The 288,358-nt window shown below is 36.1% G+C and overlaps 4 protein-coding genes, 1 non-coding gene and 2 pseudogenes across 6 annotated transcripts; 4 read left to right on the top strand and 3 right to left on the bottom strand.

The window, feature by feature from the left end:
* Positions 1 to 47,509: 47,509 nt before the first annotated feature.
* Positions 47,510 to 60,533, bottom strand: MZT1 (mitotic spindle organizing protein 1). Its single transcript, XM_016216472.2, has 3 exons — positions 60,433 to 60,533; positions 57,204 to 57,349; positions 47,510 to 51,499 (listed from the first exon to the last, which is right to left on the bottom strand). The coding sequence occupies exons 1-3, from the start codon at positions 60,503 to 60,505 to the stop codon at positions 51,476 to 51,478; spliced, it is 243 nt and encodes an 80-aa protein (XP_016071958.1). The 5' UTR covers positions 60,506 to 60,533; the 3' UTR covers positions 47,510 to 51,475.
* Positions 60,534 to 60,814: 281 nt separating this feature from the next.
* BORA (BORA aurora kinase A activator) lies at positions 60,815 to 84,667 on the top strand. Its single transcript, XM_016216470.2, has 12 exons — positions 60,815 to 60,917; positions 61,793 to 61,961; positions 63,596 to 63,702; positions 66,572 to 66,617; positions 69,879 to 69,960; positions 73,936 to 74,001; positions 74,539 to 74,595; positions 75,006 to 75,232; positions 75,820 to 75,952; positions 78,682 to 79,292; positions 83,311 to 83,442; positions 84,350 to 84,667. Exons 2-12 carry the CDS (start codon positions 61,809 to 61,811, stop codon positions 84,443 to 84,445), a joined length of 1,710 nt encoding a protein of 569 aa, XP_016071956.2. The 5' UTR covers positions 60,815 to 60,917; positions 61,793 to 61,808; the 3' UTR covers positions 84,446 to 84,667.
* A 3,348-nt stretch (positions 84,668 to 88,015) lies between these two features.
* On the bottom strand, positions 88,016 to 113,003 carry DIS3 (DIS3 exosome endoribonuclease and 3'-5' exoribonuclease). Its single transcript, XM_016216464.2, has 21 exons — positions 112,702 to 113,003; positions 111,630 to 111,787; positions 109,228 to 109,421; positions 108,770 to 108,843; positions 103,385 to 103,552; positions 102,469 to 102,633; positions 101,275 to 101,388; positions 101,010 to 101,147; positions 100,310 to 100,456; positions 99,420 to 99,536; positions 99,057 to 99,158; positions 98,114 to 98,178; positions 97,944 to 98,028; positions 96,024 to 96,151; positions 94,584 to 94,670; positions 92,582 to 92,738; positions 91,000 to 91,214; positions 90,719 to 90,887; positions 90,432 to 90,590; positions 89,605 to 89,727; positions 88,016 to 88,956 (listed from the first exon to the last, which is right to left on the bottom strand). Exons 1-21 carry the CDS (start codon positions 112,927 to 112,929, stop codon positions 88,873 to 88,875), a joined length of 2,877 nt encoding a protein of 958 aa, XP_016071950.1. The 5' UTR covers positions 112,930 to 113,003; the 3' UTR covers positions 88,016 to 88,872.
* A 1,463-nt stretch (positions 113,004 to 114,466) lies between these two features.
* PIBF1 (progesterone immunomodulatory binding factor 1) lies at positions 114,467 to 274,265 on the top strand. 2 transcript variants are annotated; one of them, XM_016216463.2, is made up of 17 exons: positions 114,467 to 114,789; positions 118,629 to 118,729; positions 125,470 to 125,668; positions 127,992 to 128,111; positions 142,625 to 142,758; positions 149,018 to 149,126; positions 149,370 to 149,551; positions 151,101 to 151,226; positions 164,928 to 165,026; positions 200,430 to 200,595; positions 204,676 to 204,826; positions 209,754 to 209,844; positions 217,608 to 217,710; positions 235,924 to 236,054; positions 243,053 to 243,137; positions 261,811 to 261,984; positions 273,972 to 274,265. In XM_016216463.2, exons 1-17 carry the CDS (start codon positions 114,538 to 114,540, stop codon positions 274,020 to 274,022), a joined length of 2,274 nt encoding a protein of 757 aa, XP_016071949.1. In that variant the 5' UTR covers positions 114,467 to 114,537; the 3' UTR covers positions 274,023 to 274,265. The 2 variants fall into 2 exon arrangements, with proteins under 2 accessions (XP_016071949.1, XP_087670428.1); XM_087814302.1 differs by lacking the exon at positions 273,972 to 274,265 and adding an exon at positions 270,404 to 271,283.
* LOC107539835 (putative inactive 1-aminocyclopropane-1-carboxylate synthase-like protein 2 pseudogene) lies at positions 169,710 to 171,199 on the bottom strand (annotated as a pseudogene).
* On the top strand, positions 195,353 to 197,088 carry LOC107539865 (lysine--tRNA ligase pseudogene; annotated as a pseudogene).
* Positions 274,266 to 278,905: 4,640 nt separating the features above from the next.
* On the top strand, positions 278,906 to 279,068 carry LOC148093683 (U1 spliceosomal RNA). The gene has a single exon (XR_015714189.1). It is a non-coding gene; the product is annotated as a U1 spliceosomal RNA (small nuclear RNA).
* Positions 279,069 to 288,358: the final 9,290 nt, after the last annotated feature.

Here is a 288,358-nt window from a genome sequence, read left to right as displayed (position 1 = left end):
AGGTTTGTTTACACCCGCATCACCACAAACACATGAGTAATGCATAGCACTACCAAATTATGACGGCTACAAGTCACTTGGTGATAGAACTTTTTCAGGTCCATTATAATCTTATGGGACCAGCTTCAGACATGCATTGTTGACCAAAATGTCATTATGAAGGGTATGACTATATATAATTTTGTTCTTTTCTATTGTTTGGAAATACACCATAAAATTATGAATTGTTATCAAATTCAGCATGGTCCTCAGCCATAGTTAAATAGCTTATAACGAGGGCTATAAAATTACCCAACATTTGTTGCTTGCACATACTGCATTTCGAGCACCTATGTTAAGTACTTTGCAACTATTAATTCCCAATCTTCATAACAATTCTATGAGATAAGAATTATTTTTATCTCTTTTCACAGATGAGGAAACTGCAAAACAAAGGATTTAAATAATTCACCCCAGGTCACACATTTGTACATTGGAGCCAGGATCAAATCCAAGCAGTGTGGAGCCAAGCCTTATATCCCAAACCCTAGACTGCGTTGCCTCCTTGTGACTGTTTAATTCTTGTACTGCCTTCATAGAAGGAAAATGTACTTTGTCCATTGTAAAAATTAGTTCTCTCAAGTTAATACTCAAAGCCTGAAAACTTTTGCAGGGGCCAAAAGAGGAAAGGGGTGGGGGGGGTGGGGGGCGGACAGAGGGGGGAAGTTGAATTTTTATTGTCCAGACTATATTAAAAAGGCAAGTTATGGAAAGGGGTCTGGTATATTAGTCAGGGTTCTCCAGAGAAACAAAACCAATAGAGTGTGTTTGTGTGTGTATGGAGTGGAGGGGATTTATTTTAAGGAATTGGTTCACACAACTGTGGGGAATGGCAAGTCTGAATTCTACAGAGCAGGCAAGCAGGTTAGAGACAGACCCAAGGAAGAACTGATGTTGTAGCTTGAGTGTGAAGGCAGTCTGGAGGCAAAATTCCTTTCTTGGGAAACCTAATTTTTTTCTCTTAAGGTCTTTAACTTATTGGATGAAGCCCACTTGCATTACAGAAAGTAATTTCCTTTACTCAAAGTCTACTGATTTAAATGTTAATCTCATCTTTAAAACACCTTCACAGTAACATCTAGACTGGTGTTGGACCAAATATCTGGGTACCATGGCTTAGCCAAGTTGACACATAAAATTAACCACCCCACCTGAGTATCTTAATAAGAAGTGAAAAAAAGGAAAGAAGAGAGGACTAAGGTGCATGGCCACAGTAGGAGGTGGGGATTCTGGACAGGAGCACATACTCTTCTTCCTTCAAGTTGTTTACAGTCTATCAGGAGAAACCGACAAGCCAACAGAAAAGTCAGTACTAGACAGGCTCATGCCTTGGCTCCAAACAGGGATTTGGACATGCCTGAGCACCGATTGTCAACAGGTGGACAAGCAGCCTGGGGAACTGGCTTTAGGGTTTAGCTTGGTGGGGAGGGGAAGATTGGTCAAGGGGACTGTGGGTGGTGGAGGAGTTGTGAAGGCTCCTAATCTCTTATCCCTGATCCAGTGCAGCAGGCAAAGCGGGAAGACTTACCTTCATAAGGCATTCTGTGACCTTCAGGAGCACTCGTCATGATGCTTTAATAAGCAGGAGCCAGTGTGACAATGAATGGGGTGGGGTAGCCTGGCTTCAAGCAAGGCCTCCAAGGACCCCTGTACTACTTTTAAACCTTCAGGGTTCATAGCTCAAGTAGGTCTAGGAAACAGTACTTTGCATCTCCAAGTGGTGGTGAGAGGGCCTCAAATGTGTGTCTGAAGAGAGTTGGAGCAATGGACATGGGTGAGGCTGGATGGGAGGCTGCTGCACATAAGGTGTGAGGCATAGCTAGAGAATCTTCAGAATAACTGGTGCATCTGTGCCTGGTTTACTAGGGATTGGGGTGGATTAATGCTACTCTTACCCTAATAGTATGCATTGGCTGAGGAAGCATTGGTGTTAATACTCTGTGACACCTGTTTTGATGGGCATAAGCACAGTGTGATGCAGAGGAAGAGAGGTTCAAGAGATCTTTGGAATTTGGGGAACTGCATGTAATTCCATGCAACTTGAGCATGAAGTACTTGTGGGGATGAAAGAAAAGTGGGAATCACAGATTTTCCAGGTTCGTCGATCTTTTCAGATTGAGACTTTTTCGGACTGAATCACTGAACCACAATGATTCTTCCATCTCCCTCCACCCATTACTCCCCAGGTCCCTTCATTACAAATCTCTCTTCCTTATTATGCATGCTTCTTTCCAGAGAAAATCTCCACATTCATCTGCAGACCAGTAATTAGCAAATTTGTTCAATGGAAACAAGCAGAATATAAGCTCCATCAAGGCAGGAATGTTTTTCCTGTTGTTCACTATTTCATCCCCTGTGCTTGACAGAGATTAGGCAGACAAAATATGTTGCTAAGGGAAAAAAAGTCATTTCAGTTTCCTATTATTTTGGAGATCAATAACAACTTGTATGGTAATAGCGAAGCACAGGAAGATGTAAAATTGCTTACAGAGTGCCTGGCACGTAGTTAGTGGTCAGTGAATGTCAGCTGTCATTTATATAAAGAAAAATAAAAGAAACTAATTTTCCAGAAAAAAATTAAGTAGCTAGGCATTTAGGGACTACATTACGAAGGGCCTCCATGCCATATTGAGATGTTTAAATTTTATCTAAAGGCAGGGTGAAACTTCAGAAAATTTTAAGCAAAGGAATAAATGGTATGAGTTACATTTTAAAGAGATTTCTCTCGCAGCAGTGTGAAGAACAAAATAGAGTGAAATTTTGAAAAGTCAGAACAATCGAAAGGAGGCAGCCAATTGGAAAGGTATTTGGAAGGTAAAATTGGCAAGAGTTGTTAAGGAATTTAAGAAAAAGAAAAAACTTAAGAGAAAATGCAGCATGAGAGAGAATTCTGGCTTAAGAGAGAATTTCTTACAGATAGGTTTATAAGTAGTTTACCAAGAAAGACCATAGTGCCCTTTTTCTGGCGGTCATTAAAAATGGGATGAAGCCACCATTGTTTGGTAGCTGAAAGCTTTGGCTTGGTCAAAAGTTGATCTGCTCTTTTGACGCTCTGATTTCAATGGAAAACCAAAAGCAGACTACAGTGTACAGAAATAATATATGATATTTGTAAGGCTTTAATCATATACATCTTCATATATTGTTTTTATTTACTTACAGAATTTTCCCATTCACCTTTAAATATGCTATCATTCTCTACCCCTGATTTTTTTCCCAATCATGTTCTCATTATGTCCCACCACTTTATGACAAAGACATTGCTGCATAGTGACTTCATTACTGTAAAGAAACAGTGTGAGTTTACAGCTGAAGAAAAGTATAATTAAAAGCATAAATTATGGCTGCTGTCAAGACAACAGACATTAACACTGAAACTTAGAACATAATGCAGAAATAGGTTAGGTTTATGTTACCTGAAATCATTGTGAACCTTGAGTGTTCTCTCTACAAATAATGTACCCAAAAGTTATTATGTTTTTTTAAACAAGGAAACTGGGTGAATCACCCTATATTGCTCTTTTCTGGGTCTTTTCTCCTCTCGATACATGCTACACTGATATTAAAAAGTGTTATGAGAATGTATTAAAGGCCACTGAATGAGCTATTAGTGTAAAGTAGATGTCATCTTTTAAAAAAAAACAAAGAAGTTATGCATATAGGCACTAACAGAAATCTTTAGTCTTGTACAAAACCCAAGGACATTTATCCAACATCTAAAAAAATATGATGATTCAATTACCATCTGCTAAGTAAAATCTCAGCTGTATCGATTCTTTAAAATTCTGAGATGGAGGGGCACCCTGCTTTCATTACACATTGTCTCTCAAGCTAGACTAATATTGAGGTTCAGAAAGCGATTCCTCCATTGCCAGGGTGCTTCAAGACTTCAGATCAGAGACCAAAATTTCAATACAGGCATTCAAGAACACTGTACTTACAGAAGAGAAGCTGGAGTACAATTTTAGTCCTGGGAATCTTTACCGGACATGTTTTTACCTGGAATAGTAGGCCTCATAAACAGAGACCCACAACAGAGGACAGTGTGCAAATAGAGGGCACTTAACCACTTTATTGGGGGTGTTACAGTAAAAATCTATAATTATTTTGAGGGGTTCGAATAGATGAGCTCTAAAATTACCTGCCACTCAGAGGTTTTCAAATCTGCAGAAATGCATATACACACACACTGAAAACTTTGACACTGCAAAATAACAACCCTTTTTCCAAAAAGTTTCAATGTTTTCCTTTGTGTATGTATCTATATATACATTTCTATATGCCTGTATAGATATATGTATATACCTATATGGTTCCTAGATCCTTTTTTTAAATTTTATTGTTGAGAGTATTACAGATGTCCTCCATTTTTTCCCTTTTGCTCCCCTCCACCCGGCTCCCACCCACCCCAGGCCTTCGCCACACTATTGTCTGTGTCCATGGGCTATGAATATGTGCATATAAGTTCTTTGATTCATCTCTTCCTGATCCCCCCAGGCCACCCCAAACCCCTGCCTTCCCTCTGGGATCTGCTTCCCCCTCTATGGTCCTATTTCTAGATCCTTTGATAGATGATGATAGATGATAGATAGATGATAGATGATGGATAGATGATACAGAGATGACAGATAGATGATGATAGATGATAGATAGATGATAGATGATAGATAGATAGATAGATAGATAGATAGATAGATAGATAGATGATAGATAGATAGATAGATAGATAGATAGATAGATAGATAGATAGATAGATAGATAGATAGATGATGATAGATAGATGATAGATAGATAGATAGATGATAGATAGATAGATGATAGATGATAGATAGATAGATAGATAGATAGATAGATAGATAGATAGATAGATAGATGATAGATGATAGATAGATGATAGATGATAGATAGATAGATAGATAGATAGATAGATAGATAGATAGATAGATAGATAGATAGATAGATAGATAGATGATAGATAGATAGATGATAGATAGATGATAGATGATAGATATAGATAGATGATAGATGATGATGATAGATAGATAGATGATAGATAGATAGATAGATAGATGATAGATAGATAGATAGATGATAGATGATGATGATAGATAGATAGATGATAGATAGATGATAGATAGATAGATAGATAGATAGATAGATAGATAGATGATAGATGATAGATAGATAGATAGATGATAGATGATGATGATAGATAGATAGATGATAGATAGATGATAGATAGATAGATAGATAGATAGATAGATAGATAGATAATAGATAGATAGATAGATAGATGATAGATAGATAGATAGATAGATGATAGATAGAGATAGATGATAGATGATAGATAGATAGATGATAGATAGATAGATGATAGATAGATAGATAGATGATAGATAGATGATGATAGATAGATAGATGATAGATAGATGATAGATAGATAGATAGATAGATAGATGATAGATAGATAGATAGATAGATGATAGATAGAGATAGATGATAGATGATAGATAGATAGATGATAGATAGATAGATGATAGATAGATAGATGATAGATAGATGATAGATAGATAGATAGATAGATAGATAGATAGATAGATGATAGATAGATAGATAGATAGATAGATAGATAGATAGATAGATAGATGATAGATAGATGATAGATAGATAGATGATAGATAGATAGATGATAGATGATAGAGTATATGCCTATATGATTTCTAGATACTTATGGATAGGTATATAAAATAAAGTAACGCAGGTGTTCCTGGGGGCACTAGCAACACGGTGAGTGCCCCTGACGGTGATGCTCCCGGACAAACAGAGCCGCAAAACGTACCAGACCGGCCTGAAGAGGGAGAAACAAAACGCTGGCAGGAAGTCGCTCCACTGAGAGACTCAGGACTCTCGCAGGAGGAGGGGAAGAGCAGGGAGCTTTATTGAACAAGAAGAGAGGCTGTTGGAGACAGAGAGCAAAAGTTTCATGAGGAGCGGTTGCTGCGAGAGCAGAAGGCGCGGGAAGAATTCAGAATAAAGACGGCAAAGGAAGAGGCAGCTAGAAAACGGCGGAAGGACCGCGGCGAAGGCTAAGGGAGCCCGGGCGCAGCGGCAGGGGAAGGAGCACGACGCGGGGGCAGAAGGGGCGCGACAGGGCGGAGGGGCCCTCGGGGCGCCCCGCGGCTGCGAAGGAGGCTGCAGAGCGCCGCCAGCGGGCTCGAGGCTGCGCGGCAGGTGGAGCTAAGCGTCCGTTCCGCGGTGACCGGGGCCCGCGGGCGCCGGCGCGCAGCCCCCCGCACCGAGCCGCACCCAGCGCGCCCGGGGGAGGGGCGGGGCCTCCCGCAGCGCCCCGGGTCCCCGAGGACGCGCCCGTCGGGGCAGCGCGTGCGCAAGGCGGCCCAGCGCCGGGCCGGGTGCCCGGGACCTCGTCCCAGGGCCGGTGCGTGCGCTCAGGGCCCACGGGAGGAGTGCCAGGGACCCGATGGAGTGCCCAAGAGGAGGACACTGCCACCGTCCTCAGGTGTTCCGGAATCCCAGGGATGGCCCGGCCGGGTGGCTCGGGGTGGGGCATGACCCAGGCTCCAGGCAGTGCAGGTTCGTTCCCGTGGGGGCACCTGCCGGGGTTCAGGCTCCGTCTCCAGCAGGGGGCGCGCAGGAGGCGGCCCATCAGTGGCTCATCAGTGATGGGTTTTTCTCTCTCTCCCCCCTTCCTCTCTCTGAAATGAAAAAAAAAAAAATTTTTTAAACATATATATATATTTTAAATCCCAACAATGAATTTTGGGAAGCTAATGGGGATATCTGCCTGTCTCCAGATGGGCCTGGCTCTTCCTTTGGTAAGAACTCAGAGAGCAGAGAGAGGGTGGGCCACCGCGCGGAGGACTGTGGCGGGGCCGGAGGAGAAGCCCCGTCTGGCCCGGTTCCATGAAAAGACTAGAAAAGCCGACAGGAAAAGGAGAAGTAGCTACAGGGGTAAGAAATCTCACAGGCGGGCAGCCTATAGTCGTGAAAGGCACACAGTTCACCAAGTAGAGAAACAAAACGCGACTGCAGCTGGGCCCGGGCAGATGGAGCAGGAGCCGGAGCCCCTCTGCCGGCAGGAGTTGGGGTGGGCCGAGGTCAGGTGGTAGAGACAGAACTGTTCAAGGTCCCAAATCCAAATAAACCGAATTTGTTTTAAAATGATTGCATATGTTATTTCCTATGGCTGCTCCATACCTGGACAGCGGGCTCTGAGCTTACATGGGCTAGCAAGCCTGGCAGAACCCTATGTCATCTGGAACTCTATTTAAAAATACTCTTATATTCTGGTAATTTATGTGCTTCTTTTAGAAAACTTAAATGTATAAATAACATGAATGTTACTTGTAATCCTAACCCTTAACCAGTTAACACTGGAGCACTACTTTAGTCTTTTTTTCTCTTCTTATGGGTGTGTGCACATATTTTATACAAAGATGGCCGCATTTGAATATGCTTTTTCTCACACAAAATATTGTCATATTTTCTCAAGCTCTGTTTGTTAGACAACACATGAGCAGAGCAAGGACGATGGGCCAGGTACCGAAACTCACCAGAGCAGGCAGCCCCAGATGCCTAACAAGAGGCAAAACTGGGAAAACAAGAACCTTGCCCCCAGGGTAACCTATCCTCCCCCAGCGTGTCACTGATCATGCGGTTTAGACCCCACTGAGCAGTTTCCTCCCTAAAGATAACATCTAGGCCTCAGTTGTATTTCAGCTCCAGGCCAAGAAAAGCAGCAAAACCAAACAAATGGTGTGCGGCTGCCTCAGGACCAGATACTAATGGCCCTGGCACCAACCAAACAGTGGAGACCACACCTGGAGACCCTGAAAGAGCACAGCTGGAAAGCTGATGAATATTCTATTGGACACTCTGCTGACACCTCCCCTAAGAGTTCCACCTGCAAGAAACAGAGAGATGAATATGCTCAGGACAAAGGACCCAGTGCACTTGCGCACACCAGCACCGTCTCCGTCCCCCTTTCTCCCTCAAGGGGCTGCCACAAGACTTGAAACCAAGGGAGCAGCTCCTCCCAGGCTTACTCCCCGAACCCGCCTCCAAGGCCCCCTTTTCTGTCTGACTTCTCAGGGAGCCAAAGCAGCCCAGCCTGGCTCTCCTGTTGCTGCATTTATGCTCTTCCTTGTTTCACTGCCCCATGTATATATTTGCTGCCATCATGGACGCAGTTTCCTTTGACTCAGTGCTTTGTAGCCCTTCCCTTTGGATAGCTTCATCCCCCAACCCCTTTTCCTTAAATAAATTCAATTTTTCTTTATTCACCATCTGAGATGGCTATTTAGCCTGCCTGAGTACCACCGACCTTAACCTTTCACTATTCTTAATGTTATTTTTACTCACTGCATAGCATAGATCTCCTAATTTATTCACTCATATCCTTCTTGTTGGACTTTAAGTTATTTTAACTTTTACGCTATTAAAGAATCCTGTGCTATAAGCCAAAAAAAAAAAAAACACACAAAAATAACATATAGATATGTAAAATAAAATTATGCACACTAATACACCAATGTCTCAGAGCCTTTATATACACATAATCATATGGAAATAATAAAATGTTATATCTTATCACAACAAAGAGTAATAATAATAAATAAGAGGATGGGAGGAAATTTTTGGAGGTGATGGGTAAGTTTGACATAGATTGTTATGATGTTTTCATGGTGATTCTTATCTCCAAACTTATTGTATATACATTAAACATGTACAACTTTTTGTTTTTCTTAAATATGTCTTTATTGATTTCAGAGTGAGGAAGGGAGAGAGAGGGAGAGAAAAAGAGAGAGATAGAGAGAAACATCAATGATGAGAGAGTCACTGATCGGCTGCTTCCTGCACACCCCCACTGGGAATCGAGCCCACAACCCAGGCATGTGCCCTGACCTGTAATCAAACCTTGATCTCCTGGATCCTAGGTCGATGCTCAACCGCTGAGCCATGCCCGGACGGGCTGTAGAGCTTTTTATATGTAAAAAAGCAGTATTGTTGTTCACATGCTAAATTAACACATATTTAATGAAAAATTCCTGATCTTGGACAAAATACTTTTAAACTAGTATCTGATACACTGAGGGAAGCAAGTTAAATCTGTTTAATCCTCCTGCAAGTCAATAGGCAATATAAGAAAAACTCATAGGCATAAATGTTTTCATTGCAGTGTTATTTACAAGATAAAAATGGAAACAACTATAGAGCTGTATGAAATATAATGCAGCCATTATAAAATTAATATTAAAAATAATACAAATAAAATGTATCTAAGAGCATGAATTCCTAAATGTATTTGAAAGCCCTAGTCTTATCTGTTCTCTGGGCCCTGAGAAGTGCATTAAAACAAAGCCACTGATGTGGTATAACATAAGGAAACAACAGGTGTGTATATATTATATATTTTCAGAAATATTTTCCATTGTCTTTATTTTTATTTCTATATATACATTACATATATCATAATTATTAAAGCTACTTGAAGACAAGAAACTAAGAGGATTATTCTCACCACATATAAAGAAATATTTTCTTAATAGTGCATAACGGAGTATTTATTCATAAAATTCATTATTTCACCACCAAAGAATATGCATATGTGTGATAAACAAGCAGACTCCTTGAGGAGTGATTTGTCATGTTTACCAAAAAGTGAGGGCTAATTTCTGTTAAAATATTTTTCAATATTTTTAATGAATTTTAATAAAGGTTTATCAGGCACTTGTTATGGTGCAGAACTTTTATTAAATTCTGTGATCCATAAAACGTGGTTTTTTTTTTTTTGAATGACACATAGTTTAGTTTTTCATTTAGAGGCTATAAAAGTGTTCACAAAAGTTATGTTGAAAAAAAAAAAGTGATTGAAAGTGCTAAAACACTGTACAGAATATAAAATCCTTTCATAGACTTTTTATGACACATGAAACATGAGTCTTAAAGGTTTAATGTTACTGACTTTTATACAAGGCTTTTTAATTCTTGATTCCAGTTATGGTTCTGCAAATGAACTGTGACATTAAAAGGAATCAGGCTGGAACTGCCTGGGCTCACTTTCTAGATGAGTTCCCACTGGCCATGAAAGGTTTGCTCTAGGACCCACCCCGCCCACAACTGCTTAACATTCACTTGCTTTCTCTGAACAGAGGAGTGAGCCTGCTTGATAGATTCCCTCCTACCTAAATTCAGTATTAATGTTGGGGAGGGCACCTAGAGTACTATTAGTAAATATGAAGTGTGAAGGATGGCTATGCCCTAATCCTTGTTTCTTTAATATTGTACACCATTTACTGCTATAATTGCAGTGTTGTCTTGGTGAACTACAGAACCAATATTGCTGTCTGTCCCATTAAAATAATGGAAAGCAATTCACTTTGGCTCTACCTTTGGGGACTTTTGAGTCAAGGTGCTGACCTGAACCCAGTACAGAAGGGAAATTCACTATTTTTTGTTAATTTTTAGTATTTGAATTTAACCATATAGAGTTGCCATTTTTGTAAGTTAAAACTATTGAAACTTTCAATTTCACATGGTTTACATTAATTTTAATATGTTTCAAAAGCCATAGTGGTGGTTTGTATGAAGAGGAGAATAGAGCAATATGATGAATTGGGTCAATTATAAGAAGTCAATCTGGGTAATTTACATTAGACTTCAGAGTAATATGCTCAACTTAAATTACCTTAAGTACTTCCTCAACATTACACATTATTTTGTATGTGCACACACTTCTTATTGGTTCATTTCCTGGAGGAATCAGAGTTTCAGTTTCTATCTGTTGATATTGTACTGTGAAATCACTTACAAAATTACTTGAGTTTATAGAAAAGAATGAAAAAAGTATGGTGTTGAATAAACTATTCCACACATACTTTAGCTGCATTAGAAATCAATGGCACACTCTAAAAGGCTGAAATAAAATCCCTGTGCCATATATGATACTCATGATTCATCTGTTTGTTTTAATAAAAAGTCTCTTTCTTATTTCAAAATTATTTTAATATGAAAGGGATTAGAAATGGATTTCTCAAGATGAGTCATAACTTAATATGCTGGATGTAACCAAAATATAGTAAAAATGTTTGCTCCCTTGTAATCTGTGATGTTTCTAATATGAAACATATGGTTCTAATTTAATAAAAATTCCAAATAATTTCTTCCTCTGTACATCTCAGCACTACATATTTTAAACCAAAGGCCTCACAAATTTTACAATAATTTTAGTGTACTTCAGAAATTATTGAAAGACGTATTTTTGATGCATTACTATATAATGCATTAAAGACATATTGCAAGTTATAATTTTTTCTTTAACTCCCATGATTTATATATTATCCATTTGGAGCTAACTTTATTATATATATGGTGGCTGTAAGATATTAAAACTGCATGTCAACTAGAATAGTCTGTGTTAAGACCACTCATTTAGAAAGATTTTCTTTTCTCTTATGTATTCTAAATTAATAAACTTTTACTAAATTGCCAAATAATTTCTGTACTATCTAATCTTTGAATATTACTTGCCTATTACCCTAGAGATGAATACAAAATATAAAATACTTAGTCCTCTAAAGCCAAGAACTAACAAGCACAAATTCTGCTTAACTATCCAAAAACCCATAAGATATCTGTCCAAAGGGAGAGAGGCTTTGGAGGCATATGGATGGAAATCTGAGCAAGCCAGAAGAAGGGGGGGGGGGGGGGGGGAGCCATTACAAGTTTTGTCAATATTTAAAACATTTTTAGAACCATCAAACATTGCTAATTTAGGAAGGAGAAAAAGTAAGCTAAGAAATTGAAAACAAGTCTAACTTTTTGAGAAACAAACTGTTTCCAAACAAACAATATTTTCTAAGAATCATATTTCAATATTTCAGTATTACATATATTTCTTTTTTAGGACATTTTTATATGTCTCCTGCTTTCAGTGCCACTAGACTTTGAAGTTATGAGTATGATGGATATGAAATATGTTACTTCCACTTGGAGGTAACAGAAGCAGGTGTGAGATCTCCAACCTGTCATTCTCCAATGAACAGTGACTTTAGAAACCACAGTTGAGATGGCAGAGCCGCCAAATGGAAGAACCCTAGATCCTTGGGTCACCGCATGGATATGAGTTGCTCTGGAGCATCACCTGACTTGCCTTAGAATTTGCAAGGGGAAGAAATAAACTTTGTTTTCCAGCCACTGATACTTCAGGATTCATTTGTTACTGCAGCCTAGCCTAAGCTAGATAACTCAGAGCCATCCTTAATTCCCTGCCCCCTTCTCCTCTCACTACATCAAATCAGTCCACACATTGATTTAGCTTTCTAGCCTCCTTTCTCAGTTCCACTGTTCCCCTATGATCTACTATTATTATAAGCACCAAGGATACACAGATAAATAAGATAGGTGTTTACTCTTTTGTGGATGAGACAGATATAAAGACAAATTATTTGAACACAGTGAGAGTGGGTGCAGTAACAGAAGTTGATACAGCACTGGTACAAAAGGAGACATCACACTGTCCATGAATCTGGTGAGGCATCCCACAGCAGAAAATGTCTAAGCAGTGCCCAGAAAGATGAATAAAAATTCATCATTCCCGCAGTCCTTGCTTAGCCAGGCAGTTTATCAGCCTTACACTCTAATAGTCTCTGAATTGGTCTCCCTGCCTTCAGACTTCTGCCCCTCACTGCCCTACATGTCAATCCTCTCAAATGCCAACTAGATTACTTTCTAAAGGTTACGTTCAAAACACAGTTTCCCTTTCCATTCCATCTCCTACAACATCTCCCCTTGTGGTCACCACAGAAAATTCATCTCTTCTTAAACATCCGAAACTTTTCACACCTCATTGCTTAACGCTTGTTGTTCCCTCTGACTTTTTGGCCCACCTCTCCTTCCCTTCTCTGCCATGGCAAACTATGGTGAAGCACTTCCTGGTGCAAATCTGGCAGAACAAGCCACACCTTCTGCCAGCATTCTGCAAATCTACCTGCAATAATAAGAACAAATGATATTTATTGAGAATGTCCTTTTTGTTGGGCACTTAAGCACTTTCTACATCACTTGCTCCATTCAGTTCTCACAAAAGCCTAGGAAGCAGCTACCATTATCCATGTCCCTTCTGCAAAGGAGGAAGCTAAGGCTTGGGTGAAGTAGCCAGCCCAAGTCCTTACACAGCTAGTAACTGACAGAACCAGCAAAGAATTTATCACAGTTGAACAGCTGGGTTCCAGACTTGGACACTTAACCACTATCTTTATCTCCATTCACGTTAAAAATTCCTTGGTCCTGCGCACTGCCTTAACCTCTAGCTTCTTTTTTGTTTCCCCTATATACCCAATAACTTAGCTATATTAGGCAAACCCATGTTTAGCATGCTATTCCCTCGTCTTGAAAAAGCTTTCCTCATTTCATTTGTCCATTTCATGCCTGCTTGCTTTTCACCTGTCAGCCCTAACGTCCTCTCATTCGCCCCTGTGCTGAATAACTTCCTTAGCACTCTCAGCTCACCACACACATTTCTACTATAGCATGGACCGCCCTGTGCTTTAAGAGAGTTATAGCCGTTGATTGGTTTATCTGACCCCCCCCCCCCCCCACACACACACGCACTCCTGAAGAGCTGCTTGAGGGCCAACATTGCTCCTTTTTTATATTTATCTTTATTATTGAAAGTATTACAGATATCCCCTTTTTTCCCTCATTGACCCCCTCCCCCCCCCAGGCCTTCATCACACTATTGTCTATGTCCATGGGCTATACATATATGCATAGCCCATAATCTCTTCCCAAACCCACCGCCCCTCACACACACACATACACCCTTCCCTCTGAAATTCCTCAGTCTGTTCCATGCTTCTGTGTCTCTGGATATGTTTTGTTCATCAGTTTATTTTGTTCATTAGAATCCACATACAAGTGAGATCATGTGACACTTGTCTTTCTCTGACTGGTTTATTTCCCAACATTACTCTTAATCTCTATCTCCAGCACCTAGCTAAGTGTCGTTCACATAGTAAGTGCTCAACAAATGTTTTTGAAAGAATGACTGAATGATACAGATTTTGGCATTCACATTTTATCATTATTAAAAGTTGGTCCCAAAAATTATTAACTGTTTATTTTTGAATGAAGGACATTTTGTCCCTTATTAATAACTTTCTAATGAAAGATTCAATTTGTGAGTTATGCAATCCCATTCATATTATATTTCTTAATTCATTATTTAGTTATCTCATGTATGTATGAACAGGTATATATATAACAGAAAGTCAAAGCTCTAAAGTGAGAGTTGAAGTGATATTTTTTCCTAAACTTTTTGTTTCAAAGCTTAAATTTCGAAACTTAATCTTAAAAGATGACATTTCCAATCTTTCCTTTTTCTCTTGCAATTTCCTAAGGGTACAATAGTCAACTGAGAAAACAATAATAATAATACCTAAAAAGTATTATACTCATTACAAGTTATAATCTCTGTTTTCATATTTTACATGAAGTAGCTCATGTATTCTTCGCACTAACCCTGTGAGGTTGATATTATTATTATTCCTATTTGACAAATGAGGAAACTGAGGTACTTTGAGATTAAGTAATTTATTTAAGGTCACATAACTAGTGAAAACAGGACATGAAGACTGTTTTCAGACTCAAAGTCATCTTATAGTGGAGTATTTTAAAGAAGGCATGTTGGTGCCTACACCTCCAAACAAACTAATAAGAATGAGAAGATAAAAACAATCTATATTTAGGCTATGAGAGCATTTGAGGGAGATAAGAGGTTTTCACATAGTGCACTTGGTCCTAATTGCATATCCCTGTGACGCCTTAGCAAAGTGCAATATACTCAGTGAACTACATAACCTAATTTAAAAGTGGGTGAAATACCTGAATAAACATTTCTCCAAAGAAGACATAAAAATGGTCAATAGGTACATAAAAGGGTGCTCAACATCACTAATCATCAAGAAAATGCAAATCAAAACCAAAATGATATATCACCTCACACCTGTTAGAATGCTTATTATTTAAAAACCAAAACAAAAGATAACAAATGTTGGTGAGAATGTGGAGAAAATGGAATCCTTATACACTGCTGGTGAAAATATAAACTGGTACAACCACTCTGGAAAACATAATGGAGGTTTCTAAAAAAATTAAAAATAGAACCACCACATTATTTAGCAACCCATTTCAGGATATACATCCAGAGGACTTGAAATGAGGATATTGAAGACATATAAGCATTTCCATATTCATTGAAACATTATTCACAATAGCCAAGACATGGAAGCAGCCTAAATGTCCATCGACAAATCTAAGGATAAAGAAACTATAGTATTGCCATGGCTGGTGTGGCTCAGGGGTTAGATCATCCACCTGCACACCAAAGGGTCATGGGTTCAATTCCCAGTCAAGGGCACATGCCTGGGCTGCAGATTCCATCCTTGTCCCGGTCGGAGCATGAGGGAGGCAACCAGTCAATGTGACTCTCTCACATCAATGCTTCTCTCTCTCTTTCTCTCTCTCTCTCTCTCCTCTCCTTCCCACTTTCTCTGAAAATCAATGGAAAAAATATCCTGGCGTGAGGATTAACAGAAAAAGAAAGAAAAAAGCAAGAAACGATGGAATTTACATGTAATGAAATAGTATTTTGCCTCTAAAAAGGAGATCTGTTATTTGCCACAACTTAGATGAATCTGGAAGCCCTCATGCTAAGTGAAATAGCCAAAGGACAAATACTACGTGATCACGCTTATCTGAGGCATCTGAACACATCAAACTCATAGGAGATTAGAATGGTGTTACCGAAGTTTGAGGGGGTAGGCTGGCCTAGGTTGGAGTTGAAGAACTGGGAGGTACTGGTCAAAGGGTACAAGTTTTAGTTATGGAAGGGGAATAAGACCTAGAGATCTACTATATACCACACACCTATAGTTAACAATACTGTATTGGATACTTAAAGCATTTGCTTAAAGGGTCAGTATTATATCAAGTGTTTTTATCATAAAAATAGAGGTCAGGAAGAGACTTTTGGAGGTGATAGGTATGTTTATGGCATAGATTGCCTTGATGGTTTTACTTATGTTGTGGTGTATAGTTATCTCCAAACTCAAGTTGTGTACATTAAATATGTACAGCTTTTTGTATGTCAGTCATACCTCACTAAAGTGGGGAGTTTTAAATAAAAATAAAAGGTGGTCTGTGCACTTGGGGAATTCACTGTTTAATTAGGGAAAGAATGTGTTTATAATTAGAAAAATGAGAGGTCTTTAAGTAAGAATCAGAAACTTTAAACTGATAGAGAAATTGAATCAAAAAGAAAATAGATTTTTTTAAAAATTATCATCCAAGCAGAAAGAATACATTTGAAATAAAGATGAGAGGAGATAGGCCCCTTTTAAAAAGGATTACTTTTTTAAATCTTCACTCAAGGGGAATACATTCATTGACTTTAAAGAAAGAGGAAGGGAGAGAGATGAGAGTGAGAAACATCAATGTGAGAGAGGAACACTGATTGGCCGCCTCCTTCACGGGCCCCGACCAGGGATCGAACCCTCAAACCCAGGTACAGGCCCTGATCGGGAATTGAACCCAAAACCTTCTGGTGCACAAGATGACACTCCAACCAACTGAGCCACCCAGCCACCCAGGGCATAAAAAGCGTAACTTGAGCCAGATGAGACACACAAAAGAATTCTGAAGTATGTATATGCTACATTAGCTTGACTTAATATGTTCTCATATTTTCATATTAACAGCATAAATGATATCATGAGCACCTACTATCTTGAGAGCACTTGATATCTAAGACATAGGAACTAATGAATTAATTGAACATTGAGTTGCTTAGAGTCATTAAATCTAGAATATGATTTGGGAATTTAACATCTCTATATTTAAAGTACAATCCTCTGCAAATTATTTAAAGAAACTAAGAGCTAGCAATGAGTGCTCATGTTATACAAATGACCAAATTTTAGAATATATTGATGAACCTCACATATCCACTGAAAGTAAAAAATAACAACTGCTAAACTACTAGGGATCCTTAATGAAAAAATATATTTATATTAAAATAAATTGAGTCAGCAAAAAAATGTTTCAGACTCTCCAGACTTATTTTGGGAAAGGTAGAGAAAATAAATTAAGTGGTCAGTAAATACATCTGGGATGCGAAGTCGCAAAGCAAATAACAATCCATTTTTTATAATTAAAGCTTAGCTAAACTATCATTTGGCCACAATAATAATTTTTTATAGAACTATAAATATCAACAGGGGATTTGTAGAGAAAAATTGCCTTGTAGCATTTTTGAAAAAATTAATGCATATCCAATATTGATCTTGATTTGTGCATGTTAAACTGTGCCTCCTCAAGTAAAATGTTCGTGAAGAAGTCAATAATATGCCATAATTTCATATGACACTAATAAAATAACACAAATGGCAATTCGTTTTTGTTTACTTGTCTATGACTTACTGAATGGATAAATTTTGTTAAAAGAGGAAGCAAGAACTTGGTGCATAGTAGGCATATTTATAAAACAATTGTGATTGATTTTTTTTTTTTTTTTTTTTTGGTTACTTTCCTAAGAGAGAAAGTAAAACAATCAATCTCCTGGAATTCCTTCCTGAAGAGTGTTTTTATAACTGTTGATATATGTTATGAATTTTGCAAGACTGAAGCCACATATATTAGGTAGCTTGTTTTGTTCACTAAGATAAAATAGAGCAACATCGTTGTCAATAAAGCCTAAGGAAGCTAAAACTATGCAAAACAGTGCCATTATAAAGACTTTATGTGTAACACTACTAATTCTATTTACTCAAAATTGCTCAAATTGGTAACACTAAGGCTACTTTCTTGTACTCAAGGGACACAACAGTGAGGCAGCAAAGTGAAGTGTTAGATTCAAGGAAAATACAGAGTCAGTAAGAACTATTTTCCATCTAATCCAATTTTGCCATTCATCCATTATGAAAATGCACTGAATTAAAGATTTAGGCTTATTCAGTACACCAATGAAATTTGCAATAATGAATGTTGCAGGAGAAAATGCAAATAATGCATCTTAAGAAAATAAATCTGAGTCTGATTCTTGGAAAGTCACTTGAGCGCTTTCAAGCACTAGCAATCCATTTAGATCGTGGTAGAAACATTACAGTAACAGTTAAGGTACCACTTAAACCCAAAAGCTTATAGCCCAAGAGTGCCTTGGGCCATGAAAATTTCTCTGAGGTGGGCTTTGTCTGGAGAAAATGCTGTTTGACCCCTGGGTGAGTTTGGTCATGATGTGTACAGAACTGAAATGTTAAACAGAATGGTAACTTAGGTGAAAGGTTGGGTGTTGAAAAAAATTCTTAAAATGGGCTCACCTATGTAGCAATAGGACCTAAAAATGAAAGAAAGGTCCTGCCCTTTCTTGCTTTACTGGGTCTTATAGACAAAGGGGAAAATTCAAATTAGTAAATTAGTTATCCCAATTAGTGAACGTTTCATCATCATAAAAAAAGTTACTCAAAATGGATCATGGATATATGGGCAAACTAAAATTAATAAAACTTCCAAAAGAAAATTTAGAAAAAAACTTTATTCTTTTTTGTTCAGCAAAAATTTCTTAGCTATGACACCCAACGCATGATTTATAAAAGAAAAAATTGATAAATTGAACTTCATCAAAATTTAAATCTGCTCTTTGAAAGACACTATTAAGAGAATGGAAAGACAAATCATAGATCTGGAGAAAATATAAGCAAAGTATATTTGATAAAGGACTTGTATCTAGAATATACAAAGAACTCTTAAAACTATAGTTAAAAATACATTTTTAATGGCCAAAAGTTTTGAATAGACACTTCACCAGAGAAGATATACTGATTGCAAATAAGCACACGAAAAGATGCTAAACATTATTATGCATTAGGGGAATGCAAACTAAAACGACAAGAGATACCACTACGTACCTATTAGAATGGCTAAAATTTTAAAAACTGACCATCCCAAGCATGGACAGGAATGTGGAGTAACTGGAACTTGCACCCACTGCTGGTGGGAATGTGAAATGGCACAGCCAAACTGGAAAGCACCTTGACAGTTTCTTAAAATGTTAAATAGACATCTGGTGTATGATCCAGACATTCCACTCCGAAGAGAAATGGAAAGCATGTGTCCACACGAAAACTCATACATGAGCATTCATAGTAGCTTTATTTGTAACAGTCCAAACCCAAAACAACCCAAATGCCTCTCAACAAACAGCAGTATATCCATACAATGCAATACTAACCAGCAGCAAAAGGGTATGCAACTGATACACGGAACAACATGGATGAACCCCAAATAATTATGGTGAGTAAAAGATGCCAGACAAAAATGAGTACATGCTGTACACCTCCCTTTATATAAAACTCCAGAAAAAGCACACTGCATTTTAGTAACAGAAGGCAGATCAGTGATTGCCTGGGACAGGGGTAGGGACAGTGGGGAGCTGGGAGGGAAGGTGTGAGGGGGATTACAAAGGGAGACAAGGAAATGTTTGGTCACGATTGACACGTTCATCTTGGTTGTGGTGGTCATTTCATGGGTTAAACCTTTTTAAATAGTATCCTTTAAATATATGTAGTTTTCATATGTTAATCATACCTTAATATAGTTATTTTTTAAAAATGAAAGTGTAACCACTTTTTGTTTTACTGGAATCTCCTAGGCAAAGAAAAATACAAATAAGTAAAAAAAAGATTTTCATCATAAACTATTGAGTCCAGTCTCTTAATGGAATCTGCGTCCCCAACATCTTACTTTCAAATATGTTTGTGTCTGGGGCACTTCCATTATTGATTCCACATCCCCAAGTGAATTTTACAGTTTCTGTTTGTGCATTTAGGAACCTTAGCAGGCTAATCTTTAATGTATGTGAACTATATACCGAGCACACTCCAAACACTTGATATGCACTATTCCACTAAATTCTCACAACAATGCCTTAAGGCATTATTAAGTAGATGTTATTATTATTCCCGTTTTATAACAGAGGAAATTCAGGCTCAGATGGGTTAAGTAAATTGCTCAATTAAGCAACTCCTAGAGTCAGGATTTAAACTTGAAATAGTCAGAGACTAAGGTACCTGTGCCTAAACATACACTATATTGCTTCACTGTAGGAAAAAAATATATATATGGAAGTTTTATCTGCCACTGGTATGAAGTGAAGGTACATTAGTTTCCAGGGTTGCCACAGCAGAGTATCAGAAACTAGGTCGCTTAAAACAACAGAAATTGTCTCATCGTTCTGGAAGCTGGAAGTCCAAAATGAAGGTGTTGGCAGGGCCAAGCGCTCTCTGACGACTCCAGGGGAGTGTGTCCTTACCTCTTCTATCTTTCGGTGTTCACCAGAGATCCTTGGGGTTCCTGGGCTTGCAGATGAGTTACTTACGTCATGTGGTTATCTTGTGTCTCTTCACACCATCTTCTCTCTGTGCAATGCCTCTTTCTGTGTCCCAATTTCTTCAGTGTATAAGGCCACCAGTCATATTGGATAATTCACGCCCTAAGGATATCAATTGAACTTGATTACCTCGGTAAAGATCCTATTTCCAAATAAGGCCACTTTCTGGCACTGAGAGGTTAGGACTTCAACATTTCTATTCGGGGGAACATAAAGCAAAACAGAAGGTAGAGCTAAAGGATGTGGGAAAACTGTAAGAGCTACTATATAACAATAAGAAAATCCCTTATCTTAAACATTGTTAGAATGTCCTGCAGATCCACAGACCTGTAAGAAAGGCCTTGGAATCAATCAGCTATGTGGGAAATGAGCCATGTGTTCAGCTTTCCTCACTTAAATCAGAGCCCTAGTTTTCTTTACTGTCTCTGATTTTTACAAATTATAAGATCACTATTCAGACATACAGTGACTTCATTTTTTCATTTATTCTATAAAACCTAACTGAACCCTGTATTATATGCCAGGAATAGTGCTGGTACTGGGGATACAGGGTCAAAATATCAGTCTAGACAAAAGGTAAAGTCCATCAAGTCTAATAGGGTAAAAGGAGCTTTAAGAGAGGTTTACATAGAGTGTCACTGAGTCCAGAAGAAAACACTCCACTCAGGAAAGAGAGTGGTGATCAAGGAAAGCCTGAGACGATTCTTAAAAGACGGACGGAAGCTTGAAAGACAACTAAAACTGGAAAGAGCATTTCAGAATGTGCAAAGTCAACACGCCCAAGCCAAATTCCAGTTCTTCCCCCAGATCTGCTGCACCAGCAGCTCCTACTTTATCCAGCCCACCAGAGAAGGCTGTCGTCTCTACGTTCAAAGTACATTCCCAACCTGCCACCTTTTCTCCCACCTCTGCTGTGCCAAGCTACCGTCCTCTCCCACCTGCAATCGATTCCTACCTAGTCTTGCTGCTTCTAAATTTGCCACCCTCTACAGTTCATTCTTAACAAAGCGTTCAGCATTATCGCTTTAAAATGTAACTCAGATCATGGTAGTCTGCTGCAATGGCCTCCGATTTCACTCGGAGTAAAAGCTAAAGTCTTAATATGGTCTGAAAACTGAGCCCCTCGATCTCCCTCTCTCCCTTCCCCAGCACCATCCTCTCCCTGACACCTTCGCCCTGCCCACTGCCTGCCAACCACGCTGGCCTCCTTGCCCTTTCTAGAACAGGACAGGCAATTGCCCATACTAGGGTTTCTGCACCAGCTGTTTCTTCTACTGAAACTCTTTTCTTCCAGATCTCTGCATTACTAATTCCTTCACCTTCAGGTCTCACGCACAGGTCACCTACCCCAAACCTCTATACGAAATGGCACATCACCTTTCCCTGCAAGCTGCCGCCTCACATTCTCAGCTCCCCTTACCTTGCTCTAACCTTTCCCCCTTAGCACTTATCACCTTCTAACACGCTGTAATTTATTTCTCTACGATGCTTATTGCTAGCTGGTATTCCTGCACTAGAATACCAGCCCTCTAGGGTAGGAGGTCTTGGTCTCTTCTCTTCATTGATGTACCCTTAGATACAGTGTCTAGTACATAATAAATGTTCACTCTTTTCTCTAAGGAATAAAAGACTCATTGAAATGAGAAGAAAAAGGCATTCCACCGACTGCAAATAATCAGTGGAGCATTAGGAGCACGTGGGAAAAGGAAGGAGGTAAAGTTCAAGTTGTAGAACACCCTTCCATGCCCTGCTAAAGAGCGGGGACAAACGGGGAGCCACTGATTATATTTACCAGTGGGATTAACATGATTATATTTTCATATTAGTTCACTCTTTCAATAGTTTGGATCAGTCATCTCCAACTTTCAATGTTCACCAAAATAAAATTTTAAAGTTTTTTAAAAATTTTGTCATAAACATGGCCCTTCCAGAGTATAATAGGAGCGTCACTGTTCAGAGCACAGACTCTGAAAGAGACTGCCTAGGTTTAAATTCAGTCTCCACCAATCACTCTAGGATCTTGAGGAAATTGCTCAGCCTCTCTTTGCCTTATCTGTAAAAAAAAAAAGAAAAAAAGAAAAGAAAAAAAAGGGGTTGGGGTGGGGTTTAAAGAGTTGGAATAAGTAAAAAACTTAGAACAGTGCCTAGACATAGAAGCACTATATATGTGTTCTAACACTGTAAATTACTGTGCAGTGACCATGTGCAAAGTTTTTGTTTTCTCAATAGTTTCTTGAATAACTAGCATTTAAGTTAATCAGGTCAGTAATCCTTTCGCACATAATATTTTTAATACTAAAAGAATGAAAGCATTTCATAGATACTTCATTAAATTGCAAAGCTTTAATTTCATCTTTCCTCCAATAGTTTCCCATTTTCAAATTGAGTAAATCTTTCATATAAATTTGTAGCATTTTCATATATTTTGAATTAGTAAAACTTAAAGACATGATAACACTTCAAAGGATAAGTGTTCTGTTGTGTTTTGACTTTAAACTAGTCCTGTCTCAGATTTCCACAAATTCCAATCTACATGAGCCATATTCATTAAAATACCCATGGCTTGTTTTATTATTTATAGTTTCGATGTCTTTCCGTTCAAACAAAGAGACAGATTGTCTTTTAGCTGAGACACCTGGAAGGTGCTTGAAGTACAAAGGCCATGATTCAAAAGTCTGCAATGCAGTCAACAAGCAATTACTTTTGCCTGTGATAGGAGACTGTCAGCTTCAAACACGGGACATTCTTTGGGAAGATTAGTCCAAATTACATTTTATTACATTGGCCCACTTGAATGGCCTAAACTTCATATACTTCTTATTCTAATGGAATTCCAACTGGGGCATTAATATATTGTTTATGACATGTTTGGAGTTCTTGTGTTATCAGCATGCATTCATGAGAGAAGCTTCAAACAGTATCAGATAACAGTGAGCGGGATGTTGGCTGTTCTACAGTGTAGGGGATTTTATCATCTTGTTGAACCAGTGGCAGTGATTAAATTAAACTGTCTGAACAAAGCTTTTGCATGTCAGACTGTTGAATGGCAAAATGAAAGAGTGACACACTTCAAAGATCAGAGGAAAGGGGAGAGGGCTCGAAAAACAGAGTTGCGTAACTCCTTATTTACAACACTCAGAAACAAAATCAACAGTTAGCACAGTTTCCATGTTACTTCATCTTTAAACTTTTCCGTATCATTTTACTCATTTTCTAGGCACATTTCCCACATTCTTTTTCATATAACATATTTAATTTAACTTGGAACACTGACTGATGAGGTAGTTTGGGTTCTTTGGTTCCCTTTCTCTGTGCAAAGAGGGTTTTAAAATTTGTTTTAATTTCTAATGTTTCTCTTATTATTTCCAAATGAGATATTTTAGGAAGAAAACCCCAGGAGATTAAGTTGTTTCCATAATTTACAAATACAATTTTTATTTGGGGAGACAAACACAAGGGCTTTTATTTTCCCACTTCAATAAACAAGTCAAAATTTTTAAATAAAAGTTTAATACAATAGAACTAAGCTGAAATTATTTTTATAAGCTAAAACATTGTGATATATTTCAACTTATAAAAAATATATGAACTCTCTGAAAAGGTTCATTAGCAAAAAAGTTTTAAGGATCTAAATGTATCTGAGATACAAAGTAAGCTTTGTAGGAATCCACATGTTTCCTGTCCAATGAGATTTTTAAATCAACACACTGTTCTAACATTTATTTATAATTATCTTTGCTATTAAAAAATGGTTTTGTTAGGATTAAGAAAAATGTTATTTCCTCTCAAACAAAATAAAACTGGGAAGAAATCCAGAAAAAGCAAATTGAGTTTTAGTGCTGTTTCCATTACAAGGTCTACATAGACTCAGTTTAAAATTATTGTCTAGATTGGTGGTTTCCTTTTTATTTAAGACTCTAAGTAAGCTATTATATATCCCCTTTCAACTTTATTGTATTTAATTGGTACAGATTGCGTTTGTGTTTTAGAATACAGATGGTCTAATTCAGATTTTAAATTTAAAAAAAAGAAGAAACATTTAAGAAACTTTAGTGTGTCATAGTAGTTCCCAAAGATAAGTATTCAGATGATATTAACCTTTGCAAATTCATCAGTTTTTATTTTTACTTTAATTTTGATTTATACAATTTCTAAAACTACAAAATAATGCCCATTTTTAAATAAGTCCAGTTCTTAATAATGCATCTTCACAACTTAGTTTTTCATTTTCATTTATCATGAAAGGTGATAGCCTTTCATAGAGATTCACTGCTCAGGAACATCCACTGACATTTTAAAATACAAAACACTTTAAATCCAATTCCACTTGAGATATTTAGTGATGAGAGGGAAAAAAGCATAGAAAAATATGAAAACAAAGTGAATTGTTCTCTTAGAATATTCCACTGCAAATAACCACATTAGTAGGTATGCTTTACAAATCCTTTTTTTTTTTTTTAGCCCACTAAGTAGCCAGAATATGCTAAGTGCAGTGAAATGTAAGAAAGCCAAAAGAGAACAATCAGGATTGTGTACAGATATAACAAAAGATGTATTTTGACTTAAGTTAAGTGGGATACTTATTAATTAGGTTAGAAACATTCTCATTTATAGATCTTTGGAGACAGCATAAAAATTCTTAAATTCATAGATTTCAGAGTTTTGAGATCTATATAATTAAAAATGTTTTGAGTTTCATTTATAAGCTGTATTTTCAAAGTATGTATTTTTGATTAAAATATAATTAGGGAGAAGTTATGTTTGGCATTTTCTATTACATAGAATGTTAATGTTTATGTTTATCAAAGGTATTCTTTCATATCCTATGCATTCAAAGCCTTCCACAATCTAAAAAACAAACATAAATTATATAGAATTTAAATGATATGAGTTACTATGTAAACATCAATATTTATACTGTAAAAATAAAAAATAAACATTTTCATTTCTCCCTGCACTTCACAAAAATTATTCATGAATTAGACAATGAAGTAAATCTCTGTGAAGTCACAAAATTAGACAAAATTTTATACATATTACCTGGTAAAAATATAATAATGTTAGAAATGAATAACAAAATTTACATAAACACTCAATAAATAGGAAATTCTAAAACATTCGTTAAGTAAATCCTGTCCCAAATAAGAATATAATGAGAGCTTATGGGTCAAAACTTCTGAGATAGCTTCAAAGCAGATTTTTCAAAAGAAAGTCATACTTTTGAGGGTGGGATTAATGATTTCCCATACTGTCTCAATTTTGCTTTTGCTTAATTTCTTCTTTTTTCCATAATGGTTTCATAAAGGGGTGAAATTTGTGATTATTTAATAAAACTAATTATTTTAGATGTTGAAAATAGCAACATTTGACAAGACGAAGAAAGAACAAGCAGAAGTATACACAAGAAAACAAATGTAGAAAAATTGGAATTAACCTAAATGTTTATCAAAGTGAATATAATATTATTTAGCAGTTTAGAAATAATGAGTTAAATATACACACACACATGCATATATATATACACACACACACAGATATATACTGACATGGTGAGATGACCATGGTTTATTACATAACTAAAAGTAACTTAACAATATGTATCATATGGTCTTATTTTTGTGAGGAAAAAATGTGTGTGTATGTACATACATACACATATTTAATTATGACATATGAATAGAAAAGAGGGTAGAATTATAAGCACCTGGTTGTTCATACTGATTGCCTCCGGGGATTGAAATTGGAGAGTACATTAGTTAACTATTACTGTTAAAAAGTTATGCCAAAACACTACAGCTAAAAACTAGCAAGTATTTATTATCTCACAGTTTCTGTGGATGAGAAATCAGGGAGCAACTTATATAAGGTGATTCTCACAGGGTGCAACCAAGCTACTGGCTGAGTCACCTGAAGGTTCACCTTGGGGAGAGCCCGCTGCTGGTTGGATTCAGGAGGGCTGCTTACAAGCTCACTCATGCCCAGGGCTCCCTCTGCTCTCCTTCCCACGGCCCCTCATTTTACAGGACCTCTCTGCCCAAGTGGGCTCTCCAGAAGGATAACCAGAACTTCTTTACATTGGGCCTAAGCCCTGCTCTCGGGGCTACCAAGCATGAGAGTATACCCAAGGGAGGTGTAGAGAGCACCCAAACACGATGGAAGCCACAGATTTTATAACCTGATCCCATGGCGACATCCCAGCACTTCTGCCATACACTATTCAGTAGAATAGAGTCCACGCCCAGAGGGAAGGAACTACACACAGACATAATTACCAGATGGTGTCATTGGGGGTCATCGAGTTTTCACATTTACGCTTTTGGAGTGCTTGAAATTTTTTGCAACGACTAACTCCAACTTTTATAATGTAAAAAAAGTGTAGTAAAATTTTAAAACCCAAATTAATGTAAAAATTACAGTTCATTTCTGCCTTTTAATACTTATTTAATAATGTTTCAGGTCAGTTAACTCTTTTCCATTTGTCTGTTGTTCTTCTTCTTACTTTAGTTTTTCTTTGCAAAGTTTTGAACCAGTTCCCTAGAGGCAGTAAGAGGTTTCATATTTGTGATTTTTTTTAAAAACCTACTTCCTGACAAATGGACTACACCACCCTTTACTTTACACCAGAAGTGCAACTGCTTCATCCAAGTTCATCAGAATCAGACGTACCAACTTATGATGACTCACTTAGCCATCTCCAGGATTGGTGGCTCAGCCTGTAGTTGCACCTCACAATCTGCCACTTGGGTTGCAAAAGCAGACAACAGAGCTAGGTCAGCACTGGAGAGGAACATTGCTATTAATTTTCACACTAGTGCAAGTATCTTTTTCAGAGAGATCAGAGACAAACATTTCACCAGTTGTACAAGAAATCGCGTGTGAAATGCTGAATTAACTGATACCACATTTCTGATTTATTCAAGAGATGTAGTAGTAACCCTTAAAGATTTGTGCTCCTGTCAGCTGCCCAACCAGCTCACCACTTAGCTTGTTCTTGGTGTTTGAGAATAGGGAAGCGCAGAGAAACACAGAGAAAAGACAGTATCCACTATGTGTAAGAAACCACAAGAAGGGGGAAAGAGCCAGTCGGATAATTAATTAGTTGCTGCAAACGAGAGACAGAGTCTCTGCCTCGCCGAAATGCTGAATCCCAGAGGAAGAAACAAGAAGAACCCATTGCCCAGGAAACAACCACCAGGTAGATGAGTCGTGGAGTCACCAGGTGGGAGCTGAATGACATGGATCCTTTCTGGGTTCTGCACGACATTTCAATATCCGTGGGAGTGTGTGTTTTTTTCCTCCCTCTCCACATATCTTTGCCACAAAAGTCTAAAATCCAAAGTAACTTAACCCTGTCTCTGCTGCTACATGTGGAATTAAGTCAACTAATGAAAAAGTTTTAAACATTGTCAGATATTTAAAATTGTGAATGTGTTTTCATTTTAATTGAGTCTAAGAGGGGATTATTTCCAAATATCAAAAACAAAGACTATTTTTCAAGCCTTTGGGTAAGGGTACCCAGCATCTTATAACGCCTTATGGCATTTATAAGCCACTTCTATGCTCACATAACCCTCACAACCTGGTCATCATTATTAGTTCCATTTTACAGATGGAGAAACAAGCACAGTTATAGATGCCATAGTTCATATTTGAAAAACAAAAAGCAAGTGATGGGCAATGTCTTGTATACTTACATGGGGCTTTTTAAAATTCTACACCAATTGGAATATATCTTATGCAAACATTTTGTGTAATTCCCAAATAGTTAGATTGATAATATTTTTAGTAAGCAGTTCCCATTACTCCAGGGCAAATTGAGATGAATGAACCTCTAGTAAGTAATGAGTGATATATAAGCATAAATCAAATCAGGAGAGACTTTTTAATCATTTTAACTACAGCAGAAATTTACAATATTATTAGTGGTTATTATTAGGGCTATAATAACACACAAATAGAAGTTTTCATCTTTCTCTGAATTTAGAAATGTCTAATTCTCCCTTTTTGTACTGCAGGTTTCTTTTTGTTTGGTGTGCTTTTTCAATATAATATTTTATCAAGATACTACTCTTTAAAGTCATCTGTGGTGGATTTTCTGGAGAGGTAGTTAAGTGTGGTGCTTGAGAGTATAGATTCTGACCCAGATTGCCTGGGTTCAAATCCCAGCCCAGACATTTTACCTTAGGCAAGTTATAATACCTCTCTATGTCGGTTTCCTCATTCACAACATGGGAGTGATTATAATAATAGTATATAACCTCATAAAGTTTATGTAAGGATTAAATGATTTAACATCCACAAAACTCAGAATAATACCTTGCATGTAGTAGTCCATCAATAGTTGTCAGACATTATGAGTATAGTTATTCTTTGTATTTAACCTATGAGGAAGGTTAAGCAGATTGAGCTTGAGAGCAGAGCAGGTTTCCAAAAATTTGTTTATAAATTGCAATGCATTGCCTCGAGGAAACAGTACTGCCAGTGGAGGATAGGGATTCAGGGAAGTCCACAAGGGCCCCTTTTGCCCATGAGGTGGCTGAGATAGTACTGGTAGGCCTTCCAACCCCTGCATTCTCTGAGCCCTTTCAGCTCTGGGGGACAAGTTACAAAGTGTTGTAGGAGTTGTGGGTGTTTCCAGCTGCAATAGGGAACACCAAGGGGTTCTGGAGGAGATGTGAAGGTGGAGGCTGTGAGGATCAATACGATTCCAGCACGGGAGTGGGAGGACTCTTCTCTTTGATGCTGGCAGAAGGCAGGTTCAATGCCCAAGACTCCAAGGGTGTCAGTTGCAAGGAATGATTCCAGGTTGCAAGTATAGTAGCATATATAATGATTTTTTTTTTTTTTTGGTATTTTTCTAAATTTTATTTTTGTTTAAAATATTACACATGTAATGATTTTTAGATGTAACTTCCTAAGCTGTGTGTCAGCATTATAGTTTCAAAATGAGAAAAATTAAGTACCAGAAGGCCCACTCAGAACTGTCTTGCATTCTGGTTAAAAGGTGGATCTGAATAATAGAAGGAGTATTTTTTCTCTGAAGGCAGCAAGTCTTGAAACAGTGATATGAGTGGAAGAAAAAGGAGGAAGAGTCCAGCAAGCTCCTGGGTTAGGCACTCTGCCTTCTGAGAGCACAGATCGTGTCCTGAGCACAGTGCCTGCTGGTCAGACTTCTGCCTTCTCCATTTCTCTTCAACCTCCTTCCGGAAGGAGCCTCGACAGACCAGCAAACATACAATGCACCATGGAAATAAAAAGGCGTCTGGGCTTTTGCACATGCTGTTTCCTCTGCCTGGACTCTTTTTACCAAACCAAACCTCTATGTATCTGGCCAAGTTGGGCTTCGGGACTTATTTAGAAATATCTGGTTCTAGAAAACAGCTTTCCTGATCCCCCCAAACTAGGCATGTGTTTACCTCCCTTACAGCAAGTGCACACTGAATTGAAATGATTGTTTGTTAGTCTGCATTAATCTGCGAGCTCCTCGAAGAGAGAGAAAGGGTCCTGCTCATCTTTATATCTGCAATGCCATATGTCATGGCTTTCACATAGGAGGCACTCAATAAATACTAGTTAAATGAAAAAATAAACAAAAGCAAGGATTTCAAGGAAGTGGGAAGACGATTCTTCAGTCCTTTGTTGTTCTCTTTGTTTGGTTTTGACTTGTAACTGAGTGCACACAGATCCTTTGTCTCTACAGTATAAGGTGCAGCTAATATGAGGTCCAGAGAGAAAGCATGCAAGAAACTGGCTGCTGCTCTGGCCGGTGTTGCTCAGTGGTTAAACCTGCGAACTGAAGGGTCGTGGGATCGATTCCCGGTCAAGGACATGCACCTCGGTTTCAGACTCAATCCTTGGCCCTTATCAGGATGCATGCCAGAGGCAACCAATCTCTCTCTCTCTCTCCCTTTCTCTCTCCCCATCCCTCTTTCCACTCTCTCTAAAAATCAATGGGGACAAATTTCCTTGGGTGAGATTAATTTAAAAAAAAGAAAAGAAGAAAAGAAAAAAGGAAAAAGCAAAAAAGAAAAAAGGAGAGGGCGGGGTGGGGTGGGGCTAAGAAAAGGAAAAGAAAAGAAAAGAAAAGAAAAGAAAAGAAAAGAAAAGAAAAGAAAAGAAAAGAAAAGAAAAGAAAAGAAAAGAGGAAGAGGAAGAGGAAGAGGAAGAGGAAGAGGAAGAGGAAGAGGAAGAGAAGAGAAGAGAAGAGAAGAGAAGAGAAGAGAAGAGAAGAGAAGAGAAGAGAAGAGAAGAGAAGAGAAGAGAAGAGAAGAGAAGAAAAAAGAAAAGAAAGAAAAGAAAAGAAAAAAGAAAAGAGAAAAGAAGAGAAGAGAAGAGAAGAGAAGAGAAGAGAAGAGAAGAGAAGAGAAGAGAAGAGAAGAGAAGAGAAGAGAAGAAAAGAAAAGAAAAGAAAAGAAAAGAAAAGAAAAGAAAAGAAAAGAAAAGAAAAGAAAAGAAAAGAAAAGAAAAGAAAAGAAAAGAAAAGAAAAGAAAAGAAAAGAAAAGAAAAGAAAAGAAAAAACTGGCTGTGAAGAGCCAGTTCTGGTCCAGGCTGTAAGGAGGAGGAATGATGAGAACATTGTGGTGTCCATGCTATCCAGGCACGGTGACCAAAACAAGAAATCCGAAGTGTCCCAGCAAAATCCCTCACTGGGAAAGAACTGACATTCAGTTACGGTAAGCTCTGCTTCCTGCGTCTTTAAGGACTGCAGGCATCAAACTAGGCAGATGAACAGGAACCCATCAAGCTCACTTCTACGGAGGGCAGGTCTGCCGTGCCCTGCACACTAGGTAAGTGCGAACTGGGAATGAGGAGCGAGCCCAGTTACAGAACGAACGCTGGGCGCACTGGTAAATCGTCTTCTCAGCTGAGAGGAGGGCCATCTGTGAAGGTGCCTGCAGAAACATGCAAGTTACTGTTGTTATTGCTGTTAAAATAGTTTTAGGTCATTCAGCATATTAATGGGAGGAGTTGGTCTCAGGATTAGAGCTAAGCAAATACACCATATCCCAATTATGGAAATCAGAGCTGAGAGCTTAAATGCCACTCAAAGAGATAATTTTCTACCTCAATAGAACTAAGAAATTCTTAGCTTTTAAACTCAGTTTTATCAGATGAAAGGAAGCACTATTGGAGAATTGGGAGATTAAATGTCAAGACTAAGGCCATATCTGCATACAGCAATCACATCAGCAAAAGTGGAGTGAACCCAATGTGCTTTGTTGCCTCCATCATGAAGCTCTGCGGTGATCAACCGTGTGAACTGCGGAGCAATCTAACTTAGTGTGTTAGAAATAACCCAATCAGTTCTGCAGCAACCCAGTAACTTTGGTTATAACCTTAAAGTGACAGTCTCTGGTTTTCCTTTAAAATTTTATAAGGCAATATAATTTGATTAAAATAACCAAATCATCTTTCAAAGATTAAAAAATTATTTAAAATGTAGGATTTCTGCAAACCACAGGTGCTTTCTAAAAATTACTGCTTACTTAAACATATTCATTATAGCTCATATTTTTGTTTTAATTACTGACATTTTCCCTTGTTATGTATTTTTTTCAAGTATATAGTTTTATCATGTTTGCCAAATTGCCTAATAAGCAAGATGTTGGGTTTGGGCTCCATTTTATCCATCCTTTTATATAGCCATGAATACCTACGTTTCTCAAACATAGCATGATAGTAAGAGCAAATGTCCAATGACTAATAATAACATGGGTGACCATAATTGTAAATTTACCATTTAGATACATAAAAACTATCCCTCCTCCTGTACCTTATATGACTAAAGGAGTTTTGCAGCTGTAAACAAGTTAAGGACTTTGAGGTGGGGAGATGACCCTGGATTATCCAGGTGGGCCTGATATGATCACAGTTCCCCATAAGAGAGACACAGGAGAAGCCGGAATCAAAGAAAAAGTGATGTGATGACAGAAACAGAGACTGGAGATGCCCTTTGAAGATGGAGGAATAGGCCACAACCCTGAAATACGAGAGGCCTCTATAAGCTTCACCTCCTGAGGCATAGGGCCTCAACTTTAATGTTTATATATGAAAATATTGATAACTTGTTAAAAATATAGAGTCCTTAATGTTATCCTAAAATTCTGATTAAGTATGTGTGAATGGGTCTAAGAATCTGTATTTTCAGCAAGCCCTTTCCTGCATGACCCTCAGGCCTCAACTCCTACTCTGGGGAAATACTCTGCGATCTTAACTATGTCTCTGGCCTCAGCTTCTGTTAGGATGAATCCAAACAACCCAACATGCTGCTTCCAGGTCAGCCATCCTTAGGAACAATTCTGTTTCTAGAAAACTTTGATGACTCTTTTTTTTTTAAATCAAATTTGATTCACTTTAGTTTGCAATCATCATGCTCCATTGAAGCTCTGAAGTTCCCCTCCAACCTTTTCACATATAGACAGCCTCCTCTCAATTGTCCTCAATACAAGATAATCATATTTTAACCAAAGCAGTGCCAGGTATTTTTCATTCTGTATTTTTTTTTTTTGCCTATGCATTTTATGGCATTTTTGTGTGTGCCCAAAAGTTTGAAACTGTTACATTGTCAAACTTGCCAGCCAGCCTTCACTTTTTCTTTTTTTGCTTTCAAGCTTTTTGTCCGTTTGCTCAAGGTTTTTATGAGTCACTCCAGAGCGCCCTCTATCTTGACTTATGTTATTCCTGTAGTATCTTCTCCTCAACCTTAGGCTATAAATTCCTTCATGGTAATAATGTTATCGTCTTTACAGATGTAATCACCATATTAATGAACACTTACTATGAGCTATTATTATTCTTAGCACCTTACAAATATTAACTCGTTTCATTCTCATTTCAACCTCATGACATACGTATTTCTATCAAAACCCTTATACAGATGTGGAAATCAAGATAACTTATCCAAGGTAACAGAATCATCAAAGAATAAGGTCACAGAACTAGTAACCCAGGTGGAGTCAGGATCAGAACCTAGGCGGTTTGGCTCTAGAAACTGCTCAGAACCCCTGCCCTGCACTGCCTTCTCATGTGCGGAAAAGCAATGGACACTCAACAAGTACTCGTTGAGTGACTGAAATGTAATATGTAGGCAAAGTGAGTTGGTATTTCTGGGCTGTACACAGTTTCTTAGAAGTCCTTGTAAGAGTTTAAGAGGTCACAACAAATGGTTGAGTGACCATAATGTGAAACGCCAAGGAACCCAAAGATGAGACCAAGTCATGAAGCTTTTACAGCTCACCCGCCTTCACCCACCTGGTTGGCTAAAAGGGAAATTGTGGATGATGAATGGGAGGGAGCCCAAAAAAACGTGAAATTCAAAGCAATGGGCAGTTTTCCACATCATTATAGTGGTATTTTGTAACAATTTCTTTGGCAACTGACAGCAGGCATTTAAATCAGCTATTTCCTCCTCAGAATTCCTCTCCAAAGAATAATAATGGCCTCTGCAACTTTGAAGGAAATGTAGCCCCTACTCGGATACAATCTTATCTGGGAAATTGCCATGGTATTCGTCACAGCTGTCACTGCGCTGAGCCCATTAGAGATGTGCTGAGTGTAGATCTACAGGGTTGTGCTCTCTGAGAGCTCCCACTACACATTCTTTCTGAGTTTAAGCCGGAAAACAAAAACCACTCCACATTTTGGGGGCAGAATCGCCTCAGAGCTGGGTTAGCAAAAGAGCCATTCATGCAGCCCTAAAGTAGTTACTCTGTGGCTCAGGCTGTAGATTTATAAAGACATTTTCAGGGAAATCATAGGGAAGGGCAAAAGACAAGAAAGAGCATATACAGAGAGTCCAGATTTCTATTTCTTTAATTGGAGAACATGAGGGGAGCTGACAACCTAAAAAGTTGGGGTAGGAGGTTAGCATTGGGACCTTGGACCAGAGTTCTTTTCAGTTTGTTTCCATTAAACAGTAAGCTGTTACACTATCTAATCCTCTCATTCAGAGAAAGTTAGAACTGGAAATCTAACTCCCAGATGATATATAATTTAAGAAATTGCAGCCCAGAGATGTAAAATAACTAGCGAGGGCCCAGTATTTAGCAGGCAGCTGGACCCAGGGTGCCTGGGATCAAATAGAACCGGAGGCAGAGATACATGGAACAGACTGACAGCTGTCAGAGGGGAAGAGGGGGGACTCATTGAAAGAGGGTGAAGGGATTAGCCAAAGAACATATAAGCATATCCCATAGATACAGACAACAGTGTGGTGATGGTCAGAAGGAAGCGGGGGGAGCTGGGTGGAGGTGAGCAAATGTGGGGAAAATGGGGACATCTGTAATAGTGTCAACATTAAAAATAAAGTTAAGCCCAGCTGGTGTGGCTCAGTGGTTGAGTGTCAACCCATGAGCCAGGAGGCCACAGTTCGATTGCCGGTCAGGGTACATGCCTGGGTTGCAGGATCCATCTCCAGTAGGGGGTGTGCAGGAGGCAGCCAATTGATGATTCTCATTATTGATGTTTCTATCTCTCTCTTCCTCTCTTTGAAATCAATAACATAAAAACATATTTAAAAATAATAATAGCCTGGCCAGCATGGCTCAGAGGTTGAGCATCAACCTAGGATCCAGGAGATCAGGGTTCAGTTCCCGGTCAGGGCACATGCCCGGGTTTCGGGCTCCATCTCCAGCAGGAGGCATGCAGGAGGCATGCAAGAGGCAGTGGATCACTGACTCTCTCATCATTGATGTTTCTACCTCCCTCTCTCCCTCTCCCTGCCTCTCTCTCTGAAATCAATAAAGATATATTAAATAATAATAATAATAAAGTTTTTTAGAAATTTGGTTCTGCAAGGGAATTCTCCTACAAACCTAATGTAAAGTTTCTTGATATTTAAAGGAGTGCCCCAAGTCATATCCTCTTTTATTTTAAGCTTTATTTCATTTGTTTTTAACCCATAGATGCCTTCACAAAGAAACAGACATAAAAATAGTCTTCCTCTCAAGATAGCAGGGAAGATTATTTACTCTGACAAGCATTGCCTGTCCTAGAAACAAATTTATTGCACCATGTGAGTTGCTATTCTCCAAAAAGTCATTTACCCCCTTTGACCCAAAACAAGATCAGGCATCTTTGCCATTCATAGCACAGCTCAGGGTTTTCTAAGCTAGAGACTCTGGCCCTGGGTATAACTTAACTTGATACAGATGATAGCAAGTTGCCTGGGCGTCACTGCAGATGTGATTCTCACCTCTGCCCCTCCCAAGCCACTAGAAGGCCCTCCCCAGGTTCCTGAGCATGCTCCAGAGTTTGCCTTTTTTGTTGTTTTGCTGGGGTAGAGGCAGGTGCAAAGGCTGGGAGAGGGGGAGCTGAGGTAACTCTGCAACGCCACGGCCACTGTTATGTAATCCCATCCATTCTCCTCCTTCCCATTTGCTCACCCACATGTCCCTACTCTCTCTTACACTGTCACTTTGAAAGAAGAATCCATGTCTCCGTTTCTGCGCCGGCGCCTGACCCAGCACAAGCACTCGACAGATGTTCGTGGGCTGCAACTTTTCATCTCTCCTTTTCTGCACCTCCGATTTTTCATTCCTTTTTTCTCCTCTGCTGATGGTCCGCTCTTCAACTTTTGCAAATCAATTGTAAGGTAAACAGTAGCAAAAGCAACGACTGAAATAGGAACGGAGTAGTTCATTTCTTTGAACTAGCTTTTATTTGAAGTTTGATATTATCCAATTATATCTGTTTCCCTAAAACATTCTCTTTTGTATAACTCACTTTATTAACCATTTTGCCCTCTGTAGGCTCATAAAAATAATTTTCTCTTTGATGGTAAATGAACCAGAGCAAGGGTACAACTGTCTGTGAAACTCTTCTCAATTGCTTAGTAAATTGTCCTAATTACAGATGCCCCTGAAGAATTATTGTTGATAAATGGCAACATGACACATAAATGGATGGTAAAAAAATTCACATGAAAATTATTAGCATATAAAAAAGGTATATGCCATGTTTAACTTTTATATTGTTTACCTAGCTCACACAGTTTTTATTCTTTCTTTATAAAACAAACATATTTTGAGTTTATAACCACGATCATTATCTACAATATATCATAATTAAGTACATCTCAATTGTATACCTGATTATGTTTAACATATTAATAATTTCAAAACTACATTTTATTTAAAAAATCATATTAAAAGAGAGCATGGAAGTATTCTAAGGCCAAGGAAATTTCATCATGTATATCTTAATTGAGATGTATGGACATATATGTACATATATAAATATAAACTAATTTAAAGTTTTCTCTTTAATTTTAAACTTAATATGATTAAATTAGTTATAAAATAATCATATGTCTTATAATCATATTCTACTGTTCAAACTGAAATGAAATATGCCTCTTTTATTTAAAAAGCCTGCAGAATTGATTGAATAGATGACAATGTAATTTCCATTACAAGTGCTTTTTCTGCCATCTAGTGGAAAACTGAAATCTATGAGGATTTACAATTTATATTTTTAATTCTTTTGTCTTCAAATATTTAGCAAAGTCTTATATGAAATCTCAAGAAAAAAATAATGTGTTCTCTTTCTGTTTTTGATGCGATGTGTAGCTGGACCAGATGTGGGTAATCCTGAATATTCCCCATGTAGTCAAAGGGACTACAAACAAAAATGAGAGAGTGCTTTGGGCTCTCTAGGAAAATCACAGAAGTCAGACAAGATACTAGCACCCATTGTTTTTCATAATTGGATTGCCATTCATTGTCAAAGTGAGGAAAGATGCCCCACGCCCCTACACCCATTTCTGGTCTTGTCAATGCTCTAATCCTATAAACTGGACGAGAGAGGGTTTAGACATAGAGACGTCTTGTTGGGCACTATCTAGATCAGTGGCTTTCAAACTTTCTAAACTGCAACTTACACCAAGAAATGTAACCGACATTGCACCCCAGTATGTGTACGTAAAACAGAAGCCAAAGTTCCACAAAGTAATAACCTTTTTATGAGTGATCACTATGATATTTTATATTTTGTTCTGCTTTATTCTATTTTATTTTTTGTTATGATTTTATAACATTTTAAATTGATTTCATGATCCACTAACGGTCCCAGAGTTTGAGAAACACTAGTAAGAGTGTTTCCTGAGAAGTCATAAGTGTTTACTTCTCTTGCTTTAAAAACATGATGCTAAGTATGAAATTATGACAAAATGAAAAGTTAAACAAAAAAGACATGATACAGATTGGGCAATTAATAAAAAGACCTTTGAGACCTTCCCAGTTCAGGATATTTTATCTAATGAATGTTTACCATGAATACTAGCATCAGGCTCTCTGTCTCCCAGAATAGAAGGCTTGGGTTCATCTTCATCACCATCCCTCATTGAATCAGTCATCAGGTTCTGTGGATTCTAACCTCACAGCAAGTCCTGTATTCTTGTTCTCTTTTCATCTTCATCTACTGTAGACCCTACCCATTTCCCCCCCGGGTGACCACAGAAGCTTCCACGCAGGCCCTCTCTGACTCCGTCTCTCACCTCCCAGACCCCCCCACACACAGCTTCCAAGGCTGAACCGCCTCCTCACAAGTCAGGTGGCGTCATTCACAGCAGCCTCTGCCTAATGAATGAAGCCCGAGCACCTTAGGGTGACATTCAAGACCCTCCCTGCTTAGTTTCCCAAGCAGGTGCTTAATAGATATTTGTGGACAGCACCAAACAAAACTTTCTTTCTGACCTTCAGGACTCTACTTGCCCTACATTCCAAATGCTGCTCTAGTAACCATTCCCTGAACTGTCCTTTTATGGGTTAATTAGTTGATTTGTTCATTCATTTAAAAAGAACATGCATTTGCTTGAGCTTTTTCCTGGGCTGCCTTCCTCTCTTCTCTCTGTCTGTGGAAATCCTTTCCACCCTTTAAACCTCAGCTCAAATACAAGAAGCTCCCTTGGTTCCCCACACGGTGAGCTCCCACAGCTTGTTAATAGCGACTCCAGTTTCTATTCAATGCTTACACACTCCTGTCCAGTTTCAGATTATGTCTGAAGTACCCAAGTATTTTAACCATAATGTCCTATACTTAATAGATATTCAATACATTTAATAAATTATAATTAATAAAATGAGAGTCAATTTCTATGTGTAGGAAAAATGTTAAATACTTATCAAGGAGTATAAGTGGCTGTCTCTGTCCTCTAGAAGAGTATAGTCAAAACTGAGTGTCTCACTTGATTGTAAACATCTTGAGGTCAGGGAACATGCCTTGTGCACCTTTCTAGTCCTTAGTGTTATTCTAGGTTTTGAATATATGTCTGCTTACTTCAACATACTTGTTGTACACATTTTTCAAATAGGTGGAACTGGCAGCTGCTGGCAATCATTTTTAGTACAGGCCAGCCAAGTCCTAGTTGGGCTATTTTGGAGTGTATACGTAAGTTTCAGAGAAGGGATTTGACCAAATTCCTAGTTAGAATTGTAAGTTCACCCATTAGCATTTTTTTCAGTGCCTACTGAGCACTATATGCTGCTGAAAATCTCAAGAAGTGGAAAAGCCAGCTGCACCCTCATGCAGTGAAGGCCCTATTGGGTGGTCCCTCTCCATGTTCCGATAATGATCTGGACTTTCTTCAGTCTATGGGCTTCCTCCTGTACTGCATGTACCTGTTTCCATGAGCTCTTTGAAGGTAGGAAGTCTCTCTTATTCATTTGTATGCAAAGCAAATAACATAACACTTGCACATAGCAGATGCTCAATAAATATTTCTTGAATGAAAGAATGAGAGACACAAAGAATTACAATGGATAAAAAAGAAGTATTAGATATTATGTTCATCTTCAAGGAGCTTATGCACTAGTTAGGGAAATAATTACCTAAATATTTTAACCATAATGTCCTATGCTTAATAGATATTCAATACATTTTAATGAATTATAATTCATAAAATGAGAGTCAATTTCTATATGTAGAAAAAATGTTAAATACTTATCAAGAAGTGTAAGTGGCCGTCTCTGTCCTCTAGGAGAGCATAATCAAGTGTGAGGTAATAAAAACGTTCACAAATACATTACTTAGCAGGTTGGGTTTCCTGCCAAATGTGCCTCAGAGATATCACTGTAAGCTGGAGTAGTTGGATAAGGCTTCCCAAAGGAAAAGAGTCTCTGTCAAGAACTACAAAAAGTCTGAGATTTTACCCTGTTTGCAAGCTGAAAAGCTAGCCTGCCACATTTTCACAGCCACTAGCAGAGGACACAAGGCTCCTGGGCCAGAGACAATGGACTTTAGCAATCACAGCACAGCATGCAGGAGAGTTTTGTGCTCACAGTGGTTCTCCTAGGCCTCCAAGTCACAGAGGTGCTAAAGAGCAGCCAGGGGAGCCCAGCAGGGAGTGGCTCAGTGGTTGAGCATCCACGTAGGATCCAGATCGCGGTGGTTCAGTTCCTAGTCAGGGCACATGACTGGTTGTGGGCTCCATCCCCAGTCAGGGATGTGCAGGAGGCAGCCAATCAGACTCTGGTCATTGATGTTTCTATCTCTCTCTCTCCCTCTCCCTTCCTCTCTCTGAAATCAATAAACACATATTTAAAAAAAAAAAAAGAGCAGCCAGGGGGATGCTGCACATGCTGTGGCTTTACATCAAACCTGAGGAACCTGGAAATAAGGAAACCCCAACCCTATAAAGGGGCTACTAGCAAACCTGCCAATCTTTGTCCTGGAGGGAAGCATTATCTTATTATGCTGGTCAGAAACAAATCTGTGTTCTCCCAGCAGGAGGTGGTATGTTACAAGCAGCCTTGAAAAGACAACCCAGCACAAAAGCTGTCAGTGCCCTTCCTCAGAAGATGAACAGAAGTACAAGAGACCCATGGAGGATATCCTTCCAACAGTCTTAATTTGGTTCTTGAAGGCTGGCTTTGATTTGGTCAGGCAATTGGAATAGAGTGGCTATTCCAGGAAAAAGAATTACATGTAAACATGTTTATTTCATGACAGACTTCTCTGGGCCTCAGTTTCTTTAGCTGTAAAATTGGGATAATATCTACTTCACAACGTTACTATAAAAATTATATGACTAATGTATGTCTGGTGTTCAGCCTGATGACTGACATATAGCAGGTGCTAAACTATCAGTTCTTTTCAATTCTCCCCTGAATGATTATGATATGACTCTGTAGACTGCCCTGACATTAAGAAAGGGGGAAATAGAAGTATTTAAACAGCCCGTTTGCAAATGTTTTTCTTGAGCATCTACTATGTTCCAGGTGCCAGGCTAGGTGCCATGCCTGCCCTCTTAAGCTTATAGTCTGCTTCATGGGGAAAATAGACAAAGGGGAATAAAATTATCTTACTTACACCAAATAAGTTTATAGAAGGGATACCTCCAAAGTTTGATGGCAATGCCATCTGACCAGGGAGCTAGGAAATTATTGAGGCACAGGAGGAACATAAACCTAAAATAAGAGCAGAGAAATGTCAAAGTTTACATACATCGGTCAACAACATACATTCTTAAGATCATGTTGAAAAAGGATACTAATAGTCACAGAAGGAAGACTTTAGATATTTATTGAGCATTCACTTCATGGTATGTATGGTGACAGGTGTGGGAATTCAAGGATCAAGGGCAGGAATTTCCTTAAGGGAGAGATGGCCCCCAAGAGACAAGGGAGTGATTTTTCACAAGTTGGTGTCAACATTCATCTATATATGGATGGAAGAAGTGTGAGAAACTGGGAGAGACTATGAATAAGCTATTCGATTTGAAGATGATTAGGTTATTGATTCATTAAATAATTTTTCATTAGAACGTGAATAGGAGAGAAGGAAGTTGTTAAAATGTCTATATCTGTGGAGAACATACACAAATATTTGTTATATTGTAGACTATATGCCTGAAATATTTAATAACAATAAAACAATTTTTTGTGAGAGAAAAGAGTTATACCTTGATAATTTAACCACGATGTTAAGCCTGTTTGGTGCTTTATTAGAATAGTATATTAAAAGGCATCGCCAGCTGTTTTTTCTGGAAGAATTATGGTAATAGAAGCCTGTTCCTGCCTCCTTCCCAGTACAGTGCTGAGTGGAATCCAGTTATTTGTCTAAATCTACCTACTGGGCTAGATGGTGGAAAATGCACCTGCTATTCAACATCTGAGAGGTGGGGCTCACCAGGAGGAGACATGAATCACAGTTGAAATGAGAAGCAGAGGACATGGGTATGTAAGTTAAGCCAAAGGGAGCAGCGCTCCATCTTCAGCTTTTATTACTCAAGGACCATGAGATGGGCTTCAGCCAATGCTGGGAGTTGGTCTTATATTGGATGGCTTAGGAGAAATGTTGGGTTCAGCAGTCCAATGATTGGAAGGCACGGGACCTTCAAAACTCCAGCCTCCAATCTCAATCTCATCCCTGCCCCCACTGTCCTATGCTGGCTGCATTTCTCCAAATTAACTGCGCTTCCAGGCCTCAGCTTTCCCCCGGGAGGGGAGACACATTATTAGTAACATCTTAGTATGAATTGCTCTGTTCTGACCTGAGTTAGTGAGAGAAACAAGAAAGCTTGGCACAAAATGCTGCAAGTGAGAAAAGAAAAGACTGGAGAACTCCCAGGTGAGAAAGCATCTTCTCTCTTCCACACGTTATTTTCCCTAGGGGCCCCCTTGTTAACCAGATTTACTGCTAAATCCCAACATAGATTCTAAAACCTTTCTGAAGTGATGAACGTGACAGTGCGGGAGTCATAATAATCCATCACAACAACTCTCTTCCTATCTAAGTCATGCTAGTGGCTGCTGCCTTGAAAGGTCAGATCGACACCAGTATTTCCTAAGACTGTGGGGCCCAAAGTCCTTGCGCAGTAGCATTTCAATGTAAGGACAGCTCAGTATATAGAGTGCTGTTTTTGTGAAATCAAAGCACTTTGTCTTTGTTCCACACAAAATGCTTTTCTCTCTGAACTTGGCCCTGACTGATAAAGCCCTTTCCGTTTCTATTAGGTACAGACAGGTGGAAGCTGGTATGGTGTTTATCCAGAGCAGAAATTAAACCTGTCTCTCTCTTGTTGGCTGTCCCTCCTCCCCACAATTTTCTGTCAGCAGACTTCCAGAGTAGTTTTCCATTAGCCACCCGTTTGCTCCTATTTTACACGATGGCTCTCAGTGCCTCCTGCACACCCTGTCCTGGGGACGGAGCCCACAACCTGCACATGCGTCCTGACCTGGAATCGAACCAGCAACCTTTCAGTGCGCTGGACAAAGCCCACCCGAGCCACACTTGCAGGGCTCTTTTGGTTTTATTGGTCTTGATGTTTCTCCCTATACAAACACAGTATATGCTTATATTTAAATACACTTAGTCTATGTTTCCAAAAGGAGAATATATAAAGTTTATGAAGATATGAGGTCTGATCCCACTGGTGAGAAAAAAAGTACATTTTGAATTTGTCTCTTCAGAATCGTCGGGCCACTCCTGAAGGGAAGTTGCTAGATGAGTCCAATTAATACAAAATATAAACTGAAGGTTAACATTTATGAAGCTCCCACTATGTGCCAGGCGGTATGCTATGAATTTTACATGTCTCCACTTGATCTTGGTAACGCTGTGAGCTGTGTATATTGTCCTCAGACAAGAAAACTGAGACTGGGAGAGAGCGCATGGATCAAGACTGTGTGATCTGGAGGCCTGCACTTTCTACTAAACTAGTAGATGGATATTAGAGCCAAGAGGAATCTTGAGTGTTTTCCAAAATGTAAGATGGATACCCAAGGGGATGGTACATAGGACATTACATTTAAAAGGCAATAAATGCCATCCTGAAGTTCATTTCTTCTCAATGCTCCTTTAATCCTTCTGATAACTTAATTCTGTATATCTCTATATATCTCGATATATCGCTCATCTTCTTTTCCATCAAAGAAAGAGCAGATCTTAGAATCACAGATTCTGAGTACACGATCTAGATGTTTATGTTGATTTGTCATTGTAATTATTTTTATATCTACTTTCTAGCTATGACAAATAATGCTGGGTTTTCGTTTTAGTAATGCCATTTTAGTGGCATGTAAATATTTATTTTGAAAATAAATCTATTTGGGTTTCTTATATTTATTTTCTTCTTTTACTTTATTTTTCCCCCATCACCATTTATCCTCTCTACACCCTCTTCCACCTCCACTCCGCCTCCACCCCACCCCAGAAACCATCACACTGCCGTCCGTGTCCCTGAGTTATTTTTTCCTTTTTTGCTCAATCACTCCACCCCCAGCACCCCCTCCCCACCAGCTGTCCACCTGCTCTCTACCTATGAGTCTAGGTTTTGCTTGTTAGCTCAGTTTGTTCATTAAATTCCACATATGAGTGAAATCATATGGTACTTGTCTTATTCTGACTGGCTTATTTCACTCAGCATAATGTTCTCCAGGTCCATTCATGCTGTCGCAAAGGGTAAAATTTTCTTCCTTTTTATGGCTGCATTTGAATTTTAAAATATGAGCCTATTTAAAGAAAAAGGTTTATAAATAATAGTTCAGTGTTGTATACATGTAGTAAAAATCATGGAGATGCCATAGGCAATCTAGACTTTGGGGGCATGGATCTGGAGATTCTAGGTTAAAACTCACATGATACAGTTGAAGAAATTTACATGATGCTTTTGAAGAACCAGAGATGTGGTTAAGCGTCCATGACACACAAGCTTTCTGAACTGCTGAAACATGATCATTTACGTTTAAAACATTACAATGATCTCCCCACAAGCAGTTCTATTTCCATTGTTGTTCTTGTTTTTCCTAGCAGAGCATCAGATATCTTTTGACTAGCAAATAGAGTAGAATTAAGGAAACTAGAAATTTTGTTTCCTTCCAAAGTAGTCGGATAGTTCTAGTTTTCTTCTGTGCTGAGTGTTGTGATATAGAAATAGGTGGTATTTTAGGTTAGTTTGACAAACCGGTATTCAGATTAAATCAGAAGTAGATATTTGATAGTTTTTATAAAATTTACATTATTTAAATATTTCAATGTATAGCAGTCAGCAAATTCAAGTATGAAATAGTTGCTACAATAAAAAGTCCATTTTGCTGGTAGGGGAGCAGGTAGAATCTCTGAAAAATTTAACAAGTGCAACAGTTTTCCAACATTACCTCTTGAAAGCATAATTGTCAGAATAGCCACTTTAAAGGTTTTTGATGTAACTCTCCTAGTGTACATCTGGCAATTTATTGCTTTCAATAGCCACAGGTGATAATGTGGATTGCTTCCAATATAACATGCCTACATTTCCATCCAGCAGCTGGGAACCCAGTATTCTGCTCTATTGTAATGGACAGGGTATCATGTTAACAAATAGATTTCCTGGGGCTATCAGATGTGCCATCTTTTTATAACACTTAAAATACTTCAACCTGGTATACATGAGTCCAACACTGAGTTTCATAAAAGAAGAAATAATGTAGATCTGCAGAGACCCCACAAAAATTCGACAGCATTAGCAATAGCATGCTGGTTAAGGGGGGAAATGGGGCAACCCTGGGAAAGATAAGCATCTATCATTACATCTTCTATTATATTTCCAGACTCTACTTCCAGAGTTTTAACTACTATTTTTGGGCATGATTCCTGGCCTCTTTCAGTTCCTTCTTCGATTTTTGTCTCTTCACCCCATGAGATGGCGATGTGCATAGTGAGAGGCACTATGGTGCATGGGCTCGAGTCAGTTTACCTGGGTTCAAATGCTGACTGTACCACCTTCATGATTAAGCTATTTCTTTGCCACTCTATGCCTGTTTCCTTACCTGCAATGGGTTGGTGCTATCTCCTATGGCAGCTGTAAGCAAGTTGATGTTATGTAAAGCTCCCAAAAGAGTGCCTTGCACGTAGTAAGTTCTCAGTATGTTATTATTTTTCAACTGGTAGGCAGTGTTTCTTGGATACTGAGTCTACCCATGCATTCAGCTAACATATTTTTATTGAACACTTATTATGTGCTAGGCACTGGTTAAGATGCTTAAGACACATCAGTGAACAAATAAAAATCATTGCCCTTGGGAAGCTTTTTTTTTTAGGTAGATGGAGACAGATGACAGTCAATGAATATAATAACTAAGTGTATTAGAGAGTGATAAATGCTATGGGGGAAAACAGAATTAGGTAAGGAGATTGGCTGATATTTAATATATACATTCAATGTAATATTCCTAAAATAAAACTCACATTTCCAGGAAAATTAGATTCCCTTCTTGATTCCCGTTTTCTGATAAATCATTCTGTTTCCCAGGTTAAACACTCAGCCACCTTAGTTTCCCGTTTTCTCCATAACCTGCCATTAAATCCCATGTTTTTCTTTCACAATGTCTCGTGAACCTATCCTGATTTGAGCATTTAGGCCTGGGTTACTGCCATAGCCTTCCTAACTAGCCTCTGCTTCTGACCTCTCCCTGCTCCGATCCATTCTGCACTTACTTCACTTGCAGAGCAATTTTCCTAATGGTGCTTGATGTGGTCTTCCTCTCTCTGATGCCCATGAAATAAAGGTCAAACTTGTTCCAAATGTTCAGAATCTGACTTCAACCGGTCTTTCCAGCCCTTTCCCACTCTCCCCTAAACATAACTTTGTTTCAGCCAGAATAATCTACTTTAGTGGATTCCCTCTCTGTGCCTGTTCAATGCATTATGTTCTTTCCAAACATTCTATTGATAGTTTTTCTCTTTGTAGAAGCTTTTGAAGTTGCAACCTTAAAATTCCATGTGGAATTATATATACTAACTTGACTTATGAAAGAATCCTATGTGAGACAGTCTCACAAGGGAAATGGTGTGAAGCTGATTTCAGCAAGGTGAAGGTGCTGATGGGAGGGCTCACTTGATTTCCTGGAGAATCTATAACAACTAAAATTGTTTTGATACCTTTACTGTCCTTTACTCAAGGACAGAATACCAGCTAATTAGTTTACCGCCAGAAATGTGCAAGCAAGATTTACTTTTTCTAGACTGCCTGTCTTATAAATCCTCTTTGTTCTCTCAGTCCAGGATCCTGTCACAAGAGCAAACAATTTGTGTAAAAATAAATACGTTTTTTTGAAATAAGCACAGAAACTATTTTCTATTTACACTTAAAAAGATAGTTTTAATGACTCGAGATTAAAAGTCTTTAGAAAAGCAAATCCATTTTCTATTTCTGTTATGTAAAATAATCCAACAGTTCACTTAATGGAGTTTGTGTAAAAATTCCCTTGCCATTGTTGAATATCAAAGCATTTTTATAGTATTCCATTTCCTTCTGTGAGGTCCTAATCCACAGTGGGTTACCATCTTGATTTCTTAGTGATACTGTCCATTTGAGACTTCAAGCTGCCTGCATGCAAATGATTCGACCAATTTCTATTATTTTATATGGGTTTCAATAGCAGTGAGACACACATTTCTGCCAAACAAAATGCAGTTTCCCAAAGATTTCTATTACTTTAAATGGTAACCTTCAATTGTGTCAGTCTTCACACTACAGGACCTTCAATTGTGTCAGTCTTCAAACCACAGGACGATGTACCTCAAATTAAGAAATTACTTCACAACTATCACCAACCAAAATTATACATTTTCTTTCAGCTTTCAAGTTTCCCAGTGGCTGGCTGGTCTGTGGTTTATTTTCAGCTGAGTTCCTGAGTAGAACTAAACACAGGGTGCCTCTTAACCAACATGGGTTAAGGCAGCCCACCTAAAAAACACACAGCCAGCTCTGGTCAGTGTGGCTCAGTTGGTTGTGCACGGAAATTGAGCTGTGGCTTGATCCCCAGGAGGCGTATGGGAGGCAGCCGATTGATCTATATACCCTCACAGAGATGTTTCTTTATCCCTCTCTTCTCTCTCTAAAAATCAGTTTTTAAAATCTTAAAAACAAAACATACAAACAAAAAACCAGCCTATTTTGTCTTCCCAATTTGTTTAGCTTTCGCTCACTATTCCCTGTGGACTGGCTACAAAAGTGTGTCTATAATATGCACTTTTTTGTTCCTGTATTAGTTTGCTAGAGTTGCCGTAACAAAATACTACAGACCGAGTGGCTAAACCAACAGTTTATTTTCTCAGTTCTGCAGGCTAGAAGTCCAAGATCATGGTGTTGGAAGGCTTTTCCTCTGAAGCCTTTCCTTGGCTTGTATATTCTGGTCACCTTCTTAATCTGTCCTCTCAGTCTTTCTGCTGTGTGCGTGGATCCCTGGTGTCTGTGTCCAGATCTCCTTTTCTTATAAGGATAGTATTCAGTTTGGACTAGGGCTCACCCCAATGGCCTCATCTTAATTCAGTAGGCCTTTTCTCCAGATATAGTCACATTCTGAAGTACTGGGGAGTTAGGACTTCAACACATGGGTTTTGGGGAAACACCATCCAACCCAAGTTTCTTAACAAAGAGATCCAAATTGTCATTTATATGTCTTAAAAGATTTTGGTTCTGTCTTTGGGGGAAAGCGTTATAGTGTCAAATTTATACAGGTCACATAGGGAGGAAGAGTGACAGTACAGAGTTTGCCTGGAGTCCAGACATTTGATCACAGGCACCTAGTTTGCTCTACTCTCCCGGTTTTATGCATCATGCTCAAACAGCCCTTCGCTCCTCACCCAACAGAATGCTTGTGTTTGAGAGGGCAGGACGTTTGTGTGTGTAAAAATAAACATTTAATGTATTTCAGGTATCTGGCAAAGTATTTTACACACCAAGTCTGACTTCATCCTCACAAGTCTGAGGTAGGGATTAATTCTCCCATTTTTCAAATGAGGAAACTGGATCTCAGAAGTAACTTGCCCAAAGTCACTGAGCCACAAATTACGTCTGACTCCAAAGACCAACTACTTTGTAGTGTGGTTTCCTGGCTCCTATCCTTTTCTCAGTTGAGACTGTGGGTGCTGCAGAGCTTTTGCCACATCTGGTACTTTATCAAGCTATGGCCGTCAACATAGCATCTCCACTATGACACCAAAAGCACAGAAAACAACAGAAAAAAATAGGTGAGACTTCCTCAAAATTTTAAAAATTTGTGCACTGAAAAACACTATCAAGAAAGTGAAAAAAGCAACTCACAGAACGAAAGAGAACATTTGCAAATCAAATATCCAGTAAGTGATTAGTATCCCAGAATATATAAAGAACAACTAGAACTAAATGACAGCAAAAATAATTAAAACTTGGGCAAAGAACTTGAACAAGTATTTCTCCAATAAGTACATGAAAAGATACTCACCACCACTAATCACTAGGGAAATACAAATTAAAACAAAATTAGATACCACTTCACACCTATTAGGATGGTTATTATTTAAACCAACTAAAACATAAAACAGTTCCTTAAAAAATTAAATATAGAATTACAATATGATCCAGCAATTCCACTTCTGAGTATATACTGAAAAGAACTGAAAGCAGGGGCTTAAACAAATAATTACACACCAATTTGATAATATTACTCATCACAGCCAAAAGATAGAAACAATTCAAATACCCATCATCAGATGAACAAAATGAAGTAAATACATAAAATGGATTATTCAGACTTAAAAACTAGTGATGTCCTGATACATTAATACAACATGAATGACTTGAAGACACCCATGCTATGCGAAATAAAAGACACAAAAGGACAAATATTCTATGATTCCATTTATATTAGGTACCTAGAATAGTCAAATTCAGAGAGAAAGCAAGCAGAAAAATGCTGGGGCTGGGAAAGGGGAGAATAGGGAGTTACTGCTTAATGGGTAGAGCTTCTGTTTGGGTGATGAACAAGTTCTGGGTAGTAGCAATGGTTGAATAATAATGTAAATGTGCTTAATATGACTAAACTATACAACTTAAAATGGTTAAAATGGTAAATTTTATGTTGTGTGTATTTTACAATAATGAAAAATGTGGCTAATGTGAGGAATTTTTAATTTCAATTAATTTAAGTAAGTTTAAAAACTGATACTTGATTCAGTTATTGGAAAATTTTACGTAAATTTGAAACATATGTAAATTTTATAGTATCCATTTAGAAGTCTAGAAAAATATAATCTCACACATACTTGATATGCCAACTTTGTTTTCAAGCCTAGGGCAATGTTAATATAGCTATATCCTTTCACTACCATGGGAAAAGTCTTCCATTTTACACCTCAAGCCTAATTTTACATTGTAAATTACACAGCCTACCTTTAAATAGTCTCCAATCACACGTAACTAATAAGCATCTAAATATTTATAGAATACCTACAGAAACACAAGCTGAATTCATGGAAGCATATATGAAATCAAAAGTACATGCTAATACCACCAAAATGGTTTTATTTTTGTCACTGACAACATGCACAACACTGTGATTGTATCATTACTTTGGTTTCTTTAAGTATTACTTAAGTATGCATTAAAAATATATGTTTACATTTAAGAAACGTAACATACTAAAGAAGTCTTTAGTAAACATAACTCCTCAATATATTTTCCTGCTTTTTTCATACATAAATAACTTAATCTACAAAGTCATAAACAATTAAACTATTAACTTTAATGGTCTAAAAGTATATACAAATTTTGGAACTTGACAAGTGTTCTCTAATGATATAAATAACTACTTGCAGTATTTACAGTATTGATTAGCAAATAAATGACTTATCATCACAAGTTCTTATTGTCTCCCAAGCAATTCTCCCAACAGACCTTCCAGTGCACTTGGTAAAGATGCCATGCATTTAAAAAGTCAAATGTTCAAAAGACTAGATTTTTAAAACAGTACAGAAGGTTGCCATTTAAATATTACTAAGCCTTACTAAAATCATTTCAGTTTGTCTGAGGAACAAAAAAAAATGCTACTAAAGAGTAAATGCTTATACTATCATTTAAATAGAAGCTAACGAAGTCCAAAACAAAATCAGATTAAATTTGTATTAGTCCTGGGAAAAATATTCCATGGAAATTCTGTTACAGGAACAGAATCAAAACTTATTATGAAGCAAATTTTGATTAGTTAAAACTTTATAGTAAAAATAATGATACACAAAAATAATCTTAGAAGGAGATTACAGAACATTTGATCATTTAGTTTGTTTAATGACTGGAAATCTTTCTTCCTTCAGAAAATAGTAACATATTTGTTGAATGATAGTTCCTGTTTAGTGATTAGATAACCACTAGCTATGTACTGAGTTATTAAATAACCACCCAAGATATATCAGGTAAGCACTCAAATTATTTTTATGTAATAAAAAGAATTTTGCATGTCGAAAATGTTTCATTATTTTCAGAGTAAAAAAACTAAGGGGAAAAACCATTCTCAATATTCTCATTAAATGATTCAATCAACAAATAATACTAAGCTAAGTACTATCATTAGTTTTAAAATCTAAGTTTCTAAAAGTTTTCTTTTTCAACCAATACAAAACTGATCTGGTTCACACAATTAACTGCCAGACAAACTTTATGTTTAAAAACTAAGTATTCTTTGTTAAAGAGATTAGAACAAATGTTTTCTGTGCTCTTAAAAAAAACAAGATCCTGATATACTTAATGAATCTAAATAAAAATTCACAAATGGTGGTTGAAATTGTCAACTTTCAGCCCAATGCAACATAAATCCATAGTAATTTTGCATAAACAATTTAAAATTAAAGTTTATAATGGAAATGTCAGCAGTCATAACTACTACATTACTACTAATGGGTTCCACTATACTACAAACAGGCACAGCAGCTGTGCACATCTGATAGACAGACTGCTTAGAAAATTAAAGCTATCAGATCTATAAATAAGGAATAAATACGAACACTGTAATGCCAAAGCATTAGCGCTGTTTAAAAAAGATGTGACGTAAACACATCTGATAGTCCTCTCTGTAAGCCACTTTTCAATGATTTATAAAGCTATGGTTTTATAATTCTTTTAAAAAGGAAAATGTTGCTACAATGCTGAATGCAGTAATTTCATTGTACATTCTTGACTACAATGCAATCTTCAAATCCTCTTGCAGAGCTTGACATCTCATTAGGATTTCTCCAGAAAGTCAGCTTGCCATATTTTCAGCAGCCTATAACAAGAAAGTAAGATTCATTATAATAAAACCATGGAAATAAATTTGTCAATACCACCCTATCATTAACAAAACGAATCCTCCCCAACATGTACCAAACCAGTTTTATCAGGATAATGCAGGGGTTTTCATTTTTGCAGTACATTAGAACTACCTTTTAAACTGATGGCTAGGCTAATAGTAGGAAATTATTTAAACAATACAATAATTGTAAAAACATATTACTATTTGAAAAATTAACCTACAGAAGATCTTATCCACATAGTCTATTAGTCTGTCTGTTTCTGCATGTTTATTATAGTGTGAAAAGGAATTAAGATGAAAAAAGACTTTTCTGTTACGCTAAGCTGGAGAAAAAAAGGGCAAAATAATCATAATGAACTCATGGCTCATCCTGCTTCACCTATACCACCAACCATTACACTTTCCATGATTATTCTGTAGAAATTCCCAGACACTATATCATTCCATCAATAAAAATAAGGACTTAAGCCCTGGCTGGGTAGCTCAGTTGGTTAGAGCATCATCCCAATACGCCAAGGTTGCAGGTTAGATCTACTAGGTGGAAAAACAAATTGATGTTTTTCTCTCTCTCTAAAATCAATAAATAAAAATTAAAAATTAAGTTAAAATAAGGATTTAAACAAATTCTTAGTGCCAAATATAAAAATGTTGATTTTAAATAAGTTTAACTTCAGATATACACGGTAAACTTTTAATTCATTTACATTTCTACTTCCTAATTAAAATTTGCTTTTAAGTTTAGTCTAATTTCAGAAGTCTTTCATAAAAATTCCTTATGTATTAGGAAAACTACAGTTAACTCAATCTGAAACATTCTCAGTCAACAGAACCTATCTTGTTTTTCTACATAGTTGGCTATTCTAAAATAGCTGTTCCCTTCTTTGGGTTTACTAAATTCACAAGAAATAAAACCTAGCTTGAAAATAATATGCCTTATTCTAAGAACCCTTATAGGTTCTTCTATCAGCTTTGGCCATGTACCCTTTAGGTACTCACTCTTTCATCTTCCTAATCCCATTCTCGGTATCATCTACTTCAAAGAAGACTTGAAATAATATATATAATTTTAGGATTTTTTAAATTAAAACACCTTAACTTTAATGCAGTTTAATCTGTCTTGTCCCATTTCATTTTCATACTAATTTTAGAGGTTCTCCTCCAAGATACAGATAATGTATCAAGTAGGATACACTGAAAATGAAAAAAGTATTTTCACTTTAACTAAGCCAACAACCATGTGTAGCATTCACATTATATGAATGCAGAACTATTTTCTATTCGAAAGGACAGCAATGCATCCTAGAGACCTATATAGTTACCAGATGGCCATTAAAGACTCCAAAAATTTGTAAGCACTGGCCCTGGGAAAAACCAGTATTAGTAGTCTTCTTTTCCAAATTTTCCTTTTCTGCGCAAGTTTATTCCTTTCTTTAGGATGGGTAGGAACATTGGACTTAATCCCTCATTTTTCTCTCAAATTCTACTGTTCCAACGTCCTCATGCTGCAGGAGACCTTCCTACACAGTGAGAGATACATCACTCACCCTAAGATATTAGTAATAATACAGGGCAGTTAAAACAGAGAGAGCAAGGCTTCGTGTATAGGAATGCATCAATAATAGTATAATTCAAGGCACCATAGCACAAAGTAGAAGATACAAAAAAATAGGTCTTGCCTAAAATTTCTAAAATTACAATATGTAAATGATTGCTTACCCATCAATAGTAGCACCGAGAAAACAATACAAAAACTCAGTGTCAATAAAAGTATCATTCATAAAAATAAGGTCTATTTTTAAAGAAATGCATCTAATCGATAGTCCTACTTATGCTGTGGGAGATACACATAAGGTGACCTATCTATTGCTGTTAAGAAACTTATCTAATTGGGTGACACACAACTAGCTTTTACTACAAATGATTTAAACAATATCAATATACAAGTCTGAAAGAAAAAGGCAAAATAATTCTAATTACTAGGATTTCGAGGTAAAGACAGAATGCAGCAGGAACAGTTTCTCCTTACCCTATTTTTCATACAAAAAAAATAAACAAAAAAATGCAAGAATAAAATTCATTAGCAGCAACCACACAAAAAAGGGAGAACAACCTTATGCTTATAACTCTTTACCAACCAGCCCCAACCCTGACCTAATAATAAATAGAGAATAAACTTTAATCTAGAGAGAAGCAACCTGAGGAAGGTTATTTTTTAATTCAATAAAATTAAGTATAATACTTTTATTTTTAAAGTAGCATTATACTATCTAGAATGCGTTCATTAACTATTATCACTGCTTATCTCTTATTTTTTTATTAATTTGAGAGAGGGGAAGAGAGAGAGAGAGGAACATTGAGCAGTTGCCTCCCGATGTGCTCTGATAGGGGGTTGAATGAGCAATTTGGGTATGTGCCCTGACCGGGAATCAAACCTGCCACCTTTTGGTGTATGGGATGACTCTCCCACCAACTGAGCCACATCGGCCAGGGCCTCTTGGGTTACCTTGAATGACTTTTTTTGGTCTTCTTTGTATCCTATGATTTAAATATTTTTAAATTGTGAGCATGCATTATTATTTTAATCCTCATCTAAGGACATGTTTTTCATTGATTCTAGCTAGAGAAAGAGGATGGGACAGAGAGAGAGAAACATCAATCAGTTGCCTCACAAATGCGCCCGACGGGATGAAACCTACAACCCAGGTATGTGCCCTGACTGGGAATCAAACCCAAGGCTCTTTGATGCACAGGACGACGCTCCAACCAACTGAGCCACCCGGCCAGGGTAAGCATGTATTATTTTTATAAAGATTATACAGATTTCAAAAATTACTTTAAAGAAAACAAAAGTTATACGTAGCATTTCTTCTTTGCTAGAAACTTTCCAGGATTTCCTCGCCACCTAGTTTTAATGGAATGCTGGCATTCTGTTTGTAGATTGTGGTAGAAATGTTTTAAAAGGCTTTGTATATGCGTGAGACTGATCTTCCATTCAAATGGGCAACACTTTTTGTTTCTTCCTCCCCCCCACCCTCCTGCTGTCACCTTTTATCACCTCTATGCCCTCTTCTACCCCCACCCACCCCCTTTCCCTCCCACAATCACCACACTGTCAAATGGGCAACACTTTCTGATTTGTTCAACTTAATTATTGATTTTGCCATATCAGGCTATGGCTTACTGGGTGTGAAATAAACAATATGCTCAAAACTATGCTAATTAGTTAGTTCTGAATCTTTTTCTTACTACCATGGGTTTTATTCTGTCTAAGAAAATGCTATGCAAAATACTTCTGTCAGTCTCTCTTGCACATTCTTTGCCTCTGGTTCCTTTATAGCACTCAAACTGCATTACAATACAAAAAACTCTACCTGTAAGCAACCTAATATCCATTCACAGTAGAAAACATAAATAAATTATAGTATATTTGTACAATGAAACATTATTATAGTGAAAAGGAATGTTGTACAACTACACACATAAGCGAACGTCACGAACATGTTAAATGAAAGAACCCAGTAAAAACATTGTGCTGTAAGATCCATTTATATCAAGTTGAAATGGTAAGATTCCATTTATATCAGTTTATAGAATTAAACTGCAGTGTATAGAGATCCATGCTTAGTTGATAAAGCTGTTAAAAGAAAGTGTCTACCATAAAAATCAGGACAGTAGTTACTGGAGGGGGAAGCAGGAAGAAGTCAATGATGGGGGGAGGATAAGGGGACTTCAGGGTGCTGGCAATGAGTCGCACAGATATGCTCTTTATGATAAAAGAGCATATGTTTATGTTTATGTTTACCTTTTGTTATTTTAATAATCAAAAAGTTTAAAAAAGCACAAAACCAACAACCGAAATCACTGGGACTTATTGGAGAATAACTTAATCTGAGAAGGGTAAGCTACATGTTTTATATAGTTCTGTTAAAGAAAAGCCACTTGATCCTTAGAAGTTTTAAAAAGGGCTAACTGGGAATCTCAGCATTCTTGTATGGTGAGTTAGTGCTACATAAACTTGGAAATAAAATCAGGAGATTTTAAATCATAGTGTAAAAAAGAGAGGGAACACTTTTCCTGTTCCCAATCTCAGCAGTTAAAAGGTGCTAAATTTGAATTTGACAAAAGATGGTCCTTGGGCCCATGCTGGCAATGCAGTCCAATTGCCTTCAGCAGTCCCCGGTCTGTGTGCCCTGTTGAGTCATTCTTCCCTTTTTTTGAAGGATAACAGCCGGTTAGCTCTCTTGGCCAATTTCCTGCCTGTGGAATGCCAGAAGTCTGACAGCCTTCCTTCATTTAGTACTGTACATGTCCCTTTCAGTCCAAGCTGGCAGTGTTTTGTGCTGCAACGGCTGATTGCATCTATGAACCCCACCTAATCACTTCACCAAAAGGTTCCCCAACCACACTCCTGTACTTATCTCCAGAATGTTCTATCTGGATAGGCTTAAAATTTTCCAAAGTGCTGGTTCCTTTTTGCTTACTCATTCCCTCCCCAATTTCTCATTCCTTTTACATTTTACTATAAGCAGCAAGAAAGTATCAAACTACACATTCCACACTTTGGAAATTTCCTCAGCTAAATATCCGAGCTCATCACTCAGAAGTTTTATTCTCCTTCCAAACAGCAGAACATAATTCAGCCAGTGCGCCTTCACTTTATAGCAAGGATAGTCTTTCCTCCAGTGCCCAAATGTTCCTCATTTCTGTCTGAGATTTCACCTGAAGCACTAATGTCCTTATTTCTCCCAAGATTCTGTTAAAAATGAATACATATTCTCTACGATGACTGAAACTTTCTCTATAGCTCTCCTTCCTCTCTCTGAGCCCTCACCAGGATCACCTTTAACATCCACAGTTCCACCAATCGTCTTCAGGACAATCTGTTTAGGCTCTATCAAGTGCATTAAAACCTTCCAATCTCTATTCATTACCCAACTCCAAAACCACTTCCACATGTGTAGGCATTTCTTACAGAAGCACTCCACTTCCCAGCAGTAAACCTGTCTTAGATTTCTAAGGCTGCCATAACAAAGTACCACAAACTGGGTAATTAAAACAAAAGAAATTTATTCTCTCACAGTTCTGGAGGCAGAGGTCCAAAAATAAGGTGTTAGCAGGGCCACCTACTCTCTGAAGGCTCTAGCAAGGGATCCATCCTTGTTTCTTGTGGCTTCCAATAATCTTTGGCCTTCTTTTGTCTGTAGATGTCATCTCTCCAATCTCTACCTCTGTCATTACACGGCATTCTCCCCTCTGTTTGTGCCTTCACTTGATACTTTGTCTATCTGTGTCTTGTCTTATAAAGATAGCAGTCATTAATTCATTATGATCTCATCTTAATTCAATTATACCTGCAGAAATACTATTTCTAAATAAGGTCATATTTACTGGTACCGGACCTGAGCATATGTTATTTCAGGCAGACACAATTTTACCCATAATACAGGGAAAAATTCTAAACACAATTGGAGCCTACTAGGAAAGAAAAAGAGCACGGTCTATGACAGTAGTGATCTGAACGTATGCTACACTAGGCCTCTTCTGCTCTTCAGAACAACTTCTGATGGTGATCGAAGTTACTTTCATCATGTTTAAGATCTTTCACGTAACTTCATCATTAATCATTTTCTAAACAAAAGCATCTTTATTTAGAATGAACTAACAACTGTATCTCTACCTTTAGTGCTTCGGTGGCCTTGCGAAGTTCCTTAATAACTGACGATAAAGCTTCTGGGTTAATTCCTTGTTCACAAAGCCGTACACAAATAGACAGAGTCTCCATATCTAAGCCAGTATTCAAAATTCTTGAAATCTCAAGCAGAACTGAAAAAATAAAAATTTTAAAACAAAATTTTACATTTTAAAATATGTACAGAATACTTTTGTTTTTAATTCATATGATACTGCAAATACCAAAGAACTAGTATAGCATCCTTACATTTGGAAATAGGCATGCTATACTGTCTTGCCCTTACTTAGCTCTAGAAACTTAAAAATAAACTTACAACCTCCCTCCACACAACTGCTTTTTACATCTTGGTTTTTATTCCCCCACTCATTTAATATCTATCTAAAATTTATGCATCATTATCAGGATTATTCAGAACATTTCCCCACCTTTTATATTCTTTACAATGTAATTTAGTCAGTCACATAACATTACATTTTATGGAAACACCATACATTACTTAAAGTTAGGCAGCTCTCATGTTATCCCCCATTAAAATAATACTGCGGTACGTATCCGTAAATACTAACTTAATTTTTTTTATTAGGATAAATTCCTGTAAGTGGAGCTGCTCAGTCAGTAATATATATTGAAGGCCTTAAAAATATTTAGAAACTTTTGCAATTTAACAGAGTGTTCGTGTTTGTTGAATCTAAGAAAAACAAAAGCTTATATTTTTAACTTCATTTTTGTAGTACTTCATTTTATTATAGTTTATAAAAGCAACTGTCTTTCACATGACAAACACTATCATAGAGAACCACAGGAAGTAAATACATTGGCCACAATAAACTTTGTTTTAAGAATGTTTTAAGTCAATGTTTAATGCATTATCTATTGTTTTCCTGTATCATTTTTCCCTTGGTATTATTCTTAGGAAGTTATTCCCCATGCAAAGATTATGTAATTTTTCACCAGTATTCTCTTCCAGCATGTGAAAGCTTATTTAACCTCCTCCATAAATATTTAAACATTTAATTCCCTAGAGTTTGGGTGTAAAATAGAATCTTTAACGTTTCCTTCCAGAAATACGTCAGTTGCCCAATACTATTTATTGAATGATCTATCCTTTACCACTCAATTAAGATGTTACTATTATCATATAGCAAAACTCCATATACTAAGGATTTGTTGTATGTGTATCTTGTGCCAGAGCCACAACTTTAATTATTAACTTTATATTGCATGTAGTGGGTTAAAGAAACCTTTGTTACCTTTTATTATCATAAGCCCTTTCATTCTCTCCATGAACTGAAAAATGTTAATTCCAAAGACAAATTCCATTTGGATTCTGGCTTGAATTGCATGAAAACTACATATTATTTTGGGATGAATGGACAAGTTAACATTATTAAATCACCTATTACTTTAAGTCCTCCCAAAAACTTTTAATAGTCTTCATGATGTTCATGAGATGGGCCTTTCCCAATTTTTCTTACCTGACATTCATTTTCATCTCTATGTAGTCACACTTTAGTTCCACCACAGATAAAATTTGAGTATTCTATTCAAATGGAATCTGTGGCCATACAACTAAGGAACCTAAGCACAGCTGAAATAAGAAAACTGACTGGAAGTGAGGCCTCATTCTCTCCAACCTGTTCAAAAAACACACTGGTTTCCAAACAAAGATATGACAACAATGTCATATACATAAAGTTTCTATGTACATAAGTCCACTTACAAAATAAAGCTAATAAGCTGTGATTCATTAAGAAGGATGTGAAAACAGGCTAAATATGGTGTTAAGAACAGAGTTCTACCTTTCAGAGAAACAGAAAGGCAAATACTTGGTAAATAAAACATTAGATGAAAAGGCTCTAATAATATAAGTAATTCTTTGAAAAGGAAAGCAGCAACTGGTGCAGAAAAAGCCACACGTCGTATCTCAAGTCCCCTAAGGAGATGACTTAGGAAGTGGTGACTACACTGAAGGTGGCAGAGATGTGGCGGGAAGGCTGACACTGCTTAGTAAGAAACCCATGAGGTTGTTTTCAGAGATAGAGGCTGATGTGGGTATCCCCTGGATAAATGCAAAAAGCAATGTTTAACACTCATCAAACAGTCACAAAGGTAGACGTGAATAAAACGGAGAGAGACAAAGACATCTCCAAAGAGGATGACATCTTCTATTACACAAAACTAATACAGAATCAGGAAAGGTATCACTATAAGTCAATAAATGCAGCAACAAATAAAGAGAAGGTACGATTATAGTAATAGATACCAAAAATCACTTGAGCAAATACTGCTAATAAAGCATATATTTTAAAAAACAGAAGAAAGCGAAAAAAATGCAGTATCTGTTAATGATCACCTTCCTGGTTATCTTAAACATGCCCGTTATAACCCTAAGAGGTAACCTCATTTTTACAGAAAAAAAGCAGCAGGCTCAAAGACGTTTGAGTAGCTTGCCCAAGCTCCCCACCAGAGGCATAAAGCGGTAGAGCCGGCATCAGAGGGCAGAGGGGGTAACTCCCCGCAAGGGTTTTCCGTTCTCTACTGCGGGTGTCGACTTTCACCCGCGTGCCTCCGGGCGGGACAACAGGTAATACACCCACAGCCCCCGGGCACCGTCACGGCTCCGTGACGAAACTGGGGCAATACCGATGAAGGGGCGGCTTGTTCATTCACTGGATATTTTAAAAGAGCCTACCCAAGGGCCAAGGACAAAAAAACAGCAGTGACCAAACACGGCCTCTGTCCGCTCGGGGATTACAGTCTTGCTCGCAGTTCGGGACTCACAGGAACGGGCGCCCGCACTGGACGAGCGCCTCGGGCGGGACGCGGAGAGGGCAGGGTGGGGTGGACGAGGGGCGGGAGGCTGCCACGCGAACGCCGGGCTCGAGGACCAGGCGCGGGAGAGGGGCGTGGCGAGCGAAACGGCAGCCGGGAGGCTGGAGGCACCACGGGGTCCGGCGCAGTAGACACTCGGCACGCGTGGGGCTGACACAGGGGCCGAAACGACGTGCACGCGACAAACTACGCAGGAGCCAAGAGGCAACTCTCCAAACGGGGGGCCATCAGCCCTGCGGCCCTGGCGGGTCCCTTATGAGGATCTTCAAAGATGCCGTAGGTGGCAGAAAGTGGATCTGAACTCCTCCTGGGCTCCTCCCCGACTGGGAGCCTTGACTTTCGGAAACGGAAGCGAGGTAAAGCGGCTGAAACGGGCACTCACCGTCCATGGTCTCCCTCACCGCATTCAGATTCGCCGCCGCCGCCGTTGCCCCGGCGCCGCTACTACTCGCCATGGCGGAGGCCGAGGAGGCGGGAGAAGGGTCTGACCCGGAAGTGGAGCGCCTTCCTGTCTCCCCGGCAATCGCGGAGCGCGTCCCCCGCTCGCGCCCGACAGGCTCCGCCCCTCGCGCTGGTCGCCGGCGTGAGGCTGGGTTGATTTGAATTTGGAGCGTCGTTACTCAGCGCGGAATGTGAAGCGTGGAGTTGCCATTCGAATTTACTACGCCGCCTCCATGCGATTGGCTGGTTCGCGGACGGCGGTGCCACGCGATTGGGCGGTCGCCCAGAAGCCCCGTGCCTTGGTTGGCCTAAGACAGCGCGGAAGCGGGGAGTTAAAGAGTCTGTGCCCGTCGTGGGAGCTGGCTCGGCCCCTCGGGGAACGCTGGAGTCGCCTTCGGGGGATTTCCTTTTCATACACACCTTTAGGTACGTTCTTCATAGTTCCTGGTTTTTCTCCTGTCTCGAATTGGAGAGCTCACTTTTCCCGGCTTCGGCCTCGCGTGCCCGCCAGCCCCAGGATGAATGGGGGCAGCGAGGTGCCGAAGGGAGGGACACCCAGAAATAGTGATGGCATGGGGTGGAGGTGACACGGGCGTGAGCGGCCTCCCGTGCTCGTCACCCAAGGAAGCCAGCTGCACCTGAGCCTGCCAGGAAGTGGCTTCTTTTATTTCTCTAATTGTAGCCCCCTTTGACAGAAGGATGCAGTCTTGCCTTCTACCGTGGGTGTCTTAGCCAAAGGAGGGTATTTGAGGAAAGGCAACCAAAGGCGGTTAATTTTCTCCCTCTAATCAGTCATACTTCTTTGACGGGGGCTGATTGGCCTGAAGGGCACGCCTGCACAGGCTTCATCGTGTCTCGCTTGCTGTAAATAATTGTTGTTTAGTAATTGCAGCTTGATAGGGAATTGCCGGGATATCCGAAAAGTGTTCAAAGTGTTTTAGAGACTTGATATAATGAATTAAAAGCTATAGGTATAAGTTCTGTAGTTGGGAGGAATTTTGTGCCTATTTTAACATTTGGTTTCCTGGGTGAAAGCAGACCTGAACTCATTCACGTTTGGTTAACTGCTACTACGATGCCACAGAAGCTCTCTGAGCTTGTTAATTCTATAAAATGATATCGCTAATACCTACTTCTCTAGTTTTCAGGGTAATTTGGAGGATCACTTGAGATGCTTTTTTGTAAACTATATTTTAAAAAGTTAATTTTTGTGAAATGTTTGTTGAATACATTTTAATTGTCAAAACCAATGTCTATGGAACTTTGTGGGTTTATTATATATACTTATGATTTCTTTTTAGTCTTTTTCTCTGTGCTATGGGAGATGTCAAAGAACCAAAAATGCAAATAACACCAGAAACTCCAGGAAGGATCCCTGTGTTAAATCCTTTTGAAAGTCCTAGTGATTATTCTAATCTCCATGAACAAACTGTCTCCAGTCCTTCTGTTTTTAAATCAACAAAATTACCAGTAAGTTGTTCTTGACTAGTAGTTACAAATAATCTTAAATATAAATATATTTCTTTACAAAGTAAGGGGAAATTTACCATAGAGTGTATGTTACTTTTTGCTTTTTTTATTGTAGTGTTCATTATAATCTGGTGGTTGGGCTAAAAATAAGTTAGCTAGATGTTTTTAGTTAGCATTTCTCTTTTTTTATTTAATAATATGTTTAGCTTCCTGTAATTGTGCTGTCTATAGTTGATGATATATCTGTCAATGCCATATTAGAGAAGAAGCTATGTCATCTAATTATCCACTCTCATTTATTCAGCAAACATTGTTTGAGTGCTAGACATAGAGGTTACGCTGTGTCATTAGACACAGGGTCATTAGATACAAACTCTCAAGGAGTTTATACTTTAATGCAGAGGTCAGCAAACTTTTTCTGTCAGGAGCCATACAGTAAATATTTTAAGCTTTGCTGATCATCTGGTTGCTGTTACAACTACTCACCTGTGCCTTGTATCACAAAAGTGGCCATAGGCAATATGTAAACATAAAAACATTGCTGTATTCCAATAAAGCTTTATTTATGGTTACTGAAACTTGAATTTCATGTAATTTTCATGAAATACTAATATTCTTTGGGGTTTCATCAACCATAGCCTGCAGATTGTATAATGGGGTAGACACAAGTAAATTAGCAACTTCAAAAGAATATGGTATGTGCTATCACTAGTGGTTAAGCACAGGGTGATATGGAAGGGAAAGTGCTCTTCTGGGAATTAGGGAAGGCTTCATCACTTTAGCTTATTTTAACTGTTATTGGCTACAATGGAGAATTTGTTTTGAAGTCCAATCTTTATTTTAAATCTAGTAAATTACCTAGAAAACTGCAATTTGGGTGGCTGTTTATGCTACACATTCATATCAGCTTAAACAGGTATGCACTAGAGGGAAGTTTTAGTTAAACAGTTTATATTGATTCATTAATCTTTCCTCATTTTTAATTGAATCATATTAAATTTTAGTTATCTGTTAGCCTTAATAAAAATAATGGAATAACTACAACTTAATTCTCAAAGCCAGAATGTATGACATTTTGGGTTTTTAAGCTTGAGTTTGTCAAAAATATATTCTGAATTACAGTTTGGGATTTGGATAAGAGTTTAGGGTAGTTGGGTAGTTGAATACAGAAAGAGAGCACTGGTAACTATTCATAATTATTTTAAGGATCAACTATTTTATGAGCTTTTGCAGGCATTTCTTAGTTAGGATTTTAATCTCAGTTCATTCTTATTATTGAAAGTAAAGATCTTTGGTAACTAATAAATTTTTACTTTTACATGGACATGACTGATGAGTGCTAATTGTAGATTTTCTATACCAGTAATACCCTCCTATGATTTTCCTATTATGTAATTTTAAAAATCACCCAGAGGGAAGACTGGATATTTTAAAAGAGATACAGTCAAGTCAGTAGTTAGTGTGATTTGATTACTACTTTCCATTTAATTTAGTGGCAAAATCAAATTTAAAAATAGGTGTAAGATATTTTTATATTATAACCATTCATATTATTTTTGAAGTTGACATTGGTTAGCATTTTGATGAATTATTTTAGTTTGCTTTTACTCATAAGTGCACTTTCTTTTGTTAAGACTCCAGGGAAATTTAGATGGTCTATTGATCAACTAGCTGTAATAAATCCTGTAGAAATAGACCCAGAAGACATTCATCGTCAAGCCTTATATTTAAGTCACTCACGGTAAGTTTTCCCTTCTTGCACCGAAGTATAATAACATACTCTCACATGAGAAGAGAAGGAAATTCCAAAGTTGAGTATTTTTATATGTAAAAATATCAAGGAGAAAAAATTGTGGTATCTAAATTTATCGTATCTAAATGAAGAGTGAGTACAAAGAACTACATCCAGAAAGGTTCCCCTGCAAACAGTTCCAAATATGGGTAGGAGTGCTTTTCTTTTAGAGGTAACCTCTCTCTGCTACTTATGGGACAGTTTTGCCTCCTCAGCACTTGGAAGAGGGAAGGGCATTTCTACATGGTTGTGGCTTCTCCCTTTGAATTGTTTTGTTTTTTTGGTGATATAGGGTAAAGCAAAATGCTGTTTCATTGCCACATGCGTTTAGGGAAGCCTAAAGATCCCCTTACCAAGTTAAAATACATTGAATTTTGGAAAGGTGTCTATTAGCAACAGAGAGCTTTTATAGACATCATCCAACTGACAAAGGATATTTGGGGATCTGAATTATATTGTCTTGAATTCAACCTAGTAATTAGAGCAACCTTAACTTCTTTGTTGATATATTGTGTAGGTAGGTTTCCAAGCTCTGACTTGTGCTGCTTGATGCCTTGTGTAATGAGAACATGCACTTCTTTGATGGAACAGACCTAGTTTTTTATTACAAATTGCAATGATCTATAATTACAAATTACAGATAACAGTTTCATTAATAATTTGAGGGACTCTTGTCATCAGTTTCATAGTCTAATTTTTTTATTTGAAAAACTTGAATATTGGTATACCAGCTTTTATTTTTTGGTCCTAAGATTCATGTGATTTTAGTCCAAAATAAAAGGTAATCCTTTTCTCTCTAGAATTCAGTCACACAAAGATGTGTACATGTTGAGATGCTCTTGCAAATATTCGTCTCCCTTTTGTATCCCTTTCACTCTTGGCTTGGTAACTTGATGACCATTCATTCCTAATTAAGTTATGTCCATCCAAAGTATTGTAGAGTGGGAATAGATGGGAATGAGCATAAAAGGGTTTTTTTAAACTTAAATCTAAATACCTTTGAAAGAGGTGAAAAGAATATCTAAGAGCTAATGAGTCACAAATGAAACTAATTTTTTATTTCACCCAAACTGTATACTTTATTTTGCCTCTTTTCTTTATATATGCAACCATGGAAAACTGTTACGTATCAAGTCAAGAGGTATTTATTGAGCACTAAGGCACTGTGAGGAACACTGAAGCAGTAAAAGATGTTATTCCTGTCCTCTAGAATGAACAATACCATTAACCAAAGTTGTGACACAACATTTCTATACTTACTAATAAAGGATGCATTTTCTGGATAAGTTTATGAATCTTGGTGTATATCAGTAGATATAGGAGAGGAGTAAAGAGTGGGAAAAAAACCTAATTGTAATTTAACTTACTGATGTAATTCAATGAATGGTTATGGCTTTCACCAAGGTTAGTGAACATACTTTTAAAATAGGTTGAGCTGTCTTAGCAATGACTTTCAATGTCTCTTCCTGTCTAATTTAAGTTTCCTATGTCGATGCTTCCCACCCTTTTAATGCCATGTTACACATAAAAAAGTAACCGTAAGGCTACTGGTATAAACAAATGAGTGTGTCAATACAGGAGGTAAATAGTCCTCAACCCCTTGTCCTCCAAGAATCCATTCAGGGCATACCTATAACCAATATGCATCATGCCAGTGTTCTGTAATATACACATAATGTCGGGATACTGTACCCTATTTTACTTCTTAGAACCTTCCATCATCTGACCCTACAATATTTAGCCACACTAATTTTCACTGCTTCCAGAGCAGTTACCTGAATATTTCAGATCCTTAAAGTCCCTCTAATGAAACAGCAAAAGGTTTCTGAATGATATAACGCTAGATCAGGGCTTACTAATACTGTATGCTATTACTATTATGTACTATCATTTTTACCTGCTTATGTTCATGATGAGATGAAGAGAACTGAGGTATCCTCAAAATGGCTGTTGTTCCAGGTTGAGATAACGGGAATTATCATTGAAGTCTTTCTCATAATTCCCTTATTTGAAAAATCCACTTGATTTTAATTTCTGAAATGTGTACATTATTATATAAGCTTTGTTAAGCCACAAAGAGATATATACATGAAAAATTTTGAGGAAAAAAAGGGTCTTACTAATTTATTGATGGAAAGCAAATATTCTTTCCTGGAACAGATCAAAGAAGTGGTCCTACAAGGCTAACTGCTGAGTCCTTTGGCAAGTATGTGCCTTGTGCTTGAGACCCAACATTTTCTATTAAATCTCATAGCTAATACATTTGTGTTACTACAATTGCATATTGTATCAAAGAGAAAAAATTTGAACAAAAATTTTTATTGATGTTACATTTCATAATTAATAATTTTGCCTATTCAGCTAAGGGTGATAGTTTCTATTTCAGAGTAAGAGTTGATTCTAAAATTATGACTATGAGAAACTTGCCTTAATTGAAGAAAATGAATTTGGACAATTTTTACATTTCTGTGCAATGAAATACTTATTAACATGTTACGATTAAAAGATAAAGTTTATTCGGTTTACTTCCATTATGTTGATAATAGCAACTTTTAAACTATCAATGTAAGCCTTTTAAAAGAAAATATTATTCCATTCAAACTATGAATGTAATAGAGGGAGTAATGCCAAACAGTGCAATGCTGAATATCTAAATAATATCATTAAATGTGATAAAATTCCAATTTTTCTTTTAAAATGAGCTTAACATTTGCCAGTTTTCAAGAGAAAGAAATTATTTCTTTGAAAGGTTATTATTTTAAATGTTCAATCAGCTGAAGTAATGGCCTGGTTATTTTTCTTCTTTATCTTTGTATAGAATAGATAAAGATGTGGAAGACAAAAGACAAAAAGCCATTGAAGAGGTAACTTAAAACTGTTACTGATCATTAAAGCAGTTAAGCATCAATTTTTCATGCATATCACCTCTTTTGGGAAGACTTCCTTCAAATCCTTTACTGTCCTAGCTGCACACCATTCCCCCCCCCCCAGGTATAAGCTTCTCTCTGTGCTCCCATAAGACCAGTGTTTTTCAGCTATTTCAGCGCCTCATACTTACCTACTATTGTGATGATTGATTTAGTGCTTTTTTCCCCTAGACTGAATTCTTTTTGGCCTATATTGTGCTTCATTCATCTTTTCATTCTCAGGGTCTAGCACAGTTTGTGCCTTCAGAATATTGATTAGCATAAATTTCTGTTTCAAGTTGGAGTTTATATAGAGGAATTTTTAAAATCTTAGAAACCTAGATTGGCATTGGTAATGGCTTTATCTTTTGTTGTTAATACTTTGGATTTTTAAGACAATGTATTTAATGAAGTAAAATGTCTTACTGATGAGTATAAAAGGTGTTTTACAAATGTAGAGTTTTTTAAAATAATAATGAGCTAAGTCTTTCACTTTTGCTTTTTTGTTTGCTGAATGCAGGTAAGGGTTATTTATCTAGTTAAAATCTTTACATCATGGCAACGTTTCTTAATTTTCCTTTTTCCCTCAATAGCCCCCTCTACCCGCCTCTATTCCTTAGCTATATTTGGCTCTTCTGTACCCCCAAAAGACATGAGCTTTTTGTTCAGAGATCAGGCCCCGCTTGCAGTTATTTCTCCACTGTTGGTGTTGTCATCTTGTATTTCAGATATAGCCTATTTCTTCAAAAATAATTTCATATGCTTCACTGCAAACATCTACTTGGTAATCTACCTTGTAATTCAAAATTTTCATTCTAATCCAGTCACTTGATTCCTCCCAGCTGAATATTCTCAGATTCTTTCCCATTTCCCAGCATTTAAAAAAATATGCTCTCTTTTTGGAATCTTCAACTTTAAAAGGAAATACAGCAGAAGACTTAAGAAAATGAAGTCAGAGTGAAGATCAGGGTCAATGTATCAAACAACTTAAATTTTTTCATATGCATATTTGAAAGAGAATAAATACACACACATAGTAAAACAAAAAAGTTCAAACAGCAAATGAAAAATATCAGATGAACAAGGAGCCTCTTGTTCCCCCACCCCACTTCTAAAAGTAACTACTGTGCTGGGCCAGGCATGGCTCAGCAGTTGAGCATCGACTAAGATACAGGAGATCAAGGTTCAATTCCTGGTCAGGGCACTTGCCCAAGTTGCAGGCTCCATCCCCAGCAGGGGGCATGCAGGAGGCAGCTGATCAATGATGCTCATCATTGAAGTTTCTATCTTTCTCTCTCCCCCTTCTTCTCTCTGAAATCAATAAAGATATTTTAAAAAATAATAATAAATAAATAAATGTAACTATTGTAATATTTGTACTTTCAGATTAATTTTATGCATATAATAGATTGTGTTTTTTAAATATTTTATACATACAGGGTCATCATTCTCATACTGTTTTGCATCTTACTTTTTTTTGCATAATTTTTCTTATCTATTTTTTTATTATCATCACATACCAATTTTTAGTAATACCATAATATTAAATTGTATGAATGTATCGTAACTTAACCCAGCCCCAATTGATATTTGTTTAGGTTGTGTTGATGTTTTTTTATCACAGATAATGCTTCAGTGAACACCCTTGTACATATATCTTTGTGTAATTGAAATGGACTTGCTAAGTCAAAGGCTTTTTTTTTCAGTTTTGGTATATTTTGCCATCTTGCCCTCCAAAAAGGTTGTATCAATTTTTACTCCAACTACTTTCTGTTTTCTCATAGCTGTAATACTGGTTATTAACCTTTTAATTTGTGCTACTCTTAATACTTTAAAATTTTATCTTATTATTTGGATTTGTATATCTTTAATTTTGAGTGAACTTAAGTATGACTTCATAATTTTGGAGGTCCTTTATATATATATATTTTTGGGAATTAACTATATTGTCATCTCTACCCTGTCCCCATTTTCTTACACCTCTTTTTCAAGCATTCATAGGTAGTTTAGTTAAGGAAATTTGTTCTTTGTTGTAGGTATAGCAGAATATAAAGAGAATGTTTTGAGTTGCCCCCAAAACATAGAGAGGGAAGGGAAGAATTCAGTATTAGGCTTAATTTTATATCTAGAATGAAAGAGGAAAGACATGTATCCACATGCTCTATCTTCATTTGCATATACAGGCCAGTGGTGTGCTGGTGTAACAACTGGCCATCTGGTTATCGGAAGGGTATGAGTTTTAGTGATTACTGCTACTTATGGTGTAAGTATTACAAATATGGCCAGTTTTAACTTACTAACATTACATCACTGAATGGGAAAAGAAGTGCATTGGTACACCATTATATGTAGGAATTCCACCATACAGGTCAAAAAACATAACCTCAAGCATAGATATTGGTAATGTAGTAAAATAATTAGCAAGAGATGATTTTGAATATGTATTATTTTTATATTTTGATATAACTTTCTTAATTGTAAATGTATTATCTTTTTCTTTGAAATTTGATAATATTTAATAATACACAATTTGACTTGATTTTCTTTTAGGGAAAAAACATGACCAACTACTGCAATTATATTGCAAGTAACCAAAATAATATTTCTTTAGGTTATATTACCATCCCGAGTTAGCCAGTGATGAGCATATTAACTTTGGTCCTAAATTTTTTTGCAATATTTAATTTTTTAAAATTAAACTTATTGGGGTGACATTGGTTAGTTAATACGATTATATAGGTTTAAATGATTCAGGTTTGCTCGCAGCTTACTTTATTTTTAATATTAGCTTTGCACAAAATTCCTGGAAATGTAATAATTCCATCTTGAGAGCCAGTACAAGCCACTCCAGCGCGCGGCTCATACTGGCTTGCGTATGACTGTCTCCACTCCCTTCCTCCTCCTCCTCCCTTTGTCATCTCCCCAAAGACAGTTGGGGAAGCTATTAAAAATATTTCTTCTGTGTGTGATGCCCTTAGCTTAGTATGCAAGTTTCAAATTTAAGCGGCTGATTTGCAGTATTAAGATTTCTCTTTATATATACTTTAAATTTCTTTCATTTCACCTTTGATCATTTGTGCTTTTAGGTATTAAAATTTTTAATTATAACTATTAAAATAGTCAGTATGTAGTATTTTTTATGATTATTTGAAAATAACACAGGTACCTTTTTATGTTTGGGGGGCAATTTATATCTAATTATGATTTTAATTTTACTAGTTTTTCACTAAGGATGTCATCGTACCCTCTCCTTGGACTGATCATGAAGGGAAACAGCTTTCAGAGTATCATTCCAGTAAATGTGAGTGTACTGAACAGCTTATGAATAAAAATCATAAAATTTTAAAAAGCAGTGAATGTAAAGCAATGTACAGCAAAGTGTTAGTTTATCTACTTTGGTGAGGAACTTGCTATAAATTAAATTTCTGTCTACCATAGGATTTAACCGTTTAAGGGTTAGTGTTCAAAATTTGACTAAAATGTACTGAGTTTGATTTTTTTTGCCATTCTATTCTGAATTTAACTTTTTCGTCATAACAATTGTGAAAATAAGTTATAATGATGGTTATAGAGGATCCATAGATGCAGAAATAGTTAGTATTGAATATAGAGATAATGATTTTTTGCAGTGATTTTGAAGGTTAGTTTTTTAAACAATCCTTAAATTGCTTTCTTTTTTGCTAATTTGCTGATTTTTTATGAAGGTAGAGGAAGGATGGACACTTGACCTCTGGGACAGTGTAATACGCCTGATTATCTGCAAAATTAATACTGAAATTAAAGAGCAAGCCAGTAATCTTTCAAATATTTTTTTACCTACAGGAAATGTTATCTTATATTTGCTTTCACTATCCCTTGGGTTGTGAGCAGTGTTCAAATATTACTTTATATATATGCATCCCTTATTTCAGGGGACTTGCCCACTCTTCTATGTAGCATACATTAATTATTAATTAATTTAAGTATAAGAGAATATTTGTTCCATTCTTTATCAAAGACACAACAATAATGGGTAAAATGGACTGAGAACTTTCCATGTGCTAGGATGGTGCCGAAGTGCTTTAAGTAATTCCTTAGAACAGCTTATATGAAGTAAGTGTTATTATTGGACCCATTTAATAGGTGAGAAAACCTGGTTTATGAAAAGGTAGAGCATTTCTTTCAGGATTACAGATAAGATAAAAGTGGTAGAACCTGGATTCAAAGCTAGGCATTCTCCCTGGTCGGTGTGGCTCAGTTGGTTGGAGCATCGTCCTGTACACCGACAGCATGTGCAGGAGGCAACCGATTTATGTTTGTCACATTGATGTTTCTTTCTCTCTCTCTCTATCATCTCTCCCCCCCTCTCTAAAATCAATTTAAAACAACAAAACAACAACTAGGCCTTCTTAATTCAGTCTGTATCCTCAGCCATTACAAACTGTAATAGTGGATATAGACCTCCTGCTACTATAAACCAGGAAGGGTGACTTGACCAAATTATTCAGTCTCTTAGACCAGTTTTTTGGTTTAATTTTTTTATTATTAATTTGGGAAAGAGAAAAACATCAATTTTTTTCTTTAATCCTCACCTGAGGATATTTCTTCCATTGCTTTTCAGAGAGAGTGGAAGAGAGACAGAGAGAGAGAGAGAGAGAGAAACATCAATGTGAGAGAGACACATCAATTGGTTGCCTCCCGCAGGTGCCCCGACCAGGGCCAGGGATCTAGCCTGCAACCGAGGTATGTGCCCTTGACCGGAATCGAACCCAAGACCCTTCAGTCCAAGGGCCGACACTCTAACCACTGAGCCAAACTGGCTAGGGTGAGAAATATCAGTTTATTGTTCTTATTTATGTATTCATTTGTTGATTCTTGTATGTGTCTTGACTGGCAACCTGCAACCTTAGTATATTGGGAGGACGCTCTAACCAACTGAGCTACCCAGCCAGGGCTAGACTTCAGTTTTTTATTTGTAAAATAAAGGGGTTGAACTACATAGTTGTCTATTAATGTCCTTCCAGTTCTAAAATTCTGTATCCAAGTTGACATTTTTATAGACACTAGTTTTTCCCAAAAAATTCTTTAATTTTTGATTATATAATTTTTCTGTTTGGTTTTTTTTTAAAAAATATATCTTGATTTCAGAGAGAGGAAACGAGAGGGGGAGAGAGAGAGAGAAACATCAATGATGAGAGAATCATTGATCTGCTGCCTCCTGCACGCCCCCGACTGGGAATCGAGCCTGCAACCCAGGCATGTGCCCTGACCAGGAATCGAACCCCAATTGTCTGGATCCCAGGTTGACGCTCAACCACTGAGCCACACCTGGCCGGGCGATTATATAATTTTTTAAATAAAATTATTTGTATATCAAGTATCGTATTTTTAGTTATAGGGATACAGGATCAAGAAGATGCTAAAAATACGACAGCCTTTTTGATGTGCTAATCTAACCCTTCCCATGATGAGTGCAGTGGTTAATAGGGTGGGCTCCAGAGCTGTGTTGGGAGACAGTTTTCTGTCATCTCACATTTCTGCACATGAAGTGAGGAATTTTTTTCCAAACTGTCTTTTCAAGGATGTTTGTATTAAGTACATCCTTGGAAGATAGAGATAGCAAATCCCTCCAGAGCAAAGAGTAGGTTTTGGGTCTTCATCTGAAGCAGGTTTGCTTGCAGCTTATTTTAAAAGAACAGCAGTTACAAAATAGTCACAGGGATATAAAGTACAGCATAGGGAATATCATCAACAATATTTAATAACTGTGTTGTATCGGGGGGTACTAGACTCATTGGGGAGATCACTTCATAAGCTATATAAATGTCTGACCACTATGCTGTACACTTGTAAGTAATATAATATTGAATGTCAACTGTAATTGAAAAATAAAGAATGGGATTTCCCAAGTTCAGGTGTTCTCAGCTGTGATGAAAATCCACTGTTTGTGCCACATCCACCTTGGCTGTTTCATGGCACCTCCTTGGGACTTAGGGGCAAAGGGAACTGTCAGGAACATGAAGCTTCTGCTGCCTGCTGTGCTGGGAATAGCGAAGGTCTATGTCTTGACCCAGAAGCCTCATGTCTTCAGCACCCATGGAACACTGGCACGTTTACTTGTCATCCTGCAAGTAGGGTAAAATCTCAGGCCTTTCATAATTCTTGACATGTGGTAGCCTCTAGCCAAATGTGGCTTTTTAAAATTAAATACATTTAAATTAAAAATTTAGAATCCTAGGCACACTATTCACATTTCATGTATAAGGTGTTTGAATTCTTGCCAAAGACAAAAGATATGACCGGGTTTTCAGCCATGGAGTACCTTGTTTTCATTTGCCTTATACAAGGTCATGCTGCCTACAGCAAAGAAGGCATTTAAATCTAGAATTTTATTTTTTGCCCATTCTGATAGTATTTAATAGGAGACCTTAACTCATTCACCGATCCCACCCACTTAGTCACTCATTTGCTTATTTAGGTTTATTTGGTTACTGGGCTTTATTCTGTTACTATATTTTAAGCTTTCTGGGGGGTTTTTAGTCTCCTTGCTTTTCCTTTTATTTTGCTTATACTAGTCATTTTTGTCATTGTATATTTTAGGTTTTTTACCTGGTGATTTTCAAATTATGAAGCTTAATTTTTAGTCATTAACTTAAATTTTAAAAAAATTATTTGCAGACTTATTTTTTATTCTGGGTGTGAAAAAAACTGAGCATGGTTTTGTCAGGGTGATCTGGCATTTTAATTCAGACAAGTTATCTAAACCCATTCTTCAAAAACATTATGCAACAAAGGATCTATTTAAGGATGATTAACATGCATCCCAACCTTTTAAGGTTGACATCATGGAGAGCAACCACGCTTTCCTTAAAAAGTATTACTTGGTGCCTACTTACTTGCTATACAGTAATAATCCTTCAAGTTTTATCTTTGTGTCCCCTCAACATTAAAAAAGACAAACATAACAGAAATATGCCAAATTATGTACTTATATATGCAGACATTTATTTTTCAAATGTAAAATAAGTTTCCATTAGCCCTGTGCAGTTAGCTCAGCTGGCCAAGGTTGCAGGTTCCATCTCCAGTCCAAGCACATACAAAAAGCAACCAATGAATGCATAAATGATCAAAACAACAAATCGACGTTTCTCTCTCTCCCCCTCTCTCTCTGAAAATCAGTAAGTAAAATTTTTTTTTAAATTTCCACTTTGTTCATTTTTTTTTACTCCAGAAAAAGTAACTCTAAAGTAAATGAAGAATATAAAATGTAAGATATTTCACTTAAAATGTTTTACAGGTATTAACATAACTAATGAATCTCCAATTGGAAGAAAGCTGACTATCCATTCTGAGAAAAGCAATGGTGAGTATGAATATATTCTGAAAAGAAGTACGTTCCACATTAAGCTATATTTAATTTTAAATTCAGTTCATGTAATAACACTTTGGAGTTGAAATTGTTTAATTTTTATGGATGAGCTATATGAGAGCTGACTTTTAAAAATAATTAGAATAGATACATCCAGCCATGTTTTATAAATAGCAATAGTGTGTGTGTTTTTGTTCAAAGCATAGGAATTGATTTCTGGTTTTGGACAATTTTTTTTAATTTTTTTAATATTGGGAAATTTATCCCCACATCTAAGCTGGCTTATTTTTTAATTCAAATGCCAGCAGAACAACCAGGAGTTAACTTGATCCATTAACAGGTTTATATCAGAGCTGAAAAGTGTGGGAAACCACTAAGAGGAAGGTGACATGTTAAGTAAAAGTGCATAAATGAAATAAGTCAGTTTGCTGGAACATTATGGGGAGATGGTTGATTGGGAAGCACATGGTAAATTGTATGTAATATGCTTGCATTGATTTATCTATGTATTTTTTATCTGCTTGTTTCCAGCTGCATGTCAGACATTGCTGTCTCTTCCTGTGGATTTTAATTTAGAAAATGTATTAGGTAAGTATTGTATTTATTTAAACCTTTAATAACTTAAAGAAAAGGTTTTGTTTTGATGGGTTTTTGTAAATGGAAATATGTGGCTGTACCTTTCTAAAGAAGTGGGGAAACTATCCTGAAATTTGCCCGCTTTTTTCCTTAACCTGCCTTAAATTAGCCTTTTTATCATAGTGAACTTGACTATAGACATAAACTAGTTATGGGCACATGTTATTGATATTACTTGTACTAATGAAGCACTCAGAAAGAATAATTTCAGATTTTATTAAACATCACATATGCCATTAAACTTTGCCCTATTTTTTGAAAACAATTCAAACATAGTGGTTTTTAAGAAGTCAGGTAACTGAAGCCTAATTGCTCTTTAGAATGACTAGCTTTGCCTTTTATTGTGTTAATCTCAAATGTAGGTGACTATTTTAGAGCTGATGAATTTGCAGATCAATCTCCCGGAAACCTCAGTTCTTCATCCCTCAGAAGAAAGCTATTTTTAGATGGCAATGGAAGTATCTCTGACTGCTTACCTCCAGCTTCTCCCAGAAGTCTTCGCAGTAGTGCTCAAACATCGCTTGAGGTTTTTTATTCAATAGATTTATCTCCTGTACAGTGTAGGAGCCCTGTGCAGACACCAAGTTCGGTAAGAAGTATATTAAAAAGTGGCTGGTTTGTTTGCTATAGATATACTTGGACCTTGGTGCCCATATTGCACTTGTGAAATAGTTGCCTTTGGGGTTTTATATTTCATAAGGATTATAGTAGTTCACATTTTGTCACTAGTTAGGAATGTTTTTGGTCAGACTTTCCGATTTTACACTTAAAGGTATACGAGATAACCAAATTTATCATGTGTCTCAAGGAACTTCAAGTTATTTCCTGAATTGTGTAAGATTTTCAGTATAACACAACTGGATTAGCATTAATGGAGTAATTAAAATTTTTTGTAAACAGCTGCTAGTATGCAATGTAGTGGTTTGTTTAAACATAGTGTACTTATATTTTATTTTGACTAACCTATTCTGTTTCAAAATTTTTCTAACAGTCTTAGCTGTCCTCGTTACAAGATGCCTTGACTTTTGGCATCTTTACTTTGGGGAATGACCAAAGTTTATATAATCTATTTTATAAACATGTTTTAAAAATGAAGATAAATAGCCTATGGTATAATATTGAGGAAGAGAACCGTATAACTTTATTTATTTATTCGCGTATTTATTTTTATCATAGGGGCAATTTTCTTCTAGCCCTATTCAGGGTAGTACAAAAAAATACAGCTTGGGAAGTATAACCAGCCCTTCACCTATTTCTTCACCTACTTTCTCACCAATTGCCTTTCAAATAGGAAAGACGCCACTCTCAGGTATGTCTTATAAATACCTCATTTAAATTTTTATATTATCAATTCTTGTTATTATAGAGGCTCTTTTTAGCTTGTTCTAACTATAGAGTTCTAAATGACCACTAACCTTTTAAAATTTAGAAACTGTTTTTTGGGGTGTTTTTTTTTTTTTTACAAAAAACAATTTGCCTTTAAAAACAGTCAGCAAAGTTCTACTCTAGTGTTGAATACAGGTAATTTGACTAGCAGTATTATATCAAACATTCTTATAAAGTGGATCAAGAGAGATGGCAATTTTAGAGATAAGTGGGTTTCGGTGTGCTTTGGTTTTGCTTCTGACCTGTAGGTTCACACTTTGGTAACTGGATATTCATATTTTAAAAACATATGTTTGTTTGAGTAAGGTTTTTAAAGCAAAATAGCATGTGGAAATTTTTAGAGAAAATATTTCTCTTTGCAGTATGTCAGTTTCTCTGAAAAAAATTATAGCACGTTTTGAAAATTATTCACAATAAAAAAAATTCATAAGTAAAGTGGAAAACTGAAAATGGTATTTTTCTTAGTCTTTCCTTTGTGTGTGTGTGTAACTCCCCATATGTGGAGACACACACGCGCACACACACACACACACACACACACACACTTCTGTCCTGCTTTCTTTAAAAGCATTTTATTATGAGTGTTTTCATAGGTCATTCAAGTCATTTATTATTGTCTGAAACCATGAATTTATATCGCTATGAAATATTCCATTTAATGGATGTATTACTTGTTTACAACTGTTGGTAAACATTTAAATTATTTCTAATTTTTTAAAATCACATAACTAATGACTATTCTTATATATATATTGTGTTGTACATATTTATATCCTTGGTTAAATTCTCTGAAGTGGAATCATTTGGTCAATAAGGCTTGATGAATTTCAAATTTACTTCATAAAAAATTGCACCAATTGAAATTTTCATCAATACTGTATAAGAAAGTCAGTTTCCCCCCATCCAGAAACACTGGCATTATTCTTTTTGAAGTTTGTTAATTTGGTACATTACAAAAAGGCCTCTTACTGCTTTAATTTTTATATCTCTGATTATTATGATGTTGAATTCTTTCTGAATGTTTATTGGTCATTTATTTTGGGGTGGGGGATTATTACTTTAGTGAAATTTCCCAGTTAATGTTTTTGGACCTCAGTTGACCATGGGTGACAAAGTGCAGAAAGCAAAACTGTGGATGAGAGGGGCTCACTGTATTTCACTTATTAGGTACAGCTATTAATTTGTAGCTGTCAACCTGATTTGTCCAGTATCATCTTTGTATATGATTTGTCACCTGATTTGTCCAGTATCATCTTTGAACAATATTGTTATAATAGCAGTATGCTTGTGAGGAAATAATTCTCAGGGAGAATTTTGTTTAATTTAGAAAAGGAAAGTGCTACAGGAATTATTTTTTAAGAACCTCATCTTATTGAGACACATTCGTTTGTGCTCTTGGGTTTTGGGTTTTTTTTTTTCCATTACAATTTACATTCAATATTAGTTTCAGGTGTACAGCATAGTGGTTATATAGTCATATACTTTACGAAGTGTTTACCTCGATAATTTCAGTACCCTCCTGGCGCCATACATAGTAACTGCAATACTATTGACGATATTCTCTATGCTGTGCTTTACATCCCGATGACTCTTTTGTTACTACCAATCTGTACTTCTCAATCCCTTTACCTTTTTCACCTAGTCCCCCAAACCAGCCTCTACTCTGTTCTCTGTGAGTCTGTTTCTGTTCTGTTTATTTGTTCATATTGTTCTTCACATCCCATATGTAAGTGAAATCATATGGTATTTGTTTTTCTCTGACTGACTTCACTTAATATATAATACCGTCTAGGGCCATCCATATTGTCTCAAAGGGTAAGGTTTTGTTCTTTTTCGTGGCTGAGTAATATTCCACTGTATATATATGTACCACAGCTTTTTATTCACTCATCTGTTGGATGGGCACTGGGTTGCTTCCATATCTTAACTATTGCAAATAACAAAACAAAAAGACAACCTACTGAATGGAAGAAGATATTCACCAATGATATATCCAATAAGAGGCTAATATCCTAAATATATGAAGAGCTCATACAACTCAACATGAAAAAGATGATGTCTTTATCCAATTAAAAGGTGAGCAGAGGACCTGAATAGACACTTCTCCAAAGAGGCCATATAGATAGCCAATAGACATACGAAAAGATGCGCAGCATCACTAGTCATCAGAGAGTTGCAAATTAAAACCATAATGAGATATCACCTCATATCTGTTAGAAAGGCTATCATTTATAAATCAACAAACAGCAAGTGCTTGTGAGGTTATGGAGAAAAGGCAACCCTTGTTTCTTGTTGTCGAGAATGTAGATTGGTGCAGTGACTATGGAAAACAGTATGGAGGGTCCTCAAAAAAATTAAAAATGTAACTGCCTTATGACCCAGCAATTCTACTTTTGGATATATATCCGAAGAAACCCAAGACACTAATTCGAAAGAATATATGCACCCCTATGTTCATTGAGTGTTATTTACAATGGCCAAGATATGGGAGTAACCTATGTGCTATAGTTTTTAACAACAAAATTTTACTTCAGTAAACAACACAACTGTTAATAGTTTATTTTTTTCTGCCATGAAACATAATAACCATTTAGGAATGGCTTTTCCATTTTTATGAATTTATGATGTAATTTTTCCCTTCCAATCTTTTAGAACAAAGGAAGCTTACTTTTCATTCTCCTGATGCTTCGTCTGGAATAAATTCTAATGGAATTAGTAATCCATGTATCAGAAGTCCTTATATAGATGGCTGCTCGCCAATTAAAAATTGGTCTCCTATGAGACTTGAGATGTATAGAGATGGTACTCAGTATCGGACCTCACTGATTCGAATACCTTTTACCCTTGAGACTCACAGCGAAGATGAAGAAGATAAAGCGAATGTTCCTTCTACAGATGCCTCATCACCCGCCATGGACACTGCTGGCATCTACCTGCGGCAGTTGGATAGTGATGCTCCTCCGCGTGGCACACATTTGGTAGTGACTTCCATGTCTGTTACACAGAATCAGTCCAGTGCTTCTGCAAAAGTCCTAGCACTGATGCAGGATGTTGAAAGTGAGAAGGAGAACAACACTGTGGATATGGTTGATCCTGTAGAGACAGCAGATGAGAACACTTGGGTTAAGGAGCCAGTGGATAATGGGAGTTCACCCATGACTGATTCTGTGAGTGGAATCGCCTTCAGTATTGAGAACTCTCATATGTGTATGTCACCTCTTGCAGAAAGCAGTGTCATTCCTTGTGAAAGCAGTAACATTCAGGTAAAGTATGTTCATGTTCTATATTCCTTTACTTGTTCCCTTGGTATTCTTTAGTCTTTCTTTTCTAAGACTATGGTAAGAAAAAATATGCATTAAACATAAGGACTATAGCATTATATAATTTTTTTTTAATATAAATACTAAGTGATATCAAGTGGGTTAGTTTCTTGTGACTTGGGATGCATAGTTAATATTCACATTAACTGATATTTATTTGTAGTAGGAAAAGATGAGAGCAGAAAAGAAATCAAGTAGCTCTGTTTTTAAGGAATGCCAGAGGGAGGCACCTTCTCAGGATTCATCTCTTTCATGTGGAGCTTGTGCCAAAGGAATTCAGTTTCCTATATAGCATTTTTGTATTCTGAAATTACACTAGTTTGGGTTTTTCCTTTATATTATTTAGGAAGAAAAAATATGAGCTTAGAGTACTCTTATGTAATTTTTTTTGGTATACTTTTCTCTTTTAAAATGGGATTTCATAACCAACATTTCCAGTTTTGCAGCATCTGGCAGCAGGAAAGCATTATTTATTTGACCAATAGACTTCGTAGCCAGCACTTACTTTAGAAAGCCACTTGTTCCATTAATTACCATGTTCTTTGACCTGAGAATTTTTAAAGAACTTTAAAATAGTCAGAAAGGCAATTCTTACCTGCCATTTTGTAGCAACAACAACACTTAGGTAGTTCTTACTATATACCTGGTGTAATTCTGGGCACTCTGCATGTGTTAATTTGTGTAATCTTCATAATCCTATGAAATAGGTGTACTATTATTATCCTTATTTTACAGATGAGGAAACAGGGTTGGAGAGGTTTAGTAAATTGCCTGTATAGCTGGTCAGTGGTAGAACCAAGATTTGAATCCTGGCAGTCTAGTTTTAAAGTTCATGTTCTTTAATCCAAGTTTATACTGACTCATAGCAATAGCTAGTACTTAAACCATATTCCAGTGTGCTGGGCACTCTTCATTTAATTCTCACAACAACTCTATAACGCTTTAATGCTCTCAGTTTTGGCATGCTAAAGTTTAAAACTCATGGAGGGATTTCAAATGACCCCAAATTAAATACAATCTTTTGCTCATATTTTGGTGCCTATATTGTTTATCCCGACTTCTAGGATCATTGCTAAAATATATACATACACACATACATACATATATACACACACACATATATATATACACATATACACACACACATATCAGAATCACATTTACCAATTTAGATTCTAAATTTGGTTCTTAAATGAAAAAGCACATATAGTAAGACTTCATTTTAAAGGTATTGTGAACTTTTTTTCACTACCTCTTTGCTTTTCACAGCATTTATAGAAGAATTATAAAATACTTTCAATTGAAATACACCTTAACCGTCCTAGCTATTAGAAGCCTATATCACTACTAAATTTTCATCCACTCTATCTAGACGTGAGTACCTGCAGGGATATTTCAGTCCATTTTTGGACTTCTCATACCATTATAAGCCTCTTCCTTATACTGAGCTAAAAATATGGTTCTGTGATAGCTAACAGTTACAGTGGTACCTCGGTTTTCAAACGTCTCCTTTGACGAACATTTCGGTTTACGAATGCCCTTCTGAAGTAAGCGCTTCAGTTTTCGAACACGCCTCGGAAGTCGAACATGCCCCATGGCTTGCGCTGAGGGCAAGATCCTGAGGCCCAGCTGTCGGCTGCGGATCCCTTGGTTTTCAAGTTTTTCAGAACTCAAACGGTCTCCAGAACGGATTACATTTGAAAACCGAGGTACCGCTGTAGTTTCAGTTTTACCCTTTGGGCCAAATCATAGTAATGCCTACCTTTTGCAGATCATTTTGTAGTCTAAAAAGGTTTTCATACATTCATATTTTCCTACTACAGAGGTAGCTTTCAGATTCGAAGACAGCTGTATTTTCCCAAGACCTTTTGACTCGCTTTATTGTGGATGGGTTGGTGTCCATGTATGGTACACAGCTACCATCCTGGAAACTCCCTTCACCATACTGCGAATTCCTTAACCTCTCCTATGTTCTATATTGTTTTTTATATCCCACTCTTCTCTTTCCTGGTTTATTTCTCACTTTACTAGAACACATTTTCTAGTAGCTTTCCAAAGTTGAGTACATTTTCCAAGATACTGCATTGCATGTCTGATCGTGTATTCCTTATTCTCTCACATTTGAGAGTTTGGAAATAATTGTCCTTTAGACTTTGAAGGCCTGGTTTCATTGATTCTGTTTGGTATTGTTGGTGAGAGATCTAAAACCATCGTAATGTCTTTTGTAAATGACCTCTTTGTGTCCCCTTCTCTGGAGCATAGGATCTTTTCTTTGTCCACATGTTCTAAAATTGAAATGATTCTTTGGTGTGGTTTCTTTTCATCATTTGTCCTTGGTACCCAGAGGGCTCTTATGATCTATAAATTCATGCCTTTCACTTCTTGACTCTTTTCTTGAATAATATCTTAGATTTCTCCTGTGTTGTTTTCACTGTTCTGTCTGGTACTCCTGTTGATTTTCCAATTTTTGAAAAATTTTTCACTATATTTTTTATCTCCTTTTCTAACTTTTGTTTATATAATAATTCTGAATTTTGAGGTTTTTTTGTTTGTTTTGGCATTATTTTAAAAATGTATAGCATGGCTGGTAAAGCTTTGCATGGTCTGGCCTTTGCCTTACTTTCCAGCCTCATTTTGTTTCCTCCATTTGCTTTGTTTCTAATTTTTTTTTAAATCCTCATCCGAGGATATTTTTTCCATTGCTTTTTAGAGAGAGTGGGAGAGAGAAACATCGATGAGAGAGAGAGAGAGAGAGACCGATTGGTTGCCTCCCATATGCACCCCAACCCAGGGCCCGGGATCAAGCCTGCAACCAAGGTAGGTACCCTTGGCTGGAATCGAACCCAGGACCCTTCACTCCTCGGGCCAACGCCCTAACCACTGAACCATTCTCTTGGTTTCAGTCCCAGTGGCTTTTGAGAGTTTTGAATAACCATGTTCCCTCTGCAGTGAATACATACACATCCATCCCTGAAAACTGGAAACATTTTTCTTAAGATGGTAGAATGTACTTTCTTGGCTAGTCTGTTTGTGATGGGGGCAAAAGTACACACCTTTCCCCTTCCTTTTGGTCCTAATTTGCAAAAAAGGGCTGAAGTGCATAGCACATTCCTTGTGGGGTTTTGTTTGGTGCTCAGCACTGTGCAGGTAAATGCAGTGTGCGTAGTGGACAGGGACTTGGGAGCCGCAGTGTTGACTACCTCATTCTCCCTGGCATTGTAAAAGTTATTTAACCCTTCTGAGCCTTAGCTTCCTCATCTGTGATGTTAACAGGGTTGTAGTAAGGAGAGTGGTATGATGTGAAGTGCCATATAGAGGGCCTGGCATTTTGAGGCACTCAATATACATGTACCAAAACTGAAGTTTGCTACAATTGCATTTTTTCTTTTGCTCTCTTGGGCTGTAACAAATTGGCCAGGAATGCTACAGTTTCAATTAATGAAAAGTTGAACATCTAGAGCCATTATATCTGTGGTATTATCATTAAGCTAAAATTTCAACAATGGGTATAATATAGCCCACCTTTTTAAAAAGGTGTACTATTTTGAATTCTCATAAAGGTAAATGAGTTGGAAGGTGAAGTTTATTGTAATCCTCACTTTCATCTATTGTGATCACATGGTAACAGGAACACGTTTTCTGAGTGGCTTGTTCACTAAAGAAATTACAAGATAGTAAAGTGACTTCTTTGAAGAACCAGTTCTATGTAGAACTACCTCTTATGTTTATATATTACTTTTAGATTTCATTCAATATGACCAATATTAATATTGCATTGTATTCAGTTTTGAATGATAGTATAGTGACTCACTTAAATATTTTACACTTATGTAAAATACATTGTACAAATATTTTTAAATAAACTTACTAAACATAAAAGCTCAAAATAAATTCTGTGGATAAGTGAATTTGCGATGTTATCTGTAGTGTTTTATCGTTTCTCCCTCCTCATTCCTGTCAGATGGATAGTGGCTATAATACACAGAACTGTGGAAGCAATATTATGGATACCGTTGGAGCAGAAAGTTACTTTAAAGAAAGTGATGCACAAACTTGGGAAGTCGAGACCAAATCTCAAGTTTTTAATACAAAGGTACGGAAAAAACAGAAAGCTTGATGTGGTGTAAGTGTTCACTAAATGTGACTTTTTCAGTCTTTTCCCCTCCATTTTGCTTAAAGTTTTGTTAACTATCATGTTTATACGTCATCCTCCAGGTCATTTCGTAGCAGAAGATGATTTTTAAATGGAAACCTTTCGCTTTCCTAATTCTTCTGCTATGAGAGCATTAAAGAGGAGGTTGGAGAGGGAGAGTTAGCGCTACTTTGGAATTGGTACTTGAAACCAGTTCCTTAAACTAACAGGGAATAGGAGTAGGGATTGCCAAAGAGGAGACCCAGAGGTTTTTGCCTCTCATGTCTCAGAACTAAACATAAAAAACAACTTTGATTAGAGGGGGAAATAGTACCATTGAGAGACTATGCATCAAATTAAGAACACTCAAAGGTAAGGGCTCACAAAATCCAAAGCCTTTATAGATTTTAGATGCTGAATGAGAACATGTATCTTATACACTAAGTACTTAAGATTTATACAAAATATAGTTACATACTGAACTTTCTAGATAGGATGGTTATAACTGTTACATTCCCATTTGAGGACACCCATCACAATTTTCGGCACTATGAGAGTGTTTAATCTTTTGTATGCCAATTCGTTAATACAGTAAATAGTATTGAGTGTGCTACTGAGCAGAACTGAGTTAAGATGTAATATGGAGCCCACCTTATTTTCCCCTTTCTCCCATTTTTTCATCAGATGGATTTGTAGTTGTGCATTTAAAAGTGAGATACAGGAAGGACTTTTTGATACTAAATACTGATTTGTAAGAAACCCTATCTTCAGTCTTTAGAATCTGCATTCGGGTTTTATTTAAAAGCTCTAATAGTTGCTTCCTCGAATAGCCCTATTTAAATTGAAAATGTATTTTTTTCTTTCACAGCAAGACCACACTATGCAGAGGTGTTGGATAAAAACAGCAAATCCTCAGTGCAGCAGTCCACAGAATCTCTCTCTCAGAACCAAAGACTATCGCTGAATGGCTCCTTGTGTATTTTTTATGTTCAGGATCAATAATGTGATCATTATTGGGGAAAAATTGCTTCAACTAACATGCATAGTTTTTTTCCTTTCCCTCCTTAATGTGAAAAATCAAGGGCTTAATTTTAGGGACATAGGAACAACAGAAAAACACCTGGAACTTTCAATAAGTTGCTGAAGTACAAGTTTTTTTTTGGTCAATAAATATTTTTGTACTCACCTTGAGTGATGTGTTTTACAACAAAAAAGAACTTGAGAGCAAAGACTTTGCTCCTATCCTAGTATTAAGGGCAAGGAGAGGGCTTTGTTTCCCCCAGTTGCTTATGGAAGTGGGGTTCTTCGGGGTACCGCTGGAATAAGCATTTCCAGAGAGGATGAGGTATGGTAGAAAGCTTTATTTCCCTGGAATTACACCCCTGGGTTTCCAAGGTCCCCTTTCCCTTAGTTGTCATAGAAGTATAGCTGGGGCTTTGGTACAGCTAAAATCAGAGCCAGTGTCCAGTTTTCTTTCCATGCTGGAGCTGGGTCCAGTCCATCAACAGGCTAGCTTAGCTTGTTTTTCACACTGCAGTCCATTGGTCCATTCCATGTGGGGTCTGCATTGGCCGTAGGCCTTAGGAGCAAATGCAAGAGCCAAGAAAGTGTGTCAAGAGCAACAAGAGAGAACTTGTTTAGGGGATTATGTTTTCCCAAATTTTCATGTGCTTGCAGTGGCCTCATCCATTCTGGCCAATGATCTCTGTTCCCAGGTGTAATTGACAGGCAAGCACCTTCCCCAAGTCATTCCACCTTTACTAGGCATACATCTACCTTCCCTTTGTCCAGTCCCCTTTCCCCAGTGTTTTGCAGGGAATGGCTGGTGGTTCCCTGGGGAGTGCAAAGCTGCAGCTTCCTGGTGAAGCTGCCCAAATAACTTGCCTAGGTCTGGCTCCTTTCCTATTAACTAATTATGGTGGTATCACTACAGGGTCAATAAACTGCTTATTAGTAAGCCTTACTGATAGCACTGCACTTAGCAGTTATGAGAACATGTGGAACTGTGAAAGTACTGTTTCATTTTATGTTAAATTGTGAATATACAGATGAATTTTAATTTATAACCTATATAAAGTAAATCTGATTTAGATAACAAAACAAATTTAATCAAACTGGCTGGGCATGGCTCAGCGGTTGAGCATTGACCTAGGATCCAGATCACGGTTTGATTTCCAGTCAGGCAGGGCACATGCTGGTTTGTGGGATCGATCCCCAGTCGGGGGCGTGCAGAAGGCAGCTGATCGATGACAACTCTCTCATCATCGATGTTTCTATCTTTCTCTTTCCCTCTCCGTTCCTCTCTCTGAAATCAATAAAGGTATTTTAAAAAACAAAAAAAAATTTAATCAAAGAGGTAGGAAAGGTTAAGCAGGTTTCCAAAAACTTTCATTCTTTGGACTTCGTTCATTTCTGTGCAGAAATTCTTAGTCCCAGTGATAACTGGCCTAGTGACTACTTTAAAAGTGTAAATACTAGTACTAACAGCATATTCATATTATGTATTTTTATTAGTGGGTTAAATGTGGGATGCCCAGAATATATCTCCATCCCTATGGTAAAGACATTCTTTCCAGCTCAAATTTGGCTAGGACAGGAATAATAACATTGTAGAATCAGGATAAACATTTGGAACTGGGTGACAGTGAAGTTCCTGTTAGGGCTTAGACCTAAGAAGTAACGGTTGGGCAGACATGTAACTAACTTTTCTGTTGTTAATCCTTCCCCGAGGTTTTTTCCCCCAGATTTTGAGAGAGTGGAACAGAGGGAAGATGGGGGGGAGAGAGAGAGAGGAGAGAGAGAAAAACATCAATTGGTTGCCGCTGGGGCCAGGAAACCTGCAACCCAGGTACGCGCCCTTGACCAGATAATTAAACATGCAACCCTTCAGTACATGGGCCAACACTGAGCGACACCAGCCAGGGTAACATGTAACTAACTTTAAAAATTTATATTCATGTTGGGAGTAGACTGGGTATATAAGGGAATATTCTTTACCTCTGGAAAATGTACATATTTACAAATCACCTTTGAAAAATTATGATTCATAAAGGAGTAATAATTCATAAGTAGCCCTAGGAAATAAAGACATACTAACGTGTCATTTTTACCTTACTTTTTCTTTGCAAACCTCCAAAAAATGTTTCTTACTGTGTAGTTGGCTCCTCCTATCCCCCAACACTAACCATTAAAGTCATTAGCCATTAGGTCCATTGCTAAAGATACTGCATTAGGGAGTCCTTAAGCACACAGATTTTAGAATATAAACAAGGCTATACATAAGAGTTCTAGATTGTAGAAGTAGGAGCTTCCTTGGATATGTGGTTGGCTTTTTTAAAAAGAGCACAAGTCAGGAAACAATGAACAAAGTAGTGACTATAACTTGGATTCAAACACCACCTGTCACTTGATCTGGGCCATAAAAACCTCAATCTTTTAATCTGTTAAACAGGGATAACAGCCCAGCTGGGTGTGGCTCAGTGGTTGAGCATCGACCTAGGATCCAGGCGATTGGGTTTGATTCCCAGTCAGGACACATGCCCGGGTTGTGGGCTCGATCAATGATTCTCTCATCATTGATGTTTCTATCTCTCTCTCCCTCTCCTTTCCTCTCTCTGAAATCAATAAAGATATATTAAAAAAAAAAGAAAAGAAAGAACATTGTATTGTGTTCTTCACGGGAATTTCATTTAAAAAAAAAAAAAATTGGGGTAACAGTCCTATCCAACAGCTTTTTAAGTGAAATATTCCATGTAAGCTGCTTAGCATAAGAACTAGCATTAAAAGAATTTTAGATTATCAAGGCAGAGGCTTTAGAAGGGTGAAAATAAGGTTTCTGGACATCCTGAACCACTCAATGTGGACTGTTGCCTGAATTAAGCCTTCCTCATAAATGAGGCACAAGAAAACAAACTTGGAAAGATAGACATAAGGTCAGTTATAACCTTGTTTTACCAAGAAGCCTCCCTTTTACTCTACTGCAGGTAAATTATGGTCCATGGGCGAAGAATTTTAAAATGATTTGAGGAGGGGAAAACCAAATGGGTAATATTTTATGACACATGAAAATTATGAAATTAAAATTTCTGTGTCTTATTTATAAATGTTTGGTCTTTACAAAAAGGCATGACTCCTGCTCTTGTTGACGATTCCTCCATTACTTGGACCCAAGACAAGTCAAAGCTGTCTTCCTTCAACTGAAACAATTTCTGCCTCAATGTACAGATGTTCTCCTCTGTAACAGGACACTGGAACAATCAATAATTTCTGAGTGCCTAAAAGTACACACTAATAATTCCCATTTAGTATACCTCCTGACATATTCGCCACTCCTTTCGTTGTACCACAAGCTCCTTCAAGTCAAAGGCAGTTTATTTGACTGGTGATAAGCCTGCTACACTGTAGCTACTTTAGATACTGAATAAGCAAAGTAAAATGTTTTCAGTTAACTATCTCAAAATATTTTTGAAAACACCAATTCATCATTACTAACCTTTGTGGTTAACAGGGAAGTAGTCACTCTGGCACACCAAACTGTAATACTTCAATCTGTTCACTTTAATATGTACTTACACAATCCCCCCTTTCCTATGTAATCTGATACATTTAAAGTTTAAAAGCCATTCATTACCTACTTTTTATTTTATAAGTAACATGATGTGACATTTAAAGTACTATCCAGTCTTTCTTTGAATCCTAATGCCTTACTTTGGGGAAGATATTTGAGGTGAAGGTCAAGAATGATGATCACACTTACTACCTGGTATAAAACAACTATTTTTCCTGTCAGGTCAAAACATCCTATGTCCTGCCTTCCTACAATATCCAATTCTCAAATGAGAAAGTGCAGGAGGCTTCCTAACAGAAAGAGCACATAATATGAGTTAGGTAAATTAAAGATAGCAAAAATTACTGAATTCCCCAACAGATCTTAATTCTTGAAATCTAAAAACTGCCATACCAAACACGGCGTTCAAGATTTAGAAAGGATAGATTGTTCCTTGTTTCTAAAAATGATCTATTTTTCTCCATAAGAAATGGTAGTTTTTTCTATCAATATTAAATAATCAAATTACTTATGCAAAGTTAATCTGCTCTTCAATGAGCAGATGAATGCTCCTTTTAAATGATCTTTACAGATCCCTGAATTTGCTATCCTCACTATTTAAGTGATGGATAGTCAACTGAATTTTTCTGCATTAATAGTTCTGTTCAATCCAGACGTAGTATGACGGGATAGACACATTCAGAAGTTCAATAAAAATGCACATTTTAAAAAGTATTAAAAAGTAATAAACTTTCACACAGTTCTTAGGTTTAGAAATGTCCTCTCTCAAGTTGTTTTTGTTTTTTTAAAGGAAACCAATTCCTGAAGTTTTTTGTTGGCTGTAGCTACTTTTCAAGCTTCTTCTTCTTTTTCTCTGGTTCATTAATGTCCATGTTTGAAGTATCAGTAGGAACACTTATTCCTGGTATCTAAAGTAATGCAAATGGGGGGAAATTAGGTGAGTAAATGCATAAAATAAGGAATAATCTCATTCTCATCTTCCCCTGACCCACTGATACTTCCAATTTCAAAAGGATATAGGGGTAGAGGGGGAAAATGGGGCTAGAAAAGGTTTTCCAGACAAAATATATACAGTATGTCACACACAAAGCAACAGTGGCTCAAAAACATTAGGCATGATATCAACAGGTGAGAAATGGGTCATTTGGCAAGTGTGTGTTTAACATATCCAATTATCCTAGCAGAGCAACTATGACTGTCAGCATCAGAGGCCTCAGGTGTGTGGGGCAAAACAAAGGTTAAAAACCAGTATCTTAGCTGAAACACACTTAATCTTCAAAAGTGCATCTTTCAAAATGGATAGAAGTGAAAAATGACTAGGGGAAAGATTTCAAAGAGCTCTGCTTTTGGTACCAATGACCTCAGAAGAATCCTAGGTAACTAGGACACTATGGCCTAGGGAGTTCACTGAGAAAATAGGAACTGCTGTGCAAATATTTGTCATCCACACTACTTATAGAATTCCCTCTATCATTAATAAGGAATAACTTATGATTATGTCCACCTTTCACAAAATATATTCCATTACAACGCAGACAGTTTAAGTTCGGTCTTACCTTCGGTTCTACCAGAGACATTCGAATTTTCTGATGCTGAAGATTTGATGAGTCCAACATGATTTTCACTTTAACTTTATCAAATATATGAAACACAGTATCTTCTATTTTAAGAGAAGGTATCTAAACAAAAGATATTTTATAATTCTTAATTACTTTCATATACTTAAAGATTTATTCTAATTCTTTATAATTTACTTTTCATATTAATTTAAAAGCTTAAATTTAAAAATTAATTCAATATTTAATAAGGTGTTCAATATAACAAAAACCACTAATCTAGTAGCCTCACATAAATATAAGCTACCATACTTCCTCCTCTCATTAAGATGGTCCCAATATATATTCATTACACTCAGGATTCTCACCAGCAAACTGTTGGTCTAGTAGAGGAACACAGTATGAAGGTACTGTGGGCAGAGATTAATATTTTGTAGTTCTACTCATGTTAGGAAAGTAGGGAGTGTTTCAGATAAAAGACACTGGAACCAGGTTAAAAAATTCCCTTCCCTGAGCTCTAAGCAGTCGTTTATTTATTCCTTTACTTTAATCCATCTCTCTACCTCAGGAAAAGTGTAATTCAAGTTTTCCTTAGGGAGGAAAACTTTACATGGTATAAAAGAAATCAAGATCAACGTGTGTATGTTGGAAGACATACTGAGGTAAGAAACTGAGTACAACAGTTAAGCTTAGTTGGCAAAATTAAATTCTGTAGGGTACAAAAAACAATTTTATTCTTTATAGGAATCATTTGCAACCTATCAAAGATAAAGTTACCCTGGCCCCATGAAAAGAAAACAAAAATACAAACATCAGAAATACTGCACCTCCTCATCGTAAGCAAGCCGTGGCTTGGGCTTGTCCTTTTCTTCAAAAAACACTGTACCTTCTAAGCCATACTTTGGAATTAACACCACAATAGCATTTTTCTTCACAAAAAGAATATAGGCTTCTTCACTTACTATTCCTTTGCTTTTGAAAAACAACTGTAAAATAACATACAACCTTATTAATAATTGTCTTAAATATTTTGAAGTTAACAAAAAATTTTGAAATTAAATTTTAAAATGAACAAAACTTCATCTCTCCTCATATTATCAATAGAAAGCAATACCTGGGTATGAAAAGCCACTGATGCACGTTGGGCATATTGAGCCATTTTGTGCCGGAAATTGAGATTTTTACATAAATCTGCAAGCTTATGTTTGTCTGTCAACTCTGGGTAAGTACAGTCAGCCCCGATAGCCACAGCCAACAGCCGATGAACAATGATGTCTGCATATCTAGGTAGATAAAGGAGAAACAGGAAATCATGCTACATTAGCATTAAAATGTCTTTCTAAAATTCAAAATTAACTATTTTCTATTTCCATTAATTTCAAACGGAAAAAGTACCTTCTGATGGGTGAAGTAAAATGTGTGTATATTGGGGATGCTAAGCCATAGTGATGAAAATCATTATCCATTCCAGAGCAGAAGTACACAGCTTGCATCATGCACCGAGTGGCTAATATTCTTAACAGAGTGTTTAAATATGGGAAAGTAGGAGAGTCAGCCTGATCCAAAGAGTCAGCCAAAGACTTGGCTGTATCAGTTTTAATTTCCAAATTCTGTGAATAAAGAGGAGGGAAAGAGCACTATAATTTAAAATCAGTACCATCATGTATTCAAAATATAACAAATCAGACTGAATAGGTAAGTTTTTAACCACATAATGTGTTTATTTTCTTTTAGCCTTCACTTAGGAGACTAAAAATAAATTTATAAAAAGCAATAATTGTTTTGTGCAACATCAAAGCTTGACACTTTGAATGCATTTAAAGATCCTCAAGTATCAACATTCTGGAGAAAGGATGCTGGGAGCAGCAGTGCCCAATTTGTGCCTGCCTAGTCTTTGCTAGGGTAGAAAAAAACTGAAGCAGATCTAGATACTTTCCAGTATGTCTGGATTTTCTCTGCAGACATTTTGCGTCCATTCAAAATAGAAGTACAAGCCAGAGACAAAATGAAACTGCATTGGTCACTACCGCTCAGTGTTGTGATACTTCAAACTTAGCAGCTTTATTTACTTTGGAGGATGAGGCAAACATGCTTAAATCCTTCCTCTACTCAGGTCTTAGGAAGAAATAAAACAAGAGAAAATCCCCCAATTTCTAGTATAAGCCTTAGAGCAGAGGAGAAGCTGATTCTGTTCTGACGGATATGACAGGGGTAAGCCCACCCTAAAGAAACCAAAGCTACCCTGTTAGAATAATGTCCCGAGATTCAAAACTCCTTCCAGCTCTCTCCTAGACAGGTGAGATGGGACCCGAACAAATGATGCAAAGAAAACCAATATAAGCCACTGTCACTCCAAGGGTAAAGGTATATATGCCTAAATGAAAATCTACTAACCATAGGCAAGGGGTATATGGAGCTGAGGAAACGGTGCCCTTTCTGTATTTTTCCCTTTTCCATGTATGCAATAAATGGACTTCCTTCTTAGGGACATGATATAAAGGGGCTTAACTGAGCTAAAGATAAAGATAAAAAAAAGTCTCTGTAAGTCTCTGAAGTTAGACAGTTCAGAGGAGGCATTAAGTAACACAGGCATTAAGAACATGTGTAATATGTTCTTTATGTGTAAGATACAGAAGAGTTTATGTCTAGAATATTGCAAGTAAGTCTAAATAAATGTATCAAATTAACATATTGCACACTTTAAATGTACACAATATACATGTGAAATATATTTCAATAATAAAAACTAAGAACTGGCATATTTTTCATCAAAAAACAAGAACATTTTTGTGGAGATGTAAATACAGATTATTCAGAACAATGGACAAATCACAACACAAACACAGATAATGGTTTTTTTGTTGTTGTTAATCCTCACCTGAGGATATTTTTTCCATTGATTTAAGAGGGAGTGGAGGGGAGGGAGGAAAGAAGAAAGAGAGGGAGAGAGAAACACTGATTTGAGAGAGATCCTTACCTTGGATTTAGCTGCCTTAACAAGAATTTCGTAATTTGATGGAGGAGGAGCAGGATGTTTTCGAAGGAGAGCATGTTCAGAAAACTCTTCATGAATTTTTTTTGCAACAGAGATATTGGCAAGTAACATAAATTCTTCCACCATGGAATTTGTTTCCCTGCCAATGAAAAAAAATCATTAAATAAGGAAAGAGAATCTGAGACTTCTATATGTCATACTTGTTTACAGGTTACCTTTACTACCTACAAGATAATGGAAATATTTCCTTTGTAAACATTCATGTGTGTGCACATGTATATTTTTATAACTTAAGGATCTTTCATTTCTCCCCTACTTTGCTAACAATCTCTTACTATGCATCTACTGTGTGAGAAAATCTCATGCTAGAGGAGACTTTACAAATTGCATTAAAAAAATAGCTTTGATAACTCTAAGTAATATATAAAATCTAAATAATAAATATTTTTACCTCCTTTTACTGAACCCAAAAACATAATTTTTATTTAACTATAAATCCATAAAAATAAACTTTACTAAGAAAAATTAAAAGTTTAAGTTATACAAATTTTGGTTTAGGAATTTAAACTTTCACCAATAAATCACCAAAATGAAGAGATCATATTTACAACAGCTACTCTGGATGCTTATTATGGGTCAGGCATTGTGCTAATATATATATATTTACTCTCTTTTGCAGATAAGAACACTGAGTATTATTTTCTGCTCAAGGTCCAAGTTATTGGTAGTAACAGGATCCAAGTTCACATAGCCTAACTTCGAAACTCTTAAGCAATCTGATACTGTTTTTCAATCTAAATAGTTAAGACTATGACCATTTAAGACTTAGTTTAATAAATGATGTGACTTCTGTGTACACAGTACTTTGTTTCTCCCAAGTCAATGAATATGCATTATTAATCTTTCATTCCTGTTTCCATTTTAAATAACATCTTATAACTTCTTGACAAGATTGCTAAAGTATATTAATTTTTAAAATATTACTAACACCTCCTTATACCTTTAAAACTTATGGAAACAATCTCTTAGAAATGTTTTTCTTCTAAATGGTAGGAAGAATAGATGATGATCTATTTTGGCAAAGTTAGATTCAACTTTTTCCTTCAGAAAAACTCCTAGTCTTGGGCTCATTGTTCATATATACTAACATTAGACTTATTTGCACTGAAGTCACCCCCCCACCACTAAGGTATTTTCATATTTTAGTTCTAATGCTATAAAGCACATACTGGTTCTAACTAACAAACTTAAGTATATTCCCATTTTAATTATCAGTCATCTACTAAGAAAAGTATAAATGCAAAATTTAATTTCAGAATTACCTTATGTAAGAGGTATGGAAAAGAGGCCTAACTCTGATTCAACCAACAATTAATTTCCTTGCTTCCTAAATCAATAAAACAGTAACAGTAGCTGAGTACAACACCTGAGTACTCTTCACAACACCCTGTGAGGTATCTATCATTACCAGCCACAAATAAACTGAGGCACAGAGAGGTCAAATAACTTGTCCAGAGCTGTACAGGCAGTAGTGGCAGGAGTGGAATCCAAACCTCGGCAGCCTGGCTTCCGAGCCCTGTGACCAGTGTTCCATCCTACCACAGTACATTCTATATTAAATACAGAACAAATAATCAGGGCAAACTTCTTTTACTTACCTTAACTATCACTAGTCAAGTTCTAACACACCACACACATCAAGCCATACCAACTGAAACTGGAAATTTTTCTATTGTAATTCTAATGCTAGTTTTATGTAAGTAAAAAAAAAAAATCAAAAAAAATAAAAAAAACCTTAAAAGTGAGATAATTACTTTTCTCTGTAGTTCATAAGCATTAAAAAAAAGAAAGAAAAAAGAAACCGTACAGAAATCATAACCCTACTAAAAATATTTTGGCTAGAACTATGTTTTGTTTACTAATAAACCAGACATTACATTTAAAATCAAAATCTTATCTAGTGCCTATCAAAACAATTGCATACCTAAGTTCCTTGGTCTGCAGATCTATAGGATCATGAGTTTCACTGTCCATGTGAAATCGAACTTCTGGAGAAGAAAGAGTCAAAGCCCTAAATAAAAATTAGAGAGGTGAATTATTCAAGTGAGCCAGTATCAGACGTAATTCTGGAAGTGATTCTTTTAAAACAGAAAACGATTATAGCAAGTATGCAATAGTTATCCTTCTGAAGGCTTTAGGACCATCTCATAAGTTTTACAGATCTAAAATGACTTAGTAAGAGAGCACAATAACAACACAATAAAATATGAGTCCTTGTTCTTTTGAGAGTTTGAATATTTTCTGTCCCCAAGCTATGACATTTTATTCAGTTACATGGGTTTGTAATCACTTTTACAAATAAAGAACATTACTGGCAGCATATTATTTACCATGGAAAACCATATATTGGTATGAGGGATGATGGAGAAAGTCAAAAAGGAAGCTGCTACAGGTAGATCACTGAAATTAGAAGATCCACAGTTTAAAAGTATCTTCCCCATAAACTCAACCAATGGAGAAGAGACTGATAAACTACAACTACTACTATGTTACAAATACTGATGACTATTAATATTTGAGTGCTATGTGTCAGATAACATACTACTCTATGTGCTTTACATGCTCGGTTCATTTAATGACTTGGCAACTTCTCCTCTGAAGGGTAAATTCCTCCAAGGCAAGGAAGGGTTCTCGACCAAGTTGTTCACAGAAAAATGTCTTGATTGTCTAACAAAAACTTCAGTTCTCAACCAGACAACCCTTCCGTGCTGACACCTCTATGATCAGTCATGCATCTCTCAGGTGACAAGCGAAGGACTGTTTTCCACTAAACCTCACATTGTTAACATCTCAGGAAATTCAATTTACATTATTTCTAATGGGAAAAAATGATTTGGTTTTCGAACAAATCACTTCTCCAACAGTCTTCCACAACAAATTAAGTTCAAGAACGAAGTTTCTACTGTATATAACTTCTGATCGTTTAAAAAATAGAGGTATTAGATTAAACAATCTCTAAAATCTCTTCCAACTCTAAAGTAATATAAGAAATTCCTCTACATTTATTTAAACTGAAAATTAATGTTCAGCACGGAAACTCACTTCTAATTAAAATTAGAAACAATCCACAGAAGAGTATTAAGGAGCTCTTACTTTCTTAGAACTTCTTTACCTCAAACACATCAGTTTTTAGGATAACTAATTATAAGGACAGAACTCTAGAACAAACATCAGTCCAGAATCAAGTTGCTAATATTTAAAAGGTAGTTAGAAGAAGTAGGATGTCTCTACATAAGAGTCCTTAGTCAGCCTATTAAATAAATGATCATTGTCCACAATGAAACACTTTAAAGAGTTCACAAGTTATCATAATACCAAGATAAATGAATTAAGAACTATGATAATAGATATTTTTGAAATGTACCCTTTTTCGATTCTTCTTTTTTTCAAAATTTTTGCTAGTTTATTTAGTCCACGGAGACTAATGGTAATATCATCATTCATGGCTGCTGAATCAATTCTCATCTGAGCTTCAGCATATGTAAGGGAAGCCTAAGGAAGAAACCATGTTAATATAACCCTCATAAAGTATAAAAACTGGTTTACTACTATTTTATGTATTTCCACTACATAAAATCCATGATTCTGAAAAACCTAAATATCATTAACAAAAGAGAGATTCCTAACTATAATATTTATTTATTTTTTTATTTATTTTTTTAAATATATCTTTATTGATTTCAGAGAGAGGAGAGGGAGAGGGAGAGGGAGAGACAGAAACACCAATGATGAGAGAGTCATTGGTCGAGCCCGCAACCCGGGCATGTGCCCTGACCGGGAATCGAACCCCAATCGCCTGGATCCCAGGTCGACGCTCAACTACTGAGCCACGCCCGGCCAGTCCTAACTATAATATTTATATTTCACAGCTATGATTTCTGGTTCATTAACTCTTATCTGATGCATTATACAACATAAACAAACTTACATTAAAGTAGTACGGTAGTATTATTAGTATATAAATTGCTTAAACTTTAATTACTTTCCTATTTCAGTTAATGTATAAATACTCGGTAATGTTAAAATTGTAAGCAAGGTTTGATTATTCTCTGATAATAACTGGAAAGTGAAATCCTTTCTAGGAAAATTACTCTCCTACACACTGGCAAATAATTAAGAAAGCTGTAGTAATCTAATCATCAGGTTTTGCAGGAAAATCTCCTAAACACCCAAAATTAAGTATCTAAAAATGAGACAAATCACAATAGAAAAAGATTTAAAGTAATTTCCAATTTCAATACAAATATACAAATAGCTGCTTCTGTTTCTGTTTCACTCCTCATGGAATACTACCACTTTTTAGCTGATTTTTTTTTTAAAGATAACTTCATGCCCCGGCCTGGTGGCTTAGGTGGTTAGAGCATCAACCTATGCACCAAAAATAAAAAATTTACAAAAGGTTGTAGGTTTAATTCCCAGTCAGGGCACATACCTAGGTTGCAGGTTTGATCCCAGTTGGGGCACGTATGGGAGGCAGCCAATCAATGTTGTTTCTCTCTTACACTGATGTTTCTCTCTCTCTTCCTCCCTCTCTCTAAAATCAGTAAACATATCCTCAGGTGAGGATTTTTTAAAAAAGTAACTTCACAAGTAAAAATCAGGAACAGTGTAAGTGTGTTAGATGATGCAAGCCAGGTCAGATTCTGGGGACAGCCAACTACTCTACTGGGAGCTAAGAGTTCCCCTTCTAAAGATGTTTTCTGTTACATGTTTACTAATTTTTTCCCCATATAACTTTGTTATATTGGCAAAGTCTGGAAGAAAAATTAATTCATTGCTATTTAAAAATCTAGGAAGGCTTAAATCAGTCACACATCTATTTGTCAGTCAAACACTGCTTTCTTTCCAACTGCTAATTGATCACAATAGAAAGAATAATATTAAAGGGGAAGGAAAAAAGCAGGTAAATTTAAAAAGTGGATCACTGAAAGAAAAGGGTTTGGCAAACCTTAAAGGAAGATTGAGGGGAAAATGAGAATACAGGGAATCTGGGGAGAAGTACAAGAAAAAGGGAAAGGATGAGGAAGACACCCTGGCTCCATTCTGTCTGAACACACATCTCAGGCTGGGTCTGCGGGAATCCAACAGTGACTTACAATGTCATTTCTATGAATAAACATGAGGTACAAGAAGATGGTATACAGGCCAACTTTGAAAATGCTAACCATGCATAAGCTGCAACACAGGGAAAATTCTTAATAAACCTAAATTTTTTCAAAACAATCTAGAACACTGTTAAAAGAATCAAAGATTTTAAACATTAAATATTAACCATGAAACTAACCTTTGAATTAATGACACTTTTGGTAAACCTCGTTTTTAAGATTTCAGCATTGTGATTCATTTCCCAAATACATGAAAATGCCAGCCTATGGGAAAAAATACAGTATGTCTTAATGGGAATCAGTTAAAGTAGTAACTACTATGTTCTTATGAAAAAACATGCATAAATACCTGTCAACGTTACATCTTAAGGAACATAAGTTAGAGCTAAGCAACTCTGGAACCATGTCAATCCTCTGGAACAGATAAAACAGAGTCACAGATTACTTAGCTATATCCACACATATTCTGATCTTTGTGAACAGAATGGAGAAAACATGAAATAAAAAGTCAGTATCTAGAAAAGTGCTTACACAAAATGGTTACAAAAGGGAAGCAATGAAAGAAAAATGGCCTTCATGTCAGTGGATTTTTTGTCTTCTGAAAGTATGAAATCTCTGGTCTGCATAGTAAGTGTGTACTAGAACTGACACAAGCCCTGCTAGCTCTGTGACTGGGCCTTTCTCCAAGGCTAACAGAAACTATATGGTCTTTTAAAATACTAAAAAAGACAACACTAAATTTATGGAAAAAAGCTAGAAGGGACTTTGACAATGAATTCAAAACAGACTAAGCTTAACTTTCCCCTCTATTTTCAGTTTTTCTCTGTAACTTTATGGCGCTATACATAAAGGAGAATAAGCAGGAAACTGTGACAGAATAAATGCATGACTTTATAGAAAACAAAAAATACATTTTAATTAGTTATCCACAAACAGTAAGTTAAATGCCATAGAACAATTTATATCAACTACACCTACTTATTATTTGGACCATTCAATAACAAAAAACACTGCAATGTTTTCACTGATTTAAGGTCACCTTATTCTGTGTATCATTAGTCTTTTAGCCAATTCACGTACTATTCCAAACTTTTGACTATTCAAGAATTCAAAAGTGCCCATGATCTCTATGAACTAATACACAATTAATATAATAGCTACCAAATTTCACTAAATACTGAGGCTGTCTTTTCCTCAGCAAACACCTCAGATGACTTTATTATTAAGAATAAAACATCATAAAAAAGTTATGAGCATACATCAAAATTCCATTTTAAATTTAACACATTTACCTTTTCACAAAGATACACAGTTGTTCCCCTTCTGGCTGATTCCTGATCCAAAGCATTTCCTGGCCTAATAAAATGGCTAACATCAGCAATATGAACACCAACCTTAAAAAGATAAAAATGAAAAGCTGTCAACATGCTTGATTGGATAAATGGAGTTTTAATGTGAAGAAATTTAGCTAAATTGAAAAAGGACTCTGTCACATTCAGCATTTCAATTTTTGATACATGCCCATTAGTCTCTGCAGCTACAACTGACTATACCTAGCACAAATAATTCACAAATAAATTCTACAACAGGTGAAAAGAAAATGAACTCAAGAACAAAACTATATTTGGATAAGAATGTAATTAAAAAATGAATACCTCCAAATTTCCATTTTCAAGTTCTCTACAATGCAGAGCATCATCTATATCAGTACATCCTGGTGGATCCACACTACAAACACATAGATGTCTCAGATCTTCTCGGTTTTTCATGTCCTAGAAGATACCACATGACTAAGAAATAAAAAACTGTTTTAGCAGTAGAAATGCAGCACAGCTCTTATGAAATCAACATTTTTATTTTATTTATTTTTATTTTTTTTAAATATATCTTTATTGATTTCAGAGAGAGGAAAGGAGAGGGATAGAGAGAGATAGAAACATCAACGACAAGAGTGTCACTGATCGAGCCCACAACCCGGGCATGTGCCCTGACCGGGAATCGAACCCTGATCGCCTGGATCCTAGGTCGACGCTCAACCGCTGAGCCACACCCAGTCGGGCATGAAATCAACATTTTAAAAAAACTTTGTCTTCTTTCTTAATAACCAGACAACTTGTGGTTTCCTTGCCTTTGAAAAATTTGACATAAGCTAGTATCAGTCCTCTAGAAAAAATTACCTTTCAGTAAAGCAAATTATTTTTGCAATACCTAAGAGTTCTGTACCCAACTAAATGTGGGGGAGGAGGGGACTATGGTTTCTACATTTAAAAACACATACAGAATTCAAACAAAATTAAATCAGATATAATAATTCATAGAGTTTTTAAAATACTTTTTATTGATTTTGGAGAGAGAGAGGAAGGGAGAGGAAGAGAAACATTAATGAGAGAGAACCATCAATTGGCTGCCTATGCCCCCTACCAGGGATTGAGCCCACAACCCAGGCATCTGCCCTGACCACAATCCAACCAGCAACCTCGGTGCACAGGACAACACTCAACCAACTGAGCCACACCAGCCAGGGCAAGAGTTCTTTTCAACTCACCTTTTCAGTAATGCCCCAGGGCATCTTTGGTAGAAAGCTAAGAACAGCCTGTGAAAAAGGCTGATGGGGGACATCATGCTCAAGTAATAAAACTTCTGTTTCAGTCTCTTTATCTCCAACTTCACCTAAATTTCTCACAAAGTGTCCCTAAAACCAAAAGTTATTATTAGAAAGGTATATTTTATCCCTTTTTCCTGGGTAATTTATATTTTATTATCACATTGAGCTCTTGAGCTTTTATATATAACCTTAGTATTTCTAAATTTACCCATAACTACTACTTAGAAATGACCCCTTGGTAAACTGAAGCTGATAATGATGAGACTTCTCAAGTGTGTAGTTTGGAGACTTAGTAAAGGCCTAGTTTATTTCCTGTAATCGTTCAAGTTTAAAATTTGCTTCAAAAGTAGCTTTAAAGTTTGTTTATTAGCATCTACTTAGATCTTAAATACTGTTTTTGTAGACACTATCAATGAAAGTTATGTTTGAAAATTTGAGTAAAAGTAACCAAATGATTTACACTGGAAGTTCATTAAGATTAATTTTCAAATTGGATGCACTACTTATCAAGTAATTTTGTGAAATATTCCTAAATTTCAGTATGAAGTTTATACATAAGCATTTTCTAATTTCACTAAAAGAAGCAATTTTAATCCCAAATTTTAAATATTCTAAAATAAAATTACTAATTCAAACTTACATTTGGATATCTGGAATTTCGGGGCCATCCATCAATAGCAACGATAATTCTCCGTCCTTCCAAAGCAGAAGCCTGTCTGGTTTCTATCCGAATTCGAGGAATTCTCTTGTCAGCAGGTGTGAAAAGATGTCTTCTTGACTAGAGAAAATTAGAAAAAATATTTCACATACACACACAAAATCAGGATGTAGGCAAGGGGATGTGGGCTGTAAGTTCTATTAAATTGTATCACTTTTTATTACATAGCAACATGCTCTCTACTCACCTCCTTAATATCAGACTTGGAAAGCATGCCACAATATGGTCTCCAATTCCTTTTTATTATTCCTACAACTCTACCTGTAGGCTTCAACATTTTTTCATTTACAGCAGTCTTAAACTGGGATTTAAAGATAAAAATAAAAAACCTTCAGTTATTTTTCCTTTAGGTATAATGACACAATTTCCCTTCATAATTAGAATATGAATGCTAATATTTTCAGGCCCTAAATTATGACATAGAAGTATGGAATCTTGATGTTTCAAAATTCTAGGCAAGAGCTGACAAACCAAACTATGGAAATTTTCCACAATAATAAGGGACTACAAAAACAGTTGAAAAAATAAATATAACTGAATAAGTATATCAGAATTCAACTCTTTTCAGTTTCAATATGAGAATTTACTAACACATACACAGGCCTGGGAATTAATGAACTGGGATTTTAGTACTAGTTTGCACTAACTAGCTGTGTGGCATTTATTAATTCTTTTAAAAAAAGAAATGTATCTTTAATGGTTCTTCCTTATCCAAAATAAAAATCCAACTAAAGAGTATTTCTTACTAGACATAGAAGGATCTTATGGTATTTCACTTCTAACACGCTTCTATGGCCTAGGCTCTACAGGAATAATGTCACGATAAGACTCCAAAGCACTGAATATAACTCATGGAAAAAGAACACCTCATGTTCTGAGAATAATTACATTATTCTTGTGATTCTAAAATAGGGAAATAAATAGGTCATATCAGGTCGACTTTGGCTTCTAAGAAACAACTGAAAATTTTCTCTTCATAATAAATTTAATACTTAGATGGAATTATTATTAAACAGACTCAAATATAAGGGCCCAGAAGTATATCTATTATGCTAAGGGAATTTTAACATTATGTAAAAGCATTTCAGAAAATTTTAATTTGTATTTACTTAAAACTCACTAATTCAGACAGATCATGTTCTGAATGTCATATGGTTCAAGTTTCATACTCAACAGTCTTTCTGTATTTAAACCGGTTTATTTGAGCAACATAAGACATTAAATTTAAAAGACTACTTAAATAATTAGAGGGGGTAAAAAATCAACTCTGTGTAGAACTGTAATTTTGTTCAATAAATCTGAAATAAAACTTGTTTAATATCTAACAAACTGACTATACAAAGCTACACAGACAAAAATTAAAACTTGCTTGGTTTCATACAATGCATTCTGTTTCCTCTTCTTTCTCCACATCATCTTCACTTTGACCTTCATCATGTAAAACCACAGAAGATGGAGCTACCCACTGATTCTTGGGGAGAAGCTCCACAGCCACAATGTCTTCATGAATAGCTCGGTTTAAATTTTTAAGTCCTTGTAACATTATCTGTGTAAAACAGTAAATGGCATGTGTCCAGATTTTTTAATGGCAATAATGGGAAGGTTACCTAACAGAAGTTTAGATATATTCTGAATGTCTCTATGTATCTCTATTTCTCCTCCTTTATATTTTCCTTTTTTATAGTGTTCCTTTACTACACCCTCTTCTCAGTATCAAGTAGAAAAAACATTGTCAGAAAATATGGGTTGTGTTCATGGCTCCGCCATAACTCTTACATTAGTACCAAGGGACCTTGGGAAAACTTCTTAACCTCTCTAAACCCCAGGGTCTTGATTGATAAAACACAAAAAGAGTACCTATTTTTATAGGCTGGGTTGAAGAGTAAATGAAAAAAGCAGCATGCAAAGCAGTTAGAATGCCTGGCAGACAGTGAGCATCCCAAAATAACGGCTATTCACTTTAAAGTGTGTAAAGTCCTCTGGAGCAATTACATGTTATATAAATAGCATTTCCCATAGCTGGTCATAACATATAAAATAGAAGCATTCTATTTATTATTATTTGTTTGACTAGATTTTAGTCCCTAAAAGTAGGTTAATAGAAAGTTCTTCTCTAAAGCAGTTTTCAAAAAAAAGTGATTAATTCTAGTATCTGTACCTCCCACATAACTGCCTTCAAGCTGATAAACTGGGAGCACAAAGCAAATTTAAATTCTCATACAGAATTTTAAATACCGATGAAAGAAACTAATGAACAAAAAGTGTTTAGTGTATAAGGAATATATTTACACACTTACCTCTTTATTTTCTTCAGCATCTCCATGAACCCATACTGTAGCTTCCAAGTAATTTTCCCTGCTGGCTCTAAATGTTCCTTGAAGGTATGTACCAGATTTTATACCTTGTTGTAGCTTACTTAAGGGAAGATGCTCTGAAAATATTATTTTTCCACTTTCTATTTCATTCTGTGAAATAAGCAAACCAAAAGATATAGTTAGTATGTAAGTCTTCTGTACACTCAGCATATAACTATTATCACTATCAAGTAATTTCTTTTAAATACCTTCCACATCATGGTACAGGTATCTACAACTCCACGAATGAGAAAATATAGCACAATGAGAAAAAAATCTTTCTAGTCTTAGGGCAACTTACACAAATATTTCAATTTCATTACATTTAGGTGTTTAGCCACAGATGTATGTCACTAAGAAACTCTGCATACCTCCACCATCCACCCCAGGCCTCCCAAAATGAAGGTGTGTATTTAAGTGTGCGGGCAGATACCCATAGAATAATTCAAAGCCTCAATTCCATGAAAAGGCTATGGCTACTAAAGCATAAGAAATGCTATTTTCATTTTGGCTACTTTAAATAGCTAAGGATATAAGATAGAGGTTACGTTGGGAACTGCCACACCAACATCCAAATCATTTTTACTTTGGTTTCTGTCCTACTGCACTGATTAGTTTGCTCTGCCAATTCTCCTGTTCCAGATCTATAAATGCTGTAGTATCCTAAGGCTCAGTGATAGGTCTTTCTCCTTTTTTTAATCTACATTTACTCCCTTATTTCCTCCCATCTTTAAAAAAAAAGAAAAGAAACCCATCACTACTACCACCAACAAAAAAACCCCAGGCGGCATGGCTCAGCTGTTGAGCATCGACCTATGAACCAGGAGACTGTAGTTTGAATCCTGGTCAGGGCACATACCTGGGTTATGGACTCTGATCCACAGTAGGGGGCATGCAGGAGGCAGCAATCAATGACTCTCTCATCACTGATGCTTCTCTCTCTCCCCCTCTCCCTTCCTCTCTCTGAAATCAATAAAAGACATATTTAAAAAAAAACATAACAAAAAGCCCCTTGATCCCACTTGCTCTGCAAATACCACCTCACTTCTCCTTTGATTACAGCATTGAAAGTAATTATTTCTCTCTTCTTTTTTCACCTATACTAGTCAGACTTCTGCCTCCCTCTCACCAAAAGTACTCTGGACAGGTCCCCCAAACTGTAATAATGCTAAATCCAATCATCAGTTTTCATTAATTTGATATGTCAGCAACATTTGACACAGATGATCATTCCCTTATCCTGGAAACATTCTCTGTACTCAGCTTCTAGGAATTTCACACTCACCTGGTTTTCCTCTTATATCATTTTGGATGGTTTGGTTCCCCTCATGTCTCTCACTTCTCAACCCAAAAGCTCAGCCCTTGGTCCTCTCTTTCCTGCCCATACACATTCTCTACATCACAGCTAGGCAAACTACGTTCCAGGCGCCAAATAAAGTTTTACTGGAACACATCAATGCTCAATCATTAATCTACTGTTGATGGCAGTATTTACACAATAGCAGAGATTGAGTATTTGCAACAGAGACTATATAGCTTGCAAAACTAAAAAAAGGGGGGGACTATCTGATCCTTTCCAGAAAAAGTTTGCCTGGGAGAGAATATTTGCATATCCATAATAAGAAACTTGTATCCAGAATTTTATATAAAGAACTTTTACAACTCAAAAGACAACCCAACTAAAAAATAGGCAAAGGATTTTAATAAGCATAATCCCTAAAACAGAAACACGATACACACATACACACACACGGGCAACAAGGTCATGAAAAAATGCTTATCACCATCAATCACTAGGAAAATGCAAATCAAAAACATAATTAGGTATCACTTGACACCCATTAGAACGGCTATAATAAAAAAGACAATCACATGTATTGGTGAGAAAATGGAGAAATTGGAATCCTAATACACTGCTTATGGGAATGCACTTTGGAAAACACATATATATCTGAAATATTTGGAAAACAGTTTGGCAGTCCCTCAAAAAATTAAACATAAAATTATCCTCTGTCCCAGAAAATCCACTTGTATAAACCTAAGGTACATATTGAAGAGAAATAAAAGCACATGTCCACACAAAAACTTGTACATAAATGTTCATGGCAGCATCCTTCATTAATAGCCAATGAGTGGAAACAGCTAAAATGTCCATCAACTGGTGAATAGATAAATAAAATGTGGCATATACCACACAGTGAAATATTATTCAGCAATAAAAAGAAATGGAGTACTGATATATACTATAACATGGGAAAACTGAAAATATTAGGCTAAGTGAAAAAAGCCAGTCACAAAAAACCACACACATTATTTCATTTATATGAAATGTCCAGAATAAAGTTACAGACAGAAAAATCAGTGGTTGCTTAGGGCTGAAGCAAGAGCACTTCAGGGGGAGAGTGGAAGAGAGTGATAATGAGTATGGAGTTTCTTTGACGGAGAAAGAAAACATTCTAAAATTAGACTGTGGTGATAGTTATAGAATTCTGCAAATACACTTAAAAAAAAAAAATCTGTATTTTAACCCTTTGCGGTCGTATTAAATTTGGACATGGGTGTCATACTGGTAGGAATTAAGAGCTTTCAGAGAAATTATGAACTGATACATGAATGAATAGAGTTAAGATTCGTACGGTTCCTTGCTGTGGTGGCTGAGAGCAGACATACGACTGGAACAGTAAAAAAGCTTTGGTGGCTGAGAGTAGACAAACGACCGCAAAGGGTTAAACGGATGGGTTGTATGGTATGTGAATTACAGCTCAATAAAGCTGTTTTAAAAAAAAAAAGTCTGCCAACCCCTGCCCCAGATCATCTCATTTGGTCTTTAGGCTTTATATACCACCTATATATTGATGACTTCCAAATTTGTGTCTAGTCCTAACCTCCCACATGAGCTACAGGTTTGTATACCCAACTGTGCATACCATAACAGTACTTGGAGCTCTGACAGGTATTTCAAACTTAAAATGTCTAAAATTATACTTATGATTTTCTACCTAATCCTGCCTCCTCCTTCATCTTGTATAAATGAAGTGATACTATTTACGTAGTTGCTTAGGTAAAACACCTAGAGTCATCCATATTCCCCCATAGACCCATCTAATCCATCACCAAGTCATAAAACACCGATCTACAAAATATACCCAATATCTGAGTACTTCTCACTACCTTAACTGCTACCACCGTGGTCCAATTTTGTCTTCTCTCCCCAGAAGTACTAAAATATTCTCCTACCTGGAGAATCTTATTTCTAATCAATTCTTAGAGCAGCCAGATAGGTCATATTAGTCCCCTGCTCAAAAGCTATCCAGCACCAGAAGACTAAAATGCAGTCTTTTCCCATGATTCATTATATACTACTGGTCCCTGCCTACAGTTCTAACTTCATTACTAACATTTTCTCCCTTGCTCATTCCATCCCTTTTAGCTCTTTCTTGATCTTACCAACTTATTCTAACCTTTGAACTTGCTGTTTCCTCTGCACAAAATGCTCTTCCCCTAGTTATTGCCATGGCTAACTCCTTTACATAACTGAGCTAAAATGATCCTGTCTCAAAACAAACTTGCTTAGTTAACATCCTTTACATCTCAGCTTAGACATTACTTCTGTCAAGAAGCCTTGACATTCCAAATCTGGGTTGGGTGCCCTTGCTAAGTACAGTGCATTCTACTCTACTGCTTGTTTTGAAAACACAAACTGTTACAATGCAACTGATACATTAGAAAATACTAGGTGAATGAACAAAACTGTAACAGGTGAACCAAGCTGCAAAGGAATCCACAAAACACAAACAGAGCCTCCCAAACATCTAACAATTACCATGTTATGAGCCTCACCATCTTCATCTGGTGTAACAACTTTGTCTAAATTCTGATAACTCTTTCTACCACTTCATGAAGTTTTTGAGTATGTGCCCCTAACCATATTTTCCCATAAACTCTGTGGTTTATTATTACATGATATTGAATAGCACAGTGAATTTGAAGAACATACATGTTGTATTACAACAACACTGACTATAATTTCACCGTATCCTACACTTGCTACCACAGTACTTAATCAAATACTATGTATTACCAATGTTAGATTACTTGTTTCTTCTTCTAGATCAGTGCTATTCAAAACAACTTTGTGATGAAGGGGAATACTCTTTTTGTGATGTCCAAAACGGAAGCGACTAGGCACAAGTGGCTCTTGAACGCTTAAAGTGAACAGTGCAACTGAGAAACTGAATTTTTATCTTGAATTAAATTTAAACAGCCACATGCAACTAGTGGCTACATCTTAGGGCAATCCTAAACCTACATTCCAAAATCAAGCCCAGCTTTTATTTTCTCACTTCCATTTAGTTTCCTAAATGGTTGAAGGCAAACAGGGATGGGAAAAATACTGTCAAGACTGGATGTACGAATAATGTTCTATTACATAAAACCTATTTCTATAATAACAAAAGCTACTATTTACATTTCCCCTGACTATGTGCCAGGCACTGAGATAAGAATTTTATTAATACTACTGTTATTATCTCACTCAAGCCTCATAACAACACTATGAAGTCACTAATGCCAAACACACTTTACATGTAAGGGAATGAGGGCTCATGAAGTTTAATGACTCCTGCAGAATGCCCTTTCACAACTGCTATTACAGTGCTCCCTCTACCTCTCTAATCTTGCCCTTGATACAGCGCATCATATTATGTATCAATGTTAGAGTGCCCTTTCAAATAAATAACATTTTTCATCATTCTCCCCTATCCCTCCCAGGCATACTTTTATATACCCCTAAGTTCTTTTAGCCTCCCATTATAAGGTAGGGAGCCCAGAATCTTCTCTGCTATCATCTCTTCATAGCAGTCCTTTAGGGAGATCTTTGTAAGATCATTTAAAAATTACTGATCTACAAAACAAATTCTAGGTCCTTGTTATGGGTCCCCTACCCTTCCTGTCCTACCTCTTATAACTTCCTACCCTCCTCCTTTGGTATTTGCTAGTGTGCAGTGCTCATCATTTTTTTGTCAAATACCTACTCCTATTAACAAACCAGCCATGGGTTCCTTTATTTATTCATTCAACAGTGCTACAAGTGCCAGGCCCTAATCACATTGCTGAAGATATTATATACTGGCAAACAGCACTAATTTAGAAAGTCAAGTCTTTTAGGAATGACATTTTGATAAGCCTATGACAACCACTCTTATTGTCTAGAACCCAACTCCTATCCCAATTCCCACCAACATTACAATTTTTAAATTTCATAACCCAAAGTGGCTATTTTAATATTTTCACTTTTCATCAACGAAATAAAACAAAACTCAGACATACCCCTTCTTCAGACAAACAAGCAAGGCGATCTATGAGTTCAGGGTTAGCAGTGAGGCTCTTTACATATTCTTCACCTGAAAAATAAGTTTTATTGTTCTTGATAAATTCAAGTGGTTTGTTTGTTTTTTTTTAGAAATGGAAGAACATCAATATTTTATTTATTTATTTGTTTTAAAAAGCCTATCTGTTGATGTGGTCATGCCCAAGCACAGACAATGGGTCAAACATATATGTGAGCTTTTATGGCTAAACAAATTCCAAACAGTGATGGGGAAATTAGCCACTAGGCACAACACACTAAGCTTAGAAGTGCAGAGAAATTTAATACTGCAAAAATATCACATGCAGTAATAAAGGACTATGAAAACATTATAGTCAAGTGAATTTCTGACCATGGGCCTGATAATTTTTATATGCATTTACAAACATGAATTAACAGTTTCTACATTTAGACTTACAAGTGAATGCTGGTATTCCTTCTTCTATGGCTTTCTCCTTGTTTTTCCTGTCATTTGTTATGAAGATAACTTGCAGCTGATTCTCTGCTGACATTTTCTTCAAATGTTCATTGTACCATTTTGCTGCTACTCTAATTGCTCTGTCATTCCTGTCATTAGAATTCTCTCCCTGTTTTTGTTCTACATAAGTTTCTCTAAATGTAGAGGAAAGAAAAAATTTTTAAAAGAATAAAAATCAATAAAAACAAGCACATGTAAGAAATCTTGGAACATAAATGCTTAATAACCACTAAACTTAAAAGTCAAGCCCAGCCGGGCATGGCTCAGCGGTTGAGCGTCGACCTGGGATCCAGGCGGTCGGGGTTCGATTCCTGGTCAGGGCACATGCCGGAGCTGCGGGCTCGATCAATGACTCTCTCATCATTGATGTTTCTATCTCTCTCTCTCCCTCTCCTTCCCTCTCTCTGAAATCAATAAAGACATATTTAAAAAAAAAAAAAGTGAAGAGTATATCTTTTTCTCTTGAATGTATTCAGATTTATACCTCAGAGAGGAAATAAATATGATCCTCATAGTTAAGTCTCTAAGACAACAATCAGCTTAGAAAAATAAAATAATGTTATTAATGGAACAATAAAAAGGCTAAAACAACTTTACTTTGTCAAAAAGAAAATCAAGATCAGAATTTATGCTCAGGTTGAAACATCAAATAAGTAATGGTCTGTTGGAAAAAACTTTGTAGGTCTCATAATGAGATTTCATTTGAACTGTAGATTAACAGTAATTCCTAAAAGCTATAAACAGATGGTATATGATCATATGATTCTATAACTAAATATATAATGCATGTAAATAACCCATGGTAAACACAAAATAAATGCCAGAGGCTATCTAGAGACTAAAAGAGCAGATAGATGTGACTGCATACTCCTTTCTAAGTCTGTCTACTCTGAACTCCCATATACATCAGCACACTTCTTTATTTAAGTCTGTTTTTCAAGCCAAATTTAAGAATAACAAAACTCACTACAATAACTTCTAGTGCTTAAAGATAAAAGAATCAATTAAAAAATTTTAGACTTATTTATAGTAATACTTTTTAGAATTATTTTATCCCTCACCATTAAATGTACCTAAAATGCTTTAAGTGTAACAATCAAAGACACTGTCATAAATTTATGAACTAGTTTTAGCATGACCTGAGCAACAGAATCTTAGAGGAGATTTGCCCAAGTGTCCTAAGACCTAAGATTTTTCCTGTCAACCCCAGTATTGATAAGCTCTATTCACTACACTTAAGCTAACAAAATAATGTCTGATTAGGGATTTGATGATTATGTTCCACAAAAACTTGGGTATTTCTGCACTGAAAAACAAGTGACATTTCTGCTTCTAGATTTCAAGGAGGAGCTAGGAATAAGAAGGATAGAAGTGCTTTACTGATATTCTTTACAAGAACAGTTTTGTTTTTAAGTTTGGGATACAAGAATCAAGAAGAGAAAATTGAGAAATTAAATTTTTTAATTTGCATATTCCAATGGGATTTCATTACCAGATCTACCAGCTAACCCAGGGGTCCTCAATGGGGGTGATTTTGTCCCCTGGGAACATTTGGCAACATCTGGAAACATTTTGGGTTGTTACAACTCTGTGCATGAGGAGGAAGGGCTGCTACTGGCTTTTAGTGGATAGAAGCCATGGATGCTGCTAAACATCCTATAATGCATAAGAGAGCCAACCCATAACAAATGATCCAGTTCAAAATGTCAGCAGTGACAAGGTTGAAAGTCCTGATCCAATCTAATAAAAGCATACTAAGACGCATCATAGATTTATGTAACATAAAAAATTGTGTATTTTCAAAGATCACACATTATTTTCAAACACAGGTCTTGAATTTGAAATATAACAAAGAATTCTACACTATAACCTTATCTTCTTCAATATATTCAGTTATAAGATATTAGTTTAACTTTTAAAAGCTCATTAAGAACAAATCTGCTTTATATTTAAAACCTCCTTCACAAACTTTTACATTTTATTAACTTATATTGGCTATTCAAATAATGTGGTATTCCAGGAACCTAGGCAAATTTTATCTACCATGATACAACTGCTTAACTCATACTAAAATCAATTCAAAATGAAAACATTTTAGAAGTAAAAGTATGTACTATATAGCCTAGGAGTCAGAAGACCTTGGTTTTAGGTTTGATCCAATCAATGCCTATGTGATCTTAATTAGGTCTACTTAGCATTATCTTCTGTACAACTGCATGAGAACCAAATAAAACTCCTGCAAGTATGAAACCTATCAGATATCACAAATTAATGATAGGAGCCCTCCCCCAAATTTAGATAATTCTGTGGTTTTCTAGTAATTATCATTATTTTCCTCCTACCTGTGGTGCTCGTTAGTGAACGTATAGAAATGCTTCTCCTGGTTATTAGTCACATCTCGGATTCGTTTATATACTGGGGCACTCCGATTTCTCACTTCTTGCAGAACTGTTTGTAGTACAATTACATTCCTGATGGCAGGGTCCTCAAGAACATCAATCTTAAAGGAAAAAAAAGAAAAATTAATTTTTCCTATGTTCATTTGTAAATTGTTTTTGTCGAACATAAAACCCTATGGCCTTAAAAACATGAACTATAACCCTGACCAGGTGGCTCAGTTGGTTGGAGCATCCCGGGACACCAAAAGGTGGTGTTCCACCGTCAGAGAGAATGTGGGAGGCAACCAAGTTCCTCTCTCACGTGGATGTTTCTCTCACATCCACACATCAATGTTTCTTTCACATGGATGTTTCTCTCTCACATCCACATATCAATGTTCCTCTCTTACATCCACACATGATTGTTTCTCTCTCACATCGCTGTTTCTCCATGTTTCTCTCTCTTTCTCTCAGCTCTCTCTCCCTTCCTCTCTCTAAAAATCTAAAAATCAGTAAAACATACCCCCGGTGAGAATTTTAAAAAAAAACACCCTAAATATACATTAAGGTAAGGAGATACTTTGCTACCAAAAAAAAAAAAAACCCCTTCCGGTCTAGTAGAAAAAAGCATATGTAAACAGACTAATTCTAAAACTTCACAGAATTACGTCCATTAATAAAGAAATACATCGGCCCACATCGTTTTCGTTAGTAGGCACTTACAAGCTGCCTGGGGGTCGCAGGCTGGAGGCCACAGAAGCCCAGGTCCCAGGCCTCCAGTTAAAATCTAAGGCAGAAGAGACATCAGGAGTTAGAAAAATAACGTTATCTAAAATCTTTATGATTCCAAGAACTCAAAAACAGTACATACAAGGAAAGGAACCTGAGCCTGGGGGACGGGAGGCATGGGTCCCGAATGGGTTTGCCTCTCCCTCAGCGCGTGATGCCCAAGACGAGCCCCCTTGGGCGTCAGTTTCCCTGTCACAACCCTATTCCTGGGGGGGCCGCGTTGCCCCAGGTTCGCCCGCCGACGCACCTGGTGCAGCAGCACATTGGTGTCAGGCAGCAAATAGTGTGGCTGCGGACAGAGGCTGCTCGCTGGGTCCAGGGGCTGCGGCTCCAGGACCGGCCCCTCGTGCGCACCGCCGCACGCCGCGCACCCGGGCGCGCCGCAGCCGATGTCATCCCGCAGGTAGTGCTCGCGCACGATCTTCATCACGCCGCCCGCCCGCGTCTTTTTTAAGAAAGTCTTGGACTTCAGCATCTTGTCTAACGCGAAGAACCCCGACTCCGACAGCCCTCTTCCGGCGACAAACGTCCAGCTAGGCGCCCCGGCGCACAACTATACTTTACCCAGAGGTTCGCCCCTTCCCGCTCCAGGCTATTAGCGAGCACCTCTCGCGGGAAAACGTCCAGACTGACGTTGGTTGGCTCTCCGAGGGCTGCGAGGATTGGACTTGAGCTCGAAGGATGGGCGGATCCCGGAGCCATTTCCGCCCAAGATGTGGGCGGGCCCCGCCTCCGGACTCCAGCTCCCAACATGCGTTGCTTCCCGCGCCTGGGCCGATCCCGGCTAAGTTCCGGCGGCTTGAGCGTCCGTGCGCTGTCGCTTTCCACCGTCCTCCTCCCGGCGCCGAAATGGTTGTCCTGGTTACGGGTCCTAACGGTCCCCTGCCTGAGATTGGTTTTTGAGGTGATGCAACCTGAGCTGCTGTCTGAAGACTCCTTCAGCTCCGAGAAGTGGCGGCTGGTCCAGCCTTGGACGCGGAGTAATCGAAACTGCCGAGGTAGTAGCTCCGGACCGTCCCTCCCCCTCCCCGCGTTGGGCGAGCGATCCTCCGATGCTGCCAACTTTGGGTTTTCTTCACCCCGGCCCTGTAGGCATTCTCAGTCCCCGATCCTTTGAAATCCAGGTGATGTTGCCTGCCCTTGATTTCACCGATTCTTACCCTTTGCCCTTTAAAAAGGAGGGAAACCGATCCAGCTAAAGTTCCTGCTGTTTTCCCTCCACACACATCGTTCCGTTTAGAAAAACCGATATGAGCAATACCGTAAAGAATTCATTATATCGTGTAGTATTAAAACAGAGGAGTTGCTAAAATTCTTTTGAAAGGGTAAGAAGTTGGATTTAGAATTCTTGAGTTTTTGTCTTCTATTCTCTTGCTTTCGTTCTTCTATCTGCAAGCCTATAAAAAATGTTTTTGTCTCTGCTTCCCCTTTTAAAAATCTTCATTGGTGCCTCATTGCCTGCAGAATAAATTACGAACACATTTGCCATTCAAGCCTCTCCGCAGCCTTGGTTGTTAGGGTTGTATGTGTGGCTGTGTTTGGTGGGATTCACAGAGACTTGGCCCCAGCCTGACAACCACTATCCTCCTCTCGCTTTATACTTTTCCCACCTCTATACCAACCTTAACACCTGCATGCTTTTCCCTTTTTACTACTCCTCCCCAAATCCTCCAAGATTCCAAGTTCTATGGATAACCTTCCCCTGACCAAGTCAGAAGTGATTTCTCTAATATTGAACATGTGCTGCCTTTATTAGTAGCATTAGAGCTTTATCCTTCATCTCATACGTTTCTTTGTTTCCTCCAAATAAACCTACCCCCAGGAACTGGGTTTCTTTCTTACTCATCCAGGTGCCTGAGTTCATAATAGGATTTAGTAAGTTTGATTTAATATGTTTGATCTGAGCAGTAATTTACTAATCTGTTCTAGATTTGGGGTCCTCAGATTGCCTTAGGGAGTCCTTAGTATCTCTTTAATATACGTTTATGCTTTCCACAGAGAATGTTTGAATACATTTAAAATTAATATTTTTTGACCTACAGGAAACTGAAATAGAATTGGAAAAGAAAACTGTCCCATAATAATGTCTCGAAAAATTGCTAAGGCATCAAAAATAGTGAATGTCTCTAGCTCTCTGGAATCTGAAGATATTAGTTTAGAAACAACAGTTCCTACAGATGACATTTCCTCATCAGAAGAGCGAGATGGTAAAATCAAAATCACCCGGCAGCTAATTGAACGGAAAGAACTACTTCATAATATTCAGTTACTGAAAATAGAGCTATCCCAGAAAAATATGATGATCGACAATTTGAAAGTAGATTATCTTACAAAGGTAAGATCAGGTGTAAATTTTGTTATCTAAATGATTTATTGTCTTCAAGCTATGGACAAATAAAAATTATATATATATATACACATTCTGAATTTGCAATGATACACTTATCGTTTCAAAAACGTAATTATATTTTCTTGCGTAACTTTAAAAAACTGATTCTAGAAGGAGTATGTGAATAATATTTCTGTGTATCAAAAAGTACTGAAAGAAGGGGTGATTTAAAAGTGGGCAGGGATGACTTGCTTCTGTAGGCTCAGTTTTTTAAATCTAGGTATGTTATGTGTTTTTTCTAGTCAAACTTTCTGCCTTGAGAACCCTGATGTTACTAGTTTTGCAGGGAAGTATGAAGATCATAATTATTATTGAATCTATATAGTTCTCTGCCTTGGAGATTTGGTTTCTTTGGTATCTTTCTATTTGATAGTTACTGTATTTGTCTTTCAGTTTCATAGTTACTGTGTCATAGTGCCAAATATAAATTCAGTTACCATAGTCTTTAACAAGTGGTGTTTGCCAAATAAAAAGGGATATCCTAGTCCTTGTCTCTCTGCTTTGTGTGGTTATTTATAATTACAGAGTATTTTATGTGAGACCTGATAAAGTTGTCACTAGCTATAAGAAATTTATAGTGATTTCAAAAAGACAGGAGACACTTCTTGACTCTACTACTCCTGTCCTGAGAAAATCTTTCCAGTAGCAAACCCTCCACCTTTGCCCTTCATCCCATCTCTTCCTATCTTCCCCACCCATTTTATTGTTTCAGTTATATCTTCTCTCTTGCTGAGTCAGTCTACAATTTTAGCCCTTGCCTATATACTTAAGTACTTCAGTATTTTGCCTATACCACTGGGAAAATAAAAAGTGTCCTAAATCCCAAGTCTTGATGAAGTAAATAAATAGTTTAGGCAATTTTATTTTCATATTAATAACTAACATTTATTGAGTGCCTATCCTGTGCCAGTCACGTTTTATGTGTTATCTCATTTAATCCTCATAACTCTTTGAGATAGATATAGGTGCTTCGGGGTGGGGGAGGGTGTTGTACATAAGCAGTCATCTTAAATGAATCAATAGAATAAGTTAGACTAGTGCCCGGTATTTATTAAGCACACAGTAAATATTAGTAGTTGTTGCTGTTATCAGCAAAAGTAATATCCTCATTTTTTTCGCACATCCCTCTTTATTTTCTGTGCCTTATGTATATGTTTTAGGATTACCTGATTGTTTCTTTGGTATTTGTCTCTCTTAATAGACTGTGATGTTTATGAGGACCAGGGACTTCTTTTTGTTCACTGTTGTATCTCTAGTACTTAGAACAGTTCCTGTTCAATTAAGTGCTCAATTATTTCTTAAGTGAAGGAATGAACCCCATTTTGCTCTTGAGACAGAGCGACAAGTGGTTAATAGCATACTGAGGCCATTCAAATGGAAGTGATGGAGCTAGGTAGGATTCATATCAAAAAGTCTAAGAAAAGCCCATAATCTACCCAAGTGAATCTCCTAATACTTAGATTCTTTATACAGTCACCTATCAAACACTAGGTCACTTGGTATTTTATCAGTGTATCCAGTGGTTTCCTATTTCTAGTCCTTTATTCATAATGCTTTCACTCCTCAAATGAACTTCTGCAATGCTACTGGCACATATATCTTCACCCTCCAGATCTCCTTTAATGCAACTCATTGAAGAAGACTGAGATAAGCCTCCCATTCATTAATCCACTCACTCAGTCAAAAAATATTTTATTAAGTGCCATATTCAGACTTACAGGGTTTCTTGGCCACTTTATTATTTGTTTTCAACTTGCATTGCGCGGGTTATAAATGGCTTCTTTCCTTTTTAAGTATAATCTTTACCTTATGGAAATGAGAGGCTCTGTAGTGTACTAGATCAGAGCTACAGTTCTAGATACATGCAGTTTGGGTTTGAATTTCAGCCCTACTCATTACCTTGAGAAAATTCCTTAATTTTTTTTATTCCCTGATTTCCTGGGAAGTAAGAATAACAGTAATATTTACTTCATTGAATTGTTGGGAGGATTAATCAATACACGTAAGCTCTTAGATGCCTGGCGTATAATAAAATAATGGCCACACTTATTCAGCACTATATATATATTTTTTGTACCCACGGTGCTTAATAGTTTTTTTAGTGTGGTTTTCTACTTGGACTGCAAATGTAGAAGACTGAATTAGTCATAGTCCTGAGTTTATAACACAGGGACTTCTTTGTATTGATCGTTGCAAGATCACTTTTATTCCCATAGCTCATTTCCATTCCTCCTCTCTGTGCAGCTATTTTAATTTTTACCTTTTTAAACATTTATTTTTGAAATGGGTATCTTATTTTTCCTTTACATAAATATAAATTGCATGTTTTGTTTTAGATTTTATCTCTTTTAAAGTTGTTTTCTACTCAGTGCTGTTTTTAAAACATTCGTATTACTTTGTGTATATCTAGTCATCTATTCCAACTTCCACATAATTCTGTGCGCACCACACATCTATCCATTTCCACAGTGATATCCTCTACCTCCTTGCCACCACATGTAGCATTGTCCTCTGTAACACATTTTTTTGACATGTATACTCAGGAGTAAAATTTCTGGCTCATATGGTATATGTATATTTAATTTAACTAAGTATACTGCCAAATTGCTCTCTAGAATAGCTGCCCTACTCTATATTCTCATTGTTTTCCTTTGTCATATGACTACTAGGGTTATTCTGCTTAGTCTGATAACCCTTGGAGGTGAGATGTGTGCTATCACATATATGAAGAAATACGAAACGGTAGAAGAATTAGTCTTCCTTAATTCATTTAATCCAAGGCACCTTGATTATCGCTAAGATTAAAAACTGCCAAGTTAAACTGTTATGTGTTATAGATTATAAGGTGCATTCCACTTTCAGAAATGTAAAATGTAAGAAAGTGCGAGTATGGGATCAATGAAAGAATAATTTTTAGACATTTATTTATTCTCCAAAGTTTACCAATGCATTGAGATGTGGGGATACAAAGATGAAAATCTCGCATCCTAGCATCACAAAAATTAAATTTCCCTCACTAGACTTTAGCTCCAGGAAAGTAACAGAAAAGGTAGATTTCTGCTGAATATGAACCTGTTCTTGCTCTTCACATTAAATGATATGACTTTAAGTTACTGAACTTCTTGTCACTGAAAGCATTCAAGTAGTCCTGAATGGTCAAGCATCATGAGTATTATGGGTATTTTGCTGTGGAAAAAGACTGAACCTGCTGTCTAGTGTTTCAGGGATTAAATTCAGCTGTTAAATCAGAGACTTGGAAAATGATGGTTGCCTTTTAACAAAGATGTGGAAACTGTAGCTTAAGCAGCTACTTATGAAGTAAACAAACAAAAATAATTGAGTTTGATCAGAATAACCAGTGAGAGAGAACCTGCCATATCAAGCTGGCTCATATTTTTTTGCTTTGGAGACTAAGGAAATGCAAGGAATATGAGATTAGGTAAGGTTGATGACTAGTTTCACTTTGGCCGTTTAGAGTAGTCAATTGAAGATGTGTTGTAGTCAGATATACGGATTTAAAGTACAAGTGAAGGGTCTGGCCCCTCCACTCTGAGAAGCAATGGAAAAAATATCCTTGGGTGAGGATTAAAAAAACAAAGAACATTAATGGCAGCTGTTTCGAACCACAGTTTAAAAACCGTTTGTATAAGAATTCGGTAGTTTGTGGACACAACTATTACCCAAAAAAACTCACCTCTATCCATTTAAAAGCCTGTTTTTTAAAGTGCTTTTTAATAATAAATTTGAAAGTTGACCAGATCATTTATCTTTTCTTCTTTATTAAGATTGAAGAATTGGAAGAGAAACTTAATGATGCCCTTCACCAGAAGCAGCTACTAACTTTGAGATTAGACAACCAATTGACTTTTCAGCAGAAGGATGCCAGGTAAGTTTTTAAAAAGCATCAATACCTACTTAGCAGTTAAAAGTAATATCATTAGTGGTTCATGCATGTGATTATAAGCTAAAATAGAGAAATTTTAAACCAAATTTGGTAAAAGATTTTACAACCAGACCAGCAAAAAAGTAGGTTACTAGGTACAGTCCACAAAATAAAAAAGTCAAAATTCAGCATTTATTCAACAAACATTTTCAATGTAAGTGAACCGTAAATGACAGTGGGAGCTCTCTAAACTGACCACCACTTAACCTGATGTCTCGATTAACCTTTTTCATTTCCTCTGCAAAACATGCTGATTGATTTTCATGGCCCTTTGAACTCTTGGCATAAAGTGCCTCTGTTTGCCTGCAAACTTTCTCCAGCTCATTTGTGTGCTTATCAAGACTCCATTGTGTTTATACACAAATATGCCTATGCCAGTTGTACTTATTGACTTATATAAAACTTAATTACGGTTATGTAAACAAAATATGAGTGCAAAAGCCTCATTTGTGCGAAAACCATAATGAATTCTTTAGAAAGAGTCCATGAAAAGGTGTGACTAAAAAAAATCTTTTTAAATAAAAATGAAAATGGTAAAAAAAAAAAAAAAAAAAGAACTGACTAAAAAAAAACCCATCAAATTAAGTGTAAGTAAAACAGATTTAGAGATTGGGGGGGGGGGGGGCAGGGCAAAAATTAAATCAATAAAAAGTATCCTCTCAATTTCTTCCCACATGTCTTTTAAGGTCTCCTGCCACTGTAAAGAAGTTGAACTTGGAAACCATGAACAATGATTTCCACACAAAAATCCAAAACATACATCCATATTAAAAAAAAAAAAAAAATCTGGAATCTATGTAAAAAAATTTGAGGGTGGATGTTTATTTCTGTATTTTAATTAGAGGTAAATGTGTAAAGTAGATATTTTTTCCCTTTATAACATTTCACTATTTAACTGATATTTTAAAAAATTATCTGACCAAATTATTAGCCACTATCATAATAGATCAGTGCCTCTTAAACTTTAGCATGTATCAGAACTATCTGGAAGTCTTGTTAGGAAAGATTGTTGTGTCCCACTCTCAGCTTCTGATTTGGGTTGGCATCCAGCAAATTTCCATTTCTGCTAATGGAAATTTAGCAGCAGGTGATGCTGCTTGCTGCTGGTTCAGGGTAACACTTTGAAAACCACTGAATTCAGTAATAGGGCTTCTATTCTAACTTTTTAGACATGTATCAGATTGAATGATGCTGAGAGTGCAGTTAGGAGACTATTGCAATAATCCTCTTGATCACTGATGGGAGTAAAAAGTATATGGATTCTGAATATATTGAAGGTAAAGCTAGTAGGATGTCATAATGGATTAGATGTGCCGTTTAAGAGAAGAAGAGTCAAGGATTGTGCCAACATCTTTGGCCTGAATAAATAAAAGAATGGAGTTGCTGTCAACTAAGAAAAACCACAGTGAAATAGGTTTGCAAGTGAAGAGCAGGAGTTTATTTTGGATTTGTTAAGTTAGAGTTGTCTGATTAGAAATCCATGTGGAATTGTATGGAAAGTCTGGTCTAGAGATACAAATCTGGGAATCATTAGGATACAGACAGTATTTAAGTCATGAGACTGGATTAATTCCCCAAGTGTAGGACCCGGTACTCCAGCATTAACACAAACCACACAAGACAGAGAGCACCATCAGTAAAATAGAAGAAAAATAAAGAGATTATGGTGTCTTTGAAGATAGGCAAAGAAGGTGTACAAGGAAAGAGAGATCAATTGTGTCAAGTGTTATCATTAAGTTAGGGATGAAAAGAACTAAAAATTGATCATTAGCAAACTAGATGTCATTGGTAACCTTGAAATTTCAGTGGAGGGGGGCTGTAAACCTGACTGGCTTGCGTTTAACAGGAAAAGCACTAGAGAGAGCCTCTTGCTAAGTGGCCGCAAGCCTGACAATTAGTGGCCACCAGTCTCAGTTCCTAGGCACCTCCAAGTCCAGTACAAGTAGCATCTCTAGATCACTTTGTAGCTCATACCAGGTGGCCCCGGGCAGAGCAAAGGCAGCGGCTGATACTGACTTGCACCAGAGCTCTCCCACAAGGCCCCAGGACCAACACACCGGTGGCCAGCTTCAAACCATACCAAAGCACCATCAGACCACCTCCACAAATGACGCACCCAAAGGGCAGACTTGGCAGGCACCAGAGCCCTGCCAAAGCAAATCCTGCTCCATGGGGCCATCCCCCTGCACAACAGCTCCTCTGCTATAGTCACAGCCAGTCTTATAGCCAGTAAGCCTGAGGGTCAATCCCTCCCATTGATGTGCCAGCAGCAATCAAGGCTCAGCTATAACAGGTGGGCACATACAGTCCATACAAGGGACACACCAAGAGCGCCTAGCTCTCACAGGACACCTTACTACATAAGGCCACTCTACCTAATACATAGGGAAAAAAAGGAGGCAGCCATAATGAAGACACAAACATGTTACCAAATTAAAGAACAGGACAAAACTCCAGAAAAAGAACTAATTAAAATGAAGATAAGCAATCTACTAAATACAGAGTTCAAAACACTGGTTATAAGAGTGCTCAGTGAACTGAGAGCTTTAACAAAGACACAAGAAACATTGAAAAGGAGATAGAAAACAAAAAATAAACAGTCAGAAATGAAGAATACAGTAACTGAAATGACATGCATTATAGGGAATCAACAGTAGATTAGCTGAAGTAAAGGATCAAATCAGCAATTTGGAAGATAAGGTATCATAAAATACCCAATCAAAACAGCAAAAAGAAAAAAGTCCAAAAAATGAGGATAGTTTAAGGGGCCTCTGTGACAAAGTTAAGCATACCAGCATTCACATCATTGGGGTACCAGAAAGAGAAGAGAGAAAGCAAAGAATTGCAAACCTATTTGAAGAAATAATGATGGAAAACTTCCTTAACCTGGTGAAGTAAATAGACATACAAGTCCAGGAAACAGAGAAAGTCCCAAATACGGTGAACCCAAAGAGGCCTACACCAAGACACATCATAATTAAAATGCCAAAGGTTAAAAGACAAAGAATCTTAAAAGCAGCAAGAGAAAAAGTTACCTAAAAGGGAGCTCTCATAAGACTCAGTCCATTTCTCAACAGAAACTTTGCAGGGCAGGAGGGATTGGAAAGAAATATTCAAAGTGATAAAAAGAATGACCTACAACCAAGATCACCCAGCAAGGCTATCATTTAGAATCGAAAGACAGATAAAGAGCTCCCAGACAAGAAAAAGCTAATGAAGTTCATCACCACTAAACCAGTATTACAAGAACTGTTAAAGGGGACTTCTTTAAGAAGAAAAAAATATGCATAATAAAATGGCAATAAGTACATATCTATTAACAATTACTTTAAATGCAAATGGATTAAATGCTCCAATCAAAAGACATAGGGTGGCTGAATGAATAAGAAAACAATACCCTTACATATGCTGTGCACAAGAGACCCACTTCAGATCAGAAGACACACACAGACTGTAAGTAAAGGGATGGAAAAAGATATTTCATGAAAATGGAAACAGAAGAGCTGGGGTAGCAATACTTATATCAGACAAAATTAAAACAAAGGCCAAAGACACACCTGATAAAGGGTTAATACCCAAAATATGTAAGGAACTCATACAACTTAACAAAAGGAAGACAAACAATCCAATTAAAAAATGGGCAGAGCACCTAAATAGACACTTCTCCAAACAGGACATACAGATGGACAAGAGACATGAAAAAATGTTCAAAGTCACTTATCAGAGAGATACAAACTAAAATTACAGTGAGGTATCACCTCACACCTGCCAGAATGGCTACCATCAACAAATGAAGAAACAAGTGCTGGGGAGGGTGTGGAGAAAAGGGCACCCTAGTACACTGCTGGTGGGATGCAGACTGGTGCATCCACTACGGAAAACAGTATGGAATTTACTCAAAAAATTAAAAATTGTCCTGCCGTTTGACCCAGTGATCCCACTTCTAGGAATATATATCCTAAGAAACTTGAAACACCAAGCAGGAAGAATCTTTGCACCCCTGTGTTCACAGCAGCACAATTTAAAATAGCTAAGATCTGCCTGGCCGGCATGGCTCAGCGGTTGAGTGTCGACCTAGGATCCAGGCGATCGGGGTTCGATTCCCGGTCAGGGCACATGCCTGGGTTGCGGGCTCGATCCCCAGTCAGGGATTGCAGGAGGCAACCAATCAATGACTCTCTCATCATTGATGTTTCTCTCTCTCTCTTACCCTCTCCTTTCCTCTCTCTGAAATCAATAAAGATAAATATTTTTTTAAAAAGTTTAAAATAGCTAAGATCTGGAAACAGCCCAGGTGCCCATCAGTAGGTGAGTAAATAAAAAAGCTGTGGGACATTTACACCATGGAATACTATGCAGCTATAAAAAAGAAGGATCTCTTACCCTTTGAGACAGCATGGATGGAACCGGACAGTATTATGCTAAGCAAAATAAGCCAGTCAGAGAAAGACAAGTTACAAGATCTCATTCATATGTGGATATAATAAGCAAAATAAACTGATGAACAAAATAGATCCAGAGACATAGAAGCATGGAGAATATAGTCAGTAATATTGTAATAAGCATGTGTGGTGTCAGGTGGCTACTAGATTTATAAGGGTGCTTACTTCATAAGTTATACAAGTGTCTAATCACTGTATTATACACCTGAAACTAATATAATGCTGTATGTCAACCATAATTGAAAAAATTTTTTAAGTGTTTTTAAAGAAAAAATACAGTATGGAAAATAATAACCAGAAGCCAGATGTTATGTGCAAGTTATAACTTTGTATTTAAAATTGAAAGAGTTGCCCAGCCGGGTATGGCTCTGCGGTTGAGCGTCGACCTGGGATCCAGGCGATCGGGGTTCGATTCCCGGTCAGGGCACATGTCCGGGTTGTGGGCTTCATCAATGACTCTCTCATCATTGATGTTTCTGTCTCTCTCTCTCCCTCTCCTTTCCTCTCTCTGAAATCAATAAAGGTATATTTAAATAAATAAATAAATACAAATAAAATGGAAAGAGTTACAAAATGTACTTTTAAATTTTTCCAAAATATGAACTTAATAAAATAATCTGATTTTGGTATGTCAAAGAAGGATCTCTTACCCTGTCAAAGAAAGAAAAGCATTGGAGGCAGTGAGCTTCCAGCTTTTGAGAAGTTTTGTTCCATGGAGGAACAAACAAAGAGGGCATTGAAATGGTGTCAGAAGTTGTGGGTTTTGTTTGTTCATTTGTTTTAAGGTAGAAATAACAGCATGTTTGATACTGACGTGAGTGCTATAGTAGGGATGGTCCCTTCCTGCTTAAAATCTTTGGTTAGTCAACTAACAATAGCAGTGTCTACTATAGGTATTCTTTAAAAAGGGTGATTATGTGCAAATTTCTGTTTTCATCACCTCATTGTTTAAATTGGTTGGGGAATTTCTGGCCCACAGGCCATATTCAGCCCATGAAATCATTTGGTCTGATCCTGCCAGGGCAACCGCAAGTGGGACTCAAAATTCAATAAATCTAGGAGCTTTTTTCATAGCTAATTTTTAAGTTGATAATTTTATATGGCCCGTGAATGATATTATAAATATCTGAATGGCCCTTGGCAGAAAAAAGGTTCCCCACCCCTGATTTAAATTAATACCTTATAGTGGTTCCATGTTGCCATCTTAAGGAGGTATACCTTTTAGTACCTGGACAAAGAGAAATGAAAATTACTTTAATGAGTAGGATTCAAAACAGATGTATAAGACTTAAACCTTAAGCAGAAGAAATGTATAATTTTATAATTTGAATTTTTGATATTATTTTTAAATTTTTAAAAATATTTATTTTATTTTTTTAGAGAGAGAGAGAGAGAGAAGAAAGGAGAGGGAGAGAAACGTCGATGTGAGAGTAAAACATTGATTGGCTGCCTCCTGCACACCCCCTACCAGGGACCGAACCTGCAACCTGGGCATGTGCCCTGATGGGTATTGAACTAGCAACCTTTTGGTGCACGGGATGATGTCCAACCAACTGAGCAACACTGGCCAGGGCTAAATTTTTTTTTTTTTTTTTTTTAATCTTCACCATAGGATATGTTTTTCATTGATTCTAGAGATAGAGGAGAGAGAGAGAGAAACAGCAATCAGTTGCCTCCCGTAAACGCCCTCACCAGGGATTGAACCTGCAGCCTGGATATGTGCCCTGACTAGGAATCGAACCCACGACCCTTTGGTATACAGGATGATGCTCTAACCAACTGAGCCACACTGGCCAGGGCTGAAGTTATTCTTTAAGAATAATAATACTCTATTTAATCATTTATGTGGTTGCACATTTATTTGTTTTTTCCTTATTGCATTTATTGGGGTGACACTGGTTAACTAAATTATACAGGTTTCAGGCACACGATTCTACACCATATCATCTGTACCCTGTATTGTGTGTTCACCACCCCAAGTCAAGTCTCCGTCCATCACCGTTTCTCCCCCACTTTCTTCCACCTCCCTCCACTCCACCTCTCCCCAGGGCTGCACATTTAGTAATTAGTATAGAATTATCATTTCATGTTTAACTGATTAAGTAAGTAAGAATTTAAATAGAGCCAAATATACTATTTGAGTTACTTATTTTCTCATTTTATGTTCCTATAAAAAGGTGACTTTGAGAAAATTAAATCTTGAGAAGTTTTTTAAGCTTGCCATGAATTCTCTTCTAACAGAAAATATCAAGAACTAATGAAACAAGAAATGGAAACTATTTTATTGAGACAGAAACAGCTAGAAGAGACAAATCTTCAGCTAAGAGAGAAAGCTGGAGATATCCGTCGAAACCTGCGTGACTTTGAGTTGACAGAAGAGCAATATATTAAACTAAAAGGTTTCCCTGAAGATCAGCTCTCTATTCCTGAATATGTATCTGTAAGTACCTTATATCATTTTTTTAAAAACTGCATATATTTTCAGACTAAAATTTGCCATTTATGTTGTAGCCATAACTTCTTAAGTACCCAATTATTTTATGGCCCTGATCTGAAGATGGTGAATGGTGTTCAGATCACTAAATTTTAAAGGGTCTTGACCACTGATCTCCAAAGGCAAGCAATAAATAGAGCTCTGAAGTTCATGGCTGCATAGTGTATAGAAATGAATTATTTTATCATAAACTGGTGGTTTGTAATATTCTCAACATGAAAAATTATAGACATAAGCGCTGATAAATGATTGCAGGGGGTTAGGGATAGTAGAGGAGAGGGGAGTTGGTGTGTTTACAAAGGGGTCAAATGAGGGAGGTCTTTGTGAATCTAGTTCAGGATCTTGACTGTAGTGTTGGTTACATAAATCTACATACAGGATTGATCTATGGCAGTAGTCTCAAATGTTTTGGTGTCAGCATCCCTTTACATTCTAAAAACCAGAGGACCCCAAAGACTTTTGTTTATGTGGGGTATATCGATTAATATTTACCATATTAGAAATTAAAACACATTTTTTAAAGCAAGACTACATAAGCACATGTTCCATTAGCCTTAAGGATGTTGATATCTTCACACATCATGTAGCCACTGGCAGATGCTATTAAACAGGCGTAAGAGAATGAGAGCAAAACAGGCATAAAATTTTAGTATTACTAGGAAAATAGTGACAGGCCTCAGAGTGCTGGGGTAGGGGCAGTGGTCCCCATACTACCCATTGAGAACTGCTGGTTTATGATATGTAGAGGTTGTTTTACCTTAAGAGGCTTGAATTTTTTCATCTATAGAAGGATTAATTATGATAGTAACACCTTTCTATTGAGGTAATTGTGAAGATTAACTGTGACTATGTATGTAAAATGTTTATCTTAGTCCTTAGAACATTGTAAACAATAAAATATTACCTATTATTTTGCTCGAGTTGTGATTGCTACTCTTGGTTCTCATTTGGATAAGACTTCCAGATTAATGATTTCCTACAAAATGTATTACTTTTTTGTCCAGTTTTTTATTTAAACGGCTTAAATATAATGTTTCCGCCTAACATGTACTGTCCAAAACAGATATCCTAAGTGCTGTCCAGGAGGCTTTATTCATAATAGATATCAAGTATTCCATTAGTCAGTTATACATATTTTTGCTCTCTGCTTTGTAAGTGTTCCTTGTCATATCTTTTGTTTTCACAGGCAGTACTGTACTATCCTAGTTAGTTAGCTAGTTATCTTTGGTGTTGAGGACTAATCTTAGGACTTAACTCTTAACAAATATGGGACTTTTGTATATTAAGGTGTTTCCGATAGTCCCTAATTGCCCTTTCCTAATTTACTCATGTCTTCTTTGTTTTATAGGAACTTGTCAGATGGAACACTTCACTAGGTTAGGGCAGGCAAATTCCCCTAAGAGAATTATGAGCGGGAAGAGAGGTCTGAACTGAATGGAAGTAGTGATATGAAAGGTACCTCCCAATTCATCCTGATTATCTCTTACACTGCTATGGTAGCAGTAAGTAGGGCTTCAGCAAGAGCCTAGGATGTGGGCTTATTGTATATTTAGGCATTAGAGATAGAGCAGTGTGTAAAGACAAAATATTACTGCCCTCATGGAGCTTATATGTTAGTGGAACAATACAGACAAGAAATTAAAAGTAAAATATGTAGAATGTTTGTCATATGTGCTATAGAGAAAAGAGCAAGAGTGAAGATTAGGGACTGCCACCAGGTGGGCAGACTATTTTAAATCAGGCTGGTTGAATCAGGGAGAGCTTTACTGATGGGGTGACCAGGTGACCTTTGATCAGAGACCTAAAGGGAATGAAAGCATGAGCCATGCATGCATTTATATATGGAGAAAACTTGTCTATTAGGAAACAGCAAGAGCAAAAGTCTTGAATACTTGATGTGTTCAGGAAATAGCAAGCATATAGTGTAGAGTGGGAGTAACAGAAGAGGAGTAAGTAGTAAATGGAGTATTAATAGAGAGGAAAGAGAGACTGTCGGGGTAGAAGTTACAGATAATCTGGGCCTTGAGGGAACGAAAGTGAACATTAAGAGTTAAAGTATTAGTGGTCAGGTCAATCAACGACTGCCTTGCTTTAGTTTTGTATAAATAAAACTTTTTTGTACAAGCACTTAATCTGAAACTCCTTAACACTTTTCTCTTATGACCTTAATATTTTATTTTTATTACCAATGATTGAGAGTACTGTAAATTAGCAAATTTTAATTGTAATTTGGGTTTAAAGCCTGCTTATTAATTTAATTTTTTTAAAGATTCGGTTCTATGAACTAATGGATCCATTAAAGAAGGAAATCTGTGAACTACAAGTGAAAAAGAATTACCTATCAGAAGAATTAACTGAAAACAAAGGCCAACTGAAACAACTGACAGAGGTTTGTATAATTTTGATCACTGGTGACAAGAGGCACCAAGTTTTTCTATAAGGAATTGCTCAAGATCTGTGATAGGAATATCAAAGTCAGTGATAGAAAAATAGGACTAGGGGATGCTGACTGTTGTGATTCTTCTTAAATGGTGGGAAGGAGGTTAAACTAGAAATAGTCATCTTAAAGATTGACACGATAAGTCTATGATATTGACCTGTAATCATGGTTGAACATTTTATTGTAAACTCATTTTATTCTCAGTTCTTCATTACAGATTAGCCTTGTTTGTGATAGATGAAAGGAGCTACTATCCATTTATCATCACTTTCCCTCTACATCAAATACAGTTAGCTCTCCAAATACTTGCTCAGAGCATGTGCACTGATACTAGCATTGGCCCCAGTGATATGCATGGTGTTGTGCTCAGTGCTGGCAGCAGTGAACACAAAAGAGACAGGGTCTGCCCTTCTAGAGTTCAAATTCTAGTAGATTAGAGTTAGAACCTTGGATGATATCTTGGCACTCTCATTTTCTGTGTGACCTTGAGCAAGTTATTTAATGTTTCCTACTCTGTCAAATGGAAAAAATAATACTGTTTGTTCAGTCATTTCATTGAATTGCCAGGGTTTCTGTTTCAAAGGAGAAACATGATTTTTAGCAAAGTGGCATATAAATATTTATTTTGTATTTTACTTCAAAGACAGCTTTTACCTTCTATTATTCAGAAGTAAACAGTTATAATTTAATTTATATTTTTATGCTCTAAATTGCTGCACTATTAGTGCTGGACAGAATCACCTTATGTCATAAATATATAACCAATATTACAGGCAAAATAAAGACTCAGCTTCCTCCTCTCCTGGGAGTGATGAAATCCTCAGGAGCAATGCCAGAGAGGCAGATGGCCTGTGTGAACACTAATACAAGGTTCTTTATATTGTTGGGTATTTTCCATCTGCTAATCTGCCACAGTGTGCAGTAAACTATTTTGTGCATTTAGAAGATAGCTTTTAATTTTTAAAAAATTTGCATGTATAGTCAAAATAATAAAGTACAAAATTAGAAGGCCTCAGTTTGGCCTACTAACTAATTTTACAGCCTTAGTCAAATCATTAATCTCTATTGTTTCTGTAAAATTCCTGGGATGGTGGTGGTGTTTGCAGAACAGGATTTATTGGAGACAAGACAGTAAGACAACTTTTCACACTTGGTTCTGCAACACTTTGTGGTACCTCAGAATCACTCAAGGACTTATTTTTAGGAAGGCTGGAGGAGTTTTCTATCCTTATTTATATGAAATCACCTCTTTTTTAATCACTTTAACATTTTGGGATTTTAAGAGTGGTTTCTCTTGAACGAAGGATCCTTGGGCCAAAAAAAAAGATAAGGCTACAACTCTAGAATTATCATTAGCATGTGATATATTTTTTTACTCTGTGATAAAGCAAGTCTCTCTGCTCTCAAGAATCATTAATAGCATTTTATCCAGATTTTAATTTGTTTCAATTTTGCTAACACTTTTAGTATTTTATTGATAGGAAAGAAAACAAAATTAACACATTATGTTTCTGAGTGTTTTTAATACAGAGAAACAACCAACAGGATATATATACTGTCAAACCTCGGTTGTCCATCTTCCATCTAGAACAATTTGTTACTTGATCAAGTTGTTCATTAAAATGTCTAAGGTGTGGAACAAAAACTTCAGTTCTCCAGACCTGACATCCCTTTCCTGCTGATATATCAGCATGACAAAAAGTGTCTCTCAGGCCACAAAGGAAGGAGAGAATGCACCAATATGAGTCAGTTTACAGCTAAACCTTACCACCTTATTAACATCTCAGGAAGTTGTACTGTGAATATTTTGGGGTATTTTTGCTTTTGTTGCTGGAGAAATGGACAATTAGCACAAGTTTAAAACATAAAGAATCCATCAAGAGTGCTAATGTTGCTAAGAATGTGAAAGAAACTGATCATGGGCAATTGAAGAGGTAGAAAAACTGTTGCTGATTTGAATAAACAAAGAGCAGTCAGCCAGTGACAGCATTTTGGAGGCAGTGATATATGAACAAGGAAAGATACAGAATGCTGACCTCCTGAAAGACACCCCTGGAACAAGTGCTGAGAGTGATACATTTAAGACTAGTAGAGGGGTTTTCAAGAAATTTAAGAAAAGAGGTCTTTGTATATAGATTAAACAGTACATTAGACATGTACTGTATATAAAAAAGGTTAAAACAGAATCATTTGGGGGGTGTGGAACAAATTAATTCAATTTACGTATTTCTAAGGGGGGGGGAAATGATTTGGTTTTCGAACAAATCGCTTCTTGAACAGCCTTCCAGAATGAATTAAGTTGGATAACTGAGGTTCCACTATATAGATATCTACATGTAGGTATCTAAGATTTTAAGGAATTGGTTCACATGATTATGGAGGCTTGGCAAGTCCAGAATCTAATGGGATAGGCCTTTAGGCTAGCCATTCAGGGATGATCTGCTTTACTCGGAGTCTACTGATTTAAATGTTAATCTCATCTAAAAAATACCTCCGAGAAACATCTAAAATAATGTTTGATCAAATATTTGGGTACTGTGGCCTAACCAGGTAACACATGAAATTAACCATCACAGACTCTTTTTTTATGCAGGTTTGTTACTTAAAGTTTTATCACCTGTCAGCTAAAAATATAATCCTGTGTCTTAAACCTTTTCCTAAATTTAATAATAATATAAACAATTTGAAACACAGAGAAAAATAATTAAGCACTCTCTTATGTACTTAATAAAAGGTCTTAGAAATTCGGAGAATATGATTTAGACACAATAGAATTACTTTTATATTAAAGCCACCCTTAAAGTTTGGTTCCTGTGCTTGTCTAAGGCCAGTACAGGTCAACTTGCCCAACACTGAGAAAAAATAAACTAATTACTTTAAAATTAAAGTCATACCAGTTAAGACTTTTTTATAAGGATATAGTGAACGATAAATATTAATACTTAACGTTAAAAGAATTTTTGCTTAATTATATGTTGTGGGGGTTGATTTTTTAAATGGTTTGTTAAGTTTACTGCTGATATTTGGAGAATTCAAAGATATCAGTTCAAGTTTCATTGCTACAACTTGACAATGGCGTGATGATCTTAGATTTTAAAAAACAGCTTAGCCTTCTCTACTTTCCCCTTCCCCAAATCTTAAAACTTCTCCACTGAAAGATTGAGATTATAATGTATAATACCTTCCTCACATGGTCATTATTATAAGAATGAGAATCATTCATTCAATGGTTATTGTAATCTATGTGGCAAACATTGTTCTAGGTGCTTGGGATGCCTTAATGAACAAAACAATGATCTCTGGCTTCATAGAGTTTATATTTTAAAAGGAGTGCAGGGAAACTGTAAACACTATAAATAAGCAAATCACATAATACGATAAAAGGTGATAACTGCAAAGGAATAAAGAAAAAAGAGATCAGAATAAGTAGTACTGTGTGGTGCAGGAAAGAAAGCATATTCAGAATTGTATGTGGTACCTTGTAGGCCTTGTTGAGGAGGTTAGAAGTTTGTAAAGATTTGGAGGTGAGGGAAACAACAAAGTTCTCAAGTTCAAAACTTCCAGGACAAGGGAACGGCCAATGCAAAGGCAAGAGGGTGCCTTGTTATTTGTGGAGCATTGAAGAAGCCAATGTGACTGGAATGGCTGAAAGGGAGAATAGTTGGAGACAGATAAGATCAAAGAGGTAATGGGTCTGTTGGGGTCATTGTAAGGACTTTGACCCTAAGTGAAAGGAAGCATTACAAGATTTTGGAAAGATGTAACATTATCTGACATAATGTAAAAGGATCATTTTGGCTGGTACATAGTAGAGTTGCAAAGTATATTAACCCTTTGTGGTCGTATGTCTGCTCTCAGCCACCACAGCAAGGAACTGCACGAATCTTAACTCTATTCATTCATGTATCAGTTCATAATTTCTCTTGTTTATCCTTCATAATCTTGCATGTTATGTATCACTGCTCTTTCAATGGAAATTAATTCCGACCAGTACGACACCCATGTCCAAATTTAATACGACCGCAAAGGGTTAAAAAACTTAACGTCCCAGATAATGGTGTTTGAGTAGTAAACTATAGACCTATAAGGGCTGAAGCAGAGACACTTGTTATGAGGCTGTTGTAGTCATCTACATGAGAAGTGATACTGCTTCAGATCAGGGTGTTAGAGTGGACGTGGTATGAACTGGTTAGATCCTGGATATATTTTAAAGTAGAGCCAATAGGATTTCCTGATGAATTGAATGGAGGGTGTGAAAGAAAGATAGGAATCAAATTAACTCCAAGGTTTTTGGACTGAGTAACTGGAATTATGGATTTTCATTCAGCAGAGATGGGTAGGCTATGGATGAGACAGGTTTAGGGTCAAAAGAGAGTTCAGGTTTTAGACATGTTGAATTGTACTCAAACTGTATACTCTATCTCTTGGACAGCAGCTCAATTTTCAGTTAAGTTTTGCTTGGCTTATTAGGACTGCTGGGGTTGTCCTATACTTATGTTTGTTCAGAGATCAGGCAGAGATTTGGCAGAGATTGCCCATAGAATTCAGTTCTCTTTCTTTGGCTATCTCTAATTCTTTCCTCATTTAGAGCAGCTGGGTGTCCTGATTCTTCAAACTAGAAAGAGGAAGGATTTTCTTTTGTATCTTTATCCTTCCAATTTGGCAGAGTAGGCCTGCCCTCAGGCTAAAAGCCATTAAAAAAAAAAAAAGACTGGAAAACTCACCCAGTGCTGTTTCCTTTTTCCTCACGTAGATGAGCTGCAACCCAGAATTTGCCTGATTTTGGTCACTTTCCTGTGCCTTCAGGTAGTTTTCTATTTTGTCCAAAATTTAGAGTTGTATCTATAGTAAGATCGGTCAGATGAGAACTTATATGGCCATTATTAGAAGTAGAACCACCTTATAGTTTTAAGCACAAGTAAAGAAAGAAAATCTAGTCTATGCATGCAGCATATTTGACTTTGAAATTCCTTTATTTTCTCTAAAAAGAACTTTAGCTTCATTGGAGAACTGTTTTCTCAGCATATTTACCTTGGCACTGACATTGATGATAGAATATTAGGCATTATTAAGAAGAATATTGGAAGCAAATTAAAACACTACTAGACCTTGAGCAAAGTGTACAGTTTTGAACATTGTAACTTTGATTGTTTGCACTTACTACCTATTAATTATTGAATTCCTGGTAGAGCCATAGAGTTAAGAGGTTAGAAACTAAAAGCTGGTATTTGAGAAGCTGAGTTTACTGCCTAAGGACATGTAAAGATGAGGGTATGTCAAATGAATAGCAACAGCTGGAAAAAAGCAATCGAAGTTCATAAAAATTGCAATACAGATAAAGTGAGGATTGACTTGCAAGAGGATAAACTCAGGACAAGCATAAGAAGGTACTACTTAGAACAAGCAGTAAATTAATAGAAACTTAAAAGAGCACACAACCGCCAACAAATGTAGATGCCTGAAAAATGACCTGATAGTGACAACTGTCAGCCGAAAAAAGTTTAGGCTGTCATACAAAGTAAGAAGCATTTATTTGAGTAAAAGGATTGCAATTCCAGAGACACAAATTCAGGTACCAACTGCACTGGGCTCTGGGGAGAACAGAGACAGGATTTATAAAGGCAAAACCGCAAAAGGTAATTATTTCATATAAATGAGGATTGCTGGTTAGGTTAACAGAGATTGGTTAATCCTGATATGCAAACGAAGGGAGGTGAAAACTGCCAGGAAGGAACTAGAGTGCTGTGTGTCCATGTAGCAGTTGTTCCAGGATGTTTTGAGCTGAGTTTAGCAATTTAATAGCAGTTCTGGGAACTGAAGCACAAAATGTATATAGGCTGCATGGGCACCACTTCCTTACTAGTCTCCTGAATTTTAAGTGACTATCATAGCATTGTTTATTCTGTTTTACTGTCTCCATTATCACAATTCAATCTTGGTTTACTAAGAGAAACTATGATCTCATTAGCCGGATCTCTGAATTGTGAGACTGGGCATTAGGAAAACAAACTTTCTACTTTTTCTGTATTGTGTTTTTCCAAAATGACCTTAATTTTTTCTTTTACCACATGGTGGCAGCATGTATCCATCTATTTCTTCAACTGTTTTTAGCTACTCAGATCTTGTCATTTTTTACCTAGAGGCCAAAGTATTTCATTAGGTTACCTTATTTTCATTTAGAGCCCTAATTTCATATCAGTCACCTTAAACCAATCAAATACTGTTTTTTCCTAATATAATTCAGTACATCTATAACTGGGAGAAAGAATTATAAAAGCTGAAAACTCTGTCATAACATGTAGTCTTCAGATCAAAGGTATCTCAGTTATTACATTGATTTATTCTGCTTTTGTTCATATAATCTGCTAACTCATGGCAGATAGGAGGTGAAACTGTTTTATAAACTTAATAGAATGTGATTTTTGACCTTTGAAAAATAAGTCAGACTTGCTGAAATGCCAATTTTAGTGGATTTCTGGGATCCTCTTTCATAATTTTTTCTCACGTCTTTAGTTATTTGGAAATAATAGCTAGATACTAACACTGGAAAATAGGGTTCATCTTTTACTTCAAGTTTAGAGTTTGTTTATAAGTGTCAATAATAGTCTATAGCATATTTTGAGCTGCGTAAAGTACGTGAGCTTGTGTATGGTTCTTAAGGTTTTCATAAGTGCTCTACTTTTATTTCCTAATCATGAAGTCTCTTTACAGTAAGTCAGAATTTTGAACCAGTACTTTTAGCTAAACTATGTGCAGCTGTTTTGTATTATAGATTTGTTTCATCATGCTTCTTTCATTTCAAAAAAAAAAGTTAATTCTATGCAGGAAGGGCATTAATGAGTCTTCACTTAATAAAGCTATTAAGTTTCATGAGGAAATGGTGAAATATTTTTCTCTCATGAGAACTTTGGTAACTAGGAAGCAAAAAGAGTATTTTGTTCAAGATAACTTCCTTGTGTAGAAACATAGTTACATTTATTGAGAAAAATTCTGCAAGATTACCTGAAGTCTCATCTTAAATAGTCACATGTGAGTAATCCAGTTAATTACATGTGTATGAAAATGACGTATTTCATTAATGATACATAACTTGTTATTCAGGTTTTTATATTTCAGAAAATATTAACTATTTTACGAAGTTTCTTTTTTATCCTGCCCAACTTGTAAGCTTTCTGAGAAGGGGATTCTCACGTTCCTAGAATAGTTAAACCATTTCTTCTCATTTACTAACCTGCTAACCAGTGTAAACTAATTCTGATTTGAACCATTGACCTTAAGGTAAATGTCACTTTATCCCATTTCCAATTGCTTTATCTCCCCACAGTCAGGAGATCACTTCATTTATCAAAGATTTATTTTGACACATAGGTTACCACTCTCTTCTTAGTTTACATGGTGTGAGAGACAAAAGATTTAAAGAGAGAATAAAGAAATGTATTATATATAAAGTAAGTGCCTTTTGGTTTACACAGCTTCTGACTTTAAATCAGCCTATTTAATTGCATCTTTGAGTAATTTTTTACATTTTGTAAAAAAACATTTAGATTTGGTGTTATTTTTGTCAAGTGATTTTTAAATATGTATTTAAGGAATAATTGTAGTAATTGTTTTAAAGGGAGTCCAAAATTAGCTATGATTTTTGCATGTGCCATATTTGAACCCATACAATTTACAACCAAAGTTCTTTTAACACTCTGGATTTGAGCAGTAAGTAATAATATTAACTTATGATCAATTGTTTTATATTTTCCACAGAAGAGATTCCTCAGTAAATAGGAACCTGAAATTGAGAAAAGAACAAACTATGTATGAACTCAAAAAAACCTAGATTCTGGTTCTGTCTCTGCTAGCTCTAGAATTCTAGACAATATATTTAACCCCTCTAGACCTTAATGTTCTCCTCTTGGAAATAAGAAGATAGTAGTAGATTATCTCCAGGGTATCTTTTAACTCTGAAATTCAATAAATCTAAAATGCTTAGCTACTGATGTTTGGGAAATAAGAGGCTTGGGAAGAAAAGATATCTCATTATAAATATAAAAGGTCTCATAATTGATACCTTAACCAAAATACTATATAATATAAAATTTTCAGTATTTTGTGTTAGCAAACAAACAACAGAGAAATATATCAAGTAAAAAAAGTCAGAATCTATTCACTACCCCCTTCCTGCTCCCTTTCGCCTTTGATATATAATTCTCACATGTCCCCCTCTCCATGCCAAATACAAGACAAGCCTCCCTCTAGAACTTATCCCCAGGTAACATTTTCCTGGTTGAAGCCTCTCCTTTTGCTGTTTTCTAGTGTTTCTGTTACATACAGAAGAAATCCTTTTTTAAAAAAAAAAAAATATCTTTATTGATTTAAAGAGAGGAAGGAAGAGGGAAGAGAGAGAGAAACATCAATGATGAGAGAGTCATTGATCGAAGCCATATAACCCAGGCATATGCTCTGACCGGGAATCCAACCTCAATCTCCTAGATCCTGGGTTGATGCTCAGCTGCTGAGCCATGCCTGGCCGGGCAGAAGAAATCTTAATTGAATTTTCACAAAGTGAATACGCCCTGTTCACCACCACCCATATCAAGAAATGGAAATTCCTTTCATCTTGTCTTTTTCAAAATCTTTGAAAATTTTCTGCATATATATATTGCATTATGTCAGGTGAAGTGTCTTATTTACAGATTTATGATAATACTCAATTTCAGTTGAGAAAGTGATATTTTATTAAATACTTATTAATTTTTAAAGCCACTTTTTCTACGTCTTGAGCTAGTTATTTTAAATGCACATAGCCTGTTGATATTTTAACATTAGTTCATTCTGCAAACATTTCCAGTGCAACTACTATGTAAGTGTTACTGGGTATACAGAGAGAGAAGACAGGTCGTCAAGGAACTCCAGGTCTCAAATGAGTATAGGAAAGGTGAGGGTTATATACAAGACCAGAGAACATGCAAGTACAATAACAGATTTACTTTTTTTAGGCTAGTGATAGCCTTCTGTTATTTCTTCGTGTGAATAATTTAGGAGATGGAAAAGATGACATTAACCCTGGCAGTCAAAATCCGTTCCATTCTAGATATGTAGAAAATTGGGGAACAATTGAAATCTTCTCTTGGACTTAGATTGTCCTTATTTTTCCTGCGTGTTTTTATTATTATTACTATAAAAGAAAATTGAGATTTGGTGTTAACCCATTTACTAATTTATAGAAATTTTCTATTAGAAAGGGCTTGTGACTGGAAGTTTTGTGTGTCCCTTTATGTTTGAAAAGGTGGTTTACTTCTTTTGTTTTAGTCTACTTAAGTGTCATTTTTTGCTTCTTTTCCACAGACATTAATTGCAAATCTTCTATATAATAAATAGGCAGAGTACTAGGTAGTAAGATTGTAGAAAACTTTCTTAAGACTTACCTTATGATTTGAGAGGCAAGTAATGGCTTCTCACAGCACATGTGGTACATTTTCTGACAGAAGTAAAAACCAGGTACTGTACTGTGTAAAAATAATAAGGACATCTGACCTCAGATTTGGGGCTTGGAGACTTCCCACAGAAATTGATGTTGAGCTTAAGACAGGGAAGAATACATAGGGATAATATAAAAATAGCCTTTTCTACTCCTTTTAACCTTAACCTCAAAGTTCTCCACAGTCATTGGATTTGGTTCATTTTGAGGGAAGATGCTACTTTTTTTATTTTCCAGTATTATACTTTAATCTTTTATAGTTGCCAATAGTAAGTGAAGTAGATTTTTTTTTTAAATATAAAAGTAATAATTTTATTTAAGGAGAAATTTTTTTCAGCTGATAAGTTCTAAAAGAAAGTGTTGTTAGAATATATACCTTCCTATACCAAACATCTGCTTATGCTCGGTCATATGGTGTTCATATTTAAAGAAAATGTGTGTGGGGGGCTTCAGATATCCTGAGGAGTTGCTCTCTGGACTAGGAGTTTATGCCCCCTATATTTCAGGCCCAGATGCTGATGTCCTCTAGGATCTTTAGAATTTTAGATCTTGTCACTTACACACTTAATAAAACCCTCTATTTCTTTGGGCATTCTTGTCCTCTAGATACCCCACCTTAAAACCTTTCTCATTTGCAGACCCCTGGGACAGTCTTCTTTATTTAAAGTGGAACCCTTGCTCTAGATTTAAGTCTTTCTTTTCACCTTAGCTCCCACATTGGTTACTTCTGTGATTCATCCACAACCTTGGCCTTGCGTTTTATTGATCGTCTCATCTTTAATGATTGCCTTTTCTCTACTTCACCACTTACTCTCATGGCTCACAGTCTGTTCCTTGTCACCCAGACTGATTTACTTTTGAAGTTACCTCTTTAGGTTGATCACTGAACATATTACTTCCTAAATATCCATGTTTCTCAGTATCTGCTTCCAACTTAAATTTAACAGAATTTCCAATCCATGTGATTTATTTATCAGTCTCTTCCTAAATTTATTTATGTCCCTGTTCATCATATTATCAGTCTTAAACCTTTTTCTTGCCAGTGTTCTATAATTCCTCCCCAACTTTCTTCTTATCACACTCTGCCTGACAGAACCTCATGCTTCATTTTTCTGACTGAGCAGTACTAGAGAGAATCACTTAGGTAGTGACAAGCACCATGAGTTTATTGTTAACCAACCTCAAATGGGCCCACAAAATTGTGCTGAAATTCTTTTTTCTAGATCTCTTATTTTCACAGGTAATTTTATACATTCACCACTTTCTCACTCTCAGAAGATGATATGGTAGTATTCCATTTCACAGAGAAAATAGAAATCCTCAGATGAAACTCCCACAATTTCCTACCACAAACCTACAAACATTTTTATATCTGCACTCATTCTGTTTTGGTTGTTATTACTATTTATAGTGGTAAGAGTTTTGCTTTCAAGGAATGGAAAAATCATATGCCTTTAGAAATCAAGTGGGCAATGTAAGTGTGAAGCAGTGGGGTAAAGAGTAGTTCTATGGCTTATAACAAATTGGTAAGCGCTATCTACAGGCTTCGGATTTGTTTTTAATACAGAGTACCTCATTTTATTGTACTTCACTTTGTGCTTTGCAGATACTGTTTTTCAGAAATTGAATTTTGTGGCAGCCTTGTATCAAGCAAGTTGGCACCATTTTTCAATAGCATTTGCTCACTTAGTGTCTCTGTGTCACATTTTGGTAAATCTCACAATATTTAAAACTTTTTCATTATTATGATATTTTTTATGGTGATGTGTGATCAGTGATTTTTGATGTTACTATTGTGATTGTTTTAGAGTCCCACAAACCATGTCCATATAATACAGCGAACTTAATTGATAAACATGTATGTTCTGACTGCTTCACCAACCAGCCATTTCCCCATCTCTCTTTCTTTCTCTCCTTGGGCCTCTCTCCTGTTGCCTAAAACACAACAATATTGAAACTAGGCCAATTAATGATTCTATAATGGCCTCTAAATGTTCAAGTGAAAGGAACAGTCTCACATCTCTTACTTTAAATAAAAAGCTCGAAATGATTAAATTCAGGAAAGCATGTCATAAGCCAAGAAAGCTAGGTCAAAAGCTAGACCTCTTGCATCAAACAGTTAGCCAAGTTGTAAATGCAAAGAAAAAGTTCTTAAAGGAAATTAAAAGTGCCACTCAGTGAATACATGAATGATGAGAAGGCAGAAACAGCCTTATCACAGATAAGTGTAAAGTTTTAGTGAAATGGACAGAAGATCAAACCAACCACAACATTCCCTTAAGCCAAAGCCTAATCCAGAGCAAAGCCCTAACTCTCTTTAATTCTGTGAAGGCTGAGAGAGTTGAGGAAGCTGCAGAAGAAAAAGTTTGAAGCTAGCAGAGGTTGGTTCATGAGGTTTAAGGAAAGAAGCTGTCTCTATATCTTTAAAGTGCAAGGTTAACAGCAAGTACTGATGTAGAAGCTGTAGTAAGTTATCCAGAAGCTCTAGTTAAGATAATTAATGAAGTTGGCTACACTAAAAAACAGATTTTCAATGTAGGAGGAACAGCCTTATATTGGAAGAAGATGCCATCTAAGACTTTCATAGTTGTAGAAGAGAAGTCAGTGCCTGACTTCAAAGCTACAAAGCATAGACTGACTCTCTTGTTAGGCACTAATGCAATTGGTAACTTTAAGTTGAAGCTAATTCTTATTTACCATTCCAGAAATTCTGTGGTCTTTAAGAATTATGCTGAATCTACTGTGCCTGTGCTCTATAAATGGAAAAACAAAGCCTAAATAACAGCATATCTGTTTACAACAGGTTTTCTAGTGTTATAAACCCATCATTGACACCTATTGCTTAGAAAAAAGATTCCTTGGAAAATATTACTGCTCATTGGTAATGCATGTGAGCTCAGGTGGAGATGGGCAACTAGATTAATGTTGTTTTCATGTTTGTAAGCACAACATTCATTCTGCAGCCCATGGATCAAGGAGGAATTTCAATTTTCAAGTCTCATTTTATTTAAGATATACATTTCTTAAGGCTTTAGGTGCCATAGATAGCGATTCCTGTGATAGGTCTGACCTAAGTAAATTGAAAACCTGGAAAGGATTCACCATTCTAGATGCCATTTAAGAACATTCGTGATTCATGGGAAGAGATCAGAGTATCAGACAATAACAGAATTTTGGAAGAAGCTTCTTCCAACTTTTATGGATGACTTTGTGGAGGAAGACTTCAGTGGAGGAAGTAATTGCAGATGTGGTGGAAATAGCAGGAGAAGTAGACTTAGAAGTAAAGCCTAAAGATGTGACTGAATTGCTGCTATCTCGTGATAAAACTTGAATGGATGAGGTGTTTCTTCTTACGGAATGAACAAAGAAATGGTTTCCTGGAATGATGATGATGATGATGGAGTATCCTCAGCTGTGATTCTTTAATAAATACCATAATAAATTTCTGTCTCATGGAGAATATCAGTTTAGAAGAACATAGTACTACACTAAAGCAAAACACATCAAATACAGTTTTTCCATAATTACATTTTCAAATAACCCTTTGATAGAAATTTGGAGGATGACATTTTATATTCTTTGGGAGGAGCAGTTATGATATTTTAAAGTTGTGTGTAAATAGTTTTAAAAAGACACTGTTGCGCAGCTAGCGTGGCTGAGTTGATTGTCAGCCCATGAACCAAGAGGTCACCAGTACGATTCCCAGTCAGGGCACATGCCCGGGTTGAGGGCTTGATCCCCAGCAGGGGGCATGCAGAAGGCAGCCGATCGATGTTTCTCTCTCTCCTTCTCCCTTCTTCTCTCTGAAAAATCAATAAAAACATTTTTTTTTTTTAAAAAAGACACTGTCTTACTCATCTTTGTATCTACAGTGTCTCTCCCAGGACCAGCCACATAGAAATAATTCAGTCAGTTTTTATGGAATGAGTGTGACTACACTTCGCTGGTCAGCCATTTAAGAAGGAATGACTTGGGACAGGATGTGTTTAACATGACAGGTTCTGGGGTAGAGATCTTGTAAGTTCAAAGAAGGAAATAAATAAGAACTCAATCCCTGTGTTATGCTTCTTCCATTTCTATATTCATTTATTTCTTAATTAATTTGTTCAAAAGTATTGATTTTGTTTTTACTGTATACCAAGTACTGTGTATAATGATGGAGATCCAGTGGGGAATAAGACTTAAGTTTCTGCCCTTAAGATGTTTACACTCTGGCAAGTTACATAGAGTACTAATTTGATGGTACAGTGAAATTAGTGTTCTTCTGAAGGAGGCAAATATTCATATACTATGCAGCTATTCAGGCAGTGCGAACACGTTAGTGGAAAGTTGGTGCTTTTGGAGAACTTCAGGTCTTCATTATAGCTGAAGGGTGAAGTGTGAACATGAGAAATGAGGCTCATAATAAACAGGACCAGATTATGGTTTTAAGGTTTTTCACTTGCACCTTTCTCCCATAGCTCTACAATTCCTTTCTACTGGTCTGGTGAGTGGAGGAAAGATCAGTGTAGAAATATGTTCCAAGTGCCACAAATTCCTTTTTTACTGAAACTGCCTGTTAATCTCTTCAGTAACTACATTTCATTGTAGATATTTGATATTCATGTGGCTCTTCATCTCTAAATTGAGAACTCCTTAAGAACAGGGGCTATGTTTTATTCATTTCCATGTCTTAAGCATCTAATAGTAACTTGGTAAATGTTGAAGAATGTCATTTAACATTCGTAGTTGTATATATTATTTTAGTAACCAGGACATAAGTGTGCTATTTTTTTCTATGAAAAACAGAGCTGAAGTTTTAAACAAATGGACTTACAAACTACTCTGTAAGTTTAAGTTTACCTGTCTTTGAGTAGAGAAAAATTACTAAATAGAAAAATTAAGGATTTTTTTTTATTATTATTACAAGGACATTCACAGCTTAACAGAAGAACTCAGTACAGAATTTGGTCAACTGTGTTTAGTTTGAAATTTTCTATTATTGTTTTGATAGACTTATGAGGAAGATCGAAGAAACTACTCTGAGCTTCAAAATAGATGTCAACGTTTGGCCTTAGAATTAGCAGACACAAAACAGTTAATTCAGCAAGGTGACTACCGTCAAGAGAACTATGATAAAGTCAAGAGGTAAGTAGTTAAGATGGGTACAGAAGTTTTTCTCATTTTTAGCATGCGTCAAAGTCACCTGAATTTTTACCATTGACATCGTGAATTCTACTTTGTGCAGTCATGTACTGCTTAACAATGGGGATATGTTCTGGAGAATTGCATCATTAGGCAATTTTGTCACTGTGTGAAGATCTTAGAGTGTACTTACACAAACCTAGATGGTGTTGCCTACTACTGTAATTACATGTGCTCTACTTTCATACAACTGGCCATGCAGTAGGTTTTTTACATCAGCACACCACAAACATGTATTGCATTGCTCTGCAATGTACGGCTATGATGTCGTTAGGTAAAAGGAATTTCTCAGCTCCATTATTAACTTATGGGACCACCATCATATATGCAGTCTGTCTTTGACCAAAAGTCATTATGTGCATATGATTATACCTTATTCTTTTTCTTTCTCCTTGGTTTTGACTTTTTCAGAATGTCATGTAGTTGGAGTCATACAGTATAGAGCCTTTTCAGATTGGCTTCGTTTGGTAATATACATTTAAGTTTCCTCCATATCTTTTCATGGTTTAATAGCTCCTTTCTTTTTACCAATGAATAATCCATTTTCTAGACATTCCACAGTTTATCCACTCACCTACTAAAGGATATCTTGGTTGCTTCCAAGTTTTGGCAGTTATGAATAAGGCTGCTGTAAACATCCATAAGCCAGATTTTGTATGGACACAGTTTTCAATTCCTTTGGGAAAAACCAAGGAGCACAATCATATGGTAAGAGTATGTTTAGTTTTGTAAGAAATTGCCAAACTGTCTGTCCCAAAGTGGCTATACCATTTTGCGTTTCCATCGGTAATGGATGGGAATTCCTGTTGCCCCACATCTTTGCCAGTATTTGGTATTATCAGTGTTCTGGATTTTGGCCATTCTAATAGGTTTTTAGGGGTTACTCATTGTCATTTTAATTTCTATTTCTCTGATAACATGAGCATCTTTTCATGTGCTTATTTGCCATCTGTATATCTTCTCTGGTGAGGTGTCTGTTAAGGTCATTGGCTCATTTTTTTAAATTGGGTTGTTTGTTTTCTTACTGTTGAGTTTTAAGAGTTCTTTGTATGTTTTGAGTAACAGTTTTTATCAGATATATGTTCAGCAAATATTTTCTTTCAGTCTATGGCTTATTCTCCTGACATGTACCTTATTCTTCGTTGCATAAAAAGCATGTAGTTTTGGCAGTTTGTTGGGTTTAAATTGTATTTTTATATTAGTTGTTTTTATTTTGTTTAGAAGTTGCTGCTGTCTTTAAAGTGTAATGTCTTAGAAGATAGGGATCCAGTAAAATCCCATGTTTGAATTCTTACTTGATTATTTTTATTTTATGAAATCAATTTAAATACTTTATAATTTTATCTGAAGGTTTTTCAGCTGCTCTTTTTTGACAAAAGGCACTCATACTTTCAGAAAAGAATATTTTCTGAGAATATGTTTCCCAGTGTATTGCTGCTAAGTAGCTATAGCAAATAATTTTTCTTTTACTGGAATATACTTTTCTCTTGTTTGTACATTAATGAACCACTACTTAGCTGTATATCCCTTAGGTAAAATCTTATCATTCTAAGTCAAAGTTTTGTCATCTCTGAGATGATTCTAATACAAATGTCTGTACTATTTAAACTAAGAAGATCAAATAAAGGAATATTTATGAAAGTATTTATGTATTTATATACAGAGAGAGATTATCCTAATTGTTCACCACTGTATCTACATGTAGGTAAAATAATTCTTGAAATATAGTAGTCACTCGATATTTTTTAAATGAACAAATGCTTTATAAACTATATAGTACCATAAGTAAATCTGCAAGGATTTGGGGATATAACATTGGTACTCCTACTCCTACCATGACTAACATTTGGTATGTATTATTATGTAGGTATTGTTATGTCAAAATACAGTAATTATTGGAGCTTGAAATCCATGAGAGCTATACTCAGTGGGCTCTTGAATAAAGCTGGATTTCAAAAGAATCATTTCAAAATGAAATAGAGTGTAATGGTAAAAATGATACTTTGAGTTGGTGTTTTGCTATCCTCTCTGTTACTATAAATCTATGGCAATGTTAGATAAAACATGGAAAGAGAAAACTAAAAAGCTTAATCATCAGAATAATCTAGTGGACATGAATGAAGGATAAGTGAACCAAGTTGAATCATGTGTTAATTATTGAAGCTGGGTAATGAGAGCAGGGGGATTCATTATAAACATCTTCATGTGCTAGACATGGAACAGAAAAACAATCAAGCAAGAGGGGTTCAAACTGTGAACCCTTTGGTTCATTCAATAGAAAGAATGAATTTAAAAGTTCTTGGGTGAAAATCACTTTTTTGTTCTTCATAAATTCTCACAAATGTGCAAAAAGAAACAGATATATGGATGTTAATTGCATCATTACTAGAAAAAAATCAAATGCTTTCCAGTAGTGGAATGGAAAATGAATTGTGATTTATTTCTATAATGTAATTCTGTCTAGCAGTTGAAATCATTAGGTAAGATCTTAATGTATCTATATAGGTAAGTCAAATACAAAATATTAAAATTTGAAAAGCAAAATGCATGTGTTTATCTTTTTTTTTTTTTTTTAAGCAGTTTCTTACTTTCTGGCATAACATAATGTTCTCAGGTTTATTTTGTAATTTCATTGCTTAGCCCTTTCTCTAAGGAGTCCTGGTTCCTTTTAGTGGAGATTACTATTCAGAAATTAAGATCTGGGTACTGGTCATTGCTACATTAGTCATTGTTCCTAGGCCCTTTCAATAGGCAGAGGTGATGGAGAGGGAATAGGAAGAATGGCTTAACACACTATGGAAAGATCATACTGATACCTCTAATTCCAGTTCAGTACCACAACAGCTAGTTTGAAGGGACTCTCACTGGCCAAATATGGTACAACTTAAGTATCAAAATGAATGTTAACAGTATTCATTGAATTGAATAAGAATCCCTGAGTACATGTTAATAATAGAGAAAGAGGGTTTTTACAGTTGAATGCCAAGCAATAAACATATATATGCATATTAGAATTACCATTTTCTAGCTTCATAATAGTATTTGACTCACTCAGATTCAGCAGTGGAAGATAAAACCATTGGGTAAAAAGTATGTTAGGGAACAGAATATACGATATCAAAGTATGTTGCCACAGACTACTTATTAATTGCAAAGGGCAAAAAGGTACCTTTATAGTTGAGAACTTTGGCAGATACCATCTTGGAAAAATGATCAAAGTTACTGTCACCAATCAATGGATAAAATAACATCATGTGCCTCTCTATGTGATCTACTGAAAACACTATCGCTTTCATAGTATTCCTGCCTGAAGTGCTCAATGTGAATCTAATCAATGTTGTAAAAGACAAAGACAGGCTAAGGAACTGTTCAAGGTACAGGAGACTAAAGACACATGACATCCAAATGTAATGCATGATAATACATTAGATCCCAGACCAGGGAGAAATTGCCATAGAGGATATTTTGGAGATAATTGACAAAACTTGAAACTGGATTGTATATTTAGATATTATATTAGGACTAAGTCTCCTGAATTTGATGGTACTTGATTACATGAGAGAATACAGTTAATCCTAGGAAATTCAGAGTGAATTATTTAGGGATAAAGGGCCCTAATGTCTGCATATAACTCTTAAATAGTTGCGGTACGGATGCCCATGCATGTGTTTGTATATAGATGTGTATACATGTATATATGTGTGTACTCATATATTTATTCACATACATAAACAACAGAGAGAATAAATATGTAAAATAGTAAATAATACAAAGTAAATATGACAAAATGTTACTGCTTGTTGAGTAAAAGTATATAAAAAAATAGGGAGGAGGGTGGGAGGATTGGATAAAGGAAGGTGAAGGGATTAGCCAAAGAACATATATGCATAGCCCGTGGACACACACAGCAGTGTGGTGCTGGCCAGAGGAGCAGGGTGGGAGCTGGGTAGTGGTGATCAAAGGGGAGAAATGGGGGACATCTGTAAGAGTGTCAACAATAAAAATAAATTATCTATAAAGCAATTAAAGCTGTGTCTTGTTTAAAAAGTTTTTTTTTGTCCTCACCCAAGGATGTTTTTTCTACTGCTTTTCAGAGAGAGTAGAAGGGAAAGAGAGAGAAACATCAATTGGTTGCCTCTTGTTCACACCCCTGCTGGGGCTGGGGATCGAGCCTGCAGCCAAGGTACATGCCCTCGGCTGGAATTGAACCCTGGACCCTTCAGTCCACAGGCCGGCACTCTTAACCACTGAGCCAAACCCGCTAGGGCAGCTGTGTTTTGTTTTTACTGTCAGGGAATTAAGGAAAAGAAACACTAAATTCATCATTGTATATAGGGAATGATATAGGAACAGTGAGGAAAATATAGTTTAAGTTTACTCATAGTATTCTATCTTTGTTAAATAAAAAACTTTAATGCAAATATAAACATGTTAACTGTTGTCAAATGTAGATAGCAAGTTTGTGGGTGCTTTGCTGTATCGTGATTTTATAATTTTACATGAAAAACCATAGCAAAGGGAGCATGATTATTATCTTATGACAGTAAAAACATTTACATGTAAAAGTGCAAAATGCTTAAAGTAATATATACCAAAATATAATACTGATAGTCATCTTAGTGGGTTTATGGATGATTGTTATTTTTTTAACTTGTGATTTGCTCACTTTTCTCAATGAACATAATACTTTGTTAACTAGAAGAAGAAAAATCCTTTTAAATGAGTAATTGATTATATGAAACCAAAAAAGACCCAGAATAGCTGCAGCCATCTTGAGAAAAAAAGAACAGAGTGGGAGGGATCACAATACCGGATATCAAACTGTACTACAAAGCCATTGTAATCAAAACAGCCTGGTTTTTGTACAACACCAGACATATGGATCAGTGGAACAGAACAGAGTCCCCAGAAATAGACCCACGCCATTATGGTCAGTTAATATTTGACAAAGGAGGCAAAAGCACACAATGGAGTAAAGACAGTCTCTTCAATAAGTGGTGCTGGGAAAATTGGACAGGTACATGCAAAAAAATGAAACTAGACCGCCAATTTTCACCATACACAAAAATAAACTCAAAATGGATAAAAGACTTAAATGTAAGTCACGAAACCATAAAAATCCTGGAGCCCGGCCAGGCGTGGCTCAGTGGTTAAGCGTCGACCTAGGATCCAGGCGATCAGGGTTCGATTCCCAGTCAGGGCACATGCCCAGGTTGCGGGCTGCAGCCGATCAATGACTCTCTCATCATTGATGTTTCTGTCTCTCTCTCTCCCTCTCCTCTCCTCTCTCTGAAATCAATAAGGATATATTTAAAAATGATGAGAGAGTCATTGATCGAGCCCGCAACTGGGCATGTGCCCTGACAGGGAATTGAACACCGATTGCCTGGATCCTAGGTCGACGCTCAACCGCTGAGCCACGCCCGGCCGGGTGGAGATATATTTAAATAAATAAATAAATAATGAGTTATTGAAAATCAATGAAAAGTAAAACATTTTTTAATAGCCCTCTTCGTGAAAATACCAGGTAGGTAGATGAAATAAAGTGCAAAGGAACTGATTCTGACTGAATAAGGTAACTTAAGAGAAAGAAATTTCTCTGCTCATTTAAAAAAAAAACAAAAAACGTTATAAGTATTGTTCAGTTCTTGCTCTTACTGTTGGGGGGAAAGAGTTAGTCTGAATATGGAAATTAGAATCTCTGGGTAAGCATAAAGAGTTTGTGAATGAAAGTATCACAAGAGCCCTGCCTGTGTATCTGCTATGCAGTCTGAGTGATGAGCTAAGCCTTTTTGACCCTGAACTGAAAGCTCAGAGGCATGTACAAATTTTTTTTAAATGTTGGCTTCAAGGTAAGATTGAAGATGATTAGTGAAAAGATACCAGAATGTACCTGAGAAAGTTAAATTATTTACTTTACTGACTGGTGTGGTTGTGGTTTACATATTTATTTTTTAAAGATGGTAAATTCTTATATATGTATCTGAACAAGGTCTTGAACAGAGTGTCCTAAATTTGAAAAGCAGATACCCTATTGTTTATTGCATGGCACTGAAGCCTCACTGCTAGCATCTCTGTTCCGTTTCCTGGAACATAGTCAAGACTTTTAAAATACTCATTATAAAAAGGGATGTAAATTTTATATGTATATTTTAATTTTATTTAGTAAAAATAAATAAATAAATGTATTTGAATTTTTTAGTGAACGTGATGCACTTGAACAGGAAGTAAGCGAGCTAAGGAGAAAACATGAAATCCTTGAAGCCTCTCATATAATTCAAGCTAAAGAAAGGAGTGAATTATCAAAAGAGGTAAACTAGAGTTGTTTTTTATTATACAGTGATTGTGGACATAGGGCAGGATTGTGGGAGGGATATTTTTTCCTTTTTGATGTAGTTGCCAGAAAGAAGGGACATTAGTAGCTGTGTTTGGATGAAAAATGGCAAGGTAAGAATTAGCCCTTTTATGTGGTGAGCGAAAGCACAAAGACAAGCCAATAACACAGTAAACTTGAAAGTAGGGTGCCATCGCTCTGAGCACATGCGCTCGCGCAGGTCGCCACCTTGCAGCAGACCACGACGCTGCTGCAGAAGGACAAGGAGTACCTCGGCCGCCAGAACATGGAGCTCAGCGTCCGCAGCGCGCACGCTGAGGACCGCCTGGAGCGACTGCAGGGGCAGCTCGAGGAAGCCAAGAGGGCCAGAGAAGAGATGTATGAAAAATACGTGACGTCCAGGCAAGATTTCCGCTATTTTACTTTTAAATATTAGCTTACCAGTTACCCACAACCTTTGCACCAACCTATTTTACATATAAGTAGATATAAAATAACACCAGCTTTTTTTTTTAAAATATATCCTTATTGATTTCAGAGAGAGAAAAGGAGAGGGAGAGAGAAAGAGGGAGAGATAGAAACATCAATGATGAGAGAGTCACTGACCGGCTGCCTCCTGCACGCCCCCGACTGGGGATCGAGCCCGCAACCCGGGCATGTGCCCCAACCGGGAATCGAACCCCGCTCGCCTGGATCCTAGGTTGCTGCTCAACCGCTGAGCCACGCCCAGCCAGGCAACACCATCTTCTTTGAAGGAGCTCTTTCCCTGGAGAAGAATAATTTTTTTAAGGTCTGTACGATGATGTTAAGATAATAGTTCATTTTGTTCCCTTAGAAGATGTTCTCAGTCTGATTTTTTCTGAAGTCTTTTTGGCTTTTTCAACAACCAAAAGCCTATTTCTTTTAAGTGGGAGTGTATACATAGACTGCAACTATTTTTATTTACTTTATTTCTTACAACATAACCTTTCCGATTCCCTATGACTGACATTTCTATGTAAGTGTTTTTTAAAGAAAGTATATAAGTGTCTCTATAGAGGTATCTCTGAAGAAAATCTAATCATGAGGAGACAGTGCTGTATACTGTTTGAAGAATCAGGCTCTGGACTCAGACCCCTCTATTTCAATTCTGTCTTTTCAGCTACATGTATAAGCTATTAGAGCTCCCTTATACTAATAGTCCTTATAACCCTTGAGTTATTTATTTTTAATAGCACATCAAAAACTAAAACAAATTCTAAATATTATCCTCCAAGACTTTACACATTCATACCTTTTTCCTTAGCCTGTGGTATTTTTCATCTGTTTGTGCTCCTGCTAATACCCTGTGTAATGCTTTGACTTTGCTGAGAGAGCACAGTGGATATAGTTGTGCTTTGAAGGAAAAGTTTTCTAAAAACTCAGAATCATTTTGTTCTTCTATTTTTTATTACAGGGTTGGGGAAAAGTAGATTTACAATTGTTCATATGGAAAATAATACAGTAATTAGTAAATTATTGAATAAGTAATTTAAGAATAAACTCTGTGTTTTGTGTACTCACAACTGTAAACCTACTTTTGCCCCATGCTGTATTATTTGTCTATCAGCTTATAGCATGCCAGCTTTATTTCTAAATGAAGGCCATTCCGTATGTATCTGTTTTCAAATTTCTAGTCATGTACATTAAAAAGTATTAGTAAAATCCTCTTGAAGATGAATAATTATTCAAATTGAGTTAACTAACATTTTATATAGTAATTAAGCCTTAAAGACAGAATGTTTAAAAGGATATCTTAGATGGAACTAGTTGGAACAGTATTTTTAGGAACTACAAAACGTTATATGTATCAGCTGTTTTTCAAGCAGCATTGTATTTAGACGGTATTTGACATATTAAAATCTTACAAGAAGGGTAACACCTATTTCTTTTACAAAAATAAATTCATGGGCATTCCTTTGATTTCTTGCAGAGACCATTATAAAACAGAATATGAAAATAAACTACATGATGAACTAGAACAAATCAAATTGAAAACTAATCAAGAAATTGATCAACTTCGAAGTGCCTCTAGGGAAATGTATGAACGGGAAAACAGGTAAAAAAAAAAAAAAAAGTAGGAAATTTGTGCAATATTTCTTTTCTCTTTATTTGAAACTTACAGTTTTATTGAAATTAAACTTTATTTCTGTGACATAATGTCTTTTTTTAATGCGTTAATGAAAATTTGTCATAAATCTAAATATAAGTATAATAGAACATTGAAGTTCTAAGATCTTTGATAACTAGCTTAGAACATGGTTTATCAGACCTTAGGCCTCTTTACTGTGGTATTCCCTTTATCCCTTTATTACCCTCGTAACTTGTCTTTTTGCCTTTACCTGCTAAAATCTTCAGGAAATTTTTAAAAACTAGAGTAATATGAATTATTGCATATTCCTCATTTAGCTGCTGGTCCTGAAAGACATCATGTTAAATAATCTTGAGAAAGGATTCTTTTTATTCATGCAGTTACTTTCAGATCAATATATAGTAGGTTCCTTAGTGATTGGCAATAGTAGGAGAAAATAAATGCTGCTTATTTCAATGGCATGTATTTTTATATGCCATCATTATATGTCATACGGCTTTTCAAAGTGTATATTATAGTGGGAAAATTATTTTTAAATTGACTTGTTATATTAGTTTATCAGCATGATTTGAGTGTATGATATTTTTACCTTTTCCAACAAAAGCAAGACTTTAAATCAGACTAAAGCTGATGTTAGAAAAGTTTACATTTGAGCTCTCAGAACAATAAATTTACTTATTTAGAAAATATTTATTGAGACCCACCATATGTGAGATACATGCTAGATGCCATAGACAAAGTTGCCAGTCTAATGCAGGATAAAGAAAAAATGTTAAGTATGATGATAATGGAGAAAACAGAGGATATGCAGGATGAGACCACATACACTCGAGGTATATCTAACCTAGCCTTGGGAGGAATCAGGGAAGACTTTGGGAGGGAGAAATACCCGTCTTAACACCTACATGATGACAAGAGTAAGACTGTAGGGAAGGAAATTGGCGGGATAAATGTACAACATGTATAAAAACCTTGGAGGCAAGACAAAAATGAAACTTTTGAGCAAACAATATAATTGAGTAGGGCTGGAGTGTAGAATAAGGAGCAGGGAGTTGTAAGAGATGAAACAGAAGAAGGAAACCGGTCCAAATACTGTTTAAGACCAGTGGGGAACAACTGAGAAATTTCAAGAATATGCTTGATATGATCAGATTTTATATAACAAGACCACTCTGCGATGTGGAGAATAGATTGAAGAAGCAGAAGGCTGTAAACAGGCCACTTCTAGAGGTTGTTTTGATTAGCACGATGAGAAGTGATGACAGAACTGGATTAGTAGCAGCAGGAATGGAGAGAAATGGGCCAGATTGGAAAAATGTTCAGTAGGTGGAACCAAAACAAGGTTCAGTTACTAGATTGGATTGAAGAGTGATAAGAAGTTAAGGATGTCACCAGGTTTCTTGCTTGCTTGCATGCTTTCTTTCTTATATAAGTTTCAGGTGTACAGCATTATAATTTGACATGTGTATGCACTACAAAGTTATCACCCCCAAAAATCTAGTTACTATTCATCATTCACCAGATTTCTTGATTGGGCAACTGTGTAGATGGTGATGCAGTTTTTAAGACATTAGAAGACAAGGCTTTAATTGGTAAACATGATAAATTTAGTTTCGCTTCATTTGAAGTATATGAAATAGGCAAATAGAAAAGTTGACTATATATGGTTCTAAATTACAGGAGAAAGATCTAAACATGAGATAGACCTGTGGCATAGATGTTATTGTTTCTGTTTTACAAATATATACTTTTAGTCGTGTGGCTCAATTCTGTTATGGATTTATAAAGGCTTTTATTAATCTACTTAATAACCTTAAAATTTATGGAATTGTAACATGTATGATTATTTCCAAACAATCCACATTAGCCACATAAACTTTGATATGTAATCATTTTGAGAATTTCCTGATTTCTTAGTTTTTTGTTGTTGTTTTTAAAAAGTCTTTTAAAATGCATCCTATGGTGACATAAATTTAGGTAAATTAGCACGTATTCTCAAAGATAGTTGGTAGAGGTAGTTGTGAAACAGCTGACCGAACCATTTCTGGAAGCTGGGAAGCTGAAAGGTTCCCTTTTCCCCACTGTTCTGACTCCATATCTACATCAAAATGGACACCACCTAATCAGGAGATTGCTGGGATTGGGGCTGCTGTCCTGCAAGCCCCCTTAAGTCACAGGAACCTCATGAAAGACCTCATGAATTTTAAAGCTACAGTGGACAGTTGCCACCAGGTGGTGCTAAACTACAACCTGGTCCAAATGGCTTTGAATTGCACAAGGACTCCTAGCCAGCTAGTGGTACAAGTTTACCTTTGTCAGTTTATTAATGTCACAATAATCCAACCCAGTATTTTATGTGGCTGAATCTTTTTGAATCAATTTTCTCATTCTGTCAGGATTTAACTGTAGTTACAGTTTATGCCCCACTAGCCTTTTACAGGGTTGAAATAAATTATAAATTATTTCTTTAGAAATCTTACAACTTAAAAATAATTAAGGAAATGATCTTAGTATTCCTTGTTTATAAAACACAAGATTTAGTAAACACAAGTTTATGCATTTAGGTATTTTTATATCTGGACAAATTAATTACTTGCCTTGGACTTGGATATATAATTGTGTCAATTGTATTTTATCAGAGTGTGCTGTTACAATCTGAATTAAATGCATGAAATACTTATACTTGCATATTTGTACTTAATCTCCTTACCTCGCCCCCAAAAAACATTTTTAGAAGAAAGTTAAAATATAAGATTAGAGAAATATATTTTGCCTCTGGTTTGCTTTTCATACATTGAGGGATATTAAGAGAGAGGCTTTTTTTTCTCTTACATGTGGGAAAGATGAAACTCATGCAATTCAATCTTGGTATCTGCCCCTGCAGTCGATCATACTTGTGAAGTTAAGGGGTTGAGAGGGAAGAGGAAAAAACTATAAGAGATAAAGACTTGAGAAAAAGCAGAGATAAGCAAAGAAAGAACTTGGGTATTTGGGTACGTCAAACATACTATACAGTAGTTCCCCCCTTATCTGCAGGGAATATGTTCCAAGACCCCCAGTATCTACTGAAACTGCAGCTAGCACCAAACTCTATATATGCTTTCTTCCCCCCCATACATACATATCTTTTCACTTAAAGGAAGCATTTTATAGTTTTTCTTTGGCATATTCTAATTGCCAGCATCACTACTTTCGGGCTCTGGGGCCATGACTGTAAAATAAGGGTGAACACAAGCACTGTTACAGTGTAACAGTGAATCTGATAACCTAGAGGGCTACTAAGCAACTAATGGGCAGAGAGCATATACAGCGTGGATATACTAGACAAAGGGATGGTTTACGTCCCTGGCCAGATGGAGCAGGACAGCATGAGGTTTCATCTTGCTACTCAGAGTGGCACACAATTTAAAATTTATGAACTGTTTATATCTGGAATTTTTCATTTAGTATTTTCAGACCACAGTTGACTGTGGGTAACTGAACCATGGATAAGGAAGGACTGCTGTCATTGAGGTTATAGCATGTATGTATGCTTTGGATCAGTATGTGAATTAGATTTCTTGTCTTTTTCTGTACTTTATAGTTGCTTTAAAATGCCACTTTGGAGGTGTGGAAAATATGACTGAAACTTACTCTGGTGGTGAGATTTATTACATAAATAACTTCCTGCTTAGTAGATATTATATAACTTGAATGTACAGACCCTCTTACACATTTGGAGGAAAAGAGTTACTCATTGAATGGGGAGTATATTATGAAAGAGGTTTGGAGCAAAAGACTAAACTTAAATTCTAGCTCTACCTTATTAGCTGAGTGAATATATGACTTAAGATTCCTGAAGTTTAATTTCCTCTTATATAAAATGAGCTAATAATACTATTTCACAGGATGACCTATAAGGTCTAAGTGAGATAATATATGTGAAAAGACATTATAATTATAAAGCTATATATAAATGGTAGTTGTTTTGATACCTTTTGCCTATGTGCAATACATAAAAATTCTTTTGCCATTGTGTTGACAATTTAAGTAAAATGAGTGTTACATAAAGGTCAATTGATAGCATTATGGAACTGTTTATCATCATTAAAAGGCACTATTACAAAATGTGTAATTCTTAAGTATTGATCTCCGAAGCATTTAAATCGTTTCTTGATGACACAGTGTAGACAAAGAGGGTCTGCATCCCTTTTTTTCCATCTAAATTTCTGCATAAAATAGCTAACTATCTGTTCTTAATTAATACTGTGAGATAATAAAGTAAGGGCAGATAAATTTAGCTGATTATTTAAGTTTTTCCAGGCAATAAAACTACCCTTACCTAAGGTAATCTCACTGTTGTAAACACAGAAAGAACTATCTAGGTAGCAATACTGTTAAAAGTTTAAGGATGAATTTCTTAGAGGAACTCATTACGCTCTTGATGCTGCACAGAATGTGGAAATTCAAATTGCTTTACAATTATTTGTAAAGAAGCAGTAGGGAAAAGGAGGTTGAAAATATGCTTTTAAGTGTAATTGGTATTGCTTTGGTGATTTTTATTTTCCCACCAATTTCATTAAAAACCATCTTGATCACAATTTTTCATCTTCCAAAAGTACTCAAGAAGAAACGTTATGACATAGGCTTGAAATTTGTGTAGAATCTTAGAGTGATATTAAACACCTTTGAATCATAAATCTCAGTTTATTTACAAAGGTTAGCTGAGTATACATAATGCATTACAAAAGGTGAATTGGAACTCTAGTGTATAGAGGATCCATTTCTCATTTAAAAAATGTGTGTCCTCGTTAGTGTTTAATCAAATTTCTCTCATTCATATCTTACCAAATACCTGTACAATTTTTAAATTTTTTGAATGGAAAAGTTTAAGAATATTCTACTTTGCCTTTTGTTAGATTATTCTGAAAGTATACCCCTTCCAATATCTTAACTTTTCAAATAATTGTAAATGAAATTATATTAGCTATCTTTTATTAAGAATATTTTTATGCCTGTAGGTGATTACCTCATGTGTTTACTGCTTCATTAATAATATTTGAGTATTTCAAGGTTTATAGAGTGTTCCAGATATGAAGTAAGGTGAGTTCAGGTTAAGAAAAACTTGGATTTACTTGCGTTGCATAGTTAATGCATTTTACTAGTCATAGAGAGCGGTCGGGGAGGCTGATAAAGTACAGAAGGGTCAGATTTTAAAAGACCCTGTTGTCAGTGGGGAATTTGGGGAAGTTTTATAGTATAACAGTGACGTGATATATATATTTTTTAATTGTGGTGGCAATGTGGGGTGGATTATCGTTGAAAAGGGAATGAGGCAAGGAAATTGGTTAGAAGACCATTGGATAGATTAAATGAGGATGAGAAATGGAAAAGAGAAGAGCTGAATCTAAAGAATATTTAGGCAGTAGAATTGGCAAGACCTGGTGATTGACAGGAAGTGTACATCAGGAATGACTCCAGCTTTCTAACGTACTAGTCTCCGAGACATGGATGACAAGGTGTGGCCATTAACTCAAGGTTGCACACAAGATTTAGAAAGGAAGATAACAATTCATTTCTGATCTTTTACAGACTTAGTAGCTCTGACCAAGCCCAAAAGTACTTGTCTAAGATTACATGGTTTATTACTAGAAATTTTTCTCTACTATGCCCTAGATATTACTTCTCTCAGCTCTCAGAGTACCAGCAGCCTTCTCTGTTTTCCCCAGGTACTCTTACAAAGTTGATCATTTTCTTTCTATACAATAAGAAATCTTGGGAAACACTGTCCTAATGATCATTCTCTAAATGAATACCTTTATATTTTTTATTTAGCTTTTCATATTTAGATTGCAAACTAGCAATAACCACTATTTATTACCCAATAAATACCTATGATGCATTGTGTTATACTCAGCGCTTAACATACATGGTAGAAAGGGTTAAATGGGATATTTTATGAGGTTGTAGGTATTAGTATCCCCAGTTTACAAATGAGGAAACTGCCAGGGTGTGATTTGCCTATGATTACAGACTTTAATTGGTTAATCTAGATCATCTGACTACAATGCAATGCAGACTTCCATTTTACTAATCAAGGATATGAAAACAAACAAAAGATTTATCAAAACTGTAATTTTTGTGATAATTTAATCAGAATTCTTGAGAAGATCTCTTAAGAGAGTTTACAAACCCCACTTCATACTTGAGGGCTGAGTGTAGATCACCAGAATTTTGTAACAGCATTTGTAATTTTGAAAATTAGTCAAAAGGCCTTTCTTTTTCTATAAAATGGTATCTTTTTTTGACAGAACCTACATGTCTGACCCTGCTCTTCTAAGGCCCGTACTCTCTACTTGTAACTGGAGCCCATCCTCTCTCCTGCTCCATGACACAACTCCAGCAGTCCTCCCTTTGTCTCCTATATTGGCAAAATTTTACCCTTTCTTCTAGATAATTTCAACTGTATACAAATATGTTATTTTTCCCATCTTTAAAAAGCCTTTTTTAAATCTCCACTTTCCCGTCTAGGCACTACCCCATTTCTTTGCTCTTGTTTGTGGCCAGATTCCTGCAGAGTTTTATGTACTCATTCTTTACCACCACTCTCCCATTTTTAAAAATTTTCTATCAAGCTTTTGCCCCACTGCCACCCCATACCACTCCAACAGAGCTGTTCTTATAAACCCCCAGAGACCTCCATGTTGTCAAAAATCTAATGGTCAGAATCTCAGTTCTCATCTTACTTGAACTATCAGCAATATTTAATACAGTTGATCATTCCCTACTCCTGGAAACCTATCTCCTTGGCATCTTTTGCAGCCCCTCTATCTTATTTCCATTTGGTTATCTAATAAGCATCTTAAATTTAATACGTTTAGAAGCAAACTTCTGTCCATCCAGCCCTGCTCTGCCTTCAGTCTGACCCAGCTCAATTAAAGACAATTCTGTTTGCCTGGCTGGTTGGTAGGAGCATCATACCATGCACTAAAGGTCATGGGTTCAGTTTCCGGGTAGGACAAATACCTATGTTTCGGGTTTGATCCCCAGTTGGGGCACATACAGGAGACAACCGATTGATGTATTTCTCTCTCTCTCTCCCCCTTCCTCCCTCTCTGGAATCAATAAAATAAAATTTATTTAAAAAAAAAAAAAGACAACCCTATTCTGTTTAGACCAAAAACCTTCAAATCATCTTTAACTTCTTTCTTTTTCACATTCTATATTTTATTCATCAGCAATCCTTTTGGTTGTGTCTTCAAAACTTATCTCTTACCATCTCACAGATACTTCCTTGGCCCAAGCTACCATTATCTCTTACTTTAATTACTGACAGAGCCTCTTTTTTTTTTCCTCACTTATTTTAAGCTTTATTTATTTATTTATTTTGATGTATCTTTATTACTGAAAGTATTACAGATGTCCCTTTTTTCCCCCATTGATCCCCTCCACCTGGCATCTGCCCCTGCCCTTTGCCCCCTCCCCCCAGCCTTCTCCACACTCTTGTCTGTGTCCATGGGGGAGAGATTATTCTCAGCTCAGTTTCTATTAAACATTGATTCAAATCGGATCACTCCTCTGCTCAAATATAAAGGCTCCCTGTCTCACTCAGTAAAAATGCAAATGATTATAATTAACTGTGATACTTTGTGATCTGCTCCCAGTTCCCCCATCCTCACTTTACTACTCTATTGCTGTCACTTGCTTAGTCACACTGCCTCTTGTTCCTTTAACTGTTAGGTACATTTCTCACCTCAGATCCTCTGTATTTACAGTTCCCACTGCTTAACCCTTCACTCCTGGATACTCCTAGAGCCCTGTTTCCTCACTTTCTGCAAGTCTTCAGACATCCCCTGTTCTCCAATGTCTTTCCTGACCATCCTACTTAAAATTGTGAAATCTACCCAGCTGGCATGGCTCAGTGGTTGAGCATTGACCTATGATCCAGAAGATCGAGGTTCGATTCCCAGTCAGGGCATAAACCCAGGTTTTGGGCTCGATTCCCATTAGAAGGTGTGTAGGAGACATCCAGTCAATAACTCTCATTATTGATGTTTCTATCTCTCTCCCTCTGTCTTCCTCTCTAAAATCATTAAAAACATTTTAAAACTTTTTTTAAATTAAAATAAGTAAAATTGTGAAATTTTCCACAGCCTCCTCACCCTTACTGCCCACTAGCCCCTCCTCTCTTAATTTTTCTCCTGAGCACTTAGGACCCACTAACGTACTTTTGGTTTCTTTTCTACTAGAATGTAATTTTCATGTGAGTAGGGATTTTCACCTGTTCAGTGCCAGATTCCATGTACCAATGTCTGGTACACAGTAAGTGCTCAATAAATACTTGTAGAATGAAAGAATAAATTGGTTCTACTTTGGAAAATCTGGTGACTATTAGTTTAGATGCAAACATGCACAAATATTTGTAATGAGATGAATTTGATGAGAGCCAAGCACCAGATTCGCCTAGTTTCATTTTAATATATTTTATTTTACCAGCTGCTTTTTAAACCTCAACACATTAATGGATTTTAAACAAGTGTTCTGGTGCTTCAACTTTTCATTATTTTTTTTAACCACAATTTGGGTTAGATAGTTATCTACTTTTGGCCCAAAATTTCACATTTATAAAATTTTTAAAAATCTGGCACCAACTTAATAAAGGGATAGGAAAGTATGGCATGTTCAGTCATTAGTATCCTCAGAAAGTTTCTACTCTTAAAATGCATAATATCCCCTAGACATTGTGTTAAATAAAATTTCCACTTAGCTTTTTTTAATGTCCTGTTTTCAACTGAGTTAAAGGAAAAATTGTCAGTCATTGATTATATGACAGTAGATAATGCATTTGTAACCCCTCTATTTTATACCACCTTAAAAACAAAAGCATCAGATATGGAAATGAGCAGTTTTATTTCATTCAGGAAGAAAAATATGAAGGTATGAGTGATTAATTCAGATGTTTTCCCTGTGAATATGCTTGTTATGTAAACAGTCTGTTTCACTTGCATTTTGTTCCAACTGGAAAACAAATATTCGCTTTTATTAACCAAAAATATTTTACATGGAGGCAGAAGGAGAAGAATGGGTAGCTTAGTTGTGCCTGCTGAGCTCGTCTGACAACCATGTTTTCTTCACTATTTATTCTTGGTAAATTTCTAATTCTGAGGCATTCGTGATATTTATTCAAGCTCTGATTTGTTCCTGTTAGAATTTCAGTAGTTCCTAAAGTTTTTCTCATTCATCTACCACTTTTCTTACCACTTTTCAAGTGTAAATTTAGATCTGGCATATTGGCACCTTGAAATTTATCTTCTAGTAGCAAGAAAATACATTCCACCCTGTACAGAAGTTTGTTGTTGTATGTCTTGTACTGAGGTTTCCAGGCTCTGGTTGTGAGTTTCTTCTGGATAAACTTAGGTGTATGAAGTCATCCCTGCATAAATATACTAGATTACATATGAAATACATAGATTTTATTGCAATATTAAAATTCTTTTTTAGAGAAATAATTATAACATTCTTGTTTGAATGTTATAATTTGAGTGACGATATTGCCCAGTTGTTCGTCCATGAAAGTTCTGGTTTATGCCTGTTTCTCTGACATGATTATTAAGAGCACCCTCTTTCACTCTAAAAAATACCTCAAGTTGGAAAGTACTTTATTTGGGCACTAGTTATAATATTAGCATACTCACTTTCCTCTTATATTTTACATAAAATTGGTAAGATTTCATTTCCCTTTTCTGTCATCTTTCCTCAGTCTACCTCCCACACACAAATATAGGATGGATGGAAGAGATAAGTATGTGTATGGCAGATGGCGTTTGTAGGAAACAACGTGAAAGAATAATGAAAAAGTTTCAGAATCAAATGTTCGCTTTCTAAAAGCGTTTTTAAGGATGAAATACTTGGGTTTTCTTGTATTTCAAAACATTTGTTATAATGTTGGCCAATTGACCAGCTTCCCACACCTTTCTCTGTTATTATAATTCAAACTTTAGCTTCTATATATTGCTCGTACATGCTGCACATAGTTCCTATCAATTTTTCAACTTTGTCTTTTGAAGAACATTTGAATTCTTGCTATTCTTTAACTGTATTTTGTTACATTTTCTAACGCATTTAACATTTAAAAGTAGGTAATTTATTAGTCTTATAGCAGTTATGCTTTTATCTATGACCAGAATACAATCCATCTGGTATTTTTCAAACCAGTCTAAGTTTGAAACATCATGGCCTATGAAAACAAGTGTATGCTATATTCACAGTTCTTTCAAGACTTATTTTTGATTTAACATCTATATGTGCGATGAGATGATTTACGATATAAATCTCATAATGACAGAATTTCCCAAGGTGAAATCTTCTCTGAAACAAAGGAAATCTTAGAAGTAATTACATTTTTTAAATTTTATTAATTAATTAATTAATTTTTATTATTATTATTATTTTAATATATCTTTATTGATTTCAGAGAGAGAGATAGAAACATCAATGATGAGAGAGTCGTCATTGGTTGGCTGCCTCCTGCACGCCCCCAACTGGGGATTGAGCCCGCAACCCGGGCATGTGCCTTGACAAGGAATCGGACCTCGACCTCCTGGATCCTAGGTCGACACTCAACCACTGAACCACACCTGGCTGGGCACAAAGGAAATCTTAGTATGATGAAGAGAGTGTGACTTTAGAACCAGACAGTTTGGGTTCACATTTGGTCTCCATAGCTTACTTCTGTGTGACCATAGGCAAATACTTCTCTGTTTCAGTCTTCTCATTTGTAAAATGGAGGTAATGATACACCCTACACTTTGTGGGGTTGTTGTGAAGGTTAAATTATAACATGTTATCATAACATATAATATATTATTACAAATAATAAAAGAGTTATTATTTAAAGTACCTAGAATAGTTTCTAGCACATGGTAAGCACTCTGTGTTTATTACTCTTATTGTCAATGGAAGAATAGTTCAGTTTATCTCTCTCAGACTTAATTTGAAACATTAAAGTCAGTTGATAATATTAAAGAAAGTATCTCTATATGTTAAAAGGAATTATGCAGCTTCTTATTTATATATGCACATTGTGGGCAGGGCTATGAAGGTGCCCTGATCAGGAGAATGAGTTTACACAGAAATCTTACCAGCAAACACTTATTAGAGGACTTACTGGTAGAAGCTTCAGCTTTTAGCACTTTCTTTGATTCATTTCAGTTTTCTCTTTTTGAATTGCCTTAGCTATGTGTTCTTCTAGTTCTAACATGTCTTCCCTGAATTCACTTACCTCTCTTCCTCCAATGAAAAATAATCAGTTCCTCTTTTTGACCACAGAATTTTGTTTATGCCTTCATATGGCACTAATTATACTTTCCTGGATGATACAGATTGTGGCATGGTGAAGGCACTGGTACCCTCTGAACCTCCTCTCATAAGCCCTACTGTTAGTTTAGTCTGGGTTTTGTTTCATTCCCTGTGACTTGCTTTTATTTTTAATGCCCATTATTACAGGAAAGGCAATATAGCTAGAGACTGAAGCTCCTCCACGTACCTACTAAGCATTCATGATTAATCAATACTATAAATGTGATCTACTTGGAATTTTGCTACTTATAGAATAATGAGACTATATTTGAGAAAAGAAAAATGCAACCAATTTATAATGATTTCCTGACTAAAATGTATAGATCATCTAGGAATAAAAAATATATAAATGTCTAATATACATTGAGAATTTTATTCTATATAAAGTAAATTTTCATATTTTAGTTTCATAACAGAATATTTTTTAGAGGTCATTGCAATCAGGATGATATCAGCAAATGACATGCCATTTTATGGTATTTACTTTAAATGCACTTATTTTCTTTTTAATAAGAGTTATCTGTATTCTAGTTCCTTTAAATTATTTTATTTCTGGCTTCTAAACTATTTCATTAATGAATCTCTATTGGTTGACCTGTTTTAAATTTGTTGCATGTTTTGTACCATGCAAAAGATGACATTGAGTACTGGACTGGCACAGCACATATGACCACTAAGAATTTCTAACAGTTATTAGATAGACTTATTCAAACTGTGTGGGTTTCCATGCCTCCCTACTGACATTCTCCATGAATAATAAAAACCAAATTCTAATATCCAGACCAGTTCTTTATGGGAGATAGGGTGATATGATTTAAAAAACCACTCACTTTAGAGTAAGACATAGCTGGGCTCAAATTATGGCTTTAACATTTACAGCATGTGACTTGGGGCTAGGTACTTTAGCTCTCCGAACTTCAGGTCACTCAGCTATAAAATAGGTTAGAAAATACAACATAAAGGATTTGTAAGGATTAAGTAAACAAAATCACTTATGTTATACTCTATCTTTATTTTTGTTATAACTGTTAGAGAAGAGGATTTTTGAAAAAATTTACTCTCTGAAAGAAGCTTACTATTGGTATTTTTTTTTTAATCTAAACTTCTATTTTAATAAAAAACAAAAACTCAATTGGATCTTTAAAGGCTCGTGTCTGGAAGCATCATCTCCTGAGTACTCCCTGTTGTACCTTTTGGATATTTCTCTTAATGTCACTAAATGTATCTTTTCTGTCAATTTCAATTTCAATTACAGTGCTGTCATCAGCACTGTAAGTGGACGATTTAGCTACTACTCTGGCCCACAGATTTTCAACCTTTTTCATCTCGTGGCACGCATAAACTAATTACTAAAATTCTGTGGCACACCAAAAAATATATTTTTTGCCAATCTGACAAAAAAAAAAGTAGGTATAATTTGATTCATTCACACCGGACAGCTATTGTTGCGTTGGCTGTTCTCATTTTTTTATTTGACGGCCTAAGGGAAAAGAGATCATTGTCCCTGAATGAATAGTCAGGCATTGCATGTTTAAAAATTTTTGCAGCACACCACTAGAAAATTGCTGCTCTGGCCTCTTATTTCCTTGAGCCCTGCATGAATATTGACCTTTATCTCAGCTCCACTTCATTTAGCTACTCCAGTGGTCACAGCTAAAATTCTGTCACTGGAAGTACTGTTCTACCTCCAAAGCATCATTTCCCAACAGCAGTCTCTAGTCTTCCATCTTGCTTGTACAACTGCTTGCACTTTAATTTGTCGTCTCACCAGGATTTCATGTACTTTGTCCCTTCTACCTTTGCCTAATCTATCAGCCCTTCTGTGTTCCGTTCTCTTCCCTTTATTTGCAGGTGAGATCCCAAAGTGTCTCATCACTTCAGTTGTTCTCTTGCTCATATCCCAAACTTCATTTCCATCTTGATACTGTGACCTCTATGTTATATCTTTGACTTAAAATATTTTATAGAACATTTATTAACATCTCAAAACCTCAGTTGTCTCATGGATAATATGTGAGTAATTATACCTGCCTTGTTACCTTATGGTATTAAACAAGTTACTGTTTAGTCTGCCTTCAACCCATGTGGAGAAAAGTTGTGAAGAAAGGTAACATGACATTTAGAGATAGACTGTGTTTGTACCTGCACTGCTGTCTGCTGCTACAAAACTCACCAGGCCAGGCAAATTCAGATAATACACAGTTTGGTTTGCCATCCCTTCAGTGCTCCTTAAGATTTCAGATCATCCAACTCCACAAAAGCTCATTTATGGATCTTTAAAAGCTGCATACTTATGTATTTAGAATAACTGAATGTATGTTTAAATTTTAGAAATCTCCGAGAAGCAAGGGATAATGCTTTGGCTGAAAAGGACCGAGCGGTGATGGCTGAAAAGGATGCTTTAGAAAAACATAATCAGCTCTTAGACAGGTAAGGATCCTGAAAATAGACATGTTAAAATTAATAAAGTATAATTTTCATTTCAACTGAAATATATACATGTAGCATTATTTTTGTAATGTGTAATTCTTTCATACATTGAAACAAGATATAGTGCAATTCTGTCACCCTAGAGAGTTTTCCTAACACTATTTTTGTCCATCTCAATTACTACTCCTCAAGAGGCAAACACTGATTTCTATCTTCCTGGACTAAAACTAAATGGAATCGTACAGTATGTACTCTTTTGTGTCTAGCTTCTTTCATTCAGACTTATACGTTTCATCCACTTGTTTTTATATCAGTAGTTCATTCCTTACTATTGCTGAGTATAAATATACGACAGTTTGTGTATTCGCTCACCTGTTGATAGACATTTAGGTTGTTTCCAGTTTGGGGCTATCATGAATAAAGCTGCTGTGAACATTTTTTATATACTTCTCTTGGTGGGCATATGTTTTTATTTCTCTTGGATAAATATCTAGGAGTGGAATTACTAATCATAGAGTAGGTGAATGTTTTACTTTAAGAGAACCTGCCAAGGTTAACTCCAAAGTAGTTGTACCATTGTATACTCCCCAGTTCATTTTTTAAAAATCTTTATGTTCTGACTCATGTGTATGAGGGAGGAGAAGAGAGAATTTTTTATTTATCAATAGTAAAGGATATTTAATGGCCTAGTTAAAAAGAAAATCACTGATGAATGTTATGGTAAATATTAGTTCATTAAACACAGAATTTTCAGTGGTTTGACTATATGCAGAGTAAACAATGCTTAACCTTTTCTTAAACTTTTTATTTTGAAATAACTTCAGACAGAAAAGTTACTAAGATAGTACAAAAAATTTCCTTATATCTTTCACATACTGATAAACTTTGAAAATAAGCTGAATAGGTCTTTTAATTGTTAAATGTACACTTGAAGATTTATTTGTGGTTTAAGCAGTAAATCAAACTAAATATTGAGGCAGGTCTTCCTACAATGAACCTGCCTTTAGTTCTTTGGAATGTCAAAACTTTAGAATGGTTCAAATTGTTATCCTTCTGAATACACATCAACTTTATAAACCTGATCCATGGAGGAATTTTAATAAATGTACTCATGAAGAAATCTTTCCTATAATGTAAAAGCATGTCTAATTCCAAAGATCTTAATGTAAAACAAATTTATAAATCAAGTGTTTTGTTGCAGTTCTATTACAACCTATCTTTAAACTATCTTTTGTTATGTATAATCCTTCTATTTATAAATCTATATGATTTCCACTAAAGATTTACTTGGCTTTTTTGTTGATGCTTTTGAATGTGATAAATTTAGTAATGGCTCTAGAACAATATTTATGAACAAACTAGCAAACTTTAAAAGAAAGCATAAGATTTTACCTAGTAAACCAAGCAGAATTTCATAATTTGCTAGCTTTAGTATGTTTTTGTGAATTTGGAAAGAAGAGAATAGTAAATCATCCTTAAAATGGGCTATTTTATATTTGTTCTAAACTCTGTATATTCTAAACTCTATCCTACTCCCTTCCCCTCTCAAATCAATTTTTTTAAAAAAAGTTGATATCTTTCCAAATCATTTTCCACTAGAATATAGAATAAAGTGGTACAGCTCATTTTAACCTCCAGAATTAGAAGAACTTTATTCTTAATTTCTTGAAGTGATAGTAAAACCTTGCTCATTCAGAGCCTGATTTTCAACCAGCCTATGAGCAGTAAATAGCGGGGATGCTCACACCTTTAAAGGACATTACAGGACCAAGCACTTATTGGACAACTGAATGAGAGTAATACATGGGAATCTAAAACTCAGAATAAGTATGGGCTTGCCCAGCCAGGCGTGGCTCAGTGGTTGAGCATCGACCTAGGCTCCGGGAGATCGTAGTTCGATTCCCCGTGAGGGCACATGCCCAGGTTGAGGGCTCGATCCCCATTTGGGGGTGTACAGGAGGCAGCCGATCAACAATGACTCTCATCATTGATGTTTCTTTTCTTTTTTTTCTTTATCTTTATTGTTGAGACCATTACAGATATCTTCCTTTTAACACTACTGATCCCCTCCACCCCACATCCACCCCATCCCCAGGCCCTCCCCACACCAATGTCCATGTCCATGGGCCATGTCCATAAACATACAGGTTCCCTGATTAATCTCTCCCCACCTACACCCTCTTCCCGCCTTCCTTCTGAGATCCCTCAGTTTGTTCTAAGCTCCTATGTTACTGGATCTACTTTGTTCACCAGTTTATTTTTATTATATTCCACATATAAGCAAGATCGTTGTCCTTCTCTGCCTGGCTCATTTCACTTAGCATAATACTCTCCAGTTCCTTCCATGCTGTTCCAAGGGCCAAAAGGTCCTTCTTCACAGCTGCATAGTACTCCATGGTGTGAATGTGCCACAGCTTTTTTATCCACTCATTTACTGATGGGCACTTGGGCTGTTTCCAAATCTTAGCGATAGTGAATTGCACTGCTGTGAACATAGGGGTGCATAAGTTTTTTACGATTGATGTTTGGAGTTCCTTAGGATATATTCCTAGAAGTGGGATCACTGGGTCAAATGGCAGGTCAATTATTTTTAATCCTTTGAGGATACTCCATACTGCTTTCCATAGTGGCTACACCAGTCTGCATTCCCACCAGCAGTGTACTAGGGTGCCCTTTTCTCCACACCCTCCCCAGCACTTGTCCTTCGTTGATTTGGTGATGGCAGCCATTCTGACAGGTGTGAAGTGATACCTCATTGTGGTTTTAATTTGCATCTTTCTGATGATTAGCGGCTTTGAGCATTTTTTCATATGTCTCTTAGCCATCTGTATGTCCTCTTTGGAGAAGTGTCTATTTAGGTCCATTGCCCATTTTTTAATTGGAATGTTTGTCTTCCTTTTATTAAGTTGTATAAGTTCCTTATATATTTTGGATATTAACCCTTTATCCGATGTGTCATTGGCAAATATGTTCTCCCATACAGTGGGCTCCCTTTTTGTTTTGTTGATGGTTTCCTTTGCTGTGCAGAAGCTTTTTATTTTGATGCAGTCCCATTTGTTTATTTTCTCCTTAGTTTCTCTTGCTCTAGGAGATGTATCTGCAAACATATTGCTATGAGAGAGGTCTGAGATTTTACTGCCTATGTTTTCCTCTAGGATTTTTATGGTTTCATGCCTTACATTTAAGTCTTTTATCCATTTTGAATTTACTTTTGTGTATGGTGTAAGTTGGTGGTCCAATTTCATTTTTTTGCATATATCTGTCCAATTTTTCCAACACCATTTATTGAAAAGACTGTCTTTACTCATTGTATGTTGTTGCCTCCTTTGTCAAATATTAATTGACCATAATGGCATGCGTGTATTCCCGGTCAGGACACATGCCCAGGTTGAGGGCTCGATCCCCAGTCGGGGGTGTATAGGAGGCAGCCGGTCAACAATGACTCTCTCATCATTGATGTTTCTGTCTCTCTCTCTCCCTCTCCCTTCCTCTCTCAAAGATTTTTTTTAAAAAAATCACAAAAGTTTTAAAAAAAAATAAGTGTGGGCTTTAACAAAATGCTTAAAGCAGCTAAAGGTATTTATCTATTTTTTTTTTTTTTTTAGCTATAATATTGACAAATAGAAAGGATAATCCCTCTACTTTAAGGCTCTAATGTTGCTAGATGACTTCAAAAAAGTAAGACTCTAGATGGCTCCACAATTTAATTCTTCCTTAGTTAATCTATAAATTCAGTACAATTCGTGTCAAAAATTTCAAAAGACTTTTTACTGAAAATTGAAAACTGACTAAAACTCTTTTTCAGAAATGCTATGGCTATTCTTGTGTGTATTGTACCTTCACTCTTCCATATGAGTTTTTATAGTTATATTTTTCACATTATACCTATCATCCATCCAAAATTCATTTTGGAGAATGGAGTGCATAGAGAACTACTTTTTTTATGAAAATGTCAGGTTTTTTAAGTTAAACTATATATTTAATGGAATTCATATGAAAATACCAGCAACATATTTTTTTAAGTGTACACTCTAACTTCTTGTGTTGGGTGGTGGTGGAGTAGCATAGACCTTTTGGGATAGAGATGCATTTGGATTAAGTGGCTTGTAGTCATTTTTATTTTAGAGTTAAATTATTGCTGGCCATTTCTGAGGAACAGTGGCTTCCAGGAATACTCTTATTACCTGCTGTGCCTGACCCCCATGAGTGGTGAGAGATGAGAATGTGTTTTGGGTACCCATTCCTGGAACCAGGCATTGTTGGCCTTTTTTCTTTCTTTCTGGGTAATATGGAATTTATTAGATATAGGATACAAAATAAAACCCATCCAGAGCTCCCTTTATTCCTTCAAGCTTTCGCACCCAGAACCTCCTGAAATCGTTTCACACCACACAATGACTAGCAAAGGATAAAAAAATGCAGAGCTTTCAGAAGTGACAAATGCTCAGCTTGAGGGTGCTGACTGGGTCAGATGAGCCAATTTCTGGAGGAGCCCACTGTCTGCTCTGTTACAGCAGCAGGTTAGTACTACAGCCTTTTGGACCAGAGGCTGATGTCAGGGACACCCTGAGCATGTGATTGGTTGGAGCTCCTCATTGGGAGGCAGTCCACTTACTCCCTCTGTGCATCCTTCAGTTGCTTCACTGTTAGATTCTGCTTCTGTTCCGCTAGTGCCTGAGAGAATCAATGCATGGCGACTTTTAGGTGGAACCAGCCAGGCTCCTTACATATGTAGGACTTGCCAGGGGACAGTATCAGCTTATTGTCCAGGAAATGGTGATAAAGGAGCAGCTCTTCCTCAGATGTGCTTGGGTCCAGGTACTTTCAAGTTGATCCAGGCGTAGAGGCCAGAGCACAGCTGAGAGAAGGGACCTTCAACTTGTTAGTGTTGTACCTGTGAGCTGACTGCAGACGGGAGCAACTAGTGGGAAGATATACTTTGTCAATCCAGTCTCTGTCCTGGAGCAGCCAATACAGCTTGTGCTGGGTGATGCCAGAGATGCTGTGGAGGCAGTCAAGAGCACTCACAGCAGAAGCCACCTTCTTGTTGTGGGTGTACAGAGCCCCAAAACGTGCCAGAGATCCCAGAATCCTTACTGGTATCCCAGATCACATGGGTCCTCTTGGAGTTAGGCAAGCTCCATTCTCAGAACACTGTGGAATGTGATAGATCATCAAACAGGATGTAAATTTCATCTATAATCACACGTAGGTTGTACCTCTTGCCAAATTCCAGGTATTCCTTCAGTGAGTCCTGGGTGTAGATGTCTCCCAGAGGATTGTGAGGGTTGATAAGCACAAGACCTGTGACCTTTCTCCCCTTAAGCCTGGCCTCAAGGAAGGCTTTCTCCAACTTGTCCACAGTCAGCTGGAACAGATGGGTGTTCACCTCAGTGATCTCACTGTCCAGGCGAACATGAATCAGCTCAGCTTTCACATAGGCTGGAAGTATAGGTGAAGCCAGCATAGAAGGGGGTGGGAGTCAGAAAGGCCTCATCTGTATCACACAGAACTATGGTTAACACAGAGAAGACAGAGCAGCAGCCACTTAGAACAGCCACATTTTCTGCATCGAGCTGGGCAGGTGCCTTGCTGTAGTAGGTCAGGAACTAGGCCACTTCTTCCTGCAGGAATGTCTCTCCTCTCCAGTCAGAATATTGCAGAAGGCCATCATCAATATAGTTCATGTCACTCCGACTCAACCTTTCAGTCATCAGACCAACGCAGAGCTTGTTCTCACTGACACCAAGGTTATGAAGCTGAAGGGTTCTTGTTCTCGTGGCATTTGTCTCCTTGGTAGGTCATGCAGTCCTGGAAGCTGGAGTGGTGTAAGACAGAGATGTCAACCCACTGTTGGACAGGTCGTGACTGAAGAATGCAGCTTCCGAATCACTCGGTGATTTAGCTGGTCAGGCTGCCTGGATGGCTGGGCCTGCTGCTCACCTCCAACATCACCCCTAGAGCCCAGGGAAAGGGGAGGCAGTTGGAGTCCCAGGCCTTGTGGCCCCAGACTGTAAGTGGTTGACCACCGGGCACATTACGTGGACGAGGATGGTGGCCTGACTGCTCCTGCTTCTCCTGCATGAGGCCCTGCTGCAGGTGCCTGGTCTCCAGCTGCATGATGTAGTCTCTGTGGTCTGCTGCAAGCTCAGGATCAGCTCCATCAGCTGCATGTAAGGGCTCTGGTTTCTGGGCCCTGACCCCTCATCTGGCCATAGGACCTGTGGAGGGTGCCTGGGGACTCATAGTCTGGGTCTTTATTTTGGCCTCACCAGGCTGGCCTGAATCTTTCAGAGGATAAAGCGAGAATGTTATAAAAAATCACCTCTTTTATATTAATATGTAGATCAAACAGAGGACAGATTAGTTGAGTCTAAAGCTTCAATGAGTGCCTGCAGCTTTTTTCCTGGTGATAAAAGGCTAGGGCTGCCACAAACATTCAGGCCTGCATCCCCCTGTGAGACTGTACCGGGTCTCCTGACGCTTCTGTCTGGAGTGGGTTTGGCCTTCTTTCTTTATGGAGGCATTAATTATCTTTATTTTCGAGGAGATCCCTGCGTTCCTCAGACTTCTGGACACTTAACTTTTTACTAATCTGGTGGACTATTTCTGAATTTTCTTAGGGTTGGTTTATTTTCCCTGCTTTTTATTAAGGTGTAATTCACAAAACTGTAAGATACTAAAAGTGGACAGCGTGATGATTTGATATATGTATACACTGTGAAAGGGTTCCTTCCCCATGAAGTTAATTAACACATTCATCACCACACATGTTTATCTTTTCTTATGTATGAGAACACTTAAGTTTTATTCTCATAGAAAATTTCAGTTAAACAATACAGCATTGTCAACTATAGCCACCATGTTATACATTAGATCATCAAATTTTATTCATCTTACAGCAAGATTTTTTTTTTAACCAAGTATAACAAATCTATGGCTCATATTGAAAAATTAAATAAGTGAGTTTCTGAATAAGAACAATAAATTGTATCAGGTCATGGGGCAACCAGCTAGGTGAAAAAGAAATATTGGTTTCATACCTCATGCTTACAGTGGGATAAATTGGAAATAGAGCAGATATTTATATGAAAATAATTAATGTGCTAGAGAAACCAACCATAGGATAGATAGTTTTCATAATCCTAGATTTCAGAACACTTTTGGAATTCAGAATTTGTAAAAGTAAATATTGATAAACCTGACTGCTTACAAATGAAGAATGCTGGTGTAGAACTACTACCATGAAGAAGGTCAAAAGACAAGTGCAATCTGGGAAAAAAATATTTGCAACTCCTGTCACAGTCATGTGACTAATTTCCCCATAGGAAGACCCTCCTACAAATCAATAAGTGAAAATTAGATTCTAATTAAAACTAGTGATTTTCCAGCAAAAACTGAAAGATTAATAACACACTGTTTTCATGAGTACAGAAAAACAATCTCATACATTGTTTGTGTAATTTTAAATTGGTACAAACTCTTCGAAGAGTAATTTTATAACTGATCAAAAGAATAAGTGCACATTGCTCTTGACTCAGGAATTTCACTTGTAGTATATTATCCTACAGATATTCTTGCTAGGTACAAAATGATATATATAACAACTTGTTCTTTATAGCATAGGCTGCTGTTACAAAAGATTGGAATTATTCCAGACATTCATTGACATTTAAGTAGTAGCTAAATAAGTTATAGTACATGGATACAGCTGTAGAATACAACATGTAGCTAAAATCATTTCATAAAAATATATTCCCCATCTCTATATCCTGATAAGGAGAAATCACCATCTATCCTCCCTATACTCTCTTCCATCTCCACCCACCCCCTCCCCATCACAATCATCATACTTTTGTCTGACAAAGAAAAATCTTTAAGATATGTTTTTGGGTGAAAAAAGGCAAGGTGCAGAACCATATATATGTGACAGCACAACCATATAGGTGCACTAATTTTATTCACCCAGGATATATAGCACATATCTATATCTGTATAGATATATGTAATGCTGTCATTTCTATATAAAGAACAAAATAATATGTGCATGTACATTTTATATGTGTGTATATTCGTTTATGTGCATATAAACACTTATTGCTGTTGAACAAGAAATTGGGTGGCTGGGGGCAGGTGTTGGATATAGATTTTTTTTACAATATGTTCTTTTGTCCTATTTAAATATTGAAACTTGTGACATTTCCAACCTTCCTTTCACAGTTGTCTTCAGACTTAGATATAATAAAATATAAGTGCATGTCTAAGGTTATTCTCAATAAGCAGCCTTCCTTGTAGTGGTTTTTAAGATTGCTGTTGGAGAAAGCAAGTCTGACCAAGAATCAGGATGGGCTTGCTAAGAATACATCAAAGCAGAGCACGTTTCCGTCCATAATAGGGATATCGCACCGGTAAAACATGGACGTGAAATTAGTGTAAAGTGATTTGCCATGACTTTTCATGATAGCCTTCTAAGCAAGATGGAGAATATATTTTTACAAAATGACTTTAGAGAATCATTAATAATCAGGAGGTAGGTTTATAATGGCCATCAGTAATGCTCTGTCGTGTTATGTTACTACATTTAGTACACTTAATACTGTATTTCTACATTTTTGTAAGTTATCTGAGTAAAAATGAAAACACCTTATGTTACAAATTTGATATCATATAAGATAGAAGAATAACAAAGCAATTGATTTGCAGAATGAGATCTGAGTACGATAGATCTTTTCAGGCAGAATTAATGAGCTGAATGGAACTTAATGAATAAATGTAAGATCATACACTTGGGTCCAGAAAACCTGCATTATTAGTATAATTGAATTGAAATATGACAATAAATGCTTGAAATTTAAATGCGGAAAGAACTTGTAAGATTTCAATATGGAGATATTATCCTACGGTAATAGAAGTTATATCTAGAATGTGGTTGGTAATTGCCTTATCTATAGAATTATGCTGGGGTCTAGGCACCAAAGCTTTAAACCCAAGGTCTTAAAAGGAAAATGACCTAAACTGTGAAAAGACTCAAAAATATCCTCTAACAGTTCTAGATTATAACTGTCAACAAATATTTGAAGAGTTCCTATATGAACAAGCTGGTTTTCTTACTTGGTAAGACTTAAAGTAGTAGAATTGGGATCACTGGGTACAAGAAAGAGTAAAAACAAACTTTCTAATGGGGTTTTCTAAAATGCTTTGCCATCTAGCATTCTCCATCAGTGGAAGTGTTTAGGCCTTAGCTGGCCAAGCAAGCGTTCAGCAGAAATGTGCTTGTAAACATTGAAGCATCAAGTGGGTAGCATCATGAGTTTGAAGTCTCTTTTAATCCTGGAATTATCTGTGACAACAGCTCAAGAGTTAATAAACTAGTTAAGTTACCATGCAAAAGGAATGATGAACCCAGGCTATTTTTTAGTGTATAATTTTTTAAATATCTGCAGTTTACTTTTCCTGTGTTTTTTCAAAATAAAAACTTAGTGCTTAGGACTATTTGAAAGGGACACTATAATTTTTTAATATCCACTGAAATTCTTTTGAGTGTAAATTGCCTAGAAATATTTGAACTCATATTTTGGGAATATCATGTGGACTTTTGTATATAGTGGAACCCAAGGAAAAATATTTTTATTTTTCAGAGGTTGAGTTTTTAATACTCAACTATGTGATTCTTTGTCCTTGATATCAAGATCAGAATAAACAACTATGTTTGAATCTTTACATGGATTACAATTTCCCTGAATCATGCTTTAAGTAAATACAGCCTAAGACATGCCCATACACAATTTTCTAATCAGGTATAATTAGTTTCAACTTTTTCATTTATGTTAAAAGTTTTTCTTTATCATATACCTCATTTAATGATTAAACAACCAGCGTTATTATAAAGAGAAATGTAAGGAAGTAATATGCCACTTATAAATGAACTAAGTCCTTTTTATTCAAGGGCTTTAATTTTTTTTTTAATTTTTTTTTTTAAATATATTTTTATTGACTTCAGAGAGAGGAATGGAGAGAGAGAGAGATAGAAACATCCATGATGAGAGATTCACTGATCAGCTGCCTCCTGCACACTCCCAATTGGGGATCGAGCCTGCAACTGGAGCATGTGACCAGGAGTCCAACCCCTATCTCCTGGATCATAAGTCAGTGCTCAACCGCTGAGCCATGCCAGCTGGGCTCTTTTTTTTTTTTTTTTTTTTTTAAATTAAGTTTAGTGTGGTGACATTGGTTAATAGGGTCATACAGGTTTCAAGTACACATTTCTTTTTTTAATTTTATTTTATTTTTACTTTATCTTTATTGTTGAGACCATTATAGATGTTCCCGTTTTAACCCTACTGATCACCTCCACCCCACATCCATCCCACCCCTAGGCCCTCCCCACACCAATGTGCATGTCCATGGGCCATGCCTATAAACATACAAGTTCCCTGATTAATCTCTCCCCGCCTTCCTTCTGAGATCCCTCAGTTTGTTCTAAACTTCTGTGTTACTGGATGCACTTTGTTCATCAGTTTATTTTGTTTATTATATTCCATATATAAGGGAGATCGTTTGGTACTTGTCCTCTGCCTGGCTCATTTCACTCTAGTTTCCTCCATGCTGTGCCAAAGGCCAAAAGGTCTTTCCTCTTCACAGCCACATAGTATTCCATGGTGTAAATGTGCCACAGCTTTTTTATCCACTCATTTACTGACGGGCACTTGGGCTGTTTCCAGATCTTAGCGATAGTGAATTGCACTGCTGTGAACATAGGGGTGCATAAGTTTTTTACGATTGGTGTTTGGGGTTCCTTAGGATATATTCCTAGAAGTGGGATCACTGGGTCAAATGATAAATGACCTGTATATTGCATTGTGTGCTCATCACCCAAAGTCAAATCAAATTATTTTCTACAAAATAATGGATTTCCTCAGGCATGTAAAAGGTCTACATAGGTTCCAATTCAAGTTTAATAATTTATGTAAAAATAAAGTAGCAAATAATAAGTAACAAATCCAGCTTTCATGAATTTGAACAGTTATTACCTCATGTTCTGTTGCTTTGAATCTCTCCATGCACTCTGAAGATTCTGTCAAAATGGAAATTGTTTAACTTGATGAGTGCGAATAATAGAAAAAGGTGAATACACTTATGTCTGGGAGCCTATATGAGAAGCCTATATATGAATCCAAGCTTGCCATCTAGAATTGCTTTTAATGGTATTTTTTCAGTTATGATTATCTTAACTGTTTAAAATATTTTGAAATGTACTTGGAATCGTTTTCAGTTCATAAGTATTTTTCAGTGATAATTACTTGATGTTATGTTTTCAGTCCCTGTAACTTCTTCGATTATGGTAGGGTTTTGTCCTCATTTTTACATGTAGAACACAAAAGTAAGAGGTGAGTAGAGTAAGTGATTTTTGTCACATTGGGCTAGTTTAAAGCTTGATATAGAAGCTAGTTGTCTTAAATTTCTATTCAGTGCTTTATCCCCAAGATGAGAACTGTTTTGACATGCCTTTTTTTACTCTTATATTGTTCTATCTTTGTTTATCTGTCTTTTAATCTGCTTCCGGCTTCTTCAGTTAGCAGGTCAGTGTTTGTATCATTTGCTAAATAAATTAGTGGAATAAAGGATATTGAGATTTGAAATAACAGCTGTAGTATTGTACTTAAACTTTATTTTACTTAGCTCTGTGATAATTTCATTCATATTATTCTTAGATTTCATGGTTACGTAACGTATCACATCATAATTGTTATTTGAATGTATGAATTCCTAGTTCTCAATCCTATATTAAGTTACTCTTGTCATACTTATTTGTGAAAGAAAGAATATACAATAAATTTATACTTTTTAGATGAAACTTTTTAGTATCTGAATTTTTTGTTTGATAATTTGCAAAATACTCTCATTAATCGGCTAATCTAATGATTTTCCAGAGTTTATAAAATTACAGTTCCTTTGATACTTGGTTTCTCTTATTTCTTGCAATGTCCTATTTTCCCATAAGTTTGCTTTGTTTATATTGAAATAGTCTAACCCCATGTTGTTCTAAAATTTTCTCTTGGCTTTTAAACTGTTGCTCCATCTGACATAAATTTGTTCACTTGTGTAGGATTATATCTCAAGCTGTACTCATTGCTTCCTAAATTACCCACAAGTATTTCCATTCCTTTCCCCAGTAGAGGCTTTGGAATTAGTAGTAATGTAGTGTATATGAAAGCACAAAGAAATTTACTGCTGAGATGAAAAATATTTGTTCCTTTTCAATTTAGAAATAGGCTCTGAAAGGAACCGATGAGAAACTCCCATATTCAGACCACAGCATATAGGTTTTATTTTATGCCACCTCTCATCTGCCTTTCTTTTTCTGTTTTTCTTTTTTTTAACCCTCACCCAGGGATATTTCTTTCATTGATTTTTTAGAGAGAGTGGAAGGGAGGAGAAGAGACAGAGACACATCTGTTGGTTGCTTCCCACAGCCCCCCAACTCGGGCCAGGGATCCAGCCTGCAATCCAGGTATGTGCCCTTGACCAGAATCGAATCCACGTCCCTTCAGTCTGCGGCAGACGCTCTAACCACTAAGCAAAAGCGGCTAGGGCTATCTTCCTTTTTCTTTATTAAGTGTTGGTTTGATCTGAAATTCCTTGTCTCATCAGGAACAATGGCCCAGGGAGTTCTTTAACTATTCATGGATAATTTATTATTTTATAACTGGACTTAAGTGGTACTGGTTCTAAAATGATACACCTATTCTCCACCTGAAAAGAACAGAAATGGAGCCCCTGGCCAGGTGGCTGAGTTGTTTGGAGCACCGTCACATGCACCAAAAAGGCTGCAGATTTGATGCCCAATTAAGGCAACCGATCGATGTTTTTCTCTCTCTCTCTCTCTCTTCCTCTTTCCTTTCCTCTCTCTCTAAAATCAATATACACATCTTCAGTTCAGGATTAAAAAATATATATATAACAGAAATGGACTAGTATCATCAGCATGTGTTGTGCATATTTTGTTGTGTAAATGGAACAAATGGTTGGAGAAGTGCTCTTTGCATACTTACTGACATAAACCTCTTCACTCCTCAATCCTGAACTACTCTGAATGGCCATCACTCTCAAGGGATTAATTCATATTTACCTTTTAAAATCAAGGCTATGCTCCTTCATTCTATCTTAGTCCATATTCTTTTTTACGTTATTTCAAATAAGTTTGTATGTGCACAAAAACAACAGGAATGGTTCAAGGAAGTTCTTTATATCTTTTACCTAAATTCACCCCTTTTTAGCATTTTGCTCATTTGTTTTATCTTTCTTATTCTGCCCTCCCTTCCTCACTCATACACATATACCCACATTTTTTTTCTGAATAGTTTAATGCATTGAACACACCGTATACTTTTACCTCTTCACAATTTATTTCCTAGATATAAGAATATTCCCTTATGTAACCACAGTGCATTTCAAATGTAAGAAAACATTGATAATAGTACTTTCACCCATTTTTTCATTTGTCCCAATAATGGCTTATGATAGTTTTTCTTCTGGTACAAGAACCAGTCTAGAATCATGCATTGCTTTTAGTTCTCATGCTTCTTCAGTCTCTTTCAATCTGGAACAGTTCTTCCATTTTTCTTTTCTATTTTGTTTTCATGACATTTGTTCTTGTGTTCCTGTGTGTGTTCCATCTTCCCCCTGGGACCTTGTCTTCTACTCAGCTTCCACTGTTACTTTAAGAAACGACCAACAATGTTCGTAAACTCAACCCATACCTTTTCTTATGTCTTATAAACGGAGATTTCCAGCTACCTGATATTTTTATGTGGATGTCTTTCTGGAACTTTAAATTCAGTATTTCTAAAACAAACTTTGCTTCCTGCCATAATCACCCCTCCCAAAACTAAAAGTTGCTTCAACTGACTTCACTTCCATAAATTGCACTACCATTTTTAAGCTATTTCTGTTTGAATCTTCAGAATAATAATCCTCTCCCGTTGTTCCTATGTATAATCACTTATCAAATTTTATACATTGTATCCTAATAATATCTCTAAAACCCTCTTCACTTCTGTTGCCATCATCCTGGTTGAGCTTCTTGTTATTTCTAGACCAGTGTCATGTTGTGTGTGCAGTACCTCTTAATTGGTTGTTCCCTCTTTCCCCACTCAGGTAATCCTCTTGCCCAGACCTGTTCTTCCTCCCATAGTTTTGCTTTCTGACTAACACCATTTACCCAGGCACTTGAACAAGAAAGCTGTGATTCACAACTACTTTTTCCTACTCCCCCCTATTTCCCATTTATTCAACCAACAAATAATTATTGATACCTTCTGTGTGCCAGTCACTGTGCTGGGTGCTGATATATATTAGTAAATAAACTAGAGAGTGCCCCTGCTGAGAGTCAGTTGAGGAAGACAAAATAAACAAACATATAATTATTATAATTATATGTTTTGATGATTGCTGTGAAGTAGGTTGTGTAAGGAAGAAGAATGGCTTGGGCAGGATTAACCTTGATAAATAGTCAAGAAAGGCCTCTCTGACACTGTGTGTATGTGTGTGTGTGTCTGTCTGTCTATGTATGTGTAAAAAATACATTTGGGACAAAAATAATACTATATTCTTTTCACATCAATAAGTGGCTCGAGCTGTTTTAAGATGAAAAAGATAAAAAGGCTAAAATAAAATTGAAAACTATTCTGCAATAAATAGTATATTAAAAAATGTTTTAAAATAAGAATTCAGGATCTTGAGAATCACTCTGTAATGACTGTGTGTGTGATGAAGGGGTGCTAAAGGGGAAGAGGAGCTGGGGGAGATGAAGAAGGGAAAGGGGCTCAAGTATGTGGTAACGAAAGGAGACTAGACTTCAGGTGGTGAGCGCACAGTGGAGTATACAGATGTTGTATTATAAAGTTGTACACCTCACACTTATATAATAACCATTGTTACCAAAATAAATGTCATATATATACATACACACACACGCGCACACATTTTTTTTAAAAAAAGGTTGAGCCTTTCTGTATCAAATTTTCAAGAGGGAAAGTTCTATTGTCCTGCTCGGTTACAAGCCCATGCCCACACTGCTCACTTGTTGCCAGAGGTGATGGTCACATTTATAAAATACAGTTTGTGGTTAGGTTAGTTTCTAGATAAAGTTTCTTTTTGTGTGGTGGGCACACAATAAAAAAAATTTTCTGTGTAAAGAGGCAGCAAAACAAATACTTCAATGAATTGCTTGCTACAGTTTCTGATCAAATAATTGATGAAATAAGGAAACAATGCTCAGAAAATTTAAACAAACTAGAATTCATAAGCACTTTTTGACTGAATCCAGCTTAAGGCCACATTAAAGTTATGATCAAAGATATATTTAAGTGTGTGGTTCATTAATTAGCTTAGAGAAAATGTTGCTAGTAACACTAAGGTTTCGGGTTCATTCATCTTACAGACATTCTTGGGGGATTCGGGGTGGGGGAACTCACTCAGGTGAGTTCCATGGTCTTTCCTCAGTCTAGCCAGCTGCTCACAAGTGTGTAATTTTGAATCACAAGTGGAGAGAGTAGATAGAATCAGTACAAATTTGTAGTATTACTATAAAAAACAATCAAGTATATACCCTCCTGGTGACTTATCAGTACAGTAACATGTTTGTAAATTAAGGAAAGCACATAATAATGTCTAAACACTTTTTAGGATACTTTCTTAGAAACCTAGGGTAGTCGCAGGCCATTGTGCACGTAAATTGAACCAGCAAGTGAGAGAGAGAGAGGGAGAGAGAGGGAGAGAGAGAGAGAGAGAGAGAGAGAGAGAGTGTGTGTGTGTGTGTGTGTGTGTGTTTATACAGCTTTTTTAATAGGCTGCTGCTGTTGCTTTGGGGGAAATTTTCATAGATTTACATTTGGTAAATATATCCACATCCAAAAAAAGATATGTATAAGAAATTGGAATGCCAGCTGACTAAGTCAACTCATAAAAACTTCAGTTAAAAGTAAGATATTTTCCACAATTATTTTAAAATATGATGTTTACTGGAAGAAAAGTCCAGAGAATTACCACAGATGAAGTGTGAGTGTATTTCTCCCACTTGTAAATGAGCTCTTATTTCCTACAGTGTATATTCTGGTCCACAATGAGTCATTTTCAACATGTTTCAATTTAACTCCTAATACATTTTTAAACTTGGCAGGGCGTATTTAGATGAACATTACTTCCAGTTTTAGAGACTGCTTCTAAATTATACTTCAGTATTACAGTCATCATGAAAAGTTCTTTCAGTAAAAAGGAAACAGGATTGATTGGAAGTGTATGTTTTAGGGGAGCAAAAAATTGGTTACCACTAAATAAAAATCAGATAGTTACACCTTTTTAAATTTTGTTACTAAATAACCCTCTTGACATTATCTTTAAAAAATGATGTAGTTATGAGCTCTTTTTACTGATAGAAGATACTTAAGAGATGATTTATCCCAAATAATAAAGTTAATATTTGTTAATCTCTTACTATGCCTAGCAATATTTGAATGATTTATATATATTAACTTTTTTAATGCCCACATCATAGGTAGTAGTTTGTTTTCTATAAAACATCCAGGCTTTGCTTTTATTATAACACATGGAGCCTCACACATTTCTGGACATATAACTAGAGCTACATGGATGTTTTTAAAAGCTGCTGACTGTTTGCAGAATTTTGCATATTGCCAATTCTTGAATCTTCTGGAATATTTCATTTGACCAACCTGTCCATTGTTACTATTTTAATATTCCTTATTTTTTTATTATGATTTTTACACTGTGCTTTATTATTTTTAACACTTTAAAAGTTCCCAAAAGTTTAGATTTGGGAGGAACCTAGAGATCATTGAAAACATTGTACTCATTTTGCAAATAAGGAAACAAATCTAAAGAGGTTATATGATTTGTCCTCAGTTATATTTATTAGGAGCCGAGCTAGAAGTAGACATCTGTTCTCTTCATTCCCATCCCAGTTGTTCATTGTGCCACCAATTATGTCACACTATTAGTAAACAGTATATGAAGCACAATATGTGTGATGTGATATTAAACAACATCAATAGGTACGTTTTTGCTCTCTAATATTTATATATTAAAAACAACAAAATTCAGAATGGTACTGTATTAATTTTCTGTGGTTGCCGTAGTAAATTACCACAACCTTTGATGACTTAAAGCAACAGAAATTTATTGTCTCTCAGTTCTGGAGGCCTGAAGTCTAAAACCAAGGTGTCTGTAGAACAATATGCCCTTTGAAAGCTGTAGGACAGTCTGTTTCTTGCTTCCATATTCTAGGGGTTCCCGGTATTCCTTGGCTTCTTTGTCTTGTGGCCGCATCACTCAGTCTCTGCCACTGTCTTCACATTGCCTTCTCTGCATGTCCCTTTATAAAGATACATGTGATTGCATTTGGGGCCCACCCAGATAATCCAGGACGTGCTCTTCCTCTAAAGATGTTTAATTTAACCACATCTACAAAAGACCCTTTTTCCAAATTAGGTAATATTCATAGGTCCCAGGGATCAGGATATGGACATGTATTTTGAGGAAAGGCCTTTTAAGTCATTTGAATCAGTATTTATTCAGGTCCTTCAATAAGAGTAGCATTTTATTTTTAAATTTTCCAACCTGAATTTTATAAGGTGGCATATATTTTAGGAGTGATTAAAATTCTATAAAGTTGGATTATTTTTTTTTTCAACCTACTAATGTGACGTTTAGCAAATTACTAACTCTTAAACAAATGACACCTTAGAGATTCTAAATTCTGTACCGTATGATATATGACATTTATGAACTAAAAGTCATCCTACATGACCTTTACTAATAAGAACATCATAATAGTGACATTAAGGGTTAAAGAAACAAGAGTTGGACATTTTTAAGGCACCAAAAATCTAGCTTTAAGGTAAGCAATATTAACTTCATTTAGACCATTTAGTTACTTTTTTCTATATATAATATTTCTTTACTGTAGTTGAGATTCATTAAGATCTTGAATACTTTAATAATAAAATGACTATTTCATGTATTATTTTTGTTCTACTTTTTCTCTTCATTGAGCAAATTTTTAGCGCTCCCTGGTTTTAATAAATGTTTATATGTAACCTGTATATTTCTATGATATGTGCCACATAGGTGTTCATTTAGTTTCTCCTTTGGTAGAAGTCATTATCACTAGATGTGAAGATATTCTCAGTTCCTTTTAGCCATTAAATGAAAGAACATAAGTAATATATACAATTGTGTTTCATAGAAGTAAATGAGATTTATTATACAATTTTAAGTTCTCAGTATATGTTAGCTGTTATTTATTATCATCATTCAGTTAGTTGATTTTTAAAATAAGCCATATCTATGTCCACTTTCCAGTACCATAAAGATAAAGGATTAGGAGCAGTCTCTGACCAGATCTGGTAAAATTATTTCATGCAAATGGATTACCTTCACTGTTACAAAGCTCTAAAGAAAGAGGTTCTTTTCTTCAATTTATTGGGATTTGGGATTTCCCTTGTGTGTGTTTTTGTAAGTTTTTAAATATACATGTGTTTTTTAAAGATTAAAAGGCACTGTGTTTTCATTTTACAAGTGAAAAGTCTATGTTTATAAAAAATAGGAAATGAGTTAGTATATCTTTAAACAGCAGAACTTAAGTGGCACCAACATATCTATTATTAGAATTCAGATGTTTTCTTTTAATTCACTGGGACCCTAAATATGAATTTTTATTAGCTAGGTTATTTATAGATACTCTATATGTAAGGATGTCTAGCATTTCTAAAATTCTTTTTGTCCAAAATCACAGAGATGGAATATACCCAAAAGAATACATCTCCCTGCCTCAGGGCAAATGTGCACCTAGGTCATTCTAGTCAGATAGACTGTCCATATATAAGTTTGTAAAGGAACTCATGAACCTGTAAATGACAATGACATGTTAGCTTTGAAATAGTTTTTCAAAGTAGTTTACAGGAAAATCAAGGTATGCGTAATAGCCTGTCATTTATGATGAGAATGGAATGTTCTGTATGTTGATGCCACAAAACATGTCTATTCTTATTCGTCATCTTTTGCCATTAGTTAAACTCTGCATTTGATCCAGAAATAAGTCAACAGATGTTTAAACGAGAAGTGTATGTTGTGAAATTCAATCGTTTGTATATAGTAAACATAGATTTTTTTTAGCCCAAAGTAATAGCACTTATAAAACCTAAGTTGGATTCTTTAACTAAAGTGCTGATCTCTAATTTTTGAAAATTAGAACTATGAACTGAATGCTTCTAAAGAAAATGATTGGCCAGTTTTCCATGTTGCTAACTGCTGTATACTTCCACTCAGTCTCCAATATAGACAATAATGTCCCTTTTTATTATGGAAACTACCCCTTCCCCATCACTATCAGTAGTTCCCTTAAATATTAAGCATTCCACTTATTAAAAAAATGTAAGTTCTAATTGACTTTCTGCAGGCTTATGTACCAGTTTTCATTCCACAAATTTTAGGCAATACTACATTTACAAGGCATAGCAAAAGTTTACGCTCCTTAAACCATATGTACATCTTTGATGACAGAGAGCACTAGAGCAGTGTTGAATTAAATGACTCAAACTTTTCATGAACTTTCAATACAAAGATTAGCAGTAGTAATTTTGGGGGTTTATTTGGATAGAACTATATAAAAGGATCTAGCTTTTTTTAAACGAAATTTACAAAAATATCATTTTATACACATTTTATGAGTTTTTCATTGCAGATACCATCACATAAATGCTATAAATTTGTACCTACATAATGGTACACAAAGTAAAATTTCATGTAGCTAAACGCATTTTCCTTTACCATTTCATAATAGAAGTTAATGGAAATTAATCACCCTGACTGCCTCTTCCCTGGGAGAATTGGATCTTCGTAGCCCGATTCTATGAACTGTTTTCTGCTTCCCTAATTCTTTAATGTGGAGGAACCTAGGGTGTGTGTTTTTTCTGTCAATTCCAAATGTTTAATATTGCTTGCCTTACTTCCTTGTATATTAAATGAGTCAACATTATGAACTCTGTACTTAACTGGGTACATCAAAAGGCAAAAGAGAAACGTATCTCTTCCTATGGTTTCAGAGGGGAAGGTGCAGAAAAATAAGTATGTTGTGCTCAGATTTCTCTCTGGTAGAGGGTGGACTAATAAAGAGCTAAAATAGCTCTAAAGTTTTTCCTGTGGTGGGCTGTATTCACTGAACCTTTGCTCATGACACTGAAGGAGAATTTTTAAAAATTAAGACTATTTCTGTTTCCAAAGAGCTAAAGGAATAAATGTGTATACATCTTTATATTTTGAAGCAAAATGTCATATCTCATAAAGAGTCTGTAGTGGTATATAAATGTCCCTATCTATTTTAAGGGACTATTGAGAATGACCTTTCAGAGGAGGTGGTATATAAAACAAGCATTTATTTGAAGTATGAATTTGGATGTGCAGATGGGAGAGAAGGACATTACAAAAACTTCATAAACCTTTCTAAATATAGAAGGGGGGGAATTAAGGATTGTCAGGAAAAATAGATTTGGAGTGTATAAGTAAGTAGGAGATAGAGTTTCATATTTTGGTAAGCCTGGAATGTCAGAATAAAGAACGTATGTTTACTTCAGTGAGCAATTCGGGTGACATGATGAAACCACATTTTAGATAATTAACTTGGCAGTAATATATGTTTGTGTGTGTGTTTGTATACATATATTTTTTTTTTCAGGGTAATTCAAGATACCCTGAATAGGAGTGCTTGTGAAATCTAGGTAAGCGGTAACAATGGCCAAAAATGGTACAACGGCATGGGGAATAGATGGAACAATTGGTTTCAGAAATACCGGGGAGTACAGGGGGTGAGGAGGTAATGGTGGAGGTTTTTCTACCATACTCTCTACTCACCACCACCCCCTCTCCAAAGAAAATAATATGTTTCGATCACATTCCACGACACAGTTTGGGCTTATAGTTGGTGATCTCTAGCTAAAAGGTCACAATCATGAGTACAGCTTGGTCTTCCACTTCCTCTTTTCCTATAACTGAGAAACACAGGGTTAGAGTTCGCTTATATTAGACTTCTTTTCAGTCTTATGCAATATATACACTCTAATGTACTTAGTCTCCACGAGTCAGCCATTGTCGAAATGGGTTTAGGGTTTAACGGCTCCTCTCAAACCTTAAACCTGTCACATTCTCCATCCCTCTCACCCTCGCTTCTGGATCTAGAGGGTATTGTAATAAGTGAAATAAGTCAGACAAAGACCAGAAGCCCGAGAATTGCTGTGTTCACTATAAACTCAGCCAATAACATAACCATAATTTTATTTGCCATTTTCCACTGGCCCCTTTGCACTTCCGTTTTCAAGACCATCATAGTGAGGGATGCTTATTTTAACAGAACATTAGACATTTCTTGGGTATCCCCAAATATCACCTGATAGCACCCAGTGCCACAGTCTCTACAAGTAAGTGGATCCTACAGTCTGCACAACATTAGAGACAATATCTTTTATGTTTAAGAGCACTGTTTCTAGAGGTAGATTGCCTAGGTTATGATATTATTATTAGATGCATCTCTTAGTTTCCTCATCCATAAAATAAAGATAATAGTAACTTATAGTGTTTGACGTAGTGTTTGTCACATAATAAGTGTTAAATATTAGCTATTGTGTTTATTACAGGATTCAGTCAGTCACTAGATTTGAAAGTATCTTGGAAAGTTATCAGTGATTCTTACAAAATTTTCTGGGTAGTTGAGATGACAGTGATTTTATTATCAGAAATAGGACTTTTGCAAAGCAGAAGTAACTCATGGGTTATTAACTCAAGTAATGAAGGTTATGATTTTGATTTAGGATTTGTACTTGAAGTTCTAAAGTACCAATCACATCACTTCATAAGGTATATAAATGTCTAATCACTATGTTGTACACCTGAAACTAATATAATATTGTATGTTAGCTATAATTGGAAAATAATTTTAAATAGATAAAATAAAGTACCCATCATGTGAAAATATAGTAAATAAATGAGAATAAGGATCTAAAGCCTAGGAGAAAGATCAGGCCTAGAGGTGAAGATTTGGGACATATCAACATTGCTGAAACGTATAGTAAGAACTCTGAAATTATCAAAGGGATTTAATAAGTGCTATTTGCTGTGGGTCAGATACTATGCTAAATGTTATGAGGGTTTCTTTCCTCTCATTAATTATATTCTCAATTTTTATTTCTTACAAATGCTATTTTTTAATTTGCTTCTTATTTAAGTATAGCTGGTATACAATCTTACATTGGTTATATTAGTTTCAGGTGTAAAATATAGCAGTTTGAAACTTTTATACTTTATAATTTTATTACCCCACTTATTCTAGTAATAACCTGTCACCATGCAGACTTACCATAATATTATTGACTATATTCCCCTTCCCCTTTTCACCCATCTCTCACACCCTCCCTTCTGGATCTAGAGGGTATTGTGCTAAGTGAAATAAGTCAGTCAGACAAAGACAAATACGGTTTCACTTATATGTGGAATCTAAAAAGAAAACTAGACAAAAACCAACTCATAGAAACAAACCAAAAAGATGGTTACAAATGCTGTTTTTTAAGCAAGGATATAAAGGTTGAAGGCTGTTTTCTAAAAATGTCATAGCTGGAATCTATAAATGACCTAATAAAACTAATAAGTGACTTTAGCAAGATTGCAGAATACAGGGTCATTACAAAAAAAGTCAGTTGTATTCCTTTACACTAGATACAAGCAGCTGAAAAATTGAAATTAAAAGTTTTATAAATACAATTTATAATACCATCAAAAATATTAAATACTAATGGATAAAATCAATGTAATATGAAGCAAGTACAAGAACTGTACAGTGAATTACTAACAAATAAATAGTAAGTTGAGGAATGGAACCTTCTGTGGAGAGCTTTGTAACAATGAAGCATGTTTTTTATATTTTTTAATTATTGGGGAAGAATCAGAAGAATGATATGTTGTGACATAAAAATTATTTGAAATTTAAATGTTAGTGTCGATAAATGAAGTTTTATAGAAACACAGCCATGCTCGTTTGTTGATGTATTGTCTATGTCTGGCTTTCATGCTGCAATTGCATGGTTGAGTGTTGCAACAGAGATTTTATGGCCCTCAAAGCCTAAAATTTTTATACTTTGGCTCTTTCCATAAAAAAGTTTGCTGATCCCTTATCTAAAGCATTTATGTCAGCTCTTCAACTTCAGTTAAGTAGCAGTGGTCGTTACCCATCTCCTCACAAGTCTGAGTAGGTACATCACCCTTGGTAGATTGCTTCCTGGATATCAGCAATGCTCATTCTTGTGCATCTTTTTAGCTGGGTACATGAAAGATTATTTGACTTCTGTTTCTTGGCAAGGAATGTTACATTCCACCGACTGAAAGAAAAATAAAATTTTGTGTTTCTGAAATTTCTGTATTTTAAACAATTAAAACATCTCATGGTTCATAGGAAAACACAGGAAATGTGATGAGAGATCTTGGCTTGACCAAGAAAGCATGTAAGGTCACCTATTATTTTTCCCATGACAAGCATTAAAAAAAAAAAAAGGCTTTGGCAACCTTGAATATTTAATCTTATTCAGCAAACACTTACATACTGCTTACTGTACCAGCACAGTTTTAAACATTTTATTAGTATTAACTTATTTAGCCTTCATAATATGATTAGATTATTACCATTATTGATCCCATTTTATAGATATGGAAACTGAGACACAGGTAGTAAGGGGCGGGTATGGAATTTGAACCCACAAAGTCTGGCTTCAGAATACTTGCTTAATTTAGTTATATGTAAATGTTTTTTAAATTACATTATGTTAAAGAATTCTTTAGTCTCATCACAAGAACCTTCAAGGTCAGTTGAGACACTTTTTGAATCATCTGACACAGTTTGCCAAAACATATTACCATCACTGATTTATTTATATTTTTGTATTTATATGTGTTTCCCTAAATGGTATCATACATTTCAAAATAAACTAATGGAGAGAATACTCAATAGGAGAGATATTAGAAGTACTCAAAAGTGGCATCGGCCTTATCTTGCAGTCACACCGATACTGTAAGTATTGGTAGGACACTCAGCCAACTTTGTCTAAAAGTAACTTTTCTCTAGACTTCTTCTAGGACAACCCTAACACCGTCTAATGACCTGAGCCTCCTTAAACTTCTGACCCAAAACACAGATTTTCCTCTACCCTTGAGAGCCTTTATGCATCTTATTCTTTTTGTGGAGAGCCCTCACCTGCTTTCTTCTATGTCCAGTCATCACCTTTGTCTGCACTGCCTCCTTCCTTTAGTTGTATCTATCCACTCTACCTGCCAGTGGTGTGTTGATGAAGATTGTATATGTGGTTATGATACATGCTTTATTTGTTTTTTAATATTTTTTTCTCTTTCGGATATGGGATATTATAGTGTAAGAGCCCAGAAATTTAAGGCAGTCATGGGTACAAATTCCAGCTTTTCTATTTACTTGGTAATTTTTCTGAGTTTCAGTTTCTTTATCTCTAAAAAGAGAATAATCCTAAATTCTGTGTTGGAATTATGGAGATGATTAAATGAAAAATACACACACACACAGAAAGCAAATATAAAGTGCTGAAATGTTAGGCTCCTTTCTTTTGTATTGGTCTTTACACGTGCTGCCAAGGAGTCGTGCCAGGTCAAGTTTTGTCTTAGAAAATGCCTTTATGATTCATCTCTGACTTTTGATCACAAGTCTCTCATAACCCACTGGTTTAGGTCTTGGTTAGAACAGCAAGAGATGAGATGGAAACAAGGCAATAATAAAACTACCAACTTTCCACCTGCCCAGAGAGGAAGATGAGCGGGCACAGGAAGGTGGGAAAACTGAGGCCCAAGGAAATATTTAAGAAGAGAAGCATTTCTTCAAAATAATAATGGAGGATGTTTAAATGTTTAATTTTTTATTCAATTAATATTCATTGAGTTTTGTTGATTATGTTAGGTACCTTATTATTTCATTTTTATCCTATCATGTTTATAGCCATAAATAGATGGTTAAATAGATACCTAGGTATATAGATATCTTCTGGAATTTTATAAGCTTTCTCATATGATAAACAGCTGTAGAAATAAAAATATGATCATTACATATGTATTAACTAACTGTGCTACCAGGCCTAATATTATATTTTATATCTACTTGTTTAAAAATCCTAAAACAATATTTTACAGAAAACCTAATAAGCATTTAGTCTGTTAAGTCTAATGAGAGAAATATAGAGACAGAGAGCAGATCTAACAAAGTTATTTAGTTTTTATTATTATGTTATGTTTTTTCTTCTTTACCCCTGTTTTACATACCTTCATGATAGACATTATTTTATGTAGGTAGACTAGTGAGGTGCACTTATATTCCTAAAATTGTGTGTACATTTTGCAATAACTTTAACTCATTATAGAACTTAGGCATGTCTTATATCAAACTTTGCTTCCCTTCTTGCATTTCTGTTTTTAAAATGTATTTAGAATGTTGTCATGTCTGCTTCGGTCATCTTAGTCATTAGCCAATCTGTACATTTTTAGAAACTTTAATCTTCCTTGTAGCTCTGTCATACCTATCCTGTAATCATTTTGGTTTTTTGTGGGGGTTTTTTCACTCTCTGTAATTTATTTTCATCTTAAACTGACAGCTAAACCTGGAAATAATTCATCTTAATTCACTGATTTTGTCATTTTTCAGAAAAGAGTGCTCCTCATCAGATTAGTTTATGAAACTTTAGTGTTTTCCATCTTGGCTTCAAGTATTTAGTAATTTAAACTTAAAATACCATAAATGGTTAATATGACTCTATTCATTTCATTCAGTAAAAGGTTTATTAAGAGCTTATAGTGTACCAGGTAAAATACTAGATTCTAGGCATCCAAAGATGCATTAAACAAGACTCTTGCACTTGAATAACTTATATTTTAATTATAAAGACACTCTGGTGAGCATTTTACTTATATTTGCTTATTTAATTAGCTTTTTTACTTATATTAGCTTATTTTACTTATATGAGCTTATTTAATCACCCAGGATTCAACATTCCCAAGTGTATCCTCTAAGATTTCTATTGAGTAGGTCTAAGGTGGAGCCATGGCATCTATAATTCTCAAAAGTTCCACAAATGGTTCTGATGGTTATCTCTGGTGGGGCTAGATAAAATCAAGCTCAGGAGCCATCCTCACCCTTGCAAAAGAAAAAAAGTCTTGCTCTACTACCAAACTATCTGGATTTGAACCCAGTACTCTGGTTTCTGGATTCCTATTCAGGAGTTTCTTAGTGTCATGGAATTTTTTAACTCATTTTCAGAACGCTGATTTGTAGAACTTAAGATTTATAGTGCTTGCCTGTTAATAGGAAGTTGGTCTAAATAAATAACTTTTACATCCCTTTTGCCTTCATGTATGTAGTAATGGACTTTTTTTCTTTGATCTATACAATATGGAAAAATAGGACAAAACCATGATTAGCCTCCATCCTGCTGCTGTTCATACTTGACACTATTATTCTTAAAAACATCCCCTAAAATACTTTTTTTTATGACTTTTTTAAAGACTTTATTTTTTTTTAGAGTAGTTTTAGGTTTGCAGCAAAATAAAAGGAGAACAGAGGTGTTGCAACTTTTTCAGATTGTTTTATCTATTCTAATTTTTTTTAATGTCTTTATTGATTGCAGAGAGAAGTGAGAGGGAGAGAGAGAAAAACATCAATAAGAGAGAGTCATTGATCGGCTGCCTCCCACATGCCCCCCACTGGGGATCGAGCCGTCAACCTGGGCATGTGCCCTGACCGGGAATCGAATTGCAATCTCCTGGATCATAGGTCAATGCTCAACCGCTGAGCCACACCCCCTGGGCCTAATTTTTTCTTTAATGTAGACCAACACTCAGGTCTATATTGAAAGCTGCATGAAATAGCTTTGAGTGCTGTGAAGCACTGATATAATACTCTTGGTTCAAAGGATAATTCAAGCTGAATTTTAAGTGTTTGTTGTCATGTTGCCACAAAAGGGAAAACTACTCATTCAAATACTGTCAAAATATTTTACTCTAATTTTATCTCATGCATGCTTTGATTTATTTTAAGGCAACATTCCTTTCATTATATTTGTTTCATTTAAGTACTTTTATCTTCGCATGCCTTCATTCAGTGTGTATTTTTTGCCTTTATAGGATGGCCAAATATTACTACATATTGTTTACTTTATTAATTACAATACATATTTTATTTGATCATGATTTGGTAGATGCATTGAATTATTCTAAATACATGCTTGAAATTCTTATAAATCCATGGTACAGTTGTTAAGCATACTCAGCGTTTTTAACTCTGCAAAGAAAGATCTCTCACGTTCATTTAAGAACTCACTTGTAAGCCAAAAATGACAGATGTAGTATTACAGCTGAGAAGCAAACTGGTTGAAGAAATCATCTAACTGGCCTAAAACAATCTGAAAAAGTTGCAACACCTCTGTTCTCCTTTCATTTTAATAACCAAACTCCTTTTAAATTTCTTTTGCCTGTCCTGTAATAATCATTGTTGCAACATTGATGGTAGTTTTATAAGTTTCCCTCCCTGCTTGCTTTTCAGTTTAGAAAAGTTCACAATTGAAAGAGAAAGACTCTTTACTAGAACTGTTTCTGTCAATGAAAGGAAGGCCTTATTAAAAGAATAAGGTGGAAGAAGAGTCTAAAACACCTCAGTGAGGGGGAATTAGTGTCCCACCTATGTCAGCAAGATCGATTCTCAGTTGATCGGAGATGTCAGCCTCTGCCCTTGTCAACTCCAGTGTCCCACAACAACATCCACCATCCATCCAAGGTATCCCATCTGGAGATTCAGGCCCATCTATGTTTCATAGCACTCTGTTTACATGTTGAAAGTTTATCAGCAGCCTCTGTCCCATTTGCTTCAGAATTGAGAATTATGCCCAGCTGGCCGTGGCTCAGCGATTGAGCGTCCACCTAGGATCCAGGCGATCGGGGTTCGATTCCCGGTCAGGGCACATGGGTTGCGGGCTTAATCCCCAGTCGGGGGCATGCAGGAGGCAGCTGATCAATGACCCTCTCAGCATTGATGTTTCTATCTCTCTCTCTCCCTCTCCTTTTCTCTCTTTGAAATCAATAAAGATATAAAAAAAAAGAATTGAGAATAAAATTACCCTCCTCACACAAAGGATACAGTGGTCCAGCCATGACTGCCTGCTCCCATGTATTCTAAACCACAGTGTTTTTCTCTGTATTTACACAGAGTACCTTTCAGTAATTTTGCCCAGCTCATCTACCAAATGCCTGACTACTAGAAAAGTCCTTTTCTGAACCCCCCAGTCACTGGAAACCCTGTTACTTTGCTTAGCTGCTTTTGCCAATCTTTCTTGCCCAGGTTTTGCTTTCTGTACTCTTTATCCACACACACTGGTCCCCCTGAACACAGACAAATGCCTTTCCTTGTCCACTTCCTTCCGAACTGGACCAACTCTTAAAATTTCTTACTGAAACCACTTCCTTGTCCTGCTAATTACAGGAACCTCACCACTGAATACAATACTTTTTTAGTATTTTTGCCTTGGGATCCCTACCTGCCAAATGAGAATAAATAACTGGGTTCAGAATAAATATCCCATTTTAATATCAGGGAAGCCATGAATATTTGTGGACAAAATTGAAAGATTAGTTGTTGTTTCTCATTGTAATAAAAAATTGAGATTAAGTAAAAGACTAATAATCATGTGGGTCTTTCACCTTCTTACTCAATGATAGCCTTGTTGATAGAGTTGGAAATAAACTATATACATTTCTTGACTTAATACATTGGAGTGTAATGAGCAACCTTTTGCAGTAGTACATGTGTAAAGACTTCTGAGGTAAATATTGTTATGAAAGCATATTGTTATTTAGTGTTTTATCTGGTGTTTTTTTCAAATGATTCTCCTATTTCTGATAATCCAGTGCCATGTTGATGTCTTTCCTGTGGTTATTTCTCAGCTTGATAAAACACGCCATGCTACATGGAGTTGAATTCACCATAGTCTAAGAGCATTTCTTGAGGGTTAACAACTTTGTAGCTCCCTATCTAGTAGCTGATTTTCACCTTTTAACATGTCTTCTCATACATCCAGCCCCAAGTTGCAGTGAATATTCCTTAAGAGCAAGCATTTCATTCTAGGACTTTATATTACTATTTTGACTAGTAGTATGTTATATATGGATGAGGCTTATGAAAATCAGAAGAACCCAGTTACAAATGTAGCATAAACGATAATCTAGCCAAATTTGGAGCCTGGAATGAGATGCTTGTTAGGATAGTTGGAGATTCTGATTATACCTTAACTTTCTAGGAAATTTGACATCTTACTATGGTGAATTAGAATATTAAACATAAAGTCATTAACATATGAATAATATTGACTTAGTTTAAATAAGATGTTCACATTAAGAGGATGAAGTGAGAAGATGAGTCAACACAGTAAACTGTGACCAGTTATATTAGCAAAACAAGTAAGAGGGAATTACCTTAAACTCTCAAGTTAGGCTCTTGTTGTTCCCTTCTCGCTGCTAGAACTGCTTTTGCAGCTCTAATGTTTGTTCAGCATTAACAAATTAAAATGATAATTATTACAAAGATAATTACTTGAGGGAGATTCTTTCATAGTATAAACAACATGGGAATAGGTTAATCCTTTAGAATTATCGTTTTATATATAGAATTTCATTTGTTCTGTCAATTTATTAAACTTAGTATTCTCAAATTTCTAGAACATTACTATTGTTGTTTAACTTTTCAATATAAGGAAAGAATAATAGTACTAAAAGTAACTTCCAAGTGCCTTATAATGAATAACAACAGATGGAACCTAAAAGCTAAGCCTTTAATTTCTTATTTGGAGTTTACATTGATCTCAGAATTACCCACAATGTCCTGAATCCATAAGAAGGCAAACTTTGCAGGTTAATCTTTTCAAAACAAATTATTTTAAAGATCAATATCATGTTCTAAATGACTTACCCAGAATTCATTTTAGTAACGTGGTCTAGTGTGTTCTGTAGCTTAGCATACAAAGTAGGTATTGATTTCACACGTTTTATACATTTATATTTATAAAACAACTTATTCTCTGAGTACAGGGACTGTCAGTAAAATGTTGTATTAATGCATTTTTGAGTAAAATATTTTTTATTACTTCTCACCCATGGGGATGGCTATAATCAAAAAGGGACAATGAGCTCTCTCAGTTTGGGCCTCCAGAGAGATGGCTACAGTGCAGGGACCTGAAGGGAATGTGGATAGCAGTGAGCCAAAACTGAGCAAAAATGAGTTAAAGAGTTGCCTAAAAGGTGAGAAGTGAAAAGGAGGCCAAACAGAAAAAGTTTAGTGAGAAACAACTAAGCCAGGCCAGTGCTGTTGCCACCAACCACACTGCTGACGATGTGGGTGCTGAGAAGGAGAGCCTGGACCCAAGCCAATACTACAAGAGCCACAGCCCAGCAGTCCACCAACTAAAGGTACCCACACAAGTTCCATATAGATGTCTCACTCACTCAGTTCAACCAAGAATATAGTCACCTGCAGCCTGGGGACCACCTGAGTGACATTACCTTAAAAGGAACAGGTAAGAATCTGCCAGAAGAGCTCCTGGGGGAAATTTCATCTTCTATGAACTTCAAGGAGAGGAGGTCAAGTTGCAAGTTCTGACCAATTCCAGGAATTATAAATCAGAAGAATTTATTCATATCAATAACAAACTACGTTGGGGAGACATAATTGGAGTTTAGGGGAATCCTGGGAAAACCAAGAATGGTGAGCTGAACATCATTCCCTATATCATCACATACGTTAGAAGTTTCTTGAATGAGTTGGGATTCCTAGAGATTGAAACTCCCTTGGTGAACATGATCCCAGAGTGACCTGTGGCCAAGCTTTTTATCACTTACCACAATGAGCTGGCCATGAATTTATATATGAGAATTGCTCCAGAACTCTACCATAACATGCTGGTGGTTGGTGGCATTGACCGGGTTTTGAAATTGGATGCCAGTTCTGGAATAAAGGAGGTGATTTGACTCACAGACCTGAGTTCACCCCCTGTGAGTTCTGCATGGCCTACACAGACTATAACAATCTAATGGAAATCACAGAAAAGATGATTTCAGGGATGGTGAAGCACGTTACTGGCAGTTACAAGGTCACTTACCATCCAGATGTCCCAGACTGCTAAGCCTACAGGATTGACTTCACCTCACCCTTCTGGAAACTGAGCATGTTAGAAGGGCTTGAGAAAGCCCTGGGGATGAAGCTGCCAGATACCTACATCTTCAAAACTGAAGAAACTTGCAAAATTTTTGATGATATCTGTGTGGCAAAAGCTGTTGAATGCCCTTCACCTTGGGCCACAGCCAGGCTCCTTGATAAGCTTGTTGGGGAGTTCCTGGAAGTGAAATGCATCAATCCTACATTCATCAGTGATCATCCACAGATAATGAGCCCTTTGGCAAAATGGCACCACTCTTAAGAGGGTCTGACTGAGTGCTTTGAGCTTTCTGTAATGAAGAAGGAAAAATGCAATGCCTACACCAAGCTGAATGACCCCATGAGGCAGTGGCAGCTTTTTGAAGAATAGGCCAAGGCCAAGGCCACTGGCAATGTGAGGCCATGTTCATTGGCAAAAACTTCTTCACTGCCCTGGAATACGGGCTGCCCCCCACGACTGGCTGGGGCACGGGCATCCGCCGAGTCACCACGTGTCTCAGACTCTAGTAACATCAAGGAAGTACTTCTGTTTCTTGCCATGAAGCCCGAAGACAAGAAGGAAAATGTAGCAACTGCTGATACTTTGGAAAGCACAAGAGCTGGCACTTTTGTCTAGAAAGTAATACTTGCAGGTCACATAAATCAGGCACCTTTGTACTTCTGTAAAACACCAAGGTCTACAAGCGAATTCTTATATGTTGCTATTCGTTTGACTCTCGCAGTTCAGTCACCAGAGAGAAAAGGAATTAAGAATTCTTCTTTTACTCCTTGTTACCAATTAAATCATTTATCTCTAAAAAAGGGGGAGAGGGGACAATGATAAGTTTTTTGTTTTTGTTTTTTTATTTTCTCACCTGAGGGTATGTTTATTGATATTTTAATTTGTTTTGGAGAGGAAGAGGGGGGAGAGAGAGAGGAAGAGAGAAACATCTCAGTTGTCCCCTGCGCACACCCCAACTGGGAATCAAACCTGCAACTTAGGTATATGCCCTCACCAGGAATCAAACCCGCAGCCTTTTGGTGCACAAGATGATGCTCTAACCAACTGAGTCACCCAGCCCGGGCTGGAAAATGGTAAGGTTTGATAAGGATGTGGAGAAATTGCCACCCTCATCATTGCTGGTGGGAATGCAAAATAGTGCAACCGCTGTTGGAAAGTAGTTAGATAGTTCCTCAAAAAGTTTTAAAAAGTGACCATATGACTTAGCAATTCCTTCCTAGGAATATAAGCAAGAGAATTGAAAACATATCTACACAAAAACATATGCACAATGTTCATAGCATTCTTCATAGTAGTCAAAAAGTGGAAAAAATCCAAATGTTGATCAACTGATGAATGGATAAACAAATGTGGTATATTCATACCAAGGAACATTATTCAGCCATAAAAAGTAATAAACTATTGATTCCTGCTACAACATGGATGAACCTTGAAAACATCAAAAGCCCACATATTATATGATTCCTTTATTTGAAGTACCTAGAGTAAACAAATCCATAGAGACAGAAAGTAGATTCGTGCTTGCCAGGGCCTGGGAGGAGAGGGGAATAGGGAGTGGCTGCTAAATGGGCATGGGGTTTCTTTTGGGGGTGATGTAAATGTTTTGTAATTAGATAGTGGTAAAGCACAACTTAGAATATACTGAAAAAGTGAATTGTACAGTAAAAATTGAATCATACACCTTAAAAGAATGAACTTTAATGAAACCATAAAAATCCTAGGAGAAACCATAGACAGCAAAATCTCAGACATGTCTCATTAAAGTATGCTTGCCGATACATCTCCTAGGGCAAGAGAAACAGAAAAAAAAAAGCAAGTGGAACTACATCAAAATAAAAAACTCCTGCATGGCAAAAGAAACCATCAACAAGATGGAACGGGGTCCTACTGTATGGGAGAACATAGTTGCCAATCATATATATTTATGTATGTGTATACATATATGTGTGTGTGTGTGTATGGTGTGCCCAAAAATATATACACACACTTTGAATCATTATAAAGACAGTGTTTATGAAAATACATTTCATTTTCAAAATTGAGTTATCAGCTGTTAAAGTGTGTATACATTTTTTTGGGACACCCTGTATATATTAATGCCAGGACTTTCTAAAAAATTAAAAACACACAAGCTTTCACCTTAAAGCCTTGCTATATATTAAGTAATGTATACCAATATGAATTGAATGGAACTTCCACTAATCTGAATGCGAGATGCTTTTACCAAAGATAAGAGTGCTAAGAATGAAGTAGCCTATAGGAAATATCTAATGCCTATCTTCTCAGATTATACTTTGAATGGTATTGTTATTGTCACAAATGTGAAATGACCTTTAAAAAATATTTGAAAGTTTATCTGACCTCAGAAATGTCAGTTAAGAATATCATATATATATATAACACATACATACATGGTATTCTTGACTGAGATTTCTGAGGTCGGACAGATATACAATGGAATATTACATAGCTATTTTAAAAAGTGAAAGACAAATACCGTATGGTTTCACTTATATGTGGAATCTAGACAGACAAAAATAGACTCAGAAACAGACACCGAAGGGATGGTTACCAGAGGAGAAGGGGTGGAGGATGGGTGAAAATGTGAAGGGGAATATAGTCAATAATATTGTAATAGGTTTGCACAGTGACAGATGATTACTAGAATTAGTGGGGTGATCACACTGTAAGGTTTAAAAATGTCAAATCACTTATTGTACACCTGAAATTAATATCAACTATACTTAAAAAAATAGTTTTTAAAAGAATATTATGTAATAGTGGAAAAGTCATTGCTATAGGGGCAAATATGGCTGGATTTCAAACCCAACATAAAATATACTAGTAGCTTCTTCTTCTTAAAGAAATATTTGATATCTCTGAGCCTCTGGTTTCTCGTCTGCAAAACCTAATATGGTTGCTGTAAGGATTTAGCGAGATACCATGAATTAAACAGACTGTGCCCCCTGCACATATTCTTGCTACTCCTTCCTAGAACACCTCCCACCCCATCTCTCCTCCTGACACACACACACACACACACACACACACACACACACACACACACACACCCCACCACCCCCCCCCCTAATACAGACCAAGTTCGGCCTCCTTCCTGTATGTTCCCATTGAATGCAGGAATTACCCTAATGAAGCACTTAACATTCTCTGTTGAATTTTCATGTTTATTTGCCTGTCTTCCCCAGAAACCTAGGTTCTTTAAGGGGGGAGGGGGAGAATAATCTACCATTATATATATATTTACCTAACTAGCGCAGTAAACATTTGAAAAACTGAATTTTAGTAACGTATTTAACATTATACTGGGTTCAGAATAGTGCCTTAAAAAGGTATAATGTGTCTGTGTTTTGCTTTCTGTTAGGACATAAATCAACCTGAAGCTTTTTTAAATTTACAATATGTGGTGATTTATGTTAAGTGGAAATATTTTTATTACTGGTTATACCTATGAAATGAAGAGAATGTTCCTTATCTGTGTTGTAATACACTACTTGTATTTATATATTTATCTTTGTAATTTGTACATTATGTTTTCTTGTAATATCCAAGTATATATATGCTCACTAACTTAAAAATTTATTTTACAAGTGTCTAAAGAATTTGCAGTTTAATGTACATATTTCATGCCATTCTTCTCCATCTGAGGTTAGACTTAGAAAGAAATAGTGAGCTTGGAGGCAATGCTGTGGATTTAAGAAGGCCTGTGAAATATATAAAAATTAAATCATTTTAAGCAATGTAACTGAAACTTGCTCTTACCATTTTTCATTTTAAATATCTTCCAAAATGATAATAATAATAATAAAAAGCAGGCAATAATTACTTTTGGGTGGAAGGAATGAAAATAAGGGGGCATTAGGGAAGTTTTTAATTGGTACATTTTGTTCTCTGGATTTAGCATATTTTCCATACATGTACCTGTCTAAATTATTTACAAAAGCTTTGCTGAATGTTATTAACTGCATAATAAAACGGAGGTATGGAAAAATAGAAGTAATGTTTATGTTTATATAAATCACCAAGATTTCTTTGAAGTCTCATAACTTTCTTTTTTCAGGTACAGAGAACTACAACTTAGTACAGAAAGCAAAGTAACAGAATTTCTCCATCAAAGTAAATTAAAATCTTTTGAAAGTGAACGTGTTCAACTTATACAAGAGGAAACTGCAAGAAATCTCACACAGTGTCAGTTGGAATGTGAAAAATATCAGAAAAAATTGGAGGTACATGTACAAACTTTTCTTTCAATAGCATAGCATGTGAGCTCCATAAGTATAAGGTTTATATCACATTGAGCTTTATAAATAATATTTGTGTTATGTATGAGAAAGGGCCTGGGTCCTTTTTTAAAAGATCTCTTATGAAAAGGACCTATGTTCCTCTTCTAGATAAATAGGTGGAAAGAAGGAATGGAATGTTTCCAAAAGAAATGCAAATTGATAAGAAATAAATGAAATTATGTGTTCTCCCTAATAATTAAAGAAATGTAAATTTAAACTTTTTTTACCTTTATATAGGTTTCTTTATTGTTTTTAAAGTACTGGCAAGAGTACCCTTAAATGGGGAAATCTCATGTAGTTAGAAAATGGAACATCCCTTCTGGAAAACAATATGATAATCTGGTTAATGTTTTTAAAAAATTGATCCAGTAATTTTAGTTAAAGGAATTTTACCTAAAGAAATAAAGATTTATATTAATAGCATACATCACAGTTTATGTATTACAGTAAAAATTTGAAGTAACTTAAATGTCTAATAGATAAATTAGAAGATTTTCAATTAATATAAGTTTTACATTTTTCTGTATTCATGCATTGTATGATTGCATGCAATCATGTTTTTGAATATTTTAGATTTGGGGAAAACATTCATTGAAAACATTGAATGAAAGTTTCATTGATCTCATTGTCATGATTAATTAGCAAACTTTACAAGTGTTTATTACAATATCTCAGAGATTACATTTCTGAAAAGTACTTTGATAAGTAAAACTAAGATTAACAAAATAAGGGGTTTCTCAGAAAATAAAGCCTTAGGGAAAACAAAAATGATATTAAATACATATATATTTAAGAAAAACACAAGTAAAAATTGTAGATGGTGTCCACTGCTAAAGCAAACCAGTGTTTAGCATTTAAGATTTTTTCAGATACCTTCTTCGGGTAACTGCCACAGTCATAATTTACTATGGCAGATTCTTTCAGATATTTTCGATGAGACTGCATTAGACTGATTTGGAATTCATCTTTTGCAAGTTACGTTTTCCATGGTTTAATTTCATAACTTCTTTTCCTTTTCCTGTTGCATGGCTGTGCTTAAGAATGTGTCTTGGAGCAAGGGGGTGGGGGTGTATAGGAAAACAGAGAAACACTTCCTTTCTCTCTGTACTTCTGAAACAAACATTTCACTAAACACTACACAACATACAGTGCTGATGGTTTTCTAAACCATTGTATTTTGTTATTTTTAGCTGGTTGCAATCCAGATTGATTTCGTGACCTTGTAAAGGTTGTAGCTTGCAGTATGAAAAACGCTGTCCCGTGGACCTACCCTCTTGATCTGTGGGTGGAGGCATTCCTTCATGTAAATGTCTCATGGAAAAACACCTTTGCAAAAAATATTGTGATCCTAAAAACTCTGGCTGATAAAACTGAAGCTTTAGGTTAATTTCTGTACATTTTCTCCTCTTTTAAACTAGGAGCCTTGAGAGGACAGGGACTGTTCATTTATCATTGCATCACCAATGCCTAACTGTGCTTTGCTCATGGTGGATGCTCAATAAATGTTTTATGAGTGAATGAGTGGTTTGATGAATGCTAGTATGGTAGGTACCATTGTTTGAATCTATTTTTCTGAAATACTAAAAAGTGTTTATAAGAAAATTCTTATTTAAAATGAACTTAAAGAAAAATAATTTTGTGAAGGGTAAAGATTATTACAATTGTGTACTTTTCTGTGGCTTTTACCCAATATTCTCATGTATTTATAACTTATGGACAATTTATTTTGTCTTAATTATCAATTGGCAAAGGTTCTCAAAACACTGGCTTTTTATATTTTGTCTTTTTAAAAAGCAATTATTGCCTATAATTTTGTATTACATATATATAATTTTTCAACAATGTAATTTTATATTATCATTAAGTTACTTAAAAGGAAGAACTATCCACTGAGAGCTTGATATTTAATGGGTTCCTAAAAGCAGTTGACCTAATTTACATATTAATGTTTCAGCTCAAATGTTTATATATTGGGTTTTCCTGAAGAATATTTATTAGAATAGCCTTCCATAAGTCTAATAATAAAGTTCTTTGGCTTTCCAGAAACAGTGGTGAATCTGTTTAGAGCAGTCACTCAGACAAATCCATACTGAAAGGGAATTCTCCCCCATGGGGTACAGAGGTATTAGACAATACCCCCAATCAGAAGTTTCTGGGGATTTCTCCTCTATATCATGAAGAGAGAATTTTAAATTATATTAAGCATCAACTTAATACTACTTTTAAAATCTCATCTTAAAATAACATTTTATGAAATAAACTATTTTCACCTTTCTGATTCTTTATCTCTTTAGATACCTGTTTCTGCAGTTTTCCTTTGTGTGTGTTTTTGTTGTTGGGTGAAATGGGATACAGATGAAAAATATCAGCTGTTCTGTGGGAACAGTCATTTAGCACTGTCTTTACTGATCCTCTCTTTTGACAGTGGAATTAATAAGTACCATAAGCAACCATATTCTTCATGAATTATACCCCAATGTAATGAATTCTGTGAACGCCCCAGATTGTTTCACTGTGTAGTGATTTTTTTCTAATGAATTAATAAGTCTCTAGAAAATTTCTGGTGAGCAAGAAGAAATAATGCTAAAACTTGAATTTTCTTTTTCTGACCCAATCAAGGACATTAGAAATCATCCTAAAAATATTCCCATGTTGTTCTTTCTCCACCCTTCAAAGGAATGTATTTGGAGCATAGGGGATAATGCTTAATTTACTTTGAGAAGTTTTAATGGAAATAATTGAAGGAAATGAGATAGAATAGATTAAGGAAAATTAAGTTGTAATTTCTACTTGTTAAAAACTGTAAATAGGTCTGCATATTCTTTTTCCACCTCCTAGAAAGCACTCAATCACATACATTTGTTAAGGTGAACTTTATGTCAGTAAAGAAAATACATTTTCTTCAAAATTGTTTAATTGCAGAGAATTCAGGGTAATTAAATTTATACAACTATATTTCTATGAGCCATTTAATACAAACTTTTATAATTGTGCTTCTTACAGTAGTAATAGTATTTTTCAACACTTACTGTGTTCACTGCACTCTGCTAAGCTCTGTGAATTTAGCATCTCATGTAACCCTCCAACAATATTTTGTGGAAAATCTAGAAAGAATAAGTAATTGCCTAAGATCACAACTAATAAGTGCCAAAGGTAGGACTGAAATCGAGATCCTATTCTGTTGCTTCTCAGGAAATACACCTTATGCTGTGTGAGGAAGCAAGTGTGATACCACTCCATAATTTAGTCTGTACCAGTCTATAAACTTTCTAGGTGATTGCAATTTAAGCATTAAAACATCCCATTATCACTAGAAATGTCTCCTTTTTTGGTGAATTCATTATAATCATAGTGATTCCTTCAATGAATAATTATTGAAGAATATTGGATTTTTTGTTCTTACACAAAATAACTCCATTTCCATGCCTTTTGTATCATTTTTTTTTTTAATCATTTTTTATTCTTTTTATACGAAGGCATTTTCTGATATTGCCCCTAGTAGCATTTCACATTTACATTTTGACTTGCTGCTTTCAAGTTATGATTGTTCAAGAAACCAAAAATCTTATTGAAAACATGGCAAGGGTAAGATAAAATGGGCGCTGATGCAGAACTAAAGGGCTCATTTTGAGTGTATCACTTTGCACACAGCTTTATAAGCCTTTCCCAAATGGCTGCGATCTCCAGATAAATGGCCTCCAAGTAAGTATGGCGTTATTGCATTTTTTAATTCTAACAAGCAAATCCTAGCCTTACTCCTATAGCTATTTCCAGTTTTAAATTTGTTTTTTATTCAATTATATAATAAAGTGCTTTGTAATTTTCAATTAAAAACAACTAAAATGTTTTCTGTAGAAATAACTGTATTTTACTTTCTTAGTCATCACAGTTGAGCTACTTTCACTTCATATCTAAATCATTAAAAAAGGGGGGGAGACCAAAATATTTGTGTGGCATATTTTTGTCTTAACTGTTAAATTATTTAATCTGCCTTTGCGATTTTTTTTTTTCTTTCACTATTAGGTTTTAACTAAAGAATTTTATAGTCTCCAGTCCTCTTCTGAAAAACGCATTACTGAACTTCAAGCACAGAACTCTGAGCATCAGGCAAGGCTAGACATTTATGAAAAATTGGAAAAAGAGCTTGATGAAATAATAATGCAAACTGCAGAAAGTAAGCCTTCCCCTTGCCCCTCCACCCATACAGCTTTTTTGTTTTTGTGTTTTGTTGTTGACACCGCAAGGAACCTGGTATTATTTCTAGAACTGCTTTGGCATATTTCTTTCAAATATAATTGGTGGCTTTTTTAAAAGAATATTTTACATTTTAGAAATCAGTCGTAATTCTAGTAGTTGAGATTAAAAACATAGGTTAACTGTGGTAGATTTTGTCTTTTTATTTATTTAGTTCACTCCGTCAGTGATTATTAAGTGTTTACATATGCCTGGATCTGGGGATATGGAGTTCATACAATAACGCTTGCTTATAGGGGTTCCTTGTTTAGTCTATTGGGAGAGACAAACATATTAACAGGTAATTAAAGTGGTGAGGTAAGTGCTATTAGCAAGAGATAGGCAGTCTTGGTGAAAGTACAGAAGAGATCCTGAGTTAATTCAGCCGTAGTGGTGAAGAATATCTAAGGGAGTAAATAACATTTAAATAAGTCTTGAACAACAAATAGAAATTCTTTGAATCTACTATGTTATAATCTTTGACTCTAATTTCTACTTTATTTTTTCCTGTGTTGTCCCTGACTCTAAGGAAATATTTTAAATTAACATTTCACAATTGACTATGATATTTACTACAGTACATTATTTTTGTTCAAAAGTGAGAAGTAACAGTGACTTTCTTATAAAAGTGGATTTAAGCTTCAGTTGAAGTTGACATTAAATTTGATCATTTGGGGAAACATTTTCTTGTAAAGACTATATTATATTTATAGGCAAATTTAAGAAAAACTGTTATTTCATTCCCTTCACTGTCTTTTTTCCATTTCCAAGGTCCAATCATTGCATTAGTTTTCAAATTTATCTTCAGTTTCTTCACTGGAGTCTGAGTAATCTTTACAGGTTTGATTGCACAATGGCACCAGCTTTAATACCTCTGTCATCTTAAGACAACCTAAAGTCAAATTCCTTAGCATGACTTTTTTATGATTAGACTCATTTATTTTTCTACTTTTCATGCCTTACCATTTCATAGCGTATCATATCATCTTGAAAGTTCCATACTCTTTCTTAGCTCTTATAATTTTGCATATGTCCTTCTGTCAAAGCGAATTAGGAATAGAAGGAACTTCCTCAGTCTGATAAAGATTATCTAAAAAAAAAAACCTATAGCTAATATTATAACTAACAATTAAATATTAAATCTCCCTTTAAGGGAGACATCAGGGCAAGGATTTATATTTTCATAACTTACATTAGACATTGTAATTGAGCTCCTACGAAGTAATATAAAACAAGAAAGAAAGAAGTATAAAGATCAGAAAGGAAGAGTAAAACTATTTTCAAGTTACGAAACAATCACAGTTTACTGATAAGTAAATTTAACAGGTATCCTTAAGATTTGTACCTTTTACTATATGTAAATTTTTATTTTTTACAAAAGAACTATAAATAAATATTGAACTATAGTTGATGATTTACATGTTGAACTGTTGCAGTCAACAGATTCATAGGTTGATATGGGAATGGAAAGATGTGTGATAAATAAATATAGTTCAGTCTTTAATTTAGAATCCAGATATTGTGTGTATGAGTGTACACTATATACCTTTTTCAACTTTTCTGTGTAAATATTTTTAAATAAAATCTTTAGAAGAAATATAGAAATTACTTTTTGCTATGATATTGTATAAGCCATTTTAAAACCATCTTAGAATAAAATATATTTACTTGTACTTAGAAGATCAAGAAACTAGGCTCTTCTCTCTCCATTCACATTGGAAATTAGAATATTTTTATTCTTATTTTATGAATAGTTATTGATTAACCAAAGTTTTAAAGATGTAAGCACAAAACACTCTTTTAGTACTACAGTGTGTACAATATTCAAGGGATTACCATCTAATTCAGCTAATTTCAGCTGACATAAAGATGGTTAGACTTCATTAAGGTGTAACCATGGCAAATTACAATGTCCTGTTTACACTTGAATTGCTCTTTCTAATCAAATAAGTGTGTTATTTGAATATTTGAGATATTTGAGTTTAGTTTTCAACATCTCATCAAGTTGTTAAAAATACAAATATTGCACAGAAGCTAAATAAATTCAGGTATAAAATGAAAATCAGATTTCTAGTTGTCAAATTCAGGGACCTTCTATCCATTCTCATTGTGTTTGAAACCTTTGCTAGGCATTTGTCACATTTCTCAAAACCTTTCTCTTGCCCTTGAATCACCTGCCTCTGATTGTTTCCTCTCCACTGCTTTAGTCGTCTCTTCTGTTTAACTCCGGTAGTTCCCAGGGGTTTTTCTCCTCATTTCTTCCATTCTGGATAATCTTACCCCTTTCCACAATTTCCATTCCTGTCTGTGTGCTAGGGATTCCACAGGTCTGTATGGAGTTCCTGCAGTCATTAAATATCTAACATTATTTCTATTTTCTCTTCCCTTCTTGAAATTTACTAATTTTCTTGTATTATTAATCTGTTAATAAGGTCAGAGTCTGTCTAATTTCCCAACTAGCTTTTGTCAGTATTGATTCCTCCCTTATCCTGTCTACTGACTCATCTCACCTTCCCACGTGTTCAGTTGTCTAGAAACCAAGTTCTTTTCTCTGTCTTCCATTGCTGTTATGGACCATGTTTCAACTGGTTCTAGTGTAGCTTACGAGGAGTTCTTTGTGTATCAGTCCAGGCCATCTTTGTCTCCAGTATCAGCATCAACAACAAAAATCTGTTGGTCATCTCACCTAACTATTAATTTCTTACTGACTATGAAATAAATTCCAAACTGCTTAGCCTAGCAATCAAGTCTCATTCACAGTTAAAACTAAACCTATCTTTGTACTCCAAACTAACTCCGGCCACTTTTCTCACAATTACTAAAACTTCGCAGCTCTGTGACTGTACACATGTAATTCCCTTCTGTATCTTTTCTATGAATGTCAGTCTCCCCATACCTTCGTAATCCCTTTAGCATGGGGAAAATAGTGCTCAGATATAGTTGTTCTGTGCTTCTAAGATACAGTCATTTCTTTTTACTACCATTTGCCATGTTGTATAGTACGTTGTTTCTGTAATTAAATCGCCACTAGAATAGTTATTCCATGAGTTATCAATCCAATAAATATTAAACTCAAATTTAAGTTGTCCATTAGTATCTAACTGAAAGGTTTTTTTTAAGATATTAACTAAATTTACCCTTTCCCTTCTGGATTTAGAACGATTTAAGAGAGACAATGAGGTAGATATCTAACTGTCAGTTCTAATTCTGATGGAGCTGAATTGGAGAACTCGATTTGGATCTGAAGCTATGATAGCTAATAACACTATTTTCGATGGCATATATCATCTCTTGCTTCTACATATCCCTCACAACTAATAATTCTACCTCTAAAAAAAATACGAACAAAATTGAAGGAAAATATTTAAGAATATTCCCACAATTTTTACTGTACTACAGAAAAATTGGTTGTTATAGATCAACAAATAAGTGCATATTAAATTTTTAATGCCAACTGAGAGTAAAATTGTCATTGCACTGAAACTTTTTAACTATAAAATATTAACCTGTTATTTAAAATTCCTTTTGGGAAGTGATGTGACAGTAGCAGAATTTAGAAGAAAATTGTTTTGCTGAAACTTTTTTATAATTTAAAAAAAAGCCATCAATACATTCTTAGAACTGCACATTTACTTCACAGAGTATCCTGTTTACGTGCTTAATTTCATTATTACAAGTTAAGATACAGTTGTTCTTCTGATAAAATGATGGACATCTCTTCTAATTAAAAATAGTCATTTCTTGCCCTGCTGGTGTGACTCAGTGGTAGAGTCAATCAGTGAACCAGGAAGTCACGGGTCGTTTCCTGGTCAGGGCACATGCCCGGGTTTTGGGCTCCATCCCCAGTAGGGGGCCTGCACGAGGCGGCCCGGTCAATGACTCTCATCATTGGTGTTTCTATCCCCCTCTCCCTTTCCTTTCCTATCTCTTTAAAACCAAAAAAAAAAGAAAATAGTCATTTCTTTACGAAGATGGGAAGTAATAAGATTAATGTTATTATTTTTTCATAATTACATATTTTCATGCAAAAAGGTTTTGAGTCATTTAGAATAATACAACATCTGTATTATGTTTTACAACAAGAAAACTTAATGTGTCATGTGATGTAATCCCTTACACCTTTTAAAAGTGAATGGATTCCACGTATCAGCGAGATCATGTGATGTAAAGAACTTAATAAACTGATGAACAGAATAGATTCAATGACATGGAGGCATAGATCAGACTGACAAATCTCAGAGGGATGGAGGAGGGTAGGTGGGTGGAGGGGGAGAGACCAACCAAAGGATTTATATGCATATATGCACAACCCAAGGACACGGACAATGGTGGAGAGAGGGACTGGGGAGGGGGACGAGACACGGTGGAACAGGTCATTGGGGAGAAAAAGGGACATCTGTCATATTTTAAACAAAAATAAAATTTAAAAAAAAATAAAATAAAAAGTGAATGGAGCCTGGCTGGCATGGCTCAGTGGTTGAGCATCGACCTAGAATCCAGGAGAACGAGTTTTGATTCCGGTCAGAGCACATGCGCAGGTTGTGGGCTCGATCCCCAGAAGGGGACATGCAGGAGGCAGCCAATCAATGACTCTCATTATTGATGTTTCTCTCTCTCTCCCTCTCCCTTCCTCTCTCTGAAATCAATAAAGACATATTAAAAAAAAAAACTGAATGGAACAAATCCAAGTAAGCATATACTTTAAGAAATATGCTTCTGCTTACAAATGACCTGTTTGAAACTACACATTAGCCCTTCTTAATGTTCTTATGCTCCTTGATTCATTATTATGACCTCTTTCGTTTTTGCTTCTGCATTCTTCTTAAGAAAAAAGTTATTTCACATCATACACTTTTAATATTTTCCAGTTGAAAATGAAGATGAGGCTGAAAGGGTTCTTTTTTCCTATGGCTATGGTGCTAATGTTCCCACAACAGCCAAAAGACGACTAAAACAAAGGTAAAATCAATATATATTTTGTTTTACTTATCTATTTGAGCTAAATGTAATTACATTATGCTTTTTTGATAGTCTGCTGAGTTGTGTGACAAAGTAAAGTTACTTTATTCTTAGTATGCATAAATATTAAATTGCTCACAAAATAAAACATGGTAAGTAATAATGATGCATTCTGTGTATTTATAAGTGAATTTAATGGTTGGTAGAATAGAAGCTTGCATTAGAACTTTTCTAGAATTAGATTCAGTGATAATGACACCATTTTAATTTTATTTTCTCATTAGTTTCAGGTGAATTACAAATGCTTTTGTACCACTGATGTTCAGGTTAAAATTAATTAATTATAGTTCTTTCTCCACTTGTTTTTATTCACCTGCCTACATTCCTTGACATATACTTGAGACAGCAAAAGAGAGATGGAGATAGTACAAATATTGTAGATTGAATGTATAAAAAACTAATTGTGAAGACCAAGAAAATTTTTGAAAGATCCATTAGTTATCTTGTGAGATACTGCTTAAAGTACACTGAGAGAAAATTGTACCGATATTCATCAGTTTTCTGGTTGACCTAACTCCTAACTCCTTTAGCTCATCTGATTTCATTCTGCTTTACAAAAACATCACTCCCCCATTCACTACCATATGAAGACTAATGTTTCTACCAGACTTCTAAGCCCTTCCAAGTGGCCACACCTCTCCAGCCTTCTTTGCTTCTTTACACAGAATGAAGGTAGTATATATCTCTGCTGTAAACATCTGATTTCTTCATACTGTACAATACAGCATTTCTTTTCTCATTAGCTCTCATTTCCCATATTATTTCTTCAGCTAGATGGAAAGTTCCTCAAGGTCAGCAACTACATCTTGTTCTAATAGTACAATTGACTCTTCATCTGAGTATTTGAGGACTCAAAGCTGCTTGTTTATCTTTTAATATTTATTTAAACCTTTAGAGACATTACACTAAGTAAGAAAAACAAGCCATCTTAACACCAATACTTGTGTAGAAACTTTGAAGTGATGGCTTAGAGAATATAATGTCTCTATGGCTATCTAAAGTGATGTAAGATACAGACCATTTTATGAGAAGTAAAGGGATGCTTAGAATTTGTATCTCTTGCTAGTTAAACTAAGTACCTGGAAAATTTTAGATCAAATATAGATTACTAGCAAGTATCAGTTAGTAACTGGACTGGTTCATTCTGTTTGGTACAGATACAAGTATTTCTGAATTTTGTATTATTTGAAAAATTGCTTATAGTCCCATCCCATTCCCATTCTTCCCCAAGTCCCTCCAAAGATCACTAAATGTAACCTACACTATTTTGAATTTTCAGCATATCTCTGGTTTTGAGCATTATGTTATCTGGGGAGGAATAAAAACATAGGTTTGTGGACAAGTGACGACTTTATCAGTGGTAAATGATCGCTAAAATACTGAATATTAAAATTTGATGGAAAAAGTCTGTTCTCTGTTTTAGCGTCTGAATCCTTCAAAAGAATCTTGTCACAGAAAAAAAAAAAAATTTTGGTATTGTAGGCTTTCTTTCTTTAGCCCAAATACTGAGTTCCTCCAAAATTGAAAGCAAGTATTGCTTATTTTTTTAAGCATTTCCAAAACAGATATTGACTTATTAAAATTTAGAGTGAAGATTTAAGGAACCACAACTGATTCATATCCCAATAATCTTAACTGTCCAAATATTTCTAAAGATTTTATCACTGAGCTATCTGTGTGCCTTGAACAAGTGCCTAATGGGCATGCTATTAATATCTCCTACCAGCTGGTGCCAGACATTCTTCTAATGGTGAACCAGAGGGTTATTTTGAGGAAGTGCTTCTCAGGTCATCTAAACTGAGTGAACGGAAAGTAAGTTTAGATCTGCAAGGAGGACACGTATGCATTCCTTTACCCATTCATTCAACAACTTTTATTGAGTGCCTACTATATGCACAAAATTGATCAGTGGCACAGAAGATCCGTTTAGGGTCTGGTGCATTTTTGAAGTTTGCAAAGTCCATATTTGATTTCTTAATGGATATTTGTAAATAAGTCAATAGCTTTGTGCTCTGTTTAAGGTAAAATCAGTATAGCCTTTGAGAGAATTTATATTTTCACATTTGGGATTAAAGCAATGGAAACTTAAGGTATTATAAAACAGTTTAGGTAGAACAGCAAATGAAATATTTGCATAATAAAGTTTTTATTATACAAAATATATTAAAATTTCAAAGGAACTTATTTCCTAACTACTACACAATGTATTCTCTTCATAGTAAATTTGATTTAAAATCTCATATATTCAACAACCAGATTTAGGTATGTTAGGGTAACACTTAATTGAAGGGGATTACTTATTATAAAATAATATGTTTATTTTAGAAAATTAAGAAAATTTCTGATAATTCTCCCATCTAAATATACTGTTCAAAAATGTATACAGATATATTTTTTCTTATATATTAGGATATTATTGTATATAATTTAGAATTTTGTTTTTATCTTATAATTCTACCCTGAACATTTTTTTATGTCACTGAATTGTCTTTAAAAAGATAAATGTTATTAGTTATCCAAAAGTTTAATTTTTAGGCCTTCTGTTTTTGTGTGCCATATTGCTCTTAAGAAGCTGGATAGCCACTGAAATTTTTCATTAGTTTCCTATTGCTACCCAAGCAAAATTATGAAATTAAAATGAAAAAATAGATGCAAAATTCACAGTTAATTTGTTATGCTAGTTAATGTTTCTTAAAGTAAATTGCATAGTTGATTTTAGAGCAAAAGCCAGTGTTCCAAAAACTTTACCTAGGTACACTTTGAGTTTTTATTTATAACACTTTTGTTTTAAAATTTTAATGAGACCTCTTGAAATAATTAGTAGAGACACACCCTGGACATGAAACTAGTTTTGAGATTCATTTTCTTTGATGCCAATCAGTTTCTTAAGACATATACTGTAACGCCAATCTCGTATAAAGAAGTATCAAAATTAACTTTTCAATATTTGCAAAATAACTCCCCCCAAAAAATGTCTTAAACAAATTATAATTAGTAAATAAGGCTACTCGAATTTTGAAGTTTCTCTAGAGAGAGGAACAATAACTAGATATTGTGTTAAACTGTTTCTGAACAACTTTGTGGAGAGTTAAAAGGGCTTATACAATTAAAGTAGATTAAAATGGGCACTTCTTGACTTGACTAAACTTGAAAATCTGAAGTAATGTTTTTGTTTCGGTCGTGATTACTTTGAAAATAGCAAACAAGATTTTCTGGTTACATGTTTTGGTTATGCTCTTTAACCTGGGTAACACCCAAGCACTAACGTGGTCTTAGTGTGTGCTCCTGTGTTTGTTTTCTCAGACCTGAATGTGGAGACTTCCCTGGAGGTTTTTAAACCTTTCAAATTGCAAGATCACTGCATACTGTAGACCTTTTATTTGGGTTTCTGTCTAGTTTTATAAAGAGCTTTAGGTTGAAATTTTCACAGTTGATTGAGCTTCATAACAAAGGAAAAAATAAGGCCAGGGAAACTTTTATTTCCTCTAGCAAACTTTTGTATGTAGCAAAAATTTGTTTTTCTCTCCTTTGTTCTCATATGTATGAGTTCTCATTTTTGTCCTTAGGGAAAGCTGTGCTTATTTCATCTGAGTTGGTTTTAGGGCTAGTCCTTTAAAAAGTTAATGCAGTCTATTCATGATCAACTTGAAAGTTCAGACCTATAGAAGAAACTAGAGAAAGTCTCATATAACATAGATAATCAGCATGAGACCACTATTTAGTTTTCAGTCACTACCAACAGCAGGCAATACAAGGACCAACCTGAAGCATTCTGAAGATGGAATCATTCTGGCAAATGTGCCCTTTTTAAAAACCATTTATCCATGCCATGCTCTAACCTGCTAAAACTGAAAAAGACTTAAAAAGCCAAGTGTTATTTCAAACCATGTAACTAATTAACAAGTATATAAATATATGCACCTGTTTATTTGCAGTTTTGATAATACTAAGAGAAACATTGAAGGACTCGGAACAGAGCATCGGTCCTTCATTGTGCTTTGACATCTAAGGTATAAATAGAGGTCTTCCATGCTCACATTGGCTGGGCTAATTATGAAATTGTATGTAATGATTGGATGTATAGATCATTGACAGATCCAAGAGAGTGACTTTTATTTGGAGTCAAGGAGTGACGAGAGATGCCGGCCGGCCGTGGCCTAGCGGTTGAACATCGACCTATGACCTAGGAGACCGCAGGGTTCAATTCCTGGTCAGGGCACATGCCCGGGTTGCGGGCTCTATCAATGACCTTCTCATCATTGATATTTCTGTCTCTCTTCCTTCCTCTCTCTGAAATCAATAAAAACATATTTTTTTAAAAAAGAAAAGAAAATTTAAACTCAGCTTGTCATACAAGGCCTTTCATCATGGAGCCCTGCCCGTATCCCTCTAGCTTCAGCCCTCACTACCCACCGTGTGTTTTATCCATCAATACCGTGCTGCTTACACTTGTATCCAGCAGATCATTCTTTACTTAGCTTTCCCTCTACCCAGGATGCTAGTTCTCTGCCTCTTCACTAGATTAATGAGTATTAGTTTTTATTCCTGTGTGCCCTTCATAGAATTTAGCACACTACAATATTTTTTTATTTGCCCACCTACCTCAGTAGAATGTTAGATCCTCCAGGTAGAAATTGTGTATTCCCAGTACCTGTATAGATTAAAGGCTTTTAATAAATGTTTGTTAAAAGAAAGTGTTTGTAAATATCTTTTTTAATTAATGAATTTTTCTTTGAATTCAACCTGCTTTTCTGCAGTCATTGATATTCATGATCAAAATTAAAAATTGCTAATTTTCTTTTTATCACTTTTGTGTAATTGCAAGTATTATAATCATGAAAAATTATAGTTCTTATTTTTCTGTGTGTTCTATATGCTTAAATATATAATTTTTTAAAGAGAAAATTTCACAGTATTACTCTTTATTCTTGTTCTTGTTTTTTTATTCCTGGTGGGGTTTTTTCCCTTTTTTCCCCCCCCTAAAGCATCATGGGCTAAATGGGTCATTTAGAGCAACCTGAGACCTTAATATCATTTCTGATATATACATGAGATGTGTTCTGCTAGCCTTATAACTGACTCAGAAGTGAATTTTTAAAATACAATCAATGGGTCAATTGGAGACCAATTGTAGCACAGTGTTTTTCATATATATTATAACCATTATGCATCATAAATGGCACCAACATTCATAAACAGTAGTCACAGTCATTCCCATCAGCACCAGTTCCTAGAAAGCTTTTCTCAATAAAATAGTACTATAAGCTAGTAATCAACACTGTGGGACACATTTATGAGCCATTTTTAAAAGTCATATCTTCCTGCTATTTACAGTTATTTTTTTCATTCAGAATCCCTCAACCAAAATCAGGGAAATTCTTAGTAGAAGGAGGTAGCCCTGATGGTAGGACTTAAGCACCAGCATACCCAGACTTTCTTGAATTTAGTGTTTTATGTAATGTGATATTTTGCATTGATAATTGGTATCACACCATATTTGCATAAGAGCATTATGCAGGTTCCAAACAAAACAAAAAGCACCCAAACCCTATGAGCTACTTAATATTTTTAAACTTCATGTCTTTATGTTATTGTCTGAAGAATATTGGTAATAGATGACCTTTGCATCTCATTATTTTCTTGCATCCCTTTTTCTTCCATTTCATTTAATCTGTAAGTGATTATTTGCAATAGCATTTGATTGTGTTCATTTTTCTATACTGAGTATTACACAAATACTGAGTTTACAACATATATTCATTGAGAAACTACTATGTACAAAAAGACCGTAGTGCTGTTTTGTGGGAGACAAAACAGTGAAAAGACTTATTCCTAACACATGTGAAGGATGAAAGAGATTGAAAATATGAATGAAAATAATGTCAAGTTTTTAAAATTAGCCTTTAAAAAAAAAAAAGCTAATAATCTAAAATACAGATGTTTGCAATCATATAATATAATATAAAATTAGCATTAAGACTTATTTTGTTTGTAGAGATCTTATTTTATTTTTTTGCAGGGGGAGGAGTTGGGGGGATGGGAAGAGATTAACCAAAGAATTTATATGCATATATGCATGATTCATGGACACAGATGATAGTGTGGTAAAGGCCTGGGGTGAGGGGGATATAGGGAAGGATTTTAGAAGGGGTCAATGGGGAAAAAAGAGGACATCTGTAATACTTTCAACAGTAAAAATAAATTTTTAAAAAGAGATTTTATTTTAGATCAAATTTGAAACAATTTGGTATATTTTAGGTTGGAGGTGGAAAATGGGGATCCAAAAACTATAAACACCTTAAAAATCTGTAAAGGAAGAAAGAAGTTAGTGGTTCCCTAGGTCTGGGCAGGCGAGTGATACTAATGAGTACAAATTTTGGGGGGGCTAATAAAAATGTTCTAAAGTTAGGTTATAGTGATAGTTGAACAACTCTAAATATACTGAATACCACTGATTTGTACACTTTAAGTGGTTGACTTCATGGTATATAAATTACATATCAATAAAGTTTTATATCAGTAAAGCTGTGTTTTGTATAAAATGATTGTTAAAAAACAGGAACTATGTCTTTTTCATCTCTTACTTCAACTGGTTATTAAGGCAAAATCTTATGCCAGTTCAAAGGATAGAAACTTAGATATGAGCTTATCCAAATAAGCTACCTAATTTACTATATAAACTTTTACCAGAATTCATCTTTTTTATTTGGAAAAATGAGAACAAGTTCTTAGAAATAGATTTGTAAGATTATATTTAGCCTTATTTTCAGAGCTTTGTCTGCATTCCTTTATCTGATGTTAGAAAATACTAAAAAATACAATGGAATCATTTATGTCATATAGTTTTATTTAGAAAGAAAATATTTTATTTCTTGACATGGTAAAACATCCTGTCTTCTTGGATTCCAAGAGGTTTTGAAAGTAAGGTATTAATAGGTCAACTCATAGAAAATGAAAATGTTATAAATACGAAGTTTTTAAGTGTTTGGAATTACAGAAAGGTCTTTGGAGCAACACATCTTCTCAACAAAATTAGTAGTTCTTAAAAGAATTATGCCATTTTTTCTCCTTAGTAGTTAGGAAAAATGATTTTATAGCTGAACTTTTTGTTAAATTGTGTCTTAAAAGTGGAGTTGGAACATTTCACATTTAATGTGATTTTAAATTCTAAAGGTAACCTAATTTTAATGGTTATACTCAATACAATAGACATTTTTCATCTTTATACATCTTTTCCATCTCTACTTTAAATAGAAAATCTATTTAGTTGTGTTTTGTATTATAAATGCATCATGTTATCTGAGGTAAACACTGATTTTTCTCAAAGTGCAAGCTTATTGTTTTAACTAATTTCCTGATTTGTTCACAAATGGGAAATTTTTATAAAAATGGAGAAAAGCTGTAAATTGCTATCTTGTGGTCTTTTTAAGCAAGTATCATAATGTAGCAAGTGTATAAACCATTACTGTTGTAATCAATATATCTCAGTTATGTTATTACGGAGATTTTAATCTTACTTCCCAAATTCTGAGTTGTTGGAATATTGGTCTTTACTGTTCACATCTGAAAATATTTTTTTCTGTTAACATTTAAGTATTATTAGGAAATGGTAAGCCAGTTTTCAAGCACACAAGGCACATTTTCAGTATTTTAGATAGCATTCCCCTTTTCTAAGCATTAATTTTTTTATTTCATTTGCCTAGTGTCCATTTGGCAAGAAGAGTACTTCAGTTAGAAAAACAAAACTCATTGGTTTTAAAAGACCTGGAACATCGAAAGGACCAAATAGCACAGCTTTCACAAGAGGTAAATAACTTTAAAAAAACATATATATAAAGAATCACAGCGTTTAATCTTTGTTACTCTTTTGTGTATTTTCTGAGCAGTTTTAAAATAAGTGGTTTGATGGTACAAAATGATTTTACAATTTATGAAACTAACTTGATGTTAAAGCCTTATAAAACAATTTACAGTATATGGCAAAACTAAGATCAAAAGGGAGATTAAATGCTCAGACTAAATATAAATGCAGACTAGACAGAGCTCTGGTTTCTGGGAATATCAACTGGCAAAACAAGTTTGACAAATTTCAGTGGCATTTTAGGTTTTTTAACTAAAGCCCCATTTTTGAAATAGATTTGCTTTTTGGTTTCTTTAATTGATTAAAAATCCCTTATCTACTATACACACTTAACTTGGTATAACCTTAAGCTCTCACATTCTTCACTATATGGTAGTTCCCAAATTATATATCTTAAAAATCAGATTTATATTTTTTTATTTTCCTTAGCCTTATATTGTATCATTTAAGGAATATACAGTTGAACCTTGAAAACCAAGGGGTTAAGGATGCAGACATGCACCCTCTCGCCACCGCAGTTGAAAATCCCTGTGTAACTTTTGACTCCCCCAGAACTTTTCTGTAAATAGTCATCCCTCGGTAACTGCTGGGGATTGGTCCAGGACACACACACAGTTACCCAAATCCACAGATGCTCAAGCCCCCTGTATGAAATGACGTAGAACAGTGCGTACAGTTGCCCCTTGAAACCGCAGATTCCCAATCTGGGATGCGAAACCCAGAGATGGACGTTTGACTCTATATTCATTGAAAAGCATTCACCTGTAAGTGAACTCACGCATCAAACCCATGTTGTTCAAGGGTCATGTATGTGTTTTACATAGTATTTTCAATCCTTATTACTTAAGTCAACATCTAATTACATATTTCTGTACTTCTGAAATTCAAATAATAAAACAATTAAAACCATCGCCCTGGCTGGTTTGTCTCAGTGGTTAGGGTGTCAGCCCCTTGGACCAAAGGGTCCCTGGTTTGATTCCCAGTCAAGGGCACATACCTGGGTTGCAGGTTCCCTGACCAGGTGCGCCTGGGAGGCAACCAGTTGATGTGTCTCTCTCACGTAGATATTTCTCTCTCTCCCCCCCCCCTTCCTCTCTCCCTTCCACTGTCTCTAAAAATGAATAGAGAAAATGTCCTCGGGTGACGATTTAAAAAAAACAACCATAGATGCCACTTCACTAGATGCCACTTTTAAAGTTATATATTAAAAAATATTAATACATGTATTCTTCATATGTTTTTTTAAGGACCTGCTGTCCATATTTGTCTTTATAGTGCCCTCTATTAAAATGCTATTAATATTGTAACATCTTTATGCTCAAATTTCAGAAGTTCAAATCTTCTATGATACTGCAGTGCTGACACATACTTAATGCTCAGCGTGGAAGCAGTGTCCTCATTTGCATGTATCCATGGGATAAATATTCCCACCGTGACTAACTTCAAGCTGCCAATACAATGTTACTGAATGCAGACAGAGTAAAGATGCTCAGTAGCACACCATTACATAATGCTTCCACCACACAAATACAGTAGATGTGTTGTAAGCTCAAGAGCATAGATAATAGTAAACTATAGTAAAACAATTAAAATTTGATTTTCTTTTAGTATCCCTTTTTTAAATAAAATTTGTTTTATTTTAAATCTAAATAAAGTTTTAATAATAGTGGTATTTAAAACCAGCTCACAAAATTCCTAAAAATTTACCAGTCAGCTCTTAAAAACTACAAGCCAGCTGCAGCACACTGCAGGATCAAACCATGGAAGGCTATGTAAATGAATGACTAAAATAACAAATGAACCTCTGCACACTAATATATTATAGATCCATTGTTTTTGTTTTATTTTCAGAATAACTTATCAAAAACATTTCTTAAAAAAATAAAATATTAAAATTCATGTAAACTGCCTGGCCAGCGTGGCTCAGCAGTTGAGCATCAACCTATGATCCAGGAGATCAAGGCTCAATTCCTGGTCAGGGCACATGCCCAGGTTGCGGGCTTGATCCACAGCAGGAGTGTGCAGGAGGCAGTAGATCAATGACTCTCTCATTGATGTTGCTGTCTCTCTCTCTCTCCCTCCCACTCCCTCCCTCTCTCTGAAATCAATAAAGACATATTAAAAAAAAATTCATATAAACTTGTGCGTATGTATGTCATCATATTACTTTTTTTTAAAAAAATACCTTGCACCTGGCTGGGCGTGACTCAGCGGTTGAGTGTCGACCTAGGATCCAGGAGATCGGGGTTCAATTCCCAGTCAGGGCACATGCCTGGGTTGTGGGCTGCAGCCGATCAGTGAATCTCTCATCATTGATATTTCTGTCTTTCTCTCTCCCTCTCCCTCCCTCTCTCTGAAATCAATAAAGATTTTAAAAAAAAAAAATACTTTTTTTAAAAAAATAAATAAAATAAAATAAAAAACACATTGCAACAACATTAAAAAAATTTTAATTTAAATTTTTTTTTAAAAAAACACCTGGGAGCACTTCAGTTCATTTAAATAGGAATTTCTAAATGGATACACACTCCTATACAAATTGTATGGGGGAAATATAAGAAATTAAATTAAGTAATTACATTTTAATGAAGTAAAATTAACTTTACATGAAGCAATTTTTAAAAAACTTATATAATATTGAGAAAAAGACTTAAATATTGAAATATTTGTGATATGAAATGGTATGGTATGTGCAATGTGTTTCAAAATATTCCATAAGCAAGAGGGAGAGAGGGCTCAATAGATTTTTTTTAAAAACAAACTGTGGATAATGTTTGAAGCTGGGTGATGGGTACATATAGTTCATTATTCGGTTTTATACTTTTGTATATGTTTGAAAATTTTTTCATAAGACATATGGAGAATCAGTAAACCTGTATTTAAAGGTTTATGTAGAGTGTATAACTTCCCTTAAGATTTAAAATAAATTTGTAACAACCCATGAATCTTACTCTTTTCCACCCCACAAAAAAGATGTTACAAACATAGCTCCTTTTCTTGCACTGTTTTACAAATTGAAGGTTTGTAGCAACCCTGCATTGAGCAAGTTTGTCAGCGCCATTTTTTCAACATTTGCTCACTTTGCATCTCTGTGACAATTTAATTTTGATAATATTTCGAACTTTTTGATTATTGTTATATTTGTTATGGTGATCTGTGATCAGTGATCTTTGATGTTACTATTGTAACTGTTTTGGACCTCCATGAACCATGCCCATATAAGAACTAACTTAATTGATAAATGTGTGTGTGCTCACTGCTCCACCTACTGGCCGTTCTCTCATATCCACGCTCCTCCCAGTTCACTGAGACACTACAGTATTTGTTCAAGTGAAATGAAGAGTCTCATGTCTCTCACTCTAAATCAAAAGCTAGGAGTGATTAAGCTTAGTCAAGAAGGCGTGTCATAGGCCAAGAAACCTAGATTGGAAGCTAGGCCTCTTGTGTCAAAAAGTTTGCCAGGTTGTGAATTCAAAGGAAAAGTTCTTGAAGGAAATTAAAAGTGCCACTCAGTGAACACACAAATGATAAAGTGAAACAGCCTTATTGCTGATATGGATAAAGTTTTAGTGATCTAGATAGATCACCGCAGCCACAACATTCCCTTAAAGCAGGAGTGTGGAACATCCGGCCCATGGGCCATATTCAGCCCATGAAATCATTTGGTCTGGCCCTGCCAAGGCAACCACAGGTGGGACTCAAAACTCAATAAATCTAGGAGCTTTTTTTATAGCTAATTTTTAAGTTGATAAATTTGTATGGCCTTCAAATGATGTTATAAATACCCAAATGGCCTTTGGCAGAAAAAGTTTCCCCACCCCTGCCTTAAAGCAGAGCCAAATCCAGAGCAAGGCCCTAATATTTTTCAGTTCTCTGAAGGCTCAGAGAGGTGAAACTGCAGAAGAAAAGTTTGAAGCTAGCAAAGGTTGGTTCATTAGGTTTAAAAAAATAAGCCATCTCTAAGTCATAAAAGTGAAATACTAAGTGCTGATGTAGAAGCTACAATAAATTATCCAGAAGATCTAGCTAAGATAATAAATTTGTTACACTAAACAAAAGATTTTCAGTGTAGATAAAGCAGCCTTATATTGGCAAAAGGTGCCATCTAGGACTTTAATAGCTAGAAAAAAGTCAATGCCTGGCTTCAAAGGACAGGCTGACTCTCCTGTTAGGGGCTAATGCAGCTGGTGACTTTAAGTTGAAGCCAGTGCTCATTACAGAAATCCTAGGGCCCTTAAGAATTATGTTGGATCTCCCCTCTCTGTGTTTATAAATGGAACAACAAAGCCTGGATAACAGCACATCTGTTTACAACATGGCTTACTGAATATTTTAAGCCCACTGTTGAGACTTACTACTCAGAAAAAAGATTCCTTTCAAAATATTACTGCTATTGACAATGCACCTAGTCACCCAGTGCTCTGATGGAGATGTACAACTAGATTAATGTTGTTTTCATGCCTGCGAGCACAGCATTCATTTTGCAGCTCATAGGACACAGAGTAAGTTTGACTTTGAAGTCTTCTTATTTAAGAAATACATTTCATAAGGCCATAACTGCCATAGCTAGTGATTCCTCTGGTGGATCTGGGCAAAGTAAACTGAAAACCTTCTAGTAAGGATTCACCATTCTAGATGCCATTAAGAATATTCATGTCCATCCCGGCCGGGTGTGGCTCAGCGATTGAGCATTGACCTAGGATCCAGGCGATTGGGGCTTGATTCCGGGTCAGGCACATGCCCTGGTTTTGGGCTGCAGCCAATCAATGACTCTCTCATCATTGATGTTTCTATCTCCTTCTCCCTCTCCTTTCCTCTCTCTGAAATCAATAAAGATATATTTTAAAAAAAAAAAAAAAAAGAATATTCATGTCCAGCTGGGCATGGCTCAGCAGTTGAGCATCGACCTAGGATCCAGGAGATGGCGATTCAATTCCCGGTCAGGGCACATACCTGGTTGCGGGCCCCATCCCCAGTCAGGAGCGTGCAGGAAGCAGTCAATCAATGATGACTCTCTCATCATTGATGTTTCTATCTCTCTCACCTTCTCCCTTTCTCTCTCTGAAATCAATAAAGATATATTTAAAAAAAAAAAAAGTGATTCATGGGAAGAGGTCAAAATATCAACATTAATAGCAGTTTGGAAGAAGTTGATTCCAACCCTCATGGATGACTTTGAGGGATTTCAAGACTTCAGTGGAGGAAGTAACTGCAAATGCAGAAATTAGCAAGAAAACTAGAATTGGGCAAAGCCCTCCACCAGCAAAAGGATTACAACTCATTGACGGCTCAGATAATGGTTAGCATTTTTAGCAATAAAGTATTTTTAATTAAGGTTTGTGTATTGTATTTTTTAGACATATTGCTATCACACACACTTAAGTATAGTGTAAACATAACTTTTATGCACTAAGAAACCAAAAAAAATTTGTATACCTTGCTCTATTGTAATAATTACTTTGTTGTGGTGGTCTAGAACCAAACTTGCAATATCTCTAAGGTATGCCTGTATTAGATTGCTTCTATAACAAGAGACTATTCATGATATGTGGTGAAAAAATCAAAGAAATTCTCTCAGGATCTGTATTTTTTAGAGCAGGTTAAATATTTAAACCACCTTGGAGTTTTTCAGAATAAAACACAGATGAAACTCAACTATTGTTAGAATTACTATTAAGTTATATGCTATTCAGAATATACATAAATGAATAGCCAAAATGAAAATGTTAAAAAGTACTGAAGCCCAGCGGGGCATGGCTCAGCAGTTGAGCATTGACCTAGGATCCAGGAGATCAAGGTTCGATTCCGGGTCAGGCACATGCCCGGGTTGCAGGCTGCAGCCGATCAATGACTCTCTAATCATTGATATTTCTCTCTCTCCCTCTCCCTCCCCCTCTCTGAAATCAAAAAAGATATATTAGGAAATAATAATAAAAATAAAAAGTACTCAAAATGAAAACAAGTATTTCTTTTATAGCAGTTTTATTGAGGAATAATGGACATATACTAAACTGCACATATTTAAAGTATATAATATGCTAACTTTTAACACATGTGTATACCCATGTAACCATCACCAAAATGAAGATAATGAACATATGCATCTCCCCCAAAGTTTCCTTGTTCTCCTTTGGACTTTCTCCCTCCCAACCCTCCTCACCTCACATCCTGATCTCCAAGTATCCACTGCAGATGTGTTTATATTTCCTAGACTTATGTATAAGTAGAATCACTGTGCTTTTTATACACACACACTCCTTTTGTGTCCTCCATCCATAGTTCCTTTTCATTGCTGAGTAACATTCCATTGTGTAGATATACCATAATTTTTTATCCATTCACCTGTAGACATTCGGGTTGTTTTCTGTTTTTACTTATTATAAATAAAGCTAATATGATCATAATATGTACAAGTCTTTGTATGAACATATGCTTTTGTTTCTCTTGGATAAATAGCCTGGGAGTAGAATAGCTGGATTATATAGTAGGTGTCTAGTTAATGTTTTTAAAAACTTCCAAACAACTTACCAAATATAGCATTTTACATTTCCACCATCAACGTATGAAAGTTCTAGTTCTTCTACATCCTTGCAAAGACTTTATCTGGTAGTCTTTTACATTTTAGCCCTTCTAATGATGTGTAGGGGTATCTCATGGTTTTAATTCTCATTTCCCTAATGACTTATGACGTTGAACATTTTTTCATGTTTTCCTTTGCCCTCTGTTTTTCTTATTAGGGGAGAAGTCTTTGTTCAAGTTTTTTGTGTGCATTTTATTGGATTGTTTTCTTATTACTGAGTTTTGAGTATTATTTATACTTTTAGATACAAGTCTCTTATCATATACATGATTTGCAAATATTTTCTCTCACTCTGTGGCCTACCTTTTCATCTCTTAACAATGTTTTTTGAAGAGCAGGAGTTTTTATCAAGTCCAGTTTATCAGTTTGTTCTTTTATGGATTGTGTTTTGAGTGTTGTATCTAAAATATCTTTTTTAACCTGGTTCACAGGTTTTTGTCTATTATTTTCTCTAGATCTTTCATAGTTCATTTTTGCATGCTGTACAAGATATAGATTGGAATTCATTTTTTTGCATATTGAAACCAAATTGTTCTAGTATCATTTGCTGAACATTAATTAGACATGTTTGTGAGAGTTTGTTTCTGGACTCTGTTCTGTACCAGTTTTCTCTTTGTCTTTATGTCAGTATCACACCATCTTGATTACTGTAGCTTTATGATGTCTTGAAATTAGATAGTATTGGTTCTCCATCTCTGTTCAAGTCAGAAGCTTTTTGGCTATTCTGTGTCTTTTGCATTCCCATATGAATTCTATAATCATTTCTACCAAAAGAGAAAAAGAAGAGAGGAAGAGAGAGAGGGAGGGAGAGGGGGGGGGGAGGGAAGGGGAGGGGAGAGAGAACTGGCTGATTTTTATTGGGATTACATTGAATCTGTGAATTAAATGAGGAGAATCGACATCTTAATAATATTGAATATTCTGACCCATAAACCTAGTATATCTTTCCATTTATTTAGATGTTAGTTTCTCTTAGTAGTGTTATTTTGTTTGTTTGTTTGTTTGTTTGTTTAGCATAAAAGTTTCACACCTTTCGACTGGTGTTACCATGGTGTGTTCTTCCATCCTCTCTTCAGCTTTAACCTGTTTGTGCTGAATTGTCTTACAGGCAGCATACACTCTTAGAGCTTGCTTTTTTATCCAGTCTGAAAAAAGAGAACTTTTAATTTCGGTTTTCAGAACATTTACATTTTAATGTGTTTATTGATATGATTATTTTTAAATCTATTATCTTGCTATTTGTTTTTTTTATTTATCCTATCCTTTTTTCCTTTTATCCCCCCTGCCTTCTTTGGATTAATTGAATACTTTTTATCATTCCATTTTATCTCGTTGGCTTATTGGCTATAACCCTTTGTTATTACAGATATATATGTGTGTGTGTGTGTGTGTGTGTGTGTATGCCTTTAACTTATCACCATCTAGTTTCATGTAATATTTTAAAATCCTTAAAGTAGTGTCCTTCCATTTACCCCTCCCAGTCTTCATGCTCCTGTTAATATATATTTTACTTACACATGTATAAAACTCACACTACATTGCTATTATTTTTACATTAAACAGTTGATAATCTTTTAAAAAGATAATATAGTATGAGGAAAAGCTATTATACTTAAGCAAATAGTTACCATGCCTGATGTTCTTTATTCCTTTGTGTAGATACAAATTTCCACCTGATATCATATTGCTTCTGATAGATGTACTTCTTTTAACAACACTTATGGAGCAGGTCTGCTGGTGATGAATTCTTTTCATTTCTGTATGTTACACAAAGTTATTTCACCGTGGTTTTTGGGGGATTTTTTTGTTCTTTGTTTTTTGTTTCTACATTTCTGACTATTCTTAACAAAAATCAAGATTAAAATGTATTTCTCAGTTATATTACTAAGGCCAAATAAAAACTGTATGCATTCAAGGCTTCACCATTTTAACCATTTTATATTGTATAATTCAGTGGCTTTTGGTATGTTTGTAATGTACAACCACTGTCAAGTTACAGAACATTTTCATCACCTAGAAGGTAAAACCCTGTTCCCATTAAGCAATCACTTTTCATGTTCTCCTCCTTCCAGCTTCTGGCAACCACTAATATGCTGTCTCTCTAGATTTTTCCATATAAATGGAATTATGCAAAATGTGACCTTTTGTTCTAGCTTCTTTTACTTAACACCTTTTCAAGGTTCATTCATGTTCTACCATCTATTAGTACTTAATTTCTTTTTATGACTGAATAGTATTCCATTGTACAGATATATCACATTTTGTTTACTCGTCAACAAAATGGATGTTGAGGTTACATATTTCCATTGTTTGGCTATTGTGAATAGTGCTGCTGTGAGCATTCACGTACAAGCTTTTTGTCTGAACACCTGTTTTCAGTTCTTATGGGTGTATACCTAAGAAGTGGAATTGCTAGGTCACATGGTAATTCTGTTTAACTTTTTGAGAAATCACAAGACTGTTTTCCACAGCAACTTCACCATTTTCTGTTCCCACCAGCAATGTCAAGGGTTTCAGTTTCTCATGTTCTTACCAGTGGTTTTGTTTTGTTTTTTATTCTAGCCATCCTAGTGGGCCTGAAGTAGTATCGCATTTTGATTTGTATTAACTTTATCACTGATTATGTTGAGCATTGTTTTGTGTGCTTATTGGCTGTTTATCTTCTTTGGAGAAATACCTATTCACATCCTTTGTCCATTTTTTAATTGGAGTGCCTGTCTTTTTGTTGTTGTAAGAGTTCTCTATATATTCTGAATGCTAGACTCTTCTCAGATATATGATATGCAGAAATTTTCTCCCATTCTGTGGCTTATCTTTTGCCTTCTTGTTAGTGTCCTTTGATCTCAAAAGTTAATTTTGATGAAGTCCAAATTATCTGTCTTATGTTTCTTGTGCTTTGGGTTTTTGTTTCTTTTGCACCTGTACTTTCTACTTTTGTTATTTTTATTTATTTTTTAATAAAAATGTATATATTTAAGGTGACAGTATGATGATTTGATATATATTTATAACATAAGGAAATGATTATTTCAGTCAAGCTAATCAATGTATCTGTCTCCTCACATCGTATTTAACCTTTTGTGTAGGTGTGGTGAGACACCTAAAATCTAATCACTTAGCAGATTTCCAGATACATTACATTTACCTCATTCATTCATTGATGGACAGTTAGGTTATTTCCACCTTTTGGCTATTGTGAATAGTGCTGCTATGAAGAGGATATGTTTGCCTGCCTATTGTAATACTTTAGAATGTACACCTAGGAGTGGAATTGCTGAGTTCACCTTTGTTTTTGAAATATATTTTCCCTGGGTAAAGAATTCAAGGTTGAGCCCTGGCCAGTATGGCTCAGTGGAGGGTCCCTGGTTCGATTCCTGGTCAAGGGTACAACCGTTCGATGTGTCTCTGTCACATACATGTTTCTCTCTCTCTTCCCATCTACTCCTCCCTCCCTCCCTTCCACTCTTTCTTAAAAAATCAGTGGGGAAAATATCCTCGGGCGAGGATTAACAACAACAAAAAATTAAAGGTTGAATCTTTTTTCCTCTCTGTTTTTTTTTGTGCTTTTAGTTTGCATTGTTTCTGCCAAGAAATATGCTGTCATCTTTATCTTTGTTCCTCTCAAAATAGTATGTCTTATTTCTCTAGCTGCTTTTAAGATTTTTTTTTTTCATTTGCTTTAAGCAATTTGATTATAATGTGGCTTGATGTGGTTTTCTTCATGTATCCTGTGCTTGGGTTCTGCCAGACTTCTTGTATATGTGATATCATCAAATTTGGAAAATTTTCAGCCATTATTTCTTCAAATATTTTTCGGTTGTTTTTAATCTTTCCCAATTTTTTTTTGTCCCATAATTTCTTTTACTAAGTCTTCAAGTCCACTAACCTTTTCTTCTCCAATATATAATCTGTTAATTCAATCCAGTATGTTTTTCATCTCAGATATTGTAGTTTTCATTTATAGAAGTTCATTTTGGGTCTTTTTTGTATCTTCCAGGTCTCTGCTTAACCTTTTCAAATTTTATTTTCTTGAGCACATGAAATATAGTTTCAATAACTGCTTTGATATCCTTTTCTGCTAACTATTTTGTCATTTAATTGCTTTCAATTAAATTGACTTATTTCATTATATATCATATTGTCCTGCTTCTTTGCATGCCTACTAATTTTTTTTACTGGATCCTAGACATTGTGAATTTTATCTTAGAGCTAAATAATTTTTGGATTTTTACAGGTCTGTGTGAGCTTTGTTTTCAAACATGACTAGGTTTCTTGGGAAAAGTTTGGTCATTTCAAGTCTTGCTTTTAAGATTTTATAAGCAAAAAAGTGTTTACCTTAAGGTTAATTTTTCCACTACTACTGAGACCAAAGCCATTTAAGTACTCTACCCCATGTCCTATGAATTAGTAGTATGTTTTATACTTTGTCTGGTGGGAGCAGGTACTATTCCTGGCCCATGATCATCAGGGATTTTTTCTTCTAATATTTTCAGTGGGTTTTTTCAGTCTCTGGTAGTTTCTTTACACATATGCCCTGTTCAGTTCCTAGATGAATACTCAATGGGGGCTGTCTGTAAATTTTGGAATTCTCTCTGTGCAGCTCTTTTCTTTAGGACTCTGCCATATGAACTGTGTCTCACTGTCCTTCATTGCTTGATGTCCAGTATCTTCAGATCATTGCTTCTTTAGTTGGTCCAATATAAAAGAGAAAAAAATTAATTGGCTTTCTTTTGTGTGAGTATATATATACCCACCTAATTCCCAAGAAGCCACCAGGTTAGTTAAAAGAGTATTGATGTGGGTTTTATTAAACAATAGAAAATCTAGGCTAAATCATAAAGCATGCAAGATTACTGCCAACAAGAATTGGTCTTCCTTAGCCTCCTTAAACCTTGATTCGTGCTCTTTCTCTTTCCAGTCATTTAGTAAACATTTATCAAGCTCCCACTATATTCAACCATTGATAGCAAAATAGGCATGGACTTGCCCTCTTAACATGTACAGCCTTGTTCACAAAGGCCTTGTCTCCTAGTGTAAGCCCTTGCAGATTTATCTGTTACAGCTAACTTACTTCAAAAAACTTATCTAGAAAATGGAACATGCACAATCTAAACTGACCAAATGACAAGGTTTAGTTGCCTGGAATTTTTTATGTAGAAGTCACTTAGTGGAATCCAGGTAATATGTTACAAATGTTAAATTGCTAGATTTAAGAGAGACTTCAAGATGCATGGGTACAAAAAAGTAGATCTGTATGTGCTAACTTTAAAAGGCATTTATACTATATTGAGAATTTTTCAAAAAAAGGAAAATTGCAGAATAATAAGTATTGTGTTTTTCTATTTTGTTTTAAATATATTTGTGTGTGTGTGTGTGGGTCAAATGCTAACCACCACTAAAGTGGCTAAAACAATGACATTTATAAATTATATCCTGTTTACACATCAAACAAATAAAATCATTGTTTAAACTTTTTATCTAATTGATGTTGCCTGAATAATGCATCAGTGTCTATGAATTTTTCATTTAAGAGCTATTGCAAATCACACTGCAAATCCCACCCCCCCATCCCATCAGCATTGTTATACAATTAAATCACATTAAAATGAATTTCTCAAGGATAGCTTTGAGGGAGAAATAAATTTAGAACACTGGAACTCGAAAATTACATTCTTGACTCTTAATCTCCTGTCCTTCCAGTTCTTTCAGTCCTTCCAGCTCTCCCGGTTCTTTCATTCCCACTAAATTTGTACTTTATTAGGGCTTATTACAAGTCCCAGACTCATAAACTCTTTGTCTTTTTCTACTCTGTCAAGCCGCTCCTGGCTCCACTTTTTTTCCTAACCAGTCTGAACCTCATCCATCTGAGTACTGCCTTCACTTAGCACTCTAGATTACTTTGTTGCCAAATTCATCCACCAGGCTTTTTTGACAATCCCTACCTTTAGCATAGTATCTTACCACCTGGTAGTTACTCTATAAATATTTAATGGAAGGAAGGAGAGAAAAATCTTGAGTTTTGAGGTAACATGCTAAAAAATTCTTGCGGAAATCTGGTATTTTTGCCTCTTGGAAGCATTACAAATTCATGTTGTTAAAACATCAACCAGATCCTCATTCCTGTTGCCCATTGTTTTTATTTTTCTATACCTATTGTATTTCCCAGTTTCTTCACTGCAGTATACTTCCACACCCCAAAATCATAAATCCATCTTCTGTATCTTGTCCTTATTATAATTATGTCATCTAAATTTATTTTCCCCGAATCCCTTTCACCCCAATAAACTCAATTAAAAATTCAATTTAAAGCGTGTGTATTGGAGGTCTCGGTACAAACGCCGGCGGCCTGTGTCAGGTGGCCCCAGGGCGAGGAGGGCTCCGCTGGGCTGCAGAGGCCCTCACCTGCTTCGTGAGCAGGCTGAACGGCCTTCCCACGTCGCCCAGGAGTTACTGCTACGTGTTTTCTAACATTTTCCACAGTGCTGCTTATGGTTAGCTAGGTTTGCCAACTACTGCTTTAGACTGAGAACAGAGATGTAGTACCAAAGTGTTACCCCATATTGAATCTCAAATAGGTATTTTACATTTCATGGCACAGTCAAAAAGATTAGGCAAGGACATGTGGATTTTGCAGTGCAAACTACCACCAGTACTAGAAAATGTCACTTGTATATGTATATTCTATACACAGAAGGCAACTCAGTGTTAAATTCCATTCAACAGAATGCATTTTGTCCTTGGCATGAAAGAGATCCATTTCTAGGAGTTTGTTTCAAAATGAACTCCAGAAGAAAAAAATTTCACATTTAGGACAAGCACAACAAAATATAGTCGCCATTGTGTTTTTTATGGTTTAAGAGAAAATACATAAGAGTAAGTTAAATTAGTATTAGAATCAAAATGCATAATTATGTTATAATCAGGTATCGCTTTTCTCTGAATCATAGGTACAGTTTATTGAAACAAAGGAGGAAAAACAATTCTATAAAATGTGTCATGGGTTTAGTACTGAGTCATTTATTACGCATATGATTCCTGAGTCACTAATTACTAAAGCTTTCCTATAAGGAAAAGATTACTAACAATAAGCAAAGTGAGTGATTGCCAAAACTTTTTGAATACTAATTATTACAGTTACAGAAAGATTTTTTAAACCATATTTGGAGGAATTAAATTGTTAAATTATATTTATTTCAAAAATAGAAATTATCACTTTTTATTGAGAAGCATAAACATATTTTAATTTCCTGAGGAATTAAAATAAATTTGGGAGATTTAGAAGCCTACAAACAAGTTTATAAAGAAACATTTCCTTAAAACTGACAGCACTACAGTAGTTTCTGTTATCCAGAGAGAGAGGCGTTTGTAGGTTTATAGATTGAATATTAAAGATACCTTTTGAAAGTACAGCTTTTGGTTCTTAATTTTGTTTGTAATATTAAGACCTAATATATGTAATTGCTGTAATGAAAAAAATTGAACTAACGTAATTAAGACTGTCTGCTGTTTCATTTTTATGCTATTGAAATTAGACATGATAAGTTTTAAATATAGCTCATTCTAGACCACAGCTAACTATAATGTGTAAATGCCCTAGTCCTTCCCTACCTGGCTCCCCCTCCTCCACCCCACCCCCACCCCCACCCCCAGACTATTCTGCACTTTGAAACACAAAGCAACTTGTCAATTCAGTTTATTCAGTTAGGGTCAGTTCTGTGAAAACAAAGTCAAGGCAATTGTTTGATTTAATTGACTAGTGAAACTGGTTATACAGGTAAGTGGAACTTAGTTTTATTTTTGTCCAGCTGCATATTTGAATGTTCATAAAGTGACTTAGTTGAGTAATAAGATTCCAGTGACATTGTAATAGATTTTAAAGAATGATTACCAAAGCAAGTAAAAAGACACTAAAACCCAAACTATAGAAAATATTCATGGTATTTTTTTCTTTATGGCTCTGCTTTCACTATAATTAATTGTGTCCAAAAACAAGGAGTATATTCTTTCACTATTCATTTCCTTTTCTTTGAGGTAGTTCTTCCTGGCCTATACTTAATATGGCCAAAAGAAAATTTTCTAATACAATTCAGATGAATAATTTAAATAACTTTTACAAAGCAGTTCCCAAACTGCAAGCACATATTCTCTAGAAGTTAGTCACCTCTTGGCTTCACTTTTCTGCTTACCCACCTGGCCCTCGTGACTGATCATTTTAAAAATGATTATTTCTGCCTCCACCCTTCAACTTTCTCTGCCTTCTACTTTACCTTCCACTAAACTCATCCTGCTGTTCTCTACACTTTCAGGTCCTAAGCTGTTAGTCACTTTTTTTTTTTTTTTTTTTTTTTAGGTGAGCAGAAAACAAAAAGATTGCAGTGCTAAAATAAATATGTTTAGATCTTAATTTTTTAAATGTTGATCTTGTACTTCATTTGAGAAAAAAATATAAATCATTTCTTGTTCCAGAAAAGCAGCAAGTCTTTTGCCTCTATTGAACTTGTTAAGAGTTATGATGGAAAGGGGAGGAAAATGTTTAAACGTATAAAAAGCTAGAGTTTTATTGTCAAAGAACATTTTATGGTCATAGTAGTTTGGAATTTTATAATATTTTTTTCTGTATAATAAAATACTCCCTCACCTATCACCTAATACTTATAATGGAACCCAGTTTTGTTGTGATTGTTCAGTTTTTGCATATCCAACATTAGAATATGGTTTTTGAGAGCTCATTGTGTACCAAAGTAGGGTCCTGCTAATACTGGGAGTGCTATGTTTAGCCAGTATACTGACATATATTTTACATTTGCTTAGGGAAATAGAGCAAATGCAAATAAGCAAAAAAAATCTAAGGTTGATTTGGGTATATCATTTGATGAAATCCTTTAGAAAAAGAACTTTGGTCTATATGTCAAGATCATTAAATTGTCATATCCCGTAACCCATTTTATGTTCTGAAAGAAAATTGAACAAAGAAAATATTAATTTAAGAAAAAATATCTACAATACAGAAAAGCTTGTTGTTACATTTTTTATACTAGTCAAAAATCGGAACCATTCTGTTTATTACTATGAGTGGTGTAATTAAATTATAGCACATTAGCATACTAGACAGCTTTCCAACCATTCAAAATGTAAATTAAGGCCCAACCCAAGTGGCTCAGTTGCTTAAGCATCGTATTGTGCACCAAAAGGTTGCCGGTTCCATTCCCAGTCAGGGCACATGCCTGGGTTGTGGGTTTGGTCCCATGTCAGGGCACTTACAGAAAGCAACCAATCAGTTTCTCACATCGATGTTTGCCTCTCTCTCCTCCTTTCCCCCTTCCTTTCTCTTTAAAATCAATAAAAATATACATTATATATATACATATGTATGTATATATTTGTATATATAAATTAAGGTACTCCAACAACCTAGAAAAATTAGTATGATATAAGGTAAAGTGAAATGGCATAGTATAAAATTGTACATAGTATATTAAAAGTGAACAATTCAAAAAGAAAATTAAGAAAACAATTCCATTTGCAATAGCCTCAAAAAGAATGAAAATACTTAAGATGTTATCAAGTAGTAGAAAGACTTGTACACAGAAAACTACAAAACATTACTAAAGTAAAGAAGACCTGATAAATGGACTGACATTCCATGTTCATGGGAGACAGCATTGTTAAGATGATAATACTACCCAAAATGATTTACACATTCAGAGCATTTCCTATCAAAATCCCAATGGCATTTTTTACAGAAATAGAAAAATCCATTCTAAAATTCATATGTAATTTCAAGGGACCCTGAATGGGCAAAACAGTCTTGAAAAGGGAAAACAAAGTTGGAAGGCTCAAACTTTCTAATTACAGAACTTACTACAAAGCTACAGTGATCAGAACAATGTTGTCCTGTCATAGGATAGACATAGACTAATGGAATAGCGTAGAGAGCCCAGAAATAAACCCTCACATACAGTCAATGGTTTCTCACAAGGTTGCCAAGACCATACAATGGAGAAAAGACAGTCTTGTCAACAAATGATGCTAGTAAAACTGCACATCTTCTATGTAAAGGAGTGAAATTGGAACCATACTTCACACTGTATATAAAAATTAAGTCAAAATGGACCAAAGACCTAAATTTCAGAACTCAGGGTATAAAACTCAAAAGAAAACATAGGAGAAAATCTTCACGACCTTGGATTTGGCAGTGGTCTCTTTTAAATGACACCAAAAAAATACAAGCACCGAAAGAAAAAATAGGTAAGTTAAATTTCATTAATGTAAAAAATTTTGTGATCAAAAACATCATGAAAAGACACACCACAGAAACAGAACTATTTGGAAATAATATATCTAATAAGGGTTTAATATCCAGAATGTATAAAGAAAACCTACAACTCAAAAAAAAAAAAACCCTACTAAAAAAATGGGCAAAAGACTCAAATAGACAAATGGCCAATAAGCACATGAAATAGCAGTTTCAGCAAGGAAGTCAAGAAATTGGAACCATGTACATTGCTGGTAGGAATGTCAAATGAAGTGTCCGCTGTGGAAAACAATTGGCAGTTCCTCAAAAAGTTAAATATAGAATTACCATGTGACCTAGCAATTCCACTTCACTCCTAGATAGATAACCATAGGAATTAAAGATGGGGACTCAGTCACTTATACACCGTATTGCATACTTAAACACATTCATAGCAGCATTCGTCACGATAGCCAAAAAGTGGAAACAACTGAAATATATCCATCAATAGATAAATGAATAAACAAAATGTGCTATAAACATGTAGTGGAATATATTTAGCCATAAAAAGGAATACAGTTCTGATACATGGTCAACATGGATGAACCTTGAAAACATTACATTAAGTGAAATAAGGAGACGTAAAGTATCAAATATTATGTGATTTCACTTAGAGGAGGTACCTAGAGTAGGCAAGTTCACAAAGACACCAAGTTAGAATAGAGGTTTCCAGGAGCTGTGGTGGGTGAGGGAAATGTTTTGACTTAATGAGTACAGAGTTTCTTTGGGGCTGATGAAAATGTTCTGGGAATAGATACTAGCAATGGTTACACAACACTGTGAATGTGCTTAATGAAATGGTTAAAATGGTAAATTTTATTATTTATATTTTAACTACTTTTTTTTTTTTTTTTTTACTTTTTCATTATACCTAGTGATTTAGGTACATAAATTTCTATTTTACAAATAGAGATGGAAGGAAATATGAAGGCTTGAAAAAAATTATGAAACTTTGTGATTATATTATTTTGAATAAAAATAAAGCTCAAATAAAAGATTTTCATTTTTAGCTAATGGATATTCATTAAAAGAAAAGAAATTTTATGTCACATAGCTTCTCAGACCAACAGATGGTAAGGAAATGTAGGTAACCCTTCCCCAGAATTGGAAACAATATTTTATTTAAAATTATTGATTAATAATTTTTTAAACTTTCCAATTTACACAGGAAAAGCTTTTCAGAGAGAGAGTTGGTTTACTGTAACTGTGCTAAGGCATTTTGAATACTTTTATTTTCTTGTAAAAATTTTCTAGATTTTAATGAAATATTTTTTTTATTTTTAGCTTGACAGGGCCAATTCTCTGTTAAACCAAGCTCAACAACCTTACCGGTATCTCATTGAATCGGTGCGTCAGAGAGATTCTAAGATTGATTCACTAAAGGAGTGTATTGCACAGCTTGAGAAAGATGTCAGGTAAACCATCTACAAATCTTTTATTTGAATAATAAAAGATGTTGTAAACAATGCTGCTATAGATGAATTTGGTTTGTATATTGTGAAGAAAAAATTTTTTTAAATTATGGTGGTCTTAAATGTAATGAGTATTGAATTTCTGTTAGAAAAACTAGGCCAGCCCTGGCCAGTTTTACTCACTGGTTAGAGCATCGGCTGGCGCATGGAGGGATTACGGGTTCAATTCCCAGCCCCAGTTTGGGCGCATATGGGAGGCAACCAATCAATGTGTCTCTCTCACATCGGTGTTTCTCTCTCTCTCTCTCCCCCCCCTTCCACTCTCTGTAAAAACCAATGGAAAAAATATCCTCAGGTAAGGATTAAGAAGAAAGAAAAAAAAGAAAAACTTGTTCAGCTCACATTAGGTGTTCATATTCCACTTTATGGTCAGAAGTTTTAGCCTGGACGTAAAAGTGCTACACTTTTAACAAAGCACTCTGCCCACATGACAACTGTCCTCTCCTTGATCCCCTCGGTATCTTTAGTGGTTGCAAGTTGACCGAAGGGAGAAGAGGAATACAACCAGATGCTATTTGTGAAGTCAACATTACTTTTTTAAACACAAAATGTATACGTTTACTTCAATTCATATTGACTTCGCCAAGGAATTTTTAGGCTTTTCTTCCCTGGAGTCTTTAAGTAACCCAGGAATTAACCTAATTGTAAATAAATAAATTTATTTCACTTCCTTAGATAGAAGTTGTTTTCATACATGACACCTTATCCATAAAACTAGCTCCATTTAATAATTATGTAAATTGTTTACGTGCTCATCTGTGTGATCATTTTAGTCTTTTTAAATTGCAGTTAAAGAATGATGCTCTACATAAAGAGGTTTTAACTTGTGGATGGTTGGTTGATTGGCTTGTTATTAGATTGGAAGATTATTAGAATAAATTATTCTGATATGCAAGTTACGCACCTATTTATAAATGTTGAAGCAGAGAATTAGATGGGAATGGAAATTGTTAAATTAAGGAATTGGAAAACAACATGGAAAAGACAGTTATTAAATCCAGGTTTCCTGCCCAGCCAGGCGTGGCTCAGTGGTTGAGCATTGACCTAGGATCCAGGAGATCGAGGTTCGATTCTTCGTGGCGGGGCGTGCAGGAGGCAGCTGATCAATGACTCTCTCATCATTGACATTTCTATCTCTTTCTCTCTCTGAAATCAATAAAGATATATTTTAAAAATAATAAATAAATCCAGGTTTCCTAAGGTATATAACTAAAAATATAAAACTATTGGTTATTAACTCCAAAGTATGAGTGTTTTGTTGTTGTTGTTGAATCAGAATAATTATCTTCTCTCATTTCTACCCCAACCAAAATAATTGGTCCAGAACTTTACTCCTGGTATAAATTTTTTGATGATTTGATGAAATAATTTAAAATCACATTTATGCTCTAAATGTCAACATAAATAATTTATTTCTAGATTGAATTTAAAGTTAAAATTATATGTAGAATATATATAAACCAGCATTAATAAATTAATCAAATGAATTTATTAAACAGTTGTTCTCTAAATAGCTATTGTGGGCAATAGATTCTGTTTTACCATTTACTGGGTACCTGGTTATCTTAGCAGAACTGAGAAAAGAACCCCAAATAAAATTTTTTCTTTCTGTGCTGTATCTGTTACACTTGAAATTTTGTATTGAGTCATTTTACCTTTGTGATCTTGGAGTGGGCTATTTAAAAAGCCCATGGGGAAAAATGCCTCTTTCACAATTACCTTCAAATACATGTATTTGAATTTTTATCTTAGATAACAATTTAAGAATTAAGATAGCTGAAAATGTTGAATATAGAGAAAAATAATAGATGACTAGAGAAGAATATTATAAAGATGAGCAAATTCAATCCCAGAGAAATTAAGAAACTTTTCCTCTAAGAACAGAATACTTTGTGGTGGGGCCAAAATTTGCATCCAGATCTGTCTGCTTTCTCATTCTGTGCCTTTAACCATTATGTTATGCTGCCTCCCTATGTTCCATTCTGAAGAAGGGATAATTTTTCATTAACTAATATAATTAAGGAAGAGAAGCAAAAAAGTAGTGTAGAATAATGGTTAAAAGGGCATTAATGAATTGATAATTATTGAAGCTGGATGATAGATACATGGGGATTATACTGTCTCTCTTATTTCAAAATATTTCATAATAAAGTTTAAAAAAACAAACAGGTTTTAAAGGGAAGTACAGGCTCTGCAAATAAATTGTGTGGGCTCAAATCTAGCTCAGTACTTAGGTTTAAATTGGAGTAAGTCATTGGAACCCTCTAAACCTTCATTGTTCAGTAGAACTTTGTGTAATGATAAAAGTATTTTACATCTGTGCTGTCCAATATGATAGCCACTAGCCACGTGTGGCTGTTGAGCATTTGAAGTTTGGCTAGTGTTACTGAGAGACTAAATTTTTTATTTTATTTAAATTAAAATAATTTTAATTTCCACTTGTGGCTAATAGCTATGGTATTGGACAGTATAGCCATTTTTTTATCTGTAAAATGAGGTTGGTACTGACAGCACCTAATTTATATGATTATTCTGAAGATTAATTAAGTGATATAATGTTTGTAATGTATATATCGCTGTGCTTATGCATTATAAAGGCTTTACAGATGTTTGATATTATTAGCATTTATCTTACATTTAACAAATTTTTTATCTTTATTGTTGAAAGTATACACGTTTCCTTCCCCCTACCATTGACTCCCTCCACCCCGCTTAACAAGTTTTTATGTTGAAATTACCTTATAAATGAGAAATAACATTTCTCAAAATGTGTTCACAGGACTCCTTTAATAACAGCAACAATGATCATAAAATCTCTGCCAGTTATGGAATTTACTACAAAAAAAAAGTGTGCTAAACATCTGAGTCCTTTAAAGCTATGTATGATATTTCATAAATTTATTGTATGATATTTTAGTACATTTATTGTGTTTATAAATTTATTTAATGATATTTTATTACATTCTGAATTAATATTTCATAGAATATGAAAGCTTGCTCTTAAGCAAAGCAACTACCTTTTAGGTGGAAAATTAAGCTGCTTTCAGTAGTTTCATTATGGCCTTTGAGATGCTGTAGGTGTACCGTGATGACATAAATGAAATGATGTCATGCCATAAAAAAACCCAGTCAACAAGTCTGATACGACAAGATAGGTCATAGTTCTTCTATCTAATCACCCCTACTCTGAGCTGATAACATTTCAAATGTAGTGGAATTATCCTGGGCTTTTAATACACATCAGCCAGGTTTCTTTTCTCATGGTAAATGTGTCTGTAAAATAGAGATATTAATGTGAACATCAAGGGGTAGTTGTGAAAATTAAATGAAGTAACATACAAAGCATCTGGCACATGGAAGAAACTTGGTAAATGTTTCTTCCATTTGTCCTTCATTAATTCAAAATTTAAACATTAGATGACCCCTCCAAGAAAAGATTACTAAGAGATTATGTTCCTTAAAAATTCCTATTCCTCTTTGCTGGCTGTTGATTTTAATAGTAAAGAATATTTATATTAATTTATTGTTTTTTAAAATTTTTCTCCAGCTTATACAATAAAATTCTTTAAAGAACTGAATAATTTTATCATTTTCTTAGAAAATAAAACAATACCACTATATCACACCCACAGCTTGCAAATTTAGCTAGTTATATAATGTAGTCAGTGTCTAGAAAGGTTAAAGTAAATATGCACTAAAATGAAATCATTATAAACATGCTTAAAGCTAACATTGAACTACTTTAAATTCCCCTATCACTAAAGTGATAATTTGTTCTAAAGGCGATACTGTTAATTCTCCTCCACCAAGCTACAAGGGACAGGCTGCATTATACAGTTTGATCTTAGTTCAGAACTGAAGGAAGCATGGAAACAAGAATTAGCATAAATTTTATTTCCTGTTGTCAGTTTTCGGTTTATTCATAACTAGCAGCTTAAGAAGAAAAGAGTACATTGTCAACTTCTTTTGTATGGCTAAGCCAGGGTATATTGATTCAGGAAGTTAAGGAACAAGATAGCAGGAATATGTTTTCATATGGCAGGTGAAATAGAGCCATAAACACGAATTCCTGAGTAATAATTAACAGTGAATTGAACAATTATGGGTGTAATATACCATTCATGATAGATGTGCTTATAAGGATATTTGTTTTGTAGTTGCTTTATGAGTCACATATAGAACCTTTATATTTTTAAAGGTTAGTTTCCACTGTTATGAAATGTGTCTTATGGAGACTGAACTTCTGTTGGGTAATTACATACATACTGGAAGAACACAGTATAGTAATCATCATATTTAGTTTTAGAAACCCACATGTGGAAGGCGGTCTCCCTTGTGGTTTAAGAGCATATTACGTATAGAGAAGGCTACGACTTTGAAAATATATACCCAAGTATTGTCTGTGGAGCCCATGCTGTTTGTGATAAAACCTGCAGACAGAACACAGTTGCTCTGTAAACCAATTTACCCACCCACCTTTTGTTCCATGTTACATGATAATTTCACTATTTAAATAAGGAATATTTATTCTGGAAAAGTTAAAGTCTACATATAAAGCATTTGTAATGAGTTATCCAGTTCAAATCCTTTAATTGTGTCAACATTCCATTCCTATTACACTACATTTTATTTAATGGACTTGTTGGCATTTGAGAGTGTGTGTATGTGCTGCATGTGAGTGTATGTACAGAGGTACTGTGTGTATGTGTGTACATGTACATGAACATTAACAAATATCTGTGCCTTGAAGAATTGTATTTCTGTTTACTGGATTATTTTAATTCTGAGAAATATGTTCTAGAGGAAAAATTTTTTTTACTTGTCCATGGAAAAGAATTACTTGACCATAAAAATGTGATTCCAGCTAAAAATGGATTAGAATTCTAGAGTTATAGAAATATCTGATCTTTACCATGCTTTGGGGGACTCTCCAGACCATGGCACTCAGGTTCTTTTCAGTCCTGTGGCTCAGGAGGATTTCTGACTCCTAACTCCAAAAGTCAATTTGTTTTCCTGCCAAGCTACATTTACCTTTATTGGCCTTTAATTATTGTTTTCCTCTGATGCCTGTTTCTTCATCTAAACTAGTAATACTATATAGCATTTATATACAGTTTTATGTGTTTACTGCTTTATATAATTATTCATTAGATAATTCACATGTCCCTTTGACATGCACAAATATCATTTTCCACTTTTACAGATGTAAAAACTGAGGTTCAGTGGAGGAGTGGACTGTGCCTTATACCACACAGTTGAGTCAGTGGCACAGTTGGAGACACAGAATTAATTGCCACTAGTCTTTCTTCTCAGAGAACAAACTATGATGCTTCCTTGGGGAAGTTCTCAGTTACTAGGAAGAAGAATGTGAGCTTTTTCCTCTTAGGTCATTGGAATTGCCAGTTTTTCCAGAATACCTACTTATAATACCTTGAATTTTAAAAAACTTCCTGCCTTACATTTTAAAAATTTGTAGAGCTTTCCATTTTCATTTTCTTAAAGTTACAATTTAAAACATCTCACCTATTTAGCAAAACAGTTATTAATTTTACCTTTATAGATTTTTGTTTTGACATTTAAGGAATTGCGCAGCTTAAATTCATTATTGCTTTTCTTAATTCTTGTTGTAGTGCTGGCTGAGTAGACTCATTCCAGTGGCTTTCAAAGAATAGTTCATTTAATGGTTCTAATTCATTTTTATATGTTGAATAATAAAACTCCAGACAATATAAGATAAGCCCCAAGTATTTATCTTTTAAAATACTATGTTCTTAACAATTAGGCTCCTCACCCTATCCTGTCAGAAAATAGGTCACATCAAAGGGAAATGCACAATGCAGACTTAGAAATTGAAGTTTGAACTAAGAATTTGGAGACAGAAATTGTTTTTCCAAGTTTACCACAGGCCAAATATCTGATTCATTTATCTAGCTCAGTTAAATACCTAGCAATTTAGTATGTGGTTAATTATAAAATATGTAATACTTCTGTTTTAAGGATAAGTGCTTTAATTTGACTTCCAGTGTGGATAGAGTTTCACTATTTTGTCCATACAGACTTTCTCTTTGCCATTTCTATAAGTACCACTTTATCTTTTTACATTTCGAGAGTAAACAGTCATCTTTAAAAATACTAATTTCATGCCCCTACTAGGCAGGAAAGTATTCTCAGAAAGCATCTCAAGTTGCATTGTCAAATAACTATTAAAAGAAAAAGTCTATGTACAAAATAACTAGGCAATTCCTGGCCAGTGTGGCTCAATGGTTATAGTATCAACCTTGCACTGAAGGGTTGCAGGTTCGCTCCCCGCCCCAGTCGGGGCACATGAGGGAGGCAGCCAGTTAATGTGTCTCTCTCACATCAATGTTTTTCTCTCTCTCTTTCTCTCTCTGCCCCCCTCCCTCCCTTCCACTCTCTGAAAAAGCAATGGAAAAAATATCCTCATGGGAGGATTTTAAATAAATAAATAAATAGGCAGTTGATTAGATCAAACATTATAGTGGTTGGTCTGATATCTTTATAGGCTATAAATTTAGTTTATCTTTGAGGGGGGGCAGTGGATGAAGCGATTGACCAAAAAGAAGAAAAAAGAGAAAGAAAAACAACTCATGGATGCAGACAACACTGTTGTGATTGGGGGTGGGGATGGGGGGGAGTATGGGGGGATAAATGGTGATGGAAGGAGACTTGGGGTGGTGAATGCAGAATACGGGGTACAGAGGATGTGTTGTGGAATTGTGCACCTGAAACCTGTATAATTTTGTTAAGCAGTGTCACCCCAACAAATTCAATAAAAAGAAAAAAATCAATAAATAAAAAGATAAATACACTTTTTTAATTCAAAACATTAGATTTTTCTTTAGTCTTTTGCTATTTACTATTTGTTAATTAAATGTAAACCAAGAATATGACTTTAAAACTTGGTGTGTGTTTTTTTTCAGCAACTTAAATAAAGAGAAGTCAGCTTTACTACAGACGAAGAATCAAATGGCTTTAGATTTAGAACAACTTCTAAGTCATCGCGAGGTACTTTTTCCATTTTGTTATCATCTTTGCCGCTGCAGGGTTTTTTAAAGTCCATGTTGGGTTAAGATGATTGGATCCCAGTTTTCCATGTTCGTTAATGACTTTTCACACTTGCATCTCACTGTGACCTGGCCCTTTATATTCAACTTGTGGTACTTTATTCATGATTTAATTTATACTTTATTTTTATGTGTTAATTTTTATTCCTGGAATGCCCCTTCTTAACCCCTTATTGCCTTATTCATATCTGTCATTAAATTCCCATATTACTTAATTATTCTTTTTCTCTTTCTCTGACTAGACTATAAATTTTTTTATTGTATTTCTGTTCTGTTCATCATTTTATACCCAGTGCCTAGTGCACAATATTTGTGTTGCACTTTAAAGTTTATAAAGTTGTTTTTTCATGTGTTCCTCACCAAAAATCTTTTAGAGTTAATATAATGCCCATTTTATAAAAGGAGAAATGAGTTTTAGGTGGCTTGCCCAAAGACAAGTTAGTAACTTAAGAGATAACCACAGTTTTTTAAGTCAGACTTATTGAAGTATAATACACATACAGTAAAATTTATTCTTACCATACATTTATATGATTTTTTTTACTAACTCACACAGCTGTGTAACCATCACCACAATTGGTACATAAAATAGTCCCATCACCCCAGAAAGCTCCCTTGTGCCCCCTTTGTAGTGACCCTTTTCCCCAAATGAAGTCCCATGATCTGTTTAAGTCATTTGTTCCTTTTTCTTACCAAGTAATATTCCATTGTGTGGATGTAGCAAAGTTGTTGTGTGTTGTTTTGTTTTTTGTTTGTTAATCCCCACCCGAGAATTTTTTTTTCCATTGACTTTAGAGAGAGTGGAAGGGAGGGACGGGGAGAGAGCTATCGATGTGAAAGACACACATTGATGGGTTGCATCCCGCACACACCCTGAATGGGGGACCAGGGATTGAACCTGCAACCCAGGTACATGCCCTTGCCCAGGAATCAAACCCATGAGCCTTCAGTGCAAGGGCCAACATTCTAACCACTGAGCAACACCGGCCAGGGCTGTACCAAAGTTTTTTAATCATTCGCCAGTTGATGGACATTTGAGGGCATCTGTAAATACAGCTGCTGTAAACAATTTGTGTGTGTGTGTGTGTGTGTGTGTGTGTGTGTGTGTGTGTGTGTGTAAAAATAAGTTTTCATTTCTCTTGGTAAATACCCAGGAGCAGGATTACTTGGTCTTATGGAAAGTGTATGTTTGACTTCATAAAGAACCGCCAAACTACTTTCCAAAGTGACTGTACCTTTTGCATTCCCACCAGCAGTGAGTGAGAGCTCCAGTTGCTCAGGATCCTCACCAGCAGTTGGTATTGTAAAACCTAGGTTTTTAATCCAATGCGTTTTTTCCACTGAACTATCACTGCCTTGTCTTAGCCATGTCTTTACCATTTTGTTATCCTAATAGAGAAAGAAATGCTCAAAACATATCATTGGTTTATGAGTATCCTGAAGACATTTTTCCATTCTGGGAAAGATATACCAGATATTTGAGAAGAAATTCTTGAGAGAGATGAACTTGGGAATATTACTGGAAACACGTCAAAGGTGCATATTCTAGAAATTGTGGCAGGAAATTGGGGGATTGTCTCTATCTTAGAAATGGTTTTGGAGTGAGTTCCCTTAAAGATGTATTTTATATGATGGGTGAAAGGGATAAGAAGGTGTCCCTGGACTAGATTTTAGAGATGACTTTTAGGTAGATAAGTAGGTCTAATTATAGGTTACAGACTAGGAAAAGCTTCTCTTGAAGATATTTATACTTTTTTCTGACTCAAACATTCCAGGCCTTATGTACTGTCACTTATGTCCTAGGATTCTGCCTTCAAATAATTGTTTCTTCACTATGGAAACATGATTCATTCACTATGTAGATTTTCACAAATGTGTTTAAAATGAATATTTAAGAGAGACTAACTACAGGTTTCCATTTAGTCACACCAACTTTTTTTTTTCCATAAAGCTGCATAATAAGTATGTTGTTCAGAATGGCAATTTGCATGTGCTTTTTAGAGAATTAGGCTAGACTCTGAAGAATATATGAGCAACTATAGTTTATAAATTCTGTACATCACACTTGGAATCACATTATTCATGAATCTAAACAAAAACTAAAAGTTTTACTCAGTGGGTTGAAAATTGAATAGGTTTATAACAAAATGTTTAAACAAGAAAATTAAATGCTAGCAAGATGAAACTACTCATATAAATTGCCACTGTGGTATGGAGTCAGTGCAATTCACATGGATACGTATCTAATTAAATAATTGTCAGTTAATTTTCATGTACTTGATAATATCTTCATTTTGGCAATTGTATTTTAATAATCCAACTTTATGATTTTTCTTAATGCCAAACATCTTTTTTTAAAAAGTAGCTTTTTTCCTTTATAAAGCAAAGTAAAAGTTTTAAAAAAACAAGTCCGAAACAAGTTTTCAGTCTCTTTCTAAGAAACAGTTTAATACCAGCTTGCATAGTGTGTGCAGATGCCAAAGCAAGTGCAGACTGCTTTTATGGAAACAGACAGCCATTGACCCAGGGAGGTGCTTGACCCGTCACTTGACCATTCACTTGATACAGAGCCTGCAGGATTCATTTATTCATTTCATAGCTTTTGAGGGTCAAGTGCTCAGAGTAGCCAGTAGGTACAGTTGGATAAGAATAACTATGATAAATATAATTTTTTGAAAGTGACAACCAGGGCTGAGACTAAAGTGAGGCAAGCAGGGCAAATAGGGTCCAAGGTAGAGGAGGTGTCCACTCTCAGAGGTGTGCACGATACAGGGTCAGCACCTGACAGCTTGCCTTGCCCTGGTCAAGATCCTGGGGAAATTATCTAATGAGTCATTGTTTTAATCAGCTGAATATTCTCTGTTTAAATTAAATAAGCGATTCATAAAGAGACATTTTATTTTATTTTTTTATCTTTATTGTTGAAAGTATTACCGATGTCCCCCCTCCATTAATCCCCTCCACCTTGCATCAGACCCACCCCCAGGCCTTGGCCACACTGTTGTCTGTGTGCTTGCGTTATGCATTTTTGCATATAAGTTCTTAGGTTAATCTCTCCCCACCCACTCCCCCACCCCTGCCTTCCCTCTGAGATCCCCCAGTCTGTTTCATGCTTCTGTGTCTCTGGATCTATTTTGTTCCAAATGAACGTTTTAGAGTTATTTTCTGTTTTTGCATTGGACAGCTCTAACTTTTAAAGCAGTGTCATTTAGTTCTGATATGACTGTATATGGTCATGTAATATGTAATGAGATCACCAACTCATTTCCATAGTTACCAAGTATGTATTAAATGAAAAAAAGAAAACTAGTGGGATTCTAGGTTGACAATTTTAGGACATTAGGGGCATGGCCACAGGAGATTTTTATTTTCTTTATTAGTGTTAGCTCAAAACTATCAGTTTAAAAATAATTCATCTCATGTTAGGAGTTCACTTGTGATCTAAAGGTTTCTAAGAATGGTAAAATTATTATTGGCTTCCTATTCTATAGATTCTTAACATTTATTCATTCAAAAAATGGTTGTGGGTACTTGGAATTGTGAGTAGTATATTAGGTGATTTTTATTCTCAATTTTCCTTAGAGAAAATGTGTTAGTAATCAAGTATATTAAAATGTGAAGAAAATGGAGAAAAATAGCACTTTTTTAGGTTGTTCCTTAAGACTACAAGCTCAACTGTGATGGGTAAATATATTAGGTTAAAGGATCCGCACAACAAATTCTAAGAGATGTGATCATGAATTGAATTGAGATTTCCTACCTGTTTATATTGAATTGAGATTTCCTACCTGTTTATATCTCCCCATTTTAAATTGTCCTTGTACTCAGTGAAAACTTCACAAAGCAGAGTGAGGAGAAGGCAAAAACCTCTCTCCTGACCAGATTCCTTCCACGAAGGTACAATGTAGCGTCATGCCCTCTGCCTTTAAAAGATCAAAACAAGATCTAGTGTCATCTCTTTTTGTTTTGTGAAACTATTTAAGGCAGCCTACTAAATACTTCTATTTATATTACATAATTTAGTCTTTACTGCAGTCCACTGAGATAAATATCGTCTCCACTTTTACAGACGAAACTGATGCTGGTAAGAGTTAAGTGACAACCATGATTACATACTTACTGTCAAAACCTGAAGAAATACTTTTTTTTTTTAACCTGAAACAAAAGCTTGTGATCTTTCTTCTTGGTCCCATTTAGACAGAAATATCATGATAAACTGTTTGTTCTAGTTCCAGGAAAATTTTTGCCTGTGTAGATGAAGTTATATCTTTTCTATTTTGTCACAAAATGAAAACTATGTAATTTAATGTATTTCCTTTTTTCCTAGTTGCCAGAAAACTCAGAGCTGAATATCTATCCAGGTGTTATCTTTTTTTTTTTCTCTTTTACTTTTGATGCCTCAGAATAACTGTTTTTGTTTTATTCAAGTGGATTGTAGTCTTTTTTACCCTTAAGTGTCTTCATTTATACTAAGTCTTCTTAGGAGTAAAAAAAATGAAATATCAAAAATATAAACCTTACAGAATAGGGTTAAAAAGTGGGAAATGAAAATTAATAGGATCTTGTTCTTGGATACCAGCACAGGGCTTCAAAGTAAACATCCAGGGTTTTTTTGTTTGTTTGTTTGTTTGTTTGTTTGTTTGTTTTATATACATATTTTATTAATTTCAGAGAGAGGAAGGGAGAGGGAGAGAGAGATAGAAACGTCAGTGATGAGAGTCATGGATCGGCTGCCTCCTGCACACCCTCCACTGAGGATCGAGCCCACAACCTGGGCATGTGCCCCGATGGGGAGTCGAACCTCGATCTCCTGGATGCTAGGTCAATGTTCAACTGCTGAGCCACGCCGGCTGGGCTAAACATCCAGTTTTGATACAAGTAATGTGGTTCCTTAGAATGGCTTCTTTCTTGTTGAGCATACCTCTCAGGAGCCTTCTTGAATGGTTTTTGTTTTTCACCCATTTTATCTACTCATACTGCCTTTCTGAAACAAGATATGCTGATCACCTTTGGAAACTCTAATTCAGATTTTCTTTGTATGTGTTTCATCCTGTGTCCTTAGAATATAAGCTTGTGAGAATAGAAAAAATATCTTTAACCAGCTATGTCTGATAGAATACTGAGTATAATTTTAAGAAGCTGATGTAAAAACCCTTTTCTAACGTCGTCTGCAACTGTATTAAGTGCAGTGGTAAAAAGCGCCACTTAGGAGGCTATTCTAGTCTTCAGTGAGCGATGGTGGTGTCTTGAACTAGATTGGTGATGATGGTGTCTGACAAAGTGATAGGATTTAACTTTAGATAGAGACGGGTATCTTCTTCATTTTGAAAAGTAGAAATAAAGATTATGTTAAGAATCAAGTAAGTTTGTGATTTGGTAGTTAAGAATTTAGGGAGTCCCATCTAATGTCTGTTTTCTAATGGCAAGAGATGATAAGGTCAGAGTTTTGAGGACAATTTTCCAACAATGTTTATTTAACTAATTGTGGTCCTTTTCAGTCTTCAATAACAATTGCACTAGAAACTGTCAAGTAGAATAGTCAAATAGAAAGCTTTAGAAGCTAGCCTTTAATATATCCTTATTACTTCCCCTCAAAAATTGAAATTCACTCTGATAACTGATATTTTATCTGAAAAAGTACAGAAGCTCTCCTATACCAAAGAACTATTTTATTTTTAATTTATCTTTATTGTTGAAAATATTACAGATATCTCCCCTTTTTTTCCCCATTGATCCCCTCCACCCTGCATTCACCCTCCCCCAAGCCTTCAGCACACTATTGTCTGTGTCCATAGGTTACACATATATGCATTTAAGTTCTTTGATTAATCTCTCCCCACCCACTCTGCCACCCCAGCCTTCCCATTGAGATTCATTAGTCTGTTCCATGCTTCTGTGTCTCGGGATCTATTTTTTCCTCAGTGTTTTATTTATTAGATTCCACATATGAATGAAATCATGTAAAACTGAATCAGGAAGAATCAGAAAACCTGAATAGGCTAATAACAATAGATGAAATCAAAGCAGTAATAAAAAAAAACTCCCAGCAAACAAAAGCCCTGGTCCTGATGGCTTCACAGGGGAGCTTTCTAATTCTTTTAAGTTGTAGGGATAGATAGTTCATAAAAAAATTGTCTTGCTTTTTGAGGTAGGCCTGCAGTGCTGTGAACTTCCCTCTCAGGACTGCTTTTGCTGTGTCCCATAGATTTTGGGTTATTGTGTGTTCATTTTCATTTGTTTCCAGGAAATTTTTTACTTCTTTTTTTATTTTATTGGTAACCCGTTCATTGTTTAATAACATGTTTTTTAGCCTCCATGTGTTTGAATGTTTTTGAGTGTTTGTACTGTAGTTGATTTCTAATTTCATGCCATTGTGATCTGAGATGCTTGATATTACTTCAGTCTTCTTGAACTTGTAGAGACTGGTTTTGTGTCCTAACATGTAGTCTGTCTTTGAGAATGACCCATGTGCACTTGAGAGGGATGTGTATTCTGCAGCTTTGGGGTGAAATGTTCTGTAAATATCAATTAAATCCATCTGATCTAGTGTGCCATTTAGTCACTGCCTCTGTGTTGACTTTTGTCTGGAAGATCTATCCAATGATATCAGTGGGGTGTTAAAGTCCATGAGTATGACTGTATTGCTGTTGATCTCTCCCTTAAAGTCCTTAAGGTTAATATTGACAGGTCCTTATTTATTGCCATTTTAATTCTTTATGCCTATGTTTCTCTCTCTTTCCTGTTATTACAGGAGTCCCTTTAACATTTCCTGCAATGCTGGTTTGGTGGTGATAAATTCCTTTAGCCTTTTTTGTCTGGGAAGCTCTTTATTTCACTATCTATTTTGAACATTAGCCTTGCTGGATAGAGTAGTCTTGATTTCAGATCCTTGTTTTTGCATTACTTTGAATACTTCATGCCATTCCCTTCTGGCCTGTAGAGTTTCTGATGAGAAATCAACTGACAGCCTTATGGGAGCTCCTTTGTAGGTAACAGATTGCTTTTTTCTTGCTGCCTTTAAGATTCTCTCTTTGTCTTGAATTTTTGGCATTTTAATTATGATGTGTCTGGGCGTTGGCCTCTTTGGATTCTTCTTGCTTGGGACTCTGTGTGCCTCCTGAACTTGTTTGACTTTTTCCTTCACCAGGTTAGGGACGTTTTCTGCCATTGTTTCTTCAAACAAGTTCTCTAACCCTTGCTTACTTTTGACCTCCTCTGGCACTCCTATGATGCGAATATTGTTACATTTCATGTTGTCCCACAGCTCCCTTAGACTGTTCTGTTTTTTAATTGTTTTTTTCTTTTTGGATCTCTGATTGAGTGATTTTTTTCTACCCTGTCTTCTAATGCACTAATCTGATCCTCAGCTTCCTCTAATCTGCTGTTTATTCCTTCCAACGTGTTCTTTATTTTTGTTATGTCATTCTTAATTTCCTTCATAGTTTCCATATCTTTTTTCATGCTGGTGAGCATCCTTACAATCAGTATTCTGAACTCTATATCTGATAGATTGCTTATCCCTGTTTTATTTAGCTCTTTTTCTGGATAATTCTTTTGTTCTTCATTTGGGGGCTCGTTTTTTTGTCTCCCCATTTTGGCTGCCTATTTGAGTTTGTTTCTATGTATTAGGTAGGCCTGCTAGAACTCTCAGTCTTTTTCAACAGTCTCTGGTGCAGGCCAATGTCAGACACAGTTTGTAACTGGCCTTGAGTACCCTGTTTGGAGCTATCAACAACTCACGGCTTGAGATCCCTTCTCTTGGGGCTGGGTGCATTTGGACAGGACCAAGACGCACACCAAAGTCTGCTTTTCCAAGGCCCAGTCCCAAAGAAGATCAGGCAAAGACTCAAAGCACTCTGAATTCTGCCTCTGTATGCAGGCTGGTTAATCTCATTTTCTTAATGAGCCTCAGGATGTAGAAACTCCACAGGGTAGGGCGAGAGATTTTCCAGCAGGGTGGGGCAAGTGCTTCCCCCTCAGGCAAAAACTGCTTGGAAGGTAAATGTCTGCCTTTGAAGTATGGAGGAATGACTCAGCAGAGGAATCCAAAGAAGTGTTCTCTGAGCTCTATCTCCAGAATCCACAACCCTAGATTCTCCTCACACAGCTCCAGTCCACTCTGCCCTCCCTCTGCTGGAGCCCAGTGTGAGTGGCTGCACACGAAACTTTGTGTGTTGGCTCTTTAAGAGGGTGCCTGCATTTCCAGCAGTCTCTCCCTGGCAGACAGAAACCCGACTGCTTTTCACAGGCATCTTTCTCAGTTCATACTCTTGGCTGTGAAGCCCAGCTTGGAGTTTAGGCCCCAGAGTCCTCAGTGGGAACCCCCACAGCTGAGCTATCCCTCCTGACTTTTCAGCTGCTGCCTGTGGGAGCCCAGCCAGCCCTCTTGCACCTCCATACTTCCTACCAGTCTCTATGGGGTCTCCACTTTTCCTCCTTGGTTATGAGGGTGCTCCCCAGCTCATCTTCAGTTGCAGTTGATTATTCAGGATGGCTTTTCTATATTTTAGTTGTAATTCCAGTTTCTTCCCGGGAGAGTGTCAGTGTAGATTCCACTCAGTCCATAGCCATCTTTGATCTTCTCCCAAAGAACAATTTTAAAGAACTATCTGAAAGTAGCCAATAGGAAGTCATGTCTGAAAAGTTTGTCTGGAATACAGCTACTCCTAAAATCCTGGACATGGTAATTGTAGCCATGGTAACCTCTATGGGTATCAAGCCTCTAAAGAATAATATGTATTTGTGGAATGTAAGATCTGTTTCTAAACCTGGGAGTCTTCTACCCTTTCATTCAATGCTCCTGCCCATATCATCTCTCAGGGTCCACACAGGCATTATAACCAACCACTGCTTACTAAGTTCCTTGAATGGGCAGGCCCCACACTTGCCTAAGTGTTGGACTAACTTCCACTGTTCCAGATAACCTGCCTCTTACTTCAGTGTGTGTCACTTAACAAAAAGAAAACAAACCCTGCAGTTAGCCAGGTTTCTTAAAAGTGAAGTCACAGTATAATTATCATTCTTTTATGGTATGTTTATGTTCCAAGATTCTAACTCATATGTTCTTTGTGATTTCTCGGAAAGTTTCAAGAACATTTCAGTATCACAAGTGTCCCTTAGGCAATGTACTTCATTAAATGGTTCAAACAAATTACATTTTTCTACATGTGTGTCATTCTTTTTGGTTCATACTTAACTGTTCTGAGATTTTCTTAAGAATACCTTTTTGCATGTTTTTCTTATACACCTATGTAGTTAAATTTTATAGTTGGCATGACTAGGAAAAAATAATAACCCACTGAGTGGGTAAGTTAATTTTGTTTTAATGAGGGTATAATTTTTCAGATTCATATATTTCTCATCATAATGGTGCTCTTCAAGTTAAAATTTATTACTGATTGAATGTAAATGAGTATTTTTTAAAAAGACAGTTATTATAGTGAAACCTAAAACACACATACAAAATAAGTCACATTTCCTTATAGTGTTTTAGATGCTTTTTTTTTTCCATCTAAGGATATGTGTGTTCAGGCCTGAGGAAATTAAGGGAGAAAAATGTTGCAAAAAATACTCATTGCAAATGTTGAATTTATACATACTTTAAATATTACAGAACCAAACCTATTGTATAACAATAATAACATCTTGAGTTTTTATAACTTCTTTCTACCAAAATCTTTAAAACACTTTTAGGTCAGTAAGTTATGCTACCATACTTAAGCATCAGCTATAGATTTCTTTCAGTCAAGTATGCCTGGGAATGAGCCATCAGAGAAAGGAAAAGTTTTACATTATCCCTCCTTAATGGGAGAAGTGGCCCACGGTGTATGCCTTCTAGAATTCAAGAGGGCATTAAGCTTTTCCCCAGCATAGGTATTTTTCAGTTCATAATAAGAATGTTTAATATTTGTATATTACTTTATCATTCTTTTTATATTCACTTGTTCCTAACCTCACAAGAGCCCTATGGTGGTCTTATTTCACAGAAGCAGCAACTGAGTCTCAGTTGTCCATTCTGTGGAATGTTAACTCTCCTCAATTTTGAGTTGCATAAAAGGCACTTGCATTTCTTTTACATTGTACTCTGTGGACCTCTATGTTTGTGTGGACTTGTACAGAGGACTTAGTAGCTAACTAGATCACATTATTTTGAGTTTCATAAGTATCTTGGCTGCTTCTTTAATCTTTTCATCATCTTCTTTAAAATTACAAATGCCTTTGTTGTATCCTGTAAGTAAAACTCTGTCTTGTGTGAAGCAATATAATGTCTCATGATAAAAATATTTTATCTGTGTATATATGCCCTTCTAACTTTTTCCACATCGCATTTTCACATCTATTATGTGTTGTATAGGCCTGTCATTTCCTTTCTTTCTTTTTTTCTTAAGAATGAAATGTGTATTTTTCCCACTACGTTTTAGAAGTTTGGTATGTTTTCTTTTACAAAGTTAAGTACACTTCTCTCTCTCTTTTTTTATCAGTAAGGAACAAGTAAATGACCTCTTGCTATCATTTCTAACCCTGTGTTTTTATGGCTCTCTTAGTATAGTGGCAAACAATTCTAGGACATAAGGAGACACACAAAACAAACTGCAAGACTATAAAATGAGCCTTTGGAACTTGTGGCCAAAAGAGAATATTGACAATGATATAATTATGGTCATAATTCTGTTAGGTGCCATGTCGGCATATTTGATATAAACTTAACAAGTCACTGATCATGTATCAAGGAACCAACACTGGAAGAAGTCTGGGGAACAACATAGAGAAGTATAGGCCATGGAGTGAGTCAGACACTGGAAACCGGTACTCAAAACTAAGGATAGAGTTTAGAGTCTGAAACTAATGATGAAAATTAGCAAGAATATGCATCCAAACCTACCAGATTATACTGAAATAGTGAAGGCCAGAAAATAGACAGCAAGTAGATGAATGCCATTACAGATAGGAAAGCCAGGCACTAAGAGGATGTGAATACCAGCGGACAAAGCAATCCCAGGAGTCCCAGGCACTATTCAGTAATCAGGTGGGCTAAAGGGTCTGCATAGAACAATCCGGGCAGAATCAGAGTGTCCACCCATCTGTTTTAATCAACAATAGCAGTTGATTTCAATTCAGGGGCCTACTTCAGCATGTTAATACTAGCTTCCTCTACCTGCATCACTTTTGAGAGTGACCTTAAGATAATATCCAAGTTCAGGTGATTAGTTATGTCTCCTAAGCTATGACAGCACAATTATTTCTCATTCGTGTAAACACTTGAGCTCTCACTAAGCTCTCACTCATAGGGTATGGCTCCAAAAATGTTTATGTCATCGGAAATGCTTCAGACTAAGGAGCAGATAGGCCTTATTCCACTTTGTTCTCCCCAAGACTTCTTTCTTTATTATGTTGTAGGCCCAAAACTTTTAACACTAGCAGATAATCTGAGGAAAACAATCAAGATAATGAAAGAATTCTTTTCAGTCATAAGAGAGATGAACTGGGGGGTGTTTAGAGAAGACTTAGGTAGAAGAAATTCAAAATAGGCTTGTGAAAGAGGCAGTAATAGACTTGTTATACTTGTCTCCAAAGGTTGGATATGATGATGATAGCTTGGTATTTTTTTAAATCTTTATCTGTTAAAAATTTTTACTGAAGTGTTTACAAGTGAAATTATCTGAAGTCTGAAATCTGCTTTAAAATATTTTCCAAAAAACTGGTAAGGAAATAGATAAAACAATGTTGACAAAACAATCTGGCAGTTCCTCAAACAGTTAAACATAGAGTTACCATGTGACCCAGCAAGTCTACTCTGAGGTGTATGCCCAAGAGAAATGAAAACATCCACAAAAAAACTCATGTATGGCCCAGTTGGGCATGGCTCAGTGGTTGAGCATCGACCTATGATCCAGGAGATCATGGTTCAATTCCTGGCACATGCCCAGGCTGCGGGCTCGATCCCTGGTGAGGGATGTGCAGGAGGCAGCCAATTGATGACTCTCTCATCATTGATGTTTCTATCTCTCTCTCCCTCTCCCTTCCCCTCTCTCTGAAATCAGTAAAGATATATTTTAAAAAAGCCCTCGTGCATGAATGTTTATAGTAGCGTTATTCACAATAGCCAAAAGGTGGATACATCCCAAACAGCTGATGAGTGGAAAACAAAATGTGGTATAGCCATACAGTAGAATATTATTTGGCCATAAAAAAGGAATGAAATACCAATATATGTTACAACATAGATGAACTTTGAAGACATTGTGCAAAGTAAAGTCAGTCACAAAAGACCACATGTTATATGATTCCGTTCATGTGAAGTGTCTACCACAAGGAACTCTACAGAGACAGAAAGTAGATTAGTGGTTACTTAGGGCTTGGAAGTGGGGGTAAGATGTAATAGAGGAATGATAGCTAAAAGAATCAGGATTTCTTTTTTGAGGAGATAAAAATATTTTAAAATTGATTACAGTAATGGTTGCACATGTCTGTGAACATACTAACCATTGATTTATATACTTTAAATGGATGACTGTATGGTGTGTTAATTATATCTCAATAAAACTGTTTTAAAAAGCATTAGAAAAATGTTGATAATTGTCGAAGTTGGGCAATGGAAACTGAAGGTTCGACATACTGTGCTCTTCTTTTTATATCTTTGAAAATGTTTATAATAAAATGCTTTTCAAATATCCTTTTAGATGGAGTTTAAATATTGTATGTATTCTTTTAAATAAGGTTAGTTTTTACCTTGTATTACCTCAAGTAGAAATGCTACACAGAATTACCCAACTTGTTAGTCCTGATACTTTGTTATTCCTATATAAAAGCCCTTACATCTAACCTACAGTGGAGCACATAGTTTGCATTGTACTTGTCAGCTATTTTCATCAAGAAATGCCATCTATGTGTCCCCTTGCCAACATCTTTGCAGAGTTTACAACTTTCAGCAATTTATTGGCATGAACTATGCAATACTGTTAAGCAGCTGCTTGGCAGTTGAGCTGTTTTAATATGCACCACTCTATGCAAATAGTTTATATAAATGGCCAAGCTATGCGCTTTTGAATTCAAGATGGCAATATGTCTCTTTCATGGATATTAATTGTACAATAACAATCATCAGCAGCAGCAGCTGGAAGTTTCATAAGAATGTCCTTGCCCTCGACTCCTATTTTGAAGAGTAATTTTATGCCAGTGTGGATTTCATCGTTTTGTTTTAGTTTTATCCTAAGTTTCAATTATATGGTTAGATGTAATTCTACATTTATTAATTTTAATGAATGGTTCATTCATTCTTGAAGTTACTGTAATTTTCCTATATATTTGATATACTAAGAATTAGAATATATATATACTATTGGATTTTTTAAAATGAGTATAAAAACATGTCAGAATTCATGATTATTGTTATAAATCAGACTGTGTTATAGAATAGTATTTAAGATGTCAAACGTGGTAAAAGGACAAAGAGGACAGGGGCATGGTGCTTTTTCAGTATTTCAACTTTAAATGAACAATTAATGCTTCTATAATTAAAAAAAAAAGACAGGAATTTATGCCCTGGACGGTGTGGTCCAGTGGTTAGAGCATCGCCCACTCACCAAAAGGTTGTGGGTTCGCTCCCGCCCCTGGTCAGGCCACGTGCAGGAGGCAGTCAGTCAGTGTGCCTCTCTCACATTGACGTTTCTCTCTCTCCCTACCTCCATCCTTTCTACTCTCTCTGAAAGCAATGGGAAAAATATCCTCAGGCAAGGACTAAAAAAAAGAGAGAGAGATTTTAAAATGTATTTTGAGAAATGGTTTCTAAATGAACAAATGATTTGCTGCTGGGAATAGACTAGATCTGTCCAAATGAAGGGGCTCCAGATTAGTAGAGTTCACATTTTGTCATTTTGGAGAAGAGAACCTATGTCCTGCCTGAGGACCCTAGAGTAGAGTCTGCTAGACAGATTTTCTCATCCGCATGTACAGATGTTGTACTCTTTCATTCAGATGAATGGCCCATAACAGCAGAAAGAAAACATTTGATCTGCTCATAAGTTGGAACACACAACCAAAGATCATCAGAAGATGCAAAAAAAATTAATAGCACAAAAGAGAAAAATCACAATACGCAGAGAAACTGAAGCCCTTCCCCAGAGGAAAAAAAAAAATTCTGAAGCAGAAAAGAACTTACAAAGTATTGTAATTAGTTTCTTCAGAAAGATTTGAGAAAGAAGCATTTTCCTAAAATAAGAAACAGTGGGTGGAAAAGTTTGTGATGTTTTAAAAATTTGCCAGAATCAGTCATGAAGTTATTGTAGTACATAAAAATGCCAGTAGAAGGATGTGAGCAAAAGTCAGGGAACTCTCCTAAAATTTAGCAGAGGGTAAAATAATGGAAGTTACGGAATAGCTAAACAATACAGAAGATTCCAGAGAGAAAGAAAATATGTACAAAGATACAGGAATCAGCTCAGCATCATAGTTCCCAGAAATTGTACTTGGGAACAGAGAAGTAATACAGAGTTCTGAAGGAAAGCACAGTACTTTCTTCCACAGTACCCTCTCCTGGAAATGTACTGGATTATATGCCATCAAATCACACAAGGAGAGGGGTGCAAGAAATAATGGAGCTTGTCAAGATGTGCAGTAAAAAGAAATTTCAGAATAACAACTGTGTATCAGTCTTAAAAACAGTCAAAATTGATTCCAGCAAACATTATGATTAAGAAGCTAGATAATCTTAGGGAATAGTTTTCAAAAGGCATATATTGTTTCGTCCATTACGGGAGAAAAGGCAGGACTCAAAAAAGAAAAGGGAATAACTATAAGAAAGTCAGGACTGAAATAGGAACTGGAATAAATGGCATGATTTTGAGCAGTAGATGCAATGTAAGAAAAAGAATCCTGTTGAACTTAACACTTGAAACACTCTCCTTTGAACATCAAGTTTCCCTTTCTGTGAATCTAATCACACTCTCTGCTCTGCGGTGAGCAGTATTTGTAAATCATTAGAAAATACACAAATAAGCCTGCTGGCCAATCAAAAAAGGACAGTCGCAGAGCAGAGGAAAGCAGAATCAAAAGCTAGTAAAATGAAATGCAAAAGTCAAGTCCAGCCCAGCCGGGCATGGCTCATCGCTTGAGCATCAACCTAGGATCCAGGAGATCGAGGTTCAATTCCTGGTCAGGGCACATGCCCGGGTTGCGGGCTCGATCCCCAGTTAGGGGCGTGCAGGAGGCAGCCGATCAATGACTCTCTCATCATTGATGTTTCTCTCTCCCCCTCTCCCCCTCTCTCTCCCTCCCTCTCCCCCTTATTTTCTCTGAAATCAATAAAGATTTAAAAAAAAAAAAAAAGTCAAATCCAAACAATAAGAACAGAATCTTAAATAAGAGATGGAACCAGGCATCAGGAGCCAAGCAAAAAACATGGTAAGAACTGAACCAGGTTAGGAACAAACCAGAAGATTTCAAGATGACTATCTCTTACCAAAGAATTCTGTTTTGTAGTAGCAAATAAGTTTTCTAGCTCTTGTATGATGGTTTATTTATTTTTGTCAGTTTTGAATTGGGATCTCATCGTGAATCACAACCATTTAATTTGGGTAATTAAAGCAGGACAATTTATACCCAAAAATGTAGGTGAGAGATATATTAAAATATATTCCTGGTTAGGAAGACTCAACATTATAAAAGTCACTTCTTCATAAGTTTTCTAATATATCCCACCCCGTCCCTAAGAATATAGCCAAAAAACACTTCAGTCATTAAACATTAAAACAGCAGAACATGGGTGCATAAACAAACAGACCATTGGAATAGAGTTTGAAGTCCAGAAATAAATCGTACATTTATGGATAAAGATAGCATCTCAAATCTGTGAGGAAAAAAATTGCCTCTGCAGTACATAAAGTTATTACTGAAAAGCTATGGGGAAAAAGATGTCCAATCTACCACACCTATCTCCAGAAGCCAGGATAAACGAAACAGATCAAAGATCTCAATGTTTTAAAAAGAAAAGAAAACCATAAAAGTAATGAGGAAAATGGAAGAAGAAACCATGGAGAAGGCTATAAAATTAAAGACTGACATATTCAGCAAAAAAAAAAAAAAAAAGTGTAAACAAAGTTAAATAAAAATTAATGGGAAAAAATACCATTCATATTACAAAGGGCCGATATCTCTAACACATAAAGAGCTCCTTGAAAAGTATAAGAAAATGACCAGTCACCCAGTAGAAAAATGGGCGAAGCATAGCAACAGAAAAGGAAATACCCTTATATGTATGAAAAGCTGCTCAACCTCACAATAGAAGAAATGCAGAACAAACATACCCAAAAACTTATCAGACTGGCAAAAATCCAAAAAGGTAACACAAGCATACATTTTATCAATTAGGAAACTGAAGCTCATTGAACCAGAGTAGATTGCCTGTGTTTACTCAATTAATAATAGAGTCAGGAATGGATGTGTCTTTGGCTTCTAACCTAATACTAAAATATTTCCACTACATGTGCTTGGCTTTCTGTGTGTTCAGTAGATGATGGTATTTTGGATACTATTTGATGTTAAAGTGGAATTTTTCTTTGCTCACATTTACCATTAATATGAAGGGGATCATCTATGATCAAACATAGTAAAACTGAACAAAATTGTTCCACATTTTATTTTTGCACCCACTGTATTATCCTAGTAGGAATTTTACAGAATTTTGTGGTTTTTAAAGTGACCTCACCTGGGTTTCAGAAGCCATGCTAACACTGTTTAATACTATCAGTGAACAAAGCAGTGCCGTGCTTTGACAACACCCTAAGTTTGGGTAATCCTAGTCTGGGTAAAGGAAGATATGTGATTTCTTTTTTGTCTCCTGACCTGCTTCAGAGATAATCTGTTTCCTCTAACTGCTCCCATACCAGTAGCAGAGGGAAGCCAAAGAGAAACAAAATTATGGCCTCCTTTTTGGGCCCTTAGGGGCCAAAGCTCTCTGCTCAGGACACCTGCAGCTTCTTCCTTTTCTTCCTCATGCTCGCTATCCCCATTCTCCCCTTTCCCCGGCAAGTATCATCCCCCTTACCTTATTTATCTGTAGACTAGTGGTAGGTAGGAAAAAAATATTTTTTTCCTTTTTTAAAATCTTCATACCAACATACAAAAGATAAGGCCACTAAAAGGAGATTCTTTCAGGCAGAAAATATTCTTTTGATAAGCTGAGAGGCTGTCATCTCCCTTTCCCTCATCGTGGTAAGTAGAACAGGAGCTGAAAGCTGCCATAACACCAGGTATGTTTAACATTAAATTGGTGGCCATATACTTCACTCTGGGGGAACATATGAATAAAATAAGATAATCTTGAAAGCAAAAAGCCTTCAGATGGCTCAAATAATAGTATATCATATTGAGAGTGTCTGAGGTGTAGCCATTCTCATTTGCATTGGCCTAGCCAACCCCAGTACTGCAGAAAGGAGAAAGGATTCAGTACCATTTCTTCCAGCCCCTCGCTTGGCCCTAAGATCTATTAAGCTCTGTGGCTTAAACTCAACAGCTCTGTTTTAAAATACCCACTCACTCAAGCTAGATGGTTCTAAATAGAACTAATGACAGCCAGAAAGAAAAAAAAAGGCCTGTAGGAACTTGCTCTGACACAGAGCTGATGTCTATAAACAGATTAGTAAAAGGGAGCAGAACATCTCGCTGTCACCATAAGTTTGTGTCTTGGCATGAAGGTGAAATAAAATAATAGGAAAAAATACCTCTAACACAGCCTACCACTGTTCTGTATATAATAAAGGAGAGTTTAGTCTGTCCTCTGTCCATATGCTTGTGTTTGATTGAATCAATTTAGTGATTAATCATAAATATCCACTAAGTAATGTTAGGTGCTAAAAGTTTGACTATAGAGAAAAATAAAAGACAAAATGGACTTGGAAGAGGGAATGAGTAAAAAATTTTATCTGAGTTCTTTAAGAAATTCAGCATAATAATTCTTATTCCAAACAGCAACTGGATAAAGCTAACTCCAGTTTTCATTTGTAAGAGAAGAGGGGGTCATATGGTTGAATCCTGAAGATGTATTAAATTTACTGTTTATGCTGCTGATTAGTAAGCAAGAAAATAATCTTGAATTTTTTCTTCGTCCCATCTTAATGTAAGACTTCAAAAGGAAATGGTGTAGTTTACAAGGTAGGAAAAATAAAATGCCTAAATAACTTACTTAGCAAACATGTAGAAAAACTGTAGTGGAAAGTAACTATGCCAGTGGTTCCCAAATTTGTCTTTCCCTTAGAATCACATGGAGATCTTTTAAAATTTTCAACGCCGAGGTTACACCCCAGCTCAATTATTTTACAATCTCTGCAAGTGGGACACGGGCATCAGTAGTTTTTGAAGCTCCACAGTTGACTCCAATGTGCAGGAAAATTTAGGAACCATTAGACTACGGAATGACATATTTATTGTTTATCATACTAAAACTATGAATGATGATGTGAGTCATGTGTGTCATTGGTCAGTATGTTATTTTATATAGTGTAATTGTTTCAAATGTTTCTTCTACTCCAAAATAAAAATAAATGTTTTAACATCAATCATTATTAGTGCACTTGCTGAAATCATACTTGCCATTTTCTTCTACTTTCATATATCAACAGGAATTGGCAGCAATGAAGCAGATTCTCACTAATATGCGCAGTAAGCCTTCTGAGGACAGGCTACTTCTTACTAAAAGGGAATCCAAAAATGTGTCAGGAAATCAGAAGTCAAAGGCTCTGAATGTGCCTAGAGAACATGAAGATGATATATTTATACCCAAGCCCACACTCTTTGTAAGTACAAAAGAAAAAGAAAAAAACTTAAAATTATTAATGTCTCTGATTTTTACTAAATATACTTTACTTAAATTTCTTTCCTCTAATTCATATTGTTTTAAAAGTAATTTTAACAATTTAATGGAAGGGCCTGGAAATATTTGTATTCATTTCTTTTCTGAATGTGTGTGTGTGTGTGTACATCATATCTTACAGCTGATAATTGGGTTTTATATTTCTAGTTACTATGCTGGACTTGCCCAGAAATAATTAGCCTTAATCTGGCATTTACCTCCTTCAGTTTCCAGGGACTAATTTATAGGGGAATCGGGGAGACATTTTTATATAAGAATAAAAGGATGCAGAATATCACCTGCCCCCTTTTATTTATACAACAGTGTATTTTGCTCTAAGAGCTTCCTCATAAAATATAAAATCAACCACATTAACATTAAATGAAATGCTTATTAGGTAGAAATGTATGTACACAGAAATTAGTTAAGGAACAAGAAATTAGAACAATTTGAAAAGGATGTTTTAACAAATAGTAAGAATAACAATAAAAAGGCAACAGAATCAAAATAGGATTATTTTGCATTATTAAGCATTTTACTGTACTTCAGTATGGTTTCCATGCATGCTTTAATTTCTCAGAAGAAACATGATTTTTACCATCTAAAGCAGATTTAACTACGTACGATATTCTGATTCAATGAGTCCTCAGAATCTTAACTTTTTAAAAACTCCCCAGATGATTATAATAATCAGTCAAGTATGGGAGCTTCTGATCTAAGCTATTTCATTATACATTCAGATAATGCTACTCAAGATCAATGAGGTGATTACACAGTTCAACCTTAAAAAAGTGACAGTTAATGAGATTAAATAAGGGCTAATTATTGTAAGAATCTATGTGGCAAAAAAAAAAAAGAATCTGTGTGGCAGTCATGGAGACTGGGCTGACAGGCTGGAGAAAACAGGACGCCTCGATGCACCAGCCTGGACACAAGGCAGCGACACGGATTTCTGCCACCGAGTCCGTGGATCTTTTCCTCTGGTGGTGCATCAGCTCTCTTCGTTTCTCTCTTAGTTTCTGGTTATTCGTAGTTCTCACTAACTCATTAACTTGCTCACGGCCCCTTGTGTGGAGACCTGTTTCTGTGTATCCTTCCCACATCTACGCTCTTAAAACCTAGTTCTCCCTGTATTTTCCAGGGGCAAGAATCTAATTGGCACAGCTCATCCTCGTTGGGTGATACCGCTTGTGGCAGGACTTGTTAAGGATGTTAGCCTACTGAATGGCTACCCTCATTGTGAGCAGGGGTCACATGGTACCAAATAAAGCTGCCTAGGGCTATTTATTCAAAAGGATCATCGCTAGGCGAGCTTTCCTTAGAAAGTGGCCTGGCACACTGGATGTGTCTGTTATAATCTACAGGAAGAAAGCAGATGGGACACCTAGAAGTTAATGGGAAACAGGGTCAGATGAAAACCACAAGATACAGCCAGACTTAGAGCCTATCACACTCTGTGATCTGCTTTTCTGACCCTTCTCTGTTTCAAGCTATGAAGTGACCCTGACGTCCTACATTTCTGACTTTAGATTGGTAACTTGAGTCTGATATCCTGAAATCCTAAGTGTAACTTGTACATAAGTAATAGTAAGATTTCTCCAGTACCTCACGATAAGGTTATGCAGTGAGAATGAAATTAAGATTCAAAATACAAAATATTAATTGGGTAACTTTTATTTCCTTCTTTATGCTTATCTTTCTACAAACTTGATTTCTTTTATAAGAGAAAAATTTTAAAGAGATACGAGCTTAGCTGTGTCCTTATGAAAACTGAGAGATAATACTGTAAACCAGTCAAATCAAGACTATGTTCTAACAGTGCAGAATTAGAAATGTGAATTGACTCAGTCACCTGGGCCAAGTCATTTAAATGCTCTAAGCCGGTTCTTGCTTATAAAATTAGGAGGAAAATTATATGAAATGAGTACTGGACTTCTTTTATACTTACATGCCATGATTCTCTTAAGGCATCAGTTATTATTCTGAATATTTTTAATTTGCCATGATAATATTTTCCTATATAGTCTCTGATATTGTTAATAAAGAATTTATTATGTAAATGTTTGAAAATAAGTTCTAATCATTTCAAAATCTCATGGTCTTATAGCTAAAATAGAAACATTTCTAATTTACCTCTAGATCCTTTGGCTGAAACTATTTGCTGTTGGTATTTTTTCCTGCCGTTAGATTTAATAATGGATGGATGCACATTTATATATACATTAGAAGTATGAGGAAAACACAAAGTGGGCAGTGGAGTTGGGGGTAGAGCTGTGATGTGGAGGAGTAAGAGCTTGAGGGAATGCTTTGCAGCGCTCACGTGGTGTTTCTATATGAAGACAACCTCAGAAGGTGCATTTTATAGAAAAGTGCTGGCAATTGCTGTAGCAGTTGTATTTCAGGCACTTAATGCACCGACAGAGACTAGATTGAACATAGAATGTAAGGGCAGAAGCTGTGTTCCCATTGCCTTGCATGGCACATGAACAGAGCAGATAAGTATTTGCTAACTAAGGATAAAAATTCAACAAGTATCTACTGACTATATGCAAGAACCTGTGCTAAACATTATTGAGTATCTGATCATGAGGATACAGAGTCAGCCTTAGAGGTGCCTCTCCTCCAGGATCAAGGATAAATAAACAAATAATAGTTAAGGCAAAACTGGGTGAACTCCCTTAAAGGCAATACAAACTGCTATGGAAATTCAAAGAAAGAATAGATCCTGTGACATTGATGGGCTCCCAGGAAAAGAAAGTATTTGAAGCTGCCCTAGCCGGTTCGGCTCAGTGGCTAGAGCGCTGGCCTGTGGACTGAGGGGTCCTGGGTTGAATTCCAGCCAAGGGCATGTACCTCGGTTGCAGGCTCGATCCCCAGCCCCCGCCCCGGTCAGCATGACTGCAACGGGCGACCAGTCTATGTGTCCCTCTCACATCGATGTTTCTCTCTCTCTCTCTCTCTCTACTTTCCACTGTCTCTGAAAAGCAATGGGAAGAAAATATCCTCAGGTAAGGATTAAAAAAAAAGAAGAAAAGAAAGTATTTGAAGCTGAAGCTGACCTTGAAGACTATCTAGGGTCTGAGAGTGAGAAATCCCAAGGCCAGAGAAAGTACAATATTCACAACGTATTTTCTAATTTATGCTTCTTTTCATTATTCAAGAATTGTATGGCTAACATGTATTTTCTATATCTAGACATTTTTCCTTTCTTACTACAGTCTTTTGCCTAATTTTAGCCATTTCACCACTTCTTAACATTTTCCCTTAGGACAAAAAAGGAATAAAAGTAGGTAGGTTATTCCTAGAGTCGTCAAATTCACAGAGACAGAAAGTAGAATGGTGGTTGCCAGGGACTAGAGGAAATGGGGAGTTAGTGTTTAATGTGTACAGAGTTTCAGTTGTGCAAGAAGAAAAGCATTCTGTGGATGGATGGTGGTGATGTGAATATACTTAGTGCCACTGACCATACACTTAAAATGGTAAATTTTATGTTATATGTATATTACCATAATTTTTTTTTATTTTAAATAGGTAAGTTATAATAACAATTTTTCTCATTATTTGTGAGGAAAAGTTTATAATTTCATCAAAAATGGAATTTAGCTATTATTTGTCATACAATAATATGAGTACAAGTGACATAGGATGCCACCCTGGCATTGCCACAAGAGCATGCCCTAACTTTGTGCCTCTCAACATTTTTCACCTCATAACACACCCTGAAAAGTATGATATTTCTGTGGCACACCAGGGTAAGTGAAGTTTAGACTGGAGGAGCTCCAGCCATTTCTGGGGTTGAGGGGATCAATAGTTCATCATTTGGAAGCTATGGTCTTACTTCTTAGTGTTGAGTCTAGATTTATCTCACCAAAGTATGCACAGACCTCAAGATATCTATCTATGTTCATTTACATGTGTAAAAGTAATTTTCCAATTTCTAGTGTCAGGAATACCAATTGCAGCCTCTTCCTGATATAATGTAACTGGGAAGCTGGTTTAGAAATAGGAATTCCAGTGGAAGATGGTGAGGGTTGGTGGTGACCTGGGAGTCTCTCATTTAGTTGGTAGGAAAGCCAGGTCAGCTATTCTAGACCCACTTAAATTGGCCCCTGCCTATGAGGACTCATAAATACTTATTTCTTTGATTCCCAGCTTATATATGTATTTTGGAAAACAAAGTAATTATATCTACTAAACACAGTCTTTAGAAAAGTGGCAGGAGTTGAACACTAAGAGTCTTAATTTCTAACTCATTTTCTAGATCCCAGGAGTAATCCACCAGGCTTGTTATGTCTGCATTTATCAGTCAGCATTCTTTCTTATTTTAACATATTTTCTCAATACGTTACAATCCCCGAGTTACATATTAATGTTTTAGTAAGCTACTTCTGGATGACACTAAGGTACTTATCTTACTAGTTACTTATCTACAAAATCGCATTGTGAATTACTTCTGATAGGTTTTCAGTCAGTCCTGTCATTTGTTTTTACCACAGCTCTCTGAGCTCATTCCCAAATACAGTTTACTCTAGGGCCTGTTAACACTCCACTAATAAACCAAGGTTTTCATTAATTAATACTGTTTCTTTATAAAATTACAAATTTTTATGTTACAGTGTTTCCAATATAAAAGGTCACTTTAAGTAATTTATATGCCTCATATAATGTTCATAGGGGTTCATATAATGAAGCCTGCAAGAGTCTTAAAAAAAAACACAAAAAACAGAAAAGTGAAAGTCAGAAATAAGGGATCTCCTCAGTTAAAAGGTTAACTCTGTTAATAACTGAGGAGGGATAACAGAATTTGTTACATAAAGTGCCAGCTTATGGGTGTGAAGGATAAACAATCTTTTAAAGATGGTAATATAAAAGAAACACTACTGCTTAAATAGGTAAAAGAGTGGAATTACCAAAATAAAAAGCAGCTAATTGTGTATGTGAATTGTTTTATTGTGCCCACTTTATTTAACAGTCATCTATCAAGAGTCGGCAAATTTTTCTTTTAAGGGCAAGACAGTAAATATTTTAGGCTTGTAGCTACCTAAAATCTCTGTTGCATATTCTGTTTGTTTCTTTGTTTGTTTTTACCTTTTTTAAAAAATAAAATGTCAAATCCATTCTTAGCAGGCAATCCAAAGACAGACCAGGTACCATAATTTGCTAATCAGTGATTTAGCTTACACTCCTTGCTCAATACTAATCAAGAGTTGGTAAAGGCTTAGAAACTTCCAGTATCTGGAACTTAGAACTGTCAAGAATAGATAGTACCTTACTGATAAAATACCTAGAAATGAAGAATATACATCTCATGAGGATAAGAAATCAACTTTCCAGAATCACTGTTATCTGCATTGGAATTTATTTGAATTTTTGTATTGATTAGACATAGATACTGATGTAAATGAGAAATCAGTGTAACATGGTTCTCCTAATTTAATTAACAGGTAACCTGAATTTCAGACAGTAATATGACTGAGGGCAAAAGTTTACCAATAGAAAAATTGAACAGACCAGTAAACTTGAATTCATACAACAGAATATACTGTTTGCATGTCTGACTGGTTATTGTCACTGCCACTCAATAATTGCCATGTCACTGAGAATCATAAATATTGCCACCATGCAGAGTGGTTGCTGCCCGATTAGTTGGAGCCATATTGTGTTACTGTAGTAGCATTTTCTTTCACATTACATAGGGGAAACTCTTTTTTTTCTTTTTTACATGTCTTTATTGATTTCAGAAAGAGGAAGGGAGAGGGAGAGAGAGAGATAGAAACATCAATGATGGGAAACTCATTGATCGGCTGCCTCCTGCACCCCCCCGACTGGGCATCCGAGCCCGCAACCCGGGCATGTGCCCTGACCGGGAATCGAAGCCCCATCACCTGGATCCCAGGTCAACTCTCAACTGCTGAGCCATACCCAGACGGGCAAAAATAGATTCTGATGGACACTTTCTATTAAAAGGAAATTAGGTTGTATTACTACTTTTATTTTTCCTATTTAAGATAGAATACAAAATATATAATAAAATAATGTGACATTTTTAACAGCAAAATCCAAGGAGCTAACATTAGAAGCAATATGCTTTTCCAGTACTGCTAACATTTCCCAAAACATTTTTTAAGTGTGCTTGTTTTTTGGTTCGTTTTTCATTGTGATAAAAAAAATACCATAAAGTTTACCATCTTACCCATTTTTAAGTGTATAGTTCAATAGTGTTAAGTATATTCATATTCTTGTGAGATAGACATTCAGCACTTTTTTTTAAATTTATCTTTATTTTTTAAAGTATTACAGATGTCCCCTTTTTTTCCCCATTGATCCCCTCCACCCCGCATCCACCCCACCCCCAGGCCTTCCCCAGACTAATGTCTATGTCCATAGGTTATGCAATAAGCATATAAGTTCTTTGATTAATCTCTCCCCACCCACCCCACTCCCCCACCCCTGCCTTCCCTCTGAGATCCCTCAGTCTGTTCCATGCTTCTGTGTCTCTGGATCTATTTTGTTCATCAGTTTATTTTGTTCATTATATTCCACATATGAGTGAGATCATGTGATGCTTGACTTTCTCTGACTGGCTTATTTCACTTAACATAATACTCTCCAGTTCCCTCCATACTGTCCCAACGGGCAATAGATCCTTCTTCTTTACAGCCGCATAGTACTCCATGGTGTAAATGTCCCACAGCTTTTTTATCCATTCACCTACTCATGGGCACTTGGACTGTTTCCAAGATCTTCAGCACTTTTTCATCTTGCAGAACTGGGACTCTATACCTATTAAGCAACAACTTCCCTTTTCTTGCCCCAAACCAGCCCATATTCTTACCCAAAACCAACCCACTATTCTACTTTCCGTATCTATGAATTTGAGTGCGTTAGAGACCTCATGTGGGTGGAAGCATATAATACTTGTCTTTTTGTGATTGGCTTGTCTCACTTAGCAGAATGACCTCAAGATCCTTCCATGTTGTATCTGAAAATATTTTGGAATGTCTCTTACGGAATTGTCTTTTGAGTCTATGGCACCTTTTTAAACTATATTCATTTATTTAAACCTTATTCCAAGCACAAGGCCCCTGGCCTTGAGTGCCCGGATTGTAATGGAAACTGTATCATACAATGCGGTGTGGCAAATACTAAGTAGGAGACAGGTACAGAATAGTGTGAGGGTCACATCTATACTCTCAGAGGTGGACGGGCAGAGAAAGATGAATTAGAGGAATGAAGGAAACAGGCTTTCATATTCAGACAAATTTAAAAGGAGGGGAAGGTGGTGATGTAGGAGAAGGAAGTGGTAGCTATAGAGGTAAATTGGAGGGACTATGAAACCACCCCTACAGCCTGGCTGGGTGTGGCTCAGTGGTTGAGCACTGACCTAGGATCCAGACGATTGCAGTTTGATTCCCAGTCAGGACACATGCCCCGGGCTTGCAGGCTCGATCCCCAGTTAGGGGCGTGCAGGAGGCAGCCGATCAATGACGACTCTCTCATTAATGTTTCTATCTTTCTCTCTCTCTCCCTTCCTCTCTCTGACATCAATAAAGATATATTTTAAAAATAATAAAATAAATCATTAATATATAAAGCATTTATATTTTAAAATTACAGTAAAAATAAATCTATTTAACTAACATTTATTGAACATTATTTTATGCCATCAGGGAATACGCAGTTTATTGAGTGACTGATTCAAGTAAACAATTGTATAATTATATAACAAGTTAAGTGTTGAAGGCTTTAAGTTCTTGAAAGGATCACCAGAAGAAGCCTTGATATGTCAGAGCAAGCTTCTTAGAAGAGATGTTTTTTGACCTGAGTCCTGAAAAACAAATAAGAGTGACCTCTTCAGGCAGAGAGAACATCAAGTGGTTTCCCTATTCGTAGTTAGCATTTATTAGGGAGTAAGTGCTTCTTACATACATTATTTCATTTTATTCTCAGCACCCTCTTGTGTAAGTTATTGTATCAGTCAAGGTCCTTGCACCAAATAGATGTCCCATTCTTTCAGGACTGTTTACAAGCATGTGGAAACCAAGTGATGATGAACCTCACATAGTAGCTGTGTGAAGTTTTTACCACTCCTAGGTCTCAAGGCGCAAGGAGAGGGATCGGAACCTTCTTATGGAAATTTTGGTCTCCTGTAGAAGAATTTAGCTTCTACCAAACCATGGCCAGGCAAAGAAGGAGCTAGGGAATAAATACCCCAGTTTCTTTCTCCTCCCACCTGCAAGCCCAGTATGCATCCCATTGGCTAAACCTTCTCAGAAACTGGAAGACACCAGTGACAGCTTCCTGGGCACAGAGCAGGATGGAGGCTAGAGAGAAGATCTGAGGGTACCCAGGATATCCAGCAGTTATTTTTTTATTCTCTCCATATTACACAAGAGATAACTGAGAAGTCTTCAACTTGCCCACGTTTACAAATGAGTGGATGAAGCCTGTTTCATCCCAGCACTTGTTTTTGAGCAACTGTGCTGAACTGTGCTCAAGCCACAAAAATCAAAGGAAGGGTGGCATTGAGTGCCTACTGGGAGCCAGACACTTTCCTGTGTGCTAAAGATACAACATAAAACAAAATAAACACTGTATCTTATTTAAGGTCAAGTGTCAGTATCCAGGAATTGTTTTCCACTACTAGTTCTGTGGCTTAAGCAAATTGTTCAGTCTCTCGGATAAGCATTCAAGGGCTAGTATGTGGTCCTTTGAAGTCATCAGGGACCTAAGTTACTTCTGCCTTTCTCTTCAACCATCCTTGGTATGTGGCTTGTGTCCTCAGAGTCACAGTATGGTTGCTGTAGCCTAAGCCATCACATCTGCATTTTAAGCAAGAAGCAAGCAGAAATGGGGAAAATACCATTTCCCTCCTAAAGGAGTTTTTCCATAAGTTCGACACAAAATCTACTCATATCCATTTGGCCAAAACTTAGTCACATGGCCACACTTAGTAGCAAAGGAGGTTGATTAATGTTGTTTTTACCTGAATGAGCCCCTTATTCTCATAATAAAATCAGAGTTCTCTTATTAGGAAAATAGGTATAGGCTAGGCAGCCAGCAGGCTTTGTCACAGGATCTTAATTCATTTTTATATCCCCATAGCCTAATACAAGGACCTGGCACATAGTAGGTGTTCGATGAAGTGCTATTAAACTAATCTCAACTACAAGTAATTTAGTTTATGTAGGAGGGTGTCAAGAGATAGGATTAGAGCCCTAGCCAGTTCTGCTCTGTGGTTAGAGCATTGACCTGAAGGGTCCTGGGTTCAATTTCCACTAAGGGCATGTACCTCGGTTGCAGGCTGGATCCCCAGCCCTGGTCAGGGGCATATGGGAGGCAACCAATCAATGTGTCTCTCACATCGATGTTTTTTCTCTCTCTCTCTTTCTTCCTCTCTCCCTCTCCCTAGTACTCTCTCTAGAAATCAATAAAATAGCCTAAAAAAAAAAGAGAGAGGATTAGAGAAGTAAGTATGAGCCAGATGCTAAGGGCCCTGTGTTCTAAATTAAAGTAGTTAGAACATGAAAGCGCGAGGGTGCCCCACAGTAACTGAGGGATAGGAACATACACTAGTCCTCTGGGAGCAGGCTGTAAAATTAACTTTAAATGGTTATGATCAAAGATCTGAAAAGTCCATTTAGGAAGTGGAAAAGCAGTTAATCCTCAGGACAGAGGTACACTTGTGGCAAATCTACTTCATTAACACATCTGAAGAATGTATTGGGAGGAAGGAGGTGGAGGGAGGGTGGTCTGTAATAGACCAAACACAGGTAAAAGGAATCAGGAAGAACTGTCTGCCACTGAAATTCTTGTACTTCCCTTTTTGAGTCGCAATATTACTTTCTAATATCAAAAGTTATATTTAGCTTCTTTCCATACACACATAGTGGTAACACAACTTTTAGTATCAGTTGATTGAGAAAATGCAGCTGTCCCCTTTGCTGTAAGTTTGACCATCTGTAGCTCGGTGTATTGAAGTGGCTTTTAGACTTTTTTTGTCCAGGAGCCACAGTTAAGAAAACAATTTTACTTCATGACCTAGTGATGATCACAGTCTCTCAAAGCAGAACTTACCCCTAAAATGGCAAAACACCCTGATATTTTGTATTCTAGCCTGTTTAATCCCCCCCCCCCCCAAATCTGGTCTTAAATCGAATTCCTTACCCATGGATTGAGAACCTACAGGGTTTTTTCCTCCCAGTTTTATTGAGATATAATTGAAGAGACCTACAATTTAAAAAACATTGGGTACATATTCTTCTGGGACTGGGACTGGGAGAACCTTAGATTTGTAACGGACTCACCTCTTTTCAGTCACCCAAATCTCTTGATCTGGTTATAAGAGAACCAAGCAATTCCCCAGTTTTGCTCTGACTTTTCTTTATGGTCTGTGACTGTTTTAAAAATTTTTTTAAATAAGACTGGCAAAACTAGCAGGCATTCCTGGCCAAAGGACAATTACATTTCTCATCACCAGTTAATAAACTAGCATTCTAATTTGTACTTTGGTTTCTTTTGATTTGGTTAGCCTCAGCCACCTTTGCATTCTCTCGGTAGACAGCCCTGGCCTTTCCCTACCATGGAAACTTCTATCTCCTTTAATACTAAGGACTTTGGACTTTTCTTTTAAAGAAAGAGCTCTGGACAAAAAAAAAAAATCTAAAAGTGCTTTAATGCAGTTTTGCATTTTAGAAAGATAAGCTTGGAAGGATTGTGGACTATGAATTGAACAGAATCGGAGAGAGAGCCAGATCAGAGTTAGGAGGCTCTGGCAGGAATCAAGCCAGAAATGATAAGAGCCCAAGGTAAGCCAATGGGGTCAAGATAGGAACAGAATGAGGAGTTTCAAAGCTATTCAGTAAGAGGAAGGGACTGTTTAAAATGGATGTAGCAAGTGAAAAGGAGAAATCTAAGATAAAGAAGAATGGGACATTTCTTGTTGAGGCGACTGAGCAAAGTATGGTACCATTTACCAAGAAGGAGAGCGTGGATGATTGGGGGAGCTCGCTTTGACATACTGAATTTTAGTTGCCTGGGAGGGTCACCATGAAAAGCAGTTGTAGCTCAAGTTAGAGCTATGATGTGTAGGTGGCCATGGAGTGGGGTGGGGAGGTCACCTGCTTATTTTATGGTAATTGAAGCTGGCAAGGGTGTGGATAAGATCAAGAGTAGCTGACCACCAATGTCACCTCCACCATTTTATGTATCAACTATGGCATATAAAACTATAAAAAACATAAAATTATAAGCTATCATACTTCTCCATGTGCCTACACACATATATGTATATATATTTAGGAATGTGTTCCTTCATGATTTTAAACAGGTGGAAGTGGGAAAGCAGTAAGCTGCATATTTAATTTATGGTCATATAAAAAATAGGATGTTTGACTGCTTCTGTATGCCCTGTGTAAGGAGTTCTGAGTCAAGCTCTTTTCACACTGAAATGATTGAGCAGTAAACCCAAGAAGAGCTCTGGTAAATACCTAGCAATTCAGAAGACCCAGAGCACAGTGATTTGGATCTAGTCATTCTTTAATAAGTATTTGCTGAGTGAATGAATATCCATATATAGATAGATGAGACTGACAGAAAAGAAGCCGTGTCCTTGATTTTTTTTATAATTCTCTTTGAAAATAGAAACAGTTCATATGATACTCGCTTCTGTAAAATATGTTAAATACAGGCTTTGAGCCAGAAAACACAGATGTGTATTTTTTCTAAGACATACCAGGTGAGAGATTATTTCTGACAAAACATAAAACCTTTGCCCCTAAAGTATCCTTCTGAATTAAGAAAAGCAATTATTTACTGTAATCTTACATAAAAAGCCCCAATGCATATTGGTACTTAGTTCTCTGAATTGCCTCTCTCATCCTCCTAGTAAGCGTTTTACTTGATTTTCTTTTTTATTTTCTTTTTTAACAGACCAAAAAAGAAGCACCTGACTGGTCTAAGAAACAAAAGATGAAGATCTAGTGTTCTGAATGGATTTGCTATGTCATTATTTACTTCCAAAGTTCTTTTTCTGATGAACAAAAAGTTTATCTCAATCATGTGCTTGGCATTTTTTAAATAACTAATGTAAAATTTATTTTCACTCAAAGTTAAATTAACAGATTTCAGCATAATAATCAAAATGTATGAAGTGAAAACAATAGTATACTTTAGATGTGGTTTTATCTATTTTGTTACAAAATAAATATTATAGACTCATTTAAATTTTGGAGCTTTCATAATTCTCAAGGTGTTTTAAAGCGTGTGACTTATAAATGTATAGTTGTTATATTGGTGAATATATTTTCTAACGATATAAATTTTGAGTTTAAATATAACACAATGCCAAAAAACCTTACTTTTTTAAAAAATTAAATTATTTATGAAACCTAGAAGGTACTTCAAATGCCCAGTAATGGTGATCAGATATCATTTATTTGATATTATTATTAACCAATAAAATTTGGTAGGAAGTTTGTTATTTCCCCCTGGCCAGGTAGCTCAGTTGGTTAGAGTGTCGCTTCAATATGCCATGATTGCTTGTGAGTTGGATCCCCAGTGAGGGCACACACAAGAATCAACCAACGAATGCATAAATAAGTGGAACAACAAATTGATGTTTCTCTCTCTCTCCCTAAAAAGATTTTTAAAAAGAAAGTAAAAGTTTGTTATTTCATTGGCCAAATAAAAATTTGGTGGAAAGGCCCTGGCCTGGTGGCTCAGTTGGTTGGACAGTCATCCAGTACACCAAAAGGCTGCAGGTTCGATCCCCAGTCAGGGCTCATACAGGAGGCAGCCCATCCATGTTTCTCGCTCACATTGATGTTTCTCTCTCTCTTTCTCAAATCAGTAAGCATCTTCTGGTGAGGATAAAAAAAAATTTTTTTTGGTGGGAAGTCTAACATACTGGCTGGATAATTCTTCATTCAGGGTGGGAGGGGGGACAGTACTTTGCATCATGGGATATTTAGCAGAATCTCTGCCCTCCACCACTAGATGACAGTAGCACCCCCTCCCCAGTTGTGATAACTAAAAATGTCTTTCCCTGGGGTAGAAAACACCCCCCATCTCCTAGTGAAGAACCACTGACACACAATGATTATCCTGGCAGGTTTGAATAAAGAATGCTATCTGTTCAAAGTGTTATTTGAAAGTCCAAACAGCATAGGCTATTAGCAAATGTGAGAGAACAGAACAAGCCTTTGATAATACTTGTAAATCCATTGTTGGCCTGAAACCCCAAATCTCATCCCCACCTTTTTGTTTCGTTTGGATACACCTTCTAACATATGACTTTGTGCAACATAGGTTTGTGAAAATGGTCTTTCTCCAACATGCATCTTAAATCCAGGATACCCTGATAATTTCATTAAAACTAAATTAACTGATAGACATAATTTGTTTCCTTATAAGATGCTAGAAGAAAAACATCTTTTGTTGTTGTTTTTCTTTAATTCTCACCTGGAAATATTTTTTCCTTTGATTTCTAGAGAGAGTGGAAGAAAGGAAGGGGAGAGCGAGAAATATCACACACCAATTGGTTGCCTCCCACACCCTTCCCAACCTGGGCCAGGGATCAAACCTACAACCCAGGCATGTGCCCTTGACCAGGAATTCCAGGAATTGAACCCACGACCCTTTGGTGCACCAGCTAACACTTTAACCACTGCTTCTGAGCCACACCATCCAGGGCATGTCTATTTTATTTTTTCAACTCTAGTTACTAACCTGAAAGCATTTTATAATTTAATTCAGTCAACCCCATTTGTTATATCTGTGTATTTTAATACGGTGGAATACTGATTGATTACCCAGGCTAGAGTAATGGTGTAGACAGGCATAGAAACAGGAAAATTTAGAGCTAATTTAAGAAATGGAAAGTATGGTGATAAAGAAATTTAGGAAGTCTTTCTCCAAATCCTTAATTCCCCCCTCCCCGTTTTATTTCTAGAAATGAATTACTCTTTAAAAAGAATTGTTTCTTTTATTTCTTACCATAATCACTATTAATAAGTCTCAAGTTAGATTGTGATCTGAAAGCTTTTCAGAAGCCATGTGATTTTTCAATTCAGATGCCACTCCTTCCAGAAAGTTTTCTCTGCTCCACTATCATAATCTGAACTATGTACCCTGTACTCTGTCTTTAATTCTGCTTACCGTATATTATACTTGTTTACTAGTCCCCTTCCTTGAGGGAAAGAATTCTTATGCTTTTCTTGGTCCTTGGTTTTTTAGCACTGTGCCTTGAACTTAAACAGCAAGTGTTTATTTGATGAATTTGGACAGATGGGATACAATGTCACTTTTTCTTTTTTCAAAATTAAAGATGGGGTTTTTTTTAATATCACACACAGAATCTATTATAGGTCATTTCTTAATATCACTACAACCTTTGTCTTCAGATTTTCAGACCTTCCTTTTTCACTTTTTTCCTTTTTTAAAAGCTATGTTTTTAAAAAACATAAAATTTACCATCTTTCCCATTTTTAGGTTTACAGTTCAATAGTATATTCACATTGTTGTGCAGCATATCTCCAGAACTTTGTCATTTCAAATATGAAACTCTATACCCATTAAACAACTTTTTTTCTGCTTCCCCTGTCCCTGGCAAACCACTATTCTACCTCTGTTTTTATGAATTTGACTACTTAGATATCTCACCTAAATGGAATATTTGTCTTTTTTGTGACTGGTTTATTTCACTTAGTATAATGAAATTAAATATCCTCAAGATTCATCCATGTTATAGAAGGTGTCAGAATTTCTTTTTAAATCTGAATAACATTCTGTTTATATATATAGATATATATCATATTTTGTTTATTCATTTATCCCTGGATGGGCATCTTGACTATTGTGAATCTCCTTACTTCTTAACTATTACTGCATCCTCTCCTGGCCTGTCTTATTTTAAAAAATAAATAAGAAATTAACATTTTTTTTCTTGCTAAATGTCATAAAAAGTTGCCCAAATGTAAAAGTAATGGCTATGATTATCAAGCTAATTCTATCCAGTTGCTGTTACATGCTTTCTACTCCTTAATTAATCTTCACAGTAACTTTGCCAATTAAGCATTGTCTTCATTTCTAAAATGAAGAAACTAAAACTCAAAGAGTTACTTACTGGCCCAAGATCAGACACATGATAAATAGGAGAAACAGATGTGCGCCACTGCTGGTGGTCTGATTTCGGTGGCCATGCTCTTTGTAGTACACTCTACTGCTTCTCACGCTTTGCTCCGTATCCCCGCCTCCCACTTCAGTGGACTAGAAAGAAGAGGGGGGAAATCTTGATCTATAAGCTTTTCTTGGGAAAAAAGGGGGACTTAGCATAGCTTAATTTTTGTTCAAGATAAGTTCATGGATATCAAATCTATTACTAAAGATTTTAATGTTGTAGTGATAAAAGATTCTAAGGCTAAAGAGTTCCATGACTCATTCTTACTAAGTTAATGGGATATGGTTAAACTTTTTAGAACCAGCTAAGTGTTTTATTGATTCATATATTCTTTCGTCAAACATTAAAAACCTAAAATGTGTAAGGCATTCAAACTGTGAATGGTTTGTCTTCAGCCTTTTTCCTGAAAAAGAATCTATGATATCTCAAATACCAGCGGAGAGAGTGTATTACCATTCTCAATATAGGAGTTTCTAAGAAGGACTATCCCGTAGTGACCCAGTGATCTAAATTCACGGTATTGTACAGGCAGTGCTTGGCGAGCCGTCCACCAGGAAGTTTAAGGTAAGAGTCCCACACTTAGGGGAGGCTGAGGTCATTAAAGAGCCCAATTTTCTCTTTCATTCTAAGCTCCCAGGAGGCTGATGATACGCAAAAAAAGAAATTAGTTTATTTTAATATGACTCATTTTTAAAGTAGTAAGTACTGTAAATGCTTCAAAGAAAGACTTTCTGAGGCTTTGAGGTCACCAGACAAAGCTAGCCAGTTAACTCTCCAGAGTCCTCACTGTGGTGGAGGCACCCTGCTCTTTTGCAAACCTCCAGCCCATATTGAACCATTATATATTATTATTTTGCCCACTTCCCCACACCCTTAATTCCTTTTGCCCACTTCCCCATGTAATCTTTGTCCTCCTACACAATATAAGCAGCTGGCTTATGGGGGGAGGGTAAGAGCAGATTTTATGTGGATGGATCACGCTGCTCTCCCATACTGCCGGCATTATTGGAATAAATGCTCACATATGACTCAAAAAAAACAACCACCCAGAACTTAATTTATTAATGTACTAAAAGGTGACACGTCTTTCAAGAGTATGCCCACACTGGTTTATAAATCACAATGTATTAATTTTTAGTGAAAAATAAAACTGTTACATAGAAGATGGCCCACTGGGATCAGCACCAATAGGGCATTCTCTCCCTCTTTCCCCTTGGTTTCTATGATACTGTACACTCATCATTTTCCTTCTTCCTCCTCTTCTGACAGCATAAAACATTCTAACTTTTCAGTTTCTTTTTCCCCTTAAATCCTTTTTCTCTTCTACACTTACTCTCTTCAGTTACTCTATGCCAATACTCTCAAGTTTATATCTCTAGTCCAAACTCTTCCTTTGGACTAGTTCCTTTGGACCTGCCTACCTGACATCCATATTTAGATGTCCCAATGTGAACTGAAAATGAACCCTAGCGGGTTTGGCTCAGTGGTTAGAGCGTTGGCCCCTGGACAGAAGGGTCTCCGTTCCATTCCTAGTCAAGAGCATGTACCTTGGGTTCAGGCTTGATCCCTGGCCCTGGTCGGAGTGTGTACTGGAGGCAACCAATCGAGGTGTCTCTCTCACATCTATGTTTCTCTCTCTCTCCCCCCCCTCCTCCCTCCCTTCCACTCTCTCTAAAAAATCAATGGAATACTTACCTGGCAGGGGAGATACATGATCACGAAGGTGGTTTTCCCAGGGTGAGGCTTATCCATTGCACTCTGGATGTGCTGACCCCTGCGATTTTCCCAAATATGGGAAACTCGACTGCATAATTTGTGGTAGTGGGGGAATGCGTTCGCCCTCTCCCCTATAAAAAAAAAAAAAAAAAAAAAATCAATGGAAAAATAGCCTTGTGTGAGGATCAAGAAAAAAGAGCAAATGTGAATTCATCAAGTTTCTTCTCCAGTGTCCCCAGTTTCAATAAATGGTATGCCACCTGCTCAGCGGCTCCTATCACAGATCTAGGGGTCCCAGACCCTTCTCTCATTAATCCCCAAGCATTCAGTCACCAAGGCCTGTTGATCTGCCTCATGAATATTTTCCTTTTTTTTTTTTTTTTTTACTTTTGGTAATAAAAATTTCTAAATATACAAAAGGACAAAATGTCTTGGAGTGAGAGGTTCACTATCTTGATGACAGTGATGGTTTCATGGGTGTAAACATACATCAATGTCTATCAAACCACATTTTTAAAATCTTCAGTGTATTATATGTCAGTCGTATCTCAATAAAGATGTTTTTGAAAAAGAGAAAAAGTTAGGAAATCATTTAATAACCTCTATTGAAATCAATGGTCCAGGCATCAATCACCAGTGAATGACAAAGCAATTAGACACAAGTATAATAGGGAACTTTATAACAGGACATAACCCCCTGAATTCCCTAATCAACCTTAGCCTCCCTAATAATGGCACATCCAGCAATTATGCGCCTCTTGACATGATGTAATGTGACGTATAAAACAACAAGAGATACCAAGATGGCGGCGTAGGTAACAGCTGCACCCGCCGCCTCCCGCAACCACATCAAAATCACAACTAAAATACAGAACAACCACCACTCAGAGCCTCCTGAGATCTGGCTGAACAGAAGCCCCACAACCAGTGACCTGAAGGAGCATCGAGACCGGTAGGAGGGGTGGGGACGCGGGCAGATCAGGGCTGGACACCACAGACGCGGCCGCGGGCCCACACCCGGTGCCGAGGTTTAAACTGGGAGGAACATCTCAGTGGTGGGGGTTTCCCAGAGGAGTGAGGGGTCCCAGCCCCACATCGGGCCCCCAGCCTAGGACTCCAGGGCCAGGGAGAGATGTCCCCACAACTCCGGGCTGTGAAACCAGCGGGGACTGTCCCTGAGGGTTGCGGAGGCCGCGGGAGCCCCAGCAGCTCCTCTTAAAGGGCCCGGCACGGACTCACTCGGACGCTCCCTCTGAGCCCCAGAGACGGGCAGCAGTTTGAAAGGACCTGGGACACTCGGGGAGGAACTAACCTGCCTGAAATCGGGGCGAGAGGTGGAGGGCGGCTTCCTCCCAGGCAGAAGGGCTGGCGGAGGCCATGGCTCCTTTGGCGAGTCCGCCCTGCACACAGCCGGCAGGCGCCATGTTTGAATCGCCAGCACCTGACTCACACCTTTGGCCCCGCCCCGTGATTCCCGGAGGCCCCGCCCCTCCCCACCTGCAGACTCATCCAGGCCATTTCCAGGGGCTTTTCTGTACAAGTGGCCTCTCAAGCCTCATGCTTAGGACTTTCCCAAAATCTTTCAAACAAGCAGCAGCCTGCCCCATACATCTTGATAAGTGGCCCCTGGCCTGGCACTAGCGGCAGCCTGCATTCGCTCATAGCTTGGCCTCTCCTGGACACCTCCAAGCCCAGCACAAGTAGCGGCCAACTATGGTTTCCTGTGTAACTCATGCTGGGTGGCCCTAGGCAAGGCACTGACACATGCTAGGCTGACTTTGCACCTTCCCAGGGGCCCCAGAGACAGTGCACCTGGTGGTCAGACTCGACCAGGGTGGATTACAGCCCTACCACATCCATGAGTGACACACTCAAGGAACACACTTGGTGAACACCAAAGCTCCACTGAAGTAAATACTGCTCCATAGGGGCATCTCCAGCACAGCAGCTCTCTGGCTGTAGTTGCAACTGGTCCTCACAACTGATTGGCCTGGGGGTCAATTCGTCCCAGTGACACCAACAGCAACCAAGGCTCGACTACAACAGGACAGTGCACACAGCCCACACAGGGGAGCGCCTAGAAGGCCCAGCTCAGGTGACTGGGGAGGCTGAGCCACTGGACCCTATAGGACTCCTACTGCACAAAGCCACTCTACCAATTCCAGGAGATATAGCAGCTCTACCTAATACATAGAAACACACACCAGGAAGCAGCCAAAACAAGGAGGCAAAGAAACGTCACAAAAGAAAGAACAGAAGAAGTCTCTAGAAGAACTAAATGAAATAGATCCAAGCAAGCTAACAGATACAGAGTTCAGAATTTTGTTTATAAGGATGTTTAAGCAGACTATTAGGGAAATAACTGAGAAAATCAATAACATGATAAAGTACCAATTTGAAATGAAGGCTACATGAACTGAAATGAAGAATAATTTACATGGAGTCAACAGTAGAGTAGAGGACACTGAGAATCAAATCAGCAATCTAGAACATGAGGAAACAAAAAACACCCAACCAGAAGAGCAAAAACAAAAAAGAATCCAGAAATATAAAGATAGTATACGGAGCCTCTGGGACAACTTCAAGAGGCCCAACATTCGTATTATTGGGGTGCCAGAAGGGGAAGAAAGAGACCAGGGAATTGAAAACCTATTTGAAAAAATAATTACAGAAAACTTCCCCTACCTGGGGAAAGAAATTGACTTACAAGTCCAGGAAGCACAGAGAGTCCCAAACAAAAGGGACCCAAAAGGCTTACAGCAAGACACATCATAATTAAAATGCCGAAGGTTAAAGACAAAGAGAGAATCTTAAAAACAGCAAGAGAAAAGCAATTAGTTACCTACAGGGGAGCACCCATATGACCGTCAGCTGATTTCTCAACAGAAACCTTGCAGGCCAGAAGGGAGTGGCAAGAAATATTCAAAGTGATGAAAAACATGGAACTACAACCAAGATTATTCTACCCAGCAAAGTTATCATTTAGAACTGAAGGTCAGATAAAGAGCTTCACAGATAAGAAAAAGCTAAAGGAGTTCATCACCACCAGACCAGCACTACAGGAAATGTTGAAGGGTCCTCTTTAAGAAGCTAATGAACAAAAGAATCTGACAAACTAAATAGATTCAGAGACACTGACTCATGCAACAGACGATCATATTTCAGAGGAAAGAGAGAAGGGGGGGTAGAGGGTGGGAAGAGATTAATCAAAGAAGTTATATGCATATATGCATAACCCTTGGACACAGTCAATAATGGGGTGAAGGCCTGGGGAGGGGGTGGGAGCGAAGTGAAGGGGCCCTATAGGGGGGAAAAATGGGACACCTGTAATACTCTCAACAATAAAGATAAATTAAGGAAAAAAAAAGAGGCCCGGCCAGGCGTGGCTCAGCGGTTGAGCGTCAACCTGGGATCCAGGCGATCGGGGTTCGATTCCCTGTCAGGGCACATGCCCGGGTTGCGGGCTGCAGCCGATCAATCACTCTCAAGTAAGATCTTTTTAAACAGAAACACACATCAAACAAGGTAATGCATTGATGAGTAGATGAAAACACTGAGATAAGGGGCTTACAGGAACATTCCCTGATCTATTTTCTCTCATAGCAGTGGTTCAATATTTGCTAAGTCAGTGTTCACAGCAACTTTATAGAACACAACTACCATGAAAAATAGGAATCAACTGGAATTTGCTCAAGATCACAAAACTGAGATTAGAAACCTGCTCTTTCTGATTTCAGAGCCTTCTTACCTGCTTTGGAAGATGAAGCTTCTTGCAGGCTACCCCAAGTAAATGTTACTGTCCACTTATACATATGTTAGAGAGTCATTTTCTAGACAGGGTAATTTTTAAACTGTGGGCCAAAGAAAAGTCACTCTTATTTAAAATCAAAAGAATAAAAAATGATTATGCAGGTAGGTGCTGGTTCTTTTTTTCTCTACCCTTCTACATTATCAAGGCACCATGTTCAGAAGTCCACAAGCCTCAGAGCTGATTTCTGGTGAGCTCAGAGATGGTATGTTTACTCCACTTCACAGATTGATGTTGCTTGGATGCTACTTGGCATTTACAGTACTAGAGAGTCCTTTTCAAACAAATTGACGTAGCAGTTGGGTTTAAGTTGCAGCAACATGGTTGTCAGCATGAGTTGGACCATCTGGCCTGACCCTGATCCTCTGAATGTAAAAATATGCTTCCCCAGGACCAGGAGATCAAGATAGGCAAGATCCACAGATCAACTGGGGTTGTCAGTCCACAGGAAATGGCTGAACCCCCATTTGGGACAGAGCCCAAGGGTAGGAATCCAGAAGAAAGGCACTTTCCAAAGTATCCTTCATTCCTTGGCCAGCACAAACTATCTAGGTATCCCTTCCCCTCCCCTCCCCCCCTCCCTTCCCCTCCCCTCCTCCCCTCCCTTCTCTTCCCCTTCCCCTTCCCCTTCCCCTCCCTTCCCTTCCCTTCCCCTTCCCCTCCCCTCCCTTCCCCTCCCTTGCCCTCTCCTCCCTTCCTCTCCCCTCCCTTCCCCTCCCCTCCCCTCCCTTCCCCTCCTCTCCCCTCCCCCAATGACTCTCTCATCGTTGATGTTTCTATTTCTCTCTCCCTCTCCTTTCCTCTCTCTGAAATCAATAAAGATATATTTTTAAAAAAAAAAAAAAAGAAAAGAAAAACAACACCTATACAGTATCCTTGCCAAAAAAATTTTTTAAACTGTAATCCAATCAAGTTTTCAGATCTAACTTTCAGTGTACAAGCAAAATATGAAATAGATCAAGCTGAATGACACCATGAAGAAGGAATCAACATTAGGAATAGTTAAGTGTTTAGAGGGGGGAATCATGAGTTCCTACTGATATATCCAACTCTAAGATTTTTTAAAGGTTTCTACTTACTTGATTTTATTTTGTCTTTTTTTCCTACTTCTTTGATTTTTTAAAAATATATTTTTATTAATTTCAGAGAGAGGAAGGTAAAGGGAGAAAGAGAAACACCAATGATGAGAGAGAGTCATTGATTGGCTGCCTCCTGCAAGAACCCTGCTGGGAATCGAGCCCACAACCCAGGCATGTGTCAGGAATCAAACCTCGATCTCCTGGATCCTAGGTTGATGCTCAACCACTGAGCCACGCCAGCTGGGCTACTTCTTTGATTTTATACTTTATATTTAATTCCCTGTATGTGAATTTCTATCAGCACCTTAGTTCAAGCCCTCATGTCCTCTTCTCTAAATTATGTCAATAGTCCCCTCACTGATCTCCCTTTTAAATCACCTCATGTCTCTCTCCAAACCATTGTCCACAGCAAATAATGTTTTTTTCTTTTTACACACTATAATTTTTAACTTAAAATTTAATCTACAATTTATATGAGGTATTTATAAGACATGAATTTGGAAAACAGATCAGAATGCAATTGAGATATAAGCTAAGAGCACCAGTATATCATGCTTCAACAAATTTAACTCAAGCATTTTTAAAATTTTTTTTATTGATTTGAGAGAGAGAAACATCAATTTGTTGTTCCCCTTATTTATGCATTTATTGGTTGACTCTTGCATGTTCCTTGACAGGGAATCAAACCCACAACCTTGGCGAATCGGGAGGATGCTCTAACCAACTGAGATACCTGGCCAGGACTAATTCAATCATTGTAAATGACCAGATAAATGAGTCCTACTTTTTACTAAAGCCAGATAAATATATTTGTTTCCTTCGTGTAAAATACACAACAGTTTTATTTTTTTATTTAACACACAACAATTTATCATGAAATTGTACATCATTGGCAAATTTTTTAAGTATTGACTATATTGATCATAACAAAAATGTCATTGAAATAGTTGCAGAAAGGTATTTTACTTGCTGCCTTCATAGACTGGAAATTCAGAATTACCTTAAACTTTTAACAAACTGCTGTGTTGGCATAGCATTATCAAGATAAATTTGTCTAACTAGATAGATAAAAACATATTTTATTCCCCCTACAGGTTTCAAAAGTATCCAAAATTTAGCCATTTTTTTAGTTCTTGTACTAGAAGTATGCTATGCTTCCTTTATATTCACAGAAGGTATCTATAGTTTAGAAAATCTTCATTAATTTCTTTTAAATTAAACTACCTTTAGATATTTTATTTTGTCTTTTGGGCTTTATTTTTTATTTTATAAGTGAGCACCTTCTAATTCAAGAATATAACACTACCTAATACATTTAATGTTCTGACTAATAAAACAAGCTCTAAACTATATTAAGCAGTTCAAAAGCTAGCGTATTGCCCCAAATAGAATGGAATGGAATAGAATTAAAATGGCTGTCCTCTTAACCCAATTGCAGTATAAAATATTTCTTTTTCTGATAATGGAAATGCTTTTGTATGACTTGCTAAGAAAAAAGTTTTAAGCTCTAAACCTTTAAGTGATTCAGTTCTGTGGTACATAAAACAGCAGTTGTGTACCCTTATTGTTGAGCCCTTCCAAAAAAACTAACAAGTAGTTTCAATCACAGAAAAAGATACAGTAAAAGTACATGTTAATTTTCTATAATACTCTGACTTCTAGAATAAGTAGATTAAGAGCCAAGAAAAAAAAAAAATTAATTGCAGTTTCTTCCTTCAAATAATCAAAAAAAAATATCAGAAAAAATGTTGCCAATAGCCCTGGCCGGTGTTGCTCAGTGGTTGGAGCGTCGGCCCCCACACCAAAGGATCAAGGGTGGGATTCCTGATCAAGGGCATGTACCTGGGTTGCAGGTATGATCCCCTGTCCCCATCAGGACGAGTTCAGGAGGCCACCAATCAATGTGTCTCTCTCACATCAATGTTTCTCTCTGTCTTTATCTCTCTCTCTCCACCCCTCCCTCCCTCTCTTCCACTCTCCCTAAAAAATCAATGGAAAGCCTGGCCAGCAATTGAGCATTGACCTAGGATCCAGAAGATGGAAGTTCGATTGCAGCCAGGGCACATGCCTGGGTTCTGGGCTCAATCCCCATTTAGGGGCATGCAGGAGGCAGCCGATCAATGACGACTCTCATCACTGATGTTTCAATTCTCTCTCTCTCCTTCTCCCTTCCTCTCTCTGAAATCAATAAAGATACTTTTTAAAAAAAAAAAAAAAAATCAGTGGAAAAAGTATCCTCTGGTGAGTATTAACAAAAAAATAATAAAGTAGTAAAATAAATAAATAAATCCTATAAAGACATTTTTTTTAAATGTTGCTAAGAGATTTAACTGCCTATATTTTCTTCTAGGACTTTTATGGTTTTGAGATAATTAACTCTTATTTATTTTGAGTTTATTCTTGTGTATCGTGTAAGAAGTATGGTTGCATTTTTTGCATGTACCTGTCCAATTTTCCCAATACCATTTATTGAAGAGACTTTTTATTCCATTGTATGCTCTTGCCTCCTTTGTCAAATATTAATTGCCATATAGACATGGGTTTATTTCTGGCCTCCCTATTCTGTTCCATTGATCTATATGTTTGTTTTTATGTCAGTACCATACTGTTTTGATTACTATGGCCTTGCAGTATAGTTTGATATCAGGTAGCGCAATATCTCCAACTTTGTTTTTCTTTCTCAAGATTACTGAGGCTATTCAAGGTGCTTGTGGTTCCATATAAACTTTTGGATTATTTGTTCTAATTCTCAGAAATATGCCATTGGTATTTTGACAGGGATTGTATTCAACCTATAAACTGTGTTGGGTAGTATAAACATTTAATCATGTTAATTCTTCCTAGTCATGAGCACGGCATATACTTATATGCTCCATTTATTTGTATCTTCAATTTCTTTCTTCAGTGTCTCATAATTTTCTGAATACAGGTCTTTTTCCTCCTTAAATTTATGCCTAGGTTTGGGGGGGTTTGTTTTGCTTTTGGTGCAATTATAAATGGGATTTTTTTAGTTCCCCTTTCTGATTATTGATATATAAAAATGCAACTGATTTCTAAATATTCATTTTGTATCCTGCCCCTTTACTGAATTTATTTATCAGTTCTAGTAGCTTTTTGGTGGCATCTTTAGGGTTCTCTATATACAGTATTATGTCATCTGCAGATAATGACAGTTTTACATCTTCCTAGCCAATTTGGATGCCTTTTATTTCTTCTTCTTGTCTGATCACTGTGGCTAGGACTTCCAGTACTATGTTGAATAAGACTGGTGAGAGCAGACATCCCTGTCTTGTTCTTGATGTTAAGGGAAATGCTATAGTTTTTGCTCAGCTGTGGGTTTGTCATATATGGCTTTTATTATGTAGGGGCATGTTCCCTCTATTCCTACTTTGCTGAGAGTTTTTATCAAAAACGGGTGCTATATTTTATCAAATGCTTTTTCTGCATCTATTGATATGATCATGTGGTTTTTATCTTTCCTTTTGTTTATGTGATGTATCATGTTTATTGATTTGAGAATATTGTACCAACCTTGCATCCCCGGAATAAATCCCACTGGGTCATGGTGTATGATCTTTTAATGTATCGCTGGATCTGGTCTGCTAATGTTTTGTTGAGGATTTTAGCATCTATGCTCATGAGGGATATTGGCTTATAATTTTCTTTCTTTGTAGTGTCTTTATATGGTTTCAGAATTAGGATGATGCTGTCCTTATAAAAAGAGTTTGGGAGTGTTTCTTCCTCTTGGATTTTTTGGGATAGTTTGAGAAGGATAGACATTACTTATTTGAATGTTTGGTAAAATTCACCTGTGAAGCCATCTGGTCCAGGACTTTTGTTTGATGGAAATTTTTTTATTATTATTATTACTGCTTCGATTTCATTAGTTGTAATCAGTTTGTTCAGATTTTCTGATTTTTCCTGATTGAGTTTTAGAAAATTGTATGTTTTGGAATTTATCCATTTTGTTCAGATTGTCCAATTTGTTGGCATATAGTTGTTTATAATGGTTTCTTACAATCCTTTGTATATCTATGGTGTCAGTTCTTCTTTCATTTCTGATTTTATTTATTTGGATCCTCTCTCTTTGTTTCTTGATGAATCTGGGTGAGGGCTCATTAATCGTGTTTATCTTTTCAAAGAACAAGCTCTTGGCTTCATTGATCTTTTGTATTTTTTTTTTAATCTCTATGTCATTTATTTCCTCTCTTTTATTATTTCCTTCCTTCTACTCACTTTGGGTTTGTTTATTGTTCTTTTCCTAGTTTCTTTAGGTGTAAGGTTAGATTTTTTATTTTAGATTTTTCTGGCTTCTTGAAGTAGGCCTGTATTGCTATGAATTTCCTCTTAGGACTGCTTTCATGGTGTCCCATAGATTTTGGGTTGTGTGTTCATTTTCACTTGTCTCAAGGTAAATTTTTACCTTCATCTCATTGTTGACCCATTCATTGTTTATTAACATGTTATTTAACTTCCATATGTTTGTGTGTTTTTCAGGGTTTTTTTTGGTTTTTTTTGGTAATTGATTTCTAGTTTT

Source organism: Miniopterus natalensis, chromosome 2 (assembly GCF_054644295.1).
Source record: "Miniopterus natalensis isolate mMinNat1 chromosome 2, mMinNat1.hap1, whole genome shotgun sequence".
NCBI classification, from domain to species: domain Eukaryota; kingdom Metazoa; phylum Chordata; class Mammalia; order Chiroptera; family Miniopteridae; genus Miniopterus; species Miniopterus natalensis.
The sequence above is the reverse complement of the archived record's forward strand: the minus strand, read 5'-3'. Positions and strand labels throughout refer to the sequence as shown.

Bases quoted from the DNA above. Each gene is read 5' to 3' on its own strand.
- MZT1 (XM_016216472.2), bottom strand. From the start codon at position 60,505: ATGGCGAGTAGTAGCGGCGCCGGGGCAACGGCGGCGGCGGCGAATCTG. The intron at 57,350-60,432 runs GTGAGTGCCCGT...TTATTTTTTCAG, and splicing joins GGTGAGGGAGACCATGGACG to TTCTGCTTGAGATTTCAAGA. The intron at 51,500-57,203 runs GTAGAGATACAG...TTCTTGTTATAG, and splicing joins AGGCCACCGAAGCACTAAAG to GCTGCTGAAAATATGGCAAG.
- BORA (XM_016216470.2), top strand. From the start codon at position 61,809: ATGGGAGATGTCAAAGAACCAAAAATGCAAATAACACCAGAAACTCCA. The intron at 61,962-63,595 runs GTAAGTTGTTCT...TCTTTTGTTAAG, and splicing joins TTAAATCAACAAAATTACCA to ACTCCAGGGAAATTTAGATG. The intron at 83,443-84,349 runs GTACGGAAAAAA...TTTCTTTCACAG, and splicing joins CTCAAGTTTTTAATACAAAG to CAAGACCACACTATGCAGAG.
- DIS3 (XM_016216464.2), bottom strand. From the start codon at position 112,929: ATGCTGAAGTCCAAGACTTTCTTAAAAAAGACGCGGGCGGGCGGCGTG. The intron at 111,788-112,701 runs GTGCGTCGGCGG...TTTTCCTTTAAG, and splicing joins CCAATGTGCTGCTGCACCAG to ATTGATGTTCTTGAGGACCC. The intron at 88,957-89,604 runs GTAAGACCGAAC...GCATTACTTTAG, and splicing joins TGTCTCTGGTAGAACCGAAG to ATACCAGGAATAAGTGTTCC.
- PIBF1 (XM_087814302.1), top strand. From the start codon at position 114,538: ATGTCTCGAAAAATTGCTAAGGCATCAAAAATAGTGAATGTCTCTAGC. The intron at 118,730-125,469 runs GTAAGTTTTTAA...CTCTTCTAACAG, and splicing joins TTTCAGCAGAAGGATGCCAG to AAAATATCAAGAACTAATGA. The intron at 142,759-149,017 runs GTAAGTAGTTAA...TGAATTTTTTAG, and splicing joins AACTATGATAAAGTCAAGAG to TGAACGTGATGCACTTGAAC.